The 288358-nt window shown below is 40.1% G+C and overlaps 2 protein-coding genes and 1 long non-coding RNA gene across 6 annotated transcripts; all 3 read right to left on the bottom strand.

Annotated features, from left to right (window-relative positions):
* Positions 1-19643: 19643 nt before the first annotated feature.
* On the bottom strand, positions 19644-64399 carry ITGB1 (integrin subunit beta 1). 4 transcript variants are annotated; one of them, XM_037383859.1, is made up of 16 exons: positions 64170-64398; positions 45111-45180; positions 44787-44872; positions 43033-43255; positions 40803-40973; positions 40252-40490; positions 38735-38890; positions 37686-37781; positions 36691-36780; positions 35820-35960; positions 35484-35686; positions 33231-33469; positions 31583-31805; positions 30159-30391; positions 27963-28129; positions 19644-20861 (listed from the first exon to the last, which is right to left on the bottom strand). In XM_037383859.1, the coding sequence occupies exons 1-16, from the start codon at positions 64176-64178 to the stop codon at positions 20796-20798; spliced, it is 2412 nt and encodes an 803-aa protein (XP_037239756.1). In that variant the 5' UTR covers positions 64179-64398; the 3' UTR covers positions 19644-20795. The 4 variants fall into 4 exon arrangements, with proteins under 4 accessions (XP_037239756.1, XP_037239757.1, XP_037239758.1 ...); XM_037383860.1 differs by lacking the exon at positions 64170-64398 and adding an exon at positions 47784-47802; XM_037383862.1 differs by lacking the exon at positions 19644-20861 and adding an exon at positions 23477-27108 and having other exon boundaries at positions 64170-64399.
* Positions 52962-56441, bottom strand: LOC119146356. Its single transcript, XR_005103710.1, has 3 exons — positions 56024-56441; positions 55466-55525; positions 52962-53349 (listed from the first exon to the last, which is right to left on the bottom strand). It is a non-coding gene; the product is annotated as an uncharacterized LOC119146356 (long non-coding RNA).
* A 57878-nt stretch (positions 64400-122277) lies between the features above and the next one.
* Positions 122278-237097, bottom strand: NRP1 (neuropilin 1). The gene is given in 19 exon segments (XM_037384856.1): positions 122278-125869; positions 125872-126126; positions 127367-127426; positions 129027-129120; positions 129625-129896; positions 133758-133895; positions 141073-141132; positions 144128-144232; positions 147178-147322; positions 151795-152126; positions 153753-153897; positions 156731-156886; positions 174262-174428; positions 177112-177267; positions 184956-185183; positions 189864-190045; positions 232808-232982; positions 236269-236785; positions 236954-237097. Coding segments are annotated over 18 exon segments (2778 nt in total). The 5' UTR covers positions 236336-236785; positions 236954-237097; the 3' UTR covers positions 122278-125828.
* Positions 237098-288358: the final 51261 nt, after the last annotated feature.

Genomic DNA, 288358 nt, shown 5'->3' with positions numbered 1-288358 from the left:
AACATACTAGTGAGGCGCCAACATCACTGTTATTTGGTAAAATGCTGCAAAGGTCAACAGCAGCAAGAACAAACAGAAAATAAGTTTTTGTGTGTTCCTTTTTTTTTTACATTTGTTTGTGGTATTTTAAGGCAGGAGGAATTGATGGAAAATCCAACTATTTCCAGTTAAGATTTATTTTTCAGGAACAATCATTATAAATTGCAATATCACTATTAAGCATATTCATTATCCTTGGAGACCTGTCTGTTGGTTGATGGGCAGAAATAGCCCCGAACTGGAGGGGGAACACAGACATTATGCTCTTATCTGCTTGTGCAGAAGCCTGGGGTGCTTGTAATAACAGCAATACCCCACTGTGCAGAGATCCCATTCTGAAATTGTTGGCTCACATGAACCAGTCAGGCAGACTGAAGTGTTCCACACTTATAATATCATGTTTACCTTTGTTTATCCTTGGTGACTTTTCTACTTGCCTGTCAGTTAATTAAATTCCAGCTCAGTCTTGACCCTGAGGAAATTCAGGATTGAAATGAACTGTGAGCATGTTTCTCAGTGGGACGCAGGAACCAGACTTTAGGAAGGTCTGAATGTGACTGTTTTTCTGCATTTGACCCAAGTCTCACAGAGAAGTGGCCCATACAATGTAACTGGTGTTGGTAATGAATGCAGATTTGGACATTCTGAGGGTTTGGGAAATCACCAGATAGCCCACAGTGGTCTTGCCCCAGTTGGCACCACTGCCTGCTGGTGAAAGTCAAGGACTGTGGAAGCTTCATGGGATTTTCCTTCCCAGTGTGCAAGTATTCTCCCTATCCAAATTACACTTGCTGCTGAGTCATTTGAGATATAGCAAGCTATAATGAGTCTTCTGGGACTCAAAACCTCAGAACAGAAGGAAGCTTACTGTAGTGTTCATGACTCAGCCCGATGCCAGAAACTTAGGGTTAGGCCACCGGTAAGTATCTCTTCCTATTACTGCAGTTTTAGTAGCGCTGGTTCTTCCAGGATGTCCCTAACTGTCCTCATAGTAGTGGCTTAGATGGCCCTTTCTGGAGGTTTAGTCTGGCCCAGAGGTAGGAGGTGATGAACTAGGACATGTACTCGTAAGTGAGCAACAGTCACCGAGGACACGTCAAGCAAAACCCCCTGGCATGAAGACTACTGGCATGTTCATGTGTTGTGCATGAGGCAAACGAGTGGTGAACGTGGTGCATATTTATGTGTATGGGGACAGGGTGTATTCCCTTTCCTAGGAAGTATGAACACAGCCAGCGTACTGTGAAGGATTCTAGTCTTAAATGTAGTCTCCTCAGTTGGCCCAGGGACCACAGTTTGTTCTTCACTGTGAATGACAAAGATAGTACCAATATAATTTAAATTACCATGGCCATGCTCTTACCGACTCTTTCATTACCAGTATGGCTTCATTTTAGGTAATACTCCAGTTAAAAAATATAATTTCTTTCAAAATTGTTCAGTGTTGCTAAGAAAAGTTATACTGGAAGCAGACTATTTTTTCTCAACTTTATCACATTTCTCCTTAAAACATCAAGAGAAGTTACTACCCAAGTTTTTAAATATACAAGAATTTCACCCAAACTAATCTCAGAAAGACAAGAGAAAACTGCTGCATCTGCATGCTAGTTCTTTGGCTTTTATGGGACTGATCCATACAATAATTTCAATCTCATGTATAAAGATGGATAAATGTTATTATCCACTTGCTGCAGATGAAATGTGATAAAAAGAGGTGATGATTTTGCCAGGATCTCATAGGTAGCACTTTAGGTTCTGCCAGGAAAGTACATTATGTCAGTATAATTTACAGCATCGCTAATGATTGTTCTGAGTTATGTCAGCATTCAGCAGCTCTTTTCTTTCTTCCATCTCTGAATAGAAAGCCTTGTATTTCAGTCATGTAAATTCTAAATCCATCCAGCTTTCTAGCAGGTTTCCCTCATAGTCTTGAAAAAAATAGTGCTTTTAAAGGAGAATGGGAGGACATACTTGTGCTTGTCGTTTTCTGAAGAGCAATCATACATTTCTAAGACTCCCTTTTTTTTTTTTTGGCTAATACAGTTTCAAGAATCAACCATGATAACTCCCTTTGTTTTACAGTAAATAGAAACTCAGTACAGGAAAAACTGATCAAATTAGTCCAGCTACAGCAAGGAGGATGTATTTTTCTGGTGTTTTTTTAGTCGGAAGGAGCTAGATGGTAAGGTTTTTCAGTGTGCCTTGGAGACTAGTCAGAGTTCAGTGCAGTAGTAAAAAGCAGAACCAGCAAAGTTTTCTTTTTTTAAAATATAGGTCACTTCAGACCATAGCCTTACAAATCATTTGAGTAGTACAACTGAGAAGGCAGGGAACTGTGATGCGCCGGAGGGAATACTGGCTGGAAGTGTATGATATGTTAGAACTTTTGCAATCAGTTTTGATGCTAAATGAAATATATAAGTGAACCTCAGTCCAAATAACAATAAATAATTTTTAGAAGAAATAACTTTAAACTCTGAAGTACTTATTTTCCAAGATGTTGGTGGCCATAGTACCTGATAATTTATACTGCATTTCTTCCCTTCCGATCTTAAAGTCTGTTTTGTGAACTTAATATAGTAATAAAATATTTTGGAAGAAGACATGGAGGCAAATGAGGACAGAGTTTTTTTCAATTCTGTTATACACTGGACAGATTAATTTAGTATTTTTTTATTACTGGACTATTGCTGTGTCAGTGTTCTCTATCTGTTAACAATTAACACTGAGCAGAGCTTCATTCATTGTGAAAACTGTCTTGTTTGTAACCTGAACTGTAGCTGTTTAAACTTGGAGAAATTGATTGCAGTAGAAGGGATTCTTTTGTGCTCTTATCTGTCCTATTCTTATTTCAGTTTTGTCAAATTGCCGAAATTGTAAAATGTTTCACTTCAACATTTCTCATTGTTTAGGGGAATGAAAATACAAACATAAAGGAACTGAATCAAGATAAAAAGATGAACCAAAGTGTTTCTTATATTTCTAAAATAATCTATATGGCTCTTGGGTACTTCTATTTCCCACGTTGGAATATATTAATGAGTTTTGCTTCCCTAAACTATAGTGAAGCAGATAACCCTTTCATAAATTAAAGTTCAGCAGTTGAACACAACATGTTTGACTTTTGGGGACTTGTGCATCAAAAGACTTTCTGTCTTGGACATCAGTTCTTCTGCATGACAGTAGCACAAAGTAGCACAAGGAGTAGTGGAATGTATTTGAGTGTTATATTATTACATTACAGTATTTTGACTTGAGAGCAGTCTACAAGAATCTCGTGAGGCAAGCAAATAAAAACCTAACACAGAACTTGGAATATATAAGATTATCTTGTAAAAGTGTTAAAATATAATCAATAACATATTTTTGGAGTAAAATGCTTTCATGGATGCTAGCTATATGGAAATGATGAATATGATTCTAGAGGGTTTTATGGCAGCAGCCTTATGCTACAGCAAACCTCTAGCATCTCTGGTTTTCTTTGTACAGTGGGATACGACATACTCTCTCCAGCACTGCTGTATGAGAGGTCTCTTTTTTTGTCCAGCACTGCTCCCGTAGTTCAAAACACGCACCTTCTAAGTCCCCACACAAAGATTATATATATTCTGTAATTTTCAAGATATTAAAGATCTTTTTTTTAAATTATCAACTGTCAGCATTTCACTGGTTTGATATTTTTCAGTCTTGAAAAATTTGATGGAAAAAAGTGAAGATGGAACTTAATTTCTGTATTAGGTTCTGTGAATTTGGGGAGTAAATCAAAATGAGAAAAAAGGGGACTATTATTCCATCATGTGTTTAGAAATTAGTTTTAGTAAATTAAATAATTACTTCTGAGCTCTTTAAAAATAGCTCATTAATTTATAGTTTGAATGAGTTTATTCAGGACTTAGGTATGTTAAAATAAGAATATTTAACAATCGATTAATATTGTAATAGTACCAAAAAATATAAGGTAATGCTACTATTTTTCATTTTAGAATGTAACTTTGAAAACCATCTTACTTGAAGAAGAAAGTCTTCCATGGACTTTAAAAAGAAGTAGTGGATGTCAAAGGAAAACCTTAACATTTCTTTTGAGAGAAGGGTGTCTGATTGTAACTAGTACCATTGCACCAAGATTGCCAGAGACCTTGGAATACACTTCCCAAATCCAGTATTTTAATGGTACTGAGCAACATTTCTCTGGGAATTTGTTATACCAATGAACATATTTCTGATGGAGCTGATTATATGAAAATACATTCAGTCACGCTGACACGCAGAAAATGTGAATTTAAAATAACTGTTAAATATAATAGAAGATTAATATTTATGTGTATTAATGTGTTCTGCTATTTAAAATTTTTTGCTGCGTGGGGAATATTTACACAAGTAAAGCTTATATTTTTGCAACAGTTATCAGGTGAGGAGCCTATGCCACAAGTAGAGAATACCCATAGTTTACTTAGATCTAGAAAAACAATAATGTAGGATCCCTGTAATAGAAATTACTATTTTCAAAGTGACTTCACAAAACATTATGGGCTATTTTCTGTAGCAGTCAGTTTCCCTTGAATAACTAGATCACGTTGTCTTATATCATCAATACTGGAACTTTCAGGGTTATTAGAAATAAGACACACCTGACCCGGGTGAGGTTTGTGATGCAATTGGTGAAATGACTGTCAGCCTTATGTGCTTATTGTTTATGCACTAAACCATATGGCAACATAAACAAATTTTTTAAATTCTACAAGTTAATGAAATCATCTTCTTTGATATTTAGCCAGGAGAACTGGAGTTCATCCATGTGTGTTTACAGTCTTTTTAGACAGAAAAGGACATTGTTCACTGCTGCACTGATATTTCCATATTGGCAACTAATTTACTTCTTAACCTTTTGCAAACTTGTTCATCCCTGTCCCCTCAGACTTCAGGTTTTGCTTCTGTAAAAAGAGATAATGATTCTGCTGTCTTCAGATACCTTTCCTTGGTTGTGTACCTATTCTCATCTTGCAAATAAGTTTGCTGTAAAGTAATAAAACTTAGTCTTGGTTTTAGGTAAATAAACAACAGAAATATGATATGTATTAATCCTTTTTTGATCTTCAGATTAGCAATAAACATAAACTTGAATGTGTTTTATACTAGTGTTGCTTCAGCTATTTTAAAGCTCCATTACATTAACAGGAGAGAGTGCAGGGGCTTTAATATAAATGATAATAAAAGTTGTAATATGTATTTATATATAAGATACTATCATCCAAAAATAATACTATTAAATATAAAAATAAATTAAATATAGAACATAGTTCAAAGTAAAATATGTTACTCTTTTTCTGTATCCTAGATTAAGGCCTATGTGTTTTCCTGAAGTAACTTTTTGCTTTTGTCACATTCCCAATGAGATAAAACTTCTCTTAAATGGTGAAAGACTTCCTTTAATAAGTCAAGTAAAATGCAACAGGCACCAACACTTTCACCAGCAAAACCTGACCTGAAAACTGGTAAGTGGAAAGCTAATTGTGTAGGGGCCTGGTAAGAGAACATTAAACATTTCCTGAGGATGTTGAGAGTTTGCCCTCAGTGAAGGTGGGTTTTTTTTGGTTCCCCCCCGCCCCCCCCCCCGCAGTCTTTACTGGAACTTGGCCAACTCCATAAAACCATAAGTTTGTGCCAGTTCCTCATCTATCTGTATAAAATGGCTAATAAAGATGATATAATAAAGGATGAGGTAAGGATATTCTACAGCAAAATCTAAAATCTTAATGTGGGGACAAAACTACTACATCCGTGCTATGCATGCGCTTTCCAAAATGGGCCAAAATGCTGGTACATATTCGTTGCTGAATGAAACTATGGAATGCACGTGCCTGCAGCAAGAAATGCAATAAAGTCTAATTCTGAAGAGTTACAGAAAGTTCACTTCACTCTTTTTAGAAAATACCACGTGCCAGTTTCTAGAGGAAAAGCATTGGGCATTATTTAGATGTTGTCTCTATTGAACGCCTTTCTGAGTAGCTTTTATCTTTACGAAGAGAACAGTTGAGCTTTTGCACAGCATGGCTGCTAAGCTGTCATTAGGTATAGAAGATGTGAAAGACAAAGAAGCTTTTGAAGATAATGAAATGGGTAGAAGTACTGGTAAATGCAGCATAAATGTAGAGATCTGTATTCTATTATTTAGATCCCTGTTTATTTTACTCTAACACCTCATATGAACTTATTCAAGAAGTGTTACTGCTTTAGCAACTCCCAGTCTCAAGATGAAGAAACAGATGTAAGTGAAAGTTACTGGAGACGCCATGAAACACAGAATTATTTTAAGAGGAACTTAAACGCACGTAGGCTAAAAGACTTTACATTATTTGATATATAGATGACAGACTGTCAAACAAATTAAACAAGACTGGGAATACTGGCAGAATGTACAAAATATAAATAAGCATGAAGCTTAACGAAAGAATATGTTATGATGGAACTGTAGAGCTATACAGAAGAACAGGAAGAATATTTATCCACAAACCCATGAAGTTGTGCATGAGCTGGCAAGAAGCTCAGTATTGCTGTTGCTGGTGGTATTTCACTGCTGCTAATTGACTACTGTACATATCTGGCTAATTTAAAACTAGCACAGTTATTTCTTCAACTTGTTAATTATAGTTTATCTAATGTAAGATTTTTTTTTTTCAAGGTGTAGATTTATAGATCACATGGATGTCAAATGTGATGTCAAAGAGAACTGGAAGCTGGCGGAAGAATTCAGATGGGATGGTGCTGAGGCAAGGTTGTTATATGAGCAAACTGAAAGTGTATTTATAAGGAGGTTTATAACATTTTATAAGGATTGGAAGGAGGCCGCTTCTGTTTGGACAAATGGGAAGAGGATTTTGAGTAGAGCAGGATCCCAAAATGGCATGTGTGGGTTTTTTTATTAGGAGCAATGTGAAGGAAAACTTTGAAAGTGTCCTGAGATTATGCACCTGAGGATCCAGAAAGTTAGTTTTTGGAAAGAAAGATATTAGCTCTTTTTCACAAGTTTAGTTGAAGCTGTTAAAACCTTGAAATGACATAACTAAAGAGAAGGACAGATGGAGAATATTACTAGAAGAACAATTAATGATGCTGAGCTTGTCTTGTTAGTCATCAGCAGAGAGACAGCTGAAGATGTGTCAGCTGATGAAATTGCTTGGAGAGAGAACATTAAGATGAGCAAAAGGCTATAAACACTGCTCTGGGGAATGAGAGAGTGGGGAAAGAGTAAAAAGGCTCACAAAGAGATGAACTGAAAGAACAGTCTTGAAAATAACTGGAGCAAAACAACCAATCTTCAAAGCCTAGCAAGTGTAAAATGCCAGGAAGGCAAGAATGATCAATGGTATCAAAAACAGGAAGAAGGCAAAAAAGAAAGAAAAGGTGGGAGGAGAGTGAGATGATGTATGTCAGGGAGCGGCATGACTAGGCTGCTCCACGAGGGAAGGCCATCTAGGAGGTGATGATGACAACAACATGATTGGGGGTGGTATCTTCACTAAGGGCACAATCCCACCGTAGCTGGGCCAGGCAAGCAGAGGGTTATTTTAATTAGGATCATATAACAGTATAGGTCACAAGAGAAGTCCAAAATGATGAGACATGATCTGAAGTCAAGTCAGCATGTCAGGGTCAGAAACAGGGGTGGTAAATGCAACCAGGTTCAGTCAACAGTCCAGTGACTGTCACTCAAATCTATAATGACAAGACAAGTCCAAAGTCAAGCCAGCAGGTCAAGATCAGTGAGGTTATGGCCAGGCAAAGTCATGCCTATAACATAGCTCTGGCAAGGGCCTGAAAGCTCCCACAGCTCCCAAGGCAAGGAGAAGAGACCCTCCTCTCACAACTTACTCACACAGCTCTTCTCACGGCAGTCTGCTCCCCAGGTTACCAAGCTGCATCAAACCAGAGCTGCCCTTGACCACAGGCAGCTGAGCCCCTGAGGGGGGCAACAAGTTGCACTCGGGAGCCAGGTGATTCATACTATTGTATGATTTACGGTGGACTCTGCTGCAGTTAATGAGAATTTTGTGACTGGTTCAATTAGGGTCAGGAAGCCACCCCCAGTCCTATGTCTGACCATAATTCCTTCCATTGTAACGTGCAAGATGGGAAAATAGGATATTATGACCTAGAGGCTGGAATGAGAATCACAGTTACACTGTGATACAAACAAGAAGATAATCTTTGTTTTGAAGAGCTTAGATCTAAGATATAACACGTTCAGGAGAGCAGGGTTAAGATAATAAAAATGCCACTGTTTTTCATTACCTATGCACTTTTTAATTTTTGTATTATTTAATGTGAGCAAAGGACAGCATTTTCTTTTCAAGGCTTAGCCATTTCTTTTAAAGATTACTCACATATAGGCTAATAATTTATTATATTGTGGATGTTGTTTCCAATATAAAGTAAATTTTAAGCTCAACATCAATCTAGTAAGATGCGGTTTTTAAAAGAAATATATGAATGTAGTTTTCCAACTAATATTTCAGTTGGAAAAAACTGATAGTTGGATAAATCTGATATTTTGTATCTACTGCAGATACTAGACTAAATGAGCTACCAAATCAGAGAAGACTTCTTGCAATTTTGGAATCAAATCCGAAAGACCCGCAGGAAACGCTGGCTTTGGCAGCTAGCCAAGCAGGCAGCACTAATGGTAAGTACACAGCTGAAGTCTGATACTGTATTATTTATTCACTAACAGTTTTGTGTGTCTGTAGAGTAGAATCACTGAGACATGCATATCTTTCAGGTTTAACAGTACAGGACTAGCTTTTTATAATCATGGAAATTATTTTAGCAAATTTAAATGTTTAGAATTCCTTTGCTTGGGACTTAGGTAAAAAAAAGTAAGAAGGTGAAGGGAATATCTATTATTGCATAGGTGAAAATGGTCATTGACTGAAGTTCTGACACTGGGGAGCTGTACTTTAGTTTGACTGAGTGCTACTTAGGCATTTTTAAAGAAAAGATATTTGAAATAACTCATAAGTTAGGGGTATAATAGTTGAATGTGCATAAAAATATATTTCTAAGCTATGTCTGCAACACTAGATCATCACGATAATCGGAAAATTCTATCAAAGTTGTAAGTCTCAGCAGGCAGGAATTACTTGCTTTTATTCCTTCAGCTGTACAGAGAGCATGTGTTACATAACTGCATTATATCTTATGTGATAATACATAACAGTTTACAGAATGGTTTTGTCCTTCAGTTTACATACTTTTAAAACAACTGTGAGTAATTACCGTGTCTAATATTTAGTATAATGTATTTACTGTGAATATGCAAAAGCAGTTTTTCAACAATCAACACCGTAGCTTAAAATCTTCTATTATAAGAGCTTGTAAAACTTTACATTGAATACTCTATTATTTTCTATAGAGAGGAAGGGATATGAGCTAAAAATGGTTTTAGCTGCAAGTCTGGAAGTGAAATTGAAAGACCTGCAGCAAGTGGAGACTTCTGTGGCAGATCAGCTAAGCATATGTGGCTCAGAGGGTGAGGCCCTGTATGTACATTCATTTATATGTATAAAAATTCTGGCTTTGGTAGACAGTCCTAGGATGGACGCCTAAATATCTACTTTTAAAATGAAAATATTATTATAATTTGTGTCTGACTTGAAATATGTTAGATGATTATGTTTCTTAGTCATAGAAGAAGCATGAGCTAATATTCTGAACTGATCTACACACTATAGAAGATAATTAGACTCAAGAGTCTTCTGCCCTATCAAGATAGGCAAACAAATCAGGAGACTGTAAATTCTTTTTTGATAGATCCCTCAATCTTTTTCTTCCCAATTCAGTACTTAATTAATAAACCTGAAATACAATAGTTAATGATCCAAATATGTATTTAAGTAATTTTAACATTAATCAAATTTACCATAAAGTTCTTAATTAGGTTTTAAAATTTGATTTTGGGATGTTGCAGCCAAGTTCCTTGAAGATCTGTGTTCTAAAGCACAGAAGGCAGAGCTAATTTAGGTAGCCTTTTCTTCTGTGTTCCTTTTGCTGTAGCCATTGCTGTGTTATGCTCTTGTGGTTCTACTGAAGCTGCAGAATATTGCTTGTGGGCTGTATTCGTCTTCTCTATTCAGCTGCAGCTATCTTGTTTTTACAAGCCTCCAAAAAACCAGTGTTATGGTTCAAGGTGTCAGCTGCAATATGTTTTATATTTAAGTACAATTCTTAATAACTACCTGCATTGCTACGTGACTAGTGAAATTGTAATATATAAACTTACTATGGAAATTTGATGATAAAATATTGTAGTTGTAAGAAACCATTTTGGTATAAAATTGTGATAGACTTAAATTCTGAGAATATCTTTGGAAATGATTTAAACTTTGAAAGATTTTCTGAGAGCAGGAAAAACTTGGTTCAGAAAGTTTTTTGTACTAATTTCTATCAGATTTCCAGGTTTTATTAAACTCTAATGGAACTAATGGAATATTTCAGAAAATGGGAAAGAAAGATTAAACTTGTAGATTGAAAATTTTGTACTACAATGGCATAGTTAGTGTCCTAGTCTGCATATGCATTAGCTGATTGAAGGGTGTCTCATAAAGATACTGAATAAATGAGCTTGATCAAGGAGCTGTTTGGACAGTTAATATTAATTTATAGTAATCCTTGAAACAGTGAGAAATGTCCAGAAAGCTGTAATGGAGCTATTGTTGTGCTAGTGCTTTAAAAGGATATATGGGATACATCAGCTTAACATTGGATAGAATAATTTAGCAGGGCAATATTAATAGAAAACTAAGGGAAGGAAACATCACTGATGTCATTCATTATTGGTTTATGGAAGATAACATGCAAACTGACATTCTTTTTTGAGTGGTGTTGAAGTTACCCTATTTATTAATAGCAGTTATGGGGTTGGCATAGCTGAGATCTACAAGTCACTAGAGTTTTGCAGAAAGATGTTTTTGTCACAAAATTAGATAAATATGGAATTAACTGTTCTGTCAAATGTATTCCAGCTGAATACTTGTCAGCTTTGTGATGTGTTCTTTACCAATGTAAAATGAAAACAGGTTGTTACCTTAATTTTAATTTTCTACCTCAAAAGGAATTAATTGAGGAAATTCTGATGGCCAGCGTTATATAGAAGATTGAATTCTGTGCAAAAGTCAGACCTTACCTACTTTGGCACTTAAGATGTTTCATGAAGAACTGAGGTGCCTAAGCCAAAGACAGCAGCTCAGCAGAAGCTGAATGTGTTAAATTACCTTGTTATAGAGTATCATGCCTTCCTCGGTTTTCAACTGTCCAAAAGATTTCTAGGTTTCTGACTGCACAGTGATCCAGTTTCAACAAGGAATGGGGTCCAATAAAACCCTGTTATTTGTTGGTATCCTTCAACTGCTGAACTGTGTTATACTTGCCCACACACAGGGAGGGCTCTGTGCTCTGGATCCTGTATGGATGAAGATGCTACTGAAAGGCAATAATCGACATAAAACTTTATTTTTACTATTTCTTATTTGCTGACTGCATATAATGCTTCAGACAGGAGCATAATCACATTTTAGTTTGGGGATTAAACTGATTGGCACTTGGTTCATTTCACTAAAACACCAGTTCTTATAGAAAGTTACATGTATTTGGATGCTTCCAAATTATAAGTGGTTTACAAAATCCCAGCGTCTATAAACTACATCTAAATGGCGAGATTTTCTGTTCTGGCAATCAAATTCACATGAAAGAACAGAATATGAAGGAGTGGACTGGCAGTGTTTTCCTAGTCATGTACTAGTACTGCTAAGTGCGAGCATATTTTTTTCTGATGTATTAGACTAAAGTGAAGTGTCTCGTTCTGCCAGGTCTCTCCTGCAACAGCTCCCAGAACTCTTGACATACACGGATTTCCTATTGCTGTTTGAGAGATTTATGGAAAAGCGGTCTAGGTTCTACATCAGTGGAGAGTCCTGAAATAAAAAGAATTTGTTACTCCCTGTTCTGGGTGGAATGATGTTTTGCTGTGCCTGTTAGAGCAACACAAAGTAGCAGGCCAGACAATCTTACTGAAATAAGTCTTTTTTTTTGAATCAGATTTTGAAATAGTAATGTAATTTACTTCTAATTATTGCTACAAAGTATTTCTCTTGTGATAGAAGAGAAAATGCAGGAGGTAACAGAAGAAAGCTTTTGCTTACCAACTTGGAATCAAACTGGAAAGGTCTGCAACAAGCTCAGGCACTTGCAGCTAGCCAATTTTGTGGCATGAATAGTAAATACAAAAAAATTATAAAGGTTTCTAACCTTTCTGGATCCGATTGAAGGTTTACATAATTCAGTGCCCTCTCTCCATCTGTGTTTAAAAACAGATGTGTAGAGAAGAGTTTATCATTCTTCCCAGAATAATCTCCAATTTCAAGCTAAGCCATAGTTGCTATGTTCTGTAGCTAATATCCCATGATGAATTCTTTTTTGAATTTATCTATTAGTTTTAAATCCGTGGTATCCACAGCATGTCAAAGTATTCCACAACTTAATTGTGGGTTATGGGAAGAAGTACCTTATGTTTGTTTTGAGCATGAAACTATCTTTGTCCGATCACTCTGGTCTTCCCCTATTCACTTTCTCCATTGTCTCTCATGACAGGTCACTATGGTATCCTCACTAAGTTGTCTTTTCCAGGCTGAAAACCCCTTTGTATTTAATCATTCCCTGTACAGAAACTGGTATGCAACTTTTGTTATCTTTGTCATCCTCCTCAGTGTCTTTTCCAGTTTTATTGTATCTTTGCTGAGAAGGCTGAGACTGAAGTGATATTCAAGATTTAGTCACACCACTCTTTTTTTTTTTTTTTTTTTTTGACAGTGTATTCTGTTTTGCTTTTTACTCTTTTTCTAGTAATCCCTAGTTATTCTGTATGTTTTGCTGAACTGTTCCTGAGCATTAAGGTGATGGTCTGTACCTTATTTCCTGAGTATACAACAGGTAGTTTGTCACAAACAGAACTTGTCACTGAATATATACAGGTATGGTTGATTTTTACCGTTTCCCTTGGTTTAAATGCATGAATGTGATTTTCTGAGGGGAGAGCAGTGGATGTTATCTTGACTTTAGTAAGGCTTTTGACACTGTTTCCCGTTTCTTCATTGCAGACAAGGTGATGAAGTGTATGTTTGATAATTGGACAGTGAGGTGGATTGAAAACTGGCTGAAGGGCCAGGCTGAGAAGGTTGTGATCAGCAGCACAACGTCTAGTTGGAGGCCAATCACTGATGGCGTATCCCACGTTTGATATTGGGCCCTTTACAGTTTAACATCTTCTATAATGACCTGGATGATGGGTCAGAGTGCATCCTCAGCAAGTTTGCAGATGATACAAAACTGGCAGGAGCAGCTGGCACACCATGTGGTCGTGCTGCAATTCAGAGGGACCCAGGCAGACTGGCAACTGGGCAGAGAGGAGCCTTGTGACATTCGGTGAAGTGCCAAGACCTGCACCTGGGGAGGGATAACCCCAGGCAGCAGCACACACTGGGGTGCAACCATCTGGAAAGCAGCTCTGCAGAGGAGGACCTTGTTGGTCCTGGTGGACAGCAAGCCAGCTATGAGCCCCCATGGCAAAGGCGGCTAATGGTATCCTGTACTGCGTTGCGAGGAGTGTGGCCAGCAGGTCAAAGACTCTGTCAATGACATCTCTCAAATTAGAAAACTGGTAATTAATTCCTAAGCTGTGTTTTCTATCTTCTGTCTTTAATAGTTACGTGTTCTTTTGAAGATTTTCTTCACATGCCCTGGAAATTTCTTTAAGGGTCTTTGATGAAAAGCATTGCTGAAAGGCTTTGGAAATCCAGCTGTATGAAACGATCTCTCCTTGTCTGCATGTTACTGACTTCCTCAAAGAAGTCTAGATTTGTGAGAGATGACCTCCCTCTGTCTGTGTTGACTCTTCCACAATATGTCATGTGTCCACATATTAGAAACATCTGGATAACTCTTCTGTATTTTTTTTTTTTAACTCCCAGAGGGCCTCTTAAAAATTGAGACAGTATGTTAGCCATTTTCCATTCATATGGCAGTAAGATCCGGCACTCGACTTTGAGTTCCTTAAGCCTTCTTAAATGATTAACATTGACTCTTGGCAGTTTGCTGCTACTCCTTTTGTTGATTTATCTCTAAAATATTTTGTTGGCACTTCAGTTTGAATAATTTCACTGGTATTTGTCCCACGATGGGGAATTTCAGGTTGGATATCTCATGGAATATAGAAACAAAGAATGAGTTATATATTCTGTTATTTCTCTATTCCAATTGTCCTTATTATATCTCAGTGTCAGGTTTCTTGTTCCGATGTATTTATTAGTTTTTATGCCTTCTGTGAGGCACTAAATCCCCTTTAGCATACTTCTAATGTTTCTATTCTTTTTTATTTTCTTCATTTAAATGCAATTCAGCTTTTCCAAGGACATCTTTCTTTGATCAGCTTCTTTCACTGGCTGTTTACAGTCCTTCTGTTTGTGTGATCTTTCAAAAGTCTTTCTTGAACAGGTTCTGTGCTGCCCAAATAATTTGGTGCCTCCCTCCAAATATGTTTATAGCTACTCCTTTGAGTTTATTTTCTATACTTTCCCTCTTTGAAATTAGGCACTAATGTAGCAGATGGTTTGGTTTTTATCAGTCTTGCAATTATAATCTCTTATCAGCTATCATCCGTTCAGAGTTCCTGATACATCTACTGTGGTATGTCAGCACCCTCATTAAAAACCCAGGAATTCTATCCCTCACCCCATCTTACTTCTTAGACTACCACTTGTTTAGAAGAATGGGTGCATTTGATCTGCCTTGCCGTCTGCTGACGCCTTTTTTTTAATAAAGGACTCTGAAGTAGGCCTTGATTCTGAGTCTGTGCTACTTACACAGAAAAAAACATGACTGGGTGACTGATTGTCCTTAGGGCTGTGCTTTGGTTAGGAAATACTTCTCGAATAAAATCTATGGCACTTCAGACACACACTTTTTGTTGTTGGTTTTTTTTTAACTTGTCTTTGCCCTGTGCTAACAGTAAAGGTAAATAAAATAAGAAAAAATACATAGTTCATTCATCTTCAGTTTTTTTAACAACATAGTCACTTTTTCTAATGAAATGCAATGATTTGATTAATCTATATTGAGTGTTCTGTATTGTCATGATAGTGTCGTCGAGGAAGTACAAACATTTCCATGTTCTGTATCCCAGTTTTCATTTTATAGAGCTTGTCTGTAATTATTTTTTTTTTTTTAAGATATACACAAATATCATCCACTTTCTATAAGAAAGCTCATATTGAGGTCATCGGGAAGGGATAAATTTTGATTGCTGAAAAGAAGAACATCTGAAGAGCTTGTGAAAGTTGAGAATAGGACAACAAACCAGTTAGTCACAGACAGATTCACTGGTAATTACAAAGTAACATAGTAAAAGGATATGAAAGCAAATGTGTAGATGGAAGAGCATGGGTGACTTAAGGAAAACAGACGGATTTCCCTTTCTTTCGTATGTGCTCCAGCTCCTCCTTGGCCTGTCTACCCTTCCTCTGTGCATGTCTTCCATACCTCAGGTGTTCCCCTGATCACTCGCATTCATTCCTTGCTCTGAAACTTTGCTTCTCCACAGTCACCCTGTTACACACTGGCCAGCACACCTTGCTGCCAGCAGCGCCGTGTACTAGTTCTGTTCTCTCCTTTGGTTCACAGTGTCCTCAGGAAGCAGAGAGCAAAAGAAAAAAACAGGCTGTGCTCAACAGATGTATTCTAAGCTGATTCACGATCCCTTTTATATAAGAAGAATCATCTATGCTTTCATCTGCATGTTGACTCATTCTTTGCAGTGAGACATCTTTAACTGGTAAGGAATATCTTGGTAAGAAGATGCAGCTTGGAACATTCAAATAGCAAAAAAAGATATGCATGTAAAAGAATATTCAAGTTTGCTGTGCAAGATGTTGATAATGGAAGTCTTACTCTTTAAATGACTTAAAAGTGAGATTAAATTTTAAGTGTGTATCAGTGTCTGCTTTGGAAATCCTAATTGAGTATGTAAAATTAGGCAAGGAACCAAGAGTGAGATTTCACATAGCAAAGAATCTACAATATCTTAATATTAATTAATTACTACAAAATCTTAAATCTCTTGTGGATAAAAATACTTGGTTTATGTTTTGTGTAATGGAGTGTTAACGCAAGGTGAGAAAGTTGGTACAGCTATCCTATGAAGAATAAACAAATACAATATTTATGATAATTTTCCATTGACAAGAGTATTTGACGTTTAGTTCTCTGTATTTTAGAAGCTATTTCTTACATTTATCTGTATGAATTTCATAGTTTACTGTTATGTTCTTTTAAAAAATTCTGCTTTCAAAATTAATTTAAAATTAATGATCAGCCCAAATGTCCTCAAGTTATTTAAAATTATACCCTACAGTGTTTTTTCTAGCCGCAATTTACCCCTTTTAATGAGATCGAGGCTAATGTATTTATTATCGTTAATGAGCATTCGCTTTAGTTACTTTGCAGCGCTCTGTCTTCTGGTACTTGTGTTCAGTTGCTTATAAATATTTTCCTTCTGCTAGATAACTGCTTTGGCAGCAATTCTGATTTTTCAGAAAGAAGAACAGAAGTGCTTGGAAAACACCCTCTAAATAGTAGAGCTTCATAGCTAGAGCATACTCCTTCACTGCTTCTACTTGATCAATGCCAAAACTTCAGTAAATGAGTGTTTTACTTAAAAAAAGTTGGGGTCCCCCCCCCTTCATGTTCTGTGCTTCTCTTAGAATAAAGTTGTATTTGTTATGGAAAAGAAAAAAATGGTCATATTGTGCAATTGTGCTGAAAAGGAAAGAAAAACATCAGAATCCCAAGGGAAGTATATATTTATCAGCCTAGCTTCCCTTCTGTGTAGGTGCTCAAGACTGCTAAGAGGCTGTTTCAGTTTGTGCTCTGGACTAGGCTTCAAGCAGCCTCACGGTAGTTTAAGGCAAGAGGCTGAACACACCGCAGTGAAGCTATTCATGGATGTTAAACTACGTGATTACAGAGAATTATTTTCTTTAGCTGACTTGTACTTTTGCTGTTATAGTTTCAATTCAGGAAAGAAACTTTGTTTTATTAACAACTGCCATAAAGAAATAATCAGGGAAATTGATGGATTAAGGATAACTAGACTATGGTTATATTCTGTATATTAACTGTAATTCTTTTAAAACAGATATACTATTGGGATCTTATACCTGGCTTGTGTGGGATCGGAGTCTTTTGAGTCTGTGCATCTGTTGGTATTTGTGTAAGAGTTCACTGCTTCACCAACTTGCAGAACTCAGGGTAAGTAGCTGAGGTCAGTATTTATAAGCCAGGAAGGATTCATAACTAATTCTGTTTTCCAGCACTTAAATTTTACCATCTTTGAACTACACCATCTCTCTTAGATAGAGCATCCAATCCTGCTTTGAAGCAAATCATACATTCTGTGACACTTGTAGTATCTTGAATCTGATACTGTAGGATGCCAGCTGTTCTCTCTCATTTAAGCAACTGCTCGCTTAGAGATATTAAGCAGCTTCCATCTGGCTGGAAGTGGCTACTGGAAACCCAGTTTAAACAAGGGTTTGGAAAAAAAAAAAAAAGCTCTCCTTAACAGGCCAGTTGAATTCAAGACCTTCAGGAACATCTCTGTGAAAAGCCACAAAAGCATTTTGAAACCAGACTCACTAAGGAAACTATAGAACATGTAACATAGATGAGTGGACAGAACCAGGTTAATGCACATGTAATTAAAAATATGCTGGATTCAGGACTGGTTATGCTGTATCGGGATCAGGGTTCCCAAAGGTCAGCATCCTGCCATGTGTGACATGAATTCCAGTTAGTTCAGGATTCCAGTGTTCTGTGCAGTCTGGGAAAGACTGATCTGAAAGGGACCGATACAATCTGAAACAGAAATTTGGGATTAATCTTTCTAGAATATTGAAAAACTAACAGCCATAAAATTCAGAAATTATCCTGTTTAAGCTGCCTTTTCTCTGATGAAGACAGTTTGCATGGACAAGCAATACAGAATGTGTTTAGGGAAATTTCTGAATCTTTTCTTATGGAGCAATTGAAAATCCTCAGCAGCGCTGGGGAATTGACCAAAGCAGTAGGAAGGGAGGCAAGTACTCAAGAGTCCAAAACAGAGTTGCCTCCTTCACGGCCACAGTCACGTTGCAGTTCTGTTAAGTCGGTATCAGAAGGAACAATGAACTGTACATACAGGTGCGGCTCTTACGGTTTCTTATGTTGTGATCGGGTTTGGCAGCATTCTCAGGCTGTTGTGGTTCCTCCAGTTGGAAAGGCAGTACAAGAAAGAGCATTCGTGATGCAAGGACTAATCCAGAGCAGTACTGCGGACTTTGTTATGAAGGACAGCAGGCTAAATTATTGCACAGCTTCTTCCCCTCTGTAAGCTTGCTCTCATTTGCACCAACTGCTGCTAGATCCCATAGCCCAAGAGCAGCAAGGATGCAGCAGCTCAGTGTCCCCAGGCCCAGCCCCCAGTTACCTTCCTCCCAGTAAGCTTCCTCCCAGCAAGCATGCGCAGACAGCCCCTGTCTCCCCGAACACGTACACAGTACCTACACGCACACAGAGATATGAACAGGAGCAAAGGCCTCCTCCCCTTTACCTTTCCAGCTGATCTGAATGAAGGTCCATCAGTGGGAAACAGACACCTCTACAGTGCCCACCAAGCCCGCAGCTGGGCTGACGCTCAGGGTATCCAGCAGCTGCCCCTGGATCTCCACGCTCCCGTGCTGCCCCCTGCATCTACCCAGCGGCTGCTGCACCACCCCCTTGCACACACACAGACCCCCACCCCACCCGACGGTGGGCCCTCCAGCAAGTGGCCTTAGACAAGCAAGTTCACCTCATAGCTGCCCCTTGGATCCCTTTGTCTCCGGTTGCTTCCCTCAGAGAGATGGAGAGCCCAGGCTCTCTGTCAATGCCCCCACCCCACCCCACCCCGGAAACCAGGCTCCTTCTGCCCTCAGATGAAGGTTGAAAGGGACTTTTGGAACAGATCCCCGTAGCTTCTCAGTATAACCTGATACACCAACAGTTAGAGAGAAAAAAAGAAAAGACTCATACAGATTCCATGAATATACTTCAGGAATGTATTTAATTACAAGGTGGGTTTGATAATCTATCCAGAACATTATACACTTAAAAAAATGTGGAAGACTTTATTTTGCTACAAAATGCAGTAATATTTCCAATTTGTTTTGTGTTGTGAAACAACATTAACCGAAGGAACAGTTGTTGAACTACGTACTACTTTAGCACACGTGCCAACAAAAGCCTGGGGGCTTTACACCAGCGGGCAACGTACGCAACACGGAGCGTTGTGCTGCACCCTGGCCTTTGTGAATTTTATACAACAGCCAACATTTGTTACCCAAGCTCGCTTCTGCTTAACTTTTCTCAGACTTGACCTAAAGGACATACTTGGCATTATTAAAATGTCTATTACCTCTTGCCCAAACAGACACAGTTCTCAGATTTTTGGATAGTATCAACTTCTATAAGATAAAGAGACGAGATTTAAGTATTTTAAGGTACTTTTATTTAATAAATAACTTCAGTAATAGCACTGTAAAAAGTGAACATCTGTTAAAATAAAAAGGCACTTAAAACAAGAATATGACTATGATGCAGTTTGAATGGTCAGAGGCAAATATACATGGCACATGTCAAGAATGATGTGCGACTCATGTCACATGACAAACTATGCAATCTTAGCTACAGGGTAAAGGCAAATTTACAGCTAAGACTGCTCAAAAAGAGAGAGAGAAAAAAGCTCATGTTGATACAAAAATATTACAAAAAGAATTGCAACCAAATATGTTAAAAAGATTAGAAGGGTGACAAAGCACCAGGCTTTAAACCAAGGAAACATTACAGAATAAAGACACAGTATCACGTAAGGCCCTTATGTGTTCTGAGGACGTCCTGGTAAGGTACTTATGCATGATACCGCCACCCAGGGCTTGAATTTACAAAGAAAAACCAAGCAAAGTTACCAGTCAGCAACTTCTTCAGTAATGGCACATGTTTTAAAGCTATTTTTCCCTTCTTAACATTCTTCTCAAACCCTTTCATTTTAACCATAACCTGGCAATAAGCAACTTACAAATTAAAAATAAGTATGCGCACACATTTCAGTCTTTTACACTGCTCGCTTCCAACTTACTCAACTTACCATATACTTAATCATAGGTCTAGCAAATAGAAGACTGATTAACCACCAGCTCCATGCTACATGAGTTTAATTATATCTGCAAACTCAAGCCCTGATTTCCCTGTAAAGCTAAAAAGTTTAATACTAAATGGCTAGGCAGAGCCCTCATGCTGATTGTTTTAACCATTTCCCTCCCAGTCATGCCACAGCAGTATCGCACCTTGCAGAAGACCTAGATTCACAGCACGGGAGTGGAAAAGGTCAAAAAGGCACCAAGTGACCTTAGCTGACTAGGCTACACAGTCTCAAGGTTTTTTTTTTTTTGTCAGACCTCTGGCACCGATTACTTTTATTTGAAAAAAAAAAAAAAATTACATATGGTATATTTTCACACAGGAAAACAAACCTATATGTAATGAATTAGTAAAATCACTGCAGTTTGCCCTAAATCTATTTTACTGTGACTACAAAATCGCTATGCTGCATACAGTGTGTGAAGTTATACAAGCAGTGTTCATTTTCCCTCATATTTAGGATTGACCACAGTTGTCACTGCACTCTTGTAAATAGGATTTTCACCCTAGAAAGAGAAGAATAATTGTATTAATATTTAAAGAGATGAAAAAAGCACTGTGTTTGTGAGAAGTGTAAAAGTAGCTTAAGAATTACCCATTAATGTTTTGTTTGTACACACAAACAGCTTAAGTCAAACTAGTTTTCCCTCTAGCAACTTGAGCATGCTCACAGCTAATAAAGCAAAGGGTTAGGGCACGATCCTGTTCAGTTTACACCACAGATTTCCTTCACGGGAACTGAACCTTGTGTGGTCTGAACCATCAAATCAGGGGTCTGCAGCCCATGATACTTTTTTTTAAAGAACGGAATTGTAAACATTGTTTGAAACTGACCACGGAGCACATTCTGCTATAATAAACATTTAAACAGCTCATCTTGTATTATAATTTACTTATAAATTAACAAAGTGGAAAGGCTTGTACTATTCTGATAATACACATTGAATGTTTATACTGAACATTCAGTACTCATCATTCTCATTTTATTCCTGCAGGTTCACCCCCAAACCCCGTATATATAAAATACACATATAAAATGAAGAGCCTTCTTCTGTACTGGTGCAAATGCTGTAATAAAAACATTTTTTCTACTGATACGAGAAATGACTACAGAACAACTGCTTACATCTCTCCTGTTGAGATCTGAAAAACTTTAAAGCTTATTTTAAGCTTCCTTTGTTCCCAGATTTTCTTTTATCTCAGTAAATCTTACTCCATTTATGGCATCTGTGCACATCTAAGATAAACAGCTTGAACTCAAAAATAGTATTTTATGCTATTATAATTAATATTGATACTATTAACATTAATTCAGAATTAATAGATACATCTTAGTAGGAAAAAAAGACTACCCACTAGGACTCTACCAATACAGCCTGGATCTGCAGTACCGTGCTCTTATCATGTGATGAACTTGAACATAAGTAAACCTAAATAAAATGTTGTTTACCAATATAAAGCTTTCCTGCGCACACACAAATAATTCCTGAGGAAATTCAGTACAGTGCAGATGTCAGCCTGAATGCAGTTCTGGCCAGAACTCTATCTGGCCTTCAATAGCAGTAAGGGAATCTCTCTCCCTTTGAAGTTCCCCCCAGTCTGAGATGGCCTATATAAACATCCTATATAACCATATTAATTTAATTCTACTTATTAAATTTCACAGCATTTAAAATTTTTCAGGTTAAACCGATTTTTTTTCTACAGTCAATTAAAGGAAAACTTCCCCCTAAACACACGAACACCAGGTGTGTCTGTTTTTAGCATCATAAACCTGGAAAATCAACCGCAAGTACCACAGAGCATGCCAAAAGGTGCCAAGGCAAGCAAGAAACCAACTTGGTGTGAGACTTCAGTCACAGTTCCTGGGAAGTTTGGTTCCTTCTGTTTGCAAGACCTGGTACAGGGCAGGTAACTGGTCTACCCCAACAACAAGAGCTGCTGCTAAGGGAGACCATACTTAGCTGTCGTACTGCCTTTCTGTCACAGTCCCTTTCACAGAAAAAGGGTGTTTGTCCTTAAAGCCAGCTTCTCTACACGCAAAGAGCAATGAGGCATGTCAATCCTGCCTAGACCCGGGAGGCTCCAGCTGAGTCTCCGAAGTCCAGCCAGAACCTGGATTGCTGGACAACGGAAGTCAAGGTTCTCTGTTCACTCTTCTCAAGATCTCAGTCAACGTCATCTGACTTGAGGTGAAGGAGGAACCAGGTGTCCATTGCTGGCTGCACTTCACAATTACATTTTTAACAGCAAAAGACTCTTTACCAGTTCCCAGGCAAACTTTGTCTTGATAAAAAGGTGTATCAGCTACTAGTTTGGAAAGGGATGGGGAGTTAAGGTTTTGTTGTTTTTTTTAAAATCATGGAAATACAGTGCGGTGGTTAGTTCTCAGCCAAATTAATCACTGCACAATTACTCCCTCTCCCAATCTTTTTAATAAAAAGCTTTGCAACAGAAAGACGTAAATGAAACTGGAAAAAGATCCAGGGATGAGGGATTTAATCTGTAACTGAAGTATCTCGTTATGCCTCAGAGTTCTTAGCAACGTATGTTGTTTCCTTGACAAGCTTTAATGAAATAGAAATATAAATCAGTAAAGTTCATGATGCAAAGAGTCTGTAAACTTAACAGGCTATATCACATTCAGACTAGAAGATACTGCATAGCTCTTCAATGGCGAGGCATTATGTAATATTTGCTATACTGTGCTTTTAACCTTCAGTGTTTTACAAACCATACTGCCCCCAGCACATGCAGGGAGGTATATATTTACTTTTTTCTAGTTTGTAAAAGAGAGATAACTTCTGTCAGATAGTGTAGGAATTGGTCTAAAGGTTAGGACTATAACTTGGAAATTTACAGTGTGCTGCTCATACAATTAATTTGAACTTGGAATCATGATCAAAATGCAATTTTCATAATAAGTGTCAATTTCTCATGATAATGCTTTTTCTAGAGGAAATCAGAACTTTATATTTACATGCTCTTTATCTCACATAAGCCCTATTTACAAAGAAATTGAAATGCTGTACTGTCGCTCTTCGTACTTGTACTTTATGTTCCTAAGAGCTCTCAGAAGCACACAGTGGGATTTATGTCTCTGAATAAGGTGCTTAACTAGGTGTCTCCCTGTGTCAGTGGAGCGTCTCATTTCCCATTACAAACAATGGAGATTTACTCCACGCACACATAACTATTCAGCTTAACCCAACCTTACGTTTCATCAGCTCAACAGCTCTTGAGGCTCTACTGCCTATAACTGCAACACAGGTGCCCAATGGATTTGCAATTCCTTCCCTGCTATCTCCTGTTAGGCAGGCAGCGACGGCCTGGCCTTCCCAGCCATGCTTGATCCCTGTGTCTCAGTCCTGGCTTGGCGAGGTCTTCTACAGATAGCTTATAGTTAAAACTAACGTGGAAGTAGTAAATAAATGTCCACTAGTCCAGTGACTCCCACCTCACTTAGGGCCCCTCAGAGCTGGCACATGGTATAAACTTTCAGAGATAAGCAGCATTCCAGATTTTTAACTGGCCACTAAAACATGGTATTCCAAACCTGCTGTCTTAGACATTACTACTGTTTTTAAATAAACCCATTTTCTTTACACCACTGCAGAGAATACACTGGTTTAAGCATGCAAAGTTAGGAAAAACATTTGCCACATGCCCCATAAATGGTAACACCATGCACACTTAAACCAAAATAAAAAGCAAAACCCAGTAACTATACACAAGACCTTGTGAAACACATTAAAATAAAGATGGAGGTATTTTTTAAAAGTACCTTCAAGCAGAGAATATGCTCTTGCAACAGTATTAATTTTCAACTAGATCGGGCTGTTCAGAGGGTAACAGTTCAGTCTAGTGTTGCATAAAGATGAACCATTATACAGGATGTTTGATTAACCTTCTTATTCCTTTTTTCTCCATGGACTTACTGTTTCAACAGTCACATAAACCCACTCTAAAGGTAGCTTAAGTCCTAAGTCACTGCAAGGAACTGCACTCTAGAATATTTAAACTCATCCACATACATTGCTCAAGAGCCGGTTCTTACTATTTTCAGCTTTCTTGAATATCCATCATCATTTTACAGTAATACAAAACGAGTCATCTGTCCACCTGTAATGCAGCAGTTGCATCAGAGGATGAAGCAGAGGCCAAGGTTAAGGGCAATGCAGAAGACGGAGGGCGTCACCTCCCAGACTGGACACTAGAGGAAAGCAGCCAGCCTGTTGTGAAGGAAATACTCTGACGGCACAAATCTAAACCAGACAGGCAGCGAAGACAGTAAGGCTCAACAGCGGCAAAAGGACACTACGATAGCAGCAACGCTGCAGGCCAAGGACGAACTGAGCTCAGCTCAACCCAGCTGGCTTGAGCACCAGCTGCGGGGAGGCTGTGGTGACAAGTCATTCACAACATCACAGACCAGGACTAGTGACGTATTTGGACACCGGGTCCATGACAAGCCTCGTGGTGCTGCAGTTTACTCACTGCAGTAACAAAGCCCACGAGCGTGTGAAGCTGCTGTGGGAGAGGGGGAAGGGTCAGACAAACTGCACACAGTTGATTTTATTGTGTATGTATACACCTGGAGGGGACCTACTGCAGTGTAGTTTTCTTGTAATGGGATTTTAGATTCCTTTCTTGCCTTGGCAATACAAGACAACTCTTTCTTCACCTAAATGAAAGGTTATTTCAACAATCTAAAAACCCTAGAAAATCTTAAGTTATAGGAGAAAGGAGGATTTTCTTCTTTTACTTCCTGTGGGTCACCTATTCTGCCAGTACTGATCTCCTCCTTTTCGGAGGCCAATAAAGCTAAACACACCTCTCTCTCTTCCCAAAGTTCTGTTATTTCTATTAATATCAAAAACGATAAAGTAATGTTTAAAAAAAAAATCACACTGTTTCATACTTTCAGTCTTTGCAGTGAGTGAAGCAAAAAGGCAGAAGTCAATCCTTCCATTTACACGAGAGGAATGCTTTCTGCAAGGAGTACGTTTTGAGGAGAAATGGCAGCACTAAGGACGTGAGATCCTGAAAAAGTCAGGGGGTAGAGAACACGAGCAAAGAATGGAAGTTACACACTGTATGGTTTGTTAGATGCTTGCCCTGCATGCGACAGAAAGTACACAATTATGTGAATAGCAGAAGAGAAGGTAACAGGCTTAACCAGATGGATTATGTGGGATGTTAGAAAGGAACAAGAACCTCATTTCCTTCCCAATAATTGGCTCTGAGAGAAAAAAAAAGGGAAAGGAGGTGAACATGGTGGGTGTGGCAAGCAGAATTAACATTTTTACAACCAGTTTTGGATATGCTGAGAAGTGGAACAGTTGCAGAGAAAAGGAAAGTATATTTCATCATGTAGCTCAGAATGCTAGACAAAGTATTTGGATTTGTTGTCACAGCAAGGACAGATAAGAGCTTAAATACTCGTAACTCTTGCTTCCTCCTCTCATTTTGCCTTTACAAAATCTTTTGAGTACAACACAGAAAGGGAGACAGCAGGCAATAAAATTAGAGATACAGATCCTTCCCTTCCACTGGATCCTGAAAAGTGCCCTTGGATAAAGTGATGTGCTGCCTTCCCTACTTCTTCATTCCCTTCCCTCTAATCTGATCTCTGTAGCTTTTATCTCTCAGCACTCTTCTGACATCCATTCCCCATATCATCCTCCCCTTCTCATCCTTCCCCAGCAGCTGGGGATCCCAGGGAAGGAGGGGAACACCTAAAACATTTAAGAAAGCGCAGCCTTAAAGTCGACAGAAGACACCTGTCCATCACTCCTGGTTTACTGACTCGCTCTTCTGGATACTGCTGTTTTCTCCTTGCGTGTTGGGTGTGAAGAGAACTGAAGTCAGCATTTCCAAATGGACATGAGGTGTGCCGGCAGAATTTAGGAGGGACTAAGAAACTGGGAAAAACTGCATCTAGACAGGACAAGAACATCTCCTCCTCTCACATGAACATTTTTTTCCATGGCGACACCCAAGCTAGCTGGGCTATAAGGACTGTGGATACTACCAGTTTCAATAGAAATAAGGATGGAAAAAATAAGAAGCGTATTCAATTATAAAATCAGTGGAATATATGCATTTCACACTTTAAGTACAGGCTAGTTATACACTAGGTTAATAAGCCAAAGCAGTTACAATGAAAAATCCATAAGGCTACTCTGAATGTTCCCAGTTATTCTAATAAAAACAGTGATATTTATAGGCTGGGATATCTTAGGAGTACCTAAACTAGCTTTGCAAACATATCAACTTTAAGCCGAGTGACTGCTGATTTGAGGAAACAGAAGGCAATCCCTTCCCTGAACATTGTCTCTCTCTACAATCCAAAGAGCTTCTTCAATCCTAACAGCTGTTCTATTCTATATCCACACATTTAGCTGCAAAACCAACCCAACTCCCCCCCCCCCCCCAAATCACTTGCAGAATAGTTTAAGCCAGTATTGGTAGTATTAGTAAGTAGGCAATCTTGCTGTCAAAACAAGTTAAAATTTTTCAAGCTTCATTCTTTAAAACCCCAGAATCAAAGCAACAGTAAATAAAACTGAGCAAGACTCAAACTGTGATTAACTGAGTGTGACACACAGTGAGTTTGAAGTGACATGCAAAGGGAAAAACAAAAGGAAGAAAATGAAAGAAGATACAAACTGAGACTTAGAGACCAGCTTTACGTCCATAGTTTGGATTCTTGAAATTGTTAATAGGGCTCTTGTATATTGGATTTTCTTGCTGAAGTAAAAGAAATGGTCAATGTCGAATAATTCAACAGGAAAAAAAAAAAAAGAGAAGAACATTCTCAGCTATCACTGAAAAAAAAAATTATACTATATATAAAGAAAAGTGTTAGTAGGGTTTTTTTCCCAGCATAGAATTAATTAGCTTTCTTAAATAAAACCAAAAAGCTTCCTAGGAGATTTTTTTTAAAGTATTCTCTTACCAAGCATACGTGGGTATTAACTTCTACAGAACTGTAGTAAAGGGTTTTTGATGAGCAGATTCCTAAAATTTCCCAGAGGCAGCAACCCTATAGCCTATGTAAGCCTGTGGACCATAGGCTTGTTTTTCTTGCACACTCTTCTGTTGACAACGGGCTGGGAAGATTTCAACAAACCAGTACCAGCCATGATCCTGTGACCAGTAATTGAAATCTCCCAACTAAACCTGTAGGAGTATTTACAAGATCTCTTTCGCAAGCATAAATTCTTCTTCATTTTATACAAAAGTGACTCATCTTCTGATAAACATTTTTACAATATGTTGTAAAAAGTGTGGTAGAACTGCAAAGCTGAACTGTTCTGTCACCATCACATTTTCTCTCTGAAATTTTCTTTCAAGCTGGAGCTACTACTCACTTTTCTAACCCAGGAGGTACTTCCCAAAGAGGGCTGGGTTTGAGGTGGGTTGTTTTTTGGTTTTTTTTTGTAATGGTGGTAACATAGAACTTGTTTTAAAGTCAGCTTAAAATAAGGATATTTCTGCTCCTCCGTAGGCCACAAGGCAGAAATACAATCTGAAACATTTAAGATACATGAATAAAATTCTTCTTTCATAGCTTTTATACAGATAAAAGTCTCTTGACTTACCGTATCCCACTTGGCATTCATCTTCTCCTTTTCAAATTTAGCAAATTCTCTTCTGTCATGAATGATCATTAGTAGTTTCCAAATCAATAATAATGCAAGTCCAATAAGAACAATTCCAGCAACCACACCAGCTACGATGGGAATGATGTCAGGGCCACTGGGACATTCTAGGGAACAAAGCAAGGGAAGCATGACTTTACAAAATGGTAAAGGTGGTGCACATCCAGATGCTTTTAAAATTTTATTTTGTATTGAAGCCAGTATTTTGAGTATCAGAGAAATACCAATATTGTTGTCCTTTCAAATAAAGGAATTTCTGGCATGTACATCATGTAACATCCCAGCTTAATTTTATCCTTAGTACTGGAGTTAAATAACTAGCAGCTGCATTTTAAACACACTAGAGCTCCAAGTCAAAGATGGTGCTGGAGTGATTAAACCAGCTAGAGTACAGATGCAGATGAGCATAACAGTTCCCACATACTCTGTCAACAGCATTACAGAAAAAGGGTGTTCCTCATTTTACCTCAGATGACTTATTGTTAGTAGCCAATATACAGAGATAAGTAACAACTTTGCTTCTGAGACAGATTTTTCAGATATATATGTTTTTTTTAGGTTATTTCCTCATCTTTGGAATTGATCTCTGCTGAAATAGAACATTTTCTTTGGATAAAATTATCATGTACTTTCAAAATAAGCAAATTATGTATTTGAAAAGAGTAATATAGATGCAAAATGATTTACGGTGACTGACATAGAAATAATAATCCTCCAAAATAAACCCCAACTCTTCTATTAATATAAGATTCTCAATGATCACAAATTTAACAAAGGCTTTTGCAGAGCTCAATGCACAGACTGGAAAAGGTAGAAGCAAATCAATGCAATTCCTGTGCTGTCAATAGGAACACTGCTTCCCCCCAGTCTTGGCAGCGGCCTCTGCAGGAGTGAGGGAAGCGGGAAGGGACGCAACAGGAATTCCTCGGGGACCAGTAAGGAACAAGTGTCTGCTTCACCGAATACAACTCTACTGAACAGAGCTTGCTCCTTCAGCACCTGTATGGCACCAAATTAAGGTGCCTCCTGGCGTCTGAAGGCTTGATTGTGCTCTTAACGAAAACAACAGAAGCTCATCCACGAAGAAAAGGTCAGATGCCAAACGTGTATGGCATGTGTTACCGCATCTTAAAAGACGACAGGGCTCAAGGCCCTCCACTATACTTTGAACTACATTTTTACAGAATTTAAAACATTCTGACTTAAAGTGATATTTATTTCTAAGAGCCGCTAGCCACTGATCTGTACTATGTGATGATCACCCAAATGATCAGTTCTGAAAATTCCTTGAGTAGAATACAAGGCTAAACCTTTCAACACACACGTAAGGTGTGTATTTTGTGTCAGGCTTATAAAAAAAAATCACGAGACCACACACTGCTAATGTACAAGACCAGAATTTTTGCAGTGTTAGATGCAACATCCTGTGATTCCAACTAAAATACTTTTGGTAGATAAACAGTAAATTACTGATTGAGCTATAGAATTGTTCTCTCTTTTCTATCAGAAGACTGAACAAAATCAAGAACTGTTGACTATGAAGGACTAACTAAGCAAAAGCCTTTTTGGATCTATTCTCGAAGTTACCTCAGTTAAGTAAAAGTAAAATTTTATGCTGCCAGCATGAAATAATTTAAAGTTTGCAGCACAATACACAGTTTTGCGGTGGTGGTTTTTTTTGCCTAAGTCTGGCCTCACATTATTCGGAAAAGGAAAATAGAAAAGCAACAACCCCCTCCAGACATCATTGTTTCTAGCCTGTAGCACAAGCCTGGTCAAAAAGAGTTATCAAAATTGAAGTATCTAGGACTTGCTATAGGACATGTAAAACAAGCCTGCGAAGTATGTCAAGTGGAAATACTTTAACAAATTTAAGTATCTGATTGACTTTTTGTTTTTAAAACACAAAACCTGCTTCTGTCAGCCTGAAGGTTAGAAAAAATCTAGATCTAGAGAGACTTCGGGTTTTTAAAAGCCACTCAAGTTCCAGAGATCCACAGCTCTCACTCGGAACAGGTACCCATTTCCAAATGTATCTAATTCACACAAAGCAACCAGTGCTACTTTGTGGTACACAACTGCATGAATTAACAATGAAGATGAAAGGAGAGCGAGTAGGCAACACCATGTTCATACCTGGGGTCTCTACCACGTGGACGTTGGCTTCACCATTGGAGTTGACAGAATATGTGAAGTAGAACCAGCAGTCGTCAACATCCTTCTCTTTACAATGTGACAATGGATCAGGCTGTCCAGGCTGCGGTAACTTGTCTCGACTTTCTACCCGTGTCATGTTGAAATGCATACATTCCTGAGAACATGTTTCCTTCTTTTCTCCCTTATCGAAAGCTCTGCATTGAACGCAGTCCCTGTGGAAGTATAAATCAGAAGCAATAATGTTTAATACGTTCAGAAAGGATTTCTAGCATTTAATCTGAAGAAACATAAAGGAGAGAGAAGCTAATCTTTTTGTCATAAAGGCCAGGAAAAAAATAAAGCAAGATATGGCTTTTTACTGGCTAGAACATTAATGCACCTTGTCATTAACAAAAGCCCCCTTTAATAAATTCCTCTTTCCCTGGATGACCCACAAGTTTCAAACACAGAAAGAAAAAAAAAAAAAAAAAAAAAAAAGAAAAAAATGTACCTAAATCTCTAAAAGGAAATAAGGCTAAAACTTCTTTAACACCTCCACCTGAAAAAAGAATACTCTCAGGGAATGCAGTGTAGGAACAGAATATTTACAGTGAAACAGGATCTGAGATACAAGACAGATTAGAAAAAACAGATAGGTTTTACAGTAGGGTATCACTCCGAGTAGCTCATCAAAGCAGACTGAGCAGGATTTTTATACTGAAAAGACTGCACTGAGACCTGCATAAAAAAAACCCAGGAATCAGCCCAGCCACTAATCATAAATTTCAAAGTTTCTGTGCAGAAAACGCTTGTTTCTAAAAACTTGGATCTCCAAAGACAGGGATGCAAATTTCACTGGTCCACACAGTTCTAGTTTAGTTTTTGACTGTCAGGATAATCTGACTTTTTCAATAGTATCTTGGAATAAAAGTTTTAAGCAAAAAGCTTAGCTGAAGTTTTAAAGTATTCTAGAAATTGCACAGTATACATATATTTTTGTTACATTAATTTCAAAAGGTCAAGATGATGGGACTGTTCCCTCCAGCTCTGCGGAAGATTGGCTGTCAATAATTACACACAAAACGGGGGAAAGCTGTAACCTGCCCAAGTGAGTCTGAATGGTTAAAACTGATTCAGCATAACATACACGTTTGTATGCCTAATAAAAAATGGCAAAGAAAAAAACTTAAGAAATAATTAGCCTACCTGGAAGCAATCAAAATACTGTATTAATGTTTTTCTTGTTAATTTTTGATTCTCACCCAACAACTCTTACTGTCTAAAGGAATGATACAATATGCCTTCCCTATATTTCAGGGTAGAATAAAGCACAGTATCAAAGCCCTTGTTTTAAAAATTCTGCACACGTAAGTATCACAAACTCAAATCCACAGAAGCTAGGGCTCTGTTTTTTAGGTACTTACTTATGCTCTGCACAGACGCCAAGGCAAGTCTGACACATTTCACATGTAGGGCCTTGGAATTTGGGATCTGTACAGTTACAGGTGCCACACTCGCAGGTTCCTCTTCCATTGCAAATCTGCCCATTAGACGCCATACACGGAGAAGTATCCAAAGAACAATCACAGGCGCTGCCAGTGAAGTTGGGGAAACATTCACATACTCTGCATTTGCAGATACCATTTCCTGTGCATTGAAAAGGTATTTCAGCGAAATGAAGTCTAAACATAAAACTAAACCTCTGACAGTAAGAAATAAATGTTCACCATCTCAGGATAAGATACAGGGAAGCAAAAACCCTACTGGAGAGATAATGAATTAAAAGCTACAAAATAAATTTTACCTTCTTGAAAAACTTACAGGTGTTTCTCCCCTTTATAAACAGAACAACAGGACTAGGGAAAGCTGATCAAGAACAGCATAAATGTGATGGCCATATCTCCTGGGTGGAGAGCATCACAGCACTGCTTCAGGTCAGAATTTTATATGTATATAGATGCATTGATCACTCCTGTCTTCGTATCTATCTCTATGCAAATTTATAAAGTGAAACCTAAAAAGATGAGCAATGCACTTAGGCTTCACAACACAGAAAAATGAAACACCTTTGGCTCCCCAGAACGTGACCATTCAGCTGCTGTACTTCTGACCTCACCCACCCAAACTTTATGCTCCTTATGCTCCTCACTCAGGAAACAACAGACCTGTATCTCCCGAAGGGAGATCTTTGGCTACACTATATTGAGAATAAAGCATTTAAGTCAATACTTATCGTCACCAGATATTCTGGAACGCTACCACCACTGCTCTTGTCCTTTGTGGAACTGGCGAGCAATAGTATATTCTGAGAAAATCAGATGAGGTGTTCTCATAATTCAGTTAAAAGTTTAGTGGTTTCTCTATTTTATTTATGTATCACAATCAAAATTGAGGTGGTAGTTACACTCCTACCAGGTTACTTCCATGTGCAAAGCAGCCTAGGGAAGTTATAGGACAAAAATACATACAACAAAGTAATTTAAACACTGTCTGCTAAAGATTTTTCTAAATTGCTTTTGATTTTGGGAATTAAGTTCCATCAGTCTTGCTTCCTGCATTTAAACTGTTTTCCTGCATCTTGCCCATTCTAGTCTTCACTTACCTTTTAGAATAGTCTCAAGACAGCACCTCCCTGGTATCCTGTCAAGTACCAGGTCAAGCCCTTACTATTACAAGTAAGCTGAGGTCATTATCTCTTTTGATTAACATGGTGGTTAAACTGAGCCAGCATAACATTATAATTTCAAGCCAGTTGTCTCAGCTTTCTTCACTATAACACCTGAGAGTAATTCCGTAATAAAAAGAAGTAGTCAACTTCACTTTACATCTTTCTTGGAGCTGTGATTCAAGGAAGGTAAAATGTGTATTAATACACTCTACGTTCATGATCACAGAGAGCTGTTTTATTAATAGGCAAGTGTTTTCAATCACTAAACCCACGGTTATTCTCATATCTGCTATCACGTGGCTATGACCTTTAAGCTAAGTATCACTACTCTACAGGGTTGAGTTGACAGACTTGTAAACTGCTGGGCAGTTTTGCCTGCAGAAAACTCTGAAGTAGTTTCTCACCTCCACAAATCAAACCATTTGATCGATCACAGTTGAAGTTATCACATTCACAATATTTGCCAGAATACACTTCATTGGTGTTTTCTCTTTTCTTGCATACACATTGTCCACAAATGCATTCTCCATTGTTACTGCATATTTCTGTACTGTTCTCTCTCCTGCAGTAAGCATCCATATCCTCACTATTTACTTCATCTGTACTACATTCACATAGTCTTCCAATACGTCCTTCATTACATCTGCAAGGTAAAGACACAACTAAAAATGTAAGCTTAATTAAGTCATACAATAAAGAGACTGCAAAAATAGCACAAAGAACAGGAGTAAAAGTGACTACTCTTCTCAAGGGATATTCCAAGTTAAACTTCAAATGAGATTTCTAGCTGACATCTATGTACCCGTTCTTGAAGCCGCTGGAGCAAATTAGACGAAGTTGCTCATATGCAGACTACTCGTTCCAGGTGGGAATCTGTGTCACCACCTCTAACTACATTGCCACATAACCACTATTAATCCCTCTCTCATGCGACAGACCAGTAATTATTGAGTGACTGTTCACTGTAGATGCTGTCATCTTTCATTGACAAGACTGCCCAAGAACAGCAATTAGGCAGGACAGTAGATGATCCTCAGAGCTGCTGATCTGAGATCTTTGGAAATCAGCACTTCTCATTATCAAAGTTAAAACACTGATGACCAAATGGGAGGTTGTTCTTGTTCCCAGCAGTGATTGACAACCTGTTGTAAGGTGACGATCAGAGACAATGGTTCTGTCAGGAAACTGCTACTGTCGCAAATGCAGAAGGCTGTTCTTACCCACAGGTCTGTTCAACCTCATCAGAAACTACAAGGACACCAGCAACAGTGATACCAAGTTTAAGTCTTTCTACACAAAGATGGGAAAAATCTATTCTCCTTATTTAAAGGGACCATCAAAAACTGACTGCAAAATGGCACAACGGACCACTAAACACTGGATACAAAGTGACTTACTCCTCAACTTACAGAATACTAGGCAGTTAGGGGACCACACCTCAGTATTTTAAACAACCTATTAACTACCAACAACAACTTCACCAGGCAGATGTTAGTCCATTCTACACCAGAAATCCTCTGAGTAAATCAGTATTTTTTGCTTCATTTTAAAAAAGTCACATATTAAACCATGAGGAATGAGAATTCTGCATTTCATTTCAGTCACAGTTCACTGGGCAGAAACCAATACTGCTTTCAAAAGTCCTGGATTTTATTTTCCTAGAGAAGATCTTAATTCCATTCTGCTCTTACCATTTTCCTCTCAAGGTTTCCAAGAAGAAACAGTTTTCATTTTTGCTGTAGAGTTGGGGTTTTTTTGGATTTGTTGGTTTTTGGTTTTTGTTTTTTTTTTTTTTGTTTTTTGTTTGGGGAGGGGGGGGCGAGGGGCTTGAACCTTGACCTATTAGGTTGATCTTCAACCAGTCTCCACTGAAACCCCGAGATTTTGCACTACTCTCATTGTGTGTCATGCCAGAAAATCCAATATAATTTAACTTAATTTTCAAATGTGTAATAAGGAATGCATGTGTAATATAATCGCTGTGACTGGCAATGATGGACATTTCAAAAGCAAAACTATACAAAAAAAATCACATATATTCTGAAAGATTTATAGATATAGGCAATTAGAAGATACACTGTAATAAGACCCCAAAAGGTTAGAAATAAAGTAGGGAGAACAGACTGGGATGTCATCCAAAATAAAAAGGTGGTTCTTTCATGACTTTTTACTGTTTCCTGCTATGAAACAATTGGTGCCCATATGGGTAGAAGCTCCTACCAAAAACCTAGAAAGCCTTTGAATTTCTTGAAATCAACAGATCTCACATTAGAAGGATATAATTAGATCAGTATGAATACTTGCAAAACCATCACGTTTTGTCCCATAAATCCATAATTTTGCCAAATTACATGGTCTTCAAAATTAAATGAAAACGCAGAAAGACCTATACCCTTTAAAGCACTGGCTCAAGGCCAAACATGAATTCTGACTTATACAATACTGCCAAACCAATGAGCAATACTATGAATTCCAGTCTAGGGATTATTTGCAGAGATAAGGCAGTATGTCAAAATATCCTAAAAGAAATAGGTCTGTAGCAGTAATTCTTGTCCTTTCACTAGAAAAAATTAGTAAGGCCAAGTAAACCCTAACTGAGGAAACAAAGGTCTTGCTCATATTTCTCGTTTGCAAAAATAAAATGCCTACTTATTTACCTGCAGGCACCACATTCGAATGTGCCATTTCCTTCGTGGCAGGCTGGACTGTTAGGCTCTCCTTCACTTTGACACTGACATTCACAGATGAACTGGAGATTAATTTCCACTTCTTCGGTGAATCCCAGTGGTTTAATTTTAATTGTTTCATTTTGTCCTTTCTTTGGGCATTCATTAGCTGTCACATTAATCTCAAAAATAACCTGCAAAGAAAAACAAATGGAGTGCCACATTACTAAAAGGAGTTTTGCCTTAACTGTTAAAAAAAAAATACTGAGTGTTGGACACTTTAAATAAACCTTATATTTGAGTAGCAGCACATATAGTGTAAGTTACCTCATCTCCGATTGAAATGTTAGAACATTTCCTTCCATCTTCTTGTGTGCCATTCACTCCATTCTTGCAGAAAGACTTGTAACTGATTGTCACTCCTTTTGGTAGTTTACTGTTTTCCAGGATAACCTCTGATGAAAGGGACTAAAACAAGTTGTTAGCTAACTTTGAATTGAGTTGTACAAGCATTTTGCTGAAGAAAAGACTTTATACAACTGCGCACAGTCTAAGCACCAATCTTATGAGCACACTGAAATCGTGCAAGTTCCCACATGCCAAGGAACACCAGCCCAGGGCTGCCCATAGTCACACTATGGTGACCCCTTCCTCAAGGCTGAACCCTGGTCAGGGCAGGTCTCCGCAGATGCTGGAGGCATTTGTTTGTCCAATGTACCCCAAAGGAGGAATCAGGCTCATTTACACAAACACAGCTATGACGAAAATATTTTGGGGCCAAACCCAGGGGTCCCTGAGGTTGATGTTGACATTGTCTTTGGGGTCAAGAGGCTGTAAAATGGCCCTTTTTGTTTCCACATGGGAGAAAGGCAAGAACTGAAGACACTGAAGAAACTTGTGGTTTTTTTGTTGTGGATTTTATTTTTTAAAAGGGAAAACACTGATGATAACTTCTTCTTTGTAATGTTGTTTTAAGTGGCTTTAAGAGTGTATCTTTCTCGTCATCTAACCTTCTATTGCCATAGTGTCTCAACGTCTAATGTGGTTTTACTGCAACGGCAGTGTATTTATAGTTTACTATATTAACTTCCTATTTCGTAGGAAAAACTAAAATCCATCTTGGAGTACCTGCCTGAAAAACTCATAGTAACTCAGAAGCAAGAAAAACTGATACAATCCAAATAAAATCTGAACTTACGTTGTATGCATCAATGATCAGCTGAATCACATTGCTGGAGTTTGAAGACAATGTTCCCACTGCTGATTTTGGTATTAGATTTTTCAATTCCTTTCAGTATTTACAAAAGTAGAAGGAAAATTACAGTTTTACTAACAAACAAAGTATAATTTGTACTATAAATATCTGTATGGTGATATAATGCTTTAGTGGATTAACCAGTTAAGATAAAGTACTTCAAAAAAGAAGGCTATAGCATTGACCCTCACGATTTTTGAGGTTATATGCAGCACAACACAAATATACAGCCTCTTCTTCTCCTTTGCATTTTCATGTTAAATTTAGTTTCTCTTGTACAAGTTAACCACATACAACATATCTTCAAGATCTTTAAGAACCAGGCTTCTAGCAGGTTCAAGATAGACAGATAAAATATGATTTCCAATGAAAAAGGAAAAACTTACAATTTCAATATTGTTTCAAATTTTTTAAAAAGTTTAAAAAAACCCCTAAACCTCCACCTTGTTATGTTAAAAGAAGGAAAAATATCCATGCCCTTTACACAGTTATTTCCTATTTCACAATCACATCCAGTAGTTTAGTTGATTTTAAACATCAGGAATATAAATAGACCACGAAGGACAAAATATGTTCTTTCGTATGTGTGTCTCTTGATTCAGTGTCCACACCCAGCCTCATCTACTTTACTGTTAAAATGTTCAAGAAAATCAGCACTGCAAATATGTTCTCTACTCCCTGCCTATGAAGTATAAAGAGAGGCAAGGAGGAGGGGCACCTTCTCCTTGGGAATTACACACAAACTCTGTATCAATCTGAACAAGCAAAAAAAGAATAATAATAAAAACACGAGTAGCAAAATATTACTTCTGTGATCACTTCCATAGCTATTTTAATTTCAAATCAAGCAATTTTAATGATTCCAGAGCAAACCTGAGTCAGTCTTAGTGCTTGATGGAAAAAAGTACAGAGACCAGAAACACGTCATATATCTTTACCTTATAAACTGCCTGAAACTCTTCAGTAACTGCAAAGATTGTCTGAATATTGTTCTCACTAAGCTTCTGTACCAGATGAGCAATAGAGGGATAATCCTGTAAAAATTAAGCAAAAAATGCAATCCAAATTTGTAACACATTGCTAGAAAACGATCAGAAAGACTTTGACATCATAAATACAAACCACCTTTAGAAACGTATGTAAGACTTCTAACTAGCCAGCTTATGTCACAGTTCTAAAGCAAAACAACCTCTGAAGACAAACATGCCTTGAACAGATTCCATATATGCCCCATGAAGGCAGGTGGTTTTTTCACATTAACATTACCATACTCCTTGCCATTTAAAGTCTCCAGGTTAAATCCTTAATCTCAATGTTCTCAGAAAATTACCTTTGGTAGTTTTCCATATTATTTGTTTCAGTGCAAACCACTAGCTTTTGCACTGTTTCATAAAGAAAAGGTGAAATAAAACTGAATTAATTTTAGGTTGTTATTGAACAATATTCATTTAACTTTAGGAATAGATGAATATGCGAACTTTGCAAAGTTTGAGTCTACCCCATCCAGTTAATGCTTTTCTTCTCGCCTTTTCTCTGATCTACCTATCAATAAACCATGAAGGCAGTGTTTTTAAGCATACTTCTACCATAAACTTTGAACCATATGATTTCAAGCAGTCTTAAAAAAACCTGGCCAAGCAGCTCTTTATTTTACAGTAGTAAACTACTTCTGAACACAAAGACTAGTGAAATGAACCACCAGTCTGCCAATGGACATGCAGTATTATTAATTATTACAAAGGTTAAAATCACAAACCAGAAATCATAGTGCGAAAGTTGCCATTTCTTGAAATTTTTCAGTTAAGACTGGATTAATTCTTGCACATTTGCTTTAGTGAAGCTAAAATCACTTGATGTAATACAAAGGTAAGTGGGGGAAGTTCACAAAATGCAGAGGTCTAAAACTATACCAGATGACCTAATGAGCTTTTTTGAGCTTAAGCATCACAAAACATTAGTTTCTCTAGAAGATGATGTGAAGACTTACATAATAGTGGCTCATTGTGTACATATTATTTTCCAGATGACATTTCCCATCATTTGGTAAAACAATTCCACCAAGTTTACCATCTCCTGCAAAGTGAAATCCAGCATCCGTGGAAAACACTAGTAGTCTTGTAACATTTCTCCAGCCAATTTGTTCCTTGGGAAACAAACAAAGGCATTTTGGTATTTTTTACTGATTTCATTTATAGCATTGGGGACCAACACTTGAGAGAGAGAAACACAAGAAAAAGTAGACAGACTTAGGAGAAGCCATACTGCAAAAGTGTAACCCTGAAATCATGTGATTTACTCAAACCTTAAAAGCACTTGCATTTAATTAACTGTCTGCTCCAAAACATCTGCTGCAGGTTTTTCAATAAAGGCAAGAAGAATTCTTTTTGACACATACTTTGGTCTCTCCAGTTCTCACTGGAGTATATGAAGAGCAACAGGATTTTAGCAATTGGGCACATCAATCCAGCTCTTTAATGCCAAATCCATTTCTATGTGACTACCACACAGCCAGAGCACGGAGGACAACGTTAGTATGTAGAGTGCTGCTGCACTCTTGAATTGGATAATTACAGCTTGCCCGGCATTAGGCTCCGAAGAATCATCAGGCTTTGCCAATCTACCCCAGATTTGCACCCAACATACTGCTTGCTAGAGGACTGCCTTTTTTCACTGTCATGTGACCATCCTGCCCCACAACTGCAGAGCCTAATTCTGTAACCTGCCCCTTCCTACTTTTATTATTTTTTAAAAAAATTCTTCCGTCAAGCTAAAGCCCTAGTTAATTCAAGGAGAGAAGGCCATATAAAAATGACACATAAATAGCACCAAAAATAAACAACAAATAAATGCTAGAAAGCTTGTGATTAACACTGCAATTTTGCAATACGACTCCAGATTGTTTCAGAAAGTCCTGACTCCATTGATCAACAGCAAAAATAATACAGTAATAAAGCAATAAACTTGGATATCACTTTTTGGGGAGTCCATGGTTTACAGGTGCATAGAATGGTCTGCCAGACTATGGAAACACCAAAGAAGAATGCAGTGATCTAGATCAGGTCTTCAAAAATAAACAAAAATCAGGTTTCGAACTACTGTGTGAGAAGCTAGTAGAAGTTACAATTCACCACACTATTCCGGAAAAATAACCACAAGGAGCACAAAAAGCTTTAAAATAAGTTGAGAGTACTTGCTTACTCAGGATTTCATACACTTTTGAGCAGAAATTGACTCTTCTAAAGCAGGCTTTACACACTTTGCCTTTGGAGGCACCTCTCTGCTGTGAACATGACCTCCCATTGCCACTAACACTTCCTGGTTTCATTCACTCACTAGAGGTCTCTATAAAAGTAGACAAATGCATGTATCCATGCAGTCTGCATAGCCTATCTTGTCTTGTTATCATGAGACAACATGTTCAAATGTCAGCCAACATAAAACACTAAGGCTGTATTCAAACAATTTAATCTAATAGAGCAATAAAGAAAACTAGTATACACTTACCCCACAAACTGCAACCTGCATTATTGCATCAAATCCACCTTCAGGAGAATCTAAATTTCCAGAAATGTGCTGTTTACCTACAAGTTCATTAAATTTATTGCCTTCACTGGTAAGGCTGAGCACATTTTTATAGCTAAATGGACTTGTACAGTTCTGGTCACCTGTACAAGGATTTCTGAGTTTGGCTGGTGTTGTACTTATATATGGCATCACAGTTTTCTCCACAAAAGAGCCAAAGCCTAAAAAAGAACAATAAAAACTCTGTAAGCTGGAGAATGGAAGTCTCATTTGTATTATGACACAACAGAATGCAAATACATTATAGCTGAACTGATGTCAGAAATAGCTCCCATACTTATTAATGTTCCGGTTTCTCCACCAACACCAGGTACTACTCTTATGTTCCTCAACAGGTTCCATGTATTAGAGTACCAGCCATAATAGTGCTAATTTACAAAAAAATTACTCTTCATACATAGTTATGTGAAAAACATCAGGAAGGAAAGTTTATTTTGTTTTAGCTTTTTTAAGAATAGGCAAATCTTTCTTACCAATTCGAAAGTCTGAAGTTATTTTTTCCATTTCTACCATCAGAGCTGTTCCAAGATTTTTCACATTCTCTAAATCATCTTTCATAGAATAGGAGAGGTCCATAAGATAATAAAGGTCAATGGGGTAGTCTTCAGCTCTCTTAAATTTTAATGAAAAGTTTTGGGGTTCCCCTGTTTCAGATATTAAACAACAAATACAAAATGTTAAAAATGTACAACTGCGCTGACAAGAAAAATGCCTTTTTAAAGAAAAGCTCTGAAATACTGATGGAGGTTTTGAACTAGAGGAGTGTGATGTTTTTTCTCCTGTTACTTGAAATGCTTAACATCAAATCACGATGAAAAAAATTTCAAGTATTTCTTTCAAATATCCAACCTCGTATTTCAAGGTATTTTTCTCCCCAAATACTCGCCTGCCTAAAATCAAGCCTCTCATAGTTGCTCCAATTTCTCATCTTCACACGTGCAATAATTTTAACAAGGTTCCTATAAGATCTAATAGCACAAATTTTCAATATCTATTTGCATCCCAGCAGACTCCAAAATTCTCAGGTTTCAGTTCTAGCAAAAAAAAAAAAAATCAACCAAAAAAACCCCCCAAAACCCAACCAAAAAAACCTCCAACCAACAAACCAAAACCCTACCACATTGTTTAAATAGGCTTATAAAAGAAAAAGTTGGTTCTGGATGGAACGTTTCAAGTTACTTTGCATGAAATACAGGCCGAGAGCACAGAAATGGCAGTAAGATAATGGCACGTTATTATTTGCTGCAAGTGTAAGACCAGATCCTTAGTTTTGCCAGCAGAAGCATTTATAGTCTTACTTTGATATTGAGAGTGCAAAACAAATACACCACTGCCACGACTTCCTGAAAATGGGAAAGTATTCTTTTCCGTATTATATATGAAAGGAGGAATAGAATTAGAAGTTTCTTCCCCCATCCTCCTCAGTCACTGAAGTTACAGGGTGATACTGCTGCTGCTTAAGTCTGCTTAATAATCAGCAAACACCTGCTTATATGTGAGCAAAATCAGAAAACTGGGGAAACCTTTAGCTAGGCAAAGTGAATAGTGTATGACACACAGCTGTGCAGCAGTCTTCATTAAAAAAAAGGGCCCAAAAAACCCTCAAAGACAAAAAAACCCCAACCACCAAATCCTAAAAGCTTTAGATTTTCCTTAGCTACTGTTTAAAAATGCCTGCACAGAAAGCAAGCACCCCTCTCTGCAAGCACACATTCCCTCAGAGAACTTATGACCAAGGTAAGTGCTTATAAACAGAGTAATAATCTTTTGGGTGATTAGGTTCTGATTGCCTAGGTCCCTCATATATCCTGATGGAGAAACTTCTGTGTCAACAAAGCAACAATAATTTGGTTTGAAGCTAAGAGGGTAACATTAGAAATAAATAGATGTAATACCAAAACTGCAAAATTCCTTTCCTTTCCTCCCATCATGCTAAGTTTCTGCAGATCATCTTGCATTTATTACAGCAATCACCAAGCAGCTGATGCCACATACAGGCTCTTACTCCAGGTAAATACAAGGTAGCTGTTGAATGTGTCTGCAGTGCTTAGGAACTCCAAAGGACAGTCTTCGTTATGCTCAAGTACTGTGTGAGCTACTAGCCCTGTTTCCCCAGCCCCCCGCCCCCATTTGAAAGAAACAAAGTTCTCTTTAAGGGCTGGAAATGGTGCACAACTACTTTGTTCTCATTCGTGCAGCCTTGTATCCACACCTTTAACCTCTGTAAAGTATTTTACGTAGCAATCCAAAAATCTTGCTGCATAACAACAAAACCATTTAGTTCACTTCAGGCATGCAGACTTGAGGCAACAGCAGTACTTCCAGGAAAAGGAAATGCTCTCATAACTTCTCCTTTTTGCTCACTCCTCTATTTCCATTCTAAGAAGCCGCACTGTACAAAATCAACTACAAAATACTGAAAACAATAATTTTACCTTTCTGATATATGTATCAATCCATGCTGTATCTATTTTCTCCTAAGTTCTATTGGAAACAAGTGGTAATATCTAACCTTTTTATAAAATGAGACAGTACTTGGAGTGTCTAAACACTTGGGGCTGACCTGAATAGCTCTCTTATGATTACCTAGTTACTTGAACAACAGTAGTTTCTGTAACAAAATGGTTACACATTGAAAACAAAAAATGCAGGTGACGCGGTGACAGAAAAATTGTCGCAAGACTAGAACGAAACTGTCCTTACCAACTCTCAGTTTCAGTAGTAATTTTTGTGGCTGGATCTGTGTAATGGCCTCTGGTTTCAGCTTCTCTGCAGCACCTATTTTACGGTTCGTTACTTCTCTATCTTCAAGCAACAGTTTGTCACCTCTGGGATTTTCTATATCTTCTGCAGGACAGCCTTTACTCTTTAGTGCTGCCAAGTCATCACATCGGGCAGATGTTGGTTCTCCTTCTTGCAAAAAGTCCTAGAAAACACAGGCAAAAGAGTATCAAGTTTACACCTATATGCAATTTGTTATACTCTACCCATGATAACACTTATTACGATGACTCCATATTATTTTTTTTTTTTTAAGTTCAGTAACAAAATACACAGTCCTGAAATGCATTACATTATACTAAATACGTCAGTGACTACTATTTAGTCCAGGAGTCTGCATCTACTTATACTTATCCGTGTATAAGATGGACGCAAGATGAAACTACAACAAAAAAAACCAACAATGTCACTTCTGACAGAAGGAGGACATCCTTTTAAACCAGCTACTCTGAAAGTGACAGCAGGTGGAAAAAGCTCTCATCTCAATGTAGTCTTAATAATATGAACCTATTTGTACCGCCTACTTGGCAACTTACCTTCTCTTTCAACTTTAAAAGGCTTTAATTAAAGATTATGTAAGTGTACCTTGGTACTCCACAACAAAATAATAGCAATATGCTGACAGAGCAGGGGAAAGACAGATGACAACCCTTTCCTTCTGAGGAAATTAAATCCAAAAGTAAGATCCATAAGAAAAAACATGTAGCTTTGTTCTGAACAATAAGTTACCATTACCTCAAACCTCAAATATAAACAAAAAGGCTTCTAATTGAGAAATTTGGCAATTCTGTTTTACCCCCCCCCCAAAAAATATGCATATACATAAAAATATCTTAAAGTTTGTCAGTTCTTGATGACTAGGACCTACAATGAATCTGACAGCTCAAGGCCAAATTTTAAAGTTAATCAGTTTAATTAAATGTTTAAAGTTTATAAGCTGGTTTGGGGGACATCAAATAGGTACTATATGGAAATAAATATACATTATCATCTTCTAGTGAGAAACAGGAAAATTTCCCAGTTTTCAATAACAAACCAAAGAAGAGCTGTAGAACACATTTTCTTCTGTTTCTAACCTGAAGACGAGACTTTGGCATGTAGTGATTAAGTCATACAATTTAAGATTATCTTACATTTTGTATTTACTTAATTCAATTTTTAATTACATAAGAAAGCACTCTCTTTCATCCTGTAACAAACCACCCACCCACCCACACCAATCTCCTAACCCCCAAGTCTACCAATAACAGAAAACTAAAATCTTAACATCTTTCTTTTATAAAAGAAAACCTTCAATCTCTTCCCCTACTCCACCTATGTCTGCCTAAAACTACCTCCTACTCTGATGTCACTGGAAGAATGTAATTAAGCATACACAGATTCCATGCTGGAATGATTTTAAATTAACTATGAGATAGCTTGTAGGGTCTGTATACACTTAAGATTTAGGAAAGGAGAAGTAAACACATTGTAAACAGCAATTATACTCAAATCGGGACATGAGAAAAAGTTGTAGTATCTAAATTTTTAAGTACAAGTAAGTATATCAAATTGAAGAGCGACATGAAACTATTATTAATGAAAACAAAAATGTCTATACATTTAAAGTATTTTTACTAGAATTTGAAGCCAAGGGGAAAAAAAACAAACCATAAAAGGAATTCTGCAATACTTACGTTTTTTTTACACCAACCACAGTTTGGTCCTGCTTGTATACATTCACCACATGATTTTGCGTTAGCTTTTATGCAGTCACTTCCACCTAGCAAAGAACACTATCAGTCAATTTATAAAAAGGTGCTAACCACAAAAGAGTTTTAATTTATTTCATTCTGGCTTTGTAAACTGAGTTGTAACTACAAACAGGTTATTAACATGAGATAGGATTGACACATTGCACTCCTCTAACAATGATATATTTATCAACATAAAAAACTGCTAAACGTATATAGTTGTTCTAAAGCAACATTAAACTACTGCAATGAAATCAAGTGACTTACCTTGCTGAGCAAATCCATTCCATATCAAGCAACAGAGGATACCAGCCCACGTGAGCAATTTTAAATTAGTCTGAAAAACAAAACCAGAAGCCCAAATTGTATGATTTATCACAACAAGTAAGTGAACAACAAAAAAAAGGTTACATGAAACTGCAGACATGTAACTGTGCTTCAAAGGAGACAAGTAACTAGAGGAGAAGCAAACAAATGATCTTATTTGTATCAGCTGGACAGTTTTGCTCTAGGACAACCGTGTTTGCAGGCTATACTGTATTTAGAAGACATCAGAGTAGCTTTAAATTGTTTTGAAATACTTTTATGCTAGGTAAACCAGGCAAACATTGCTCAGTCTGAGGGGGAAGAACCCAAACCAATCTTTTAACACCTTATTTATTTTTTTTTAAAAAAAGTTACACTCTGAAGCTTAGAGGGAGACTTCTAAATAACAATACCACAGAAATACAAGTCTGAAATGGAGCTTCTCTGTTCAAGTCTCTGTTTTAAGATAAACATCAAGGCCTTTTCCAAAATATTTTCTTTGCTATCTCCAAAGGGCATTTTACAGCCCAACTTGTCAGCTTATACTCCTAACTAGAAATTTCCTCTCACAATATACAATATAAAGCATCCTTGATATAAACTCAGCTCCTTTTCTTCTTTAGATAACAGAGAATTAATGGGTACCATCCTTAAGAAAGAAAAGACACTCTACCCTTTGATCAGTTCTATAAAGCTTAATGAAGGCCTGGCAAAAAAAAAAAATACATACATACAAAGTATATAATCTATATGCTTTGATTTGAGACAAGATTTGAATGGTGATGAACCACAATTTAGGGTTACTGTCTTGTCATTTTCCTTAAATAGTGGCAAGACTTCATTTAGTACTCCAGAGCTAGGATTACATTCTAAAAATGTTTCAAATAGACCATTTTAAAATAAATTTTCTTCTATTTAATAGCAGGTAGTCACGTCAGGGTCAGTTGTCACATCCTTGAAATTTTGGTACTATTTTAAATTCCATTTCTCTTTTATTCATTATAAGAATTCTGAGGGCTTGGACCATGGCTGCCAATTTCCTTGGTCATCCTAAAATGTTATTGCTAATTAAAGCCTTTCCAGTCATCCTGGAAACATCAATATTCTTAATACTTTTTTGTTCTAAAAAATACCTTGAATGTAGCCAAAGAAAAGCAAATTTGGCAGAGTCTTTTAAAATGAGCATGTCATTTTCCAAAAGAAGTACTATTCTAGAAGACATAACATAAATTAGCAGCAAAGTGAGCTACACTTAAACTAGCACCACAGCTGAGCTTTGGTTTTCTCACGCTGATTTAGGGTCATTCATAACTGTTACTTTGCACATCCAGGCAGACCTAACGGAGGAGGGATAGCTGCTCTAAAATCTGGTGGAGAACATTTCAAACAGAAGCCAACCACTTGCTAACAAACTGTATTCAACAACATTAGATGGTATTAGATGGTTCATATTTTTCTAATAAATTATTTTGGCCCACTCTTCACCAGATGCTGTAGCCAGAGGACCAGGAAGAGTTTAGATATAGGAGAATTAAGATAATTTGCTGTGGAATTATTTTGCTAGATGTTACGCATAGACACATAAGAAATCACTGATAAAAAAGCCGAAGAAAAATTGGACTGTAAATTATACCTTAACTTCTTTTATTTTGATATTTTATTGTAATATATATTACAATGAGCATTACTTATTGCACACATCTAACTCCAGTTTTCCCCTCTTGCCCACTGCTGCAGAGGTGATCAGTCCTTCATTTGCAAAAAACCTCTCTCTCATGAACACTCTTTTATTAAGTCCCCTCTCTAAACAATCATCTAAATCAAACCTGTGCAGCCATGAACCCTGATCAGAGGGGAACCACAACCCAACAGATGTGAGTAGGTGGAAGACAAATGAATGAACTGAATCAAGGTTAGCGAGAGCGAGCTGTTACACTGTGTAGCATAGCTGTGTAGGAGCACACCTATCGGACAAGGAGTCTGGAAGGGAAAGCCTTACTACGTTCTCAGCTTCTAGGTTCTTTCTTCTCTGTTTTATGGTATGTATGTTCTATCTTTAGCAAACCTTACTTCCCTCAAGTGAAAGGATATTTTGTTACTTGAAAAGCAGTTTTGCTTTGGGTACAGCCCAGAACGGGGTGGGCTTTTCAGTAAGAAAAAACTTAAGCTGCTGGCATCGGTTTAGTACTGTCTTTTCTGTTAGCCAAAACGAGAAAATTATAAACAGTTCACCTTTTTAGGGCAGACTAGCAGCGGATGCAGAGCAAGCCCATGCAGACCATATAAATAAGTCAGCAAAGATGTGACACAGTGCTAAAACTATGATTAAGATCACTTGGAAGAGAAATGTTCCTGTGGAAACGCATCCGCATGATGGATGTCGTTCTGGGCACAGACTCCCCGTAAAGTTAACAAGGAAAACGTCCTCTTCCATATATGGCTGCGGCAATGGCTCTCCCGGAGCAAGCTGCCTGCCTTCCGACACACACTAGCTCGCTTCCTTTACCTCCACTGCTTCATAGCGTTTCCATCTGCTGAGTTTCGGAAAATCTCCAGTACAGATTTGCTAATTTCCATTAAATTCTGGTTATTCTTTAATGCAAGCAAAGCAATGTACATCCTCAGCCTCCATACCTCCTCCTAGCCACTGCAACAGCCTGGTCACAACAGTGTCAAACACGTTCTCCTGCAGTCACTGGGCAGTACTGTGGATTGCCCTGTTAGAGATTTTTCTGTTAAGGGAATACACCAAAACAAATAATGCTTAACTACACTGAACAGTCAAAGGAAGCTTTAGGAAATCATTGGTAGAGCTGGAACTAAACCCTGTGTCAGTGTTCAACCACAGATGACGGGAACAGAAAAGAAGCCATTGTTACAAGAAATAAATGACATTTTTGGTGCAGCATTTACGTACTTCCTATTATACTTGTTCTCCCCATTTTAATTAAAACCTTGAAAAATATCCCCGAAATAATCCTCCTAAAAGTGATCCTTCTGCCCTCCAAAAAAACCCCAAACTAAACCGGTTCAAAGCTTACAAAAGGTAAGCTTGCCAAGAACTGAAATCTCTTTAACTGTATCATCAGTTGGATCCTTCTTAAAAGGCTGAAAATGGTATGCTGTTGAAAAACTTATTTTGAAATTATTTCTGCACATTTGTGAGCTGTGCTCTATTTTTGTTACATATTTTAGGAAGACAAACATAGACATAAGCTTGAACGTTTGGACTCGTCATTTTCCAAGTTTTTTTGCTGTCTCTACAAACTGTAATGCTTGAAGAGAATTTTTTCTTCATAAAACCAGCTTTGATGGAAACCTCTGGAGCTTCTAATTTGAAATGAGACACTCATTAAGTGACAATAGGAAAAAGGAAGGATTATTTCTCCATAATGAGACTAACTTTGAATTTGCATATCAAGTATTTGGCACCTTTGTAGTCTGCTAATCATCAAGATATTTAGAAATTAAGCTTACAATTCCACAGCACTAAAGCTTTTTAAAACTTTTTAAATTTATTTATTCCAACAGCAACAGCACCTCTGCAGAAAATTAACTGGGCAAATGGGATCAAGAAAAAAGCGTAAATTACAGAAAAATTAATTCCTTTGAAATGACATATTGAAGGCTGTGCTGATCTCCTCTCATCACCTAGCTCAGTGTTTCACCCCACCTGATGCAGGCTGCCATTTATACTGACAGTAAGAACGTTAACAACAAGCCGTTAGGCCACTGCAGTATTATTCCACTCAGACAAGCAGCTCCTCATCTGACCCTGTACTCCAGCATCCACCAAGGCAATGCCAAGCAAAGGAAAACACTACAACGGCATCTGCCCCTACTGCGTACTGAAGCATGCCTTGCTGCAAAGCTTTCTACTGAAATACTTAACAGTGCTTCAGACCACAGGGGAAATGAATATACAGTAAGAGTCAAGTTATCGTGCAGAAGTCACCTTTCTGAAGCAATAACCAGACAGCCTACTTATTCACATCTCGATACACCACTCTAATTACCCTTACAAACCCAGAAATGACTAAGCAACTCGTACTTTTGGACTAATGTTTGTGCTTCCTGCAGACTGACACCTTTTCATCAGCTGTGTTTCCATGGGTTTAAAGCTTGATTCAGAAACGCTGTATGGAATTGATCCCTCCTAGACCAGAGATCATGTTTACAGCCACTTTCATCTAGCGTAAGGATGGTAAAGTCACTCGAGAGAGCTGTCCCCCCTCCTCGTTGATTATTCACCCTTGTTAATCAGCCTCCTGGCCGATTATTCATACTACTTTCCTTTCTGACCAGTGCTAGCATTAGTGCAGCCACTGAGGAGTGCTGGAGCAAGGAAAAGATCTGGTGGCTGAAACACTAATCCAACAAAGAAAGTGGCTAGTTTAGGCCATCTTGGATACAAACGTGCTTGTCCTGGCATGGCAGAGGTAGTGAGATGGGGATGGAGAAAAAAAGAGAACTGGGTGAAAAAAAGCAAAGGATACAGTCTGTGGCTGGACCACACTGGTCACAAGCCAGCCTCCACCTCCAGCCATCAAAGTTCTGGTTAAAAAAAGAGCACGAATAGACATGTTTCTAAAATAAGCAGAATTAAATAGCCTCTGGAGACACCCATTACAGGACTTGATGGCTACCCTGCTAAAAAAGTTCCTTCTTCTCTCACTCCAGATGGTTTACTGGCTTTAGCTGGGGGCCACACTTTCCAGTGTGTCTTTTACAGACTGGTAAAATTAATCCCATTCACATTTCTGGTCTTCTGACTTTGCAGCACCCCAATCCAAATGGAAATGTTTGAAGTAAGCCTGCCTTCAACAGCCCATCTACCTGCAAGCCTACCAACAGCATGATTCATCAAGACCACGATGTTCTTTCTCTCCCAGCAACTTTGCAGACATTAATGGAGTGGATTTTGAACTGCTTGCAGCAATATGGAAAGAATGGGACATTAACCCAGATTAATGTGCAAAATAAGAAATTCTTTAGCACTGAAACAGCTTTTACACAAAAAATTAATCACATCAAGACTCTTAGTCAAATTGCGTCCTGAAAAAGCTTTAAGGCATAACCACTTCAGCTTACTGGGACACTACAGAATGAAAGAATCAGCAGTATTTCACATTGGACTTCATTTCTCTCTGTCAGTTATTACCTGTAAGTTAGTGGAATAAAACAAGCATAGTCACCAAAAACTCACGATAAGCACTTCCATAACAGCTCTGTTTTAGTGGGGCATCGTATGTTAAAATAATATATAATAAACCTGTTAGGACATAAATTTTAATTATAATTAGAGTTAAAATCTACAGGAAACCAGCTTTCTGCTCAAGTTAGGGATACCAGCTCCTGCAGGATCGTTATCTGACACCATCTATCACAATTAGTGTATGTCACTAGTTATTTCAGAAGATCCCCCTGCAGGGCTGAAAGCCCAAAAAAGATGAGAATACACATTTCTGCATGCTAGAACCACGGGGAAATATATCACAATTCTGCAGATTCTGCATGGAAACTACCTGCTCCCCTCCTATGCTTAGTAAGGCAGACAAACATACACAGTGACTCAACTGGTTTGTTAAGACTCTCAGTTATACTGTGTTACTACCCATAGTTTATTCATACTTACAGCTCTAAAAGATTCCTCAAGAGATCAAGTCATGTAAAATTCACCAAAAAGGACTGGATTCAATAGGAAAAAAAATCAGTAAGCATTAGGTTCTAAAATCAACTTGTGGGTATGAAACCACTACCGGAAATCCAGCATGGGCACCTGAATCATATCGCCTCTTCAGCTGAATACATGAAAATGTTCATGTCCAAGTACCAGCAGGCTGAGGCCACAGCTCACAAGAACATATTTGGGAAGCTGCTCATGGTATTGGCTTGTTTTCCCAGAGTATGGGGTGTTTGTTAGTTTATATAGGACACAGCTGCTTCCAGACAGAACACCTAAACGCACAAGCACTCACAGTTTGACCATATTATTCCTTTGTACCTGGATGTCACAGGAGCCCTCAACTTACTGACAGTTCTAAACAATGGAACAAAAAGCAATTAGGTATTTTTCTGAAATGTATTTTTTGCTCTTCATTTGAATTACTGAGTAGAAACAAATCTGCCCAAGTTAGATGCCTGGCTGCAGGGAAGGAGATTTTTCTTGATAGAACTCATAGACTTCCTCTACAATCAGAAAAAATAGAGGTACCAATTTCAGAACAACTGCAGATGATCAAGTTTTCTGATATTTGACATCTCTCCACCTTGAGAAAGGTAAAATGTGGTAGATCCAGCTGTGATACAGTTTGCATGACAGAAGGTGGTAATGGTTCCCAGATACTTTACAGCACTGAGGCATACCCAGGAAGTCAGGTAACTGGGCTCCAGTCCCTCCTCAGCCCCAAAGGGTTTGAATTCACGTTTCCTGGGAACGTTCTATCATCCTATATGATATACTGGTAAAAGCACTCTCTACCACTCTAATTAAACCAAGATGTGCTATGCAACGAAGAATGCAAGGCACAGAGACAGAGAACGAGCTGGTAAGAGTTTTAATCCTTGTTTATCTACTGAAACACTCAGATGGTGGGAGGTAGAAGAAAGATCTAAGTGGGGTTCAACAACCTGTTCCCTGTAACATATATATAGTTTTTACAGCATATTGCTAATTGATAGAAGTAAAAAGTATTGAGACCATGATTCAGAGTATGAGCTTTATTTCTTTCTCCCAAATGCCCTAACCTGTAGGAATGTGAAGGGAAACAGATGTATGTTCACACTCAGACAAGAAGAGAGCCTCGACTGCAAACCTCCTGTATCATGCATGAGTACTGTGACTAGTACACACTGAGCTGAAATCTCTAATTGCAGACCTACTAATCTGAACTATGTGGCCTTCTCTATAGACTTAAAGAAGTTGTAGTGAATATGTATCCTCCAACAAGCAACTGAAGGCAGCCAGGGAGCTGCTGGTAAAGCAAGGAGAGACCTACTGAATTTAGACCTCTATGGAACATAGCAAACCTATTTAGGCAGGATAGAATACATGCCATATTTTATTTAATGTATTACTACACATTTTTTCATTAGCAAAATCCATTGATATTTTCACTTAATGACAAACAAACTTCTGCAACTGGCTGCAAACCTAAATTACACCCATCACAAGCAAAACCAAGTTGCATAGTAAATTGTAAAGAACACTAGCGCTGCTAAAGCCTACTCAATTTGTCCTTTTATAACATCTTTCTTTTTCAGAAGTCACACAAGTCCAGATTTCATGCCGACAATAGTGACAAAGTAAAATGAGAGAAGATGCTCAGCGACAATGAGAAGATGCTGCAACTGACAAAGAGCCTTCACCTGTCAAGTCAGCAAACCCCAAGCCCAACCCTGATCTCTTCCCTTTGTTCTAATGTCTTTCAGAGAGCAATGTGGTGCAGGCAGGACTAACATTGGTTAGTCAGCACCAGTTTTGAAGGAAGGATCTTTTTCCAGTAGTCTACATACATACCACCATGCACAGAAGGTTTGTATTTCATGACTAGACCTCCTTAGTACTACCATACCATCAGTAATTTTTAATTTAAGAATACCTTGCTGTATTAACCATCCTCGTCCCTAGCTTGGTCCTAATGTGGACAAAGAGACTTTTTGTACAATGTTTTCTCGACCTGTTGGATTATAATTTGAAGCTAAGATTCCACAGTTTAGGAGTTACTTTGGAAATACTCATGAGAATATTATTTTTTCCACACAGGTTTATTTAGATATTTTTACCAGGCAATTATCCACAGACTGCAATTTATAGAGTAAACTCTGACAACTGTATTTTGGAAAACTAACAACCAGGTGTATTGTGCTTAATGTTCAACATTAAATTAGGAGAAAAATACAACCCTGCATATTCTCAAGCAGAGCTTGCAGAGGCCTGCAGCTACATCTAATTAAAACACCAGCAATATGCTTTTACTGTTTATTACCTACGGCTTATACTTAGTTTCAACTAAACATTTGCATCTTTTCCTCAAAAGCCAGTTTGTAACTACTTCTTGCTACTCTACACCTCTCAAACTATTGTGCTTACTAAAGAACAGAACAAAAAAAGCAGAATACCTCACCACCACACACCTGTGCTCCTCTCTCACCAAGAAATCCCGTGTCAGTGCGTCCTGCCCACAGAAAGCTGGGATTCCTACAAGGACATTATGAAGCTCCTTGAATTTTAAGCAGGGACAAAATAATGAGATCTATTCATGAGCTGCTTATGCTAGCATGAAAGCACACCACAAATACAACACCTCTCTAAGGCTAAACAGCTACCATCCCAAGCCCACAGCCGATACTGTGGTTAAAACTATTTTCTCTACCTACAGCAGCTTCAATACATGTGCAACTTGAAAGCCTCCTCTCTAAGGATAAATATATAATGAAGACATGTAAGTATTAAGAACCAACACCCCTAATTTTTTCCCCTTAAAACTGTCACTGACAAAAAAACCATTTTCCATACTTTTGCAAACAGAAGTTGCCAGTAGTTCAAGTCCATCACAGCCTTACTCAAAGCACGCTGTCTCCAAGAATTTGTAAAAATTCTCACTGTACACAATCTCACTGTTATCAGCAGACATTTTTCCACAACAAATATTTCAGGGGTTTCATTATTACAAGCACCTCTTTACACAATTGTGATAAAAACAGAGAAAAAAAAATCTCTGTTGTTCCATCACTTTTCAAATGCTTTTAGATCCATCAGTCATTTTTTCCAAAATAATTTAATTTCTCCTCTTGCTTAAGTATGACACTTCTTTTTGGTGGTGGAGAGCGTGAATTGAGTATTTCACTTGTTTACATAGGTCTTGCTAGTCTACAAGACTTTTTGGCTAAGTTTAGCATTTCCATCTCAGACAGATTACAATTAGGAATGCCACGTAATGATTTAAGCCATTCTAGTAGAAAACATGGGTGTCTGTTCCTTGTGGTAGTATTAAATTCCCACACACTCTGCACTACTTACTACTCACATAAAGAGACTATTTAATTTTGTGCAACTTAAACCTCACATTCATCCACACAGGGGGAAATGAAAAGTTTAGTTAAACATATAAATATAGCTCTTACACAGCTGACTGTAACTGATGCTTCTGAGGCCGTACTGCCTTAGTAATATCCACAACTGTCACATCATCTGGCTAAATTTATGTTAATCCAAGCTTTTATTTTAAAGGAAAAGCAGAACAGAGACATTCTTAGTAAAAAGCTAGAGAACTTCAGCTAATACAATGTCTTGCTTATCTCTTTCTTTAAGAGAAAAGTTGCAAATGTCTCGCTGGCTGTTGCTGCAGGTACTGCAGGAAGCCAGAAGCTGGCACACCGCAAAGGGCAAACTCAGCGGAAACTGTCATTACATGGCAGTGTTCACCCACCAGTAGCTATCATTAACACTCAGGGTAGTTTCAGCAACCAAAACCAAGATGAAAGCTAACTGCTGCTAAAAGGAACAGCAGTGCTACAACATATTCTGCCCCCCCCCCCAAAAAAAAAAGTAACCTCTGCCCCTGCACTCGTACTTGTAGACCTCCCCTGCCACCATCCTGAGCCAGTTTCCCTGGCTGGGCTGACAGAGGGGTACCTTGAGTCATCCCTCTCCCCTCGACACCGAAACCTGCTTTCTGAGCCTCAGCGAACTGAACCAGAGCTCCACGTGGACAGAGGAGTGCTCAAGAAACAACCTCTATAGAGTGGCAGGTGGCTGTCAGAGTGACTGACCTCCGAAATTACACCAGGCTCTTTGAGTACTGCTAAACCAACCTAATGCAAGTTTTTTAAAAGATTCAGGATTCTAACACAATTTAAAATGAGACTTGTACTGAAACAACTCTCATCCTCAACATACTTTCAACACTGGGTAAGCGGTCAGGAAAACGATCACGCAGAGCTAATAAAAACCTGGTCATCCCACAGAACTACGTACAGCCTTAAGAATCTGTATCTCTCTACGATTTATTTAATAAATATTTAATTTTACATATGCCCATTATATGCATTTTAAGATATATATAAAACTAGTACAATTATTAATTCAATGGCAATGATAACTGGCTAGGTATAAGCACACAGTGAAACAAACAGTGGACTTGATGCAGATTGTAATCCTGAAGTCTCAGCACTTACAAAAAGCTCACCAACCTCAGGAAAAAAATTATTTCAACCTTAAAAAAATGTCTTTTTTTATTATTGTTTTTTAAAAAACAGACCCATCTAGAGAAAACAGTCCTTATTTGAACAACCTGCCTACTTTTGCTACGTACGTTTGCTGCTTTCCACAGGAGGATTTGAAGCCTGGAGTCCACAGGCTGCTTCTAAGAGGACTGCAAGAGATAATAAAAATATGATGTTTCTTAAAGTAGCTAAGGAGATCTACCAGTTTGCCACTACTGAACAGAGACAGCTCAGCTTCTCCAGGCCCTAGAATTCCCCGCTTTGCACACCTTTCATCTATTTGATGCCAACTGCAGACAATACTTTCATCTCTCAACGCGACAGTAGAACAAGTGAAGCAGTAACTCCTTGCTGAGTTATTTCTCACCTGGTCTAGCAACCTAAGATAAGATTACTCAAATCAGAAAAGCACTGAAGCATGCATGAACAGATGCTGTGAGGCTCTGCAGCAGTTTACGCCAACTTATCTCTGGACAACCACAGTCCCACACTCATCTGTCTAGGAGCTGCACATTTTCCTTTCTTCCCCTTGATCTGAAGCATGTTGTTAGTAACATGTGGTCACCCGGTTGAAACCGCTGATCTAGCTGAAAATTAATTTTTTGCCAAGGTATTTTTCAACCAGATCAGCTACCTCAATGACTTACTGTACAGCCTCATGACTTCCACTGCTGACACAAGGAGGATGGCAAGACTGCACAAGTACAGGCAGGAGGGACAGCTAAGACCTACGTTGGTATAAATTGCTGCAGTCGTGTTCCTATGTAAATAAAACACATTTTTAGTTAAATTCATGGTTCAAGGGCCACTGGAAAATTTTCAAAGTAAGAAATTCAGGTTAATTTGAAAATCAATTGTCTACAACAGAGTTTTAAATTAATGCTGAGTGAGGTTTGGTTGTTTTTGGTTGTTTTTTTTTTTTAAAAAACAACTCTGCAGAGATGCAGTATTAAAATTGCTTCCAGCTACAAGCCAATGTTAATCACATTAAATACAGGCATCATTCATTTAGAAAGTGAAAGTGCATTTTGAATTATACACCAAAAAGAACCAGTAACTGGAAGCTTTTTTATCACTACCTAAACACTCTCCAGATTGGTCAGCTAGCAGTGATAAAAATGCTGGCAGCAATCTTACACACTATAGTTACTCTTTAATGCTAAAATTGAATTTTTCACTGAAACTGCTAGTATCGGCAACATGGCTATGTAGCATTTTAGTCTACCCTTTGAAAAGTTATGTAAACAACATCTGCAGTAGAAGGAGATAACATACATAGAAAAAAATATTTACCATTGTTTATCAATTTTATGATGCTATTTAAACAACCTATAGCTGGTACATATAGTATGTTCTTCCAAAAAAGGAAATTTGCTGTTTCCTTTTTTACATACAAGCCCACACCCAGGAAAAATTACACTGAAATTCTTGGTCACTTATTTCTCACACAGACTGGTATTTGCATAGAAGTGACAAAAACAGCACAAAAAAAGTTATTCCTTATTTTTCAATTGTACAGTAAAAGCAAAGAACAAATGTTATCCCCTAAAATGTTACACTTACAGATGTTTTGGAAACGCATGTAGGTTACATTCACACACACCTGAAACACAGATTTTTCACCTATTCTGACAAAAAACGAGCACACTGACATTTTGAAAACCATCAAGCCTTATATTTTATGCAGATGGGCTTCAGTATGCCTTTCCACATCAGGCCAAACTAGCTAGCCCCAGAAACCGAGCACGTTAACATATCTTGCAAAACCTTCTCTGAGGTTCCTTTTGTGGTAATTCCTGACTTTATCCTATGCCTGCTAATTTCCTAATACACCAGAAAATATAACATCAGTGTAATAAGAAAAAACAACAGCCAGAACACACCAGCAGCACATAATCAACCTTGCTTACTCTAGCCAATATTGTGGATGATGCTAGCAAAAATTTCCTCATTTCTCCTTTTTACTATCAGAAGGGGGAGCATTTCACTTGCTGACTGGACAAGCACAAAGTCTTCAGCCACTCCACTATCAAAGATAAGGTAATAATATGAGAGGTCAAATGCAAAATTTAATCCCAATTTAATGATAAACTACTACTAAAATGTGTAATTTTTTGATCCCGGGGAGAATGTTTTTTATTTAACATCAAGAAGGTTACATTCTTTTGTATTTATCTCCACTTCAGAAACAGGCTTTCCTTTTAGCTGTACTCATCTTCACACAAAACCTTTTTACCTAAGATCTGGAAAACCAGACAGCTGAGGGTCTAGGCCGAGCTTGGATGTTGTCCAATTTAATACTTGAGCAACTGAATCTGCAGAGGGTGCTGGCCAAGCTACTAGAATGCCAGGTCCTTCAAATGACCTATGGTCCCCGATACGCTCCTGACACTCCAGTTACCCCACAACTCAATGGGAGAGTTCTGTTTTATGGCAGTGCAAGGCCACAGATCGTTCCCCGTGCGTCCTGCCAGCCTACAAAGACACAGAACAGATGAGGACAGGTCAAACTGCTTCGTAGCCAGCTGCACAAGAGGCAGACATGACTCTCTGTGCCAATGTGCAAGGCTAGCACCATGTTAAGACACACTAAACTGCAATTCCACCAAAGAAAATTAACAAACCTTAGAACGACAGCTTGTCTTCCTTTTTCCTTTGAAAAGGGAACAGCTCCTGCATCTTTACGTCAATAATTACTTCAAGGTTATGCTAAACCAGACATCCCAGTGTAAGGTCTGTTTTTCAAAACCACAACCTCAGGGACGAAGTACACGTTAACATCTAAGATACTACCTTTGATTCACAGCATCACCATTTCCTAAGTGAAATACCGACTCTTTCTAAATTAATCTAACACACAATTATTTTTCTTGTCTTTTAAATAACCACAAATCAGTCATCTTTACATGAAGTTCAGTGTTTCAGTTTAGCCCAATATATAATTATTCTTTTTCATTCTACCACAAAGCCCAAGAAAAGAAGAAAGCTTTCACTTTTTGCGTTCACCTTCCACATCAAAAGTGCCTTTACTTGCACAGCTCTAAAGGTTAAAATTTTGTTAATAGCCATAACAGAAAATTAACTACATGTGAGTTACTTGTATGTGGCATATATACTACACATAAATTTATAGTTTGATACAATAAGAATCCATATAAACAATGGCTCTCCTTCCTGCTTATACACTAGAATGTTCCAAGAGCAGAACTTAAAAAAAAGCTAAGTCAAAACTAGGACTAAACTGAGCATAGGTGATCTTGCAGAAAACACAAATTCAAAATAAATGAACTGTAAATATTATGTTGATCTTTTGGGGTGAGAAAATACTGGCACTAGATATTGTGTATGTTACAGTTTATGAGTATTTTAAGAAGAATCTACACTTAAACGGTCTTACAAATTAGAAGTGTAAAGATGTCTATAAACAGAAAACTAATGATTTGTTGGCAGAACGTGAGAACTGCATTAATTTATCAAAGGTATGCAAGGCGTTCTTCTGTGGGAGAAAGGAAAAAGGATGGTGAAAAAACACTAGTATCTTCTTAGATCTTACTAGCCGTAACAACAAAGTTAAAATTCCAGCCTCGCAAAGCTTCCCCCTCTAATAAAAACCACAAGAATACTGATGATATTTTGCTGCTGCTGTTGGAAAAGAAAGAAAGCGCATGAAACTGCTTTTAAGACAGAAAGCATTATTTCATAACCCTTTTTGCAGATGACTGTAAAGAGAAATTGAGAAAGATAATAGACAAAAATGTCGCTCTTAAAGAGCCTTTTACTTAGTGACACTCCAAAGAGGTTTACAGGTCAGGTACGAATCTTTTATTAACTTTCCCAAAAGAAAACATTTTTTATTATAGTCTCATGAGGCTACTTTTCCTACCACGTGCTTGGTTATATGCAGATTTTATACTTAATTAGTGACTTTACCATCTATGTGAGCATCTTCAATCTATTAATGGGAGAATACAATAGCCTAGGCAGTCTACTAACCACTCTGAATAGTCTAAGAATACAAAAGTAAAAGAACGAGCTTATTACAAAAGTACAGGATGCTTAATAACAACATTCTGCTAAGAAGAGCACCCTTAGTACTGAAAACGACAACTGTACTATTTAGTGATGCATATGAGGTGCCCAGTGTCTCATTTTCCATTCACAGGAATCAGAATTTTCATTGTCTCTGGATGACATTCCCAATAGAAGCTATTTGGCAAGCCTACACATGCCTTAAGCTGGGCTAGAAACTCATACAGTCTGTTATGAACACAGCTAAAGCACATGACAATTTCTTACAATGAAACTACGCACTTTTTTACTGGTACTTACACTACTAATCCACATGGTGGGAGAGAAGAAAGTTTAGAGAAAGGTGTCATCATAAATTTATCCTGACTTACAGTTTTAACAGTTTAGGTTACTGGGCCACACCTATGCAGGACAAATTAAAAGAAAAGAAAAAAAAAAAAAACACGTAGAATTTGTCTTCCCATTTGTGGGTTATCACCAAAATTATGTACTCAGCTACCCAAGAAACTCCATAACCACGACAACTGACAGATACCGGTCAATATTGTGGTCCACTGTGGTTACTGCAAGGCAAGTAACATCATCCTTTTCAGAAAGTTGGCAACAGAATACACAACAGAACAGAGCAACACAGAACAAGGAGGAACTACACACGAAAAAAGGAGATGGTATTGGCCACCATAGATGACAACATTATTCAGCATTTGAACTAACCAACAGATTCTGATTTTTTGACACAAAAGGAGCCTTAAATCAGACCAAGATATTGCCAGTGTGTCCAGGAGACAGAGCCACAGAATTTGTTCATCTGTTCACAATTCTGTGACACTCTTGAAAAACAAAAAAACATCCTCTTCAGAAACAACAGCTAACCCCCCCTACACCAAAAACTCATTTTTCTGTAAGGCTCAGAGATGCACGTGTTTGTATAAAAAAAACCAACAACCCATGCACGCACACACAAAAGCAGAAACCTAAAAAATCTCAAGTCATCTAACCAGCAATGTCAAAACTGCTGATGGGAACGCTAACACTAGTTAAGTACCTTCAAAGCAAAGCAAGCAGAGCAAGTGGAAACAATCTGTAGAATCAGCAATATAAAGAGAGATGGGGCATGAGAGGTAGGAAAACATAGGCTTAACTCAGAGTTTGCTACTGCTGGGAGATGGGAAATTTTCTACAGGGCACAGAACGCAGCAGATGACTTAAAAATCTAGTCATAGGGGAATAGTACAAATACTGGCAAGTACTTTTTAATGACACTTCCAAAATAAATGTAACTACATATTGCCTTAATTACATTTTTAAGGATTATTTAATTTATGTAATTGCTTTATGAACTCTACCAATAGATCCCCAGAAGCTTAAAAAAGAAAGAAAAAAAAAAGGTACTTCCAACAAGGATTCCCTTTCAGAGGGGCTAACTGCAGCTCCTAAGAATCAAAAAGCTGCCAAGGGGATTGGTCACCCCCCAAAAAAAAACTTGGAATAAATAAATCACTTGAAGTTCCAGAAAAGCAATTGAGGGCAGAATAGGCTCCACTGCTGCCAAGCCTGGATTCCCTCTTTTCTGGATCTGTCTAATGTCTCTTCCAAGTGCCATGCAAGGAGGCATGAGCAATCTTAAAGCTAGCTAGCTTGTCACTGTTAATTCTGATTAGGAAAATCCCTGACTGCTTTAACTTCAGTTTTGCAATGTCTCACTGATTATACTAGTCTCTCTCACATGAAATGGGTACAAAATGTATTTGGAAAGGAATGGGGAGGAAGAGGAGGTTGAGTACACCAGTTACCAGCAATGCTCCATCCAGACTCTACTCTTCCCCCCAAAAAACCCACTCCCCATGCCATGTGGTGGGTCCAACTAACAGAGAACAGAAGGTAGTGCAGCTCACGCATCCACCTCCCTACGTGCAACAGTGACATGAGCAAAGGCCACAGCAGGCATCACAAGCAGGTCTGCACTGAAGCAGCCCAGGTCCCCTGGCCCCCAGGCAGGAGAGGAACAGCAGGAACTCTGCATGTCTGTCCACTAGAAGGAAAGGGAGTGGGGATGGAGCCTGTTTCAGAACTACACCTTCTGACGACAGCTTACAAGACAGTCCCATCAAGAGGAGATACTTCAACAGCCTGTTTAACAACAGTCTTGCCACAATCAGAACCATTTCTGAAGGCCAGTAACCAAGAGCCACGGACAGCCGGGAAGCCTGCAGTAGGCTGATCAGAGGGCTGGAAGAACCACAAGCTAAGTATGCATCACATCACTTGGCTAAATCAAGACTGGGTGGAAAGGTAGGCATGACAACTATTTGCAAACAACTGAAGAGCATTCATACCAGTGGCAGCAAGGGAATTATATTCAGGGTAACAGAGAACACAGCACATGCCCACCCCATGTTTGCATCACTCTTCCTGAGCTAGCCTTTCTGCTACCCAAGTGATCTACCTCCCAAGCTGCTTGCTATATCATATGAGCTCTTTTCAAAACTGCATCATAGTGGAGCTACCCTGAGAGGTATAGGGAGGATGGTTAAGAGCAGAGGAATGAAATCATGAATCAGGAAGAGAGAACAGCAGGAAAAGTTTCCGGACAGTTTGTTTTCAGCTGTGGGAATCACATCCCAAAGGAAGTGGTAGAAGATTAACCACTTGAGTCACTTAAGACATAACACTAAAATTCTGCACTCACATCAGAAACTCGCATCCCTCCAAATCAGTCCTTCACAAGGGTGGGCATAACTAGGAACATGATGCAGACTGGATGACTGAATGTACAGAGCAGAATGAGCTCCCTGGCCGCACACAAAAAGAACACCAGATTTTTAAGTGCTGACACTTCATTTTGAAGTAAGTCTGGTTCATTCATCAACATGGCTGGCAAACAGATACCTTAATCAAAGTTGGAGCTCATAAGTGCTGTTAAGATTTCATTCTGCATGCCTGTCAGGTTTGTACCTTTCAGCTGAAACATCTTTGAAAAGGACTAAAGTTGAAGGTGTTAACATCCAAAACTTGTCTTGTCTTGCCTACCCATTGCCAATGGCGCACTGTTTCTGCAGCCCTTACAAATATAGCCTTAGGCAGGCTTGCAAAATGCTACTTAACCATTTGCCAGAGGCAAGTGATATTTTGTGACAGAGAATGAATCATCAGTTTCATCACTGGGATGGATGTGGACAATGAATGTCTTCACTGCTTTTAAAGTCTTGTTTAATATAGTCCAATTTACATCTTTCTAGTAGTAAATTATTTCTTAAAAAAAAAGAAAGCTTCTACCAAGTCATTTCATAATAGAAAACAGATTTTTCTCACCCTACCATCACTTACCAAATGATTAATGTGCCAGGAGTATGGATTATCTAAATCTGTTTTCACATACATAAAGCCCTGCTCCATTTCAACAGCTAAGCGCACATGCAGCATTAGTCACAAGCGGTTCCACTAATCTGAATGGAGACAAGCCTTATTTCTAAGGTTTGTGTGTCTTGGCATGAACCGGACTGTAGCACCTATGGCAAACCTACCAGAAAAATCAACATTTTCACCTAACAGGTATGTGCACATGTGTTGGCATGAATGGACTGTTGTATTATACCAAGGACAAATGCAGAAGGAACCAAGAACACTGTTCACCTTTCTTTTCTTGAAGAAAAAAATAGTCACAAAGGCTACCTGATGAGTCTAACAGGCAGGCAGACACTTATTCCATAAGATAAAGACATTTGACATGGGCTAAACAGTGAGTCAGAAAATTTCCTACCACTTCATGTTTCCTTCCAACCATCGGTATAGGAAGTTAGTAACAGGAGACAAAACACTGTGCTCCCACTGCTGTAAGTTATTTCAAAAATATCCACGTGAAAACAGATTGCATACAGAGGCCTCACATTCCTGCTTGCACCCCGACACAAGCTTATAACAAGTTATAACGGCTCAGAGGCACAAATACGAATGCATCGAGCAGTCAGAACGCGGCACTACGGTCATTCAAACAGTGCACACATCCCGCTCTTAATGGTTACTTTTCGCAGAGATGTGCGGGTCGAAAGACTGGATACTCACGGTCCTACACCGCCTCGCTCCGCAGCGTTTCACCCCGGTAACTCTCCCCTCCCCGCGCCCGCCCCCGCGGAGGACAAGCCTGCCCCGAGGCCCCGGCCCCGACGCCGGCCCGGGCGCTGAGGGGGACCGCCCGCCCTCTCACGCACTCCCCGGGAAGCCGCCCGAAACTTTACCCCGTCTAGTGCTGCCGCTTCCCGGGCACCTCCGGGCGGGAGGCCGCGGGCGGCTCCGAGCTGGGCAGCGGTACGGGCTCCCACCCTGGTTGCGAGGGCAGGGTCGGGGCGGCCCGGCCGCGGGCGGACAAAGGCCCGGCCGGCCCCCGCGGGGACGGGAGGCCCCAGGCCGCCGTCCCGCCGCCACGGGAAGCCGCAGGCTGGGCCCGACACCTTCCAGCCCGCAGCGCCGGCCCGGGACGCGCACACCGCCCCGGGGCGGGCACGGGGAGGCGAGGCACCCCCCCTCCCCCCGTGACGGGCGCGGAGGGACCCGCGCCCCGGGGCGGCGGTGGCTGGCGGGTGCTGCCGGCGGTTCCCCTTGCGGGCGGGCGGCGGGAAGCCGCGCTCGGCGCCCTCTGCCCCGCACCGGCCGCCGGAGCCCGCCCGGATACCGGCGGGCGCGCCCGAGACGACGCGCCCCGGGCCGGGCGGGCACCGCTCAGCCCGCTCCCGGCCGGCTCCCACCCCCGCCCCGTCCGCCCGCTACCTCGGCCATGGCCGCGGCGCGCCTGGCTCCTGGCAGGGGGCGCGCTCCGGCCCGCCTGACTGACTGAGGCTCCCCCTGTGCCCCGGCGTCCTGGGCGCGGGCTGGGCTGGGCTGGGCGCGGCGGGACGGGACGGCCGGCCTCGCTGCTCGCTCCCCGTCCGGCTGCCCGCCGCCTCGCCTCCGAGCTGCTGAGGGGAGCCCGGTGCGGCGGGGGAGGGGAGGGGGAGGGGAGGGGAAGGTCCGCGCTTGGCCGCGCTTTCCCCGCCCCGGAAACACATTCCTCCCCGCTGCCGTCAAGCCCGGGCGGGGGAGGCGCTCTCCGGCGCGGCGGGACCGGCGGGGAGGGCACGGCTCTCCATGCCTGAGGCGGGGCTCGTCCCCTGCCTGTCCTGCACCCCCTGCGTGGCGGCTGCCAGCGCCTTATTTGGTGGGTTTCGTTGGCGCCCCGGCTGCCTGACCCCGCTCCGCAGCCCCCGGCGCGCCCGCGGTTCGGGCAGCGGGGACCGGGCTGCCCGCGCCGCCCTCGGCGCTGCCCGACAGGCTGCTCGTCCCCGGCGCTTCCTGCCGGGGCTGCGCCGTGCCCGGCCCCTGCGCTGCGTGGGGGCAGCGGGGCGGCTGGGGGGCGGTGGGCCGCCCGGCCCTCCCGGTGGCAACGGTGTCCAAAAGCGGTGGAAGCCGGTCAGTGATGGACGAGCTTGGCACGGCGCTGACACCGGCCGAGCTAGAAAGTGGAACTCCTTAAGTCCCTTGGCAAGAGCCTGCTGCTCTTCGGCGACGGCCCTTAGCGTTTTTCAGGGCTTCTAAGAGTAGGTTTTTGGACGACCTATTGTTAAAAAAAAACCCAACTGAAACAAAACCACATAAAATGTGGCATTGGACACTGTTTTGGAGGTAAGAAGTGATGGAAATGCAAGCTACGGGCTCACAGCCGTAGAAGCTGTGCCGTTCTGCGTGACCACTGCCGCCGCTGTCAGTTCTCATTCTGGTACGATTAAGCTGCAAACTGATAATAAGTTTTATCGCTTTTCCCCTGCTTTGTTTCTAGCTGCGCTTTAAAATGAAAAATCAACAACGTTTCTGCCTTCCTGGCGCACAGGCTGTGATTCAGCCCTGTGCTCCATTTGGGCAGTGTGGTTGTTTGGGATCTAGTTTATTAACAGAGCTGCCTTAGCAGAAGCTTTTAATTCTGGTACAACTCTCAACTGTAAAACTTCTAGTGGTGTTAGAAAATAAGATGGAAATGATAGACGGCTGCTCCAAGCAGCTTCATCAGAAGCAAGCACTGGGGAAATGAAGTGGAAGAGAAATAACTTTGATGATTAGAGGTAAGGAAGCCAGAGACCATGTGTTTCAACAGGTAGATTAATATAGAATACTAATACTGCCAGGAACAGGGAAGGAAGCTGCCATAACCCCAGAGTTTTAAAACTGTGGAAATGTATGCCATGCAAAATAAAAACAAATGCTGGAGGGATAGTGATCTGCCAAAAATGTAAGAAATCGAAGTACTGGGGGAGAAAAATTACTTTTAGCCAAGGTGTTCTTCTCTGCTTCCTTATTGCTGGGGAAAAAAAGCACGTTTTGCCAGAATATGCAAACAGTGAGCAGAAATCCGTTATGGTGTACTGCAAACAAGTGGTGGCAAAAATGTGCCTCAGACTGCTGGGGCTATGAGGAGTACTACCCAATGCTCAGCTCAGACATCTGTGTGTCAAGTTGCCAGTTGCTGGCTGTGCCTTGTGATAGGAAATTGGCAGGAAAAAAGTCTCCCAAATGGCTGAAAAAAAAATCTCGGAATTATTTGGCTGCTTTCTGGACTCCTTTGGAGAACACAGATGTGTATGAATGCCATTTGTTATTTTCCAACACTTCTGAAGTACTAAAGATGTCAGCAAAAAGTGCTAGAGGTGTCTGAGCCAGCAGACACAATTGCAGATGATGTAAAAATATTTAATGTAGCATCTCCATATTGCAGTATGCATGACATCTGGGAGAGTGAGTGAACATTTTGTATGGAAGGGCTAAAGAAAAGACTTTCATGGCTTGAGCGGGCAGCTATGAAGCATGTGGGTCACTGAGTTCGAGTACCATTTCTGGGAGTCCACATTCTTGCATCTTACAGAAAATAGGTGAGAAAGTGTGACACTGGAGGCAGGAGTGTGGCTTGATACTGCGGCTTGATACTGCTGGATTTGCTTTTGTGTTTTGTATTGCTTTTTTTTTTTTTTTTCCCCTGTGATTTTGAGAGATTGTGGTCTTTGTTATAGGATTTGGATATAAGTTCTCAACTCTGTCTTCTCCAAGTACTTGCATGTGTCAAGCCCATATAGGAACTGGAAAATATCAAATTATAATACTTCAGTTAGTTTAACTTAATTGTATTTAATTGACCTAATTACATTAAATGATCACATTTTTCCTGATTTTTTATGTGTATGTAATACTTCGGTTATATTTAGAAGACAATACAGACTGTCATTTGGTAGTGATGTCTTTTGTTTTATATGTAACATATGCTCATTTTCTGTGAACAATGTAAGAAATAAGTTTCTGTGCTGTAGAATATACCATCACAGGGCAGCTGGCTAAGTGATGCCTGCAGATATTAGCAGAAATAGTAAAATACTTTGTTTTATGATTATTTGTGTATTGTATTATTGAAAAATTTAACACAAGTCATCAGAAACATAAATATTTAGTATTTCAGTTATTGCTTTAAAAGTGTTTACAGTATATTTGGCAAATTACTTAGTAGGTACAGCTGATTTCATTACATGACATTATCTTTTATACCTACCAGAGTTTTGCTTTAAAAGCCCCTTGAGATTGTGTTTTCATTCTCTCTAGCTATCTTTTATAAGCCATTGGCAAAAGAGGGGCCAGGTATCAAAGAGAATTGGTTGGTGGAACACCAGTGGTGTGTAGGTCACAGTCTGAGAATCTTTGGCTCATTGTCAGTGAGTCATTTTATATATATAATATAAATATATAATTAGCAGCACGACCCGGTTGTGTTGTGGAGGAATCAATCTGCAGCTACAGCTTGCCTTGCAGATACAGTTTTTATTACAACTTTTACAGAAACACCCAGGAATCCCAAACCAGGTTTTGGTGTGTCCGGTATTGCATGTGTCAAGAGGCCAGCTTTGTAAGTCAGGGGTGTTCAGCTGCAGCTCGAGGGCTGGGGGTGAGCATCCCTGCAGAAGGCAACTGTGCTGCGGTCCCTCCCGGTGCCTGGCTGGTGACCTCAGGGGTGAGCGGTCATCAGTGTCCCTCAGAGATCACTGCCTCCTACGAAGCAGGAGCTGATTGCAGGAGAAGCTGCAGCAGCTCCTACCAGGTTATCAGGGTGTTTCTTTGGCTGCAGTCTCCCAGTCGCCACGTGTTGCTGCCAAGCCACTGAGCTCTTGGTTACCAAAGTCCACACAGCCGGGGGGGCTGTCACCCTGTTACCCACCATCTCCGACTCCACTCTTGAAACTGGCAAAGGGTTTAAGGGAGATACTTTCTCCTTAATACTGGGGCCAGAGTGAGGAGTGCCATGGTTTGCACATTAGCCCCCCATCAGAGCATCCTGCTGGGCAGCTTCATCATCTCACCACTCACAAACACAATCTTTCCCCTTTACTTCTTCATATTGTACTAGATATCTCATCCGCCTCTGTCTCAGGAAGTGTTAATGTGTCTGTACTGCTATTTCCCAACACACTTTGTTGCTAAGAGTGGACTGCTTTCCCCCCCTCTTCTTTCTTCCCCTGCCTTTTCAAAATGCTCCTGCCCTACCTAAGATTTTTCTTTCCAAACTAAACCAAGAAAACCAAATCATAAACCTGAGGTGAAAAATCATAGTCTAAATACAAAAGACAAATAAAAGGTGGGAGAGAAAATAGAAAGCCAAAATAATTTTCCTAAGGATAGCAATGGAGCCAGACACAGAAGGCAGGTCTCCTGGGACTGCAGCAGCCTGCGGCCGCCTGGGCTGCACTGGCTGCCCGAGCGCGGGGTTTGCCTGGCCTGGCCCCAGAGCAGAGCAGCAGCTGCCACCGCCGTGTGGCTCCAGCAGTGGCTGTGCAGCTGCTGAGGGGCACAGCGGGCACCAAGGCCTCGCTGGCAGCTTGCTGGGCTCTGCCTTTGAGCATAGAGGATGAAGCAGATGTTACACATGGATGCAAGATTAATACAGAAAGTATTATTAGGACATAGGGTCACTTAGCACAGGAAGTGATGGTGCTAAACCGTTGTGGTAATTGCTTTTGATAACAGCCTCTGTTTGTCTCCTCACAAACAGTGAGGAACACTTCTCATGGAAGCAGGCGGTGAGCAGACCTGGCAGCTTGTCAGCCACGTACAATGTGCCCATTATATGGAGTGGTACATGTACATCGCAGCAAGGTTCTCCTGCCCCACACAAGGACTGGAGTGAGTCACAGATACGTCCAGCCAGAATATGGCAATAGATTGTAGTCTGTGGGCAAAGGTTTGCTCTGCAAGATTGTCCGCCTGCCAGGCATTGAATGACCTGCTATACTTGCCTCCTGTTCATGGGAGCAAGGTTAGGCACTTAGCTGCAATCAGCCTGAGACATTTAACACCTGGTTTATTATCAGCGCTTAGATCACTACTTTGTTCAGTCAACAGTCCTGTGTCTAGCATTAGCCTAAAAAGGTCAGAGTCCACCAAGCCTTTCCTTCAGCTCACTAGCGTTTAAAAAGGAACTTGTCCCTTTCAGGCTGTCAGGCAAGGAGAAAGGAGAGGTCAGCCAGAGGATGTGGACCTTCTGGGTGGACTGGCCCATGCCATCCATTCAGGGGCACTGAGAAAGCTGTTAGGGTGAAGGGGGTGAAGAGCAGCTTTTGTTATAGCTGCACTGTGCCTTGTGGTCCTTCTGTCTTCCGTTGAATCTTTTTCTGCATTTACTTCACCTGCAAAGCTTCTCTGTCCTCTTTTTGTGCAATAGTTTGTGTAAGGTAAACTGTTGCTGTTATAGTTCCATGTTTACCCTGCTGCCATTAGCATACACATTCCTTCTTTGTCATGTGTTTCTTTCACAACTGTTTCGTGGGACTCCTATGTCACTGTTAAGACTGTTTGTTTTATGCAGAAATTCTGTAAGATATTTTGACTCTCAGTAGGCGAGGCAGGAATCCTTTTTCATCCTTAGGCATGAAGCACAGGTTCCTCCTGTGTTCCCTAGTAAGGAAGTGAGCAGGAGTTAAGTGAGGAGAATAAAGTCTTTGAGATTTATGTTCACAGGAAACCCTTATGATCACGATAACATAGGGCGGAGAACTCCTACACCAGCTCCTTACGTTGCTTGAACTAAAGCATGTTTTCTAGAGAACGTGATTAAAAAACTTCAGGCTTGAAGATATTTTACTGTTTAATTACCCAAGAAAAGATGCCTATGGAGCATTAGAAATATCTCCACAGGATGATAATTCTGAATGTACAATAACTTTCTGAGATTCAGCAGTTAGTTAGTTCTTACCATGTGCTGCTTTGATTCTGTGAGGCTCTGAGATCACGTGCTTACATATTCCATTCCCTCCTTCTCAGGGGATTCCCACTGCTTAGACAAGAAGCTCATGCTCATTTGGGGGAAAAATGAATTCCACTGCCACCAAAGAAGTGTGCAAGGCGGGTTGTGAGAGCTTTCCTTTGCAGAACTCTTCTGCCCCCGTTTTACTGTGAGGGACATGCTGCAACATTTTAAGCTCAATACAGTCGTTATTACTGTATGAAATTACTGAAATTTAGACTTCTCTAGGGGAGAGGAGGGATAGGAGTGAGAGAGGAGGATTTTAATATCATCTGCTCCAGAAAAAGTAGGAGAGGGGAACAACCGACTAGCAGTAAGAGTCTGTGTCGTGAGAACAGGAGTAAGGACAGATTTTATGTTCATTGGTGTATAGGGGAAAGAAGAGCTATGTGGAAACCACCATATCTTGGCCAAGACTAGAAGGCAAGAAACAGGACAGAGTCTGAAGGAAATGATTCATCTGGGAAAGGAGATTTGGGCAAATAGAATCACTATTGTATAAGGTGGTTGGCTGTTCCAATAGAAAATAAATGGCAAAAATGGCAGAACAATGTTTTTATAATACTATTTCTGTCAATTAGAAGGGAGTCCTATACTGAGATAGTTCTGAAACCTCCAGTGTATCCTGCCCATTCCTACATACCTGGACTTACTCTCATGATCATGGTTCTTAACATTGTCTCACTGACTCATTTTTTTTATTTCCTAGTCATATCTAAAACGCTGTGGCAATGATGATGTTTGGATGAAGTTGCCTGTAATTTACAGCCAAAATCTCTCAGTTGCTCAATGATACCCATATATTGTCTTCTTTCTAGCAAAAGCATCATAACTTTTCTTATTCTGAAGAGGTTACATCTGAATGTTAATAGCAGTTTTGCTTAAGTGTTGATTTATCCCACTACCTTGTCATGTAAGCAGAGGTTAATACAAAGCAATTCCAACTTTCTGTTGTGCTATTCACCCGGCTTTTCTGCCCTTCGTTATGACTCTGCCAACACTTGCAGTATTTTGCAACAGTAAACTGTATAACTTGCAGGACTCAACAAGAGAAGAATTCAGTATCCCAGTCTGCAGGTACAGGCTCTTAAACGAAATACATCATTAATTAAATCCTAGATGTGAAACTACAGTAAAAAGTGTTGCAGTTTGCTAGTAACCTCAGCAGTAGGATATTCTAGCCACAGCTGACATTGTAACTGTTACGAAGTTCCATTCTTGGTGCAAGAAACCAGCAAGGAGCAAAAATGATGTTGTTGAACTAATACATAGTAGAAAGATTGACAAGGAATTTTTAGAAAAGCTCAAAAAGAACAAGGTGGAACATCGCAAGGAGGTGAGTTTTTCAGTCTAGTTCATGTTAAAAAATATTTTGAAGTTACAATGAGTGTAATACACATGTAGGCTGTGCTGGATGTCCCATTGCTCAGGTGGTGGAAAGACATTTGGCTTTCAGCCTTCTGCTTCGCAGCTTACTCAGCATCTGTGGTATTTTCTGTAACCACATACTTGAATATCTGGCATTGCCTTTCTGTGTAGCTGAGATTTAGCTAAAATTAAACTGTCTTCCAACTAGTAAATGTGAATCTTAATTGTCTTTGCTTGGCTAGTACCTTTATCACAGAAAAAACTTGTTCCCTAAAACCCCCTCCTTTTAAGCTTTTCTTTACGAAAACATCATGGAAGATTAACACTTTATTTTAAATTCAATCACTTTCTTTTACTATTTGTCAAATATCAAAGGAGAAATGTTTTACTGGTATAAATATTTATTTGTGCACTATAAAACTATTTTCCAAAGAGTCTCCAAGAGCAGATCTGTTGTACTCAGGCCACTGGATTGTAAACTTGGCAAAGACCTAGGAGCAGATCTTTGCCTCTGCTGGTTTCCACAGCTCCACTGGACCCACAGCTATTGACAGTTTGACAAAGAACATCAGCTGATGATCCATCCTATGAGCGGACAGCACCAAACTTTCGTGGGATCTATCTCAGCCAGAGGCAGCTAATTAGTTTCTGGGCTGATATCAGTCAGTGGACAGAGTGATTCATGCTGCCTGAAGATAAATGCCTGAAGAGTCTCATATCTCTCTCCATTGACTGTAATAATCAGTTTGTACTTGGCAGCTAACTTTTCATTGGCAATATTAAGTGCAACGAGCCCTCCCTACCTTTTATTCCATAACTACAAATACTGGGACTCTTCTGAGTACTGGAAGAAGTGTGTGTGCGTGCCCAGCGTAAGCGCTTACAGGAGGTTGTGTGCTGTCTACTCAGTAGATTACAGACTGTTGGCCACGTCCTGAAGGTTTATAAACTTCTTACTCAGTTCTTACTCGGCAGTGCTTTCTGTGAAGCATTTCCACTTAGTCACTGGCTATTCAGAACGAATGATTGATCAGGAACATTCCTTTAATATAAGTCAGTCTTATAATGTTTAAACACAAATATAACTTCTACCAGCCAAGATATTATACATACTGGGAGCGGGAGGGACACAAACAGCTGGAAGCATTCCTTGTTTACTGAATCCATATTGCCGTAGTCTTCTTTGCACAGTCAGAGAATTGCTGTGCAGAAGGAACAGTTCACAAAGAGTTTAAAATTGTTTGACCTTAAGAGCACATGATTTGACCTTCATTTTATGCCTTGACTTCAGTCCCGTTTGGACTAAAAATAAAGAGACAAAAATGTTAAGTATGCTGGCATTTTATTTATTCCACTAATTTCATTGCTAGCTTATAGTAGAGAATGCCTTCCCACCAAATACTTCTTCCATATTTCAGAGACTTCTTTCATGCTGCTGAGAGTTGTATTTTCTGACTGTGACAGCACCGTAAAAGTACACTGAACTGACTCAGGCTGACTCATGGTTGGGGTAGATGATGCCTACAGCTCAGCTGATTCTGGATAGCAGCAGCACAGGTTATTTATACAAAATGTTTAAGACTCTCAAGTGACTTTAATTTTATACCAGGCAGCCCTTGGGTGTTTCTGTAACTAGTCTATTACACCTTGTCCTTTTTAGTGGAGCTAAAGTGAATGAAAGTGGTGTATTATTTGTGTGCCCGCTTTTTTAATTTTTGTTGGGAGAAGACAGGACTGAAGTGAAAATGAAGGTTGTTGTTCTTGTTATCTGGATATTTTAATTTCAGTCATAGTCTTAGGAGCAGCCTTGACTTCCAAGTGCAAACAGGAACTTGATTCACCTGTGGGAAAAGGTCCAGACTTGCTTGTGTCACTTTACCTGCAACAGAAGGTTTGTCCTTTGCTCTGATTCAGTTGTTGGAGTAAAACCAAATGACACAGCACTGATAAATCCACATACTGAGCTTGTTGTATCACCTTACTTTCTTTTTCTTCCTGGACTTATTGTCTTAAGAGCACCGTGGTAATTCTGGAAATAGTTTTTTCCTGGAATACAGAAAAGTGAGCTAATTTAACAGAATCCTTTTTACTGGGTCATTTTTGTCATTTTGTCTTTTTGTATATTTTTTTAATCACCTGGTAAAAGAAATGCTCAGTTATGAGATAATTACATAGTTTTGGCACTCAAAAATAGTTATTTGTTATAGTTTGATTCTGCAGTATTCTGAAATTTTATTTAGTCTTTTAATCACTGGAGGAGGAAGTATGACGGATAGACTAGTGCAAGAAGCAAAATAGTGCTTAGGCACCAATTTAGACATAATTTATGTTGAGAAGGAAATCCCAGGGCAGTTGTATTAAATGATCTGCTACATGACAGAGGAGGTTTCATCCACCACACTACGCAATATGTAGTTAATTTCATGTAGGAGTGCATTGACTGGCTTGTTACAGCATGTGGTATTTGAAGTTTAATATCCCAAGCTTATATCCAGTGATAATGTCCTCCCAATGGCAAAGAGCACTTTCCTGGTTGAGGAAGAAATGTGAATTCTTAAGTCTGGCTCCTTAAATTTTAGATGTCACCCCCTGTCAGCTTCCTTTCTTTCCAGTACTAGTAAATAAAAGACAAAATTTTCTAGTTTTAAATTTCTTGAAGTGAGGGAATAAAGGTAGAGTAATTATTGTGTAAGTGGAATCTAAACCTTGATCTTTTTATGTCTGTACATATAGGTACATGCTTATAGAAACATCTGTATGTGTGTACGTATATAATTTATAGATTTTCAAGTTTTCTGCTCTCATGCTCTTCTAGGAAGCAACCAGTTTCTCTTCTGCATTAAAAAAAAGCTTGTTTTTCAAGCTGTATCAGTGGTAACTGTCTATATTTTCTGGTTTTATTATTGATCCAGAACATTTATATAACTCACCTAAATGAAACAGCTATTTAAAGGATTTCTTAAAACTTCATAGGCTAAACCTTATGGGCTAAATTCAGGACAAAAATAGTTCTTTTGGTTTCTTTAGCAGTATTACAACATTCTCAGAGAAGAGTGACGTGTCTCATATCAGCATTTAAGTTCCTGTGTTTCATACCCCACCAGTGTTCCTGTTAGTTCTAGAAATAGGTAGGATTTGTCACACTGGATTTTGGATAGATAATTGCTTTAACTGATGCGACCGTTTGGCCCTCAGTTGCCATCACTACTCATGATTTTTCTAGCAAAAACATGAACCTTAATGGACACCTGAGTTTGTGAGAAACGAGTGAAGCCTGTTCTGCTGTTTGTATCCTTACAGTTTTTTTGCTTTTTAAATGAGCTGTGGTAACATTTCAATTTGATATCAACATATACTGTCTAACTAAATTGTTCTTTCCTTCTCCCGTGGGGTGTTTGGGCAGCAGCACGCAGCCTGTTTATGGTTGCTGCACCCTATTTCTGACAGTGTGAAGGATGATGCTGCGCTGCTGGCATAGCGCAGCGGTCCAGCGCTTATGCTGTTTTCCTCATATTAGCCCCCCGGTTTGAGTTATTCAGCGAGGAAATGTCCCATGATGACTGCCAAAGCTTTTTGTTTCACAACCCTTTCTCTACTCCTAGTGCCTCGTGTCCCCACGCCAGGTCAGACTCCACACAAACCCTCGTCCCAGGCTGCCGGCTGTCAGCCTCGGTCTGTCCCTGGCTGCCCGAAGCATTGTGCTCCCGCTTGAGTGCTCTCCCAGCTGCTCAGCTACTGCAGTCTTTTTGGCTACTGGTGCAGATGGCCAAATCTTGTGTCTCGATGTCTCCTCTCATGCTGCCCCATCCCCTGTTCAACCTCTGGCTTTGGACAAGGCTTTCAGAGCACTGGACAGAAGCAGCTGGAACTAAAGCTCCCTAGTTCGAGATATATTCTTCTGTAAAAAATATTCCTCAGGCAACCAAAAATATTAATCTCTTGTCTCTTTCCACATTTGCTGGAAATCCCCTAAACACTCTGGGGACACACATACGTTTACCTGTTTCTAGTGATGGGATGAAAAATCTTTTGTGCTTCCATATTAAATGGGTCTCAAAAATGAACAAATAGTGCAGAAATATAATTTGGCCATATAAAGTAGAAATATTGCATATATAGTATGTCTTAACAGACTACCATTGGTTTGAAATTATTGTACAAACATGCAAATTGGGTAATCCAAAAGAAAAACCTAGCCGCCTGATATCTGTGGACTGCTTATTCTGCTATTCCACCATCCTTTGAAAATTATTTTTTTGAAAACACTTTTGCAGGCTGGCTGGCTCTTTTCCTGGAAAATAGCTTCTGAATAAATAATAGGGCTTGGTGGAAACTCCATGGAAATGGGGGTGTGTCAGAATCAGCTGTTTCCAGCTGTTGTCCTTCTCCACACCTTTAGTGGAACCACTGATTCTATTAAAGTGTAAATCCAGCAGTTTTCTTGCTGACAGACTTACAGATCTTTCCCTTCACATTTCTACTGTGCGAGGATTTTGATTAGGTCCTTTACAAGTCCATGAACTTTACCCAGAAGAGATGACTATCAGAAATTACCAGTTTGGTTGTAATAGTTTAGTAAACCCATTTAGTCTGAAGTCTTTGGCCTCACAGGCTGACTTAAATTGCAATACTGAAAAGGGAAATTAGTCAAAATCAGGTATGGTTTTGGGTTTGCAAGATATCCTGAGCAACTGTTTTTGCAAATGCTGGGCTCATTTTCTTCTGAGCTGCCAAATCTAGAGTTCCCTGCGAGGTTTTGTGTCTTAGCCAAAGTATATTTTTGATATAATAGCAGTATAAAGAACAAAAATGGAAAATGCAGAGATTATAGAACAATTAAATTTCATGTAAGGAAACTGATTTTTTTTCTAATACCTTAAATAACTATGTTGTGTTATATTTTGTTTTAAGTTTCTATTTTAATAGTACAGAACTAGCTTCTTATTTTTTTATGTTACTCACTTGTACAGACAGTGAAAGAAAACAGCACCCTAAAGGTCCTGGCAGAGACTTCTGAAGGTAGAAACTGTACAATAGGTGTGGTGTGCTTTTCCTCTGGGTAATAATTCTGCAAGGCAGGGCAGCATTGCTTCGTGTGGGATTGTCTCATTTTAACACTGAGTGGTTATGGTATTTTTTTCTACAAAAGGTTGCCAAAAGAGTTTAAAAATTGGATTTCATTAAAACAAGTCAGAATTCTTCACAACAAATAATTTGAAAAAAAGAGGTAGCAAATTTTTAAAATTACAAAGAATTTAAAATACTTAACATTTAGTATACAGAGACACTAATCCAGAGTAGGGAAAAGCATGGCTGTCAGTAGGCTGTCCTCCTGTCTCTTGTTTTCCTGGGCAGGAAGAAAGGAAAAACGTTCCTCCCATAGTTTTCTTAAAATGGAATTAGTGCCAGCAGATCTGAACTCTAGTATTCATCACTGTACTAAACTGAGGCCAGTAGTGGAGAGATGCATCAACTGAGTTCACTGCAAATGATTAAAAAGAAGACTTTCCATTTGCAGTGCATCTACCTAAATAAAAAAAAAAAATATGCTTCCTCCCCCCCCCCCCCAGCTTAGTCTGAAAACATTTTGATAAGTGAGAGGTTGCTGGACCTGCCTGTCTCCCAGCTCAGAGCTGTACCTAACCACAGGGCTGTAAAGCTCTGCTGCCTCCGGTGTTGTCCAGCCCACATCCACTGGGCTTCCTCAGAAACCCTGGCTTTGGCAAAGGCCAGGCAAATAAAAGCTATTCATATAGAATATTTGGAATTTCACATTCAACAATGCAGTTTTTTTGACGAAACTGGATTGCAGAAGTAATCTTCTAATTAGCTTTAGCTTAAATTGCTTTGCTTTTGCTATGGCACCAAACACAAAGATAGGACATCTTATCTTTCAATGTGACCTTGGGCTAATTTTAGCTTAAATAACAATTAGAATAGAGCTTGTAAGCAGAGTTTTGCTTTTCTGCCCCTTCATAAAAATTGTGATGCAGGTATTGGCTCGCAGAGCTTGCCAGCATCCTTTCCCTGGTGGCAGTAGGAGCTGGAATTGTGACCCTGGGCGACATGGCTCCGAAGCAGGACTTCTGGGGCAGTAGCAGTCTCTGCTTGCTCTGGTTCTTCCTGAGGCTATTGATCATTGCTGGAGACACAGCAATAGATTAAGAGGCTGTGGTATAATCATTCTTACATTTTCTGGTGTACAAGGACAAAGCTCTGTTAAAGCATCTTCTGCTGTCGAGCAATAATATATTCCCTCTTCCTGCAGATTTTCTTCCAAATACATTTTCTGCTGCTTTACTAGGACATCAGCTGATTTTGCAGCCTTTGCCTCTGAGGATATTTGACAGATTTCTCTCTTCTGCCTTTTTTTGGTAAAATTTTTAGGTGCTTAATCTTTGTAACAGATTTCTGTCCCTCTGCTGAGTTTTTGTTACAATCTAGGTCAGAAAATTAAACAATCTAAATATGCAGACTTTGGCTGGAAATGGAGGAAGGAGGATTAATGTCTACAAGTATTCAAAGGGCACTGACTTCCACGAGGGAGAGGAATTTTCTAGGAGTATCCAAGAGCTTCTACCAGAATCAAGAATAACTAAAATAGAGCAGAAATGTATTTTTGGACAAGTACAAGGAAAAAATTTCCCAGGCATACTGCTTTGTAGGAGAGACTCCAGAAATAAACCCCTTGTGCCTCATCATTTACAGAGTCCTCTGGAATACTCCAGGTGGAAGCATCAAGTAGAGGGATGGAAAAGATGACCCAAGAGTCCTGACTGAGATTCTCTAAGAAGAAACAGATTTGTTATTGCTGTCATTTATGTGATGGCAATCTACAGACAAAAAATAAGATTAAAAGGAAGGCACCATGCATGCCCTGAGAGAATTACAGCCTAAGGACCTGGTCCTGCAGCTGCATCTGTAGAGATGAACCCTGGAAACAGCATGATGGAAATCCAGAGCCTGGAGGGCTCTGCAAAGCTTAAGATCTGGCTGCAGATTAAGGCCTGCATGAAGAGAGCCAGCTTCAGCTTGTTTCCACCAAGTGTGTAGGTAGCACAGTCCTGGGTGTTCGGGGAGTTTATCTGGAGCATTGGGAGACTTCATTGCAGATGGAAAACACCCGTCAGCTTCAACTGTCCCATTTGATGCCTTTGTCCTGTTCTAAACGGTGACAGAGATACTACCTTGCACACTTTTCTTTAAATACTGGTGAAAGAGAGAGGCAGGGAGCAGTTTTGAAGAGTGCTTACCAGCCCAGGATTCAGTACACAGGTTGCTAGTGCATGTTCAGACATCCTTATGTGCTGCTAGAACGGACTTGTCCGCCTGACTAACCTGATCTGTGAGTAGAGGAGAAACTGCCCTTCCCCTTAGTTTTTTTGAGTAACTTGCCTGAAAAAGGTTGGCTCTTGGAAATGTTTGTGGCTTGGCCTCCCATCCCAGTCCCTTTCTAGGAAAATGAGAAACCTTCTCAAACCGGATGATTACAGGACAGTGCAAAACAAGCCCCAAACCTATGTTTGCTGTCTTGTTATGGGTGTTATGTACAGAAGCTGTACACAAAACTGCTTGGGGGCACACTACTTTAGTTTTGGACATTTACTTTCTCATATACAGACAGTCTAGGATTTCTATTTTTAAAAAATATAATTGGAATATCTCAACCCCATAACTTATTCAGGGAACATATTTGAAGTTATATGAAGTCTGCACTGTTGAGATGAAGATGTGAGATCAGTAGCAATTTCTGTCCTGCTTTCTAAGACAGTCTTACATGAATTGTGGTACAACTAACTATTCCATTTTTTCATTGAGGGATCAGAAATGCACACAGTGTTGGAGATGCAGCCACACCATAAAGCTACCTGTTTGTAAGATGTGAAATTGTGTCGTATGAAGCTTTCTTAAGACCTGCACTCACCGCTGTATTCCTTAGTTCCTCATTAAATTCGCCTTAGAACCTCTGCATGCAGAGGGATAGTTTTTCTTATGTTTAGCTGCCAATATAGCATCAGTGTTTGGAGGATTTGTCTGCTTTATATGACACTGCCAACTCAGCTAGATTTTGGAGAAATTACATGTTTTAATTTTCTTACTAATAATGGATATTAAAGTGTTTTATTTTTTTCATTCCATGGACCAGTATTCAGAAATTATGGGAAGCAGCAGAGACTCCCTTTTGCTTCTACTTCACTGTTCACCACTCTACTAATTCTTTCCTTATTCACGTCCTTTCTTTTGTATATCCATACACTTCAATGTATACCTGCCTTTTCTGTTTCCATACCTTCTCCTCTCTTTCTGTCATGCTTCCTGTTCTGTTTCTTCTTCCACACCATCTCCACACCATCTGTTCAGTTCAATGCATTTTCCCAGCCTGAGTGGAAAAATACTTTGAAAATCCTGAAGGAGGCTTCAGCAGGAAATGAGGGTGCAGAAACGAAGAGGAAGCTCTTACTCATGAAATGGTGTCGTGCTGGCGGCAAGAGGGGAAAAACAGTGCTGAAGGGAGAAAGAATGTGCATGCTTAAAATCCAGCCTAGTTTTTGCCTCACTGAACTGAGGACTTTGGCCTTAATCCATAATGTTAATGAACAGGAGAAACATAAACACCATAAAGCTAAGCTACACCAAGAAGGACATATCTAATATGCTTGTTTTTGAAAGACATCCAGAAGGAACCTTTGAACTGAAGTTTACTCCAGTAAACAAGACAAAAAAATGGGTTTTGAGAATGAATTGTGAGAGCAAATATTTCTGCTTAATTTTTACATTCCAGAAATAACTGATGATTTATGTGAGTTGTAGATACACAACCCTTCCTAAATTAGTGTAATTTTCATTTTAAAAAGGTACTGTATATCCCTCTTCTAAATCTTTAATAAATACTTTAAATAAGACTTATAACAGTTTTCCTGCTGGGCATGTACTCTTCTCCCTCCCAGCACTGAATTATTTTGTTCAGAATTATTTTAGATTTCATCACCAGCTACTCTGAGTGTGCCTGTGTTTCAGTGACTGCTGAAACTAGTGTTAAATGGAAAATGATCTGAGCTGCCTTCCGACTGAAATTAGCTTGGTTACTGATAGCTCTGCAGCAATGGTCAAATGAAACATAGAATGGTTTGCAGGACACGCCTAGGAAGGCTCTGTGGTTAACTGGAGTTGGGCTCTGTGGTGTCATAGTTTTATGTTCCTTGTAATATCTGAAGTAGATGGGGAAGAGTTAGTTCATGCATATCAGCATATTAGCCAAAAATACGGCAGAAAATACAGTCGAGATGTATGTGGGGTTTCTTCGAGCCAACTTGCACTCACCATTTAAGATATCATAGTCACTGTTACAAGCACTTCCTAAAATCAAGTTATTGCAGACTACATCTATGAAATTGTTCTCATTTTTATAAGGAACAGTGTCTTTGTTTGTCAGATGCGATATTTTCTTAGAACCCCTCTCTTCTATTGTCTAGACACTAATACCTGTTAGCTTGTATTAGCAGAGCAAATTTTCTCTAATTTGAAATTCAGAGCGGACAATCTGTCAGTATTTCTTTTTTATCCTTAAAAAGAGAAAAATTACTATTTTGCTTAGCTTTTGAGTCTGAAAGATTCTCTCATACACTAAGTTCAACTCTGTTCTGAATTCCCTCATTTCTCCCCAGACAGTATTGATTACACGAAATGGCCAAACAGAAGACCTATATACCTCTCACCAATCTTGGAGGACTTCATGTTCGTGCAGCCATAATATCACATTTAATGGGTCTGCGGGTACGCCAATGAAAGGGATTCATAATGTGAGGATAGAACAAAGATACTGTAATTCTTTACTCAGCAGTGCTTTGTGCTCAAACAACCGACCTGATGGAGCACTGAAAGAACTTCTTTCACACACTTGTCCCCCATTGTGTTCTGCAGGGGCCTTCGCAGCATTAGAAGTGTGTGACACAATCCCTGCTTTGTGGCAGTCCTCCTAACACCACGTTGGGTCCGAAGTAGCTGAAATACTGAGTCTGTTACAGTGAAAGAGGCTCTTTATTCATCGACTGTAAAGCCATAAGGGATCCTTGAGATCATCTAGTTTATCTCCTGCATAACACAAGCTTTGCATAAATGCCTGTTTGAATAAAGCATATCATTCAGAGAGCTTTTCACTCCTTGCTTGAAAGCCCCAACTGATGGGGAATCCACCACAGCTTTTCCATGTTCTTTACTAGTTTGCCAGTTTACAGCCTAGATCACATTGCTGCTGTTTCCAATCTGTTCTTGTTTCCTCTGGACTGTGACCAAGTCACGTTTTTTACTTTTTCTTGTACAGTAGAAAGAACAAAATATAGAGTAGAATAATAGGATATGTCAAGAGAAAATGTTAGCAAAAATATTAACATTTAATTTCTGTGTAGTGTTATTAAAAATATGCTACTGAGGTCATAACCAAGTTTCCAGAATTACTGTAGAATGTTAGTGAAAAGTATTTAGGTGTGTATATGTTAGAGGCAGGTAGACCCCAAAGGCATTTTGAGACAGGCTGGTAGGCATCTGACTCTCAGATCTCAATGCCTTTGTAAAGGAATGGCTGTTTGTTATTTCACTTATTCCTATCTGTCCAGTAGAATTGGAACAGGTCAACATCACATAGAGCTACTGTATAACTCGGAAAGCGGTAGAGCTGGATGGGCATTCAGCTGGTCTCAAGCACAGGGTCCCTGCCCCTGAAGTTGCTTCTCACTCTCAGTCCTTGTGCTTGGGACAGGTGTGTTCGATCATTCCCACACTGTTAGGAAGCTTGCAATCACTCTTCATTAATTTGCTGATATTAAGTTCCCATGTGATGTTGTTAAAAATCTGTTTCTGAAGAACTGAAGACTTTATGAGGCAAATTTGTAGTATGGTGTGGAGATGAAAGAAACACAGAAATGAATATGTAGATAGCTTAACTTGCTAATATCTTGCATGAATTCTTTTGGATAAATAACAAATCCAATAAAATTGCCATTCATTTCAAGCAACATAGAATTAGCAACTACAGTTCCAAGTAACATAAAAATTTATGACTCTCTACAAAAGATGGGAGAACTGTTTACATATACTTAGCTCCTTTCCATCCCTTAATTATATGCAGCTGTTACAGGAAATTGTCAACACACACACACACAACTTTGCAATAGTATTTTTGGAAATGTGTTTCCAGTAAGCCAGAATATGGATTTACATAGTACTATAACTTTTTCATTGGTTTTCTTACTACGACATCCTTGAAACAGATATTACTTAACTCAAACTGGCAGCAATCTTTGGTAGGAATTTAATTCAAAACCAAAAAGTAAGATATCAATAATTACTATTACATGTCCCTTAAAAATCCCATGAATTTATCTGTGCTCCTTCCTCCTCTTTTTTACCTAATGCCAGAGAACTTTCTAGGTTAATGATACTTGCAGGCATAAATTCTTCTCTCGAGGCATATACTTTTCCATCTCAGACTGGTCCCTGCAACTCTGTGGAAACATGCCTTATTATATGAAACAAAGAGGAGAAGCAGGGGAGAGATGTCCAAGATCCTGTTTTTTTAGGATTGCCATCCTGAAGGGCTGGAATACCATAAGGTTCAGCCAGTTACTAAGAATCACAGAATTACAGAACAGTCAGGGCTGGAAGGGACCTCTGGAGATCATCTAGTCCAACCCCGCTGCTAAAGCAGGGTCACCTAGAGCACCTTGCACAGGATGGCATCCAGGTGGGTTTGGGATGTTTCCAGAGAAGGAACACAACCTCTCTGGGCAGCCTATTCCAGTGCTCTGGCACCCTCAAGGTAAGGAAGGTTTTCTTTCCATTCAGATGGAACTTCCTGTGTGCCTGTTCCCCCTTATTCTGTCACTGGGCACCACTGAAAAGAGTACGGCCCCATCCTTTCGAAATCTGTCCTTAAGATATTTATATGCATTGTCAACATCCCCTCTCAGTCTTCTCTCCTCCAGGCTAAACCAGCCCAGCTCTCTCAGCCTTTTCCCATTAGGGACACGCTCCAATCCCCTCATCATCTTTGCAGCCCTCCACTGGACCCTTTCCAGCAGTTCCCCATCCCTCTTGAACTGGGGAGCCCAGAACTGGACACACCACTCCCGATGCAGCCTCACCAGGGCACAGCAGAGGGGGGATCACCTCCCTCGACCTGCTGGCCACGTTGCCCCTAATGCCCCCCAGGGTACCACTGGCCTTCTCGGCCCCACGGGCACACTGCTGGCTGACGGGCACCTTGGTGTCCAGCAGGGCTGCCAGGCCCTTCCCCGCAGAGCTGCCTTCCAGCAGGTCAGCCCCAGCCTGCGCTGGTGCGTGGGGTTACTGCTCCCCACGTGCAGGACCCTACACCTGCCCTTGTTGAACTTCAGGAGGTTCCTCTCTGCCCAGCTCTCTGGCCTGCCCAGGTCTCGCTGAATGGCAGCGCAGCCTCTGGGCTACCAGCCACTCCTCCCAGTTTTGTATCATCAGCAACCTTGCTGAGGGCACACTCTGCCCCTTCATCCTGATCACTGATAAAAAAGTTGAACAAGACTGGACTCAGTACTGGCCCCTGGGGAACACCACTAGTTACAGACCTCCAGCTGGACTCTGCACTGTTGATCACAACCCTCTGAGTTCTGCCATCCAGCTAGTTCTCAGCCCGCCTCTCTGTCCACTCATCTAAGCCACACTTCCTGAGCTTACCTATGAGGATGTTGTGGGAGACAGTGTCAAAAGCCTTGCTGAGGTCGAGGTAGACAACATCCACTGCTCTGCCCTCATCACTAAGTATTTGCCCTTGGTGAATCCAAGTTGACTACTCCTGATAACCTTTTCCTCCACTTGCTTAGAGAAGACCTCCAGGATGGGCTGTTCCATCACCTTTCCAGGGACGGAGGTAAGACTGACTGCCCCATAGTTTCCTGGGTCCTCCTTCCTGCCCTTTTTGAAGACTGGAGTGACATTGGCTTTCCTCCAATCCTCAGGCACCTCTCCTGTTCTCCATGATGTTTCAAAGATGATGGAGAATGGCTTAGCAACAACATCTGCCAGCTCCCTCAGCACTCAGAGGTGCATCCCATCGGGGCCCATGGATTTGTGGGTGTCACGTTTGCCTAAATGAGCTCTACCCTGACTTCCTTGACCAAGGGAAAGTCTTCCTTTCTCTAGGCTTGCTCTCTTACCTCCAGAGTCTGGGATTCCTGGGGGCTGGCCTTAGCAGTAAAGACTGAAGAAAAGCAGGCATTCCTTCTTTGTAACTCTGGCTGCTCTGTATCTTTCATCACCAGGGCACCCACCTCATTCAGCAGCTGGCCCATGTTTTTCCTAGTCTTCCTTTTGCTACTAATGTACTTGAAGAAGCCCTTCTTGTTGTCCTTGACATACCTTGCCAGATTTAATTCCAAATGGACCTTAGCCCTCCTCATTGCACCTCTGCATACTCTGACAGTGTTCCTATATTCCTGCCAAGTGGCTCATCCCTTTTTCCATATTCTGTAAACTTCCTTCTTCTGCTTGAGTTTTGCCAGAAGCCTCTTGCTCATCCACACAGGTCTTTCGCCCCCTTTGCTTGATTTCTTACTCATAGGGATGCACCAGTCTTGAGCTTGGAGGAAGAGATGCTTGAATTTTAATCAGCTCTCTTGGACTCCCCTACCTTCTAGAGCCCTAATTCATGGGTTTCCTCTAGGCAGGTCCTTGAAGAGGCCAGAGTTAACGCTCCTGAAGTCCAAGTTTGTAATCCTACTTGTTACCCTGCTTCCTCCATGCAGGGTCCTGAACTCCACCGTCTCATGGTCGCTGCAGCCAAGGCTGCCCTCAGCCTTCACATCCCCAGTCAGTCCTTCTTTGTTCGTTAGTACAAGGTCCAGCAGGACACCTCACCTCAGTGGCTCCTCCACCGCCTGTGTCAAAAACTTATTGTCAATGCTCTGCAGGAGCCTCCTGGGGTGTGTGTGCCTAGTTGTGTTGTCTTCCCAGCAGCTATCAGGGAGGCTGAAATCCCCCATGAGAACCAGGGCCTGTGATCACAAGGCTACTTCCAGCTGTCTGTAGGAGGCCTTGTCGACGTCCTCTTCCTGATCAGGCAGCCTGTAGTAAGCACCCATAGCAGTGTCCCCCATGTTGGCCTGCCCCTTAATCCTTACCCATAAACTCAGAACTCGTTCTGCATCCACCCCTAGGCAGACCTCAATACTTCCCAGTTGCTCTCTCACATAAAGAGCACCTCCAGCACCTCGCCTTGCTGGCCTGTCTCTTCTGGAAAGTACATCTCCATCCCTGATAGTATTCCAGCCATGCGAGCTGTCCCACCATGTCTCTGCAATCGCAATGAGATCACAGCCCTGTGACCGCACACAGGTCTCTAATTCTTCCTGTTTGTTCCTCATCCTGTGTGTGTTGGCGTGCAAGCATTTCAGAGAGGTAGTCAAGCATGCAGGTTTCCCAGGAGGGGTGAGAGGGTCCACCATAGCCACACACACCCTTGAGGTGGTTGGCTTACTGGTTCTCATCTTGGGAGGTAGCTAAGGTAAATTTGTTGCTGCTCTGATTGGGCTGGCTTATTCCCCAGTTGGATATGATGGTGTAAGCATTGCCTTTTTGGATGCTCCCCCTCTCCCTGCCCTGAGTCCTTCAGTTCAAAGCCTGCCTCACCAAGTTGGCCAGCCTGCTGCTAAATATTCCCTTGCCTCTTCCAGACAGGTGACTCCCATCCTTCCTTAACAGGCTATAGTCATCAAAGAATGTCACGTTGTCATAAAAGCCAAAACCCTCATGACAATACCAGTCACAACGCCAGAAGCTGATTTACATTATACATCTATTTCTGGCTGCACCCTTTCCTCTAACTGGTAAAACGGAAGAAAAGATAACCTGGGCACCAATATTTTTCACTTGCACCCCAGGGCTTTATAGTCTTCCTTGATTCTGCTCAGGGTCTGGCTTGCGGTGTCACTCATGCACACATGAAAGAGTAGCAGTGGATAGTAGCCTGTGCTCTTGACAAGTTGTGGCACCCTCTTGGCAACATCTTGGAGCTTAGCTCCCAGAAGGCAGCACATCTCTGTTGACTCCCTGCCAGGCTGGCAGATGGGCACCTCAGTGCCCCTTAACAGAGAGTCACCCACTATGAGCACTTCTTTTTACAGTATCCACTGTGTGCTGCTGGTACAGTTTCTCCTAGCAGACCTTGCCTGTGGGTGTCTACATCTGTTAAAGTTTCCTATCTGGTTTTGGTTGTGATGTTGGAGGGTGGAAACTGAATCAGAGTCCTGCTTTTGTGGGTCGCCAGGGTCCAAGGTGTCCTCTACAGGAGTGTGGTTCTGAAATCACTCATCTGTTTCCATCTTGGGTCCTCTAATGCTGCACAGCCTTTTAACTGTTTCTTGCAACTTGGCCACCTGATGTGACAGGTCACCAATCTGGTGTGTAAGTGCCTTATGGAGGTGCTTACCTTTCTCCAGAAGGGTCCAGGCACTCGCTGCAACCTACAGCCTGTACTGAAGTCTTCCTTGCCAGTTCTGTCTGGGTAGAAGCATCAGACATCTCAGGGGCTTTCTCTGTAGAATTTATTCTTGACACAAACCAGAGTAAGTTAAAACCAAATAAAACTACTTATTGACACAGTTGGAAACAGGCAACATGAAATGCAAAACATGCGAAAAAACATGAACGGAAATGAAAGTAAAAAACACCCCAAATACTCATCTCTGCCAGGGACTCTGGTTAGCACTGAAGGTCCTTTCTCCCTGGATGAGTCATCTCTCAACCTGGCGGGTACTTTATGCTGGTTGGTCTTGAGTACAGCTTGAGGTTGCTTTCGCAGGAGAGTCCCCTCCAAGGGGCCACTAGATCTCCTTCTGGCCCACTTCTGAGGACAAGAAGAGGAATGAATCATTCACAGTCAAGCCTCCCTTCCCCCCCGCCCCTACATCAGCTAGTTTTTATTGATACAAGCAAGGAAGTATTTACACCCTTCTTCCAGTAAACTGTCTTCCTGATTAAGTGAGTTTAGGATTGGACTTCTATCAGGTAATCATGGACAAGGTTCTGTTTTCCAAAGAAGCCATGCCAATTACTAGCAGTTCACAGGAAGTTGAAAGTTCACATCTTTTCAGTTAAATCAACCTCATCCATGCTCAGAAGTTACACCACTTCATGCTGATGTGATGAATCTGTCAAGTGGCACCAGGAAGTGACTGCTCCAACGTTTTGGAAATGAAGTGTGAAGACTCCTGTAAAAGTTTTCCTTGTTATATACTGTGTTTTTATGAACAACAGAAGGTAAAGGATTCTTTTGACATAAAGAATGTGTATTAGCTGTTTCCCCCCCCCGCCCCCCAAATTAAAACAGACCTATGCTAAGCACTGATACAATAAAGCATAAGAAGTTGTAATAGCAAAATGTATCTGTTTCCCTGGGTTTTTGGATCTCTTAGGACAAGGAAAAAATACTTACTGGTATATAAAGAGTGGAAGTGAATACTTGATTTTACTTACAAAGTGAAACACAGATCCTTTAACAGAATACATGTGATAGGTTGCTATATCACTTGAATCTTGTCCCAGCAGTTGTCTTTTGAGTTGTAGAGGTTGCTGAGCCAAGTGGGCTTTACTTTATGTACCGCTCTGTTATTTTCTATTGTACTGAAATGACAGTATTCTCTTGCTTCTCAACAAGCCACTAAGTAAAATCTGTGTTTACTTTCTGAAGCTGCCAAGTTAGGCAGAGTTATAAATAGAAAAATAATTCTGATGGAGGAAGCGGGGTGAGGTTTTATTGGAAAGGTTATCTTCCCAGTGGGTTTTTATAGTGTACTTAGACTCATGTTTTGCACTCAGCCCTTCAGTCACATTCCAGGCTGATGCTTTGAAACCAATTTTTGGTTTCTGAACCAAAAAAAGAAGTGATACGGCGGTTGTTGTGTGCCATCTAGTGTTCCTTATATGAAGCAGTCTTTCTGAGGAGGATTGCCGTGGGACGAGTGTCCCACACATCCTGCATTCCTAAGGCCTTTTCAGTCTTGCCTCCTGTGCAAAACACTAGCAAGGTGTGAAGCCTCGGTGCCCTCTCTGTGCTGCTGGCACCAGGGCTGGGAAAGAGAAGGAAGACAGGGAACGGTGGGAGGGAAGAGCACCGGAACAGTTCTTTCAGATTATAAATAGATACCATGGTTTAAAAAGTCACCTCTGGGTTGCACTAGAATATAGCCAAGATCACATCAGTGCTGTGACAGCCCCTGAACCTGAAGAACAGAAATTTGGCTTAAAGCAAATGAACTGAATGTGCTGCGGCTGGATATAGGGTAAGTCTGAATATAGGTTCAGCGTAGTTCAGATCCTGTTTTGGTACTGCACGGGCCTTGTGTCCAGGGGCCCTGCAGGAGATACCATCCTCACAACGAGAAGAGTGGTCTACATACTTCGACTTTATAAAGTATTCTGGTTTAATATGTCTCACTGCCAGTATGCCTGTTTTTATCGATCCAAAAATAACTAAACTGAATACCTTCAGATGGGTGTCACAGCTAGTAAGAGACTAATTTTAAACGGTGTAAACAAAATAAAGCTGGAAGAGCTGAGAAACTTGCAGGGAATGCAGTAACACCGAGGTGGTTTGAACTTCACCAAGGTTATAAAGAAAAGTCCTTGAAAATTCAGAAAATTGAATCCACATGGCTGAAGTCGCAGGCATCTAAGCCTTGGAGATCATCATGTAACTCTGGCACTGCTTATGCGAGTTTTGTGGATGACCACAGGGCAAGCATTTGAAAAAGTACATTGTTCTGTGTGTTAATGAGGAATTGAGGTGTTGAGAAAGGGAACATGAAATGGAACTGAAAAAACCTGAATTAGAGAAAGAAAATACTGCTGGGTGTGGGGAGGCAAGGAAGCAGACCTGAGCAACAAGTCTAAGTTCAAGCTGGATTTTGACAGGTCATATTTTCATCAGGCCCCTTTGTTCCAGTTTAGGTAATTATAAACTATTTTGGAGACATAAGCCTTTCCAAAGAAAAGTCAGCATAAGCAAATATAGCTAAACAATGTAGAAAGAAAGACTGAACGGGTAACTCATTTTCTGGGTATTCTATGTTTGTAGGTAAAGTTCACAATGAAAATGCTTGTTATTGAAGTGATTATTATTATCAAAAAAGAAGTGGTTCAAGAACAGCAATTGATAGAATCACTGAGAAATAACTGAACTGCCTGACATTAAGAGTGTATGATAACCTTATTTTTGGGATCCTTCAGAAGTCCAGGGCAATCCACTGTGTGCATGCAAAGAATCCGTTATACTTAACAAAACTCATAACTGAAAATAATTGTGGTGATAACCACAAGTGAGAATGTTTCAGATTTAGAAGCTATCCTCACAGGCAGCACACAGCCCCAAACAGGCAATTTTGCACCTTCAAAGTAATAACATCTTTTAATTCAGTTGCTTTTTGGCCTCTACAACCTCTGCTGATCCTCTTTTTAATATTTTAGTACCTTTTTCTCCCAGTACTTACCTCTTTCAGTAGTTAAAGTAAAAAGTTAAACAGGCTTTGCAAAAATTGATTTAAAAAATCAATGCACTCAAACTAGCCCAAGATATATCTCTTGTAGACAGAAGGGTAAGCATCTGCCTCCTTTTCCTAATCACTTGTGCATTCTTTAGATTTAAATCAAAATCCTATTAGAAATTCAGGATATGTTTTCTCTGAAACATAACTTCTCTAAATCATGAGCTATGTCTCTGACTTTTCCAATTAGTTTGTTATTGACCAGAATAGCTAGTCATAGATTCATGTGTAATCCCTGGTCCCCTTCGCTGCTTCATGATCCATCGGGTGAGTCACTGGTTAGTAATTTCTCCTCTGGAATTCAGAGGAAAACCTGGGGAGGGGTTATTCCTAAAAGGGCTCCAGATGGATAGGTGATCATCATTAAGTCTGTGCAAAAGGTGGGAGTTTTCATTGTCACATCCTGTGGATTTTGATTGAAAAATGGAAGTAAAAGACAGCAGAGAATACCAGCAAACCCAACAGTCAGGATAGTGTATGAAGGACATAGCTATACATTGACACTGTTACCTAGAGGCTGTCCCCAATATCAAAAGGAAATTGTGAACTCTGTGTGTAGATTTCCCCAATCTATCACACTATGTATTCCCTTTTCCTTTTTTTGATGTGTGTGTGTATGGTATGCACAATACAACTAACAGCTGATGGGGCTGGGCACATCCTCCTATACAATGTTAATAATGGGGAAAAAATAAACATTGCACACAGCAGCATAAAATGATAAAGCAGCCAGTTTCCTAAATGAAAGATGAGATAAAGCTTGGGTCTGTAACTCAGGAAACACATCAGCATTTTCATCACACGCAGCCTGGAATGCTGGCTATAAACAATAGGCTGGCAACACAAGGGGAGGAAAGGGGAGAATTACTTAGTCTAAACAATTTATCTAAGAAAGTTTAATGAGCTACTTCTGTGTTTCAGTACAAAGATGGGGTTGTAGCTCAAATGAGCAGGTTCTTTAAGGCAGCGTTTAGAGGGTTGTTAGCAGTGGTGGAAGGGAGAATGCTGAGAGGGTTGTGCCGAGGAATTCTGTTGTCACTTTGAAGAGAGGTGCTGCTCCATCCTGGGACAGGAGGGGAAGGGTGAATGTCTGTGAGGCTATTTACCCTTTTCTCTGACCTTTCACATTGCTTGGTCTCATCATCCTTCATTTCCTATTTTATTCTGTCCAGCTCTGAAGATGCTTCCACAGAAGAGAATGTTAAAATTGAGAACATTTCCAAGGAAAGCAGCACCGAACCTCTCAGGATAAGTTATGGCCAGTCACATTTGTGTGAGAAACAAGTTTCTCTTTTGGACAAAGCTACATAGAAGAAACCACATGATAAAGATTTTCTGAGCTCTGTAATATGAAGCTGGACAAAGGCTGCCCAGAGTCTCATTTTTTGAAACTTCTGTCATGTTAGAGCTTGGCAGCCTTCATCTTGGAATGGGACCCCACCATGGCAGCCCCAGTAAAAAAATGCAAGGCCATGCCCCAAAGTCTGCAGCAGCAGTGGTGGGGCACAGTAAAGGGATATACAACCAACCAGCGAGCAAGAGCAGATTGGCTTAGATGGCAGCTGGCGCCCTTTGCCCGTCAGCAGGATTTAATTTGGAGAGAGATAACAGGCCTGGAGCAGACAGGTAGATCTATGAACTGATGGTGAAAAAGATGAACTGGGTCTTGCAGGTGAGTCTGTCAAGGATTACCACGGCTTCCTGGGCTTCATTGTCCTTGAGATTGAGCCTTCACAGTGAGGACCAGGAGGCAGAAATCAACAGTAAACACAGTGTAGTTGCTATGGCAATCTTGGGGGCATATCAAAGACACCCTGACAACCCTCTGTGTTACAAAAGCTGGGTCAGTAAGGCTCCTGTCCATCTCATTCAATAGGAACCTGCCTCCTCCAGGCATCAGAGAGTGGGGGGAGGTGTTTACTCCCCGGTGTAAAGTTAGGGCACCCTCATGCCCAAGCTGAAGCCTGGTACAGCTCTGGCATCAGAGAGTGGGGGGAGGTGTTTACTCCCCGGTGTAAAGTTAGGGCACCCTCATGCCCAAGCTGAAGCCTGGTACAGCTCTGCTTTGAAAGTTTTCAGGCTATATAAATGGAGATGTCTTGATTCCCCGTCTTTCCTCCTTGGAAGGCTGGTCTCATTTCTGAGTGCCTATCAGGGGAGCTGGAGAAAAGTCACAACGATGACAATATTTGAATAGCTGGCAACCTTCCCATGCTTTCAAATGGCTTTTAAAACATAATGCTCTCGATGCACATATTGCTAGGTAACACTGAGGCTGAAACTTCAATTTCAAGGTAATTAAGTTATCTGTTCCTCACCATCAGGATTTCACTAACAAGGGCTAAGAGGTCCTGAGAACTAGAGATCAAAGTAGAACAATTAATTGCAATTCTGGAAATTCTTGGAGTTCTGTGCATATTTACATACTTGCTATATACCAACTATTTGTTTTAAGGAAGTGGAGTCTGGAATGGAAACAATGGGTCTGAAGTCCTCATAAAATTGCCAGAAAGTCAATGGTGTCATGCCAATTCACAGGACCAGGCTAGGTAGTGTGAAAAATATCAGGAAACTGTGAGGAAGCTGAAGGAGTAAAAAGCTTTCCACCTGGCCTTTCACAGACGCCTGCAAAGCTGCCCTATGCCTCCACGGGCAGCAGCCTCTTGCCTGCAGGAAAACCGAGTGCGGCTGTCCTCATCCCGCCTGGAGACTTCACGCACATTCTGCTGGCTTCTCTGGGGGATGTCCACAGGTTGCATGTATGCCCTTAAACTGACTTACTGGAGGATTCAAGCCCTTTCTTTAAGTATCTTTAGGGGAGATTTAAATAATAATTCTTTGGAGATGAAATAATGGCAAATATCTCGGAAACGGAAAAGGGAGGCCAAGATTTAGATCTCAACCTTGCCTTTGGAGTAAGTTCTACTATGTAGGACATAAATAAAGATCCTCTCAGTGTATAACACTATGATCCTTCGAAAGAGGAAAACCATCTTGCCAGGGCAAGAATTCTCATATCGACAATATTGAGTGTTTCAACAGAAAAGTATTGATGAAGTGAAAGCCAAGAGCATTAAGGATGCTGAAGCCTATTTTCCCCTGCTTTTAGAAGCAGCATGAGTTGGTAAAAAGAGACACTTTGTACCAAACTTTTTCTGGCTCTAAATATCTTAGGAAATATTTTCTAGCTTGTAAGGAGACTTCGTATTTTGGGACAAAAGCTTTGCCAAGGAAAAAACCCAAGAAAGTATAGAATTATGTTTTAATTTGGAAGGTTGTGATTATTTTGCCAGATGGCAGGACTTTTTATTGTGCTGTAGGATAGGCTAAACAGCAAATACGGGAATAGCAGAATATGGCTTACAAATTAAGTGTTATAGAAATCTATCAACTCAAAGCTGGTTAAAAGTTTTATTAAAAGTATGATTATCATCTCAAGAAGTAACTGATGACCTGATTTAGATTTCAGTGCGTGCTGAATGTGTAATTCTGACCAGATGACATTAAAGATGGAAGTGCTTTTAGCATATGTAGCATACAGAAATATTTCACCAACATTCTTCTCCTTAAAAAAATCCCCAAAGAACAGTTCCGTCTTCTCCTGCCTCTCCACCAGCCCTCCCGAGGCCCCATTCTCACCACGCACACTCCCACATAAGAATTTGTAGCAAGATGTCACAACCACTGTTACTCTGCCCCAGTGTGAGAGTTTTCTATGAAAAAATAATTAAAGCCATATATTGTCAGTGTGGTCTAATGGAGCTTGTGATTGTTCTCAGTTGAGCTTAATGAGATAGTAAACAATACTTTTGCCTAAATGCAAAGGGGAAAAAGCAACAGAAAGACTTTAAAAAAATTAAGAGAACTTTTAGAATAGAAACAAGTAAGATGTATAGCTTCATTCCACAAAGGGTCAACATCATGAGCCAAGTGGGGTTTTTTCCTCCCAGGTAATTAAGCTGAATTAATTTTGGGGGATTATTCAGCTCCAGGGACTTTTATGTGGTATTAGGCTGGATTCTGATCACCTGCCATCATGATTTAGGCAGTGAAAAACCCTGTGAGTGAGTGTTTGGTCTTGGTGGGGGGAATTCAGGCTGCTGAAATTAGGTGCATGGGTTTCTGCAACCACTGCAGAAACAGAGTGTTCCTGAAGACTTATGTAGAATATGTAAATGAAGTGCTTTTTCCATTGTTTAAATAGGGAGCTTAGTGTTTTATGTAGGTTGATGTAAGGCTCCTGCATGTGGAACAAAGTGCTCTGAGACTAGCCAACATCAAACACTACATATTTGGATATATTTGATGGTGAAGAGATGCCTAATGGTTGGCTACATCTGGAGTTGGGGTCTTGATGATTTGGAATTATTGAGTACATTGTTTTCCTGAGGGTAGGTGCCCAATTGCTGAGGATGTGATGGCATTTGCTTACCTTGGCGCTCCTCAGGATGCTGCTCAGAAGCCAGGCATTTCACTAAGAAACATCTACCACTTCCCAGGCTAGAAAATATTTTGGGGCCAAGCCCAGGAGTCCTTGAGGTGGATTTAGATATTGTCTTTGGGGCCAAGAGGTTGCAAAATGGGCCTTTCCTCTTCCACATGGAAGGAAGGCAGAGAACTGAAGGTGCTGAAGAAAGTGCATTGTTGTTTGGGGTTTGTTTTTTTTTTCTAGAAAGGGAAACACAGCTGATAGCATTTCCTTTGTAATTTGTGTTTAAGTGGCTTTAAGTGTGTCTTTCTTGTCATCTAACCTCTTATTGCCATACTGTCTGAATGTCTAACGTGAAATTACTGTAATGGCTGCATATTTGTGGTTAAGTTTAGTTTTTAATGGCTCATATTAAAAGGCCTTAGACTGTCACTAAGCTGGGATGTGTGTGAACAAAACCAGCAGGATTTTTCTAGTAATGGTGTGTGGTACTGAAGGGCTGAGAAAAAAAACCCAAAAAACTGTAATGATTTGGTTTTTTGTGTGCCAACTTTAACAGAGAGGAGTTGAAATGATGTGGGAGAAAGGACAAAGGAAATGACATTAAGTTAAAGCCAGTTTTCAACAGATTAAATTTACATTCAACTTTTTGGAGATTTCTGTAATTTGTATTGTGAGGAGGAGTCTGTTTCTATGGCAGATCTCTACTGTAAGTCTACCTGTGGATACTTAATTGTATGTGAATATTTTAATAGGAAAACACACTATATGCCTAAACCAGATCAAAGAAGATTCATGCAACTCTCCCATATAATTTACAGGAAAAGCCTGTGAAAAGAAAGCCTTTCTTGCTTTTCCTGCTTCTAAGTGGCTGAAATGCATGTCTTTCTTGCCCGTTTTATTCAGAATATTTATGGATATGTTTACTTATTAATGAAGTTTCTTAGAAGCCAACATAAGACCTACTTCCATTCTCCAAACCACTTACAGTAAGTATATCAACTTTCTGGATCTGTTGCTTGCTTGAAGACTGAGTTCCAGGAAAAGATGTGTGGGTGTTAGCAGGGACTGAGTGGGGAGAAGTATTTCTTTAATTTGCATAAAGCAATGATTTCTCCAAAAAACGTTGGGCTTGAAAGATGGATACCACAGCTCTCCATATACTCCCAGGCCTCTCCAGGGCCTCTTTCTGTAGTATGGGAGGTAGTGGTGTGTCAGACCGTGTTTCATGGGACGCTTGTGGCATGTGGAGCAGGAGGACTAAGGCATCTCCGTGTCAGCCAGCAGGGATCCTTGCAGTGTGGGGCTCCCCTGATCAGCCCATCACATCCTACATGAATCCACAGCCATCCACATGTGGCCCATGTGGCCGCAGGGCTGGAGAGAGCATACGAGATTGTTCTGAATGAACTGTGAAGAAAATGTCTAAATGTGATGTTTCTGCTTTGCTCTGGCAGAACAGGTGAGTGTGCTGTGAAACTGAGGATGTTGTGAGTGCTGGTTCACAAGCTACTGTGTATGTGATGCAGTGCAATTAAACAGACCTCGGTGTTTTTGAATTAATGCTGAAATTTTCAGAATATTCTAGGGAATTTGAATAACTAGCCCCAAAGCGCTCATGAGAGAGTTTTCTATGCTTTTCCTCCCAGAACAAATAGAAAATGTTCTTATTTTCTGTGTTCTCATTATACACAGAAGTAAACCCCTTTAGAGCTGGTGAGTGTGGCGATGAGCTTTCATTCCAGGGAAGCATAAACTACAGATGAGCTCCTTTGGGGCACTAGATAACTGAAACATATAAACAATATACAGGCACATTGAGTGAAAACTGAACTTCGTGGCTCACATAATTTCCACAGGAATAAGCATGGGGGCTAGGGTTTTAGTGGGAAAGAAAACATCATGGAAACAAAGAGAGGGAAAAAAGCCACAGAGGAAAAACAGAGTATGGTGTAGGAAAAATAGCTGATGGAAAGCTTTCCAAGCAGAGAGTTGGCTGAAAGGAGGTTTGGAGCTGTGACAGAAGAACGTAATTCCTTTTTGACTCTTTTTCTGTTCAGGAAGACAGGCAGTTATATATTATTTCTAAATAAGGAGGCTTGCATCATAGGAATACTTTATTTTCCCCTTAGAAAAGAAGAAAAAAAAAATCCATGTAAGACTCCAGTTTGGCTCAAATAATTTAGGTCAAATAGATAAAAAATATTTATCAAGGCTTTGCTACTTGTGTCTTTACAGTGTGCCCTTGCTGGGGTTTATCAATGCCAAGAGCATGTTATAATTCTAGAAGAAGGGAGGCAAGGGAGCCCTAATAAATAAGTTACAGGGAAATTTATGCTTCCAGCCACCTGCTACCCAGTCAACTGTGTTAATGCCTGGCAAAATCGAAGTCCCTGTGAGATTTCCTGTCTCCTGAATATTAGTTTCCCCTGTAGTAGGTAGATACCTCTCTAATGGGTTTCTGGCCACCTGCAGACCTGTCCAGCTGGGTAAATTGCATTGCATGGTAATGAACCTGCTTAAGCAGCCAGGAGGAAAGTTGAGTCAAAATTATTTCCATAATGGGGGAAATCCCCCCCCTCCCCCAATTAAAATATTAAGTATCAAATAGAACCATTAGAAAACTGAAAACACTTAATAGTAGCTTGCTTTTTTGTCCCATCTTAAATGGTAATGAATGTGGCCAACGATACCTATTGCAGGTCAGGACATACTAAGTTGTGTGATCTGTGTAGTGAGGCATATGGGGACATTGCGGGCATTATCTGGACATGCTGTTTGGATATTTTATTAAAATAAGTTTTCTAGACATTTGTTATGCACCTGGAGCCTAATGTATTCATAGTTAATAAATTCTAATGGATATATAAATGTGCAAAGGAGGCAAGGTCAGTGAGAAGGTAGATGTGCCCTATAAATAGCACACTCCAGAGACTTTTGTCGATGAGATGACAAATTTCACCCTCCTTTCCTTTTCACCCTCCTCCCTCTAAAAATAACTCTCATGGGAAAAGTAGCAGGGGGATTCAATGGATATGTGACTTATGGAAACATCAAGGAGGGATGGAAAGGATAATAACCTAGTTTTTCACATTGCAATGTGACTTGTCACAGAAAATGAAGTGGCAAACCCTGATAGAAAAGGAGATTTTCCCAGCATGGCAAAGGTGACAGGCAGGGACAGCCATCTCTAACCATAACAATTTAGAAGGTGTTGTCCTTTCTGGAAAACCCCAGCCCTCTGGGTGAGGAGGTGAATAGCCCAGCCTCACAGGCTAGCTCCTGCACACAAGCAGCGAGGAAATCTTGACTGCCAAGTATAACCTAGAAGGATATATTCCTGCCTTGTATTTTTCTACTGCAATTTATTATTGCAGATCTCTGTTTTAATCAGTGTATTACAAAATGAAATGATCCTTATCTTTCATCCCTATCTGTATAGTAATAAACTTATTCACTATTACCAGGTAGACACCGGGTACTGTAATTGTGGTCATTACAAATGCTGGATTTCTCCCAGATTACCACACGCTGTAGGCATGGTTACAAGTTGATCCCCCCAAAGCCTGTAGGGTAGTGTCCATTTGTCTGCAAATGCATGCTGTAAGCTGGTAAGTTTGACTATCTGTTTGACTGGACAAACTGGATTGTTTGACTGGAGAGGAAGAGAGTTTTCCACGGTCTGGATCTGGACAGCACTTCATTTGTGTTGAAATGCCTCACTGGGGCTGGGATGCTCACAGCTCCCATGGCTCTCCTAGCAGCTAAGATTTTAGGGTGTCTCTGGATAGCAGAGATGCCCTGTGAGATGGAAAGGATGTTATGTTTGCAGAGGGGAAGCTATTTTGCAACTTTTTCCATAATCATAAGAAAGCGAGAAAAAAGGTCAGAACTATGAGCTCTCCTGAACCTCCTGTGTGGCAAGATCACCTTATGACCACAGTAAATACCTGCCTCTTCTGTGTGTTATGTCATTGCATTGGAGCTTTTGCATTTGAATTTGGCTCTGGTTGAGTAAATATTGTGATTCTGTCTGGGCTTGCCATCCGTCTAGCTTCTTTTGAGTTTTTGAATGAACCTCTGTGTTAAGGCATTGCTCACTGGGCACATACTCCTGAATGCCAGAATGAAACAGTCAGCAGTTAGTGATAGCAATTACAAACAAAATCCATGCTAACTGTGGCTTTGAAAGTTAAAATATAGCAGCTTTTGCTACCATTTCTGAGTCTCTGCTCCTTTTGTGATCTTCCTACAGCTACATGAAATGTGGTTAATTAACCTGCCATCACCTTTTTTTATGTGAATCCGTAGTCACACTATCTACTTACTATGCTGAAGTTTTCCAGTAATGTATGTTCCTCCCTGTGCTGACATTTTATTTAACCTCTTCATAATCTACTATGTTAATTCAGCTTTGCGTGATTTTTTTTTTTTCTTGTATGCTGGTATTTCTAGTGCTCCTGGTCTTTCTATTAATTTTGAAGTAGATAACCCACATTACTGTAAGGTGACCCAAATGGTCATTCTTTCAGTTTGATTCCTAGCCCTGGTCTGGACTTGGCTATGCTTTTGTAGAAGGTTAGGCTTCTCTGTCTTTGCAGAATATACCTTACAATGGGAGCTCACTAATTAGCATTTTTTGGTTAGATAGTTAGTTTGTCTGTTATCTTAATTTTTAAAGGTAAAGGAAAACTACAAAAGGAGAAAATTTGCATTTAATAAAGAAGCTATGAAAAACTGAAGCTTGAAAATGTCCTGTAGTTTGAGGCAGCCTTAGGATAGTGAAATTAATAAGTAAAATTTAGATAAAATGGAGAAAGATAGCTACCACTGCAATGCAGTGAAATGGAATTAAGGAGTCTGAGTGATTCTTTCTTGTAAAGGTCAACATCATCGACTGAATTTTTGTGAACCTAATAAATTCTAAGATATGCTATAAATAGGAGCATCTCAAGGGCAATACTTAAGTCATTCAATTGAAAAATGGGACTAAATAAATAGTAAAATGATAATGAGAAATGGCAAATCAAGTTAAAATGGTACCTTTAGACCTGGCTTTCTTGATAATACAATTTTAAAATGTTACCAAATCAATTCTTATTTATAATGCATTTTGGAAAGAGATTAACTGACTTTGGATACAAACCAGGTTTCTACACAGGTTTTCAATAACACCAACACTATATGTACTTGACTGTTTTTAAAGACTGCACTACAATGAAAATCTGTATTTACATATTTGCAATTTGATTCATATTTTAACCTGTAAATTCAATGTTTTGTGAGAAAAGCGACTAATGTTTTACTCTGTTACACTCACTACAGAACTACAACATTTTATCTCAAATTTCACTGATAAAAGTACAATTTATTAGTAAGGAGGATAATTAGTCAACAGGCTTGTAATAAATTTTGTCAAGCTATTTTTTTTAGATCAAGAATTCAGGAGATTCCAATAGATTATCTCTGTAGGAAATCAAATTAGATGTTCACAGTGGTCCATTCCCGCTTTAAACTACATTCATAGCTTTATAGCAAGTACCTCACAATTGTATATTCATATGTAATTTTTATTTTTATATAATGAATCAGGTTTCAGAAGAAGAATGTAGTCAGTGCTCAGCATCCAAAAATGTTCTGTTCCCAGCTCTGTCCTGACTGTAAAAGCTCCTTGTGTGCTTTGTCCTGACTGTAAAAACTTCACTGTCCTGAGAGAATGTCACAGTTCAGAGATCAAGTTTGTCTTTGATGTAGTTGGGGCTTGATCAAATGATCGTGTTGTCAGGAGATGAGAAGGAGCTGGAGAAGGGATTTGAGCTGGTGACTGTTCTCTGCATCGATGTAGAGGAGACGGCTGCCTCCTGGCCTGGCTGGCTCCTCTCTGTGTTCTGCCTCCCATGGAGGACGCGCTAGTTCTGCCAGCCAGCCAGCCACACGCTACCCTCCAGCAAAACAAAGGCTTTGAGCTGGTGAGATGGAGAGTGAAAATTTGAACAAATGGTGGCAGCCCTAGGCCTGTAGATGAATGTTTTCCGAAGCGGTCTCTAGTAACAGTTTAGGTAATATTTAGCCACTTTCCTGAGCTACTGCTCACTGAACAGAGCGGTGAATTACAGCACCCAGATCGTCCCTGTAAACTGCACTGTCATATTAAGCTACATCAGAAGTAGTACAGGAACCTGTGGACATACTCTTCTGTATCTAGTACACTTTTTTTTGGTTTTGAGGTCTCTTTCATTCCCCTGCCCCTCAGATATAATATACTTCCAAATTAATGTGTTTTGACTACAGCTTCAGCCTTCTCCCACTTGTATTTTGCCTGCTGGGAGCACATGCAACAGATCAAGGTAAAGCAATAACAGGAAAGCATCCGAGCATAGATGCACAATAGCCAGAGGCACTCACATAGAGCAAGTGGTAAGGTCATCGAGAAGTCACAAGGAGGGCAGAACCTGAAAGAAAAAGGGACCAAAACAGGATACTTACACAGAAATAATGCTGATAGCATCTTCATCTGGTGTTCAAGGCACTCTGCCCCCTAACAAACAAGAGCAGCATGACTCGATGCATAGGAAATAAAGGATAAAAGAGCAGCAGGTAATGCAGCACTGTGGCCCTGGGTGTCTGTAATTCCTGCCTAGCAGAAGCCAGGGTGGTGATGGATAGCTACTCGCGCAGGCCAAAAGGATGCAGTATCCCAGCAGCTGTGCAAGGTGCAGCACAACGCCTGAGAGCACTGTAGGGAACAGCTGGTGTGGCTGTGGGTGTTGCAGGAGTAAAGAACCAGGACCAGCAGCTGGCAAGTAACGAGCCAGGTGAAGAGCTGTTCCTGCAGCAAACCGCACCAGTTAAGCTGGCTCTTGTTCCTCACACTGGAAACCTTTATTCAAATATATTTGACCTAATGTTGTGAGTGAATTGTACTTGCTTTCCGTCTACTGAAGGTCATATGAGGTGAACCAATGATCCTTTGGGATCTTCAGCTCTGTGAAATGAAGTCAAGGGTGACTGAAACAGCAAAAAAAGTGGAGTAAGTTGTTAGACATTAACCTTGGTAGGCATGGTAGGCAGCTGCCTACACAGGTGCTTGCTCACCCCAGTGCCCCCAGCAACATGGGAGGAGAGCATCAGAAGGAAGAAGGTGAGAAAACTCGCACACCGTGATGCAGGAGTACAACCAGACCCCAGGTACCTCCAGACCCCAGTGGAGTTTGCCTGTTATATACATCTTGCAAAACAGAAAAGAAACCACTAAGAAATGGTCTTTTTCACTTTTGTAAAGCATTAGGAAAACTTGTGGATTTCTTTCAACATCTTTAGGACGGTTTGCAATGAGATACTCTAAAGAAGAAACTAAATACTCAAACTACTCGCTTTTGGCATGTATCAAGGAATCTAACAGTCAGAGCTGTGCTCTATAATTATGGTATCCAAGACAGATGAACCGAAATAGTTTTTGTATAGATTTCTGAAAGATCAATATTTCTGCTGCTTTTTTAAGCCTGTCTTATGACATAGATAGATACATTGCTGGAAAAGTTGTGTATTTGGCTGCTGCAGATGTGGGAGAACTTCTGACAGGTTCCCTGAAGATACTGAAAGAAACAGAGGTTTCATTATATTCTTTGACATGTAGGAGTTTAAGATGTTACCTATAAATGTAGCATACTAGTTTCTTTTATAAAAGCGGTCTAGTTTTTGGAGGAAAAATAATCCTTTAAGTGTTAAGTCTTTGGATACCTGAACTTGTAACACATAATTTGAAGGGGTATGTGTAATGGTGAGTGATTTCTTTTCTCTCACAAACCCCAGGAGCAATAGAAGTGAAGGTCATCATGGCTATAATGAAGACCTGCTCTTATTTCTGAGACCTGCTATTACTGACATATTTTCTTGGGCTCTGAATTTTAACAACAAACTAAAATGCAGTTTGAATGGCACTGTTCTTTTTCCCTCATAGGCGGAATACAGAAGACCAGAAAACAATGTCAGGAAACCCTTGCATTTATTTTTAGACTTATTCGTTAACAGTTTTGCCTCTTCCCTTCCAGACAGACTCCTGTTGAAGTCGATGACTAAGGATTATAAGGCCTGTCCTTTTCTTGTGTGTTTTGCTTTTGGTGGAACTGAAGGCTCGGTGAAGTTCAACAGTTCAGTGAAGCAAATAGCAACCCCTTCCCCAAAAGGGTAATGCAAGCGCTCACACGAAACTGTGATTGTGATTAAAACAGAAAAGTGGTAGCTGGAAAGAATCTAAATGTACATTTCTTCCTGTCACTGTGCGGTTTTTGCACTTACCAGCCGGCAGTTTCATGCACACTCTAAATCCAGCCGTGTGCCCTGAGGCCAAAAGAGGCAGTCCCGCCTTTCCTCTATGCTCCTAGCCCTGCTCTCTCCCTTGGGCAGGCATTATCTGATCTGCCTGAAAATTTACCTTAGCAAAAAAAGCACAAAACTGAAAGTAGAGTTGTGGTCTGGCTGACCATATAGTTGCATAAGCCTTAATGACAGTGCCAGCAATGGGGTGGGAACATGCACCCAGGGATGCTGGGATGGCAGGATAATGCTTTCTTGGGGGCTACATACCCTTCAGGGGGCTTAAACCATTTGTGAAAGTACATCCTGAAATATATAGTCAGGTAGAGAGACTTAGGAGTTGGTGATGTGAATTACTGGTGAGGTGAGTAGTGGAAGAGCATAGCCCCACAGGAATTCAAGAGTAGATGCCAATTAAAGGACCAAAGAGCAAAGATTCAAATTAGGTGATGATACTTGAAACAGAGAATTATTAGAATGGTGAGGTGTTAATATATGCAGCTGGAAGAGAACTTTAGAGAAGTAAAGGTGAAGTAAAAATAATTAAAATTCTATTTAATGAGGGAAGCAGGAAAGCAGGTTAGCACTGTTTGCTCTCCAAGGAAATGAGAAGCAAGATAAATGAGAGTGAATAAGAAGGTAAAAAAGCAAAAAAACAGTTAATGGGGGAAAACCAAAAATCCCTAATTTGTTTTCTTTGTCTAATGGTATTATAAAAAGAAATAAGAAAAATATAATTATGACATTAGGGGAGTTTCGTATTCCTTGATGATGCATCAGTCTTAGTTCCAGCAGTATTTGATCATCTGGATAGCTATCAGTAGGTAGATCAAAATTATTCAGGTTTAAGCAAGCAAGGTTTAAAAAGCTGTTCTATAGAGGCTTATCTGTAGTGGAGGTAAAATTTGCTTTCTCTGGCTGTGTAGCAGTGTATTTCTGCCAATATGTTGTGGAAAAGCATCTGGCTTATTCTTGCTCACAGAGAAGGACACAACAGTGTATTGTATTGTATGGTGAACTACTGACTTGAGCATCTGTTACAGTTAGCGAGGAATTTATTGATATATTAATATCAACACCATATGGCATTTAGAGTTCCTTGGTCTTAAAGTTACTGGTGTTTTTATGGGGCTGGTCAAATGTAACCAGCGAGTCCTTCCAATTGTGCAAGCGTTACAATCTTCTGTATGCACGAGGAGGGTGAGAGCCCTGAGGAAATGCCAATGGCATGGAGGGAGGCAGTGCCAGAACTGGGAAAGAACTGGGAACAGAAAGAAAAGCTTTCGATTTCCTGGCTACAGTGTTTTGTATTAACCAGCTACCTTTCTTGGGAAAATAATGACAGAGATAACTGGGAGGTACAAACAGCAAAATCAGCGCACTCTGATAAATTTCAAGTTACGAGCATGAGAAGCCAGTAGGAGAAATGTCAGGGGGGGCCAAGTGCTCAGCTGTTTGCACAACGTTTCTCAGAAGAGTATAAAATCCTTCTTTGCAGACACACAGAGGGGCTCACGTGGCTACAGACACTCTTCTGTAGCTCGTCCCTGTGCTCCTAATAGCTCCTCACACCCTGGAGTCTCATATCTGAATACCACCTGAAGAAGGCATCTTATTCATCAGAGGAGACCATGAGTTTCAAGGACTGTCTGGCAATATGCTTGGCCACAGACAGTGTAATACAGTTGTTGATGTATGCATGAGATTGTTCAGTATAAATCTTTAGAATGTGCATCTGTTTTTTTCCACAGGCTAAGTAGCTGTCCTTATCTCCTAAGCACCAGAAGGCTCTGCAGTTCAGACTTCCAGCAACATGGGCTGACAGTTCTGCTTGCCAGCTGGGGAGCAAAGCAGGAGCATGGCAGCCTTTACAAGGACAAGTCCTTTCTGTTTTATTCCACAAGTTTCTGTGGAGGTGGCTGGTTGTCTTTTCCACACTCGTGGCAGCTGGCCCTGGTGCAGAGGCCGCTCCCAGGCTAAGTCTGATGTCTTCAGAGGAGACCTTTGATGCTTCTAGGCAAACAGCATACATGTACCTGAAAGGTGGTCATCTACATTGATCTGTTTGTCCATTAAGAACCAGTGTGTGGGAGGAGGGAGAATAATTAACATGAAACTCATGAGGCACTTTACTTGAGCTCTGCATTTATATTTATCTGGTGGTTTCCTGTCCGTGTGTTATCTCATGCCTTTAGGGAGGACAGAGACCAGCACAACATACTCCTAGCCCTCTTAGCTTCAATAGTGTCATAAAGAATTTATAATTTGCATGTTTTAAAATACAATTAAAGATCCAATTTGATCTATGGCCTATCTAGAATCACTATGTCTGCAACAGAATAGTCTTATTAATATATTATTAATATTAATTAAGGTAGGTTAACAAAGAAACAGTTTAGGTGTTTAGGTGAGCCTGAAGAAGCAGAATGCTTGCGAAGAGAAATTTATTATTGTCTTTCCTGATAAAAGGGCTTGTCGGGTGTGAACACATCTTGTCACACAGAAACACAAGTTAACAAACAACAGCTATATACACACATGCGCATATATATATACATATGTACAGATAGGTGTGAACATTTTCAGAGATCTTAGAAGAAAAATCTGCAGTGTAACTTCCTGTTTAGAAGTAAGAGAACTAAGAGACTATCAGACAAATATTTTCAATTTAAAAAGCCCCCAAAGAGTATCAAAATAGAATAAGATGTTTTATAATTTCAGACAAAATTTGCAGGAAATATTAGGCCATATTAGTAATGTGAATTGCACTGTGTACAATTACGTTATAATGTTGGCACACTGATGCCTTCCTATAATTTTAGCTGAGGTCTTAAATTTGGATCTCCTTGATTTTAATCCTACAGGAGGATTTCCTACTCCTTATAGCTGATAACTGAATTTGTCTTGTTAGATTAAATAACCTTTACTGTGTTCAGAAAAAGGTAGTGAGAGAGCGTTGACAGCTTGAAGATAAGATGGTTGTCTCTGTGTACAGTTCTACAGCTGCTGAAAGTCCGTGATTCTGCTAGTGATAAAGCAAAGACTTTTTGATTTCAAATGTGTATGTGCTGTAAAGGGTATGCTGTTATTGCATATGGGGCATGTTACAGAGCTGAACTAGTTTGTCTTCAATCTTTTGCTGTTACGGCTCTGGATAATATTTTTATAAGGTAGACTGTGCCACCTGACTGTGAGAGGTTTCATCTCTTGTCCTCTGAAACTGCTAATGTTAGCATTTCTCAGAGACACAGAATACCAGACTAGATGGAAAAACAGCAACAGCCAGGTCAGATCGGCCTATAAACTTTGCAAAATACAGTAGGAATATTTTTAGACAAGCTTCAGCACAGCTTTCACAAGTGCACCCATAATACTGTGTGACAAAAATTAGGCTTGATTGCAGTTTCTATTTGTCGTGACACAGTTTTTCATGTGAAATTTTTTTCAGATGTGGAGAATGATGAACATAGAATAATGTTCACTTCAAAATAAGTTTGCCAGGGAGAGAGGGAGGTTGTTTCCAGGTCTGCACCCTTGTGAAGCATGACTTCTTTTGTGCTCCATTTGGGACAGCGAAGTTCATCCCATGAGCCGTCAGCAGTTCTCTGCCTTTCCTATGTCTCTTTCCATGCTCCTGGTGGTTCTCTTAAATGTCCAATGGACACCGAATCATCTTCTTATTGAATCTGGCTTCCATGCACACTTCTTGCATGTTCCTGTTAATGCATTTATTGGCCTTTGGAGGCTAAAAGAGATGCAAGTAGCACATACAGCTTTTGGCTGTAAATTTTTCTATTTTGGCTCTGTCTAGAGCAGGGTTCAAATGTTTGAGCTTGCACTGAATCAACTTAGTATTTACTGGTAATAAAAAAAGTAAAACAGGACCTCTAATCTCATTGTGCTGACTTGATTGGTTTAAACAATCAAGAGGCTTGTTTTTAATGAACACTTTTTGATGCTTTTCTGAGTCTTCAGGTGCAAATTCTTTGACTTTCCCAGGGTTTCTTCTCTGCAAAGACGGCTGGAAATGTCCCTGTGCAATGTCTGGAGTCCAGCAGCTGAACTCCTGGGAGAAATGCCAAATGTACGGTGCATGGTAAAATTGTGAATTGGAAATACTACTAACTAGGCCAATCTAATTAATATCTCCTAAACCCAAGAGTTTACAAAATGCAGCATGTAATTAGAAGTAATACTGGTCCTTTGAAATCCTGGCCTTGAGAGGCGGGGATGTTATGTGGTACAACTACAAACCAGGATTGTGATCATTAACAATATTCCTAAAAGAAAAGACAAGGCGGTGAATAGAAAGGACCAGGCTTAGGAGTCTTTGATGGTGGTGGGTAGAAGTGCCTAACGGTCAGGAGTCCTCGAGTCTTGTGGCTGTGTTCAATGAGTTATGCAAACCGAGTGTGGGAGCCAGTATGAGGCAGCGGTTTCTGCGTGTCTTGAGCCCCTCTTTTACTACTTAAGCTATGAACCTTCAGCCTGAAAAATATATGTCCCGGTTTACAGGGAACCTGTGCGCTTTGACTTTATCATCTGGAAGGTGCAATAGGTATTGCTGACAGGAATCTGTGGCATCCTTCATAGCTTCAGTATGATTTCATGGAGGCAGAGATTCCTTCTTGGACTGCACAGGCTTAGGCTACAAATATTTGAGGGGCAGCAAACTGGGTCAAGATTTTCCTTTTCAGGGAGAAATCCTGTTGGTAGGATAATTCAAAGTGGAAATCACTGGCGCAATGATATTTTCTTTTTGACATCTCTTAGCACATAGCCTCCACTTGGCTTCAGTTTCCTTGAAATGGCACGGTAATAAACTATGCACAGGAAAGTCCTATCTTAGGCTGTCTCTGCTGCAGCATCCTCTGTTTCTAGGATGCATGGAAAATACAAAAAGATGCAAATGACCATGAGCTTTTTCTCCTCTCTTAGTCCTTGTGTTTTCCACACCAGATCGCCTCAGTTCAAAGACCTCCTGCCTGTCTGGTCTAAAAGGGGAGCTTTGCCATTAACTTTCCCCGTGCAGTTGCTTGGCAACACAAGGTAAAGATCTAAACAAAAGGACAAAGAAAAATGATTTAGTTCATAAAACAGCCTGAACAGCTTTGGAGGTAGTTGCTTGGTAGTAGGCTTTCTGTGGTTTGGCTTAGGCTACAAAATTTTGCTCACAAAACAGCGTGACACCCTCAGTTATCACTGGTATGCTGAAAAAAAACCCCCTTGCTGCAGACACACATATGTCTACAGAAAAGGGTGTTTCCTGGCTTGGCTCTTGCTCTTTGGGGAGGAGGTGTGAATAGATCAACAGGAAAATGCATCTTGTTGGCATATGTTACCCCCACCCTGGGGGCTCTGACAGAAGAGTCCTCAGCTACTCTGCGCAGAGTCGCACCCCAAACATGTCTGCTGCAACCCCTCATGTCCCCACTCCTCTCATCTCTGGCCAGGAGAAAACATCGGGGGCCAACTCATTCATGTCAAGGATGCTGTCCCCAGTGCCAGGTGACATGTCCCATTATGTACCGTGGTGGCAACTGGCACTTCCACTCAGTGCTGGAATGAGATGCAAGTCCTCACAAGGCACGTAATGTATGCGCTATTGGTGCCAAAGTGGAGCCTATCTCTTGTAAAATGGCTTTGATACATCAATAAATGGAGCTAGCTGACAAAAATTCCTTAAGAATGAACTATCATTTCAAAGCCAATATTTTTTTAGAGTGCTGAAGGTACAAGGAGCCCTAATGACTAACAGAGGATCGTTATGTATGCAGGTGAAAAAGAAAGATGACAAGGATTTTAAATCAATCTATCACATTATGCATTTACCTGCCAGCAGCGAGTTTTTCACCCCTTTCATTTTACAGTGCCAAATACCACAGATTCAGGCTGGTAAGCAGAGCATTTGGGGGCAGAATTTACATTAAAAATGAACCTTTTACATAAATTATGACCTCTTTTGTTTCCCTGCTGACTGATGCACTTTAGCTGTCACATGCCCATTGTAGAGGGACTATTCTTTCCCTGATGTGTGCCTGTAATTCTCATTAACATCAAGGCGACTTACAAGTACTCATTTGGGAAAGACAGAACCCAAAGTGCCTCTAAATGCTTATGACAGGGGTGCCCAGATTGCCAGGTCCTGCAAACTGCAATCCAAAATTTTCATCTGGCTGAGAGACTCTCCTTCCTCTGAGTTCCCCTCAGCCACCCTGTGAGTCCCACTGCCCTAACCCAGGCGTGCCCCCAGACCCTGCTGCAATCCCCCCCACGCCTCCCCAAATCCTCCCAACAACCTGAACCCCTCACTGTCTCTCCCAAACTCCCACCTCTCCAAACAGCCTGGGCGATCACACCCGGCAGTTGCCAGCCCACCACCGCTGCTGTAGACCCCTGCCCACTCCCTGCTTCCCCCGTCAGTGGCCATGGGCCGTGGGCTGCAGCAGCACCTGTGTCCCCACAGTGCCACATGCGTCCTTCTGTCGGGCAGTGGGCAGCGGCACCGGCATGTTTTGCAATCTGCTGGCTCCTTGCATGTCTCATGGAACTCTGGAGCTGGAGAAAGGCAAATGTGTGAATCATCCTTCCTGCTTCTAGCAGGCCTCCATGAGCAAAGGGGCCTCCTTACCAGCTGCAGCCTTCCCCGTCTTGCGGCGTGACCTGCTGTTCTCCCCCACAGCTCTAGCACATCTGGAGTAAGAGAATGAGAGCAGGCTGGGGATGCCGGCAAGCTGCGTGTGGATCACGGAGAGCTGTTTGGCCACCCTGTATTGTGGTCCTGAAATGCTGGGACTGCAAAGCGAAGGCGCCGCTGTGGGAGGTTACCTCGGAAAGAGAGGAGGCTATTTGCACTTCGAGAAGTGCTTTCATCTTCATGTGTAGCTAGCACGATCTCTGTGTTAGGCTCAGGCAGGGAATCTGGCTGTCGGTGGCTTCTCTCATTCCCAGATCCTTTTGCGGTCTTAGTGCTGTCACAGAAGGTGTGGGATCAAAGCTGGGTCTCCTGCAGGCATGGTGGGATTAGTAGGTGGGGAAGGAGGGGAAAAACTGCATAGTTTTCCCAAAAGCAAGGGAATAATGACTGATGGTAATTTGATGGGACTCATGTTTAGTGTCTGTAACTTGCTTATTGGTCTTGGTGGGTGAAAGCTCACAGAGACTTCTTAGGTCGTCATTTGATTAGGGCTATCAGTTTCTCCTTTGTGACACCTCCCCATATCAGTACAAAATAAAAAACAGCCCAGCTAACAGTCCAAGTAATGTTAAAGGACCTTAAAGAATAAAAATAATTCTAAATCATTTATCTCTAAGGGGCAGTTAGCCCCTATTCTAGCCTTCCAAGAAGCTGAAGACTAATCACAACAATAAAGTGACTCATGAAGTAACAAGATGTCTGCAGCTTGATATAAAGGCGGAAACCGCCTCACTGAGGAAAACAAAATTGACTGCCAGTGGCATTGGTATTTCTTAAAAGTAGAAGTTATGAAAGAGAGAAGTATGGCAAACCCACGTTCGTTCACCTTTGGGAAGATGCCTCCAGTGGCTGTGTGCAGAAGGGAGCAGCGAGCTGACTGCTCCCTGGACCACCTGGTTGCATACCGAGACCAGGGCGTTTCCTAGCAGCATGGCGTTATTGGGAACTTGAAGTTTAGATGACTTGAGAAGGTGCTTTTTAATCTCCAGAATTTGCTCGCTATGAAGCCTTGTGGACCTATCAGCTTTTGCAAACCCTAAATTAACACAACAAAAAAACCCATGCCTCTGGCTATTTTATAATTTTCTATAAAGATGAATCTGGGCACATGCAACTTTGAGTTAGCCATTTACCTCCTGCCAGCTAACTGAATGCATTTAGTTTCATAATGTGCCAGAGTCACACAAGTTCAACAAGCCTAACAATGCACATTATAGTGTGCTTTACTCCCTTCTTATGCAGTTATTTTCAGTAAAAAATGCTTTTTCTTCCCCCCCCCCCCTCCCCCTTAATATATCCTTCTGGGGCACTAATGTACTTTGTCTGGCAAAAAGTCTTTTTAACAGCAGGACGGGTAGGCAAAACGGGAGTGGCGAAATGCTCTTTGCAGAGAGTGAAACTGGCAAGTGCCTGACAGCTTGCAGCGGTATTATGTGGCACAACTTTCAGGCTGGTAAACATGTGCATTTCTCAGTATTTGCTTTCATGTGGGGAGGGGGTGTAGTCTCAATATTTCACACATCTCACCTAAGGGGAAACAGAGCCATCATACTGGTACAGGCTGGTGTCTGTGCTGAGACCAGTCTGTTTTTCAGTAGTTCTAAAATACAATGAATCACATGCTCTGTGCTTTCACCTTACCGGCAATATTCTCTCTAAAAGTTCAGATATCTTTCAACAGTTGTTTCCTATGCCTGAAGAAAGGAGTAAAAAGATAAGCAGTAACAGTTAGATGTGAGACAGGATTAAGACTGCAGGAGTGGCGAGTGATGCATATGTTTTCAACTCAATTAACTAAGAAGCCTTGAGTCGGTGGTGGCGTAAAGCTACATGGCTGCTGGAGCACACAGGGATTTGTCTTTTACTAACATAGGCAACCAAGAACTGTGAGCTGAATTGCAATCTGGAGATGCCCATCTCTACTTACAGAAGGAAACTAGCTGGCTGGCTTAGAGTTCACTTTTGGATGACTAGAGAGGATGAAGATGAATCCCACTGCTGTGACTCAATGCTTTGTCTCTTTCTCTGGTGTTTCGCAGGAGGATGTTAACTCACTCCTTTCAAGCTGCCTTCTTCCAAGCATCTTTCCTTGCTTCCTCCTACCCTTGTCCTCTTCTCTTCCCCATGATATACCTGAACAACTCTTTGGCAAGAGACAGCAAATGACCAAGGCTTTTGTTTTTAGAATAATGTCAGGGCTTAAAATTCATTGCATGCAGTGGAAGAAAATGAGACTGCCATTTTGTGTTGCTTTGTTTTCTTTTTGGTGAGAGAACGATAGCCTGGAGACTGTACTTACCCACATGATACTTACCCTTTCCACCATAAGATCAAACAAACTGTGACCTGGGGTCACAAGCAGTTGTTCGCCACTACTAGGAGGCTATAGATTACTGACATGGGAATTTTAATAGCAGAAGTTTTGTAACTTCCTTGTTACAACCCTGCCCTCAAGAAATCTTCTCTGAGAGCTTTTGTGTTTAACTAGTTACGATTTTCAAAGATGGGTAAATGGAGCTGCAAGATACTGCCCACCATCAATACATTCAGGGTTTTGGTTTCACCCTCTCTGCTACTCTGGGTGGGAAATCTCTGTCTCCTCTGTAATTCATAAGTCACCGCACCTTATATCAACTTGTCCAGTACAATTCTGAAGTGAGAACTTGGATTTTGCTCACAGTGCAGATGATGCCTTTCCAAACTAATTTTGGTAGTCTGTGCTGAGCTCCATGCGTGGCTACACCATCACACTTGGTATGGGATCAGTGTGAACACAGCTGCCTGCCTCAGACAATTTGAACATGTAAATGGTGTGACACTTTAGTCTTTAATAGTAGCTTTGATGTTAGGTCCCTTTTATGCAAGAGGCTTTCTGTATTTCAGGACTGCACTCAAATGAAATGAGAGAATCACTACAGCAGCTCAATGGGAGCAGGCAACGATAATGTCTGGAGCAAGAAGGAAAGAGAACTATATCCAATTGAATCCAGACAGGTGGACTTGTGCCAAGCTAGAATTTAATTAAAACAGTCTGATTAAATCCACTTTTCTAGTAGCACCCTCTTTCATTAAGTGCTTGAAGGCAGCAATATGACTAAGCTGTGTATCTTCTTGTTAAGCCTTCAGTGCAAAGTCTTCAGAAAAGAGACAGCTGAACCTGTATACTGAATGGTTAGAGAAAGCGGACAATTTGCCACAGCCAAATGCTCTGTTTCACTGAAAAGGCTACAGCATTGGTGACAACTGGTTCTATTTCACAAGCTAAAGAAAAGAATAGAAACCATCATCTGTAGAGAGATGAAGACATATGTTAGGAAACTGCAGTCACACTTTTTGCTTCATGAACTATTTCACTTTTATTTAATCATTGTCTCCATGTAGAATATAGGGTCACATACAAAATATACAGTATTTTAAGTGCTCTTCAGCAACTTTTTCAATATACTTGAATTTGTGTTCTAGCATTTTTCAAACCAAGCTTTAAAAATGTTCTCACAATGCCAAACCCCTGCTTTGGGGGATTATTTCATCTTGATTGGCTGATGAGATATATTTTTATTCAGTCCACAGGGGTAGCTTGTTTTAAAGGGCTAAAAATATCAATGATCTTTGGAATATTAATTTTCAGAATTGGACCTGTGTTGCTTTTCAGTGTTTGGAAAAGAGTGAAGTCTTTACAATCAAATGATAATGATGTATCGGAAGGTGGAACTTGAGCTTCTATCAGCTGCACTGGAGTTCAATTACTCTAGAGATGAGACGGAATTTAGAAAGACAAGTCCTGTCACTACCAATGGCCATCAAATACATTTTACAGTCATATAGTTTTGTTGTGTGTGGAATATTGAGATAATGCCAAATGTTACAGATGCATTTTAAAGTATTACTTATTTATGCTGCTGCACACAATGGCCACCAGGTTCTTTGGTCAAAAATCCTGGAGAGATCCTATATGCATGTTAATCAATTGCCTCTGTTTTCATTCTTTCCAGTGAAATTAAGAGCAGAATAGTTCCAAGAGAACAGAAAAACTGCTGAATGATCATAATGTTTGCCAGCAGCAAACAAGCCAGCAAGTTCTTGAGACTTTGACTTACACTGAAGAGTAATTTACAGCAGGAGCTGAGCATTGGAACTCATTTGGGGGAGAGGAGGAGACTTGTCTTCCAGTGTTCTGTATTGAGAGGAATAAGCTCTCACAGACAGTAATTCAGAACACCTAAACCGGACATTTACTGAGTTCTGTGAGTTGGGTGCCTGAAGTGAACTAGTGTCTGCATGCTGTTATGCACCAAACAATGTGTGTAGGAATCACAAGTTGTTTCAACTGCCTGGGGAATGAGGAGTTACTAAATTTAGGAAATGATGTAGAAAGTGGCTTTATGAATTTGTTAGCAACAGTAGTTGTTTGAAACTTGCCGTCTGGGTTTGTTTTACATTCTGAGTGTATATTATGAACTTACAGGTCCTGGTTTTCATACAGTAGCATCAACTGCTATACTGCATTTAATGTAAAAACCAGTTTCAGTACTGGGAGCTATATCTAGGCTGTAATGATAAAAGCTAAATTTATGTTCTGTGCAAAAGATGATAATGATTATTTCTTATCTGAAAGTCTGTGTGAATTACTAATGACCAGTTTTCTCTGCTTCTGCAATTAGTTAACATTTACTTTGCATTTTTCAACTTTTTCTACAGTCTTCTGCTGCTGTGGCACTTATTACTTCTATGCTAATAGTCCTCTAAGTCACTGGCATTGTTTTTCAGCTGGCAACAACGGACAGTGGCCCTGAACACTTCTCCTTCATACAGAGCTCCATCTGATTTTCTGGACTGTTTTACTTGAGTCAGGCCCATAGAATTGGGTCTGGAAGCGCTATTAGCAGGAGAAGCAGGGACATTTAGATTGTGCAGTGCTTGCTTCAGCTACAGCATGGCTTAGCAGATTTCAGCATATCTGATTACTCATATTTAAAGGGCTTGGAAATGATGAGCTATTTCCCATTTCTCTATTGTTTGCACATTTTGTTTGTGCAATATCTTCTAGCCATTTGATAACATGCATCTAAGGGATCACAGCTGTCTCTTGTATGCATTCATACTTGTTTCAGAACATGCACTGACCCAAGGCAATAATCATAAAAGAAAAAAGTATTTTTTTAGAATGATTGAAGAAAAACTTAAAAAACCTTTATCTTCATTCATATGCTATCAATCATGTCTTCCAAGTGAAGATGAAGAAACACAAAATGTGTTTGGAAGGGATGAAAATCAAAGAATCTGAAACGTAAGGATTCCTAAATATATTGAAGAGTAACATGAAGATAAATATGGATGCCTCTGTCTCTTTGGTGTAGCAAGTACTGAAAAATCAGAACAAACTTCACCAAGATGGTGATTTACGTGGCATATACTGGGTCCTGTCCTGTTTGCCAACGTAAATGCGAAAAGGAGGAAGGCATGTCATAACCCTTTTGTTAAAATGTATATTCAGATAAGAAATACGAATTTTCCTAATAAAAACTAATCAGAAAAGATCTTGAGGTTCACTGCAAGCACAGTGGTGTCAATAACAATAGTTGTAACAATGCTTGCTAACACTTCTGATAGTTTCTTCCAGGTCATTTCAAGGTTCTGTCAGGTTTCATTAGTATGTTCACTAGGACTCCTTTTGCATCAAAAGCAGACAGTGATTTTGGGTCATCCTTCATGCTGCCTGTCATGGACATAAGTGTGTTTCTTGCTGAAAAAAATACTTAACAAAGCACCTAAAATTAATAAAAAATGCATGGGAAGTTCTGAAATACAGCTGTAAGTTGCAGAAATTTGAAACTTCCTAAAGAGAATGAAGAGCTGCACTTCTGAAATATACGCTTTTTATTTGCAAAGTCACAAGGGGTACCAGAGAATAAAATTGTAGGTAGATGACTAAGACTGCTCCCCCCCGCAACCCCCTCAGCATTGTGTGAAGTTATATATGTAGAACAGAATAAACCAAAACACAAGATCCAGAAGTGAGAAAATGAATAGATGACTGTGAGGTAGGCAATGCTCAGTCTAAACTGCAGCACTGTAGCAATACAGTATAATCAGCTTGTAGCAGCCAGAGCAAAAACAATTGAAGAAGCAAATTTAGCAAGCCTATAAAATTCCAGGTTTAATGCTTAGTTCTAGACCCTGAATAAAGACGTGACCAGACACAAGTCTGCCTAAGTGTGAGGGCAGGATAAGACTTCTTTCAGGAATATCATAATTCTGTAGGCAGCAGCAGATGACACAGTGATAAAGGAGACAAGGTTCTACCTACTTTCACACTGCCCGTTTGCCTCCACTGCTGAAATCGAATCAGTGGGTTTTAAGAGTCCTGCTGTAACCTAAATGGTTAAATTTTGCTTCTGCTAGCTGGTTAGCAGGTGGATCAATGCTTTCAGATGTCAAAAACAACTACGATAAATATCAGTGAAAGCTGTTCATATCTTTGTCCCTGGGAAAACCAAACAAAACCACCGCTAGTTTGTTCATAATTAGAAATAGGAAATTTGATTAATTTCATTTCACCCATCTAAAATATAGACTTTAAAATCTGAACTATTAATTTAAAGTATTCTGTAGACAAAAGAAACTGATACTGTAAGAGGAAAAGTCATCCCATCCTCAGGTAGGTGTTTGAAGCAGCGGATATAACTTGCACTTTGGAGATGATGTCCAACTTAGCTGGTGGTAGATAAGCTGAATGCTACCCTTGAAGGCTAATTGACCACATTTGTAGTAGCATCACATACTTTTGATGTATTGATCATAAAACCCAGTAACAGCTCAGGAAAAATACAAAAGGCAGAGCTGGCAATAAAGGCTCTCGATGAAGATACTGGGTTCAGAACCATCCACACTCACAGCAGCCACATTACAGCTCCTGTCTTTGAGGCAGGCATGTGCATTTTCTGTATCTTTTCATGTTTTGCACTATGGGACCACATTTTGTTATCCTGTAGGTGCTATCACAATATAAACATGGAACAAAAATTCCTTAACTTAATAAATATTATATGCAAAAAGTAGTAGGAGAAATTATTAGTGGAATATTAAAAACTCTTTCCTTAGCCTGCAGAATCTGAGCTAGGAAGCAAGCTAGAAGAGCAACATGAGAACAGCCTGAAAATACTTCTGCCTGTAGAGATGCTCTTTGCATTTCTAAATGCATTACACTGTCACAAGGAATCACTAAACCTGACTAAAACCTTCAGATGTTTAATAATCACACAGACCTTTACCTCCAGGCAAACTCTCTATTCTAGTACTTCTAGTGCTTCTTCACCTTCTGTTCTAATCATGGCTGCATCTCAGGAGACATGTGTGCTTACTATATTTAATATACACACAATGTGTTATTGGTTAAAATGTATATATTGGTAATCATCAGCAGCTCCAAAGAAAGCTGGTGAAAAAGCTGAAATCTCTATCACCATGGGTGCTTAATTAAGTGCCTCCAGCAAGTATGTGCTGATATGAAACCACAAAGGTCAGTCTTGTGCTGAGCTGTGCGTTATATTTGAAGCCCAGAAGAAATGGCAATCTGTATTAAAGTTCACAACCTGTCTGAAATGAGACTGGATTAAAATAATACAAGTTGTTAGCTCTGAGATAGCTCTTTATGTGACAAGAACAAAACTCACCACACATAACTGTGCAGTATAAAAAGCACTGAAATCTTCTCATGTGCATTTAAAGCAGTGCTTAGCATTGTAATAAAACACATGGTTCAGTTATAATGTGGGGTCAGTAATGCAAGGAGCAAGAAGAATAGCATTAAATTAAAGAAAATGAGAGCTCTGACTGACTATCAGTTTAGCCCTATTACTCATGATGAGAAGTAAAATGAAGTTCATGACCCCATCTACTCTGCCTCTACTCTCTGCTCCTTCATGTCCTTCATCAGAAGGCACTTCCTCAAGGAGATTCATAAATCCACAGTTTTCTCCAATGAACTAGCACATATTTATTCTAGCTGTTCCACCCACCATACTTCTATAAACAGAAAAAGAAAAGCGGCTACTCTAAGGCAGGTTACTACATCCTCTGCTTGTGACTGACAGATGTTTAGTGTCTTTCTCTTAAACTAGGTCATGACATCTTCAAGGAATTTCTTCAATCTGTTTGTCTTTATAGTGCTGTGCACATTTACATTATTACATACAGTAAGTACATAGCAAAGAAGAACCAAACAGTGCTCACAATGAACCTGCTTATTACTGGTAGTGGTAAGCTGGTAGCAGTTCACTTCAGCTTGGAGAGTAACCTGATCTTTTCCAGAAAGCAGCTACCACTTAACTCTTCATAAGCAAGAGTGCTAACAGGATCTTTGGTAAGACACTTATGCTATAGAGAAATCCATCTTTTCCAATAATAGCTATTAAGAGCCATAAACTAATTGTAGATAATGGCCCACCCTTCAGCAGCAGTAGTTCAGCCACTTTATCAAGATATATGGATTTAAGTTGACCACTTTAAGACCTCAGTATGCATGAGGAAAAGGGAATATATTGTGAAAAGACTTCTTAAAAGTAGCAAAGATGCTCCTGAGTCACCTACACATTTTGGCATTGAAATAAGAGTCTAGATTTCAAGGGAACTTGCAGTGACCTCCTATTGCAAAGAAGGTCGTGATGCAAAACAACCCGCAGGCTGGGGCAGCGGGGCAGCATCCGCTGAGTGAATGGGAGGTCTGGCCCCACGCTCGGCTTCCTCAGCTGATAAAGGGCAACTGGGTTGCCCTGCACCATGCAAAACAGTCTGGGGAAACATGGGTTATTTGGCAGGCCTTGTCTTAAGAAGAAGAAAATGCCAAAGAAATTGAAAAGGTAATATGGCCTACAGTGAGAAAAAAATACATTTAAATATGTGAGCAATGGGTAGTATCACTTCCTGCATTTAACAGTCCAAAGGACACGCAAAGGAGTTGGCTCTGAGGGTCAGAGATCCTTCAGACAAAGGGTGGTGGCAACTGACTTCTCCTTGCCTCAGTCCCAGAGCTGTATGATAACGGTAGACACGAATTAGTTAACATGAGCGGCAGGTGGGACTGAGTTGTAGTTGAGTTCATTCCTTGCTTTGCTTCCCACCTTCTGAGGACTAATTAAAAGAGAAACTAGTAGAACCTAGAATAAGGAGGCCCTTCCTGATGTACTCTCAACACCTTTTCCTGCTTTTCTTCCATTTTGTCAACCATGCTTGGGGTAACCCAAAACCTTCCTAGCCTGCCTACTTTGATAATCCTGTGCTCCCATCACTTTGCAGAGCTCTTAGGCCTTTCCAAATGTTACAGGACCATTTTCAGGGGGCTCCAATGGCTGTCTCCTTACTGCTTCTCAGACATCTCAAATGCCACCTCCAACCAGACTGGTGCCTTTCCTCTTCACTCCACAAAAATACATTTCAAAATAAAAAGAAATTTAATTTTTTTTTATATACACAATGTTTTTTTCAGTCACACAGATAGAAAGTAGACACAACTATGCCTTCATTTTAGGTTTTCTCTTTTTTCTTTTCCTTGCTGATAAAGCGATGGGAAACAGAATCTGGTTAGAAGGTTAAAGGAGAGAAAGATAGAACACCAGAGTCTAGTTAGTGGTCTCAAAAGGCAAAATGAGAACGATCCACTCTGGTATGCCAACATTTATGAAGCTGGTAAGTAAATATTTAGTAGGAAGTTGGATATCAATATTTAATTAATGAATTAATGCAAAGATATCAGGCCTGATGTAGAAAACATTGAGGCTTCCTGAAAGGTAGATTATTTATTAAAGGCATAGCATCTGGGTCCCTGACATGGTGAACACAGCCCTGGCAGGGATGTGGAAGAGGAGGGGTGGGATGAAGTGGGCTTTTCTCTCTTCTGACACAGGGTATGTGTGACACCGAGTGGGGCTATTTCATGCTATGCATGCCTTAGTAATGCTTAGGGAGATGTTTAAAAAAGTTTTTGAGCAGTGAGGGCAGCATAAATTGCACTAAGGAAAAGTATAGTAACAGCAGGAAGTCATAAAAAGCAGTAGTTCAGCCCAGGCAATTAACTTCTGAAACAAATGGCATAAAAACACATGTTACAGAGGAAAGGGAATAAAGGTGCTCAGGATGAAGATGATGCAAGAAGAATGCCAATCTTATAGTCTTGAGATGCTGCCTGGCTCTTCAAAGACACACATCCACACCTGTTGCCTCTTTTTGAGTGTAGAAGTCCACCATTTAGGTTCAGCTAACAGATGGGTTGGTACCCCCACTCCCTTCTTCCATGCCTGAGGATTTAAAAGTGCATGACAGCTGCAAGAGACATTTCTGTAATGCAGACATTTTTGGAGAATTGTGAAGGGCTTTTTTTTTTTTTTTTTTGAGGAAAAAATGAAGGAACTGAACAAGGGAGTTTTCTGTTAATTCCCTTTGCAGCTCATGTCACCTGAAATACTTGTTTCCTCAGGCAAGCCCTTCATCCTCTCATTAAATCCCTCAGTCTTTGTCACGGCAACATCTGCCAAACCCTGCCAAACCTTCTCCTTCTTCTCCTAGCCTTGTTCCCCTGAGGGCACCACCTGACCTCTCTCTCTCTGGTATCAACAGTGCTCCAGTAAGACTGCAATTCCTTTTTCAATTGATCCCACCTCACCCACTATGGAAACACAACTGTCGGTAATAAAACACAGTGCATGGTGCATAGTGATGCTGTACAATGACAGGGACATGAATCAAATTTCTGAAAGACAAATAAAAACAATATAAATTTAAATAGGAGAATATGATTACTGAAGGTGGAATTAGGTTTGGACACATTGTAAGACTCCATCCATCTGTGAAAAATGCTGGAAGATTTTTTAATGAGATTTTCAGTTATAAATGTTGAGACACCATCAGTCCTGAGGTGATAAGATTAGAGTTTGATTGTGTGTTGCTATGAGAAGAGTATGTAGAGAACTGACCTACTGTAGAAAAGCAATTAGGATCTACGGGGGGACTAATCGGCAAATGAAATAGCTATACAAAGTATCCCGTGGCAAAAAAAAAATCAGATACATTCTGTTATAATTTAACAAACACTTGTAGATAAAATTGTTGTTATGGGCTACTTGAGGCACAAAATCGTATTAAAGGAAGAAATTAAAGCTCTAATCTCTAATAAATTAATGTTGCTTGAACTAATATTCTGTTAGGAATAATGCATTGCAAAGGACAGTACAATTAAGGAATGGAAAGGGAATTAATTCTGTGATGTAAGGACTAGACGCCATGATCTGAAAATCAAAACCAGCTTTGACATTTGACTTTAGCAAAGTGGGCTGGGAGAATTGACTTAGAAATGGACTAATTGTACGTAAGAAAAGACTTATGAGGGTCAAATTTAGAGCTATATTAATATGCACCTGTTAAGTCTTCATATGCCTCATTAAAGGTAGTTTATGAGGACTGATGAGCCTTCATCACCACTGGGACTGGCAGAGGGAAAGTTTGTATGGGCAGGCACTGCTGCCATTTCCATGATGCCAGCGGGCCTTACCCAACTATACGTCAGCTGTTCTGCCCCTGCCTCTCCTGTACATCTGCCTTTTGCTGTGTAATTGTATTTTACATCCTGCCAAAGGCAAGGAAATGGGACCGGACTCAGCACTGTGACCGCATGGCAGGTGGCTCAAGGCTGGTACATTTGATGAAATAATAACAGGGTTTGCTTGTCACTACCTGCCAAAGACCCTTTTCACAGACCATGACCCTAATATCTGCACCTCACAGTTACGCACTTCTGGCACTGGATGTCTGTAGCTGACCCATCTGTTACTTCCATCTGCTCTTCTTTTTCTTTCAAGTTTACAAGTTATGCTCTGAAATGTTATTCAGATCCCATTGCACCATTTTTGTCTTTGTCAGCTTTTTGTCAGCCTATCCAGCGTGGAAAACTGAAGGTTCAGTGGTAAGTACTTGTTAGCTTCTAGGCTAATTAATTTCCCCTAAATGAAAGAAAGAGACTTTTCTTAATGTAAGATATTTGTGACTCTCCTCTGAACTTCATTCTCAGTGGATTCACTTTATAGATTCTTCTATTTTTCACTAATTAATTCCATTGCCATTTATTTTCCCTCAAAGAGCCCCCCACGGCTGGTTATCACAGAACCAAACGGAGTGCAATGAGGTACATAACATTTCTAAGGAAGTTAGATGCAGTGATTGTATGGACAACGACCATCACAAATGTCTTTTGGCAGCAATCCTTACCCTGACCGCAACGCAGAGTTTTGCTCAGGTGCCTTGCTGTAGTTAACATCTCATATTTTAAACCCACAATGCTGCTCTCTCAAGGAGGCAAAATATGGTGCTTTCTCTTCAAGAGTAAGTCATCAAATATGTGGTAATAAGTACAATATTTTTCCCAGGAGTAGTAAAGTATCTATCAGAAGTAAAATGTTTGTCCATGAATACTCAGCCTAATGACATACTGACAGTACGTGCATCGTTCGTGTATTCAGCATAAGGAAAGGATTTCACAAACTTTAATGTGCAGGGTGATCAGTGTTAAAAAGAAACAAATAAGCAAGTATTGCATAAAAGAGGAAATGTGCAATCTAAAGTTTCTGATCTGGATGCAAACCTCTTGACGGACTTCCTACCCACACTCATATGTTCCACAGATGAGTTCAGCCCCCAGCTGAATGCAGAATTAGGCCCAATGGGCTGCCCTTGCAGCATTTGCTCCTGTCAACAACTTGTGCTCTGCATTGGGAGATCTGGGTATGTCCTGATAGCTTCAGTGGAAATTGGAAGGGACCTCATCTGTATCAACCTTACTACCGGAGCAGAGACACAGTGGGGAACTTGTCAGAAATGGACGTTACTCTGCAGCACATCTCACCCTACTAAGAGCAACAAGGGGCACATATGACCCACAGAGGGTGTGCAGCTTGGGCTTCCCATGGCAGCGAGGTGAATTACAACCTAAAAGCATTGGTGACAGATTTCTCCTCTTAAATTTCTGCTGTTTAGCTACAAGTTAGGAATGTAGTGGGAGTGTCTTCCAGCAGGGAGAAAGAAGCGGGGGGCAGGCAGAGGGTGAATGCCTCCTTAAACCATGAATGGTCCCACCAAGGTGCTTGTTGGAGTTGCCTACCAACAAATGTAACCATGATTAAAACACCGTGCTTGTTGCAAGATGCTAAACAAAACCAGCCATTTAATAAAACCAATCCATTTTAGCATAATAAAATACATCCGGTATGGGATATTTTATGAAAATGTTTAATTCAACTGTTTCTTTGGAATGTAGTAGTCATAGTTTGAAAATTTAAGTTACAGTTCAGTTCTATGTGGTTTTTTTTATGCTACTCAGTGTCTGAGAATACAAATGTCATTTAAAGTTAAGGCTTCGCTGTTCATTTTGAAACAACAATTTACAAGTGTCATATTGTCATAGAAAATAAAAATTTCTGTAAAAAAAATTTGCACAAAGTTTTATGATGGTACAAAACATGAAGCAATAATATACCAGTAAAATGAAATCATTTTACTACAGAAGATTTTTATAGTTTTTCAATAAAGAAAAAAATATGTTATTTTACACTTTAAAAATTATGAAACAATCTAAAACAATATAAACTGAACATTTTGTAACACTGCCTTTACAAATTAATAACTTTATAAACATATAATTTTTTTAAATATATTTATCAGTGCAAGATACTTTTCAATGTAAAGTTGCAGTATCATTTTTCCTTTATTGAAGGGCAACTTTCATTCTATGACCTTCAGAGAAATCGAATCTTCAGTGCTAGATCCTCATTATCATAGTAAGGTCTGAAGACCGCAAAGGAGATATATTTCTTTTTACGTTCACTATTCTCAGTATGTTAAAAGAAGGAAAAAACCCACCAACTACCAGCTTTGCTCTTCAAATAGATCAAGACCAAGAGCTGGCCCAGAATCTATTGAAATCCATGTGAATATTTCGAAAGCTTGGGCTCCCCAGTGGGATTTCCTCTTCAAGGCAATATATGCATGTAACTCTCAAGTTAGTGGACTAGAAGTTTTTCCCACTGAGGAGAACAGACCCTAACACCTGGATCACACAGTGGTGGTGTGCCGAAAATAGTTTTGAAAAAAACCTTTTTTTCTTTGGGTTAATTAACTAGCTGCTGTGATACCATTATGGTCAAATTACAGTGTTAGATACAACTAAAATTCTACCTCTGCCAAAGTGAGTTTGTCACTTGGGACATTTCATGGACTAACTTTTAGGCAAAACTTTCAGGCCCTAGGTGCTCTGTCTCGCCTTCTGGAGGACCCAAGGTCTAGAGCCTGGGGAGGTAACTCATCTAATTTAGGCATCTAAGGCTTGATGACCTGAAGTGGGTGTTTGAATTTTCACTATAGTCTTTGCCTTTAGGACTCCTTTGAAGTAGCAACTGTCCACTGCTTTTTTTCTTTTGGGTCTTCCTTTAAAAGATTTTCAACTTCAAAACTCATATTTTTACCTTCAGTCTCCCTCTCTTTTGTTCAATTTCTAGGTTACTGGTGGTTTTTCTGCAGATTTTTCTGGTTTATGGTTTATATTGGTGAGATTATGTGCTTCAAAATATTTAATTGATAAACAGGGGTGGATTCTGTTGCTCTGTGTAATTCGAGGCTGAACTGGCCCTTCTTTAGCCCTAATCCTGGACAGGATACTTCATTTGCTCTACTGCAAAACCAACTTTGGAAAAGACTAACTCAGAAAGCCACAGTCTCTTCCCTGACTCTGTTTGGAGATTTCAGTGAGGAAAAACACGAGTTCAGCACTTTGAGGGATGTCCCTTTCCCCGTGTTTGCACTGGTTTTACCTGCTAGTTGGTGGATACCCAGGGGAAGGTTAAAGCTGCCTTCTTCCACTGCCCCCCCCCCAGTTATGGCTGTGCTGTGTGTGGGTCACTGCAGAAAACCCAGGGGCTCCCCTCACACCTGCAGGAGGGGAGTGATCCCTCTGGTCCCCCACCTCCTTCTGTGGACCCCTGTGGGAAACATACTCTTGTTTCCTTTTACCCTGTTGGACCAGCTGCATAGGCTGTTGAATATTATTTGTCCAATAATATTTGTCCTAAAATGTTAAAAAATTGCCACATAATTGTCAGACACATTTTTCTGACAGCTTACATTACTCAGCTCACTGAATCTGTCACTATCTGCACTTCTGGTCAAACAGAAACCTCCTGCTATGAAATGCCAATTGGATGTAACAGGATGGTAAGAATATACCCTACATACACTGTGGGATTTTATTCTGCCCTCAGTACCCATGTGTAAGCTCAATTAGCATTGATTAGTATGAAAATGCACATTCACTGAGAGAACAGAACTCTGGGTTCAGGTAGGGGCAGGAGGAGGAAAGTTTCTTAGTTTAAAGGCAATCTTTTGAGTAAGGGAATCGTTTTCCCCGGTGTAATTAACAGGCAAGCTGTTCAGGATAAACGACATGGTTCATGACTTCAGGAAAAAAGATACTGTCACTTTATGCTGTTAAGAAGAAACCCAAAGTTCGACTTTGGAGGGTAAAGTTAAGAATTTTCCCTCATTTTTTAACACAAACTCTAATAAAATCCTTTGCCATTACCAGCAAGTTAAAGCTGCAGTTTTCTTTCCTTGGCAACGGCAAATGCTTATGCAATCTACTCAGAGAGAGAAAGAAAGAGAGAAAGAGAAGAGAAAGGGAGAGAGATTTTACATTTGAAAATACATTCTATATGAAAGAACAATAAAAGGGGATATTGCAGCTCTATACAAAAGGGTCAAGAGACATGAAGTTGAAATACAGGAAGCAGAACAATCGAGCCAGGTTGTCAGATCTGATTAGCCCTTGCCTTGCTGAGGCTACTTTCTTACACTAAAATATACTTTTCTTTTAGTCAGTGAGCCATCAGAATATGATCAAAGACAAGGGCCTAACTGCAGAGAAGCAGAGCTGTACTTAATGTTAACACAATGAGAAGCAGTACAAACAAAAAGGCACTTGAGAGGACATACACTAGCCAGTGCCAAGGACTTTTTTGTTTAGTTTTTAGGCAGTACACTTGGTTACCAGTTGTGTCTGATGATGGCACATATTCTTTTATGGAGTTCACAAGCACAAAATTTAGTACAACACTGAAAAACATCAATAAAATTTGACTGTATTGCTTCGTAAACAGAGCTGACACACTATATTGGTACTGATGCAGCAGTACTTTCAAAAACATCCTAACCCTTCTTTGCCTATGCACAACACGAGCAATTATACACAAATACAGGTGCAGGAGTCCACTAAATTGCTGTTACTCCAATATGTTCTGGGCACTGAGCTACAGACAGCATGTCCATCCAAAGGACCCCACTGAATACATTTTGTGACAGCATCTTGGATTTTGCACAGTTAAAACAAAATTATCCATTAAAGGAAAATGAAAGAGGGAGAGAAAGAAAGACAAAATGAATTATAAGTCAATCATACTTGGTCTCAACACCAGCATTTGATTATTTCAAATAAAACCAACAGAAAAAGCAGACTGTACATGATTCAGATTGTTAACACAGATTGTTGTCCATGTTTATCGGTTACACACTCATTGAAGCTCCTGAGAAAAGCTTGGCTCAGTGTCATCAATGCACTTTTCAGCCTGTACAGTAAAAGAAGATCAACAGTTCCCCAGCATGACCGAGCTATGTCCTTCCATCCCAATTCTCTGAAACTTCTCCAGTCGCTTTATACCTTCATGCTTCTGAGTATGAATTCTGTGTGTTTAGTTTATCTTTTTTCAGTTTTACACCATCGACCAGTTCAAAATTGTAGTTCTCCAGTGCAGACAAGTTCCTCTCTGACATCCCATTGTGCCAACAGGCACAGTACAGGACGACTCCACAGATGGCTCCTAAAAGCACCCCGAGTGCACTCATGGCTATGATGGTAATAAGGATTGGATCTAGGGTCTTCAGGACATTGCCTGGTTTCCTGGAGATGTTATCATCGTAGTCCTCGCCTGTATGGTATGGAGGTGTAAACCCTGAAATGGAGTAAAGAATTGCGAAATTTTCAGAGCCGACTCTGGTTAGAAATTTGTTTTACGAGTTGTAAATTTGGAGAAAGGACATAAAGTTTTTGAGATGAGTTGCTACATAATTTGAAAACCTAGCTTCTTGGAGGTAGTCATAAATAGCTGAAAACTATAATGGGGCCCAAACAGTTGATTTTTTTTCAAACCGTTCTCCAAACCTTGAATCTGCTGCCGGTTAGTAGGGGTCTGATTCTGCCTTGGATTAAGTGGGAGTCTTGGGAATGAATAACCAGACTTTTTGATTATATTTTACCAGCTTGCAGTAGTTAGTTCAGAATTATTAATTAAATCTTATTCAGCTCGGTCTGGATGTTTATAGCCTTAGATATTAGCTGGGAATCTCCAGCCATTTTGCATCCATCTCCACTTCACTGACTTCAGGATTGGACCTTGAAATGGAAACAGTGGCAAAACTGACACAGAAGAGCACTCTTTCCCCTTCGGTAAAATATTCACTGGGTATGATAATGTTTTCCCTCAACCCTTTCAGTTTATGAAAGAGATCCAATAGGCTTGCAAATCCTGCTAACTGTTGCAGGAGAAGCCAAAAAGTCTTTCTGGACAAACCCTGCTGTCGCTGAAATCAATGATACCAATCCTGTTGACTGTAACAGAAAAAAAATAAGCTCATTGCCTGAAAAATGCAAGTATATTTTATTATTGGGACAGTATGACAATTATGATCCGTTTAATGATCCATTTACAGCCATCACCATAGAAAATGATAATGCTTTGGTAGACTGGTCATAAAATGACATTTTCAGCCAGGTCTGTGAAACAATTAGCCTGAAGAGTTTTGAGTTTAATTGTGCGAGTCATAAATGGTAAGATATAATGATAGCTGTTTCCTCAGCTGTGGACAAGCCTTCTAGATAACAAAATATTAAGGAGCTATAGTGTGCATGCATATATATATATACCATATACCAAATTATGTATATAAAATTTGGAAGAAATGAGACAGGTATAAATAATACAAAGTTCATACGATTATATAACATAGAAGAATAAGACTATTACATCCATCAAGTAAGTGTAAGCCTCTTTAGCATCTGATCTAGATAAAGCAAAAAACTGTGATACAATATGCAGTTAGAGAACTATCTACAAATAAATAAATGGAATACACAAAATCACAAGAAAATACATTTTAAAATTAATTCCTTTTTAACAATAACACAATTTTTACCTGTTTGATTACTTTCTGGGTCGTCTTCTTCATCTATTTCATTCTCCACATCAGTTGACTCTAATGAAGCAGAGAGAATTGACATTGATTATTAGGGTTACAAACACTGATTGACTATCGTGCTGGCAATAATGGTATAGCAGATTTTCCTGTGTCAGAGCATCATTATGTCAGCTTGACAGAATTGTTCATTATGATAGGCTCTGAAAATTAATGGAGAAAAAAGAAAGATTTAAAAACTCCTCTCCGCCCAGTCTTGGCACAGTTTTAGTTATCAGCAGGGGTTTTCCATGCCTGGGAAAGAGAAATCAGTGTAATGAATTAGCATCTCATTCATTGTATTTACAATTTTGGAGCCCAATTCCATAACACTTCATCAGTGTAGGCATAGTTAATCACAAGAACAGTTTCACTGACTGCAGCAAGATGACTTGTGTTTGGGTTTCAGACAGCTTTTGGCTTTAGCTCCCACAGGCCAAAATCTTTGCTCAGCATTCAGTTTGAACAACCAAAACATGTGGAGGTAGGAAGGAACTTGTTTCCCTCTCTCATTCTGGAGCCACGTAAATACAATCGCTGTGGTCCCAGCATCTTTCTTGTCACTGAGGGCACTGCAGGAGGACCAAACAGTGTGTCCTGCCTCTCTTTCCTGGTAACTGTCATTCTGATGGTGTACACTGAACCACAGAAGATGGACTGTGTGATAAAATGAGACTGTACAGTTTTCTCATCCTGCAGTGAAACTATCATGTAGCTGAAGTCTGACATGTTACTCTCCAAAGGATATTAACTACAAAATGTGAGGAACATCCTCTATTATTGCTCTCAGTTGTGCTGCCAACTCATATGGCATAAGTTTATCTTTCTAAAGCTGAGGGTTCTCAGTTCTGTTCCCTCTCCTACATAAAAGTCATTGCTTCATCTCTGTCATGAAGGACAGGGTTCAGTTGCTTGTTTATCTGGGGTTGCTGCTGCCAAATTACATGCAGTATGCAATGTGTGTATGATCAGCAGTGACTGGAATAACTCAAGACTGGCCAGAAATAAAAGGACTCAGATAGCATCTCAGCAATAGCCTGGCTCAGGTGTGGAAAAGGCTATGTTCTAACATTACTTTGTGTCCTGTATGTCTGGGAGCTGGTGACTACAGCAAATGAGTCACAGAAAACTCAGAATTACAGGACAGCAGAGGACAGAGAAGGAGTTATTTTACCTTGCCTGTGTATCCTGTAAGGGTTTGATATGTTCCTTTAAAATAGAAATCAAGTAGGCCTTGTAGTTAAGTAATCTAAAAAAGGTGAGGAAATGAAATTGGATTTTGAGCGTTAGGTAAACCAGGGAAGAACATTATAAAAACCAGAAAAAATTAAAGATGGAAGCAATATGAACTGCAGGGAGAGATGTGAGAATGTGAACATGCTGTGACTCGTGTCAGTAGGATGCCAGTTCTGATCCAAAAGACTGCAGTTGCTGCAGTACTGAGATGATACCAGTAGCATTTACTATGAATAAAGCTATGGGCCAGATCAGGATGTTTTCAGTGCAAAACTTCCTATATAGCTAATAATTATGTATCCCTTTCTCACAGATAAAAAAGCTATCAAAAGAAAATAAATGTTTTTGATGAGTTCTCTGTATGTTTTTTGCTGTTCATACTTACTTCGGCAGTCCTCCTGTGCTACGTGATTGTCAATTTTAATATCATCCACAGCAATTCCTCCAGTTCCTTTTCCAATTTCTCCCTCAATAACCACCTGGCAAAATAAGATAATGTTCACATTGTTTTCATGTTAACACACAATTGCAGCATTCAGGACATCTTATTTAGTTGTTATCACACATCTTCACTTGTCATGATGCCATAGCTACATGTACTTTGATTGTGGCCTGCCAATATGCCCTGCATGCCTTTATGAACTTGCATATGCAAATGTGAATTTATATAATGTCATAACTTCATTAAAGACTGTTACATCAGCAGCAAAATGGTGGCAAGGATGCAGTTTTGTGACAGATGAGAAATCATTTCTAAAGTATTTTATTTGGCCTTTGATAACAAATTGCTTGTATCACTGTCATCTGAGATACCATGAAATATGTCACTATTATTACCGTCACAGCAACAGCACCTCATCTGTAGGTATAGGTACTGTCTGAGTAAATCCTTCAGTGACATCTTCTGCTATGGTGTATAAAACATGACCAGCCAGGTCTTAGTGGCCTCAGTTCTGTTAGTTCAGTGAGGTGCAGCCACTCACCTGATAGTGTTTCACAGACTTGTGAAGAAGAACACGTCCTTCCTTCCAGCAGTTTGCTTGGTGCCCGCTCAGGGTCCACAGCACCTGGTCGTATTCATCTGGCTTTTGGTACCGCAGTTTGATCTTCAGGGTGCCGACGTGTGCACCGGACATGTGGTACCAGAAAGTCATGCAGTGGGCAGAGTTCTGCGAGTAAATCACAGGGCTCAGCAGTCGGGCGACTTTGCCTTTCTGGCTTTCGTCAGCTTGTGAGTAAATGAAATTGCCATCTCCTACTGTGACAGAAGGACTGTGTTAGGAATTGCCACCAGTTTTCATTTGCTTTGTTTACCGAAGAAGCCCCGGCCACCCCTGATCATTTTGCTTTCTTTCCATGCTGGTGGGTCAAGCCTCACAACCAAGAGTCTCAGAGGGTGTTGGTTTGGGAGCTCTAGGAAAGCTGATGTGCTCTAAGGAGAGGGCCACAAAAATGATCAGAGAGATGGAGCACCTCTCTTAGGAGGAAAGGCTGAGAGGGTCGGAGCTGTTCAGCCTGCAGAAGAGAAGGCTCCAGGGAGACCCTACTGCAGCCTTTCAATACTTAAAGGGGGCTTATAAAGAAAGAAGGGGACAGAATTTTAGCAGGGCTTGTAGCAATAGGACAAGGAGTAATACTTTTAAACTAAAAGAGCATTGATTTAGACTAGATATAAGGGAGAATTTTTTATGATGAGGGTGGTGAAACACTGGAATAGGTTGCCCAGAGCGGTGGTAGATGCCCCATCCCTGGAAATATTTAAAGTCAGTTTGGATGGGGCTCTGAGTAACCTGATCTATCTGAAGCTGTCCCTGCTCATTGCAAGGGGGCTGGACTATATGACCTTTAAAGGTCCCTTCCAACCCACACCGTACTATGATTGTATGATTTCCTCTGGCAGTCTTCTTCATTGTTCACTGGGGTGCTTCTTGCTAAGAGTGAGCCATAGCAACACGTACACTACATGGCACACACAAGGCACTTGCTTTTGTTCAGGGAAGGAGGCAAAAGCATGTTTGATGTGACAGCATATGTATCATTAGCCAGTGTACACCTCCTGAAGGGAGCCAGCCCTAGTTCAGCAGGCTAGGCAGAAATCTAGGGCCCTACTCTACACTAATTGTGCAAAGAGCTATTTTTAATCTCCCTTTAAGGTAATCTGTGCTTGAGAAGGCAAGATTAGTACGGGAAGAACACTGGAGGATGAAATAGCTTTGAACAGACACGGTCAGAGATCAGGAACTGAGATCTAAGCAGTGCTTCTAAATAGAGTCTGAGCATTGTCACAAACGGTGCCAGAGCTGTTCCCTTGATTTTTGTAATAATATATTGGACTCTGTATATTTGTGAGCTGTTTCCTGAATGGAAAGGATTATGGCTGGTATTTTCTGAAGAGCATAATGGATTTATACACGTTGAAACCTGAACGCCTAATGCCCTTAACTTGGAAAATTACTTGCTTAATCACACTGGGAGAGGAGCATGAGAGGGTGGGATTAGTTTGGTAACAGAAAATTGCTAAGTAAGATACTGACTACAGAGAAGTGCTTCTGATTTACACCACCCAGGCATCCATTCCAGACAGCTTTTGAACCGCTTCTTTGCACAGAATTATGATGGAAAAATATGAAGTTCATACTTGTACGTGTAAGAATAGATTGCATGTGTAATACACTCACACAAAGGATGGAGACAGTGTTTACTGGCATGTGTATAAAGTTATTTTGAAAGTAAGAAGGACAAAAGTAATAATAAGAAATACTACTCCTCAAATGCTGAAATAAGTATACGTATCTGTTTATATCAATGTTTAAACATAAGAAAAGTAAAAAAAGGCAAAAAGGTGTTTTGAAGTGTGGTGTTTTATCAACATTGGTTTTTGCTTACAGATGATAGTCTTGAATTTCGTTTGAAATAATGTATAATTGAGACTTGCTGGATTGTAATGGTATAGTCCTGCACCAATGAAGAAGAAAGGGTAAGTGTTGCTACTCTGGGAAGCACTGGAAGGACAGGGCAGTAAATAGTGAACCAGGAACAAAGATGAGTAGGGTAAACCCAGTGGCCGGAAGGAGTGGGCCTAATAAATGAGAAAGAGAAATATTGCTTCTAACATGAGGCAAAGACACTTTCTTTGTTTGGATTTTGCTGCGGGTAGTCAGAGGTACTCTGGCCAATATGCACATGGAAATATCTGGTCATTGAAAGAATTCTATAGGGGAAGACGATGTTAAATTGCTGAAAAAAAATTAGGCTTTTTTTTTTTCTTTCTTTTTTTTTATATCTTACTGTAGTATCATCTTGTCCAGCTTCTTCAGCAGGACTGCTTGTGACTGTATGTTCTTTCCAACTTTGCTTCTATGCAGAGGGCAGCACAACATGTGCAAATCTCATCAAAGAATGGTGATAGGGAAATCCAAATGGAGGAAAATAATCACAGCATCAGGATGGCTGTCTCAGTTGGAAAACCTAACTCTGGCCAGATTTAATCATAACATGTATAATTTGAAGTGACATAAAGCATATCCCACTGTCTTAAAGCAATTGCTGTTGAAGATCACTTCTGTGGAGTTCCTTTAGCATTATACATATGCAGCTGAGAGCAAGATACGCCTGGGAGTTGCTTTTTGTTGTTCTCTCAATATATAGGGTAGCCTTGCTGTGTAGCGGTGACACTGAGGGGCTTGTTTGGGACATCAGTGCCATTCAGATTGCCCGTGGTCTGTGTTCACACCCAACCCTACTCGTCCCCTACCTGCTGGCAGGTGAATGGCAAACCTGGCATGTAAAGGTGCCCTTGAAGTTGAAGAAAAGATTTGAAAGAGTTCAAGGAAATTTTTAGAAAATATTGAAAGTTAGTGCAGTATGGAGAAAAAGGGGCTGCCTGTAAGACTTACTGACGCTACTGCTAATGGAACAAATAAGTCTTCTGCACTAGCAGGGCCCATTGGAACCAACAAAATCTCATTTGAAGAATATCATTTCTTCACCTCTTGATTGAAGACAGGTTCAGTCTCTCTATAATCCTTGGTGGCAAAGTGCAGATAGCTCTTATTTCCAGAATATTATTGCAGTGCTGGGTCAGGAACTCTGTCTTCATTGTCTTAATTAGAGCTTTACTTATGCATGCCTTTTAAATTTTGTCAGTCTCTGGCTAACATAGCTTTTAACCTCCTTTCAATGTCAGATCCTACTGAGCCATTTCACTTTACTCTACGTCAATTTTTCCACCATTACAGCCTTCACTTCAGCTAACTGCATTTAGTTAATTTGATGCCATTTATTTGTACAATGCCATTTATAGTCAAAGTATTATAAGTTTTTTTTCCCTGTAACTACTGTACTTGTCTTAAGATTCAATTGAAAGTGTCTCAGAATTTAAAAAGTCCAATTTTGTCTAATTTCCTTGTCATTCTCATTAGGCAAAGGGGTTGCAGAAGTGGGAAGGGGGATTCATCTCAACACATTTGATTAATCTGCACGTATGCAAGAAAGAACACTAAAGCAAGAGGCTGTGCAGGTCATGCAGCGCCCTCCCTTCTCCACTAGCCAGCAGCATATTTACTGCCTAATTATGCAGAGCCATGAGTTAGGTACTACAAAACCAACTAATCAATTTCCCAGGGTGATATTTCTGGAATAACTGTGTGAGTAAAGGGATGGCTATAATCTCCAGCTGGAGAGGACGAGGGTGTGGAATTACATCCATCTGGGAAGTTTCACTTACAATACCTTTCTGTGGTGGGCAGTCCCTGTAACTACAAACAGGAATAATGTGATATTTGCTCACAACTGGCTCACTTGGTGAATGATACTTGCAGAATATTTGGTCATTCAGATTTTTTTTTTTTCTACCCCAGATGATGGTTATCCAAAGACAAGTCAGGGGAAGGGAATATCTTCAGTTCCTGACAATAAATGATCTTTATTCCCCAACAGAAAGGACAATTATGGTCAGTTGTGACTACATATAATGGATTAGATTGCCTAGAGAATCACTGTTGTGACTATGTATTTTAGGTATAATTCACTCTTCTGTGGTTTTGGAAGGCATGTTGGTATTAAACAGAACAACCTCTTCCCATGTAAAATGGCTAAATCATGAACTCATGATTACCTGTGTGGTCTTGAATCGGCCCAGTTTTGCTGGTCAGGATTGCCCACTTTAAATCCACCTGGTTGTCGTGCTCCCAGTGGCACAGAGTCTTTTGGGATCCCCAGCCAAAGGCACAGTTGAAGTTGTATAGTGGCAGCTCTGCAAGGAAAGAAGGAAAAGGAGGGACAAAATATGATGATTAATTGTGTAATTCAGATTTTGTACTTCAGAACCAAATGCATGCATTTGACCGTTAACAGAACCATTCATCCTTGAAACTCTGAGAATCCATAGCAAGAGCAGCCCTGCTGGGAAACAGATGAAGACCCATATTTTGGGATTTTTTTGTGGTTTGATTAATTCTTCTGATTTGCCCACATTAGCTGATAATTGTGCTGTAACACATATGACTCAAACCAAAAGCTCTAGCTTAATGATCAGATACATTTTCTGGTTGTTAATATCTACTTGTACCATAACAGTGCAAGGTTTTGCAACAGCTCACAATAAGATTTGGACAAAAATAAGAAAGGGCTGAAACGCTAATGGAATGTCCTTGGCAGGGAAGGATTTCTGGTGAAATGTATAGTACGTGGCTTCAATAAGGAACTTATTTCAGGATCTTCCAGACAGTTAAACAGGCCCACAAGATGGCAGCATTGAAATGAACAAATTGAGACAGAAAAGGGACAAATGTGGCTGATTGCCAAATGAACTCAAAATAAGCTTCAAAACAAGCTCCACGTAAAACAAGGGAAGTCTGGTATTATGGTCAGGATGAGATCATATCTTGTTTTCAGCTTCTCTTAAATTCTGCCCAAAGGTTTAATACATAGTAGCTTATTTTCTTCAATAGCACTTGGAATTTGAATGGAAAGATTACACAAAGATAGCATATAAATCTCTTGCATTTCTTATTTTCAGAAGCAGTTTGAAATCTTTTGCGCTTTTGGTTCCTGTCCCACTGGTATGAACTTTTACCTCACCTTGAGCACTGACAACTCCCAGTAGAGCAGTACCCTTCCCACAGCAATGTGACCAAATCCTGAAGTCTTTTCTCAGGCATGACTCACGCCTTATTAGAGGAATAACTTAGGTTTACTTTTAATGAGTACTTTGTGCAAGTATGAACTAAGAACAAAGGACTCTGTGCTCCCATCAATATCAGCTCTGGGGTAAGAATTGTGTTTCTTGCCCATTATTAAAAAAAAAAAAACAAAACCACAAAACAACCAGGAAAGATAATGCAACCCCCTAGAATGGGTTTTGTTTATTGTGGGAAAATATGGAGAAATATGGGAAGTCTGTTGGGACCTGTGGCTGGCCAGAGGTGGAACATTTCCAGCCTGAAGAGGCAAAGACCTCCTCCACATAGTGAGCTGCCCAGGGAAGGTGGAAAGGCTTTTGAACTCACAACCCAGATTTTAATGGAAAGTAGACTAGAACAATCATTTTATCAACACAGAGAAAACCTCAGGTGAGTAGGTTGAAGACAGAACGGATATAAAAAGGGTTCATCTATCATTCTCTCTTTTCCTGATGTCTCCTTGTTTGGCAGGTCTTTGCTCCCACACGCAGTTTTAACAACTCACTGGATCCCTGTGTTGCAGCCCCTGTACCCCATCCCCTCTGGCCCCTAGAAAATTTCTTTCTGTCAGCACAGAGGTCTGAGTGTGCGGCAGCTCCTGCCCCTCTTCTCTGCCTGTCAGTACCTCAGCTGTGCTGCGGCATCTCTCTGCACTGAGCCCTCATTCTTCACTCCCTCCTTTCATCTGCCTCATCCCGCCTGCCGACCCGCTCCCTCCTGCTGGCCTCCGGAGGGGTCTACTCCACATTGTCACGAATACAGCATCCTAGCTGGGAACAAATGAATTAAACAGATAATGTCTGGCACAGGAATTCAATGTGGAGAAAACATGTTTCCTGGAGGACCCTAGCCCTTTCTAGGAAAGGGCCAGATTGCCGTGGATAATCTCTCTTTGGACTCAAAATGCTGAAAAAGCAGGACTCAGCCTGTGTGCACGAGTTGTGTGACATGCATGTGCACATGCAGAACGGCAATCCATTATGGTTCTTTCTTCAATATATGTTTTTGTTTTTTCTAGACAATGGGGTCATGATCAAAGGCATCTTGCCCAAAAGGGGACATCTGAAAATAAAGGGGAGTTTTTAAAGAAACAGAGTGACATTGAAATTAATTAAAGGGTTTTAAGTTTGTGAAAAATAGCCTTTAATTGTCAAGGAGGCCTAGTGAGAGCTATATTGCATGGCTTTGATATCAGAGCCATGAAACAGAACTTTAGAAAAGGTCTTAGGAAACATAAAGCAAAATTAATCTTATTAATCCCAAAGGTTTATATCATACAAAGCTAGCGATAGCCGGTGTGGTATTCAAACCACAAGCAAGGAGAACAGTGGTAGATAGATCACATCAATCTGAAGATATCACACAGAATAAATGAGCACTTAGCACAAAGAGACTGAAAGACTAGTATTGTTCAACATTGAATAAAAATAAATAGCAGAAGACACAGGGTAAGTATGTAAACGGGTGAGGAATCCAGAGAAGGAAGATTACAATATTCTATTTTCTCAATTTCATAGCCTGAGAACTGTGAGATATCCAGTGAAGTTCAACGTGGATCAAAGGAAAAAAATTCTCATGTGATATGAGCGATACTTGCTTCCCTTGTATGGGAAGCAAGCTGCTAAGGCTGAGCACAATTCAAAGAGAACTGGACACTGAAATGGATAAGGACAATATCCAGAATGTAATTGTTAATTCTAAAATGCAGGGAGTGACAAAAGCCTTTTGCTTCATGGTCTGAAGCCAGCTCTGAACATTGGGATTAGAAGGAGGGTTTCAAAACATAGATAAATTTCACAGTACCATCTAAAAAAGAATTTCTTACACGCTCATTTGACATATAGTCCAGGAAACTGGCAAAGAGCCTAAGTCTGATATGCTTTGGCCATGCCTGTGTTCCTTGGCTTTGGACGCACAGACAACATGGTGTAGCATAAAAATGAACTTCTTTTCCATGCAGAAGACAACAAGAATCCCCTGAAGTTTAGAAGAATTTGACCACTAACCTGCTCTCAGTTAGCTATTTCTTGCTAGGTTCCTGTTGTTTTCTTAAAAGTGATTGTGTTAATACATTCCTTAGACAATCACAGCAACAGGATTGAAGGTCAAAGGCAAGGCATTTCAGAGTGCTCTTATTTTATGGGCTCCTTAAACATGCCATCTCTTATTGTCTATTCTTATATCTCTTCCAATGCTTCTCCCAGGGACTCATAAAAAGAAAAAAATAGACCTGCTAGCCAATTAATAATAGACACTTGTAGCATCAGGATAGGTTCATTAGTTGAATGGACAATGGATCTGCCCCAGCAAAAGACAGAAGAGTTCAACGCTTCTATTAAAGGTCCCCAGGGAGCTGGTACAGTAGCTCGCAGTAAGCTACAGGCGATCTGTCCTTTTCTTTGTCCTTGAACTATAGCTTGGCATCTCTGGTGGAAGGAAGGAAAATAGGGCTGAGTAGCATTTGGTGGGCTGCCTCTGCAGTGCTGGCCCATTCCTCTGCTAGGATAATTCTCCTGCCAATAGGTGACTGATCTCTGGGTTTGTGTGTATACAGAAGATGAAGAAACCCTGCTATTCTGTAACCAAATAGCAGCAGTTCAGATGAGAATCTGAGAGGGAGGTGTGACGAAATCCCATATGTCTTTTTCAAAATGTAGGGTACGTGATACTGAATTAAAACAGATTTATCCTCTCAAAGAATAACCAACAGCTGTACTTTTTGACCACATCTTGCTCACAGCTGGAACCATTACTGCACATGAACAAGAAAGTAATTTGAAAATCTAGTTGAGTGAGTTTCTTGCAAGTCCATTAATCTTTCGTGGCCCACAGACTTTGACATATTTTTATAACTTCTCCAACAAGAGGCAAGAAGGAGCATGATGGCATTAAAGATGCTATGAAAATTCTCTATGGGATGCCCTTGCCAAAGGGTTAATCAACACTAAAATGGGAAATTACAAACATAATTTGGACCACTTTAAAGTAGCGTATTGGGTCTGATTTGTATTTGCTTTTCACCTTTTTATACCACTCTGTGCTGGTATAATTAATTATATAATTCTGGCAGCACAGAATTACCTTAAATGATAATAAAAGATAATTTAACTCCTTTAGTATCCCTTTATTGATGCAAAGCTGTCCCACTGTAAATGAGAATCAGACCTATTCTACCTTTAAACGGATTCTTAGCATAGATTTTAACCTCAGGATTTCTTAGTTATTTTTTCTGAAAACGCTGTTATATATGTGAAAAACAAGGTATTTCTTGAACAGTCTGCTTTACAAAGGACTGAGTTTACAAGCTGAGAGCACATAATGTAAATGAATAGCTTGCTCTGTATGTAAATAGCTAAATCAAACACTTCAAATAGTCCTTTAGGATCGAAAACGCTGTGTTCAAAAAGACTAGATGTTGGTGAGTCTTAGAACTGAAGCCCAAAAGGTATTTAACTTGACAGACAGATTTGGTAAAGGCATCTTTTTTAAGTTTTAGAAGGAAAGTAGATCCTCTCTTAAAAAAAAAAAATCCAAACCTTTAAACATTATTAGCAGTTTGAAATCATGATTCTTTTTTATTTTCTTACAATTCAGTCCCCTTGAAATGAACTGTAAAAGTCTCCTTGATGGAAAGCTTGTTTATACATGGAGGCTTTCCAGCTATTTGCTCTTAACTGTTTCCATAGTGTGTGAAAGCTGGCTGGAATAGGATAATCTCAGGCTTTGACACACACAAGCATGTTAGTCTGGGATAACAAGATTAGGGGTGTTTGCAGGCTTGAATGCAGGCAGGAGGACAGTAATACATGGTGTTAGCACCTATTGCAGAAGCACCTGTGGCACAGCAGGTGCTGCTACTGAGGGGGCTGGTAAATCTCTGTCCCCAGTCACTGTGGCACAAGCTGTTGTGGCCAGCACTGGCACGGTGTAGCTCATACAGGGTTACCCACTGGAGCCTACAACCTGCAACTGATCTGGAATAGCTCTTTGGCTTGGAGTTCATCATTTACCTCAACGTGTATTAACATCTTAAGGTAAACCAGCCCTTAAAGGGAATTAAGGCTGAAGCTGAAGGCTCAGTCCTTGCTGTGTTAAATTCATACCTTGTTCAGCTTGAGAATAGCTGAAAGAGCTGGAGTGCACTTATCCTCAGCCAGCTGAGAGCTAGGGGGGCCCCTGAGCAGCTCTGTAACTACAAGGCCAGTTTAAACTACGTTATTCGTGGCTGCTGTAGCACACGCTCGCTCCCAGCCGCATGGCCCTTTGCTCTGATTTGCTTTGTTATGCCAGCCAGGTCCAGCCATGCCCCTTTAGCACTTTATAGCACCTTCATGCCAGGAAGGGTTTCTCTGTGTTGAGGGGAATTTCTGTCTGCCCCTTTTTGGGAGTTTTCTGGCTGATTTTCAGTGAGGGATTATGAAGCAGCTGGAAGCCTTTATGTCTTAAACTGGAGATTCTGGAAACCTTATTCTTACTTATTAACATCTGAATGATCTCTATCTATGATCTTTGTAATGTGCTGCCATGTGGGAGCCTGGAGTTTGGGATGTGAACTTGTCCCTTACTCCCCGGAAGGAAACAGTTCCTACCAGCACAATGCAGGGAAGTTACATTGGCATGGTCTGAAGGGAATCTCAGAAACTCCTTTACTAGAGAAAAAAACTTGGCTCATCATGGAGTAAGCAAAGGTGGTGCAGGAGGGAAGTAAGGAGAGAAAATGAGGATATCTTAATCTCTGGCAGAAGCAGTCAGTCTGTTACTGGAGAGTCCCACCCAAGCCAAGGGGATTAAACATAACCTGCAAATGCAACTGGCACAGGGAGGAGGGAGGAAACTGTGTTGCACAGAGGCACTTAATGAATTTGCAGTTTGTTTAAACACATGAAGATAGTTAAAAACCCTGTAAAAAAATTCCTTCATTTCAGTAAAAAGAGAAAGCTAGGTCATTTCAGACATAAAAATTAAAATGTTTTACTCTAAAACCACTGCACAGCATCCTTTCTTCCTTTGCACCCCCCACCCCCTTCCGAACTGTGGGATCACCAGCAGCCCCCTAGCCCTTCAGCAAAGCTGACTGTGGAAGAGCAGTGTGGAGAGGTGTCCCATGAGGGTGGGCCAGCCTGCCGTCACGTTTCTCATTGCACGGTACTCCACAACCTCCCTCTGCTCATAAAGCAGGGCAGAGCTAGAAATAGTGTATGCTGACTAAGCCAACTGGATGACCCTGGAGACAAATTCTGAGGGGAGTAAGAGCAGTTGCCTCTGCAGTACCAGAACGCAGAGGCAGAGTGGGAGCAACGTCTGAGATGTCAGCTCTATCTCTTTAATCAGGTCAACACCATTAGTCCTTTAGGAAACTTTTACATTATTAGATACTTTCTTTTGCTTGAAGCAAAAGTGGATTGTGTCACATGATTGAGGAAACAATGATAAACACTTACCCACCCTGTTAATAAATCACTTGCAAGACTGTGCCTGACTGTGCTTTAATGGAGGAAATGGGAGCAACTGAAAACTGACCTTTTACTGTTCCACAATTACTAATGCAAAGGATTTTAAACTGATGCTCATACGTTTTGGAGTTTGGGTTTTCTGCCCAAATCTATCCTCTCCCTCACTCCCTGTAAATTGTACAGGATATTAAAAAATGCTATGAAAGCTGTGGAAGCAGCAAACTAAGGTTTTTTTAAAGCTGCTAGTTATTGTATTGATTAAGTAGAAAGGACCTGCTGCCAGTGACAACTTGTTTTTTACTTTTTCAAGTTCATGGTAGCAGTTTATGTAACCCCATTTTGAGAAAACTTGCTAGAAAACAATACTGTAAAACTGCCAGCTCCCTGGTGGAGAAACCCAGCAAACTTTACTTGTCTTAGTTTTGTAAATCCATGGATATAAATGGTGAGTGGGCCCGTGTGGTTCTGTTTTTGTTTGCCTGGAGTTTGCAAACACATTTTGTGTCACTGACATGCCACATTTAAACAGAGTGCACTGTGTGATTAAGTTTAATTTTGTCAGCATTTGGCATTTGCTGATGTAGAAGGAAAACTTGTTCTCTGCTGTGTCTACATGTGGATGAAAGGAATAAAATATTTACTGTACAGAGCTGAGAGACCAGATGCTTCTTTACTTCAGAGACTTTTAGGGAATGGGAAGTCAGGAAGTGCTGCAATTCATTGTTTGGTCCCTGGCATGAAATTTGGGTATGGAATTTATTATGTTTTTAATAAGAAAAAAACTTTTTTTTTTTACCTGGTTGTAATGTATTGTCTATTACTGTTGGCTTTTCTGTATTCAGCACTGTAGTACCACCTGGAAAAGAAATTACGCATATCATGATACATGGGACACAGCAAAGGACACAGCAGTCATTAGGAATACCCTATATATAAATCTGAAATATTACCATCTTTATTAGACATGTAGGTAACTGAGTATGTGAGCTTAAGCATGAAAATAGGGCATTAAAGATCTGGTTTCCTTTACCAAAAAATAAAACAAAACCTCACTATTACATAAAGCTGTATATCTTTGGAATCCTTGCAAACACCAGCTGATCAATCCTTACCATGTCCCTCTGGCCATCCTTGTTTTATAGACACTGATTTGCTCCAAATCACACGGGAAGTCAACGACTGATCCCCATAACAGCTCCTAACAGTCACCAGTTTGTGCATTCACCCGTGAAATGTTCTTTCTCACACCAGGGATGTGAGGTCCTCCAACCCCTGCCACTCTGGGTCCTCCCTGTGCATTGTTTTATAGCTGCGTTGTGAGACCAGCTCCCAAGAGCAGTGCATGGGAACTGCCTGACTTTAGGCTGTAGTCTAAGGCAGGTTTCAGTTCTGTCTCAAAGAGCAGGAGGAATTAAGGACTTCCCCTTTGTCTTCATCTTCAAGCAGATGAACAAGAGGTGAGCGAGGTCATGGTCCTCTCCTAAGCTCACTAATTGATATTTTTAAAATACATGACTTTTTAAAGCAAGCCTCATATTGATAAAGGAAACAAAAAGTAAATTAGCACAATTATAAGTGCGCAGTGGGGTGCTGATTACCAGTCAATGGCTTTTCTTTTCTCCAGCAAGCAAGTGCTTAAAGCATTATAGAAAGGATGACTATGATGACTTCCAATAAGAACGAACGCCCAAGCTATACCAGCTTGATGTTTGTGAGAATGATCTGATGGGAAAAGCTATACGCCATGCAAATAGAATTGCTCTGTATGGGGTCCAAATAGAGCAGGAAGGAATCTGGCCTATAGCACAATTACAGTTAATTGCAAGGGAGTCTTCATTGTGATACTCACATATGTGCAAATGCTATCAGGGAAGCGACTCTTAAGAGTCATACCCATGAGAATGCGGGCACCACACTTGCATCGGGAGTGGATAAAAGAAGGTAAGGCACTGATGAAATCCTGCCTGCACTGCCCTGGTATCCCTAGCGAGCCACGATATTTACATCCTTCTATGCATTTTGGAGGAAGAAAAGAATGATTACAATGAAATTATTGGTAAAACCACTGCTGTGCATTTTAGCATTACAAATAACATCATATGTACAATGCAGTGTTTCTACAGTGTCCAGAACAACCGGGCATGCACTGCTCAGAGTTTCTAGATGGTGTAGTTTATAAATTATGCTAAAGTCTCTGCATTTTTGTAGAAAGGTAATGTAGTGATTTTCAATTTTAGCACTGAAATAGGTTCAGTTCTCCAAAAGAGCGCGTGTGCAGGAAGGCTGGTGTCTGTTCCCTTGTCTTAGAGATTATAAACTGCTCCCTAAGCACCACCTGCAAAAATTGGCAGAGGGAGTTTCTTCTGCTCAATAAGCTTTCCCTAAGGGACATGTGGGATGCAGTCCTGAGCTCCCTGAAGTGCCGAGACTATGACTAAACATGGAAGGTGCTTGCATAGATTTGCCTCCTTCCCCTCATGCAGCTTCTATCTATGTGAAATATGTCTCTACCTATTGGGCTCTGCAAGGCAGCCTTCAGTGTAGGGCTTTGCAGGAAGCCCCAGCATTTCCTGACCTAGCTCTTTCCTTCCAGAAAAATAAATAAATTACAATATTTAGTAACGTTGAAAACTTTCTGAGCTACCTTAACACAAAACAGACTATTTATCAGACTCCTTGCACAGCTGATTTCAAAAAGAGTAAGATTCATCTGGGACACTGATTTGAAAAGCAGTGACAATGTCCATGCAGTGTCTTTTCCACTCAAGAATTATTTTTCAATTTATGATTTGCAACATGCATTTACAGTAGACTTTGGCAAAGCTCAGAAAGGGTTTGATGCTGAAAATGCATTTTAATTTGTGTCTGCTGTCAGATGTTCTACTTGGCTCCTTACAAAAAGCCAATCTCTTACCTAAGGTTTCTCAATGCCCTCTTGGACATCTATTGCCAGATTTTAATGCTATATTATATCATGGATATAAGAAGAAATAAACATTTATTAGATAAGCACACCAGGGAGCAGTGATGAAATAACTTGTGTCACTATGTCCAAAAATAAGCTCAGTTACTGTAGATGTATGTATCCGCTACAGGAAGAGATCGACAAACAGGCCCAGTGCTCTGCGGAGCAAGTGACCTCCAAGAAGAGATCAAAAACGTAGTGGTGCAGTGTCAGCTCTCTCAGAAGGACAGCGGTTCTGTGCAAAACCGGGAGAATATGAAAACTAGCAAGCTTCCTCTGTTCCAGATGAGGGCTATGTTATGTCTCTCCCTTTTATTTTTCTGCTAGAGATGGCAGCTTGGAGAAAACCAGACCCTCTGTGGCTGTAATGCAACGTTGGTGAGGATGCCCATAGAAATATTTCTGGCTGTATATATGTGAATATGCTTTGATGAAATAAATCTGCTCTGTTTCTGTCTGGGAAAGGTTTGAGGCTGAGATTTGAGTCCTATGCTAAATTTTAGGGATTGAAGCATACACGTATCTTGAGCCTAAATAATATTTCATTTTGAGTTCTTCAGTTTCAGACTATAAACCTCAAAAGGTTTGTCTAGATTTTTCTTAATAAGAAAAAGTTTGATTAGACACAATTCCTGCTCAAAAAAATTGCCCTCTCTTCCAGCTAGTCACTATTATTTGCTTCAAAAATTACATAGCTGAGAAAACAATCAAAAGTATTGTCATATGTAAAAGGCAGATGCCTATGTTTTGACAGCACTGACAATACAAACTGCATAACAATGTCCATTTATGCTGAGGGATTAAATCAGTGCAAACATTTAGCTTGTAACTGGTGATGGATATGAGCTACAATGAAGCTGCAATGGAATGAGGATGGTTTCTGCACCTGTCAGTTGGTAGTCATCACCTGTGCCACTGTGACAGTTTGCCTGGTCGTCATCACATTCATCCACAGGTTTGCCTTCAGAAACCGTAGGGACAGCGGTAGGAACTGAAACAAAATCCAGTCATTTAGTTAAAACATATGCTGGAGAATCAGTATGCAATTGGCAGTATCATTTTGATGAGCACCATATGCTGTCTTCATGTGTTGTATCTGAGGAAGGAAGCTGCAGGTTAGTATTTCTTTGCAACGGGATGTATCTGTTCTGCTTCCTTGCACTAAGGCACTCTGCTGTATCCGAGCTCAAGGGCTGAGCGGAATTGGGCAGCAAAGCTCCGGACTGTCTGTTCACTGGCTGATGGGTGTTTGTTGTTCCTACCAACAAAGAGTGAAAGCCTGGCAAGGCAGAATGGAAGTCTTGTGGGGGTGAAGTGAGGTAGAAAACCCCGTCATTTTATTGTAGGCCAAAGTGCCTGTGAGTGGGCCTGTACAGCAGAGCTGCAGGGGTGCATGCTCAAGGTGGTAATTCTGCAGCACCCACCACCTTGCTGAAGAAACTTCTCTGCAGAGCACATGTAAGAGAGGAAACGTCTGAGCAGAGTCCTGGTAACAGTGGGCAGGAAGGCAGTGTGATGTAGAATCACTTTAAGCTTGATGAGGAGATCTGGAAGGAGTTTCTTTTGTTTTTGTTGAAGTTATAAATAAATAAGCCATCAGTGATGTCAGTCATCCCTCCTGGCCACCTGCCTGTTTCTCATTGGTGATGATTTTCCAGTAGCTGCTGCACAACCAGTAAAAGTCTGACCTTTGTTATTGTAGTTAAAAGCTTGAGATTTGTGCAAGATGCCAGAAAATACATCTATACCTCAATATTTGCAAAACATACATCTGGAAAATCGGAATACAGATACTTGGTGTTATGTTTAGATTTATCTTTTATGCTGCAGGTATAGTTCCCTGGCTTAAGATAACCACTCTGGGAATGTGATCCAGGTTTTTGTCTGTTCTCACCTACTGTTATTTTCATTAACATTCTTTTATTCTCATTATAAGCTATGCAATAATGTATCCCTTTCTCACATTCTTCTTTGCTCTTCAACTGCCTCCCAAGCCTGCTGGCCACATAAGATCACATGCACTGACTTCTCACCTGAAAATGTCAGGAGGACTGGTAGTTTCTGAAGTAGCTATATTCTGGGATGAAACATGTCTCTTTAGGACCCTGACCTGTGCTTTACACGTACAATCTATCCCCAGTTTAAGAAACAGTTCTGTACCTCTTATGAATTATGCAGAGTGTTTGTTCCCCAGATCACTTTAAAACCCCCTCTGGGAGCTCCCTCCAGCTTTCTACATCCAGTTAAGTTTCTTATCTTGATCTTCGTGCCCCTGTACAGCCTCAAGGTTGCCTATAGCTCTGTCATCATTTCACATAAGCCCCCCTGGGATGCTTTGAGCACACAAAACTTCCCCTTGCTCATTACTGCTGGAGAGCTGATTTCTACTCCTGTCTGTGCTTGCCTCCATGCTTCTTTTCTCATCTCAACTCCTTTCTTGCTCAGTAAATCTCAAGTGACTTCTCTTCATTCAACTCCCTCCTTAGATACAGTTATACAACAGGTTTCTTATTATGCTTCTCCCATGGGTAAATGGGAACTGACCTCAACTGTCCATGGGTGACCTACGGGTGAGCACCCTTCAAAAGTACACTGCAGCAGAAACACAAATGTAAGAAGATGTGTCCCAGAGAAAAATTGTACTTGCTGTTGCAGTTTGCCTAAAAGCAAAGGTGTTTTGCCTGGTCAGTCTCCTCTTTGGCTCCTCCATCTCACTGAACAATGTATAGTTGTGAGATGGTCCATGAACTCATTCCTTGATGTCTAGGTGGCTACAGGAGCCCTGCGGCCAAAGGACTTTGCCCACAGGTTGTGAGTTTACATAAGGCAGGTGCTGAGTTTTCTTTTTTCTGAGCAAGTAGCACAATAGTCTGCAGGAACTAAGTATTCCCACAGGAAATGAGGACTTCCTGCATGAACTAAGAAGTATTTCCAACTTCCCCACTTTCCGGGCCAAGTAAATAGCATACTTATTCAATTTGGCCTTCACTAAAAAAACAACACAGAACTCTTCAGTTCTCACAGCAAATGCCTCCCACTCTTCCGCCTTGGGGGAGAAATGGTGAGAAAGAAATGGAGGCAGAGCAGTCAGTTCCATTCATCTTGGGAGCCTGTTGAGCTACTTCTATATGAGGTATCATATGAAACCCTGAATAACATGGTTTGTTATTCGGTGTATTGTTAAGCTGTGTGGTTTATAAGCCATGCCACTATACCATCATCCACCAGATAAAATTTCGAAACTCATGTAGTATTATCTGTAGTTATCTATGAAGTTAAATAATTATTGTTTATATAACAAGAATCAAAGCTTGACTTCATGTCACAGTCCAAGGATAAATGTCTAAACTTTGCTTTTCCTGGTCTTTCATCTCCTACATACTCTTGCAAAAGTAAAGTTTGCTAAGGAAGAAAGAGGCCCCCTTCACCCCCTAAAAAGAACCAGCACAGACACAATCCAGCAAAGTAATCATTGCCCACCGTATGGTCTGGTGTGACTTTCCATATCCTTTGAAGGAGCAAGGGACATAATTGCTATATTTAGTGCAAAGCTCCCTCTGCATTCTCAGAAAACATCTCTTCCAGGGTTGTAGCATGGTAACATAAAAATTAAGTTCCTGTCTTTACTCTTTCCTAATAGCACTATGCTTCTTGAAAGTATAATCGTAAGATTACTTAAGGGAACAGAAAACCATGTGAACAATATCACTGTGATTCAATGAAGGCATGGGAGAAAGAATAATATTTGTGCCTTGGGCATATTCAAATATCTGCAGAGAAGGAACTGATTAGGCCAAGAAACAGCACTAATGGCAGTCATGGAAGTGAGAGTCCAATGTCCTGCTTGTACAGACACAGCAGTGTTCAGCGGTAGTCCAAGCAGAGAATGTATTTATGAATATAATAAAGTGCATTCATCTCTAGCAGAGCAATTACCTTCGAGTTCACAGCCCAGCAGCTCCATTCGCAGCCCCAGCCCTCCGTGTGTGGCTCTCTCAGGGTAGACGCGGATGAATCTTGTCGATACAGGTTCAAAAGTCCGCAGTTCAGGTGTGTCATAGTTGGTGTTGCCTTCAAAAGTCTGCAAAGCATGAAAAATGCTACTTGTTAAAGAAAAAAAAAAGAAAAAAAGAAAAAAACATTTTCAACAATCATCTTTTTTCCTCATTCTCTAGTCTTTGAATTAGGTGAGCAGTAGGCCAGATTCTAACTGCTTAATAAGTGTCAGGCACTCCTGTCCTAAATGAGAATGGAAAATATATAGTTAAAGCTTCTTGGAAAAGTAATGCATTTCATTTTTCATAAACTCAGTAGCAACCAATCCATCAGGGTCATAACAAGAGCTGAGTGTTTAATGAGACATGTTTTTAAATGACACTCTGATCTGCGGTTTAACTGGGTGACATTTTCAACACTTCTCAGGGAAAAAAAATAGCTGAGGTGAAGATCCTGTCACCTTTTAAGTGGTTACAATAATAATCCAACTATTCAAGAGAAAATTTCAATCTGATTTCCCCCAGTGACAGAGTTTCACAAGTTGTAGTTATTTCAAAAGGCATAAATTAAACTCCAGGAACAGTAGCTGCAAGAGTTCTTCCAGCGAGCCTGCTATTGAGTAAGAATAAAAAGAAAGAAAGAAAGAAAGTAGAAAGCTGCTTCCTGACAGAACTGCAGTATAATCCAACAGGCAAGGCAGGTCAGCAAATGTACATTTCAGACAAAAATCTCTTCTCTGAGGTGCACTCTGGGTTCTTCAGCCATAATGCAGCTCTCAATGGCATTTGTTTGATACCTTCAGCTTCTCTTGTCAGTGATCTGTTGCATATAGAACAAGTTATAATTTGTACTTATAGCACACCCCAGGTGCCTCCATGGAGATGATTGGTCCTTTGAATGAATTAACTGCACAAAGAAACAGCCTTTGCCTTGAAGAGTTTATAAACCAAGGCAAAAGGAGTGATTTTTACCCTATTTTATGGTAAAAAATTACTTTGGAATATCATGTATAGAACTCTCTTAAATACAAAATATGAAAATGTATATAACAGTGAAGTAAAGGTGAAGTATTTTCAACTTTTCTATGAATTAGTTAAATGGCAAAACATTAAAAAATATCTTCTTTGAACTAGAGCTCAAATTTGGGATTAGAATCACCATAATAAGGTACTTCCAACTCATAGCTGCAAAGCTTGAAGCCTTCTTCATTTTGAGTGAGAACAAAACCCAGCCTGCAATGGACTCCTATTTGTCTGGGCTGGAGAAAACAGAGGACATGGGAAAAGCTGGCTGTATTTCCCAAGGCACAAAACCAGCACAGGTAAATCTGATTGCTGCCTGTATTTTCTGCGCAGTCCTGAAAACCTTGCTTGTTTTTACTGTACACCTCTGTATCATGAACCAATGGTCCACAACCACTTCTGGCCATTGGTTAGAGTGCTAGTCACTAAAGCTAATGATAATAGGAGGCTATGGCCAACTAAATTTAAAAAAATAATTTCAGCATTAATGCTTCTGCTCCTTCTTCCTAGGGGAGATTGTACCTCCAAGGTGGCTTCAAGGGGCACTGGCTGACCTGGTGTTCTGCCAGTGCTTGGAAGACAGTTGTCAAGAATTCACATGTAGATGGCCTGTCAGATCTAATCAGCATGGAATGACATATTATTTTATTTGAATAGCAATATAGTGCAAATGATCAGAAAAGGTATCTACCATATGAGAGAGAATCAATGCCATTTTATCTGTAAAAATTAGACAGACATGTATCTGAGAAATCCTTGCTGCCTTTTTAATAGTAGTCTTAATAGCAACATATAATAATGCAAACTGTTTTATAAAAGACATCAGTACTAGAGTACTGACACATAGACATTAGAATTCAATAGGCATCTAGAATTATATTGAATCATTGTCCTTTGTAGTGCAGAGCTGCCTGTGATTCAATTCTGACTGTTCATTTAAAACATGTACTGATACTCTTTGTGGGGGAGGAGAGAGGAGTACACAGTAAAACTTCAGTTTGTGAGTGTCTTTTACACAGGCTCTGTCACAAACTGCTTTACTTCATTACAATTAAAAGTTATGTAATAATACCTAAACAAAAGAGAAGCTGAACTGGTGAGAGGAAAAAAAAATCTTCCTAATATGTTTTAAAATCTAAATAAACTTTGCTGAAAAGATTTAAAAAGGTTGTTCCAAATGGCAGGATATTCAGAAATTTCTTGTACCAGAAATGATGAGAGGAGATGTATAAAAACCAAAAAGAAAGTGGAAGGAGAAAAGAAGTATGAAAGGAAAGATGACTTTATGGAATAATCTTGAGTAAGACTATGGACAAGAAATACAGATTGGATCTTAAAATGAAAATGGGGTTCTGCGTGGTTGTTTGAGGATTTGTGGTGTTCACTCCTTTAAGTGCTTGAGCTGGGCTAAAGGGGGAAACATTCTGCAAATTCAAAAATATCAGAAATTGGGTCAGTCAAAGAGGAAGGAGTTATGGTAGTCTTAGTGAAAGGAGCTGCAGGCATGGATGACAAGATCATGTTGAGAAACAAGGTGATGTTTCATCCTTTGGACATATTCTGTTGTTTTGTTTAGCTTGTCACTGTTCTTTCTTTTCCTAAAATGCAGTTGTTTGTTTATTGAAAGTCAAGACTTTAACCAAGTGAAACAATGTGTTTCATTTCATGTAACAGGGCTGTTTCTAATCCACATTCCTGCTGTGACTCATTATAGCATTCTGTCCCATCCAGCTCCACTTACATTTAAAAATACTACATTCTAGTATTAACTTTTTAAATCCCTCGGACTTCCAAATCATTGGATTTATCTGATTCTCTTTAAAGAAAACTTATGCTTTGGAAGAAAGTTTATTAAATGTCTTGAATTTTTGGGAAGGATTGTAATTATGCCACGAGAGATTTGAATTCCAGCCCCCTCCATTCCTTTAATCTTGAAAGTTAATTTCTGGTAGTGATGAAAGCTGAGGATGGGCTCAGTGTGTTAGCACACTAGTTTTCTTGTCAAACTGCTAACTTCTGACAATGATGGCAAGTGCTTGTATTAGAAAACAGAAAGCCATGCAGCAGACGGCGCACTGCTTTGAAAGCATATGGCATTATTTTTTTCCATCGTTGAGCCACAGTGTAGAAGTACATGTCAAAACAACATCTATTTTAGAAAGAAAATGGTTAGATCCCATTGTTGATTTACACTCTCTTCACACTTTATGATGAAGTCAAAACTCATGGTAACAAGAGAAAGGAGCTGACTGCAAAGGCTGAATTAATTTAGTTTTAATCCCCAAAACAAATGATGAAAAGTGAGAAAATGCAGACATATTCAGTGAGATTAAAACAGGAGAGAATGAAGTCCAATATTTACCAAATGTGCCTGGAAAAGCTACATTCGTGGGCCCACTCAGCTTTCCCTTTAAGGAAACACAGGTTTGTCCAATGGATGAGTCTACATAGCAAAACAGCTTTTACATCTAATTTTCAAACTAAGGCAGCTGAGATACAGAGCAACTCTCAGGATTCCCATCTGCCAAGCACCACACTGATTTGCCTTTTGAGGGCACATTTTGGCATATGATTCCCTGGTCATCCCAGTACTGCGGCACCAGTTCATGAACAGGACTGTGTGTCCACTGGTTTCCTCAAGGAACAGGGTAGGACTAAAAAAGGGTTGTGCCTTTTGAGGCAAAAACACACCTTGTGAGCAATCATAGCAAAATGGAATGGGAGACTTAATGAATGGGATCTGGGGTAAATAAGCTAAACAGTGCAATCTACGTTGTGAAAAGCATGCATTCAAAGACAAACCAAAATAGGTTTTCCCAGAAACTTTTCTGGGTCACACTCATTTTCTTTTCCTTGGCATCTAACCCAGCAGTTCATTTGGCCCTTCTCTGTAAATGTCTTGCAGTTGCTGGCTGAACCTATGAACCAGCTGCCCTTTATGCCCAAGTAACCTCCAAGATGCTTCACTTATGACAGTGCAATAGTACTTTTCATTTGGGATGGGATAACAAGTTAAAAACTTCATCACTTTCTTTCAGAGGGATTTGGATCACACCATTCCAGAGAGCCTGTGAAGCTCTCAAACCAGTTTATAGCCGTTCAGAAATCCAGCAGGTACCCCACTGAGTTAAATTCAGTGTCTCAAATGAGTTTGCTCACTGTCAGTGGAAAATCTACAGAGGAAACACTATTTATTTGGCAGTGTTGCATATTACCATTGCATGGGATTTTGCAGTCACCTAGGGCTCAGAGAGGCACACCACACTTGTCAGAAATCAAGTCCCAACTAGCTGCTGAATAAACAAAACCTTTGCCGTACTGAGGCGAATGTCTTAAGGACAGCTCCTACCCTCAGGCATGGGACAGTTCCCGCAGCATCCCTTCAGGGTTGCTGTCTTATGAATCCTCCTGCTTGGCTTCATCCCAATCATGTGCCTTTTCTAAGATCAGACATAGATGTGTAGAAATTAAATGCAAGCTTTTTTTTTTTTTTTTTAAAGGCAAATTTTTTATGGTGCAGAGCTTTCCTCCTTACCTTTATCTTTTTCTTGCTGGAATCCATGATCATTTTCCAATCTGATCCATTGTTGCTGTAGCCAATTTTGAATTTTTTCATGAATACTTTGTTTTCTCGGTGCTTGCCTCCTTGGACAATTATGCCACTCACTTTTTTTTCTTCACCAAGGTCTATTTGAAGCCATTCATTTGTGTATGGATGAGTAGTTGGTGGCAGTGCCCAACCTGAACGGCTTGTTATGAGGCGAGCATTTTCTGGGATCCAGTTTCGATCAACTTGAGTAGATGCAGTAATCTGAGAGTCAGGAATAAGCCCAGACACCATACCCAGCATCCCAGAGCAAGGATAATCTACAGAGAAAAAACCAAATAAATAGTTAATCTGAATAAGCACCGAAACAGAAACAGGACACATCAGTCATTTCAACTATCATAAGCAATTACTTCTTTCTTTCTTATATCCCAAATAATATCTTTGGATTTGTATATAATTTTCATTTGTTCAGACTTGCACATCCTAGTTTTGGCAGGAAGTACCAAAATACCACAAGTATTTCTGGCTTGATGGGAACCAAAAGGATCAGAAAATCCTATTCTATTCTCGTTTTCTATTTTTCATGCTAAGGCAAAGAGTGCAGGGTCACATCTCAATTTATGAATATTCCCCTAGAGAAAACTTCCAAAACCAGCCAAAACCTGGTGGCAGATTACTTAATTTTGGTGACATTGTAAATGGAAAACTTTTATACATTCTGTGAAATATGATTTATTGCTGTACTTGAGATTTTCCTGTTGTATTTCTTTGGTCTCTCAGGCTTTTCCAAATGACACAGAAGCTAAATAGTTGCTTCTTTTATGAACTCAGATAAATATTAATTAGAAGATGCTGATAACAAGGAATGAAAATTTCCAAATATAGAATGTAATAGCAGTTCTGCTGACATTACCTTCATCTAATCTGAAAAGATCTCATAGAAGGCCTGGAATTCTATTACATAGTAATCAGTAATCTTGTTTTCCTGTTGTATGGAAACAAGTCCTAAGAAATACTTTCAACACTAAGGAAATACCTTAAGAGGAAAAAAAGATATCCCTAGAACTATTAAAAATGAGTGCCAATGAACTGTGTTAAGTGCTATAAAATGACACAAGATATTTTTTTGAAAAATCAGCTTTATAAAAAATATTAAATAATTCATATTTTCTTTAATCTATGAAGTTGTATTTTTACTTTACATATAAAAAGCCTCCATTTTGTAGGAATTGTAGAAATCCTAAAACTAGAAGTAAAAAGACTTCTAAAAAAATTCCTGCTTGTGCCTGTTGGTTGTTTTTTTGGTTTCCAAGACAGTATTTTGATGATAATGAATGCCTTTTCCTGTTACTTCAGAAAGCACTTTGGACAGTTATTTTAGTAGTTAACTGTGTAATATAAAGGAGTTACAATCCAATACTGATCACTAGCGGGAACCTGACTATGTATGTTTAGTTGCTTGAATAGGCTTCAAATCTATGTGTTTTGCAATGCTTTTAAACCTAGTTATGTATATTTGTTCCTTGGGAAGCCTGCTGAGAACTACCTACAAATAGCAGGCATGAGAGAGAGGGACTGGAGGGTTAGGAAGGAAAAACGGGATGGAAATTTGCAAAATATCTGCGTGTCTCAGGTATTTTACATGGAGCTGTAAAGTAATTGCAAGAAAAGTCATTAAATCTTATTTTTTCCCCGCTTCTTAAAGCCAAACACCTAAAAGATAATGGCAGAACAACAGTCAGATAACACTGAATGTTTGGGTTGTCGTGTTTTGTTTTCTTTATGTTGGTGTGTTTTTGCTGGGTTTTTTTTGCCTTTTTTTTAAAAATTTCTACATACAGACCACAGTGGAAATAGTGAAGATGCAGTTCACTCACAAAAATAAAACTCACAGCACAGACACAATAAATTCCCTTGGTTTTAAAATCCTTCCCAAGACTTACCTGTTATCTTGCAGCCATAAACTTCAAATCTTAATGATACTCCATTTTCCCAAGACACAGGTCTAATTCGCACAAACCGTGTTAAAACTGGTTTGGCAAAAGGTCTGTAAACAACCTCGGTGGGATTGCTATTCCCTTGAAACACCTTTGTGTGGAAAGAAAAAGGATATATTTGTTAGGCTTTCTCTTAAATGGTGTTCATAATTCTGTATTTTACAGATAGTTACGATCTAACCAGCATTATTTTGGGGGTGGGGGGGATGAGACAAAAGACTTGCATGGGGAACAATTACATTAAACTCCTAACTCAATTTTTGCAGACAGATAAGCTTTCCTTGGAGAGGAAAAAAGAGTATTTTTAGGAAGCTAAAAAATACTTGCCACCTGCAGAGTGCCACAACACACCATAAGAGCAGGCCAGGAGAAGTCAGGACTACCTTGATATCAGGAGCTTACCTGAGTGCAACAAGGGTCCACTCCCTGCCTCTTTTGAAGTCCTCCTAATGCCCAGATCTATATGCAGGAATGACATACACTGATCTTTGTCAGGCATGGACTGCCATTGTCCTGGGAGAATCCCTCAATGCCCCACTAGGGCAATTTTATTCCTTGTACACTCGTAGATGATGCAAAAAGCTACAGAACCTCAGGCCAAAATTAAAGGTTTGTATAAATAAAAATTATATATGGAGTAAGAATAAAAACATTTATTTTGCTGTCCTTGGGCTTAAGAGTTTTGCAGAGTGTATAGTGCAAACCTTCCTTTGTTATCTTGAAGTTTTAAAATCCTTTTAAACAAGTACTCAGACTTTCTTTGTCCTTGCATACTGAGGTGGAAGTCTATTTAAAATCTATGTAGCAGGCTCTAAGATTTTCTCTGCGTCCCCTGAGGCTAACAGTCAAATTAGATGAACAATGAGACTTCCACAAGAAGGGACAGGTTTGTGATGTGCTTTCATGTTGAGGATCCTGCAGACGCGCTCCTTCCTAGCAGAGCCGAAACCTTGCAATGTTCTAGTCCAAAGAAGGTGATTCAGCTTCCTGCTTCTTCCTCACATAGAGAGGACCAGTTTCCTGTTGTTTTCCATGGATGCAAACCCCTCTCCTTTTATGGGAGATTCTCCCATTTCTTCCACACACTGTCTACTTTCCTGTTTGCGACTTGCAATAACTGCACTGATTTGGAGCAGAGGCCAGCAGCGCACAGCTGTCAACTGATCAGGCTCAGTTCTATCTCAAGTAATTTGGTATAGGGGTTTCATATCTAGCAAGATATTTTAAATGGAGCTACAGTTCTCTTCAGCAATGTTTTTTTATTCTGGGAGGGCCTGCTGCAGTTTTCTCAAGGTCTGCACCTGACAGGGAAAATATTCTTTTCTTAAAAGTACACAGCTTCTTATATGTGGTTAGCGCAGCACTTGTGTGATGCTGCCTTGAAGAGATGTGTGGCAGCCTGCTTTTGTTGTTCCTTCAGTAGCCCAGGCTCCTTAACTTTTCATTTGCATGAAGATACCAGAGGGAGACTGGTGCATAGTTTTTTCTTGTCCTGATCAACAGCAAAATATTGCCATTTTAGACACCTGATTTTTTTATAAACTCTTTGAACTGATAACACAGGTTTCGGAAGTCTTCTCACTAGTTAAGGACAGCATGTACAGGAGAGACTTACATAAAGTATGCTCTTGGAGAGTTTACAAATTGAAGCTGGTAATGAAAATCAGGCATAGTCTGATTTTGAAAGAGGTATTTGTTCTGGTATGGGAACCAGAGTCAGGAAACCCTGTGTCTCATAACAGCCACTGCATTGTCTCCTCTTGTGACTTTATGCAAGTCAGTTATTGTACCTTTATACATCATTATACAGTGTCCACATTGTGGCATTTGACCTTCTAAAGTCCCTTCTCTGTAAAACCAGCATAATACCTGTCAAAAAGAAGCTTTCAGAATTCATTTTTTATTGTTTTACAAAGTGCCTCAAAGAAGAAAGATGTAGGCCTGCAACACAGCTACCATTTTGATTAGATAAATGTAGTGGACTTGGCACAGCACTCCCAGATGAATCAGGGACAAACCAGTAACCAAACATTTAAAGCTAGATATGGTTACACTGATAGAGTTTAATATTGCATTGCTCTTTTCGGTCTTCACAGAAGGGGAACAAAAAAGGTATTTTGAAGGGAGGTACCACAAAACCATTCCAGTTGCATCAGCTTTTGGCAGCCTCTGGGGATGCTGCTCCCAGGCACATCCTAAGCAAGGTGAGAAGGGAGGCACAGCCTCACTGGGACTACTCGTGTGAGAGCTGGAGCAGAACTGACTCCTCAGTAACGAGCTTTATGCTCATGGTAGTGGATAATGAAGATTTTTCTTATGAGTGTCTGAAGCTGTTTCATTGAGAGGTCACGGAGAGCAAATCTGCTGATAAATGGAAAGGTGATAAAAATCTATAAGGATGGAAAGATGTGCCTAATTATCTGTCTGCATGACCCCCATCACTGAGATGCTTGGAAGTCTAACAAACTACTAATCACTTGCTAGCACTCCTGCAAGACAGCAGGGTATGCATGGGGAGCTGAGGTGCTGACACACTGTTATCCAGAGTTTCAGTGCAGATAAGGGACCTACATATTTTTTAAAGATTCCCATGTTTTTCTCAAGCTCACATAGAAAATACCTGGCAAACTGAAAAACAGCAGCATACTCCATGGAAAAGACACAAATCAGTCAAATTACGGTGGGTACAACAGACAGGGCAGCACCTTGCAGTATTTTCAGATGGTCTAGGCTTTGAATAAACAATTTCTGTGGCCCATTACTACTAAGACAATAGCTATTTTTCAGATTTGGGATATTGTTAACCCTAATCAACCTGATTAAACCTGTGATACCTTAGTCCTCTTTTCTTAACAACTGGTAGTAACTAAATAGTTCAACAGCCTATTTCTTGGCCAAAGAGAGGTAAAAGAGAAAAGACTTACAACAGGCTTGTTTCCCTCCTTCAGTGTAATCCAGTCCTCTCCGTTGGAGCTGACATCTACACGATACGTTTTCAGATAATATTCTTTCTTTGTTTCTTTTGAGATGGCTCCTTGGGTTCCAATTCCAGAAACAAAGCGGAGAAGGCCTAAATCTACCTGTTGTAATGAATGAATTGGGACATGAGGACAATCAATTCAGAGCATGACAACACTGCAGAAATCACACCCTCTCCATCCTCAAGATATTTTACAAAGATAATAAGAATTTTATATAAAGGAAATTGTAACATATTGTTGATAATAACATAGCCATAATCTCTTCTTTTGTAAACAGTGTCATCACAGGAGATATTTGCCTAATTAGCCAGGAGGGCTATTCAGATGCCAGATAATTATCTTTCCTCTGTGGAAGAGGAACCAAAGACCCTGTCAGTGGGAGTGGGAACCACCAGACTGCAGAGAAGTTACTAGAGAAGTTCCTCAAGGACCACTCTGATGAACAATCTTACTTAATACTTTCATTAACTACCTTGCATAGATGCTAATGAAATTCGCTAAGGACACAAAGCTGCAAGGCATTGTCAATACAAAAGAGAGTCATGCAGCGAGAACTGAATGGCCCTGAGGACTGCAGTATTAGGAATGGGATGAAATTTAATAGTACAATATCAAAGTTGCACATTTAGGAAATGATAACAAGAATTCGGCTAAAACCCAGGAGCTCATCACTTGTGAACAGAAGAGGAGAAAAGAATCCTGTGGTGCATTAGTTAGTCACGAGACAATTATGAGTCACCATGTGATTTTGTTGGGAAAAAGGCAAATGAGTTCCTTGTACCATATGATGTATTGAAGAAACGAGAAAGAAGCATTAGCAGAAGTGCAATAATTCTGTTCCAACTGTCTAATGTAGTAAACTTTAATCATTAGAAAATACTGACATTTTGAACTTGCTGGAGAAATGAATGCTAGGGTATGCACATGAATGTGTTAGAGGCCTTCCCTCTTTTTCACTCATTCTCTCTTTCTCTTTCTCTCATGAAGCTACTTTGCAACCAAATGGACAAGTGATTTAAGTTAAACACACACACACACACACCCCCCCCAGGTTATTTATTTGTCATCCAGATCTGTATCCTAAACCAGTTCATCATGTGGCAGCACAGAAGATGCACAGGCATAGCTGGGAGGATGATGTGGGGTGCAGGAGTGCAGTTACTCAAGTCAACTCTGCTGGCAAAAGAAACCTTTGTCCCAGTGGACAAGTCCAACTGCCAAACAGCTGAAACTAGGCACAAAACTTTCTCACAGACAGGTTGGTGACCACAGCTTTGAAATGCCTGCCATTTCCTTACAGCCTTCTTTAACCATAACAACAGGCCAATTAAAATCAAACTCATCACCCTTTTTCTCTGCAGCTAGAACCTTCTCTTTGTTTCCTAAAGTAAATAATTTAAGTTCAATATAAAATTACACTATTCACAAAATATTAATCAGACTAATTTATACCTCTAAACTTCAGTTGTCCAGACTTCAGTAGGATAATAATAGGTTGAATTAACCCTTCTCAAGTGAATGTCCCATGACCATCTCAGGCTTTTTCATTATTTCCAAAGTATGCAGGATGCAGAATATATGTCCCCTGTGTCCCACAGGCATCCTTCTTCCTGGATGTATGTCATATATCCAAAGGCACTGGAGCAGTTAAATCAACATGCTCTGCATTCTCTCAAAAGGCTGAAGGAAGTGCTATTGAGGATAGACTGGCTGCTCTCTCAGTGCCCGTGTCATATGCAAGGCATTTTTTTAGTCTTTCAACACAAGAATAGCGGCCTTGTGTGTGACAGATAGAACCAGCTTTCAGGGTGAAGCCCCTTCCCCTGCCCCAGTTTTTAAGGCTGGTAAAGTCTATATGTCACATTTTAGCCCTTGTCTTTAGGGGTGAAATAGTGCAACATTTTGTTTTGTCGTGATAAAAAATTCAGTCTTAAAAAAACCCCATATCCCAGCACCACCTTACAAAAACAATCAAGTGATTTAAAGTAACTGGAGAGTCTCAGATGTTAGATTGTTGCAATCTGAAAGTTAATGGGGGAATCTGGGCATCATTGCGCTGAGCAATCTCAGCTTAACTTCAAATGCTCTCCAAACTGTACTCTGCTGATTGTAAAGTGTGCTGCACTGAGTTGTGTCCAATACCACATTCACTTCCAGGCTGAAGTGCACTTGAAAATCTGGAAGTCTGAGGGAGTGCAGAGCTAAGTTATTTAAATGATCTGCTTCTCTTACAATTTGAAACAGCTCTTCAGTTTTGAAATGATTAGGGTCCCAAGCCTGTACCGTTCCAACTGATTTGAAATTATTCTAGTAGGGGCTTTTTAATATACAGTAAGTACTTCATTGTGAATAAAGTCAAGCAATGGCCTATTACAAGAGTTCTAGGTATTTGAAGCCAAGTTAAAATTTAATATCAGGGGTTTAGGGGAAGGTTTGAGTAGTTGATGCCTGAGCTAACAGTTACAACTACCAGTCACTGACCGTTCAGGTGACTCAGGCTTGCCCCATCAAAGAACGTTGGGCCTCCAAATTTTTCTTAGTCCCAAATGCTGGTATTTAATACGCTCCCTTAACACTTGGGGAATGGAATATGCATCTATTCCACTGCCCAGAACTAAGTCTTAAACACACAAAGGATATAGACACCTACCTTCATGCCTAAACCCCGGCAGTATTCAAGAGGCAGGCAGAAATTCTCCTGCCAGAAGTTAACAGCTCACTGGGAGAGGCAGAGGCTCTGAGAAGAGCTCTAATTTATTGCCTATAGGTAGGGAAGAGGCAACCTCGTTAGCGCTCCCGGCTCTAGTAACTGTCTAATGCAGTACGGGAGGAGGGAGGCATCTCTTGTTAGGGAGAGCATCTCTTCACCTTGATGTGCTATCTCTGGATTGGCAAATCTTTACGTGCTTCTTGAAAACTGGAACTATGTCAACAGCAGTCCTCTCCTGGGGCACCCAGAGGCTGAGGGCTCAAGTGTTCAGCTGTGTGCCACAGCTTTAAACACCTTGCAAAGGCGAACTGTAAGCCCAGACCTGCTGCATGCCAAGGGCTGTTTGCTCACAAGCTGATAGAGGAAAAAGGAATAACCTTTCCCTGTCAGTGTTTAGTGAGAAAGCAGCAGAGAAATCAAGAAATGTGGGGCTAAGCAGCAAAGGAGCAGAGGGGTTGGAAGTTTTAGTACTAACTGTGTCAGCGCAGAGGTCCAGGAGAAAGGTAGAGCTTTCGGCATTTTCCTCCCTTTGACAGTTCTCTGCAGTGGCCTCTGGAGAGGAACCACTCCTCTCCAGGTGCATACAAACAGAACTGCAACACCGAGCACCCTGCTGCAGTACCTAAATATGTTTGTAAATTAAGCTCTACATGTACCAATCTTCTTCTCTACGTAAGGTGATAAAAGTAAATTATGTAGAAGACTACCTTGGAAACTGCATGACACATTTTAGCAGGCTGCTAAGCTCACCTGCATTAATCACTTTGTGATGTATTTTGTTTTCTTTCCAAAGTCTTTTAAAACTTTGCTTTCTGTAAAATGCAAAAGTGTGCATAAAATACGCATTCTAAATGCCACAGGGACTGCTCAGCATTTAGCTCAACATATGAGTTAAACCATATCAACTGCTATTAACAAATGGAACCTGAAGGTACCAAAATGTAGCTGTGGTAAGACAGAACTCTTCTGTACCATGTTATCCAGAGGAATCACTGCAGAGGGCTGTAGTTGTAGTACAGCTGTGTCCCCAAACAGATAGGAATTCTTATGAATTTTGGAGGCTTATGCTTATAGAGTCCAACTGCCTGTGTAAGTTCCAGTCAACTAGTATGTCCTCCCCACAGAGGTCTCCAAGTGTTAACATGACCAGAGGTAACCCATTTTCCTCAGATCCAGTCTCCTCCAGCTGAGATAGTAATACAAATCTTTAATGACTAGCCTTTTGTTTCGGCCTTTTTGTCCTTTTTGTTTCAAGAACTTATGTTTCACGTTAAAATGAACTGTGGAGAGAGGTGGTGATGAAATACAGTACTTTTGAAGATGAACATCAAATGCATTTCCTTGCAATGATTTGACATTTAACTTTCTGCACATACGATAAACAAACATCTGGTATTTGTTTTAGAGGATGCAAGCGATTTTATAAGTTATTGCATGCTGTATGGCTGTGATCCGAGATAGGCAGCTGTCTCCAAATCTGAAATCTTGACATTTCATTTCCATTACCAGAGTTTCAGCTTTGACTAACTGCAGCATGTTGCTAGTTCTTTTTTTCAAATTTTGTTCACTTTCATTCAGATTAAAAAGCATATCTATCTTGGAAAATGATGCCTTAGGGCCTTATCCAAAAACACAGCCTTTGATAACTGCCTGTGCTGCAATGTGACTGCCTTTACTCATAACTACAAGACTGGGAGCAGACTTCCCTACAGGAATGGGCCCCTAACTTACCAGAAGTGAGGAACATCTCAAGTGTGTATTTTTTTTCCAGGACAGAATGTTCATGTGAAAAAAGCCCCAGTTGTTCCTACTTCTAAAATTCTTTGCCACAAGAACATGTTGCAAGACACTAGTTGTTTCTACATATGAATTACTTCCTCTCTATTTATTCTGCAATATTTTTAAGCATCCAGGAAAAATATTTTTACTGCTGTCTTACTGTCTCCAAAAAATGTGAGTGGGTGACACATTGTTAAGACACAGATATGAAAGCAGTGGCATACGCATTTTGCTAGAGAGCAGTTAAGGAGAAGGAAAGGGAATAACATTTAGCTCTGTACAATGTATCATGTAGCAAATCTTAGCAAACTGCTGGATAAAGAATAACATAAAACATACATGAACTGAAATTAATACTGGTGCTTCCTGTTGTCATACATAAACATGTCATAGTATGGAAAACCTTATTTTTGCAATGAAAATCTGCCTTGCTAAATAAAATACAGTCATTAAGGGAGATGTAGCAAGGGAGCAGTTTTACCAGCTTTTAACACTCCTACTGTAGGTCTGTGCAACAGCCTGAGAAAATAAAAGACAAAGTGCTGGAGTTTGATTAACAACAGGAAGCTTTTTGTTGTGGGCATCTCTTGTGGCTTGAAAAGCTGTATAATCCATCACTTGACACAACATACCAAAGTAAATATTTTTAGAGAACTGTGTCATTTCCCTAGATAGCATACAGTGTTCTGAGTCATATTAACTGTTGTGACACTTCACTGTTCTTCTGTCAAATATTTAATTAAGTAAGAGTTGATCTTTTTTATTAGATGTTGCTGTTGATTTGACCAATCATGCACTCCCATGATGTATACACAACTGTCACTTAATTCCTTTATTTATTGAGCTTTAAGTAAAGAAGATTATAATGCTAAGTAAAAATGGTACAAGCTCTAGTAGAAATTCTGAAAATAGTCTAATTAATTTGGTTGGAAAATTACTGCCAAAAGTCATTGCCCTTGAAATGAGTAGTCATTACAAGAGCACAACTCCTTGATTAATGGCAGGGTGTAAATATTCATACTGGGTTTAAGTGAAAATAGTTAAGGCTGTAAACCATCTCAGATCTTTGTGCAAAAATCTGAGTGATATTTGTGGCAGCTCCATAAAGAATGTGAGGAGAAAATATTGCTGCTAGTAAGATCTCTCTTGAGTCACTGAAGTCTTTCTCATTGACCTTGACAGCAACATCCTGAAAGCCCCAGAAGAGAAAGCTAATCACACACTCAACTTCTAGTCTGTGCTAACAACTGTCCTCAGTCAGTATGCTTTACTGAACTGATGCTTATGTGACTTGGCAAAAATGGGGAAGCGTGAAAGAGAGGATGAGCAAACATTCATGCCAAGGAAATAGGAATGCTTGGCAGAAAAAAGGAAATTAACTTTCTTTAGCAGTGGAAATATTCCTCACGGTCTTCACCTTCTGCTCAAATCCTTTTCTGCAGCAGAAAAAACATAAATGTAAAGATTCCCCCAACTGAAAACAAAAAATAGACTCAAAGGACACTACCACATTGAGATACTTATGCTGGGATTGTGGTACTGAGTACAGTAATTTTTTGAGAGGCAGATCAGCCAGTTTCTACAAGAGAAAATTTAAGATGAACATGAAAAACTCTGACTGATGAACATAAAAGAACCTCAGTCATCATTATGAGGCTGGCTCAAGAAAGAAAAGATGCAGAAAGTGTAAGAAAAATGAAATCCAGAAACAAGAAGGAAAAAAGAAAAGACAAGAAAAAAATGAAAGAAAAGGCCTCTGTGTCTCTGACAGAGAAAAGATAATGCTTGTGTGGGCTGTGTTGCATCTGGATTCATGGCACATTCTCCCACTCTTATGTTAATTTTTTTTTGCATAAATCAGAAGCAACTAATTAAAAAAGAAATATTTAATTCTGACATGTTCTTTGAACTGGTGTTCCATCTGGTTCTGTTTGAATAGTAAAATCTGCTGTAGTTGTAAAAATTGGCAAGCAGCACTCTGGTAAAGAGAAACAAAAGAGACTCAGTACAGCAGGTTAATACACTAGCATTTCAACTTGAGACATTTCCAGAATTCAGCAAACCAAATCGCTCCAGTATGGAAACTATAAAGATCAAATGTGAAAGAGAAATGCTGCAAGTAGGCCGGGAAAAGCACTGCCACTGCTACACATTAGCTCTGTGTGATATTTTTAGTGTGAGTTTTGAAGGACTTCAGTTTAAAAGCAAGGGCAGTGCAATGCTCCCCTGAAATGGGCTCACTGTATTGTATGAAATGCATCCAGTGCACATGCAGTGATAGGGAACGATCCTTCTGCTATTCATTTGCAAGCTCCACCTTACGCATTCATGTGGTACTCTGATGTAACACGATTGTTATTCAGAAGACTCAGAAAATACCTTCTTCTTAATTTATTTTTTCACTTGAAAACTACTTAAAACCTGAACAGCAAGATACAATAAACTCTGATAACAAAGGGGGGAAAATGTAATCGTATTGGGATTTCTATAGGCTTTGGGATCTAAGTAATCAGCATCTTATGCCATTCAAACCCTCTCTGTAGCAATGAAGAGAAAGGCTGATTAACTCCCAGTGCTTTAGAAAAAGATTGTTTTACATCTTGCAGGAGCATATCTTGCTGTGAAATATTACTTCTTTAAAATGAAAACCTTTGCTTTGGCAGTACATTAACTTGCAAATGGATAACCTAAGACATGTACAATGACTTGGTCAAGAAAAGAGGAATGTGAATGGCCCCTTTCTCCAGCTAAGATACTTAGGAACCCTTGCTGAGCAATAAATGAATCAGGAACGTAATACTTTTAATTAACGTTTTCTGAATACTTATTTGTAATTTACATTTAATTTTAAACCTGAGCTTAATCCTCTGATCTGGAATGAAGACAACTATTTAGTGCAGCTTGAATGTAACCTTCCCCAGTTTGTGTTAGAAACTATAGAAAAGGGAAACTCTATAGCAATACTTGCAGAACCACTCTTTTCTGAGAGAAGGACATCATTGTAGGACTTTTTTCCCCCTAAGTGTACTGAGCAACTAGTGCACCAATGGGAAACAAGTAAGCCAAAGCTTCTCTATCAGGCTGCTTCACATGTGAATAACAGGGCTTTGGGTGGAAAACGCTGAATGTTGTCTATAAAGTTCTTCTCTAGCATTTTTTTGCCAGCTGCTGTACTGTTAAAATCAGAGGGCACAGGCAGAAGGGCTTGATTTATAATACATTTTGGTATTTTGAATGGAAGTACAATATTACACATGTAATTACACACAGAAATAACCTCTGCTTCTTCCTGTTTCGTAGCATACCTACGCTAATTGGGTAGGAAGCTGGTAAGTGATGGGATGATATACTGTGCAGAATTAAACTCTCCTGTCTCAGACAGCACGCCTTGATGGTTTAGATAGATCTGACTATGCTATCACTGTGGTCAGAGCGAGTTCTACTGAAATCACTGGAATTTGCTACACTTGGATATTTTTGAAAGTTCAAGCTTTTCTATAAACAGTAGCAACAAAATGAGGAAAAAGTACCAGTGTCTAAGATTTGATACTTTTTAAGCCTGATTTCACTGGCAATTGGAATGAGTCTATAACCTGTGTCACATAGATATATATGTATTTTCTTGTGATCAGCTTTCTCATCTTGGAAAATCGGCACAGTCTCTTTAAATCAGTCATTCATCCACAGGAGTCTGCATTCATTTATTCTCTGTTAAATGGAACTGTCAGTTTTGTTGCACCAAAATTCGATTTTCTATTTCATACACATTGTGTATGATGATTTTAATTTACTACTGGGTCACCAAGCAAGTCACTGCTTTTTTAAAATATGAGTTTCTGCTGCCTTCTAGAAAAATATCAGGTAGCTGAGGTTAGATGGGGTGGTAAGGGTACTGTAAATGTATGGTGAAAAATGAGAGACAAAGACTGTACGTGCAAAGATAATTTTTGGTTTTTCTTTGGTTCACTTCTGAGGCTGTGATTTGGGAGACCTGCTGCTGAGAGTGGTGCTCTTGTCCCGTGCTGGTGGAGGAAGGGGGACAGCAGATGGGGTGGTGCAGGATAGTTGATTACCCAGAAAACTTCACCACCTGCTCCTAAAGCAAACCAGGGAGATTGACTGCCTCCAGCTCTGCCCTTCTCTCAACAAAGCCTGTTCAAACTCCAGCCATGGGGGTCTCATTTCCAGGCTTTCTTTGGCCAGCTAATGGTGCCTGGTTTGCGTAACCCCACTCTGCCTCTCTAAAAGTTGCTCTATATCCAGCTATGTAAAGAGCAAAGCCATTGATTTTTAAGTGCTGTGGCTTTTTAAAATAAACACAGGATGTATTTTCTTAGTTAAGCTTATCATGGAAGGGGGCAACACTTCTATGGACAGTTAATTTTTATGGCCTGATAAGAAGATTTTAAAATTACTTTGTGCTATGTTGGCCCTTCAGCCCCTAGCTTGAATTTAATAGGATTTGCAATGGAATAGGTTGGTCCTGTCTCTGTTAAAGACCGAAAGCCACCTTAGTCTGTAGTACAATAATCCATAATCTAAATATAACCTGTTAAAGTAAGTCCTGGTTTTATACGTGATAGGGCAAACCAATATTTTCAGCAGCTTCAGAGGATCAACACCAGAAATTAGTTTGGCCTGAAGTGTTCAACACAGGAGGCTGCAATGAAGAGAAAGACCAGACGACACAGGTACAGCTGGTTGGTGGAAGTTATGTGTAAACAGCGCTTCTCTTATGAGAAGCCAGTTATTCCTGAAAACAGGGGAACTGAACCTCAGCTTAATGTTTGGCCAACTGTGTTTTCTCTGCTAGTAGGTTTTGTTTATCAGACAGCTATGGAGTTTATTCTGATGCCTTTTAAAAGAGTTTTTTTTAAATCTTGAATGAAAACATCAGAGATAAAGCAAAAATGGAAATATTTCCTTGTTGAAATATAACTTTTTTTTTTTCCTTTTTTTTTTTCTTTCTTTTCTTTTTCTGTGGGAAGAAGCAAATTGCTTTTTGAAGGGCAAGTATTTACCACTTGGAAGAAATCTCATTTATCCTTCCACTTTACCTATTTTGCTACTGCTGTGAAAATGTCATCTAATGGGCAGAACAGAATTAAACTGGGACAGAAAAGGAGGATGATACAAGGACAGAGAGGCAAATAATAGCTCAGCAACAGAAAATCTGCAGCGTAGATGCTGGGATGGGGAAGGGCCCATAGGACTCATGAACTCCTCAGCTTCATACTACTGTGCAGGTGTGGAAAGAGTGAATAAGAATGCACAATTGTCTGCAAAGCACTCAGCAGTACACCTATCATCTCCAGCCCAGGGCTGGCCCCATGACAACAGGGACCTTTAGCTCAGTAACAACTCTCCTTATTATAACATGCCTCAGCTGTGTGTTCCTACCCAAGGCTGTGTTTCTAGCCACTACCCTTAGTCACTTAACTTCTAGCCTTGAGCTCTACTTCACCTGTAGTTCGACACCTGCCTAGTCTTGTAGCTTAATTTATTTCTGCTGGACACAGAAAAATCTCCTTCTGAGGTACCTTCCTTCACAACTGCAGGATGTCCTGGCTGCAGTGGAGCAGATGTGCTGCAGTGCCTTGTAGTTGGGTGGGCAAGGCTGCCTCGGTCCCCATGGGGTCTGCAGGTCATCAGGGAGAGAGCTCCCCTACCAAGCAGAATGGCACAAGCAACTGATTTTTTAGCTTGATGGCAGTTTAAAGACCAGCAAACTATAACAAATGTTTTGAATCGTGCCAAACGTGTGAACCTGGTGAATGGAGAAAAAACAAGGGAGGAGAATAATTTTGTACAGAGTTTTTGAGTGGCTTCAATTCCTGTGAAAGAAAGTAGAAGAGAAAGATGTTGTGATTTAAAAAAAAAAACTTGTGGTGTTTAGTTTAAAACCATATTTAAAGGTTTTAATTTCTTTCCCTCCTGGAGCCAACTAGTGAAAGTAAGATAAATTTACAAAATTATTTTAGTAGTTGCTGAATCAGTGCTTTTGCTGGACACATTTTTAATTCTCTATCTCAGCTCTAAAGGGCCATCTGTCTTGCAGCCGTTCAGGGGATGTAGGGCCGGACTGGGAAGTGGATGCATAGGTAATTACAGAGTTATATACAAACTACTCAGATCTCTGCATAATGGATCCCCTGAAAGAACTGAAACTATTACAATGATTAGGCTGGTAGTGGAGGCTCGGAGGGGCTCTGCTTCTGCTGCTCCTCCATATGTTGCATGCAGGATTGCTCGAAGCCACGCAGGACTCTCCTCTGTATTAGGGCTGATGCTGAAACATGTCAGAGGGAGGTAGAGAGGATTTTCTTCTAAACTGCATTTTGCACCTGCACTTCTGGAGGAATAAGGCTGCCAACAGTTCTGCATAGTTCTCTGAGCATCTCTTCAGCCTCCCCAGAGTGATAAATCTATGGCTGGGAACTTTCTGGTACTAGAAGACCTCTTAAAGCACTTTGAATAATCAAAAAAACCTTCATACTTTGTAGGACCCTTTTATTTATCCCTCTCCCTCTCGTCTAATTTCAGTACTTGCCTTTATGAAACTACCATTTATTTCCATGTCAGAGTAAATAAAGGTATGAATGTATCCTGATGGGTCAATTAACCCTGGTTCTGTGCTGTGTCAGTCTGTCCTGGCTGTGATTTCCAGAAAGGAATAGTCTTTTGTCATTCTTTGCCCATGTGCAAAGTATGTTAAGACCATAAGATAACTGTAATACTTTTCCACACAAAGCTAACTCTGCTTTTTGTAATTTCTGAGGTGCAGTTATGAATTGTAAATGCCATGAACCGAAGGCATGACTTGTATTTTAAAGTGGTAGAAAAGACAAAGGACTGACAGTTTTTGTGCTTTCATGTCAGCGTGCTCCCTAATGATGGGCCAGCCCTACCACAGATCCTCTGAACTTCAGCTCTCAGGCAGTCCTTCAAAGGCTAGGAGACCTGGGAAGCCTCAGCTTCCCATGTTTAACATTATTCTTTGCACTAATATGATGCACTTCACTGCAATATCAAACTCCAAAAGAAACAGAAATAATAAGAATAAAAATAACAGCAGACATTGTTGACTTGCACTTCCTTGAGCTTTCATGTGAAGTATTTAGATAGGCTTGCTCGATAAAGTCAACCTAAACAGCTGCCCGATGTAAGAATAAACCTGTTAATGAAATAAATATGCTGTGCAGCAACATATATAAATACTGACTATATTTTTAAGTGAATACCTGATAAGGAAATAAGCTATGACACAGATGAAAGGTCAAGACACCAAATGACAAGCTGCAATTATTTTCAGAATTGCTACAGAAATAAATCTGGACTAATCTATATACCAGTTCACATCAGCAATGCATGCTCCAGGGTTTCACTTACAAAGGAGCGAATAATGAAGAACGTAGGTTACTGCAAATGTAAAGGAATGAAGACAAATGTGGAAGGAAAACTCCAGCTCCAAGGTCCCTCTTATTCTGGTGAAGCAGTGTATACATAAAAGTGTTTTAAATCAGGGGAAGTGTATTTTCCTTGCACAGGAGAGTTAGTGTTAAATAAACAACTGATATTTCAATCAGTGGAGGCAAGGGGGATCTCCCAGGCTGCTTTCTGAGGAGGGTTATTCTTACCTCTCTGGACTTTCTCCAGATCCCTAAATGCTGCGAGATGCAGAGGGAGAATTTTACACCAGATCAGCTGATATTCCTATGGCTGGCTGGTCTAGAGGTCTACAGAATTACTCTGCAACAGTCATAGATGCCAAAGGGATGGGTAGAGAACAAGGTGGAGATGGGCAGGCAGAGGTCAGAGGCAGCAAACCAGATCTGCTAACCTCTAACTCCAGCCGTTTACGTGTGATACAAGATCTGTACCCTGCTGAAAAAAACTAGCAGTACAAATTTGGGCTGGATTAACCATTTATTTTTTATTAACCAGAGCACACAATAAGGACTTCATCTTAGTGTAGGGCTGCAGAATGAGATAATACCCAATCCAGAGTATAATGTCTGTTTATGTTAACTCTCCTGCTAACAGTTTTTCAAAAATTTGAACCGTCAGAGCATGTTTATAACAGAGTAGTGTTTTTTGTTTTATAGCTGCTAAGTTTTGATTTGATACTAGGATTCTTAAAGCTGGATTTATGGTTTTATCCAAACCCAACTGTAATATGAACTGAAAATTTTGTGTTATTAACAAATATGCTTTGCTTTCTGGGAAAGCTGTAGGTCTCAGTCTAACAGCATGAGAGAAAAATTGTGCCACCCAGAAATTATCATCCAGCTTGATGGGAGTGTAAAGATTTGTGTTATATGCATTAGAAGAAACATTTTGATAAAACCCATACAGATTCTGCAGTAAAAGTACCCAGAAGGTGTTGCTCCTTGCGGGTTTGAAAACCCACACCATTATGAGGATTGATGATAGCGCAGGTTCCCAGTGACCCTAGTAATAGGCAATCAGTCTCCCTTCAAAACCACACACACGTGGGTCTCAAGTGTCTTTAGCTGATGGCACCTATCCAGCCGGGCACTCCCCCTGCTCCTGCGCTGCACTGGGGGGCTGCTGGCCATGACCCATCGGGGCGTCCCTGAGGTGCAAGGGCTTGCCAAGCACAGTGGCCTGTGGCTCCTGCTCAAAGGCTTCAGAAATAAGATGCAACAAGTTCCCTAAATATAAAGATTTCACATGTTACTCTTTCAGATGAGTGTAAGCGTAACTGCTGTTCTTAAATGTGAACATTAAATCTACTCTGTAAAAGCACAATTACTGCTGCCATGGCAGAAATCAGTCATCCCTTTTGAAGGAATGCCTTGAAAATGCAATCATAAAATCCCCGCATGTTATGGATTTCATTAACATTGTACTCCCCTAGGATTCCCAATTGCACAATAACGGGAGTTCTTTAAATTTTAAATGCCACAGACAGGAACAGTTTCACTAAAACCAGATGTGAAACCCTTGCACTGGCCTTCTTACTGGTTCTAAGGACTGAAACTGGCTGGTAATTGATACCTATTAACATGTTTGTTGTTCAGATTACAGAAATGGAAACACTATACTATTTTTCCTGTGAAAGGATACGTTAATGAGGGACAATGACTTACGTTGCAATGGCAGTTCCCTGCTCGTGATTAAATTAAAAAGCTTGTGGTTTTTTTTTTTTTTAATTATGTTATTTCACACTGAAGAGCAGTCAAGTGTGCAAAATGTAAGTGTAATGAACAAGTAGGTGGAGCTTAAGCTTGAGGAGCTAATAACATCCCATATGACAATAAACTAACTTCATGCTTATTTTTGGCAGCCCTTGCCTCATGCATATCTTTATTCCATTCATATTAGAAAATCCACAAACTTTATTAATGTGTTTTTAAAGAAGAAATGCAATCTGGAGTGTCTCTGTTTCTGATTATGGAGTCACTCCAAATCTCAAGTTAGTTGAGCAATGTTCAAAAGTGTGTTTGAGGGTAAAAGTACTGTGCAGACTTATGGTGTGACTGTGCTATGGATATTTTGAACCTATGCTTTGACATTTATTTCCAAACAACTAAGGAAAGGAATGGAAAAGCAGCTTTTGCTTAGCAGAGCCCTGTAAGCAGGCAGCATTCAGATGAATGCAGTAGTTGGTACCTTCTCAGCCACAAAGGAGCCATCTAGTTTTTCCACCAAAGAATGGGTTTCAGGTCCACAGATGGAATTCATGCAAATCCATTACTAAAAAGCCAACACTATTTTCCTAATTATTTTCAGTTAAATCATCCAAAAGACATCAACACCTCAAATGAGACAATCATATCACATGCCTTCTAAACGTCCTTTGTAGATACCAATCGCCCTTTGCTGATACTTAACTGAGGTTTTCTGTTTCTTTTGTCTTAGCAAAAACATTAACCTTGAAGGGAGGGGTAAAAGGAAGGGAAATGAGAACTATTATGTTTCCCTTATGCAAAAAAAGAAAGACACACTAAGGAAATTAGTATTTGGAGCTGGATTTTCAAGCTGCTTTGCCCATGTATGATTGTACATATCTCATACATATGCCTAGTTGCATATGCATATTAGCAGTTTGAAGGCAGACATCACTGCTTAACCAGCTGCAGTGTGTGTGCAGGTATGGAAACCTGCAATTGTAGAACAAATCAATGAATACTGATATACACAAAATCTCTGCCTCAAAGAAAAGGACATATAGGCAGAAATTTTCACTTTAAAAGTTCCAAGTTCAGCATTGCAGTATCCTTCAGCACAGTTTTTTTCTGTTGAGTATTTTCTAGAGTTCTTACACCGTGCAGCAACAATCCATTTATGCTGTACTGCACCAAAGCAAATATTTCACATAAATGACTAGTTTGCAGTAGCTTACAGAACAAAACAGAACAAAGTGGCCTTAGTCCTTCATATACAAGTGCCTTCCTCCTTTTATAAAATATGGCTTGGGTTTTTTTCAATGGGTAATTTCAGAGTATTTTATCAGTTACATGGTTGTTTGTCTGTATGCTTTTATGGAGATGAACATCTGTTCCTGGGGATATTTGTACAGAGGGAACATGGGATTTCAATATTTTATCCAGATACAAACTTGCAACATGTGCTCACTGCCAATGGCATCAAGAGTTTGTAGAATGTGGTAGTCTGAAGCACTTAGCACCCATCTGAAGATTGCCAAAGTAAGTTTAACAGGAAAGCATTTAGAACATGTTTGGAAGTTTGAATTAGTGATGTTAGTATTGAATTATACCATAATAAATAAGTATGAGAATATCCTCCTGACACAAATGGAACCAAAGATTAATTAAACCCTTGTGCCTTGTGAAAATCCCGGGGATATCCAAACTAGCTTGGTTGCTTCTGCTACATGGGTTGAGTGGTAGAAACGACTTAAAACAGTTCTTCTGCAACACATGTTGCCTATTCAACGAAATGCATTGTCAAGCAAGACTTTCCAGGCTCAGTCCTGCAAACAAGACCCAGCTCTGTAGCAAAGGCTGCTACAGCTTAGTTGCTCTGTCAGGAGGTCTGCCTTGGGAGTGCCGGTCCCTCCACGTGGGGCCAGGGCAGTGCAGGAGATGCCCTAGGTCTCAATTGCTCAGGGAAATGGTTCATGCTGCCTTTTCCAAACCAGGGGCAGGGTGAAGTACGTGAGAGCTGTGGTGTGAGCAGTACAGCATACAACCAAACGACTTTTTGGCTGATGTGGTAGCTGGAGGCAGTGTAAAACTGCTAAAAATTATGCTCAGTGGTTGTTTCAGCCCCTGAGCATCCTGGTTTAAGGCAGAAAGCAAAGGAGGATGAGAAATTCATAGGCAGGAGGCCTGAGGTACCCTGAGCTGTTTTAAGCATAAATCCCAGAGTAGCTTGGATTCTGTTATGTGTTTGTTATTAAAAAAGTTAATGGTTAAAAAAGTCCTTTGAAACTTTTTCTCAGAAAGATCTAGTTCTAAGTGAAAGGATTAAGCTCTCTCTATATATATGTAGTCATCATAACTTAATAAAGTTAATAAGCACACAGAACACACGAATGAGATTTGACTAGCTCTCTTGTTTTGATTATACAGTCATAAATGCATAAGTGACAGCAGAAAAGAAGGAAATAAAGAAAAAGTGGTGGCCCTCTGACCAGATGAAACACATGGAATTTGATTCTGATGCATTCCACTCTTTTTTCATGTGCATTCCATGGATTGCAAGTGGCAATGATTAATAACAAGCCTTGCACTTAGATAAGGCTTGGGAGATTTTAACATTTATTCCTAAGTAAGGAAAAAGGATCAACAGATATTTTTTTGCCACTCTGAAGTCTGATTAGGTCCATCATAGATGATTACCAAGTTGCCAAGAGCTCAGGATGTGTAGGGGCCCCTAAGCAGGACACCTGAGAGTCCCATTGTGTGCCAAGGATCAGAAGGGAAAGATCTCCCCCTCTTTCTTCTTTACTAACTAGTGCTCAACATGTTTTTAATGTTTCTTGCAGACAGCAAACCTCACAGGGAAACGCCAGTGTGAGCATTTGTGTGGATGGCTAATAAGGCATTGTTTTTATATGTCAGTTAGTAATTTCCTATGGAAAACAACAGAAGCCAGAGGAATGTTTCAAATATATGAACAAGTTTTCAATATCAGTAATATTGATCTAATATGCTCAACCCTTTCTCTTAGCTTTTGCCAACAGAAACAGAATCTAGGTTGCAACTAAGAAGTCTGACTACGACTGAGATAAATCAGTGTTTTTTTTCACCTAATGATACTAACGCTTGCCTGCTAGTATACATTATTTGTGTACAGTAATTCATATGAACAATCTTAAACTGTTCAGGAATCATGTGCCATTAACCTATGTACTTGATAACAAATAGCAAACAAGCCCAAGCAGACTAGCTGAACTCGAGGGGTCTCTTCATGGCGACAAACGTTTGCACAATTTCTCCTGTATTAACAGAGTGAAGCCAAGGCAGCTGATCTTTCTTTCTAATGAATGTTGTGTTTCAGGATGTGGAAGAATAGCCACTAGACAGAGACCATTGAACTCATTTCATGACTAACATATTCTAGAAGGGACTTAGGTCTTCTGAGGTGAAATCTGAGTGCATGAAAACACCATGCTGTATTAATGCTTAGCTGTAATCAGCTAGAGACATAGCACATGCTCAGTTTACTGGGACATTCCACTTTAAGTGCATGTTAAACTAATATTGACTTTTCCACTAAACCAAAATCTCTGTTATTTGTGCTCAGAAGACTGAAAAAACAATAGATGTGGGAAGCAGAACAATTAATCTTCCTGACCTTTTCTTTTTTTATACCTTTGGGAGTCAGTCTTTTTTTGTGTCTAATAGGGAATGTGAACGATTCACTTGCAATGATTCTTAGATTATGTAGAAGTACTTTACTGTGTTTTTTTCATTCTTTCTTTTGCATTCTCCACATTCAATAAACTCCACAGAGTATTATTAATAATATCTTTAAAACATTATCTTTTTACCTGTATCCATTCTCTGATAGAATCTTCCCCTGGGGTCCATCCATTCTCAGGGTAATTTAGCCGGGACCTTTCTGAAGACCAGATAGCGCTGTACTGGGAGGAGACAGTGATTTGATCAGAGTGAATTTCTCCTGACTCCATACCTAGTGGTTCCATGCACTGGAAATCTGAAGAAAAATAAATTACCATTGTTATTATGGTCAGCTTTTTGATATAGACTTTGAATAATGAGAACGTTTTCCTGCTTTGAATATGAATATCTAAAGAATTTATTTTTATGTGACTTTGAATTCTTTAACAACTTTAAGTGAGGCAGTGTTGGGCTTATGGTGTCATTCTTAATACCGTCATTCAAGTTACCATGGCAATTCCTGCAATAATAATTCTATACAAATATTTTTAGCCCAGCATTGTAGCCATTTCAATATAGGACAATAGATTTCTCTTTTCTAGGGTAGCACAGGCACTTCTGTGGGTTTATAATATAAATCAAAGTATGTTGAACTCATAATTATGCACAAAGCCAGGAAAGACAGACCAGATGACTGTATAAAATAATTTTATTTTAAAACTATTTACTCTAGTACAAAAAGTATAAAATGTTTTTTAAATATCATTAAAATTCCAGCCATTCTCTGTGGATCCTGGCCACTGGAAAGGAACAGATCAACAAAATTTGAATCCAGGCTAGAATATTACTAACCTAAGGGAATTACCATGTTTTCTGTAACATGCAGTATTTTAAACAAGCTGATCATCTCCATGCAATCTTTCCTTGTTGACATAAAAATTACCTAGATAATTTAGAATCGACACCCTAGTCACTATAGTGAGTTCAAAGGCTAATACAGCATGAAGACTAGTTCTTCTCTCACTCTTCAAAAATAAAGGCTCCAACCCCCACTGAAGTGAGAGAGGCTGGTGTCTTTAGATGGATCCTCACACCCAGCTGCTCACGCACTGCCTTGTCAGAAGTTTACCAATCCTATTGCAAAAGCAGGAGAAAATAACATGTGTCTATGCTTCTCTTCAAGGACTTCATAGTATATAAATATAATTAATTCCTTCATTAGCAGTTTAAGGTAAAATAGCAGTGTGTGAAGCAGAGGCCCTGACATTTGGGTACAGACCCTTTTTTATCACACCTTCTACAGAGATGACATATCTCTGTCAGGGTGGGTGGGTGCTGAGCTGAAGGTCTGAAGCTTTCAAAATCTGTGAGTTGGAAAAATGAGCTTTTAATAAGCAAAGTTCTGATCTTTCGATGAAAATTAAAACATTCTGAAAAAACAGTATAAATCTTTTATGACAGATCCCAAAACTTCTATTCAGAAATGCTGTCAGGGTACCTTATAGGAGTTGTAGTTAGGGTGTCCCATAACTGAATTATCAAACTTGTTGCCAAACCACATTTCCCATGGCATACCACCCTTTCCCCCACTTCTGTGCTGCTCCAATGTATTGGAGCCTTGAGTGAAGTACTGAAACTTGAACTACGCTGGGGTAAAACTCAAAGTAAAATTAACTACTGCTTGGAATTGGAAGGAGAGCCGTACATAATCCACTAAAGAATGCAAGATATGGTAGGTGGGAATAATTTTAAAATATCTAAATATTAGGTGTATAGTTTTATCTGGACATGTGGGCTTTCCCTGTAGTCTACTGAGAGAGAAAAGTACCTCCAGGGCACACCTCACATGTCTGAGATAAGTAGGCTGAGCTGGTCCCTGGAGGTGACCCCTTCTCTATTGAGAGCACAAAGAGGAAGGGTGGGTGAAATGAGGTGAGGTGAATCTCTCCTGTGTCTAAGCCTGCATCCCAGCATAGCAGATACTATTAACTCTGGCTTCAGTGTGATGACACCTCCCTCTATTGCCGAGGGAGGATGACTGGAAGAGGTGGACACATTGCTTGTGCTAGCTAATGAGGGGGCAGGAGCAGCATGTACATAAGGAGAAGCCAAACTAGCTGGAGATAAAATCTGAAAGAGTTGGAGGAGGATGCTTCCCATTCACAGAGACTGGGTACGTCCCATTCCTTCTTCCTAGCTAGGCAACATGCAAGAAAGCTATTAAAGAGGCACGGGGCAGAGGAGAGCTGGAGAGTAACATCGATAATTTCAGTTTACTCAGTTTTCTTTGGTTTCTTCTTTGATTAAACAAGTGCCTCAAATCTGGGTGGATCTGCTCAAACCTCAGTAAGTTGCAGAAAGGAGAGAGAGTTTGATTTAAAGTGTGTGTTCTATTATCAAGCAAAGCAAGGAAGTCTGCAAGGACATGGTGTAACACAGCCTGTTATTTTCCTGTGTCTCCCTCACTTTGTTTCATTCTCTGTCCAAAGGGTAACTATGAAAATGAGGCAACTGGGAAAAAAAATACGAGACAAAGAACAAAGCTTAGATAGCTTATGAAATAGTTTAACAAGAGCACATATATTAAATGGGTCCTTTTTATTCAAGAAATCGATCATCAAAGCTTAGTCCATGTAATAAAAGAAGGCTTTGGATAGCACATTCATTGTTCTTGTTTCATTGTTTTAATGCAAGCGTTCAATTGCTCCGCATTCCTGTGTTTCCTTGGTCAGCACAGTTTTTCACAATAATTATTCCAGCTTCCTGGCAATACTGTGGAATTAAACTGTAAGAAGAATTCTGCTTCTTGCACTGCTTTTTAAAGGGCAGCTGTTCTTTAAAAAAAAAAAAAAAGAAAGAAAAAAGAAAAACAGAACCAACCCTTCCCCACCATCTTATTTATTTAATTTTCCTTTAAAGTTTCATGGAACACCTGGTCTGCAAGAAGACATAACAGATAATATTTTCCAAGAAGCTCTGCGGGATACATAAATACTGACCTTCTGATACACTGCTCTGCGACACGCTGTAGTTTGCTGAGAATCCCTCTTTTGCTATTGCACTGTCAGTGTAAAATACCATTGAAAGAATCCCTGTTGAAGACCGGACACGTCCTGGGTTGTTCTGCCCACAATAACGCCCTATATGTGGGCCAACTGCAAAGAAACAGGATATAATAGTAAACTACCAGTTCTGCTACAACAAAAGATGCCAATACAATAGCCTCCTAAAGACAGCCCCTCAGGAGGAAATAGTGAACCTCTACAACAGCTCAAAAACACAATCTTATCAATAACATAGCAGTGAAGAATAAGTGGCTTATTCTACCCCAGTAATGTTACTTCTAAAATGTTCCAGCTAGCACTCCATAAACCTCTGAAAATGTAAAGAACCAGGATTTCAAAAAAAGTCCTTTAAAGTGTGCAGAGGGGGCAATGATGCACAAAACTACATGTACAAAACAACAAAAGTATTTTCCAAAGTGTGACTGAAGCACCTATTTATGCAAGCAACATCTGAATGGTCTGATTTTCCCCACACGGTCTACCAGATGCTCTTGGAATAAGAGTTCAAACAGCACTTTCCAGGTTTTATGCTCAATACTGCAGTTAATCTGTTAATTTTACAGCGCCCTTAGAAAACCTTTTTGCACACATATTGAGGCTATGACCAATGACTCTTTATCCCTTCCTGTTTATGCTTTCAGCACACCTTCACAGATCTTTTGCCCATATGCTTAATACTAAAGAATACTGTAAAAGGATTCAAGAGGAAAATCTTAATACTTTCCAAACAGTGAGGATTTCTTAGGTATATCTTCATGTCACAGAACACACACACATACATACATACATGATCTCTCTCAATGTTAACTATAAATCAGTTCCTGATATTTTTCTGGATTTCCTGTCCAGTGAGATAATCCTTTTCCTTAATTAAGCTACTCAATTCACAGCCAGCATATGTGGCCTTCTAGCACTTAAGCATTCCCTGCAGATAGGCCCCTAGGTGGTTGAATAGTGGTACATCTGTGCTTACAAACAATAAGAAAAAATAACGCTAAAACCTATCCACAAAGTCAATCATGAAAATAATCATAAGATATCATTCTAATGCTTACACCACTGGCTTTCCAGGCTGAAATTGACACCTTGTCATTTCTCTAGGAAGTCCATTTCACTTTCAGTTTAAAATAAAAAATGTTTATATATCCTAATTATTCACAGTTCAAAGAAAATCCTCAGCTAACATAAATTTGTAGTCATTTATTGGCGTTTTGCATCAAGTAAAACAGTTCCAGCTTGGAATAACTTCAGTATGTAAGCTACACATTTCTGTAAGACCCTAGAGTTGCCAGAAAGAGGGAGCTCAGATGTTGTAGCTCTTCCTGCCAGCATGTGCTTTTCTATCCATATTTTGGCCACGGTTAGTCTTCAGTTGCCTTGGCAATCCCATGGCGTTTAAAATACCTGCCTGTTCAGTCCTTTTCCACCATGGATGTTCAATGCAGTATTGATAGCATGAAACACCCTATAGAGGATATCAGTTGAATTCTTCCTCATCCTAGAAATCATTAAAGCTTTACAGTTTTAGTATTTGGAGTGAGAAAGTTGTTTTAGACTTTTTTTTTTTTTTTTTTTTTTGCTAGTAGTGGCTTTTGAAAAACACAAAACAATGCCTCCACTTCAATTGCTGCAGGGTTATTGTTGCTGGGTTTTTTTTTGTTTAGTTTTTCTTTTTTTTTTTTTTTTCTTTTGCATTTTCTGTGTGCAAACAGTTCTGATTGAGCTCTTTCCCTTCATGGCTTTCAACATTATAGCTGCTGATGTTGCTCTGAACTGCAAGAAAATAAGGGGGATAAGGCCACCATGTTGTGGCACTCCGAGCCTCCCTCCTCCCATTTCCTGTAGGGAGGCCTCTTTGAAATGACAAACAGAAGAGAACTTTGTTTAAAGCAGACAGGCTTTAAGATTCCCCATGACTCACTGGTTTATAATTTTTAAGACATATTTAGTGATTCTGCATTTCAGTCTTCTACAGATTGGCCCTGCTATCACAGTACTATTCCCTTTGCTAGCTATGTAGATGCAAGAGCCAAAAACTTGCAGAATATGATACAAAGAGGTATTGAATTTTTTTGCACAACATGTAAGCTTTAGCCTAGTGAGCTAATACAGTATTGATCTGAGCAGAACTGGATGAAATAGAATTTCTTGTTCTTCTTACACAAATAGCTAAAGCAAAGTTCTTTCTTCCATTCAAATCTTGAAAACTTTTGAATGACAATAACTTATCAAAAGTTTCAGGAGTCACAGTCACCACATCACAGAAATGCTATGTGGGTAACACCATCTGAGCAATCAGTCATTTAGGGGATGATACTGCTGTCTGCTTAGGTAGACAATGGCACCGCTTTTTTGTAACCATCTTCCTGACCCTTCCTCAAGAACCAAGATGGGCTTTCATAATAGACCATGTACAGTTCCAAATGGGAATTTTAGGGCAGCAGGTGATGAAAAATCATTAAGCCCAGAAAACTCTTTGCAGCCTCTACCTGTAGACCATCCTGTCGTTTTGCCAGCATCCCCCAGGAAGGCCTACTCCAGATATGAGTCACTTGGAAATGTCCTTGCTCAAGGACACTTCTCCATTACCCACAGAACAAAGGCATTTTGGTGAGCCAGCTGCTTCATTTGACTGCCCATGCTGTAGCTATTTCTGGGACCTTGTTTCCTCTTTCCACTGGCATAGTATGATATAGTGGGAAACAGTAACTTTCAGCTTAAAAGTTGGAGGGGCAACTAAGAAACCTGTCTTGCAAGCTTTTCCCAAAATGCAGAGTCTAATTCTACAACCTGAATAAATCCTTGATTATTCTTAATATGTATGTTTGAAGGTTTACAGATCTGAGTATGGAACATATAGAACATAGCTGGTGATTTAAGACTAAACAGAAGCCTTATCCTTACTAATTCTTCTTTTCTTTTCTACTGTTTGCCCTTCTGGACAGAGTAACTGTATCAGGATATTTTGAGACTTACTGAAATACACATTTGCCTACCCAGCTGAAATCGTTAACTTTTGGAACTCAGTTTAAAAAGAGAAAAAAACCACAATAAAACACAAGCAAGGAAAAATGGTATATCAGACTTCTCAAATATTAAAAGAAATGTTAACTAGCCATTTTGCAGAATTTTAAAGCTGGTCTTTAAAAGTATGCTGTTGTGCTGTGGACAGTGTTTTCACAGCAGTATGATAGTTATTGACAAACCACTGGCACAAAACTTAGGATGCTAAAGAGAAAAGAATTGAAAAATGAGTCCCATCCTTACAGCCCAGTACACACCTACACTGAGCTTGTGCATACTATTATATCTTAACAGCTTCTTGAAAAAGTGTAGAAAGCAACCACAACAGAGGAGAAACACATTTAGATTAATAGCAACCTTCATTTGCAGTGATGTTAATGACTGAAGTGTTTTGTTTTGCTCTGTAATTCAATGGAAGCTCTTGTGGCATTGACCAAAACAGCAGTGCTTAGCCTGTGGTTCTCAAACCATAAGTAAACTTCTTTAAATTACTTTTGAGCCCCTAGTAGACAGTTTCTAGAGCTTCAAAGAGAGCTGCATGATGAATATGTGCAATTCATCACTTAAGCTAGTCCTTATTTTGAGTGGGCTATTTTTCTTCAAAGTCATCAATGGGCTGTTCTCAGCTGAGGCTGGCTAAGGTACGTTTGTGCCTTGGACAGAGATATTTCTGGTGTCTTGTTTATTCATGCAAAATCACATATTTCTATTTCATGATCTACTCACTCTCCTGCTTTAATCCCACCTGCTGTCTCCTTCAAACCGTGGTACCTTTTCTGCACAATATTTGCAACGTGCACCTGTAGTTCCCGAATATTCTCCACCAGGGTTTCTTTCACTTATTGCTTTGTGTTAAAGAAGAGACCAAAGGGTGCTCTTGATATGCAGTTATGCAGAAACAAAACACCGGGTTTGAGGCATTACTGAATGCCTAACATTCCCCTCCTGAATCAGCAAACACTCACACCAGTGGTACTTCAGACCCGTAAGTGTCCTTGGTGAATTCCTGTTGAAGTCAATCGAACTGTTCACGTGCTTCAAAGATAAGCACATGTTTTGCAGAATCAAGACGCAAGTACTCAGCACTTGCCAGATTCAATCCACTAAAAGGACAACCAGGTAGGCTGAGGACTCCATGATTGTGACAGAGCATTTCAGGATTAGTGTCTTTGTGAATGACTGTCATAGTTGTTGTCAAATTGTCTAACAGAAAATTGTTTTCCATCAGGAAAATGGCAATTATGTAGAAGCAAAATGTAAATGGAGGCATACTGATTTTGACACATCCTTTTAAACATCAGTGTGAAAATTTGTTTAAAAGAACATTTCTCTTTTTTTTTTTTTTTTTTCTGGGGGAAGAAGGAAAAAAAATCGCAACTGTAGAAAACAGCAGATTAATTTCCTGCTGATCTCTAGTGACTGTAGCTGATCTAATTCTACAGTGAAAACATTTTCCACTTATGTTGGGTTTCATCTGTTCTATCTTAGGTATCTTTTTTAAGTTTACATCTGAGTTAGTGTTCCATAGCTCTCAGTACAGTCAATGAGATAAGAATCTCCAAAGGTCCACTAACTGCACCCTGAAGTAGATGTCTGAGACAGATCAGTGAGGGCTGCTGTCCTCTGCTGAGAACAGAGGTAGTGAAAGTGCCTGGCTCAAACATTGATGCCTGGTTTCCAGAGTTGGGTGAGAGCAGCATGTTCAGGGGGTTGTCCATCTAATTCTTCCCTGGTTGTGGCCACAACTGTTTTCCATCAAACTGTTCTCTGTGACCTATTAAAATACTGCCATCATCCTGGCACACCACAGCTGTGTTGCTGTGGAGCAGGGGATTTGAACTGAAGGATATGGGTTTTTTTTCCAAACGTTTAATAAATCTTTCTGCTTCATGTGTAGTGCATCTGTAGTGCAATGGTGGCTTTACTCTCTGACACAGCTGGGTATGTGAGCAGCAATGCAGTCTAAGAAAGCAAAACAGCTTCCTTTTTTATGGCTATGTCCATATCACTAAACAGACCAGGCCATGGACCACCCTCTGGATCTGCAGCCAGTAGCCAGGGACTGTTCCTGGATCACACTAACAGAGTGACACAGCTTGCTCCTGTAAGGCTTTTTCCACTGAAGCATGACAGCTGCGTGCAATGTGCCTGTTTGGAATGATCCCCAGCTTTCACTTTCCTCCAAACCGTGCTAAGGAATTGCTTGGGAAAGTGCAAACTGATGTGGGCTGAAGTTGTGCAAGGTAGTATGTCAGTAATTAGGAAGTACACACAATGATGCCTTGGCCCTGTTTTAGCTAATAGTGTAGATGTAGCTTCAGAATATTTTTTTCATGGACTAAAGGGAAATGGACAAATGGCTGAAAGACACCCTGGGTGAGCCTTTCTTCATCAAAGGCAACAACACTGTCTAATGTTTTTCAGAAATGTACTACTTCCATGTGGGTGCAAATTAGATTTATTTTGCCTGACTTTCTCCTTTTTTTTTTTTTTTTTAAGATTATCTGGAAACTCTTATTTTGATATGTAGAAACTTTTAATTTCTGCCTTCAGTTTATCGCCAGGTCGTACCAGTGGTTTCCTGTGTCAGCTTTGCTCTTTGGTTGAAATAGTTCTCCCTCCCAGGGATTAATCCCGTGATGCATTTATAGAGAAGCAATCATGTTCTCTCTGCCTTTGTAGTGTTAAGTTAAACAAGAGACTGACTGCTGGCTAAGGATTGTCCTACAGTGAAATGATGCAGCAAACATTTCCCTACAGCCACCACAACCTCCAACAGTTTGTATTTAAGGAAACATTTCTTTCTACAAATTCAGTTGAATATTTACAAACATGTAAGCACCCTTGTGGGATGTCAGGACCATTTTGAGTTCAGACAGTTTGTGAGAGAATTGAAAGGCTGATAATGCCTGTTGTTAATTGCTCTTCAGTATGGCTCAGTCACTTTCTTGAACCGGGAAATTACCGTTTTGAAACCCTCTGACACTAACAATAATGCATTTCTTTTTGGTAATATTACACATAAATTGATTGATTGGATCATCTTTTCACATGTCAGTTTAAATGCAAGTTCTACAGGAATTCAGCTTGGACAGATTTGGCCTAAATACAAATAAACCTATTATTAAATGTTCCAGACATCATTATTGTAGTGTTACAATACTGTTTTCCTAACTGAGGCATTAAATACTAAATAGTCTTTCAGCTACTGTTATGGCTTTTTCTTCACTATTTATTGGAGTGGATTGAAAAGAGCCAGGATAAACCCATTAAGTATAAAACAAAAAGGAAAAATAACTATATGTTAAAAATCTTGTACCTATTTACTGCAGCATCAATAAAAGCTTTAATTAAAATTGTATCAGGAATTTATCTAGGAAAAAAAAACACAAGCAAGTTTAAATATGTTACTAAAGTATGTTCCTTAAGTTATATGTTTTCATTTAAATGAAATATTAATGTAGTATTAGCATTTTATAGAAACTGCCACTGCTGTTCATAAAAGCAAAGAAAATATGTATTAATCTGGGTTATCACACCAGTGGAAAACTGAAATAGTTGTAATTAGTGCCCAACACAAACAACATAAATCTTCAGTTGCTGAATTTTGCTACAAGTCACAAAATTAAGAAGAAAAAGGACAGCTTCAACATACTTCTCTTTATCAGCTTATGCCATACATAGAAACAGTGAAAAAGGCATCACAATCGGTTTTACACAGCCATTTGCACAATTGGTGTAGGTGATTGGGCACCCTAAAGGTTAGGCATTCTACTCGAACAGTCCCTTTTAGACTGGAGCCACAGCCTTTCCAACTGGGGTCCTTGGTGAACCAGCACACAGCTGCCCAGCCTAGAGGGGACTTGGACCTTGTGGACCCATTGCCGTTTATGAAAAAAAACCAGAGAAATCATGCAGCTATTTTATTCATCAGTCTCAGTGCAAAGCTGGGTTATGAGATCGGGCAGAGGGTGAAGTGAGGGCTCACAGGCCTTATAGTCTTTGCTAATATCTAGCTATGCACTTGGTGAATTTGCACAAGGTCAAGCGTGGCCAACAACCAAGCGGAAAATTACTGAGCTGGCAGACAAGTAAGTTCTAGAAGGTACCCAACATGTGTCCAGCTAATCAGAGATTATAAATTAACAAATTAAGATAAAACTTTTGGATTTGCTGATACTGCTGGAAGACAGAGCACTGTAAGGGAGGAACACTGCAGTGCCCATTCACTGAACCCACCTGAATGAATAACTCAATCACTGTTCACTGTAATCTTTAGTCTGTATGATTTCCATTGTATGGACACCACGTTTTCTCTGGCAAAGAAATTCTCCAATTTGACAGGTGGTCTGTAACCCAGATCCTTCACAAGCTGGAGGATTAGTTTGTGCAAGTTGTTGGAAATTTCTGGACAATACTCATGCGTTAGCTGTGCAAGTTTGAGGACCCATTACAAAGCTTCATATTTAATTAATTTTAATGTAGGGGTCTGTCAAATATCCCCTCTAAAACCAGTTTTTCTCCAAGCCAACTGTTCAAAATTAAACATATTTCATTAAAATAATCACTCACACTGTGATATGCTTTACTGTATGAATTTACAGAGCATTTTTCCTATTTCTCTTTAATTCAACTCGTTTCACATAAATCAAGCAAGGACCTCTCTACTATGACATTTAAAAAAATGAGAATATGCCTTCTGCAGCCCACTACAGAGTAATGGATATGCATATCACAGTCCATTTTTCTCTTACCATCAGGGAATCCATCCCAGATTTCCAATCGGTCATAGCGACAGAATGCTCCCCCTGGAGTATTTGAATCAGGTTCTAGCTCAAAGCTTTCAAATTCCAGTATAATCTCTGACATCTTTGGTGCAAAGATAATATAAGTGCATTCAAGGCTATTGGGGTATTTTTCAGGGAATCCAGGGGATTTTATCACTCCGCTTGATGAAGTAAAGTTTCTGGAACATTCAGGTCCTGCAAGAGAAAGAGAAAATCACCAGGGTTAACACTATGCTACTAAGCAAAGTAGTTAGCTGGAAAACAAATTAGGTCATACTGTCTCTCCAGCAGCAAAGGTGGTTTTTCAATGAAACACCTCATTTTAATCGCTGCATTAATCATTCAGCCAGCTTGTTCCTATTATTGATAGTCAGGTTTTAAAGCACAATTCACATATACTGTCTGATGTCCAATTTTCAATTTGTATGGAACAATATGAAAACTTGTACCAGCTCTAGAAAAAATTATGACAAATACAAAGTCATGTGGGAACAATGAAAGTGTAAGCTGCAGAAATCTCGACAGAGCCCTAGAGAAATAATTATAGCCCCTTCAAGCTCAAATCTTTAAATCTTATAGCTGACAGGGATTTTATTGGTGAAATAGAATTTTTTACAAAAGTGGGTGAGTGAATTCAGTAGAGGGAGTAGTGGTTTCAGATTCCTGGAGCACTGACTCAGTAACTCTGCCAGATGTGACCTATGCCTCCTTGACAAACTAAATGTGAAAGGTAATTCGTACATGTACCAAGGGTGAGTGACTCATTCTGAGTGGTGTTGACACAGGTGCACCAGTAAAATGTTGCTGTTAGTGCAGGCACGATAAACTGTGTGATTACAGGCAGTGTTGCTAGAAGTCACCTAATGTCAATGTTGACACACCAGCTTTCCCCAATGTCCCCACCATGCCATAATGGGATGCTCCAAACAGTGCTTTTGGTGAAGCAGGAAAGTAGCAGTAAAGATGCAAGGGTATAAAAGGCCAGATCACTGGATTTGCCTTTGTGAATACAGGGGACTAAAACTGGAGTTCCTCACTTGTTGACAGATCGCGTTTCTCCTTTTTTTAGGTCCCTCAGGAATCCTCTCTGTGTATCCCACATCTGCAGGTGTGCTTCGAAGTCAGCCGCAGGCACTGCCCACACATCCTCCCACAAGGTCAGCATAGGTACCCCTCTCTGACTTTTGACACTCCAAAATTAATGGAAAGTGATTTACAGGATTTGGGGGATTGGTGGAGAGCAGTTGACCTGGGGAGTTTGAGTAGGATGACTCAGATGAAGGTCTTCAAACACACAGTAGAGGAAGGACACAGGCAACAGTTTGGTTGCAAGAGGCAGGTCTGTGCTGGAGGATGAGCATGTGCGAGGTTTCAATTTGGATGAGGATGCACAGCATCCTTAGAGACCGTAGCCAGAAGCCTTACAGGATTTCCAATGCTGAACACTGATCACTGAAAGAAAACAGTCTGGCTTGTTGCATATATGAATACTCTTATTTCAGCACAGAAAATGTTTTCCTTGTGAATGTGCCAAATGTATTACCCCCCACAGATCTGGCCACCTCCCAGCTAAATTCAGCATCCAAGAGAGAGGTCTGAACGAATTTAGTCAGTTCAGGTATTTTTGTCCTTCAACAGACACTGATAGGAAATGCTTGATCTATCGCATCAATATTCAGAACACTTTGTGGCATATTTTGGAAGATGCAGATATTAATGCTCACGTAACCTGACCCATTCCAATTTGGGAAATTACATTTTGCCTATAATTAAATTGCCCGCTTACACATTGGTCGGATATTTCTCTTCTCTCCCTGTCATTCCCTTGTCTCCTTGTCATGTATGGGAGGGTTATATTCTGGTTGTTGCCTCTTACTCCCACCGGTAGCTGCTGTTCCAGGATAAAATAGCTTTGCTATGCCATTCATAGCAAAAAGTGCTCTGTACTCCTCTTGGAATCCAATAAAAGATGCAATATAAAATGTAAGCCAGGATCATTATTGCTTTATTAAATACAGCCAGATCCTGGCTCTGTAAGTGCATGATCATCAGGCTCCTTACACTGACACATGGTATCTCAATACCGGCTTGCTTTATTTTAAACATGTTCAAGTCAATCTGGTGCAAGAAACAAAACCTGTTTTCAGAAGAGCTGCCTCAGGAAATTGCCCTCCACAGATTTTGACCCTTTATTGACACTGAGAAGAAGCTCCATGAATTAAATCAACACTGAGGCTACGAGGAACTCCATGGTGCAATCTTCATGGAAAACTGGCAGAAAAGATTCTAACAGAGAGCTGACAAAATAGATACTCCTGGGAGGGAGAAACTACCTGTGTGCATGTGCATGAAATAAAGGAAGATAGATGAGCTGAAGGAAAGAGAGAGAGGAGGCAACAGAGAGAGCAAGGAAAGAGAAAGAGATGACATTGGGTATAATTTCATTCGCTCGATGTAGGTGTCACTGAGCCAGAAAGTCATTTGCCTTCTTAGCTGACACTGCCTTTTCTTTCAGTTTACACCATAAGTTTAGTCAACTAAAGTCAGGAGTGTTGAAAGTGTACAGTATAGATCCTCATGTAGTGAGCAGACCACTCATCCACCCTATGATAGGCTGGCTGCCACAGCCAAAATGATGAACATTTCAGATGGGCTAAATGCTGGGCAATATGGGTTTCATGATTTAGTCTAGAATTCAACTTCTTCATTGTCTTTCTGGCTAAGGAGCTGGATGAGAAGTGAAGGCAGCTCCTACTCTCAAAACCCATATCTCTTTTATCACAGTCATTACGTGTATTGGTCTCTCAGCTTAGGATGCAGGTAGTGTAATGCAGTTTTTCTTTTCAAAAACTAAGGATGCTTTCACAGGAATCATGGGCAAAAATATAGTGTGTGCTGAAATGCAGCTCAACCTTCAGCTCAGCAACACAGGACCTAGGGCTTGTGATCATTTTAATACTTCTCATACCTGGGAAATGATGAGCTAAGATGTGAATATGCTTGAATGAAGCATATTAGTCTGGTGTGAGCAACTGAGCTTCACCTGTGTAACAGGGTGAACTGGTCAGCTTTCTTTGGTACAGATATTAAAACTTAAATTTGGAATAGCATATACGCATTAACTCAAAAGTTAAAAAGTGCTGTGTTCCCACAGAAACTAAAACTTGTATCCTTTGTGTACACACAGCATTTTCTAACACTGTACCTGGTGATAACTTTTCTGCCTTAATATACGGTTTATGTGGAATGAACTAGAGTTAAAGTTGCTCTGGGAGCCATAATTTGGAGTTTCCTGACTTCTGTGTGTGTAAAATCACTTTCATAATGCCATCTTAATATGGGTAATGTGTGTCATTGAGACATGTAAATGACCACACAAGGAAATAAACACAACATTGCTGTCAGAGCTCTGGGTTGCCACTATACTATCAGGAAATAAATAAAAGCTTTTTTCTTGAAAAAGCTCAGTTGCTAAAATAGATTTTTTCACAGGTCATTCTTTCACTTCTTCTTGTGTTTCAGCCTTGTTTTTTACAAAAGGTGGTACTGTATATATAAGTACTGAGAAATTTCAGGGCACAGTTTCAAGAGTTTAGCCTCCTAAAGCCATCAAAATAAATAGAGATATGTTTTCAGGAAATCTTGGTGTCATTTGGATCCTGAGTTCTTTCAAAAAATGTGACCCTGAAGGTCACCAAAAGAATTTCTGGGAGCCAAGAGTGGATTTACAGACAGGGAAGATGGTGAACGAGAGGTCTGTGGCCCCAATTAGCACTGTGCAGAGCAGCAATAGCTTGCAATAGGAAAGACACTTCACTACTGTGCTTCTCCTCATTAACAGTACAGCTGCCACCAAGTGTGTGTGCTGACCGCAGCTGAAAATCTGGCTCTAGTGTAGGTGTGTAAAAGGAGCTTGAACTGGTTTTGAAAATGGGGTGCTACCTGGATGTGGTGTGAATTGGAAATTCGAAGTTTTTGTTTTTGTTTTTGTGAGTATAACCCTAAACTGCTTTTGTGAGTATAACCCTAAACATTGATGTTGAAGTCAGTATTTTTTTCTACAAAGTTAAGCTTATTGTCTTTTTATATATCATGACTTTTGGTCCTGTATTCTCCAGGCATGGAATATATGAATTTATCTCCATCCAGCTATAGGGAAGGTGTATGCCAAAATAAGATGATCTTACTGCCCTTCTAGCTATTGACTCAGAGAATTATCAGAGAGGGACTGTCTACAGGTCTGGTTAATCCTGGACTGTTTGTTTCTCTGGGCTTTCTCTGTGCCCTGTACAGCAACCTGTGCTCACCAGCACTGAACTTCTGGCACCAGCATCCAGAAGGTCATGCCTGTGAACAGTGTAAGCTTCTCCCCTCCTTTACCTCCCAAACATGATTTGTGAAAGCAACAGCAACATCATCTGCTGCCCATGTGTACTCTGGTCCTTTCTGAGCCCACAGCTACCTCTTGGGAATGCAGAGCAAAACACTAAGCAAAATAAGTCAGGGACTCAGAAGGTTACAGTGCTGTTAAGGCAGTAACATTGTAAATCATACAGTAATTATTATCACAAAAAAACCCCCACCCAAACCAACAAAAATGGAAGAAAGCTAATGGTTTTAAGATGGTTGAAACAAACAGCTGATGAAGATCACATTACATTCAGAGGAGTCAATCCTCAGATGCAGCTGACCCATTGGACTGATAATGATTTACACCCATTGAATACATGCTCCACCTTGGAATGACAAGGGTCATACAATTTTCTCTTTCAAGAATTTTCATGCATTCCCCCCATTCCAAAGAATTATGATGAACTTTACAATGCAAGCAAAAATTGCAGGTTACCAGCTATATAACAATGAATTGTTTCTCACCTCTTTTGAAAACTTCGTAACGGATAGAAAATCCGGCTCCATGTGTCTCATAGTCGGAAACAAATTTAATAAAAAGGTATGGTCCCGAAGACACTAAAGGAGGGGGAGCAATTTTTCCACAGTACTTTCCCCATAAGCGTCCTTCAGCATTATCTCCATCAATCACTTCAACATAATCATACCTGGTAGATAAATGGAAGGAAGAAACTTTTAACTTCCAGGAAAGAAGGAGACCTAATTAATTTAGAAACCATAACACAACATAGATAATCAAGAAAAATGCTAGCTTGCTTGGAAAATGCATTATGCTGAAAGATGTAAGCAAAATGAAATAATTAAAATGGACTACATTATGTCTGTAGACATCATCTGGCAACATGGAACTATTAGGAAGAATGGTGTCCATTATGCTTGCAGACAATGTCAGCTAAAGTAACCAATTAACAAAAAAAAAGGGAAATCTCATGAGCACAATTCTGTATTATTAAATTGTGTTCCTTTGTCTGTGTAGTGTTGTTATCAATACATAATGCATAGCATTCTTTTCAAACTGTGAAGTTCTGTTATGAATTCAAAAATGTCTTTTTGGCTGAGCTCTTTATGAACAATACTTTGATTTCCATATGCTGTCCTCCAAACATATGTCCACAGAATAATAAATAAATCCCTAAACATCAGATTTTGTTCAAAGCTCCACCACGTTTCAGACCAGCGGTAGAAAAATCTGTTATTTTCCTTGTTAGCTAGACAAATAGTTTGGAGCAAATCACAAAATCCACACGTCAGTCACAGCACTTGTTTTTTCTCAGACAAAACTTGCTTCATTACAAATCATCTTTGCTTAGGCATTTGAATCAAGAAGTGCACGTTATCATATTTGTACTCATACAGCAGGTGATTACTGAACAGGCTGGGCTAAATCCTCCCCTGGTTACCTGCTTTATTCCTAAGGACTTCATAAGAAAAAGCACAGAATAACGCAATAATGACTGGTAGTAAAAGTTTGCCTGGGAGCAACAGTTATGTTAGGGCTCCTGAGCCCCGTCACCAGAGATGCCAGTGCGTGGGGGCTGCTCTGGCACCTGGTGTCAGAGGGCTGAGGACAGCCCAGCAGCCTGGTGTACTGACCTGCTGAGGGAATACAGACAAGAATCAAAGTCACAGGGAGGCAGAAGCTGCAGGTGCAGATACAGGTCTGTTTTTAAGTGTTATTAGCAGATGATTTCACTTGACCCTGGACAGAAAGGAGGAGCAGACCCAATCTGTGGAATCATTTTAATCATCTTCTAACAGGCGGTGGCATTTGGAGCCTGGGCTGTGTTCTGAGCCTCTTTCGGACTGTGTCAAAAAGCTTCTCTCTGCCCCTGTGTCTTTGTGTCTCAGCCGTGCCGCTGTTTTATTTAACAAGTTGCTGTTAGCCAGACAATCTCATTTACTTTTCATTATCCTACTACAACTGACATTAAAATGTTGCCATTAATTTGTTTAGGCCTTTATTCTTTTACTGTTATGTTCACTGAAATGTTCCAAGCATAATAATATACAAGGAAGAGCTAAAAATGACAGGACAATAAAGTGCATCTGACATTTTTAAAGAGATCAAAGGAAAAAAAAATGTCTTCATGATGACCAATGTAATTTTTAACAACTCTGCTCCAAACCGTCCAGGGCACATTACTTATGTTTACATGAAGCCCCGTGAGACAACTGCAGAGATGATATCACTAGTTAAAGTGGATGGCTTAAGGCTCCTTAAATTAAAAATGACATTACCTCATCTGTTAAAATTGTGTGCCAGCTTTGGTGTATATCAAGTAGAAAATAAAGCTGACACTGATGGAACTGTAAGCATTAACATATGTGAAATATTGTGTTAACTGCATTTCCTCTTATATATTTGATTTTTCTAGTAGCAATTGCTCAACTAGTCAGCTTCACTGTCCCATTTCAGATTGGGGGAAATAAAAAGCAGAAATGTTAATTTCTAAGATAATTTTACAGATACTTTAGGTAGCCTGCATTTTTTAAAGTTAGACTTCTGTTCTTTCTATAATTTCTTTATGATATATGTATAACAGGATTTGAAAATTAAGAGGAGAGTTGTAAAAAGACATAAGAATTGTTTTTCTTTGGATTTGGGGTTGTTTTTCCTTTAGAAATATCCTTAAGAATACTGGCTCTAGGTTCTCTGCAAAACCTATTGGAAATACTCAGGGATGCAGGCTGCTAGTTTTTAGACTTCAGGAAAAAAATGAATGTTGAGAATTTTTAACAAGACAACCTTTCTCCAAATAATTAACAGCTCATTAAAGAGTAAACATTTAAAACTACAACATCTGAATGAGTCTTTGCTCTTCTCCCCATGATGACTTTATTTCACGTTTTCCAGGCACCATTCATTGCTTAAGCCTCAATAGTAGATAACTTTTCAAATTAATATTAAGAAGAACCCTATTTATGAATTATTAAGTAATAGGAAAAATTTTAACTAATAATGTTAAGCAAGTTTTTACATGCATTTTTACTTCATGTACAAAAAAACCCCAACAAACCAAAAGGTTTGAATTCAGTATTTTTATTCTGCTGCACTTTGAAAATAGTCTTCTATAGTCTTACTCTTTCGTACACAGCCAAAAAAAAATTAATATGTAAGTACCGATTTTGCTTACACACATACGCATTTATCTATCTATCTATCTATCTATCTATCTATCTATCTATCTATCTATTTATTTATTTATTTATAACTTTGCCAAAAAATATGAAAATTAGTCTATCACTCTGCTAGGTTTCCTCCTTTATAGTGATAGCCTGCCCATACCTTTCCATTGTCCCTTATAGTGACAGAATTGTAATTTATGGTGCTCTTTCTGGCTGCTGTGCAGTTGTAAATGACACAATTTGGTTACTAAAGGGCTGTCTTCTAATGGATTTTGCAAGTTATAGGTCATGCAGCCCTGCAGAAGATTGGAGGATTTATCAGGTTTTTTTCTTTTGTTTTGAATAGTTACTGACAGACAGAAAAGAAGTTTAGCTGTGAGACAATAAGTACGAAGTACAATTTGAAAAGAGGAAGCTTTAGAGATCATTCCTATAATTTTCATATTCTGAGGATCATGTCTTTCACTTGGCAGCTAACAAATGGATTTGGATTCTCCCACACTGGTGGCAACATCTGATATCGAGGCTGCAGTAAATGAGTATTTTTTTTTTTTCTTAGGGAAATGCAATTACTCTGGATTTTACTAGCTTATACTTGGAAACCAACATCCTGCTGTCATTTTTCCACTTTTCAAAATCCTACCAAAGACCATAGTGTATCACAAACAACTGTTCTTGTAAATAGCAGAAAGTACAGTCACAACTTGAAAATGGAGTTGCTGCCAAGGAAGCTCAGAAAGCAGCTTGCATATCCCTCTGGGCTTGGTAGCAGTTCTTCTCCATAAGTTTGTCAGGAGAAGATGCTGTGCCAGGGATGCAGTTGGCACATTGGCATCCCTGTGAGGAGACTGAATGTGTCACCTCCGCAGCGCCCAGACAGTCTTGGCATGCAGCCCAGACTACTGAGTTTGCAAATTTGGATTTCCCACTTGGCAGTTCTTCACTCAGTTACTGCTGTCAATGGTGTGGCAAATATTTCTTGTAATGTTATAGTCCTTTAGGGTTTATGGCACAGAGATGTAAATATAAACATGGCACTAACCATCGAGTGTAGTTTCAGGTGAAAGACTAGAGCACAAGTTCATGTGCGAAAATAGGAGATGCATGCCCAGAAGAGAGGGTAATCGGTGGATACATTCATGGAGCCACTATGCCACAATGCAAAAAGCCTTCCCTTTTTGCTTGTCTGGATATTCTGGATAAACCATTTTTGTTTGCTTTCTGTTTGCACCCTCTGTGTTGTGCAAGGACCAATGGTGGCTCTTAGGTGGGAGCTGCTGAAGTGCGCTGCAGAGCTCGCACACTCCCACTGCTCCTCTCAGCTGGTGGCTGAAGACACCTTTACTAGATGGTCCTAATTTTACGGTTCAATAAAACAATGTCTGGGACAGATTCCCATTGGAAAGATGAGGGAATCTAGAATTCTTCTACAAATTCTTGAAGGAATTGCAAAAAATTTGCTCTTTTTTTGGAAGAGTAAGTTAGGGGTTCAAGGAACAGGCCAAGCAAAACCTATTAAATGAGCACTGGGCAATGAAAAACATAAACAGCTGCAGAATACAGATTTTGGTGAATTTTCTACTTCTACTTTTCAGTAGGTGATAAGAGTGCTTACATCTGGGTTCGGTTCTGAACATGCTGGTGACCCCTGAAATGCACCATAGCATGTTGTACTGCAGAAAATGAAATGAAAGTGCTAGAAAGCGCTGCCTGGTGCTGAAGCCAGCCACTCTGGAAACTACACTCTGCTTCTACACATTTTCCTATTATTAGAGCAGTTAGATCTTAAGCCTTTTGCCTAAAAAAATTCCTTCCAAGACATCTGCAGAACTCAGCTGAAATCTAAATATCTGCCATTTAACCTTATGAAACAATCAGTGAAGCGTATACAACTGTAATTTACATCTGAATATGCCATATTTTTCTGCAGCCTACTATGTATGATATGCATCAATACAGTGGTTATGAGTATTTTGGTTATTCACCTGTTAGAATGAAAAGATCTTCCACCTCTCTGTTTCATTTATTACTCCAGTTCCACTTCCACCAAGCTGCTAAATCTCTCTGGGGCCTGAATTATCTATCCTGAGAATTTGCTTCTTAGTATGTATGTTTTGCCTTTGTTTTATAAAGAATTTATTTTTATGCCGTGCAAGGCTCCATTTCAGCTGAACAGAAGGCGTTACAAGAAGAAATCTAAATAAAGAGTTTCAAGTTTTTCAGCACTGTGGATTTGTGCCCCATTAGTGACTGAGGGTTAGAGGTGTGGGATTTACTGCAGCGCTTGTGGCACAAGGCAATCTGTATCCCAGAGCTAAAAGCTTAAGAGCTGCAGGCACTCAAGGGACACCAAACTTAATCCCATTTTATTAGCAACAAGAAAAAGAAGTACATGCTGTTAAAAATAAAAGATTAAGCACAGCCCCAAACAGGCTGTTTTTCTGTCTGTAACCTCATTGTCTGTTGGGTTGCTCTCCATCTGAGCCTCCGTGCAGCCTGACTGCTCTCCGTGACCTCCTGTGCCCTACCCAGGCAAGGTGACCTGTCTAACGGGTACTGGAGGGGCAGCCCCATCCTGTGGAAGCTGGGACTTTCAGTGCAGGTATCTACATGGAGGGAATATAACTCTTCATGCATGGGCCTCAAAATGCACCTTGATGGATGTGAAAGCGGCATGTGGCCCTTGGAGGATCCTGGGTAGCTGCTGTGTCTGCAGCAAGCCACCAGGCCTAAGCTGGGCACAGCTGCTCCCTGAGCACTGGGAGGCATGGGAACTACAGGGGACTGTGGAGGTTTTTTGCTTTTTTAGCCCCTTTGCAGTGTGTTTGGTGCCATGGTCCTGCACGGTGCATTCCTGCCTGGCTCCTATCACACACCACAGTTTTCTCAACAGAGAAGTCTTTCTTTATCCCAAGCAAGTCAACTGTTGGTGTGGACGTCTTTGACAGGATGAGTGAAGTGACCTTTTTTTTAATCCATCCTTCCTTCCTTCCTTCCTTCCTTCCTTCCTTCCTTCCTTCCTTCCTTCCTTCCTTCCTTCCTTCCTTCCTTCCTTCCTTCCTTCCTTCCTTCCATCTATTAAAAAGCCCAAAAGATCATTTCTCCAAGTGTGGACACACATACAGTTGAATTAGTACCAGCCAGGCAGTGCAAGCTCTGTGAGAAAGGGGGACGTGGGAGTGAATGCCATGGCAGGAGGCTTTTGAGCTGGTTTTGCTTGTACTGGATTCATGGTGCAGATGAAGCCCCCTGAGGGAGACAATATATCATACAAATCCCACAGTTCTCTGAAGTGCTGGATATTTAAATACACAATTTGCAATCGATTAATGATTTGTAATTTACTGAAATCCCTGTCAGTTCGGGGGGCCTTTGTTTCCATTGGTCTTTTGTGAGCTGATGCTTTTATGGTCTTCACTCAGGGCCAAAATTCACTGAAGTTACTCATACAAAGGTCCTGTCAACCTAAGAGATTTCTGGGAATAAGGCCATTGGGATTTGGCCACTGTTCAGTAATTTACCAAGGCCATTAACTGACATTGGGTCTCCATTAAGAATGAACTAGTGAGGGTCTATTTTAGTACAAGACAATGCTGTAGTGAAAAAGAGAAAAGATGTAACAAAGACATTGATGAAGATCTACAGTTACCCACTGTAACAGTTTGATTGTGACTAATGTTAGCAACAGTTTTGTTATTACACTGGATTCTGGAATCATCTAATGCATTGGGATTTGCCCTTTCATTTTAAAATTAAGCTTTTAATTCTCTGCTGAACAGAGGAATCTGAAATACAACATACCTTAACCAATAAAAGTTCAAACCCCAGAAGTAAAAAAAATAATCACTACTATTTTAAAATCTGATTATCTTTCATCTTATCACATGGTTCTGGTTCTTTGGCTCATGCCTTTTGAATACCTGGGAATGGCAGAACTGAAAAGCTGAACTAAATAAGCAAGATTATATCTGCACTTTTATCTATACAGCTCCACTGAGAACAGTAGACAGATCTTTAGCTGCTGCAAATGAGATTAGCTCTTTATGTCAATGGATCTAAGCCAGTTTACACTGATATATGGCTAAAGAGTGTGCAAGTGGTGACAGAATATTTTACCTTGTATTTACTTAGTTCTACCCTATTTACACCAAATAAAACCTGGAAAATTCTTCAACAGAAATGTGAACACCAGGATTCACTCCGGGAATGAATGTTAACAATGTCATGCAGAAAATGAAGAAAAATCAGAGGCTGTGGACCAGGTTTTGCCATTTTAGTATTGCAATGTCCTAGGGGAAGTAAAAGCAAAATTCTTCTGCTAAGGTCTTCAGCCTATCTATCTGCAAAAAGCATATTACCAATGAAAAGTTTTGTTCTTGAAGTTAGGGCAAACTCTACTGATTTCACTGCTTGCCATATACTAGAATAAATTATAATATAATCAACCCAGTATATAAAAATGAAAACCTCTTCTGGGAAGAAACATTTAATTTTAAACCTCTTCAGTACGGAACTTCAGTTCATAACATTCTGGCATAGAAAAATGCTATCTTTTCATGGAAAAAGGTTTCTGTCTGTCAAATAAGACAAATTTACAAATCCATGACTTCCACTTTAAGTGGGGGGAAAAGAAACACTTAGCAGTTTAAAGACTTCAGAGACGAAGGAGCTTTCTAGTGTCAAACTGGTGAAGTTTAGTATTTATAGGAAATTCACATGCCTCTAATTACTCCAAACTCAGTTCCCAAGTAAAATATGCCATCTGGAAGATATTAGAGTCATTTACAACTTGTTCACCTCCCTATTTCACTGCAAAATCTTACCTCTTGCCAACTTTCCAGTGTTCTTCACAAAATAAAACACCGTCAGATTTTTACTGGTTGTTTCATAGTTACTTTATCTACATTGAGGCAGCTAAGGGCTTAAGAAACTGGGTAAAAAAATATGGTTTTAAAAAGTAATTTTCTTATTACTCACTATACCTCAAGCTTTATATTCTTTCATATGGACATTTCAGGAGTGAGGGTTATGCCTTGGCTTAGCTTGGTATATAGCCACTAATTTGACATGGCTAGATTTGAGAAGATATTCTAGGTGATGAGAAAAAAGATGGCACAAGTAGTCATCTTGCATAAGAGTAGGCTCTTGTAAGCCAAAAAACATTATTTCCGAAAACTCAATCATACAGGTTTTTTTTTGTTTTTTTTTTTTTTATGACCTCCCAGGAGACACCCATCAATCAGAAAACTTCTTGTTAGTTAGCAAGTATGCCAATCTGTTTATAAGTGAAGCTTTGCAACATTCCTCTGAGGTAAAGTTGTCATTCTCATCTTACATATGTGGAGACAGAAGAGAGAGACTGAGTGCAAACAGTCTCCCAGAAATTTTACAGACAGCAAGGAACAAAGCCTAGATAGCCAGATTCTTTATTTTAAATATAAGAGCCCAGTCTAGCATCTCCTGAAATAATGGAAAGATTCCTAGCAGCTTCTGTGGGTTTTGAATAAAGCTTCTTAACAGAGGCTTGAAACTTGGAAGTTTTCTTAAGCCATAGAACGACTGGAAGAAGGGGCTGATAAGTCTCACACAATCTCACAAACACATTTGTGTGATTTTTGTAGAACTAGACTAAGTTACTTGCATTCAGACTCATGCATATATACACACACTGCTGCAAAGAGTCAAACACTAACTGTATGCCTCTATATCCATTAAACATCATTTTCATGTGCCTAATGACTTGTAGTTGGATTAGTGTTGTTAGTATGTATTGCTGAGTTCACAAAAAAGCTTTCTTAATTGCTAAGTTATAGAAGCTTCAGGTTTACTTCCTTGAATGCCTAAAGGACAGAGAAAGAGTTGTATCAAACAAAGATCAGAATCGTTTGTGATTTCTTTTTCTTTCCATGAAAGTAGAAAAGGAATACTTTAAAGTGATGGCAAACTTATAATACTCCATTTGGGAGTTCTGAACTACTGATTAATTTGTAATTATTCTGTTGGGATCTATGTGGCATATTAATCACAACCTTAGAAACTTGACTTTTTAAAGTATTAGGTAGATGTTAGCTTTTCACAGAATCTGTGAAAGTTCAGAACATAAAATAAGTTCCATGCTTTTGAAACTCAAATATTTGTCCCTTGTGGGCTGTCTACAACCTCTCTGAGCAACACCCATAATTAATGAAACGAAAAGAGGCTAAAGGAGAAAGGAAATTGCAGACAGACATATCAGCTTTAGAACACAAGTTATGGCAATTTTCTTCCATGGCAACCATGTCCTGAAGCTCTGTAAATGCAGTAAAATGATGGGTATTTTCATTTATTTCCAGTTAGGAACTATATTAAGAGAGTATTAAGGATGCAGTGTTAGGCACTTGGAACTCAATATTTCTCAGTGTTGTTCCCTTTGTTCTGATTTCTGCACCCCATTCCCTTTGGGCAGACTGTTGGCCAAGTGAAAAATCCACTGTGTGATTACTGTCTTCACGTACCTAGTCTGTATTGATGTAAATGATTGTTATGGGTCTTCCTTCCCTGAAAAGCATGACACATGTAAATGAGTGGATTGATTTTTGCTGAGGCTGTATCTAAAACCTGTATATAGCCACATGACTAGGCATATGTACAAACAAGTGGAGTTATTGGAAAAAACGCAGCTTTGTTGCTGAAACTTTTGACTTGTCAGTGTTTAATCATGTACAAGTATTAGAGATTTTCCTGTGGTTTTTTTAATGGGGGGAAGGGGGGCAGACTCTCTGAAGCTATCACCAAGGAAAAAAAAGAGTTGGAATTACATAAAGGACATAAAAACTTTCAAGGCTTTTCTGGATTAAATACAGAGTCCTAAAGTGTGTGAAATGTGTGGCATTAATAACTACATATTCTCATAATTGTGAGAAGACCTTTGGCAGTCTGTTGTAACACTTGAAGATGAAAACCGTCTCTCCTTACTTCTTTCATATAATACAAACTTGGAAAGACAAAGTGCTTGTCCATAGCATCTAGAAGCACTCTCTGGCACAGGAGGCACACAAAGCTGAATAAGAAGCATTTGTAGCTCAGAAATCAACCTACTCACGATGTCTGCATGTTTCCTGGCGAGCCGTTATCTCACCACAAAATCATCTGGTGGTGTACATTGCCACTTTAACAAACAACCCTTAAGCAGCATGAGTAACATGCATAGCCAGCAACATTAAAGAAGCCCTGGCTTTGTGAAATCTACATGATATTTCATAAGGGCAGTGCAAGGAAAAAAATTTACTCATGGATGGTGCTTTCAAATTTCAGCCTTCTGATCTTAGCGAGTGTGGTTGAAGAGCTGCCTGAAAAAGTCCCACAGTTGTTCTTCTGTTTTGCAACAGGGACATGTGTATGCACGTATATGTGCGTGACTCTCTGCGTATATTTTTATATTCTTTGAACAAAAAAGACCTGAGTCATTTTAGCTGTCTCTTTCCAAAGTTCATTATCAAGCAGAAGAGCAGCCTGGGAAACTTTAAACTTGGAAGATGTGCGTTGCAGAACAACTAAAGCAAATAAGAACAGGGAAGCAGAGTGGAAACCTCTATGCAAATTTAACTATAGTAAATGCTACCAGTTCTTTTTGATTAATTTGTTGTCCAATTTCAGTACAGACATTATGAATAAAACTCCTATTGATAACTTGGTGTGTTTCCTTACAGGTGTAGTTGGTTTTGCACACATGTCAATCCAGCATGTTAGCACAGACCTCTCAGAGTTTCCAGTCTTGAAATCTACATTAGGAAATTCAATAGCATCCTCAGCATTATTTTCTTATAAAGTATGTGAATACTTAACATTTATTGCAAACAGATCACTATTTCTCTTAAACTCAGTATCATACAGTTACAGTACATTGCTTTTGTAATAGAGCTCACAGTTAAACCGTACCAATTTGAAACATCAGTATATAAAAGTTTGTCCCATTGAGCAATTTTATTACCATTTTATTGTGTATCCTTGAACAAAAAAGTATATATAACTTCAATGAATGTATTTATATTATGATAAAATATACCATAGATGTTTAAAGCTGCTAAGCCTGAAGTTAGTTCATTTGTATCTTGTATCACAAAGAATGCCACAGTTTTTATGAGTTTTGTGACCTTATGATTTATATGAGTCTTGAGAAATAACTAAGTGTTTAGAATAGAGGAAAACAGTGGCCAATAAACATTCCCAGTAGCCTAAAAACAGGAACAGCTTGTTAGCTGAGGTCAGCCATATGACCCAGCGCCTAGTGAAACTACATTGTTATAGCTGGAGCATGGGGCAAACCAGCCACACAAAAAAACCCACCCCAGTGATCCACCTCTCATAAAAATGTCTTTCTTAGAAAGACAGGCATGTGATAATGACCTACAGGAAGGAAAATGTGCACGGCAGATCAGCATCATCCCTGGTAAAAATTTACAGAGTTTAGTGGAGTTGCATCAGAGGTGCATTGGCCTACACTATGTTTAAATGGAAAACTAAGCTGAAAACCTGTCAGAATTCACAAGTGTCTGCTAAAGAATTTTGCATAGTTTTCTTCTGGTACTAAATACCTACTTGTGAAAGCAAGCAGAGTAATGAACATACAGACAACACAAACACATACACAGCTCGTGGGCTTCAGTAATTGGGACCATACAGCATAAATACGCGCCAGCTTAAATCCCCAGCGGGAGCTGTGAAAACGTCAAGGAAGCAAGCGTTCATTAGATGGGACCAAGTTTGTCTTCTTTTCACTTCCTTTTCCTCCCTCATCAGTGCAACTTCTTGAGATATACTCTCTTAAATCTGCTGAGCGTTTGGACCCGTACTCTTGCTTAGAGCCACATGGCTGTGAGATGATCCCTGCCTTTGGAATCACGGCAGTACAAAACCTAAGTCAGGACTAACACGCTCACACAGAAATTGCTGCTTTTGAGGTCAGCAGTAATGTTCTCCTAGAACCACTCTCTCCCATCCTTGTCCTAGCTGCTTTGACAGCTGTGACCTGGAAAAACAGAGTTTTCAGAAAAGGGCTGTTACTGGGTCCGAGAAATTATGTGTTAATGATGTTGATTTGTCTTCTGCGTTTCATGGGTCAGGCTTCTGTCCTTGCTTTCCACTCAGGGAAATGGACAGTGTGACATGGAGCTACAGTAATGTATTACCTGATATATCAAGGGGACCTGTAGTAACTCAATGAATTGCAAACATAAATGGTGTTGCAACTTCTTTCCTTTTGTTGCCCATAAGAGAGTGGTGCTCCAAGTCTTCATTAATCAATTACAATAAATAAGCCTTGAAAGGCAATAAACCATTACATGACTGATGAAAACACCTACTCTGCAATTAAATGGATAAAATCCTGATTTGATGGCTTTTGTTTCATTTACACTTCTAGTCAGGTATCTATTAACGTTTTTACTTTTGTTTGTCTACTTAGTAGTGATAAGCATACAAGAACAATCTGTATAAGACTCTGTCGTATTAAGCATTGATTCTTTCCTCTCCTTCACTCACGGCAAGCAGCACACTAACCCAGACAGACAAGCCGTGAAATGTATTTGGGACAGATTCTCTTGTACGTGCAGAGAATCTGAGTGAGATAACACCATGCTTTCCTCTGTGGTTTAATAATGCAAAAGACAGGCTTTCACACACTAGGGAGAACAAGGTTTGTTTGCCTTATGCATTCTTAAAGGTATAAATTGCCCAAAACAGTAGTAGGAAGTCTGGGAAGGAAATGAGATAATGCCCCATCCCTTTCCTCACTTTGAGCCCCCTGAGATGGCTTACAGAGATGTCTGCCTTGCGCAGAAGAAATCAGGGACTCCTTTTGGCAGTGTAGCCTCCATCCTCCTGTTCCAAACCCTCCTGGCACTGCGTCTGAGGTGATGCAGCTCCCAGGGCAGTGCACTGCAGGTTGCAAGGTGCACTTCTGGAGCCATCCTCCCTCTGCCAGCAGTACAGCCAGACACGGTCACCTTGTAGCACATTAATGAAAATGAAACCTGCAGTTTTGCTCTCTCAGTGCTAAGATACCCAAATAACCAACATCACACCCAGCTTTGAGCCAGATGATATAGGCATCATGTTTATCCCCTACTCTGAATGAAACAGTTGGTACCTGGCAGGGGGAGGATCTGTACCTGGGGGAATATAATTTTTTTTTAGCAAAAGCACTTGTTTTTCTCAAACTGAAACATTATTTTCATATTTTTTTAAATACAAACGCTTCCTGTCTGAACAGCTCATGTGTTTCATGCCATTGAGACTAGGTGTCAGCGCACAGTCCCCTTTAAAATTTTACAATGTAACATAACCTCATTTGTTACATTGTAAACATTTCCAAGATACAGGATCCTGTTTTTTATTACAGGGGTGAAATGGTAATAATCCCCCCTCTTTCCTGAAACATGCAGAAAACCCCTTTAACAAATTAAATGTATGCATTCCTTATTAGCTTTAACCTGAATTTGGTCTCGCGGGCACTGTAAAGCCAGTCCTTCCTTCTCCTTTCTGAACAAAGGGATGTTAAGAGACTAACAGACTATTGGAGAGGCAAAATCCTGCCTGACTCACAGTACCAACACATGTTGAGATGAACAGATTCCTGAAACAGCTCCAGTGAATTGAATTTTCATGTGTTTGGCATATAACATCCCATATTTCAGCTTTTCCTTAATTACTGCACTTTTCTCCTCAAACAGATACCATGAAATGTCCTCTGCCCTTGCGTGATTGCTGCATGTCTAATGTAGGAGCCAGCCAGACAACTTTGAGAAATATTTCAAACCTCTGTCCCTTCCCCCCGTGAAAATTCCACATGGGAATTCACAAACATCAGAACTAGCAGAGGGATAAGAGAGAAACTGATGAAGGATTTTCTCTTTTCATCACATAGGGATAAGGATCATGGAAGAGCCTCTCATGCCAGCAACAAGAGAATATATCAGCTGGAAAGAACTTGAGTAAGGTTTCTATGCAGCATTATGCTATGGGAAAATCACAGTATTGCTCATTAATGTTGCTGCTCAGAGCAGTGATAAACTACCAAAAATTGCTATTCTTGCATTTGGAGATGTGATTACAACACAGGGACACATGTCTGAATGATTTTTATTTAATTGGCTGAGGTACTAATAATGTCATAGACTCTGCTCAGTGTTGAATGTTCCCACCAGGGACAATAAGACCTATGCCACCATGGCTTTGCCACTAACTGGGTAAGGATTTGGCACCATTATGGATGCTGCAGTCATATCTTTGACTGCAGCACAGATGCAGATGTCCAGCATAGCAGGTTGAAAGCCAGGAGTCATTCTGGTTTTGTGAGACCCAGTGTCTGGGAAGGCAGGAGCCATTGGAAGGGAGGTAGGCTGCCCTGGGGGTTGCCTATTTAGTCACCTGTAAATTTTCTGTGTTGTTACAGCTCTGTACTGTTCAAACAATAGCTAACAGGACCATAAAGTTGTGAGGTCAGAGAGAGAGTTGACATTACATACTTCAAATGTGAGCCTAGATGGCCCTCTGTGTAATGGGGCTTAGTTAGGTCATTTAGGGAGATGGGACATGATGGGAGAAAGTGGGCAGAGGCTAGACTGGATGGCTGAAAGCACAGGCTTCTATTCTTGTGCTATTTCTATTCAGTGAAGCCAAGTGTTAGCTAACGAACCTGTGCCTCAGTTTCCCAGTCTGGAAAATCAGATATTGCTATTTCCCCAAAAGAGTTTGAAGGCATTGGATGAACTGAGATAGCTACAATACTAGTGACATTGACATTACTTTTACGATTTAATACGTCTTTTGTGTATATATATATTTGACAGCTCTGCATTCTGGCTGCTAACCCTTTTTAGCTTTGATTTAAAATGTTTGCCTTTGTAGATGGACAATGAACAAGAAGGACAAAGAGAGTTAAAATACTATGTATTTTTTTTGAGCCTCCATTTCAAAACGTTCATAGAGCAATATGGCATTTTGCTGCTCTTGCCACTACATCAAACCTTGTTCTACTAAGCACATTATAACAAGCAATAACATTTCTTTATAACCCAGAAATACTCATAGATGTAGTCTTGTCTGGATGTACAGGGTTATTAATACTTCTAAGTATTTGAGTATTATTACTCAAAAGTATTTAATAAGCCTTCTGCCATAGGTGTGGAAAGAAGCGACCATGTATCCCTAAGCTCCTTAAGATGGGTATCTAAAAGGAGCCCAAAGAACAAAATATTTGGGGCAGAGTCTGTTTTTAAGCAGAAAGTTATTGGCTGACATCTGAGGGACCCAGAATTACTCTGAATTACCCTGTGCTGAGCATCCTGCTGCTCTGGAGAACTGGTTATCTGAGGGACACGCTGTGGTATGTCACGGTAGGGTGCCCCAGCAGGTTATCGGCACTTGTTTCAGTCTTGACTAAACACATTGGACAAATGTATTCAAGGGATTTCTTATCTGAAGAGGAGTATGCCCTGTACCTGAGCTCAGGTGTGAGATGTTGGCCACCTTTCCTCCAGGCTTTCTAAGTGATGATGGTGATTATTCTTCAGTCGGTAAAACGGAATAGAAAACAAGATGTGCTACTTCCTTCATAATCCTGTCAGTATTTTCTATTTGAATCTCAGTTAATTATGCTTTTTCACCCTTTGATAATCAGCATACAATCCCATAATTGTGCTGTGGGGTGGAGTCTTTTCACATAAAGTTATTGCAAAAAATGTCTCGCATAAAAGCCTTAGCTAAATTGTATACAGGATAGATTACATACACACCATGAAGTTGTCAAAACATTGTGATTTGATTAATGAGGCTGTTAATTTTCAGACCTGTCTCCCATACAGATCTCGAGTCTCTTCAGTCACATCAAGACTTGTGAGGTTAACGATATTCCCTGCCAGCCTTAGCATGAGTCTGTCACATTATAAATGACTCGTTTTGCCATGTAGGAACTGTCTCAGATACCTGGGGCAACATGAGAGGAAGTGAGCACATTAGCAAACACTTCACTATGGCAAGTCATTCTGAACGTGAAATGCCTTTCATCCAGCATGACCAGTGCCCTTTACACCCAGAACGTAAGCTTCCTCTTCTCCAACACCAACACACGTTTTATCTCCTGATGCTTTTAATCCTTAAGGTTGCAAGTCTTGCTCACTTCAGTTTTGCAGTCCCCTGCCCATCTACCTTAAGCCAACACACTTTGTGAGAAGAAAATCAGGGAGCTGCTAGAAGGTAAGTGAAAATGATTTCATATGAATTGAATCCTAAAAATAGCCCATCCTGTTTTCCTTAATCTACAATATCTATGTTATTCTGTAGAAGAATCCCAAAAAGATTAAATTAAATAAGGAAGACAGAATGGTACTGAGATCTTCTTTTCCCCCATTTCAGCCCACCCTTCAGACACACAGACACACAGACATGCAAATCCATGATTAGGAGGCATGGTGAAAACTGCTTTTAAGTGTGGTCATTAATCATGTGTATATTGATGACCCTCTCTTTGTATTTCTTTCATTTTAAGCACATAGTCTTGGCTGATTGGTGCTTTATTAAATCAGTACTATCCATTAGTCATATGATTTAGAAACATGAATTACTCCATAAACTGAAGAATTTTAATATTCAGCCAGTCTCATATTCAGGCCATATGCTTCACCTTACAAAATCTGAGATAAAAATGACAGCATCAAGAATTATTATGTACACCACACATGTATTCTTAAAATTAGACTGTACAGCCTTGCTTCTGCTGATGTCAGTGAGACTACTTGCGCACAAGGATTTAGCAGCATAGAGGTTGCATGTAGAGCTTGGGAGTAAGGTTTTCCTGTTCTGCAGTATGACATCAGGTGGGGACAGTATCTTCCTGTCCACATAATAGCCAACATTAATAACAAGAAAAAATATCTACTTATATGGTTTTAATGATTTCAATTGTTGGAAATTAAAAAAAAAAAAACCCTCCACCTTTTATCATATGTATGTGAATTAGAAATGTGCAATTCTTAAAACTGAATCACTTAACAGAATTAGAGATAAGCCTTCTTATATTCCCTAAGTGCTTATCGGTCTCACCTAAGGCAGCTTTCTGTTTTTTCATGAAATTAGTTTTATTTCAGTCAATACTGGTTAAGAACCTGTTACAAATCCTCCAGCTTCTACATGATTCAAATACTTTTGAATACTACGTTGTTTTACAAAAACATGTTTTCAAATGTTGTCCACAGCGATGCCGGAGAGCAAAAAGACAATTTCTACACGTAATTTGCATCAGCCTGTCAAAAACAGCATAAAGGGAGAGAAGAAAACAGGCTACGTGATGTGTTTTGCTATTGTTAAAAACAAGAGGGCATCTCACCTAATAATTTAAATAAGATCCTGCTGCCCGACATTTTTAAAGCCTTTTGATCTCTTTCTTCTGGTTCCCTGGGTTGTGGCTCTGTAGGGTGAAGTAGATGGAAAGCTACCGATTAAATTTTGTGTTGCCTATGACCCACTTTAATTTGCCAAAACCCCTGTTGGTGGGCAAAATGAATGTTTGCTTTTATGAAGCACCACTGTACTGGAGATGGTGGAGAACCACCTTTACTAAACTTTTTAGACACGGGCCAATCTATAAAAATGCCAAGTTCAAATTTTCTGTTATTATCAAGGCAATAATTCTATGGCCCTTTGTTGAGATGATTTGCCAATTTTGTTTGCCTAAATTAAGGACTGAGATTTAATCTCTTGTAATCTGATTTTGAAAATTAATTTAACACACACTGCACCCCAAAAATAATGTAGAGGTAATGCATTTGTTTTGCAATTTGCTGCGCTTGGATATAATGCTAGGAAATGACAAGTTTTATCTTTCCAGAGCAAAGACAGAAAGAAACATACATTATTATCGCTGGTTCAGTGCAAGCGGATAAGCCTGAATAATTTGAAGATAAAAACCTTAGCAGAATATTTAGAACTTGAGCCACACATCTAGTTTATGCATTTTGTTACTGAATGCAATGTTAACACATTCATTAACTTTGATAGTGGGAAGAGATTTGTTAAAAACTTAGAAATATTAACCATAACAAGAAATTTGTAAAAATAAATATGAAACAGGCATAAGAAATTGTGGAGATAGGAGCAGACTTTTTCGCTGTTGTAACCCAATTAGTTTTGAAAGAATTAAATGAACCATTACTATGGTCCCTTAAATTTCTAGTGGGTCAGATTTAGCGTAGAAGATTGTAAACTGCTTTGTGTCAAACAGCTCATAGTATTTGCATTCAAATTACATCTAGAATATGTAACATAAGCTGAGAAGAGGCTGGAAAAGTCCTTCCAGAGAGCTCAATTTTATCTGTACATACGCATTAACACGCAGTGTGTCTGTGGGATAAGTAGGCTCATTGGTTCGGGAGAAATGCTTATTAATTATTCTCCAAACCAGCTCTGATAGAAAAGTGTCACTTCTAGCCTTGACTGCCTCCCTTGACAGCCTGCTACTTTGCTTAAGTGATCTCACAGTTACAACATTTTTCATAATATTTAACCTAAATTTTCCTTGCTGCAGATTAATCCCACTCCTTCTTTTATCAAGTACAATAACTTCACGGCTCACAGCTAGTATTTCTAACATGAAACAGGGATCCCAGTGAGGGCTTTCTCTTAAGAGTACGTGATGCCAAACTGACCTTTGACTCTCACACTTTAAATACATCTCTTGGCATCCTGTGCAAAAGAAAACAGACACCGCTTGTTTCCTAAAGATTTTACAACTAGTTTGGGCTAATTAATCAGTCTCCAGCACGCATGACTCTGCGCTTACCTGTCTGGAGGAAGTGCAGATCACAGAAGCAAAGCAAGGTTTCTATCGTTCACCAGGTACTTCATCAATTACTGAACAGACAAAGCAAACTATTCATGGCTGCTTCTTCCTTGCTGCTACTGTGCAGCAATCCCATTACCCATTTGGCTATTTCATTATACGCAAAAGTAGATTTGGTTCCACGGCCTATTTCAATTCCTGGTGTAGTATAGCCAAAGCCAGTGAAATTCCAGTAGGAACAATTTGGCCCACTGTGTTTAAGTATTTAACCATCTGCACAAAAACCACAAAAGAGATGCTCAAACCAAAACCACTCATTTACATAATAAGGATGTGAACCTACTACAACCATGTGAAACTATCATTTTTCACATGTGCTTGTGAATCTTTTCCCAGGCTTCTGCAGAGGGAGGGGCAATCTGAGGGCTGGGATACATGAAGTGAAGAGAAATGTGTGGGTGGGGAAAAACAAGGGGTTTCATTTTTTCCCCCTTCTATTCTTTAAGAAGTATGCAGCAATTACTTCTGTATTTTAAAGAAATGGTAAAAATACCCAGAGGTTATAGATTGATGCTTTTCCTTAATGTTTATACAAACATAAATACACAGTTAGAATAAATACAGAAGCAAATGGAATACACCCACCTCTACAATTACAAAATCACTTTCCCATGGGGAAATTTCATCGTATCCCCATCTGTTAGAACTTGGATTGTGCCATGAACCATTATGGCTTATATTCCTTAATTATTTTGTATCATATGAAATGCAGTTGTGGATATTCCACATCTTGATTGCAAATCCTTCATTTTCTTTTGTAAAGCTACCTATATTCTTGGCCTACTTCTGTGTTGTGGAAATGAATTCCCAGGGCTAATTAGGTGTAACAGAGTAAGCTGCAGTCCCTATCCCACAGCCTCCGCATAAGTTAAATTCTCATAGAGATAACAGGATGTTTTCCAGGCTAAGAAAAAGAGGCGAAAATGCGCCCATGACAGTCTGCCACATGGCTGAGACCAGGAGCTCCAAGGGAGCCGCACAGCAGCTGTCCTGTGCACAGGACCATGGCAGACACCTTACCCAAGAGGGAACCCAAAAAACCTACACTCTGCAATCACGCTCTCCTCCCTGGCATTTTGTGAAACTCTGCAGACTTTGGTAGCAGAGAGCATGGCAGTATGCAGGTCGTGCTGGCAGAGCCAAATATTCTCAGGAGGAGAAAAGGTGTTACCGACTGAAGAATCTCAGCTCTCAAAGAGCAATTTGAAATCTGCAATTTGAAAATATGTCCAAGTTCTTCTCACAGAGCTTTTCTGGTCTGCTTGCAGGACCTGCACGGTGCCCTGTCCTGCTCTCCAGCTCTGCTGAAGTTCAAAACTGAACAGCTCTATTAATAATGTCAGTGGATACAATTTAACCTACTGAGGTCTAGCCCAAGGCAAGTCTTCCTTAGTAAATCTATAAACATGTAGCAGTAGGTACACTTAACAGCTGCTTTTATACCTTGCAGCTGATAGGCAGTTTCAAGTGTTCTTCCTCCAGTGAAGAAACCACAATTTGTAAATTGTGGTGGTTTGACAAAACGTGCATAATACCAGAAATCGCAGACCTCCCTATGCATCCTATGAGCAACTGCACATTCTGCTTCTAGAGTTTGTATATCAGATTCCTAAGAGCAAAAAAAATCTACACTCCCAGGTAGTATTCCCAAAAGAAATACTGCTTGTGATATTACCAGCTACTGAAAATAACAATTTTGTGATTTTTACTTGAAAACATGGATTTTGTTATTTTTCTGACAAACACCACTGTTTCATGACTTTAAACTAATGCCTGTTTTACAGCTATGCCCATTTTTGCATACTGTATAGCTGTTTTGTCCTCTTGGTCAGAAAGGAGGCTTATTATGTCAGACATGAAAATATCATGAAGGTATTTTCATGATGGTTCAGCAGAAAGCCTAAGATCCTCAAATCCAGAGGGATATAACAAAGAAGACTGACAGCCTCTGTTTGAATTACAAGGCCCTCCTGCCAGAAAAAAGGTGATGGATTTCTTACACATTATTTCTTACTAAACATTAGATATCCTCTAACAGACTCACAATAAACTACAGCAGGTGTTTGAAATGATCGTAATTTGCAATTGATTATACACATATATCACAAATCAGACATTGTATAAATAATAGTTGCCTTGTAATCATATTGCTTTTCTGAATTAGAGATTCAACTATTCAACCAATTGTCAAAATTTTATCACCAGTCTTCTACAGTGTCCTGGTTTCAGTTGTGATAGAGTTAATTTTCTTCCTAACAGCTGGAGTAGTGCTGTGCTTTGGATTTAGGATGAGAATAATGTTGATAACACACTGGAGTTTCAGTTGTTGCTAAGCAGTGTTTACACTAAGTCAAGGACTTTTCAGCTTCTCACCCCACCCCACCAGTGAGGAGGCTGGGGGGCACAAGAAGCTGGGAGGGGACACAGCTGGAACAGCTGACCCCAACTGACCAAAGGGATATTCCATACCATATGATGTCGTGCTCAGTACATAAACTAGGGGGAAAGCTGGCTGGGGGGCGCTGATCCAGAACTGGCTGGGCATTGGTCGGCAGGTGGTGAGCAATTACACTGTGCATCATTTATTGTGTATATTATTATTATTATTAATAATAATATTTCCCCTTACTTCTCTGTCCTATTAAATTGTCTTTATCTCAACCCACACATTTTATTTTTTTTTCCCCAGTTCTGTCCCACATACCAGATGAGAGTAGTGGCATTTGCATTACTTGAATTTCACCTGCAATTCATTACTTAGCATGGGATCTATTCAGGTATACGGCTAAGATGTGGTAAGGAGGAGTTATTCTGTATTGCAGTCAAGGGAAGCCAGTACTGGGTTTGGCCTCCATGCCTTAATCAGATGGAGCAAAGGAGAAGGCTCAGAGATGGAAACCCAACACCAAGAGCAGAGTGTCAGGCTGGAAGGGTTTGAAATGAACTCCTCTGAGCTGCTTGAAAGCTGGAAAAGGAAAGGAGGGATTCTTCTGAAGATTTTGAAAAGAAGAATAGATGCATCATGATCACTTCAGTATTATTCACCTACTTTGACACAACCTTTGTCTCCTTGGTTTGTTCCTGTCTGCTTTCACATGAACCGAGCAGTGTTGAAAATATACAGACATTTCCACACAAAAGAGCACAAATACATCATTTGAATGTGAAAGAGGTGCTAAACAGTGCTCTCATTTAAATGATGCCTAAAGCCAAGAGACACAGGGTCTAAGATATATGAGAACAAGAACAAGACACAAAACCATCTCTACCATGTTTAAAATCACATTTAACTACTCCATGCTGAGATTATGTTCAGCATTTTTCCCTAGGCCTGGAGTTGCTGAGACAGACAGAACATAGGTGACCTTTGGAGTGGGATTTTTGTAAAATAAACAAACTGGATGTCAGAGTATAAAAGTTACAAACCTCTTCAGAATGCCATATGTGAAAATCTTGTAAACAGTCCATAAATATCACCTGCTGGGTAGGACTTGCAGAAGCTGCTGCAGAATTCTCTGCTAACATCTTCGCCTCTGAAACATTGAACCATCTGGTAATGACAATTTATTCTATAGCTTTTCTGTTGGCATGTGCCTATAATTATAAAACACGTTATTACCAACTTCAGTCTGTAAGCAACACCATTTCATGGCCTGGGATTAGAAGCACTGACACTCTGACTGAAATGCTGGGGAAGGCTAAAACACCCACAGTGACACCAGCACAACATTTGTCTTCCCGTCTTTGGAGGGAACTTTACTGACATTATAAATGAAAATTCTACCAAGTGTTGTGATTACCAAACTGAGCTCTTACTTTTTCTTCCAGAATTTAACTGCCTCATGAGGAAGTTAGCATTTCATCTAATTACCACTGAAGCAAATGTTTTTTTTTTTTTCCACTAGCAACAGAGATTTGGACCAAGCTCAACTGTGCAGCAGTGGTTTTAAAACTTGGTAACTTGTTTGTGACTATCTCTGCAATAACTCTTTTTCTGAAATAAAGGCATTGACTGCTTTAAGAGTTAATTTCTTATTGAGTTAATTTTTGAAATAGATTTACTTTTCAGTTACAGATCCACAAAAAATGTTTTAAGACCTTTTTTTATGTGTAAAAACTTCTAAACTACAAAAATGATGTCTTTTTATTTTAACAAATTAGATTTAAATATTCACTCCTTGGTTGACTTTTATCCTGGGAGTGAATTTTTATGGCTGGTATTTAAATCCTTGAAAGCAGGGGCTTAGAATCTCTGACACACTTTAAACTACTGCGCAGCAGTCCTGGCTGGCACTGCTCTAGTTAGCATGCCTTTTAATCTACTGTTTGAATATTGCTGAAGAAATGCTTTAGATTTTAGTGGACAGAATAGTTGTGGATCCTAAATGACTTGCCATGAGAAATGGAATTAAGAACAGTACATATGGTTTAATAGCTTTATCATTATGAACAGGCACAAAGACTGACATTTGAAAGTCATTATCCTCTTGCACAAGCTGGTACAATTATACTTTTGATCAAGAATTTCTACTTCTTTTGTTACTTCCTGCCTTTCCGAGTTCCTGTGATATACAGTTCCCATTTTGGCCTCATCCTGTTTTGCCCTGCTTCTTGTATGTTAAGAAGTCTGGCTCTACTGTAGGCTAGCCTTTTCCAAATGCAGCAGCATACAATAAACAGGAAAGATTCCCTTAGAGACGCTGTTGGTTTTAGCGGATCAAAAGGCCATTCTGGCATCCGCTTCTTGCTCAATAAAATATTATTTAAGGAAAAAGAGAAAGAACTTTAGCTTAGCATTGCAGCCTTAGCTTGGCTAAAGCCTCAGCAAAAGAAAATGATGGCGTCATTACTGCTTAACCTATTGTTGCTTAAGTCCACCTTATTTTAGTTAAATAAGGCAGGGACTAGGCAAACTGACTAAACTCGGTTTGTAAGTGAAAATGCAGTGTCCTCTATTTTCCCTGCATTTTAAACTACAGAACTATTTACTACAATTTAGCAAAACACCAGGAACTTAAGGACACTGCCCTGACAGTCTGCCAGGAGTCTATAAACTGCATCTGATTTGCATGTTTCAAGTCTGTGGGAATTTTGCAGCAACAAGAACTTCAGGATTTCAGCTTCATAACTTGGTCTAAGATACAGTCATTGCTTTGACCGTGATTAAGAAAAAGTTTTGAGCTCAGATCTAAATGGATGCATGTGATCAGCCTTCTGAACAGAAACATTTCATAGTGCCTCATCATCCATGCGGTGCGGTCTGCATTGATTACAAATTCAAGCATGCAATGCTCTGTCTTAATAGAAACAATCTTGTTCATGTGTTGAAGCAGGAATATTTGGGCCTTAATTCAGTCATGTTACTAAGCATATGCCTAATTGTAAGCACCTGTTGGCTACATTAAATTAAGAGCAGTTCAAGCATATGTTAAACAGGGCTGAGTGTGTGCTGAGAGAATGAGGAAGCTCAAGTGAACGATCTGCATTTTTGCTGAATTAGGCAGTCTGTGTTGTGTGTGCTTATACTCTGGTGTTTTTCTTTCCATTTCCTTCCACTTCAGGGATGTTGCCCATATCCTTATGTCCTATCAAGTATCTTCTTTGCTACAGAAGACCTCTAAGTGCTGACCAGTGTGCTCCTGAGGTGCATGTGCTCTGAAGGAGTGACACTGAGTGCCACAGACGAGTGAGCACAGGTCTGTCAGCCTGCCCCAATGAGATTCAAAAAGGCTTTGAGCCAAGCCACAGAAGCTGCAGGTAAAACCGCCAAAGAAAATGCAGTTTTACATTGTAAGCACAACAACATGTGCCATATTTTAAGAGAACAGTTTCAGTTCTTGAAGAAAATGTTTACTTCTATATGAGCGGAACACAGAGGTCTTGTCTTGTGCTCATTTTCTGTTTTCATTTTCACTTGTAAATCAATTATAGTGCTTGTTGTGCATTGAGCCTGTGATATGGCAAACAATTTCCAAACAGTTGCAAGATTTTTTTTACTTCATTGGTGTGGGCAAGACTGTAGCAGCTCTGGCAATCAGCTCTGTGTCCACCATGACATAAATGAGTTTCTGTAGCTATCTAAGTCTGCCAGCTTTCCTGTCCGCTTTGGGTAGCCATTTCTGAGGACTTTGGGTGGAATTTATTTCACCTTACTGTAGTTGTCAAAAACCCAGGGAGATACACTGAGCTAGTTATCCCTTGGTAGTCTGGGGAGAAAAAGAAAGGCACCTTGAAAGAATGATTTATACTGGTGATCAGTCTTAAGGTGGGATATATTTTTGCTGGAGGTCGCTCTCCACATAAGCCACAGGAGAAGCCGACACATCCAGTTTAAAGGAGACATCCAGCTTTTGGAAGGATGAATTAGGTGAAATTAGGTGCTCTTTCTGCACTTTCTCACTATTTTTCTCATAATCATTTCTAAATGACACTCACTTATCACTCTTGCTCATACCTTGCACTTCCAGCAACTCTGCAGCAAATACAGTGTGTTTACTTCCTACACACATGCCAACACTGCTTTCTGCTACGTGTTTCCTCCACATAGTAATTAATACTGTGCAGCACTTCTTTTGCCAGGAAGAATCCTCTTTGGTGGGTCTCTCTTTCTCAGCTCTTTAAAAGGGCATTATTAATCTCAGTTTTGAATTGCCCGATGAAGACAGAAAATTGCAAAGGAAAGTCAGGCATAGAAGTTGTAGACATTAGCAGCGATCTTCTGAAATTTAAGTTGGGAGTGCAGTTATAAGGGTGGATGAGAAAGGTGTCAAATGAAATTTAACTTGTAAGTTTGGCTTCTGGCTCAAAACTTCATGTGTGCACCATACAGTTACTAGACACCTGTACTTGGGACCTGAAACTTGGCTGGTTGTTGCATCCATGTGGTGCAAAATGGCATAGTAGACTTTGATCTAATCCTGTGACCTAATCTTGCAGGAAGGAAAACTCTGGCCCTGATACTCTAGGTCTGGGCAAGCTAGTGATTTTTGTGGATGAACATGCAGCAAGTTCAGAGAGTTCAAAAGTGAGGGTAGCTGCTCTTTTGGACAGAGCCAACAAAGGCAGGCGCTTGGCAAACACAACAAATTCCTGCCTCTCTTATCTTTGACATGCTGCCACGGCTTTACAAACACCTTTCAAAGGAAACATGTTGCAGTCCGGCCAAAGTAGCAGTGTGTGCTTCCACTGGTTTTGGCTCACCAGGGTGCTGAAGTCGTTATGCACGTAAGCATGGAGGATGCTGGGCACTCCCAGAGGAGCACGTACTTTGCGTGCATCAAAGGAAGATGAAACCCAGGAGCTGGCCCACAAAGCATGTGTTCCTGCTGTTTGTAGCCGGCAGATACCCCCAGACAACTGAGGTACAGATGTGGGAGCTCTGGTTCATGAGACAGGACTCCAGAACGGGTCTTTCAGATAGCAGCCAAAGAGATATTTAAAGTCTGATTTACTGCAAATTGGCTGTTTGTTGTTTGTGTGTTGCATGTGATCAAAATGGGTCATCCCTGCCAAGGGAGGCAAATGTAATTCTGTTAAACAGCATCTAAGTGCTTCCTTTTCTAAATGGAAACAATTGCTTCTCCTCACTTCACAGACAGCTCTTCAAGTTCCTTAGGTGGCAGTGACACACCTCACAGATCAAGCATGCCAGTGCTGCTAATATTAAAGAAATAACTGGAAGGAAACATAGGAGTTCTGCCCCCCTCCCCCCCCAAGTAAAATTTTAACTTCTACTACAAAGAAATATGCAATAATGTTACCATCTGTGTCACTTTATTCAGGCCCGATCCACATTACAGCTAGAACAGTGTTCCCGTGCTGAAACGCTGCATCTTTATTAGCAATTACCAGCATAGCTCCATTATTAGCAATGGGATGTCTGCAGCCACTTTGCATGGTCTGTGCTGCTTTTATTTATTTTGGAGAAACAATGAACATTAAACGTTTCTGCTGGACTCTGACATGGTGTGTAAAAAGGCAGACGTCTGTTGCAATCTATGGGGCGGACAGGGAGGAGCTCAGCCACTGAGTTACTTTCATCAGTGTTTCCTTTGGCAAAGACTGCTCAGAAAATGCTAGGGAAAAGGTGGGAGAGAGGTAAAAAGGAGGGAAAAAGAGGGAGACAAAAAAAGCTGAAGATGAAAAGTGTTTTTCTTAGTGTAGTCGGCTCAGAAGGTTTTTTGACAGATAATTGCTAATTATTTGAGCAAGATGGGCATTTTTCTGCAGAGAACTGCCTCTCATGCTTTAAAACCCTGTAGAGTTAGGCTGGAATAGCCTTTAACACCTACTTAAAAAAAAAAAAAAAAAAAAAAAAAGAACAACTAGAAACCAGCAGACAGAAAATGGTCTATTTAACACCTGGGAAAAGTAGATACACTGCAAAGTAGATACACTGCAAGAAAATATTAATCTCTGTTCAAACACGGATGATTCAAGAGCTTATTTTTACTGTGCCTTTTAACTTAGACACCAATTCAGTTTTCTGGTTACTGGGTCAGGATGCTTAATGGCTGTGTCAAACACAGGGTGACGCATAAGTGAAGTCCTTGGCTCAATGGCTAGGGTATGAGATCTGCTTTAACATCTGAGCACACAGTTGTGACTGCTTCTCTTCAGAATTTGCCAAGAATGCACATTAAAAGAGGCTGCAGGGTAAAAAACTACAGCTGCCTGACAGACAGGCAGCAGCCTCATTTTACACAACTCTTGTCTGTACTCCACTGAAATAAAAACAACAGGCTGATTCATAACTTCCAAATTATCCATGCAAGAAAAGTGGATTTTCCCCTGCTATAATGAGAGTATAGGAGCCTCCTTCCTCAGCACTGTGCTGGGGAAATGGTCCGCTATCTGCCCCCTCGCTGCAGCTGATCCAGACCATATGCACTAAAACAGGCTTTAACAACTCACTTGTTAAGAGCTTTTTCATTGCATGTGCTTGATATGGTCCTTAAAAAAAAGCCCAATTTTGATCCTTTTCTCCAGATCTCAGTCTTGGGCTCAGATACTCCAAGAGGGTTTGTCATGCTGGTTGTGGCCATGACCACATGCTTTCACCATGGACTTGGGGTTGCTCCCCAGGACAGGGACTGTCAGAAACCTGCAGCCTTGGTGAGCTTTGGGCAAAACTTGCCTCCACTTGGACCAAAGCTGGCTGTTTTGGTCCCAAGCCCTGCCTGCCCTGAGCCGTGGTACTGAGACTGCTCACCTTCACGGTTTTTCTTTAGAAAGGTCTTTTCTGGACTTAACTGAGATGGCAGACCACAACCATGACACAGGGGCCCTGCAGCCAGGCCTTCTCCTGGGGTGGGTCAATGCCACATGATATTTCCATGTATTTTAAAGTGGGAAAACAGAAAGGGAACCTTCTTTTCAATAAAAGCATGCAATCTAAAATTTTAAAATTAGTAAGGAGAGCTGGTGAGAAACTAGTATTTACTTGAGCAGAAGGGCTGGGATAGGCCATGAAATGAAGTTTCTGAAACATCCTAACTAGGTCTTTGGTTTTATGGAAACATTTAGTTGTACATGGATTGCTTGATTTTGGCTTTTGTGTTATATAAAATGTAATTCCTTTGAGCAATAAGTTGGATGAGGTGATTTCCTGTGGTCCCTTCCAACCCTATGATAGAATGAAGCAAATTTAATACAGCTCAGTAAACTTTCATTTTCATATAAGAAACAAAGATGAATAATCAAATTAAAAGATGTTTCAACAATTTATTAAAAAAAAATTAACAAAATTCATGCCAAAAATGGAATTGAATGTCACCACTTTGCTTTCTGGGGTAAGAGAACTGGACCGTTTGAATTTAAGCCATTCCATGGCAATTGGCCTCAGAGCCAGACAATGGACTTTGCCGAGTTTATATACTGCATGTTTACAGTAAAACTTCCTAATATTATTTGAACTATCTTTTCCCATGAAAAATACTTCTACAAAAGTCTTCAACTAGAAGCAAACTGTGTGCATATTTCAGTACAGTTCCCACACAGCCAAAACCCACCAGCCATTTCAGCAACACTTTTGCTGATTCTGAGACTGAACTCATCTGGAAAACTCTTGTATTTCTAGCAAAAGCTATATAAGATTGTACTTTACTAGAAACGCATTTTTCCTCTAGGTTCCTTAGTGGCAATACAGAAAAAAAGGTGTTCCTTGGGATACAATAAATAAGCATGTGCATGCATATGTGTGCAGATGTGTGAGATTTCTCCAGCACAGGAACACACAGTTGAGGTTACAGCAGTGACAGTTCCATTATAATCCCATTTTCACGTGCTCAGAGCTTTCTGAGCTGTATTATTTTGTCACAGAGGTTTACATTTGGCTCCTAGCTTATAGGTGATATTTTTCTGAGGTTTCACAAAATCTATTAATACGTTTTTGAGTTACCGGAGGGTAAAGAAATGCTTTTCCTTCCTCTTAGATGCTTGTAGTCCTGTTATGGCATTGATTTTTACACAGAACACTCTGCAGAGTTTAATAGCAATCAGCAGCCTGATGTGCCTTAATGACTTCCTCTGTGTGTTCAGAAAATGGTTAAACTTGACAAGTTGAAACCTTCCAAGGGGCCAGTGCTCACTGAGTAATAGCTCCCAGGTCAGTTTGGGATTATTATTTTAAAGTAATAACAGAATAAAGACATTAAGATTTCCCTGAGTTTATAACGATGTTTTGAAAATTAATTTTGTCCTCAGAACAGCCCCTGAGTTTAAAGCTATATAGCCACTTCTCAGCTTGTGCACATGAGATTAGACCCACTGCAGTTATTGTAACTGCAGCCGGAAAGGATCCGAACCGTAAAGGAAATACAACACAACTTCACTGCCTTCATTAGAAACATGCAGACATAAAAATGATATAGTTAGGTGGAGGATGGGACTCTTAATGTCAATGTTAGTTATTTTACACAGTGGTTTTGTGTAATTTTTGAAAGAGAACAATCCCCTGAAAACATAAGCCTGCACAACACATAAAAGAACATGGCATAAGAAAGTTTTTTATATGCCAGTCCGCCTTTTTATCTGCAACGTGCTTGCCAGGGGATAGCAGTGGGACAGTGTAAGGATCCTGCAGCAGCTGGTGTGATCTTTGTCCCAAACATGTCAGTGAATTGCAGGTCAGGGTCTTTCTGAGCCAAAACTCATGTCCTTGTGTTTAATGGCTTTCAATCAATTTTCTTTTCATTGGTACAAATTGGCTTTGAAGCCAAGCAAACACGTAGCCTCCATAACAATAGGACTGCTAATGCTATTTTATGCATATTCAGAGAAAAGGGTGGTAAACTCAGAGGGTTTTTTTGCTGAGATGAATTTTGCTTTCTGAAAGTTTTGATCATACAGTGAGGGGTGAAGAAACATAGCCAAACAGTGAAATCAATATAAATTAATACTTCCATTTCCTTTTGGTCCTATTTTTCTTCTGTAAGTCTACCACTGGAATGGGAGTTTCAGGGCTGTGACTAAGAACAGAAACAGCATCAGGAAGCTGGGACTTTAGCAAGAATCCAGCAGTGCCAGCTCTCATGATCTTTGTCATGAGTCTCATGAAATTTGGTCACAGATTTTAAAGCATCAGTTGCTGGTATCAGGATATTGCCAAACTTCTCATTTAAAGCAGAGGAATTTTCTGCTATTATTATCACAGAGGAAACCCCCTAAAATATACTAGACAGAAAATGAAAAAGAAATCAACAGTAACTTTTGAGATATAAGGATTTTTATAAACTTTCACAATTTTCTGAGGCCTAACTTACAATGTCCATAAATTGGGAGTGGACAATAGTGAGAAAGAAAACTGCTATGTTTTACTCAGGAGAGCATGAGCTTTCATATCACTTACAGAGAGAAGATACGGAAGGATGAGGCATCAGGTGGAACAAGCAAACCACAAAACAGCTTGAAATATTCTGAAAGGAGGTTAAGAAACAAGGTAGATGACCTAGCACAGTAGTTCATGCATTACGTGTGTTCTAGCAACAGAAAATAGTTTGGGGTTTTTTTTATTATTATTATTTCATCATTGTTCTAGTAGTAGAAATGCATTTGAAAACTCATGGGCCTCTCTGCTCCCCTACACGCACTGTATGCACTGCAAGGAAAGTAATGTCCAAACTGAGAAAAATTCTATGAGATACACTGGCACCCAGAAAGTGTTCTTTAAAAAAAAGGGTTTTCTGGAACCTAAAATATATTTTTTTCAGTCCAAGCGAGACTGGGGAGAAATTTTGCCATTTTCTTGAAGGAAGCCAGAATGTCACCTTATATGCAAGGATGGGGACACCACCACCACGACCACCACCACCCCACCCCCCGTCATCAATGCACACAAGAGAAGGCCCAAAATCTTTGTCATCTGCTTCCACCCAATAAAGCTTTATAGAAGTAAGTTAAGAATGAATAACTTAACAGCTGCCCAAGGCGGCTCTAAAGCGCTGCTTTCCCTCACTGCACATGAGAAGCCAGCCATTAGCGTTGCTGCTGCTAGGTTCACTACTCCTCAGGGGACACTGCATTTGCAGAATGGCCTGGTTTTGCACTGGCAATATGCACACATTTGAAATTGCTTGCATTTGGATGCTGTTTGGTGCTCAGTTTTGAGTTAGTGCTGTGTCTGTTACAGATTCTTCTCATCATGGATAATGTGTCTCTTGTGAGCATGAGTCTTATTCTTTATTTTTGTTTGGATAACACTTCTCTATGAAAGTCAAAAGACTGCCACATGCATTTTTACACAGCAGTATATTGTTAAAAAAAAATTATCAGCTAGCAGATGAAAAAATACAAAACAATGGCAAATAACTATTACACTGCACTACATAACCACTCAGCAGTCTCTAAGGACTTCACAAACACTAATAAGTGCATCCTCAGATATTTGCAAACCAAAGAAATATCATCCTCTCTAAGGAAACTGAGGCACAAAGTTGATGATTGACTGGCCCAAGATCAAGCAGTATGAGAGAGTTAGCGCTGTAAACAGCCACAGTACCCTAGCACCCAATCCTGTGTACTTGTTTAAAGCTGTTAGAGGAAAGAAAGGTTTATACACATGACAGAAGAACTTTTGCCTTTACTCCACCTACTTTTAAGAAGCTCCTACCCATTCTGCATGAGTATTAAAGTCTGATCTTGCTGAATGGCAAAACTTTAACTGACTTCATTCTGAGTTAATGCCGTTTCAGCTACAATACTGGCCTTTCTTCTGAGAATTTCTAAGGAAATGTAGAAATGTAGAGTCAGCTCCTCACTCAGCTGATATTAGTTAGTAACTGGTGCTCCCCTAACTCCAGTAGAATGATCTTTGGACAAATTAAGAATATGGCATATGAAAAGAAGCTTACTTTCTCTACATATTTAAATGAAAATTATCTGCCATCTTTCAGACGATAAAGAGCTGAAACTGGGATGTAACAGGGAAGGATACATTTTTCTTTCTATGCTGAGCATATGGGGGCATGCAAAAGTTATTCAGTGATCAGATGTTTATTTTCAGAGCACTCAGAGTTTGATTTCAGAGCATTAGCTGAGCTGTGGTTACACCTATGAGCATATTTTTACTTTGTAATGTCAGGGGTGGGGGGAGGAATAACTAAGAAACAGGATACACTACCTTGCACATCGTATGGAATATCACGGGGTGAGAGTGTGCATACGGACAATTTCCATGGAGTAAGCGAGGTGCTTGAAGGTCACACCACAGTAATTTATCTAGCTGCCTAGTGAGGCAAGTTAAAAAAAAAAACCTTCCTGGAAAGCATAAGTTACAGCAGGCAGAGGGACTGCTTAGCTTAGATTAGATTGCCTAAGCTTTTGTTCAAAGAGAAAAAGCTGGGAGAAAATGGATGTGTCAGTAAGTCCCCCAACATGCACATACCTATGTCTATATTGCAATTCGCAACTTGCAGTCAGTAAGGCAATCAGATTAATTTTTGCTAATGAATTTAAATTATACATTCTCCAAAAACCTCTACTAGCATTTGTGACAAGTTATGTAACACAGAAATAAGTCTATATATTCTTGTTACAGCCACTTTAGCTATACCAGTTCACAAACAGATAAAGCAGTACAGCCCCCGCTATAAACTGCTGACACTAGCAAGGTTAATTTCTGCAAAAATACTGACATAAGACATCTTCATACTAGAATATGTGTCCCCAGTACGTGTTGAATTTTTTTAACTATACACAAACAAAACCATAATTGAAATCATTAAATCAGTACAAAAATCACTGTATAAAGACTAGGCTTTAGAAGACAAAGATTCAAGTCGCAAGGAGTACACAGGTATGGTTAATTAAAAAGTGTAAAAATGCACAAATTAAAAATGTAATAGCTGGTAGAAGGAGCTGAATTGTCTGGGAAATGTCAGACTGGGTCTTGGAATTAAGTTTTAAGTTTAGTTTGAGGGAGAGCTATTTGTGTGGGAAAGGCTGAAGAGCACTGGTTTCTTGAATAATGACATGCTATGATGGGAAGAATGAGAAGCAATTTGGGCACTATGAGCTGCACTGTTCAAGAGTAATAAGGAGCTTGAAAATGATGTCAGAGAAATGAGATAAAGACAACTATTATACTGTTTGAAGGCCATCATCTAGTGAAGGATAAATGAAAATGGAAACCAGTAAGGAACATAATATGATATGCTTATGGTATTTTGTGTTTGAGCTATTAGCAGGTGCAACACTATTGCCATCAGTAGAGCTGTCTTCACTTGCATTGCAGCTTGATGTGGTGCTGTATCTATTTTATATACCCAAATTATATAGTGTATGTGCTATTGAAACACAACAGAAAACTTTTGAAATGCATTAAGTTAGACTATACAGAGTGGTTGAAATGTGTACCTGCTTTAACTGCTTTCCATCTGAAATACAAGGAGATGAACCTAAATTTTCTTCTGTAAATGCATGTAAAGAAGTTTCGGATTTAAGCCCAGATACAAATATAGAAATAGATAAAGTTTAGAGAATTGTGACACAAAGTCTCAGAGGTTTTGTGGAACGTCAAAAAACACTCAGCAATCAGAACATATGCCTGCCATGTTAATACATCTTATGCCTCTGTCTCCAAAACAGATTATGGAGATGGCTGTGAAACAGAAAAAAGCATTTATTTAAGAGCTACCTTTGCATATTTTTCCAGACTTAACTAAAGCTGCTCAAATGGAGCGACAGCCTAGGATTTCCTCTAAGAACATGAGGGATGGAAGTCTCTCATTTTGCATCTGGCAAAGTGGAGTGATCACTATGGAAATAGGCAGTGTAGCCTACGTTCTTCATGGTGATCATGCTAAAGCTTTTCTAAATTACTGATCTGCTTCCCTTGCTACAGATGAATACATCAGAGGAAAGTCAGTAGAAGTTGTCTGGCTTAATGACAGATTGGCACAAGATCCTACAACAAGGCAAACTTTGATTCTTACCCATGCACTTAGCAACTTGTTCCAGACCTTCACTATTACAAGCTAAGATTTGGAGAAGATATGATAATTTATTTATGGTAATTTATTAATTGAGGGGACAAAAAATAACAAAGCTTATTTTTCTACTCTATTGTAAATTACTCTGCAAGCATCTGAAATCCATTGTTATAAAAAGTAATTATTAATTTGTATAGTGCCATAAATGTATGTCCTAGCTATTAGCCCTGGACAAGCGAGTCTCTTGTTTTAACTGACTTCAGCAGGACCGTTGATGTGAATAAGATGAGCAAACCTTTGGCTGTGAGGGAGCATTTCTCAAAGCTTGAGGCTTTGAGAAATAATCACATGGGTGTGAACAGACCTCTCTATTTTTCTCTAGGTTACTAACTTCCAATTTAAGAACAAGTGTTGTAAGAAAGAAAAAGAATTATTTGTACCTTCTTTTCCAACATGAAAAGCAGTGGGGCACAGCCCCAGCACAGGGCTGAGCTGGGAGGGCAGTGCATGACCCCACCTGCAGTGGGGTGCTCCAACCCCCACCCCACCCCACAGCTATGATGAGCCGTGTCTTCACATGGGGGCACAGAGCAGCCCACAGTGCAAAAGTGTAACACAGCCCAGGCTTCTGGGAGTGTAAGGAAGGCATGAACCCAGGCTCTCATTCAGTGTGAGACTCAGCCCATCCGTATTTAGGGGAAGCATGGGGCATGTGGCCACTGCAGCTCCACATCAGTGTGGAAGGCAGCGGACAACCGCCTAGTTTCTCCTGTAGAACAGCAGTTATTGCGCTTCTGGGATGTCCATAGTTTCTTATGGAAGAAATCACCATGTCAAATGGGTGTCTCTTCCACATACGGAGATATTTTCTCAATGGTCCTTTGAGTCGTCTAAATTCTTCATTTTACAGCATTACGTAAAATACTTGTAATGCTATTAACATGCAAGATGAGTAAATATGCACAGTCCTTTCCCGTATAAATGAATTATTATAAAGCTCACACAGTCCACAACCAGCTTTGTGGATCACAGAGTTTTGCAGTACCTTATGTGTGAGAAACAATCAGAAATTTAATTTTTTGAGGTTATGTTTTTAAAAACCTTTGATATTGCCCATGAAAATCAATTTCCTCCATGGACATTTAGAACTTGGGAAGGGGGTTATTCTCACATTTTAGTGAATTCCTACAGAAAAGCAAGTGACCTATGCTCCTGAAAAGTTGGCAGGTGACTTATTAAACTTCTCTCAAATCTCCTTCAGGAAGTTCATTAAAACTCTATTTGGAAATGGCCAGGTGCTCGCTTCCCACAGTGCAAGAGGGAAATTTGTCACCCTGTTTAAAAAATTGTTTGGTTACTTGGGATAAGAAATAATCATTATACCAAGCTGTGTGGTTTTGTGATGGAAAACTGTAGCTTGGTGAGAAAAGTGCCAAGGTCAATGCAATGAAAGACCCACAGTGAACTCAGACCTGATTTCAGAAGTCAGTGGTGGATGGAGGCCAGGAGAACAAAGTCTTTTCTGTGGTTCACTTGAAAACACTTTATAAGATTCTGGATAAAAATAACTGTCTAGCTTCAGAGAGTTTTTAGCTTGAAAAAATATCATTAGGAAAGATTTTTATATATTTTATGAGGATAGCTAAGGCTGACAAAATTACCTTGTTTGACACTGGATCCTGACCTAAATACTACGGCCAAGTCAACTAACAGGAAAATAGTAGGGCTAAGCCTTTTTCATTCTTTATTCTGCCAAACCACTGCCTCTTGCAATCAGGATTGATTACAAACACCCAATTAAGAGGCATTTGGAACATGATCTGAACACTAATCCTGTCTCTTTTTCTCTTTATACCTAATTATCAGCCTTAAGATGGGTATTAGCACTTTAATTAGTAGATTTACTTTAGGAACTTCTACATAAACTAAGGAGTCTATCCTACATGCATAAATGTCTGTATATATGCACAGTCTTAATGAGATGCATGTAACACATGACTATATCCAAGTAGTTCTGTGTGATATAGAAGTCTAGACATATACATGTGAGTGCATGTATATCCTGTTTTCAGACATAATTTCATTCTTTGGAAATACTACAAAAGAAAATAATTTAATTTGGTTTTACATCAGCTGCATAAAAATCTCTATAGTGTAATTATCAAATTATGATCCAGTGTTATAGCTTGCAATAAGCTATAATTAAGAAACTAATTTTCAGCAACACATAGGTTTTTGTTTTAATTACATTAGCACAGGAGAGGGGGTGGAAAGGACAGCCATGTGGAGTTGACTGAAACCATTAAGAGTTTCATGAGGCTAATGCCAATGACTCAGGGTTTCCATTTAGAAAGGACTCAGCCCTCTGCTCTGATTTGTCTGTCTCTGTCCACAGGCAGGATGAAGGATTAGGCTTGCAGGAATTCATATTTGACCCTCAAATTTTTTCCTGTCTGAAGGGCACCTGCTTGTAGCACATCAAGACAGAATCCTCCCCACAGTTCACTTAACTGTCTGGATTAGTAGAAACACCTGCATATGACTGTTATTATAATTTTAATATGCTACTGTACAGACCCAAATTCGAGACTACTGTGCCAGGGAATGCACCCGTACACACAGAGTGCAGAACCAGGCTCTCCATCCAACACCTCAGCACTAAACGCAGGCCAGCACAGACTCTCTAGCTATGACCAGGCAGTTTGGTCATGGTTTCCCTAATACCTTTTCCTGAGAAAACTCAAACCCAAACCACTACTCTAAAATAAAGAATTGTTAAACAGTTTGACAATAGAGATTTTCACAAGACTTAACTGCTTGGATAAACAACAAAAGAATTGGGTTATTACACTGTGTTGTCAGAAAAACAATATACTTTCCAACTTCTTTCAACTCTTATTTAGTCTCTAAAGCACAATAAAATAACAGCATTATCTTCAGATACTTGCATCTGATACTTGTGCGCAAATACATGCTGAATCCTGCAGCAAAAAGCACATAGTCGTATATAGTTTAATGATACAGAGCCTTTAAGTTAAGGAAAAGTTTTGGGATTTTTGTGTGTAGGAGGGGTAACACGCTCCATGTATACTGCAACAAGTGTCTTCTGCTTCCCTGATCCTGCCCAGGCTCTGGGCTGATTCCTTTCCTTGGCACAGTTTACTGTAGCCTTCCAGAGTGTATCAAATAGCAGTGGTCACCAGCAGGGCTGACTGGAATCTAGCAGCATGCTTCCTGAGAAAGCCTTTCATGTGCTTTATATAAAGCAGAGAAATGCCCTTGAAGTGTACCCAGAAACATGAGATATCACATGACCCCCAAACCCACTGCAACGACTCATCCTAAACTACGCCAAAACCACTCGTTTCTTGTTTTGGGGACAGAATGAAGGATGGTCCACTTCATCCCTTCAGTAACTCCCAAATAATCTCTCAATAACCCCAAAGAGGTTTTGAGGGATAGATTTTTGAGGGAGACAACGGCATGGAGATGCTGCCCCTTGGGCCCAGGTGCGTTCTTCCCATCAGGACGGTGCTGGGCCCCATGTTCTGCTCATGGCTGTGTTGAGCCTGGCTTCGACAGAGAGGCATTCGGGCCTTTGCCAGCCTCCTGCTGTGAAGTCCGCAGCGGCCCAAGGTGTGTGAGCTGGGCGATTTAGTTAATTCAAATCAGAGCAAACACGGGAGCGTGGGCATTCCTCCAGCTGCCCTCAGCAGGGAGGAGGGGGCATTCCCCCCTCTCCTGGGTACCTCCTCCTGAGGCAATCCACTAAAAGCTGAATGCTGATGCTCAGAGAAGCAGGGCCAGGCCATTAAAACCATATTTCTGCTTGAAAGCTCAGAGGCCTTGGCTCCTTCAGACTTCTCTGCTCAACCATGGGCAAACATGGTCCCTGCCTCTCACAGGCCTGAATGAATGTGCTCCTTTGCCAGCTCTGCTGCTTGCCTCCTGTTGTCAGCTGCGGTCACCTCACTGCCCGCCCAGCTCAACAGCAGCGGTGGTGGAAGGTATTAGGAAGCTCTGACTGACATTTGCCATCAAAACAACTGATACAGTCACACACCAATTCTACAAGGCCCCTTCCCTCACAGCCTTAAGGAATAACAGGAGACAGTTCTGTGGAAGCGGAGGGGAACATTCCCATTGCTTCTTATGATGACAGGCCCACGCTGGGCCCAGACCCTCCATTAGAGCTGAGATACCCTCGGTGTGGTTTGCAGGAGCAGTTTGGGGCTGGCAGGCCTAGAGCCAGGCTCTAGCTGCTCCTCTGGGCAGCCAAAAAGCAGCTCCAACATGTGCAGCCGCTGACAGGACCCCTGTGAGAGGCTCGGCTGGGCTCGGCGGGCAGCCCAGCAGTGCCCTTCACCAGCTGCTCCCCTCCAGCCGCGCAGCTGGGGTGCGTGCTCCCACTGACCCACCCCAAAGGGCTCAGCCCGCCCCTATGCAAGAGAATCACAAGGCACAAAGAAAACTCTTCTGCACAGAAGATTAGGACCCAGGATTTAGACAAAAGCAAACGAAAGCTTAAACTTTGCAGAAACTAGAGAAAGGCCGAGTCGTGGCTTGCCTTGCTCCTGTTTATTTTACCAGCCTCAGTTTGTTTTACCTACAGATTTATAGCATAAATCCATTGACATTATTTAGAAATAAAATGGATGGATGAATTTCTAATGTCATTAAGGTCTATAGGAGTTCCGTGGGGGCTACAGTTTCACTCTGTAGGCCTGGATAGCTACACTTTCTTCCTTATTTAAGAATCTGGAGGAGCTGTTTTCTTCTATATAAACAAACAGAGGGTGTGGGTTTTCTTCTCTGTATTCTATAACTGATTGCAATTTCTATATGGCTCTAATCTTATCAGTGTAACTAACACCTGGTAAACACAATATAAAGACTAATTATCCATGACATCCCACCTTCTACAATTTGAATGTTTCCAAAATGGGCAATTTTTCCATTCCAAGTGATTTGACAGCATTGAGTGTACACTCTATAATTGTCAAGCAACAATGATATTTACTCTCTACATCTATAAATGATGGCAAATAAAACAATTGTGCTCTGTGGTATATCTATGAAAACCTTGTAAAACAATACAGTCAAGTCTGGCAACAAAGTCAATAATTTGTCAGTAAGGAAACCACTGTTGGGCTTTCTCTACCCAAGCCTCCACCTTTCTTAAGCCCTTTTCTTCTGAAGCTTCACATTCATTTTCTTAATGTTTTTAACCTAGTGTCTGTGAAATTTTTATTGCTCCCTAGATAATGACATCTGATCTGAATGTAACCACACACCTCTTTTGCTCAGCAACATTTGTCACAAACCATTATAAATTATCATGCTGATAGTGTGCATTGCTGGGAAACCGGAAAAGTTCCATAAATTCAAAGTACTGTATCAGTGACATTCTTGTTTATTATCTAGGTATAAAGTTTTACTAGGTTCAAGATGGCTACATTTACACAGTATGATACTTCAGCAACACGAGACTTGTACAGCTTGCCCCAAGTGCTGAAAAGCGTTTACCACATGCAACAAACACTGGAGCATTTTAAATAATATGTAGCCATATGTTTTGTCTCTTCTATTAATTTTAACCATGTTCCTGATTCCAAAAATGCATGGCTATTACTGGGGCTTACTTGAGAAAAGGCAAAACGGCAAACAGAAACTTCTTTCTTAAAGTACAACCATAATTTCTGTTTCTTGGCCTCCTGAAGAGGAGGCATAATACTCATTAAAGTTAAAAGTTAAAAAGAGACCGTGTGTTTTTTCATTATGTATGTCCTTGATAACAATCTGTGGTTGACATGATTGTATACTTCCCGTCGAGACCCAGTATTTCCATTATGCTGCTTCAGTAGTTCTGGCTAGAAGATTTTTCATTAGATGAACCTAGCTTGTGTGAACATATTTTTAATTATTTGCCTATCTTTATTCTTCAAAACTGTGAAATTTGAGTCCTTTGGAATGCCTCCAGAAAAACAGGAATTTTCACCATGTTTGGTTGAAATTTAAAACAACTCAAATGCTTCTGATAATCAGAAAATCATACATAAATGAATTTTATTAGCAGACATTTGAGAAATACTTATTCATTAAAGCATAGCATAATAAGTAGGTAAATGTAAAAGGCATATTTTTATAATTAATTCCAAACACTAACATACAAAAAGACTGGGAACATAACTGGGAACAGCTTCATGCTACAGCTAATGCTTAAATTTGCTGCTTTTGATTCTCCCCAGAGAATCAACCTTTCACCAGTTTTACATTTCAATACATCTAGCCCTCTATACAGAGTAATATTTTAAAGAGTTAGATAAGGTCTCTCAATTTTCTTGTTGGCACTACAGAACAAGAAGGTAACCCTTCCAAAGTCACATTGTTTCCCTCCCTGGGGTCAGGGGGTCCTTGTTATTAAAGTTGTTTTCAACTCTAACTAAGGTCTAAGATGCAATGAACAGCATCACAAAGAGGATTTTGGGAGCTAGGCCAGCAAGCTAATCTTCTCCCCTAGTCCACTCTAATTGTATGGGGCATTTTTTGTTTCCAGACATGAATTCCCCTATCTCTCATTTTCTATCTGCGTTTAATATTTAAGTGCTTATTAATTTTAAGTGCTAAACCTTTCAATAGAATGTAACCTAAATTGCACATTTCTAGATCGCAGACTGAGTTTCTAATAAACTAAAGTATATTAGGAAATCAAAACGTACTTAGCTGCAAAACTAAAAAATCTTGTGATATGTTTTATTGCATTAATCTTTTGTTGTAGCCAATATTTGGTACACGGAATGTGAATTTTGTAAGTAGACACTGTAATTTCAAACCACAGAGGTTGTTGACAAATTCCTGTTGCTGAAATAATTTTCTGTTATTCTGGTCCTAAGTTTTTTGGCACAAATACAATCCCTCTCAAGTTAAAAAGAGCAATTTTCAGTATAAGTGAAACAGCAGCTGAGTAATTTCACATAGCCTAGGAGATCAGCATTTCAGCATAGACCAAATAACGGTAAAGTCATCACCATCACATACTGCAAAGACAATGCAAACAACCTTGTTTAGAGACTTCCTTCCACCCACTACCATCTCCTTACTGCACTGGGCCCCTTTCAGGGAAAGAGATAATGCAGGGGGGGGGAAGCGGACAATGAATATTGAGAAGGGAGCAACGGAGGGAGGGAGTCAATTTCTTCCCTGGACCCAGTTCAGCTCAGTCTAGCACTGTTTAGCACAACACCATGCCTTGTTCTTTAAATAATTGTATGCTGTACACCATTTTACCGCTGTCAAAGAGCATGTTGGTTTTACAGCATTGAAAAAACATGTATTCTAGTGAGGAACAAAAAGGAATTGACACTGGAATATGCTTGATTTAATTTCCTAATCTCTATCTAAGAGGCAGAGACAGACATTTTAAAGCATTAGCACTGTCCCACAGAATGAAAGCAAAACCTGTATCAAGAAGACATGGGGAAGTGAACCATTGCCTGAGTACAAATAATTAAAAATTAAAGAATGGGAAGTCAGCGTGTGAACATATGGTGTGAATATGAGCTGCAGCTCCAGCACCACAGTAAAAACTCATTTTAACGAAAAGTCAGTTTAGTTTTATGAGCATAGGGTTTTCCTGCATTATCACTCAGCTACGGTACTAAAATGCTGATACATAAGAGATTATAAAAAGCAACAAAAAAACAACTAAGCACCACACTGCATCATTAAAAAACTCAGTTTTAAAGGAAATCAGTAACTGTAATAAGTAATAACCTTATAACTGTAATAAGTGATCTGAGTAATCCATTTATTAAACAATAGGAACAAAGATGCGCACGATAAAATTTAATGATTGAGGACAGTTGCTCCCTTTCTCTAAGTCCAACACTCTAACCTCATGGTCTGTTCCTGACAATGCCAAGCATCATTTTACAGGACCAAATCCTGTAAAATCCTGAATACTCACATGAAATGCCAAACACCAATGACTACTGAGTTTAATCTTTCTGACATGCAGAGAAAACCTTGACTGGTAGCATTAATGAACAGTAACTCTCTCTTGCAGTTGTCAGAAGGGAATGAAAATCTGTGATACTCCAGAAATTTTAAAATAATGAATCACTAAAATATTTTCTTCATGAAACAAGTAGGCTGAATTTAGACGGCATGTTGAAGAGGGGCTTGATCTGACCATGTGTTGCCTTGTGCAAGCTATGTGGTATACAGACTTGGGGAAAAGTGGAGAACAGCTGCTGGGAGGCTCTGACTCCCCTTCTCACTCTTGGAAATAGGTGGTCAAAGGTAATTGCCCTGGTTTCGGCTGGGATAGAAGACAGGACCGGGACAGGAATGCGAGGACAGAGAAGCAAAGAAAGCCTCAGCTATCCCCTTCCTCCTCTCAGGGCATTACTTGGAGAGCAGGAGGAGGGGAAAGAAGAGCTACTGGCTATAAATCAGCAGCAAAGGGAGAAAGATGGAAACACCACTATCAGTCCTGCAGTCCACTGCCCCTTAACGGGAGAGAGTAAACGCTGGACTAATTCTACATTAAGAGGATTTGGCAATTTATAAACTGCCTGCTTCGGCCATCAGCTGTTTGTAGCGGTGGGGGTACAAAACGAAAAGGAACTAGTTTTTATAACTCTAGAGACTTACTCAAAACAGCAAGCAGTCCAACAAACATGCAACGGCACCCCACCCTACCAGCACCCCCATAACCTGCCTCATCACCATCACCCACTTGCACGCTCATCAGGCAGATAGAATTCAAATATAGTTCATAAAGCTCAAAAAGTTGCAAAGATCTTTTTAAACATCGCAGCGCCACCCCCACCACCCACCCCCACCCGCTCCCCGCACGGGCCGCTGCCCGTGGGCAGCGGCGGGGAGCAGCCCGGCCCGGCGGGGGACCCGCGGGCGCGGGGCGGCGGCCGGCCGGCAGGTGGCGCCGTGGTGCTCCGGAGCGCGGCGCCCGCACTTACTTGCAGTCGCGGTCCTCCAGGTCGAAGTGAGGGTTGAAGTTGATCAGGATCCTCTGGTAGGGCTCCGGGGCCTGGATCAGCCACTCGCATTTTTGGCTGGGGTGGTAGGACTGAGGGTAGCCGGGAGAGGTGAGGTATCCGGGGTTTAATATTTTAATCGTGTCGCCGCACTTGTCTGCAGGGGAAGAAAACAGATAGGCTTTTCTCAGTGCCCCCACAGCAAGCGCCCCATTTCAGCCTGCAGCAGCAAACCAGTCGACTGCCCTGGGAATGCTCTGTGTGTGTGTGCATGTGTGTGTGCAGCCTTCTTCAGGCAAACTTTTGCTGCATCCTTGTGCATTTTACACAAAGGCATCTCTGCCACACTTTACCAGAGGGAAGAGGCCTGCCTCTCCATGCCCACCCTTCAGTCCAGCAGCTGGAGAAGCAACAGAAGATACTCCATTTCTAAACAGCATCCTTTTAAAAATCCTCCCGTCCTGAGCAAACAGTGCCCCTTACAGTGTTAAAACCTTGCATTCTCACAAAAAACGTTTATGGTAGCTCAGAAGGGTGTCTGAGACACGATTATCTCCAAAAAGTGTAATCTTCTTAAGTATGAAGTTTTAAGGAAAGCTGGGAGGTGAGCTATAAAGATGCCATTTGACCCCCTGCCCAGCTACGGGATAAGCCTGGCCTGTGTCACTGACCACTGGGATTGTCTTTGTGGATCCCAGCTCATTTGCAGCAGACCCTCCTTTTGTTTTATCAGTCCATAAATCTAGGCAGGTTGAAGCTATCTGTGCTCTTTAAACCCAGGGTAGCAGAGAACAAAGTGGTTTTAGTGAAGCAGAAATCATCCACTATTTATTCCTTCAAGAAAGTTTGTTCATGCTCAGAGACTGCATCTAAGTAACAGAGCAGAACAATATCCTTTCCTCTTCCCCGAGTCCCTTCCTCCCCCCAATAACAACAAAGAATCATTTCTAATGGCAAAATAGTTGCTAAAGTTTCCAGAATCACCAAGTGTGATGCAAAATGTGGTATGCTGTATCTTGCTCCTTTGGCCAGCATTGTCAGGGCTGCATTTTAAGGTTTATAGGAAAAATAAAAAGGGACAAGAAATTCAGCCTACATGGTAACTCACTTCACTGTCCAGTGCAGGTTTGTGTTATCACTTTTTTTACTACTATGGATTTCTTTCTGTAGACCTTCAGGGAGGAGAAAACTTCTTCCACACATGGATTTTTTAATTTTGAGCAATAAAATATGACAGTAAACTACAGACAGGAAGAACGTCCACACTAAAAAGCAAGACTATATATCACTGTGTCCCAGGAATGGTATATACAGGCTGCAGTGCTGCATCTAATACATTCCCTGTGAAAGCAAAATGGCATTTCTTGCTCTCAGCATGAATTTATAAATGTACGGGATTTTATTGTGGGAAAAACAGGTCAAATGGAAATGAATGAGGAAGTGCACATCAAAAATGCATAAAGCTACACTCTTTAGAGAAATTATTTGCCATAAATTAGGAGGGAAGGGGATGATAGGCACTCAGCTGTATGGTCAAAACCCAGATATTGCTAAGCATGTTGCTGGGAAAGGCTATCTTATTATTTTTTTTTTGCTTTGCCTTTGCAAAACAGGCTATTTTGCTCTGACCAGAACAAAAGGCATTGCAGCTCAAGGCTTAAAAGCTGTCACTGGTGATTTTGCTAATCTGCTGTCTGGGGCTCTCAGGGAATCTTGCTTTTTCCTCCCTGTGTAAGCACACTCGGAAAGTGATCCTGTCTCATTAAGCCCACTCCAGCCCTGCAAACAACATGGCAGAGTCTGGCATCTGTTAAATGCCTGAAATAAAGCAGTGCTGCTTCCAGTCACTTGACAGAGTCACTTCAGAGGACGCTGAGGTGGACTCACTACCACCAGCGCTCCTTAATCTGCGACTTCTGGGAAAGTGACAGTGTAATAAGATAATGCGGTCTGCTAGACTCCCTGGCTCTGCGCAATCTCTCTCACACTTGATTAAGAAGAGCAGTTTCTAATGACTTTGGACCATTAGTTCTAAATAAGGTTAATGAATTAATTTAGCAGACACTAGTACTGCATGTAGGTGAAGGTAGCATTAGTAGGTCTGGTAGGTTACAGAGGAGGTTAATGGCCTTGGTGACTCCAACAGGGCCACCACATTAACCACTTATGCTGGAGGCTTCTGCCGAGCGACCCACCCTGCTCCCCTTCTTTAAATGGGGAGAAATGATCAACAAGAGCATTGGATTCCCCCACCCCCCACCCCGACGCTGAGGGTGCAGGACGAGGAGCAGACCTGGTTTACGTGGGTGCCAGGGAGGCAGCTGCCCGCACCCCTCACCTGGGCTGGGGGGAGGGCGAAGTGCACCTCTCGGGCATCCCCAAGCCAGGCTAAGTGCACACCTCTAGTGCCTTCTCTCCTGCACCACAGCACTAGAGGAGGCAGCTCATCCCGATTAAATTAAGCAGCCTTCTCAAAACATATTGGGAAAGAGATTAACTTCCATCATAAACCACACAATTTTAATACTCTCTTTCACGACACTCAACTTCCAGTCCCTTATTAAAACAATATACCAGCGTAAGTAGAGGGTGTTCTCTTTTTTTTAATTACTTTGATTGAAAACCCAGTCAGGCAAAAGTAAATATTTGATAATTAGTTAATAATAATTGCTCAGGATTTGTCAGGATAGGAAAACTCACACGAGCTACTTCATGTGTGAGAGTTAAACATCAAGTAGTCCCACAATTAGACCATCTTTAAAAATGCATCATGCAGTGAAATATTCACAGCGCTCTGGTATTGTTCGCGGAAGGAGGAGCACGCTGCTTTTAATTAGTTATGTTTTCAAGGGCTGCCTGATAGTAAACTAGCTACATCAGTCATTCAGTTACGGGATTTCTTCTCTTGGAAGGGAGTCTTGAGCCTTCGCAGAGAAGCTCAGCTTCTCTCTTGGCACTGTGCAAGTTGCACGTACACGGCAGACTTGGGAAAGGGGTAGTCTAGAGAGCTCTCCGTTTGAAGACTACTCGCAGGTATACACACAGCTAGTAAAAAGCACTATAATCCGAAATTTTACGCACTGGAAAAAGAAAGGAGGGGGAGATAAAGCCTTCCCTTTAAAGTGTTCATTATCCTTCAGATATCGGAGGCGAGACTTATTTAATTGCCTATGGGAGGAAACATTATTACGATAATTGGCTGTCCTGATCTAGCGAGAACGAGCAGCCTGCTTTATATAACAACGCCGAGGAGCAGGAAAGGCAGCCGGGCGGCAGCGCCGGGCGGTCGATCCCCGGGCCGGGCCGCGCCGCCTCCCTCCGGCGGGAAGTTCCCCCGGCCGGGCTCAGGCGGTGCCGCCCCCCCCGGCCCGCACGGGCAGCCCCGCAGCCCGGCCCGCAGCTGCCTGCCCACGCTGAGCCTCCACGGCCCCCCCGGCACTTACCGCTTCGCAGAGCCCTGGCGAGGGTGAAGGTGAGGGCTGCACAGCGCAGGAGAAGTCCCCAGTCCATTTTCCCTTCTGACAGCAGGGAAAGGAGGGAAAAAAAAAAAAATAAAAAACGCCCTCCACGCACAACTCTTCCTAGGTCTTAAATCCTCCAGCCGGAATCAAGAGCAGCAAGCACGGTCCGCAGGGGCAGTCCCGGGGGCAGAGGGAGGCTGGCTTCTTTCTGTGCCTCAAGTCGCCCGCATCCTGTCATTTAGCTCCGGCTCCCTCTCCCTTTCCCCACACTTGTTCCTTCTCCAGGCGCCGCTGCCCCTACCATTCCCAGCGAGACTAGAAAGCCAAATGAAAACGAGGGGGGAAAAAAAACAACAAAACCAAAAAAACAAAAACCAAACCACAAAACCAACCAAAAGCCAACAAACACACAAACAAGACAGACAAAAATCCTGGCGGCTGCTGGCACCTCGGGGAGCGCTCTGCCGGGGCAGGCTGAGGGAGACGGGGCGTGCGTGCTCTGCGGAGAGGAGAGAAGGGAGGGAAAGCGGCCGTGAGCGGGGACCAGGAGGGCGCCGGAGTTTGGCAAACTGCGTCCCCTCCCGCCTGCCCCGCTCTCCCGCGGCTCCCGCAGGGCCGGCAGCCCCGGGGCGGTGGTGCCCGGCGGTGCCCGGCGCCCCGCACTCACCTGCCCCGGCGGGAGGCGAGCGAGCGCGCTGCCGCCGCAGGGACTCCCGGCCGGCCGGGGAAGGGGGAAGCGGCCGGGCGGCTCCTGCTCGCAGCCTGAGGAAGAGGAGCGCAACTCAGCGGCAATAAGAGAGGCCGAGGAGCCGCCGTCTCCCAAGCCCTAGTCCCCTCCCCCTCCCCGCCCTCCTCCTCCTCCTCCTCCTCCTCAGCCCCCCAAGACATCGGCAGCGCGGAAGAACCAACAAACAATCGCGGCAAGCCCCAGCCCTGACACCCAGCCGAGGCGGGGGCTGGCTCGGGGCGGGGGGTGGGGGGTGCGGAGTGGGAGAGGGCGGGCGAGAGGCGGCCTCCCCCGCCGCGGCAGGTAGAGCCGCTCAGGCGGAGGCACCCACCTGCGCCCCGCCGCCCCCGCGGGCTGCTGCGGCCCAGCAACCCCTGCCCTGCCGTGCCCTGCCGTGCCCTGCCGTGCCCTGCCATGCCCTGCCGTGCCCTGCCGTGCCCTGCCGTGCCCTGCCGCCCCCATCGCCCCGGCACGCACACGCACCCCTGCCCCCCGGCCCGCTCCCCCCGCGGGCACCCACTCGCAGCCTCCGCCGGGCTCCCCCTCCGCCGCCCACCCGAACACTCTCTGTTTGTTTCGTGCGAGTGTGCAGCCGAGCACCTGGCCCCACGCGTGTCCCTCGGAGTCCCTGCTGCCCCCCAGTGGGACGCTGCCACCCCCTGTGGTCCTAGGGGCTGCTGGCTGCGCTAGCGTGGGGTGAGCTGTGAGGACCCCGGGGAGAACTGACGGGCACCCGTAAGTGACAGGCTCTCCCGGACCCACCGCTTCGTCCCCTTTGCCTTTCTGCTGCTCTGATGGGTCTCCCTGAGCCCTCTTCTTCCTGACACTTCCCACCTCCCTTCTTGCCAACCCTGGCTGTCATTCCCGCCTCTCTCAGCTTCCCTTGCGGCTTTGCCCCCCCTCCCGAGTCTGTCTGTCTCTTATGAAGCCTCTTGAGGGGCTGAGGAGCTGCTGGGGTCCCCCGGGGCCAGCTCTGCTCCCCATGGAGGCTGTGCAGCATGAAATCCCCACTGGGGTATGTGTGTCTCCTTCTGAGCAATCCCTCCCGCGCAGCACCAGGGGAGACACACAGAGCAGGGACAGAGTGGGCTCTGAATCCTGTTGCTTTGGCTGCACGCTCTGGTGCTCACCAGCTATGGGCCTGTCCCTTCCTTGCCCCATTGCCCTGCCTGACAGGCTGTCCCCGCTCGCGGGGAGCGATTGCCTAGCCAAACCTGACTGCTTCTTTCACGTGGCGCGCTTTGAGCTCCCTGTGTACAGGCAATCCAGTCGCTGGGGTAGGGGTTAGAGGAAGAGCTCTAAGGCTGAGAGCTGAAACAGTGTCAAACGGTCCCCAAAGATGGGTCTGTGCTAGGAAAATGACCTGCGGCCAACGGTGGATGTCAGCCACTCTCATCTCCCAGAGCAGAGCTTGAAAACAATTTGTAACTGGTGCACAGCCCAGGCAAACTCTTCACTCTTCCTCAGGAAAAAGGGCTGTTAGAGGACCTACTCCACAAGGAGTGTTTTTGAGGAATGCAGAGGGAAGAGTTGAGCTTTGCTGGGGGCAGTGTCATCCTCCAAGTGTAGCCGCAGCAATAAATCCCTGTTCACTCTGAAGATGTAACTATGTTTGAAATAGTTTTCAAACATAGTTGTAAGTCTGCAGACACACAGATTAACTACAAATGTGTTACATCTGTGTTCAGAAATCATACACAGATTCAGCCTCCTCCATCCCTTTGTCTCCAGCCCCGAGCCTGAGTCTTCCACTCTCACTCTCCCTTGCTGCCCTTTTGAAGCCCCGACTTTAAGGTCAGCTGAAGTCTGGAGATTAAGACTGTAGGAAATCTGTCTGCTGGTCTCATACTGCACACTCTCTCTCATCACTGCTTTCTGAGTTTTCGCCAGACATTCCCCTTCTCTTCCATGATTGCAGTTCTGCAATATCGAGCACTAAACTGCAGTTTGATCCTGTTATACTCTCTGTACACTTCATGCTTTCCTTCCTTAGCTTCTGTCACTGCCCTTGCCCCTGCTCCTGCCCATGCCTGTGTCTGCAGGCAGGCTGGAAACCAGGCAGTCTGGAACTAGTCAGACTGAGTTATTGGGTTCAGTCTCATTTCCCCATCTTTAGGCAGTCTCTGGATCATCATACACAATAGTTATGCATTTCTTTGATTGATTGAGATGTATATTTTATGGGTAGCACATTAAGCCCCCTGTATTATTTTTTTTTCTTTTAGAGGAGTTCCCAGAACAAGGGGGAAGGGGAGAGTTAACAGTGCTTTCTGATTATTAAAGCTCTTATGCTGCTGGACAGTCCTTGAGATAAATTGGTTCTGTCCTGAAGCACTTCATAGTCTGTGACTGACTGAGAGACAATATAGGTTTTAAAATAAAGTACATCTATTTTTGAAAACAGAAATTACCTGCTGATAGTAGCTTACTGGGGGGTTGCAGCAGTGTGTACATACACATTTATTTTAAAAACTTAGTCTCAGAAGCCAAGACTAATTCTGTAAGTGAAAAGTAGCAAGCAGATACCCAGAGAGTGTATGTATCAAAAATCACACTTAGTGCATGACAATGATGGCTTTCTTGCTTTGGGATTAGCATTGCCTGTCAGGTAATTTCTACAAATCTGTAGAGAGGAAACAATTGTTCCCAGCTGTATGCTGTAAAGATGCTCCAGACCAACCAGCCAACCAACCAAGCAGCTGTGGTGTTTTTTCATTTGTTTTCTTATCAGATTAACAAATCACTTTCTGCAGATGCGGACACAGTGTGCTAGTAGCTAGTGTATTTTAAAGAAATTCCATTCCCTGAAAGAAAAATTAAACACTTAAATGCAGACAGAACATGTGCATTAGTGAAGATGGTACAATGCGATAAATTGTAAGACTAATGATGAAGGTTGCTTTTATCACCTCAGCCTACCTTGTAACCACTAATCCATACACCAAGGTTGATTTCAACATGCTCATGTCTCAAATATCAGCGCTTTCTCCTCTTGCACAGAGAGAGATGTGCACCAGGCTACGAAGACAGCTGAACCAGGAATGGCCTCTGTTGCGGCTAGAATGGTCCGTGGAAGAGCAGTTCTGCCCTTCCACAGGACTCCTGTGAGCGTTTTGGATTTCACACTGGAACTGTGTTTTTTTCCTGTTGAATTCTCAAGGCCTAGGAAATACAGCAGAGTCCAGCACATTAATGTCTTTTTCTATCATCACGTGAATGGCATTAGTCTATTTTTTCTATCTTTTTCTCTCTAGTTCACAGATATAGGTACAGTTTCCTTCCATGTATAAATTGCCCTGAAATGGTGAGTGAAGACATTCTATCCTTGGTTTACATATATTTATCTGAAAATGTTTAATCTTTAATCATCTTGAATATGAACTGACATCAAATGAGACATTCAGAAGTCTCTTTTTATAATCCACTTCTCACATTTTAGTTACGGTATTTTAGGTCCTGATCCTGCAACTGCTTACACATTTGTTCAGTTCTCCATTTTCACATTAGTAATGGGATTTTATGGCAAGGATGAGTTAGTCTTACAAAGAGTGAATCTGAATCCAGTGTATGTAAAAGTTACTGGAGTGGCTAGCTTTGGGGTTTGGGTTCAGGCCCATCTTTGCTTCGTAATTTGACTTGGTGCTTATAATGCTTTTTTGAAGATTGTCTGCACTTCTGTTATAAACCTGTTTCTCAAGAACTTTATAATTCAGCCATAAAAAATATTTGCCTTGGGCTAAATCATGTAATATAAAACTTAAAATTCCAAAGGAAAAAACACTTTTTCCATTTTAACAATAGCAGAACAGAGCAACTTTGATGTTTACTCCTTTGTGCACTCATATAGCACAGTAATGCATTTAATTAAAAACTGAGTTTGGCAAATGATTAATCCATGGCTGAAGACACCTTTAATTGGTATTATTTTGAAAAAGAAACACAACAAGTTAAACCCATCGTAATATTAAGTGCCTGAAAATGGAGACTTCTTACCAATATTTAGTGGAGAGTAAAAATATATTTGCTTTATGACTAGTACCTACTAATATCTTCATATATGGCCTGGTGCTCATTTATAACCTTTTCTCTAATGTTTTCCTTTTATTTCACCTATCTAACCAATAATCTCTCGAAAGTAAGACTTCTGTGTCATCTCCTCTCCTGTTGTTTTGGCCATATGAATCACTGCTTGGCTTCCTGTTGCTTACTGTACCGAACCAAAGCTATTTACCCTTATCTTTAAGATCAGACATACATTTTCCCTTGTCTATATCTCTCCTCTCTCAACCCTTTTATCTCCTACATCTTTTATCCACCTACTCAGTCTCTCACACCCAATGCTTTTTTACCCTATCCTCTCACGTTACACCTCTTTTCCACACATAGCCACATGCATTTAAATGATCCTTCTTTCACTGCACATCTTACCCTTCTCCAAAGAACCACGGCAAATACATGTATTTTTTAACCCATGTCATCTGATTTATACATTACTTAAATTTACATATGGCCATGTACTGCAAAATACACTCAGAACCTATACTCCATTGGTTAGAGATCTGATGCATTTGCATTTACATCATCTCCACGCTGACTACATTGTTAGGGTTAGAGAGGCTTAAAAAATATCTTACCAAACTCCTTGGAATCACAACTGTGCCATCTCACAAATGCCTTATCAATGTTCATCATCCTGTCTAAACACATTCCACTTCAACAAATTAGCACAGCCCAAGGCTTTATTAGCTGATTGTCTGATTATCAACAGTCAAATGTTTTCATCTGTGTCGAAGGCAGATCATCACACATATCATTCTACTCCCATGTCTACTTTGACAACAAGCTTGTTAGGTCTCTCCTAGGCCTAATTCTTCTTCTGCTTGCATTGCTGCAGCTGCCAAAATCTAAACATTGTCACCATGTTCTTCTAGATTGCCCCACTCCTTTTCTTCAGTAGTATGTGTATATTGTCAGGGTAATCGGCTTTTTATCTGAAATAGGAAGGGGAGGGACATATAGAACATATGATTTATGGTACTGTCATTAATAATAATGACTGATCAACTTAAAGGGTTCTGAAGTTACTGTTTCTGGGATGAAGGAAGTAATACATAGTAAATCCCCCCATATGGATGAAGAATCTGATTATATTTCCATTGATGGCAATGACAAAATCCCGCTTACTTCAAAGGAGAAAAGCAGGCCCTGTATGGTGATAATGGACTGTTAGATTATAAACTTGTTTTGTTTTTATCAGCTTCAGTTGTTTCCATTTGATTGCACAATGGGTATATCGATGTCTGTGTTTATACTAAGATAACTGCTGCAGAAAACCAAAATATCAGTTCCTTTCAAAGTAAGGCTTTGCCAGACTGAAGGTCTATAATCCTTAAGAGGTAAGTAAAAATAGTGTTCGATGCATCTTTGTATTTCTTGTCTTGCCCTATTTTTTGGCTGGAAAATTAGTGTCCTGCTCACGTAATCTATTCATCTGTAAAGGCCCATATGATTATATCATATTATTGAAAATTATATGCACTACTTTATGTGTGTTATATCCGATAGAATAATACTAGGAAGGGTGCAATGTTATTAGGGAAATGGAAGCTGTCACAGTGACACTGCATGGTTGTCATGCACCCCCTTTAGTTACAATACAATACAGCAATCACTGTAAACGAGCAGTTGTACTGCATTCATTAGAGATCAGATTCCCTTTCGCAGTCATCTCTCATCTTCATGAAGAGATGTTCTCGATCATAATTTTTTTTGTCACTTACTACAGTTGATGTTAAATGGCTTTTCAGCTAAATGCTTGTTAGGGTTATTTATTAACTACATAACATTTACATTGTCTTACTTTGACGTTATACATGAAATGGAGAACCCATTTGTAGACTATAGTGGATTAACTAGAAATCGAGGGAATCATATTCAAAGGGATTAACTCAGGGAATGGATTACCTCCAGTCAGCTAGCTTCATTGGAGGAGATGGAAGCAATCCTTAACACACAGATCTTTATTCAGGTGATTACGTATAACGGTAGGAGTATTATTCACATAAATTAAGTATAATTAATTGATATGTATGCTGTTGTTGGTCACGCACCTTAAGAATACGGTCTGAGGTCTGGAAGGAGCTCTTAGGCTCTGTGTGGCTAAATTTTGTTTCATACCAGGGCCTGGAAGTGGAAAGCAAGAAACATGACTGGTCTGATCTAATGTGTTTATTTTCAGCATGTTGGTCACTTTCAGTATTTTCTCCTTATTGCTATGTCTGTAGAAAAATTGCTCTGAAATGTCATGTCTTGTAAAATTGCTTTGAAAAAAATCCCACAGAGTAGTATTTTGGTTTTGTTTCCTTTATCAAGAAGATGCAGCTAAAACAGAAAGACATTTTGGCTATGGAATATGGGTGGGCAATTTTTTAAAAACTGGATTTGTAGTGGAAGGATGTCAATGACAGAGAAACCCAATGGGAGTGATAGAAAATTGGACTGGCAGGCTAGCTGGTATATAACTAGAAAAAGGAAGTAAAGAAGAGCCTGAACAAAGACTGACTGAAGAGGAAATTATGTTTTAGAAGGACTCACCTTTCTCAGAAATTTGTCTTTTTTCTCCCTCCTGTCTTTTCTACTTCATTTTTACCTGTATTGGGACCATGCAGTTGTCAATAAAGTCAACTGAAGAACTCCTGTTTTAAGGAGAGTTTGTTTAATAAGTTTTACCTACTCTGTGAGATTTATTTTTTTTTGAAGAAACTTCTAAGCAATACCGAAAGCAGTTATCCACACATCTCACAATCTTCTCAATCTTACTTCATGAACAGGGGAAGAAAATAATTGTGTTAGATGTCTTGTGATCTCCCAAGTATGGTTTTAAATTTCTTAGAGATCTTTCCAGAATCTAGTATTCATTGTGGGTTCACGACTTTGTATAATTCGGACAGCTTGTTGTAAGGAGAAACACCATTGTCCAGGTTGTCATAGCAGCTAAAACTTTCGTTTTTGTGAAACTGTCACCAGGCCTTTGGCTTCTTGTAACCAAATAACCAGAAACATTATTAGTTTAATGCAGAAGCTCTCCAACAGGCGGTTTCCAAATCTGTAAGTTATCTGTCCAACAAGTATGTCACTGCTGTGTGCAGTATTTTATTCGCAAAGGCCATCTGGACAGCCTTGACAAAGGATTCATATCATTTGCCAGAGAACATCTTGTTTGCTGTGAAAAAAAAAATTAAATTCAATGTTTTTCTAAATCTATCTGGAGACATTGTTGGTTTTTTTTTTCTCAACTGCTCTGTTGGCTTTACTGTGTTGAAGCTTCGTCACCATTGCAGAAATATATAAACATGACATTGTCTCCTTTTTAATCCCTGTAGTTATAATCTTACGCACCCTTTGTTCTTTAAGATTATCTGAGACTGATTAGTAACAGTCATTGATTTATTCTGGTGAGATTTGTGTTTGAATGGAAACTCCCTGACATTTATATGTTATGCTGTTTTTGAGATTTCCTTCATGGCTTGTTCATCATGCCATAGCATATCATAAAACCTTCAATTATTTTCTCCTCCTTTGGGGCAAATTCTTCCATCACAAAGATCTTAATAAGTAATAAACAGACAAAAACGAGGTACCACATATGCACTGGAAAAAGGTCAAAGCCCACTTTAACGACTTGGCAACTGCATATAATCCAAAAGGTGCTTGGGTTTTATTGACTGGAATGAAGATGATTTCAGCTAGGCAGAAAATACCATGCTGTGACCAATGGCCAAGAACCCCACTTCAAATTAATCCTGCAAGATATCAAGCAATCTTATAGAAGACTGAGTAACCTCAGCTGTCATAGAAGGCTGAATAGGAGCTGATGTTTTTTCAGCTCCTTAGTAAAACACTAAGCATCTTTCTGGAAAGCTCTGTATCCTTCATGCAGAAAGTTCACATGTTAATATAAATTCAAATGTTCTTTCACCCAATTACCCCTAATCAGAAAAGGGCTGCCAGACCTTTGTGATACAGTATCTGGATGAAACGTTAGAAAATTAATGAAATAGATTTTTTTGACATGCGCAGTATCACTCCCTGAATATAATTAAAAGATCATTTTTTAGAACGATGGGAAATTACTGGATTTATTGAAAGTGCCTCTTTTATATTTACTGCCTTCATTTGTTTCTTACAAGATAATTTTGTGGCATACTTATATGATCCTGGTAGAATCAGTACCAGATATAATATAATAGATTTTGCATTCACCAGTATATTCAGAATCTCTCCAATTCTCCATTCAAGTAAAGTATAGACACTATATTTTGGAGAGTACAAGATGAATTAAAATTTAAAAACAAAGTTATGAATGGCTCTTAATTATGTAAATGCAGTACTTTGAGAAAAAAATTACAAAGTTCGTGATGAGACAGTGTTGACAAACAATTTTTGCTTTTAAATGTTATCTTTTCTATGGCTAAAGAAGAACAGAGATGAGCTGGTGCTCATCCTTCCAAAAGCCCACACTTTTGCAGATGAAATGTGAACATTTTATATGCCAGCTGCTTTAAAATGTAGCTTAAAAGTTTAGTCTCTCTTGACATGGTGGCAAGACTGTGTGTAGATTCTCAAACTCAGAAGGAGGACAGTAGCAGGTATTTAAAGGCAGCTGGGGATATTTGTGTGTAATGCCTCCCTTGGCGAAGAGGAGCATTACTGGGGAAGTTAAGCTCCCTGTTATTGTCTGCTGCTGCATTCAGGCAGCGCACTGCAGTGTTGCCATGTGAAGCACACTCAGGTCCTTTAGCCAAGATATTAATCTATTGACCTAATGCCCCAGAATGAGAATGCTGCCAGCCATAATCAGCTGTCATTGAAGAATAAGGTATTACAAACATTGAAAAGAAACAATTCCTTGGCAACTACTCAGAAGATCTGCCTGAGAAATACTCTTTGAAATAAGTCACTTTTTCTGGGGGGGGCTCTGCTGCTTGTCTGTTCCCTGTGGAAAATTTTTTCTTCATAAAATTCAACTCAATAGATATTAAACCAGATATAGGATAATTTCCTTCAGTTGTCAACCTATTTTTGAGTCCAAAGAAAAGTTTCTTTTTCTAAAGGATAGAACAAGAGTGTTGCTTTGTAACTTACAGTCCTTCCAATCCCTACTTATGTCCTCTTGCAATAGCTTCATATTTTAGTGAATTAAACAAGCCATAGTTAGACTGATAAACTAACTGGTTTGGTGTGGACCTGAGCTCTACTTATAATTGCCAGCACAATTTCAGTAGGTTTTTGGTCAGTGTGAACTGGTGCTTGCAGGCAATGCCTGGATGAGGTTTGGGAGTTAGCATGGGCTGGGGACCATTCCCCATAGGAAGTCTGGACAAAGCTGTCCTGCATAAACAAGACTGGGTTAGTTGCCTTTAGGTGAGAGCACAGTCCCCAACCTGTTTTGTCAACTAGCATAGACATAACTTTAGTATCTTCTCAGACAATTACAACATCTTTGCAAAAACTGGTGTTGTCCATCAAATGGAAAACTATCAAAGTGAGAGTTAACAAAAATGAAGGGCTACTTCTGTGGGGAACATGTTTTTGGTGTGGAGAGGAAGCAATCAAAATGAAGGGTGACCCTGTGTGCTACAGCCTGTTGCTCAGTTCCCCAGTGTAGACAGCAGTCCCTGTGCTGATACCTAGGGATCCAGCCCTGTAGGTGCTCCAGGCAGGGGTTCTAGGAGGGTCTTGAGTGTGAGGGCATGCAAAGGATTCATCATCCCTCTCCCATTCAAATTCCTATTATTCAGCTACTAGGTGACAGCCCATATTTCTCTGAGTCACCATGCCGTGGTGCACAGGGCTTCCAGCTGCTCTGGCTAGCAGAAGTTCCAGGAAGTGTTTCAGCATTCGGCAGTGTGAGATGCTGTTTGGCAATGGGTAGTGTGTCCAGTGTCTGTTACAGTTTTAGATGCCCTACTGGAGGCCAAAGGGTGGGTGCCTTTGAGAGGGATGGAGGTGGACCACCCCGTATTTCTGTGCCATTCTGCAACCCTACCACATCCAAGACTGGATCTCACATTTGCTTTAAGAGGGGCATGCATATGTTTCCACCACAAAGTAGAAGCCTACCTGTGTGATGGTGAGTTTGAGAAAAACATTGAAGGCAGTGGGACATGACCCTTTCATGCCATACCTCCTGCCTTCCTCTTCCAGGTCTTGAGTCCATTGTGGTGCCCACCTTGTCCCCATATGCTGGATCACCTGCAGATATTCCCTATGCCTTGTGTAAGGCATGGCTAGATCCTTCTAAGTTCACCTGGGCCAACTATGACTGAGTTGAACACTGGAGTCTGGATAGATAATCAGGAAACTGGGCAAAGTGAAGGCAAGGAATGTCTTTTAGACATTGCCTTTAGAATACTTCCAGGATAACTTTATTGTTTTTTGAACTTGTGTGGTGTTATCAATATGGTCTGTGGATGGTGCAATATTCCGACGTTTCTTTTAGGGTGTGTGGCTGGCCCTCCCCTCCTGGCCTTTTGTTTTGCATGCTGAAAGGAGGTTTGCTTTCTCTGTAAGGCTCAGGCTGGCTCCACATGCTCCTCAGACATTTGTTGACATGCTGTTAACAACACTTGTTGTCAGGACAGGATCCATAGGCCAGGCTGCTAATGAGGAAACTGCCTTACAGCCCCAAGAGTGGAATTTTAATATGTGAGATATGGAGAGTATACATATGCCCTGGAGTGTTGTATGAATATGTGGGTTGTATGTGAGAGTTCGAGGTCTTTGGGGTTAATGTTAGAGAATGGTGACAAACACAGATAGCTTAACATGGTATAGCCTCATCCATACTGCTTCTTGGTGGAAGCTAACCCCAGGATGAACCCAAACTTCATCTTGAAGGGATGTTAAGGGGAATAGTCCAAACCACTGCAAAGCAGAATGCAGAGCGGACGTTAAGGGCTGAATTCTCAAGCTTGCACACTCACCTGTTTTAATTTCACAGAGTATGGATATGCACTGTCAGTCTTCACTGGAACTTCTGCCTTGCCTGGGTAGAAACCATGATACTATTGCTTTAATAAATAACAGTGTTATTAGTAGCAGGCTAGAAACACAATCTTTAAACAATTCCATTAAAAAAGCCTTACTAGCTTCCCTATGATCCAACTCTTTGTGCTGACAGAAGAAGGTGTCTGAATTTCAAAGCTGGCATGGTTTGAGTCACATCCTGGTGAACCATGGTCACTATCACTGCTGTACACCATGTTCTGATTGCTGTTTTGCAAAGACATTAATGAGTTTCCCAGATCAAAGCCGGCTCTTTCTCAGCATAGTTTAACATATATAAACAAAATCTGTTGCAGTAACTGTGAAATCATTTGCATTCATAATTATAGTGTTTTTTCTTATAAATTGCAATCATATCCAAGAAAACATATAAAAATAGAAATACATTACTTATGCTTTATTGTTCAAAATGGGCTTCTGTTTTATCAAGCTGCAATGATAAAAAAATACATTTACTCAAAACAAGAAACCTGGAATATCATACTGTGGCAAGGTGGTGACAGATCAAAATCAAGAATAGTGCAGTTATCTCTTAAAAAGGAGGTAGAACCTTTGAAATCACTATCACTGTAGCATTAAAAGCTCCCATATAAAAACAACACCATGCCATAAAGACATGAGATGACATTATTCTAGCTGAGAGCCTCAAGTGAACCAAAACATTTGAATTTTTTATAAGGTTTTACATTTTTGATGAAAATATCTTAGTAAGGAACTGTTAGTAGATTCAAAAATATGTCTGTCAGATAGATATTCAGGTCTGTAGTGTTGTGAAAGCTCTTGGAAGTAACGGTGGATGTGCAGTTGATCAAAAGTCTCAGCTGATTTAAAATGCTCAGTAAAATCCAATTAAACAAAGTAGAGACCAAGGAATTGAAATGTCTCCTTTTTCCATCCAAGCGCCTGCATATCTTTAGGAATTTAAATTATTAGTGGTATATGTAGTCTATATAGGAAATAATGACATATTTCCCCTTCTAAGAATTATAAATTATGCCTAAATCCCATTTACTCAGAATATCTGTGGCAGAGAGATTGTATTCAGATAACAAGGTCTGAACTGGTCAGCTGGAGCAAAGGAGGAAGGAAATAGATTCTTGGTCTATTATCATAAAAGATGGATTCTGCTACTGTTACTCTCATAAAGTTGTAGCTTAGCCCTCAGTGTCTTACACCATTTTGGCAGTTTCACTACTAATGGAGAATAGCATTACCTGACATGGATATAGATATATTTGTCTAAAAGAAAAAAAAATAATTCAGCATTCTGCATTAAATACATATTGGCATAACTTCTGACTGAGGTATTTTGCTTAAGCTGTCCCCTGTAATGCATGATTTGACTACAATAAGAAGTGACAGGCTTTTCCCATCTTTGGACTAGACATAAAGTCCTTCTGGAACTGGAAAGGGTGTTTTGAATGTCCTAAGAATTCCTGTCTGTAGGTCCTGGTTTTAGCTAGAACTAGAAAAAGAAGTGCTGAAATGTAATAAATAAGACTATTCTCTTGAGCTTTCCAAACCATTTTTGCTGACCCAAAAGGCAGGTCAGAAAAATATTGAATCCTGGGAGTGCTTATCTGAACCACACATTTTGAGAAACAATGGGTCACAGATGGAATCTTTAATATAAGAATCCAAAGTTCAAGGCTGTTCAGATCGAGTTCTTGGTGTCACATTGGTGTGATTCCACGGGGAGCCCATAACTCTAGTGCAATATTAATGATGATGTTAAAAAGCTCATGAATACAGATGCAATTACTATGAGATTCCCCAACCAGTCCTTTGTGATAAGCGTGGTGATAATCCAAAGGTAGGGAAAAGTGAAGGGTCATTTACTGTGCCAAGCTTAACACATTTGGGCTCTGTTGGAGTAGTTGGGAAAGCCAATTTTGAAGCTGAGAGCTGTTTGTTTTAAAAGCATTGCTACTGCCTCCTATTTGTTTAATTCTAGAGCTCTAACATTATGCTGTCAGAAATTGCTTTGAAACTTCACTTGGCAGGAGATGTTTTCTCAAGAAGATAGGACCCAGGTCATTTAACACTAATTCAGTGTAGGAGCCAGATTCAATAGGGAGGGAACCCTCCCTTTGGTGGGGAGGGAGACAGAATTTTTGCCAGAGTAGCTATCTCGTATGTGCTCAGTGGCTCCCGTTGCCAGCCAGGCAAGCAGCTGGTTTCAACACGCACTATTGTTTCCAGTTGGTCCTCATCTGTAGCCCCATATAGAGCACATCACAATAATTAAGTCTAGAATTTACAAAGGCATGGATTGGAGGTGGCAGTGTCTGAAGCCAAGAAGAAATGTGATAGATGTCTAACTGAAGCAGATATGAAATGCTGTCTTGGGCCCTCAAAACCACCTGCGAATTTAAATAGCAATAGGAATCCAAACACACTCCAGGTTGAAAACCTCCCAAATGGGAAGTGGAAAAGAAGTAAGATCATGCGTATTTTCCCTTACACAATAGAACCTCCTCCATCTTGTCCAAATTAAGCTTCTGTCGGCTTGCCCTTATCTAAGTATTAATCTCTGCCAGGCACAGGCAAAGCAAAGATGCCGCACCATCTGGGTTTGATGAAAATGAGGCATAGAGCTGCGTGTCATCTGCATCTTGATAGCACAACATCCCAAATTGTGTTATTATCTCTCTCAGCATTACATAGAGGAGGGGACCTAAAATACAGCCTGGCAGAACCTGTGTGAAAGTGTTCTTTGGGCAGATGAGCAATTGATCAAAATCACTTTCTTTCATCTCCTGGGGCCCAAACCTGTTTTAGTCGAAGCCTAAAGGAGTTTTGCAGTTGAGTTCAGTGGGAACTGGAGTTGACATTTGGAGAGGAAAGAACAAAATCACTCAAGTGAGTGATAGCATAAAAGCTACGCTGTTTATCACAACCAAGGACCACAGGTATCAAAGCCTGCTGACTGATATAAGAAATTAAAACAGGTATCTGAGATTTTGCTCATTGCTAAGGACAAACCAGCAATCAGTGAGACTAGAACAGTCTCTGTGCTATTCTCCTAACTCAAATTAACCTGAAAGAAAGTACGAAGGACAGCTTAAGGTTCCAGACTAGTTCATTTATCCTTATCTTCTTTCTTGAAGACCCTTAGAAAGGAGTTTGTGGAGCAATGTGATAGCAACAGAACTGCAAGTTCTGAAGAACTGAGATGTATTTTTTAAAGAAAACCAAAGACTATACAGTTTTGCAAAGTTTCTATCTTTACTCTTATGAGGAATCAGAAATATCTGATCTAATACATTTGTGCTTGACTTGGTTCAAAAATCCAGGTTGCAAAATGAGGTCCTTCCTCAAACTTCAGAACTGCTGCTTCTTAAACTGGCTGACATGTTACCAGAGAAAAGTTTACATTTATCTCTTCCAGTCCCAGCTGTCTGACCACAGGTGGAGACATTGCTTGTCTTGGAAGCACTGATGGTGAAGAGTTCGTCTGCCCATCTCCGCTCCCCCAAGTAATTAATTGCAATGAAGTTGGTTGGTTTGGCTTCCTCATAGGGTCACCCTTATTCTTCTGGATGGAGACCCAGCTTTCACTACCCTTTGGGGCCTGCACAGCTTAAAACCCATATATATTTCACCTAGGGTGACAATAAGTGTAGAGAAGATAGGTGACAACATAGGTACAGGATAAAGGTGAAAGGAAGAAATAGCTGTTTGTAAGAAAATTCCCTTTACTTTCTGAACGGCAGCACGCAAGATGTGTGAATGTCCTGATGGAGTGGACACACATGTACTACAGATCGTGCTTTATATCAGTCTGCACATATGCTCTTTGAATGGTGTAAAAGATTCTCTTCTAAGCAATCTGGGTTACAGACTCACATGGGTTGAAAGGAAATCTCTATGGTATTTTAATCCTAGCAATTTTCTGGAAATCTGTGAGGGGGAAAAAAAAAAGACTCAGATTAAAAACTTAAGCTCTTCTACTAGTTAAGAAAACCCAGCATTCTAACATGATTAACATTAATAAGTAGTGATGTTAAAAGTGGCCAAAGTGGCTAAGCCATGGTGGAATTGCATTTTAGAAATTTTAAGATAATTTGAGTACTAAGCTGTGAGAAATTGTTCTGTACCAGAATGGAGCAGCGGGTTTGATAACTAATACAGAAGATGAAGTGAAGATGACAAACTCCCCTACAAAAATGATAATTTAATAATAATCATGTGGAGTTACATGTGAAAAGTATGAGCCAAAGTACCTATGTCAGAAATGGCTTTTTTAGAAAACAACTAGTCTTCTGATGATCGCTGAGAGATAAAGTGCTAAAAGATTGAAAGAGAAAAGGACGCTTTAACTCATGCTAATATCTCTTTTTAATTTAAACACAATTTTATGATAAGCACTACTTCCTTGGAGTAGTAATGGTATTTAAAAAAGAGTATGCACATTAACTTTTATGGTGTCATCATGACCTGTAAGTATTCAAATGTGGCACATGAAGACAATGTCCTAGCTTTCTAATTGTAGAAAGCCAAATCATTTAATAGTTTATGGACAGTAAAAAACATTATGGTTAGTATAGGAGGGAGAAGGAATTTCTTACTGTTTTCTCCTCTGCATTCTTGGATTTTATATAAATATTTTCTAACTCTTTTTATTATTCGATTTAGTAAGTACCCAGAGTCGTAAGAAATAACACTGAGAAATGAAATTTCCTTTTTTCACAAAAGCTTCCTTTTTTTTGTGCTGGTGCAAACTTTATAATGTGAATGTGTTTCTTATGATTTTAGGTTAAGCTGTATGGCTGTATTCAATATACTTACATTAAGATTTTGATGACACAGAAGTTCAGAGTTCATTTTGCCTAAAGCATTCTTTCTCTATTGAGATTTCAGTGAAGAACAGTGAAATGTGACCAGAATAACCAAGTAATGACCAATACTCTAAGTTATCAGAAAGATAAAAAGGATTAAAGTGGCACTTTGAAATATAGCTCTGAATGTGGAACATATTGGAGAACACATTTTCAAAGAGAGAAAGGAGTTTATAAACTACCTATAGATTAGCAAAGTGCTGTTAAAAGAGGTGGTTGAAAGGTGAGCTCTGTCCTTGTTGGTAAAGGAAATCAACTAAGAAAAACAAGAAGTCAAGAAGTCTTTCATTATTTGAAAAACTATGTATTATCCATGCTTACTTACAGTTTGTATAATTTAAACATATAGTTCTATAATATGGATGGAGTAATGCAGCACACAAATTAGAAGCATTTTCTAGCCAAAAAACATTTTAAGGAAGATAGCACATCTCCTGTCCTTTTCCTCTCACTGTAATAAACTAGATTATGTCTGGCTGGAATCTCAAATAATGAACAAAACCATTTGATCCAGGGATAAAAAAAATTTCCACATTTTTTTTACATTTCTTTCTACCAATAGATGTACAGAATGCCTTATCTTGGAGCATTTAGTAGTGTGAAGGGTACTTCCTTGTTTCCCAAGAATTGAGATATCTTACTAATGGGACTAGGATGCATGTGCCCTCAATGTACGGGGGTCTAAAGATGACAGTTCTGAGTCAGCCAGGTGTGGGGGCTATAAAAGGAATATCTGGAATCAATTGTTCATGCAGTTGCATGGTCAGCATGCCTATAGACATAATTACTTCTATTCAGTTCTATCTGTGCATAATTTTCTCTGTTTAAAATTGCCCAGTGCATACAAATGAAAGAAATTACTTGGGATGAACACATCTGGCATTTCTGCCCTTGCTCCCTTAAGGCACCCTGTTTTGTATGTGGGCATGCTGAAAGCACACCTAGCACGCTGGCAACACTGACTTCCACGTGACGTGACTTTCACAACAAATGTGGTTGGCAGGTTGCTAGAAACAGTTCAGATAAATACCAATTGAGTGTTATACTCAGAAATTAAAGACCTGAACTTTGGGCATGTGGAAAAGAATGTCTTTCGATACCTTAACTAGTCCCAAGGTTAGAGGTCAGGATTTGGACTGGGAAGCATGGCTTTAGCTTGGTGGACACTATGTTCTACTCAGGAAAGAGAGGTAAGAACTGTGAATTTGAGATGCTCTGACCTCCAATATCACCAGGGTGAAACCATATATATGATTGCGTTCTGCAGGTTTTAGTGCTGGAGTTATCCTTTTGCTGAACCGTATCAGAAGGAGATCACCAAAGTGATCAGTGTTCCCATTTTTAATATACTCAAGGTATAATAAATGGTTCTTGAATAAAAATATTCAAAATAATTAAAGATAATGTCTTTTACAAACATAGAAATAGTGTATCAGTATGACAGATTTGCCATAAGGTGTCTCTGACAGTGGCTACTGGGATTACCTCTCTTTTTTTTCTCTGAGTATTCATTAACTTTTAAAAATCAAATTACTTTAACTGTGTTTACTGACCTGCTGGGATCACCTTCTACATACATAAAGCACATTACGGGACAAACATTCCCAGAACAGTGAGAATAAGGTCTAAGCTCCTGTGAATTCTACCTAATCCTGGTAGTGCCTGTTTTCTGTAGCAATTTTACTAGCAATCAAGCAATTTTAAGTTTATTTTGAAGAATTAGTGCTGACAGAAAATTAAAAACCAAATCAGGCACAGTCACACAAAAAAGGTCATAGTGGTATCCACATTATCAAATAAAATATTATCAGGTCACCTACATATCTATTATTTTTTGGCACTGCCATTTGGAATTTTAGTGATCAAATATATACAATGAATTGTTCACAGAAGAGCTACACAACAAAAATTACTTGAAAATTGTTTTGAACAGCGGATGCATCCAAGGAAGTTGTTACCTGTTTGTAGACAATGCATACACATAAAAGAAAAGGCAAAGAATTAGTCAAATAAATTATGCATTGCAAATCACTATGTCAGCTCTTCTGATATCCTATCCCTTTACTGTAGCTCCTGCTTTCACCATATGGAGAAATAAAATGCATTTCTAATTTGTTTTCTAATAAGTACTAATTAGTCCAGGCCTTTGAGATCCATAAGGAAATAAAGTGTGTCCTTGTAGCCTTCCAAATAAAGCTCTAAAGCTGCAGCTGGTACAGTCCCACATTACTGTGCCTTCCAGCCTCCAAGAAGAAATTGAAATCATCCCTCATTTAGATTTTAATATGAGATTAAGTTAAAATCAAAATGACTAAAAGTAGCCATTTAGTCAATGGGCAATGTATGGAAGCTGCGTTTTTGTGGTGACTTAAAAGAGGATGATCTGAAGGAAGACACACAGAAAGTGTTAAAATAGAAAGAAGAAAATGTTTTTAAACTGTTTTTGTCAGCTGATACTGTCAGAAGCAATAGTTTCCTGGGAAAAAAACCTGTTTTGCTGTGGAAGCATCCACTCCCTCCACAGAGCTGCTCTGGAGCAGTGATGTGCAGGGCATGGGTAGCATCTCCCAGCAGTCATGTCTGGAATGACCTGTGCATTGATTGAGTCAGTCTGCCTTGACCCACTGAAGAATTTCATCATGCATCCTTCAGCATTTGTCCGCCTAAATTTTACTATAAAACTGGACTCTTCCTAATCGTGGACACCTTTGTTAAGGAATAATAATGTATTTGGATACTTTGGCTGTTCGTCTTCTTCCAGTACAGGGCTGCTTTCTGGGATACACACTCTGGTGCATTTTTAGGGGGCTCATCACGTCACGCTGGTGATCTCTGCAGATGTACTCATAGTGTGTGAGAAGGAAAAGGGAAATGCTTCATCACCTCCACTATTTCCTCTGCCCCCTTCAGCTTGTGTTTTGTGGTCTCCACCGGTGGTTTTTGCCTACTCTTGACTCTGTATCATTTTCTACTGCCTGTTCTGATTTACATGGTCTCCCAGTCAGTCCCCTGCAAAGTTTCTTTTGTCTCTCACTTCAAATGTTTTCTAAAATCTCCTTTCTGATATAGGGAAAAATAACTGCTCATTATTCCATTACATGCAAACTGTACAGATAAAGGTGATTTTTCCTTGTAGAAGATTTTAATATTTAGATTATTTTCCAGCTGTAACTTGGAAAAAGCAAAAAAAAAAAAAAATTCAGATTTTTTTAAAAGGAGGAAAGAGAAGGTATCTTAGACAGGCTATGCTCCTGTGGGGTCATGCTGAGGCTCTCCACGCCCCACGGTGGCTATGGAGAATCTGGGCAGCTGCAACGGCAGGAAACTAAGGACATTGCCGACAAAGTCTTGGTGGGCAGGTAGGTCTATGAGACCTGGTCAGGGCTCTGTCACAACATTGCCAAAACCAAACCACTTCTGTCAGGCCTTTCAATTTTTATAAGACAGCAAGTTCTTAGGCAAAAATCTTTCCCTGACAATTCTGTGACCTAAGAAAGCGTGACTCTATCCGAGGGTACTTGGGAGAGCACCCCCCATCATGTGGAATGGTGTTGGACTTGCTCCATGGCAGCTCAGCTAGGTGCTTGTGTAGTGGCTGTCCATGGGGCGTGAGCCATCCTCCTCTCCCCTCCCTCCCTGTGGCAAGCTGGGCTCTGCAGGCCACTGCAGGCTCTGCGTCACTCAGCTGAGCATTAAGCACGTGCTAAATGAAAGCACATGATTCATCCTGCTGACATGAACTTGAGCTGATGAACAGCAAGCAGTCAAAAAGAAACAACAAATACTCTCGTTCATGCATGAAGCCCCGTGGTTGTGCAAGGATACTGTTATCTGTATGAATCATACCATATCTACCAATGTTTGTTTGAATGCCTGAGGAAAAATGGGAAAAAGGGCAGGGTACCAATAGCACAGAATTGTAGTCTTTGAAATTTTACAAATAAGACCACTGACAAATGTTTTTGTGAGTTGGTCATCTCTTGTGACGATCATCAGTAATGTTTTCTGGCATGCCCAGTGAGATAGTATTTCTTTGATTTTGCTGGCCAGACTGGACTAAAACAAATATCTACATTCACCTTCTTAACGTTACGAGTGCACCCAACAGCTGGTGTGTTTTGGTGGCACAGCTAAACCAAACAAACCTTTCTAGGCACACCCTCAAAAGTGCCGGGGAGACTGCCATCCGGACATCATTGTTTGTCACTGTGATGATCCCCAGGAAGAAATCAACCCTGAGTCTTCTAATTTATGACCTTAATTATTACCATCTTTTTATTTGTTAGAAAGTAATTGCCACCATGTTTAAAATGAAAAATGTCTGTATTTGCAGAGAGCCTGATTCCATGCTCCAAAGGAAGCTGAGGTAGATCAATGTCTACTTGCAGGTACCTGTTAGCATTACTGATAGGAAATAAAAAATGGATGCATAGAAATAAATGTCTGTAGGCACAGAAGGAACTTTGTAAAAAAGTAAAGTGCCTAGAGAATTCAGGCTGTTCTTGAGTTATGTGGCAACCAGGGGGAGAGAATTCAGCACAGCGTTTAGTGTGAAGGTGACTCATGCCCCATTGTATATGCCTACAGCATTTGCTGTGCCTAGCCTGTGGGGACATGCTAAATTTCATTTGGAGTTACCCTTGTTTTCCTCTTCTCTTTCTGAGAACGATAATTTTTAGAAAGAACACTGGATGTCATATCCATTTTTGGTACATGGGATCTTAAAAGAGATAGACTGTGATGTGGTTTCCGAAAAACTGGTTGTGATCCAAGCTCATGTTCTTCGCTTGTTTGTTATTTTTACTGGTACCTATTTGGCTGCTTCTAGCTTGTGTGTTACTTTTTCTGCTCATTTCCATAAATAAAATGTTCTTTCTCTGCCATGTTGCTGTTCCCCCTGATTATTTCCCGCTGTGGCCTTGGTGTAATAGTGTTTCTTCTTTTACTTAAAACAGCATGCAATTGCATTTTGAGTTAAGTTAATGGGGGATGGAAAGGATGTAGCCAAATCTCTGCAGGACTCCCTGAGCCTCACCGCAGTATCTCTACAAAACCTTTCTATGGGTCTGGCTCAGTTTTACTGCTGATTTCTGTTGGCTTTGTTTATTACCTACCAAAGTAGAATATTTTGTGTGTCACTTGCTATTTAGTGAAATACCCTACGGTAAGTTGGATTTCTAGTATTAGCTTCCAGGGAACCAGTAAGAGCCCAGTTATTATTACTGCTGTTGGGGCTGTATTGGTTCTTTGCCATCATTAAAAGAATAAAGTATTACATCTGCTACCCTTGCATTACAAAGCAGCTACATAAAGCTCAACGTGAGCTTTATTATCTGTTGGACTTCCCATAATGTCTAGCATACAATACAGTGCACCTATTTAGCAAAAAGGTTCCTTCTGCAATTGAACCTTCTCTTAGAAATAGAAAAAGATTTTCAGGCTGTGAATCTGCAGGTAGTAATTTTAATAGCCGCTAATGTGAATTAATAATTCTAATAGCCTCATTTCTGATGCGTTATCAGAATACCAGAGAGTGGGTTGCCATGGCTGCTATATTTTATCACTCACAGCTGTGTAAACTCTTTTAGGCCAGCTTTTTTTTCTTATTTTTTTCTTTTTTTACTAAAAAAGCTTTCGTGTGACTTCTCACTGGGGTTGCTCTTGGAGCCCTCATTTAGCATGGACTAACACAGCTCCTAGGAAAGTATTTCTTCCCCCTTTGGGAGACTGAGCCATATTACTAGAAAAAATTAACTATCCAGGGAAACATTCAAGGTAAAACCAGTTGTCATCACGCCAGCATATTTATCATTAGGAATGCATTGTCTGCCCATTACTCTTCAAGAAATTCAGTTGCCCAGTGAAATGACCGATGAGACAGAAGAATATATTCTCTGTTTTCCAGGATGCAGCAAGCTCCAAAAAGCACAGCACATTTCTTGATTTGTAAAACTGTTATATGCTGATGGGATTTGCATGGATATAAATTGCAAATTTTGAATTCTTTGTCTAACAGCAAGACAAATCTTTAAGTATATGAGTAAATTCATTCATGCTGGGCAAAGCCCTTGAGCACATGGAACTTAAGTTCTTGCTTAATGTAAGCCCCTAATTGCTCTTTGTATCAGTTTCTCATCTAAGGTAAAAAAGTAAAAGCTCAGTAGGCACAGCACTCGGTGCACGGAGTTTTTTTATCTCTGATATTTTATTTATCAAAATAAAGTAATTCCTGTGCCATCTGTGGGCAGCTCAGTGGTAGCTTTGATTTAGGGAGCATCTTAATCATGTTGACTAACATCACCAGTCCATTCATATTTATAAACCTTTTGAAAGCAGTGTTGCAAGCATTCGTGTCAAGGAGACCCTACCAGATTTGTATGAGTTATATATACTTCAATGTACTTCAACAGTCTAACCTGCTAATGGGTGGACGTTAAAGCGGAGATTTGCATCTGGTAATGAAACAAACTTTCAGTTCCTAATCTGAAGAACATCCAGATCTCTGCAGTCAGCAAAACATCTCCAAATCTCACAGCAACAGACTTTATAGAGATAACGATGATATTTCCCATGAGTGCAAGAGTGGTCTTTCTCACAGAATTTCAGCACTTCTATTTCTGGCTCTGGAATCAAGAAATGAAAGGGAGGGACATTTTAAAAAATGTAACTCAATGTCTTAAAACCCCCACTTTGTTTCTGTTGTGGTGCTACAAACAGAGACAGGAAGAGGAAAGGATTCACCTATGCTCCTGTGCTTTCTGTACACCAAAACCTACTTTGCCTCAAGATTTCTACAGAACATTTTCAGTCAAATCCTGTTCTGCTGTGCTAGGAAGGGCTGCAATACCTGCTTATCTGAGGATGAGATACCTTAGACATCCCTCTGTAGCATTACTTTTTTGGGGCAGTGGGAGGAAAACCTTTCTCTGCAGTTCAGGTCCCGTAAGGCAGACTGCGCTGCCTTTCAGTGAATGCTACAATTTGCTTCCCAGCATCTCTGCTCTCATTCGCAGCATATTCACCTTCACATGATGCCTCATTTGCTTTCACAGTTGTTAAGAGTCACCTCAGTTCTTGTACTTACAGTTAATGCACATTTTGTACCCTTAAAACCCTAAAAGAATGACCATGGCAAAGCAGGGATTAAAAATCTTTGATAGATGACAGCCTTTCTCTTCACAGAAAGCATTTTGTCTATTAAATATTAGGACAGTTAGACAAAATTACATCTTTTTAAATGTTCCAGTGTATGTCCTTCATTATGATGAATCACACCAGCTACATACGGCAGGTAGTACAGCACTAAACCCGATCCTCACATGACACATCTAACCGACAGTGTCTCCACTTACTTCGATACAACAAGATTACTTTATGTAATGCGTGTACAATATACACAAATACATACACACAAATATATAATTAATTTGAAATATAAACTAATATGAACGCATTCTATTTTTTAGCTATGGAAAAATACCTGGGGAATTTTTTTCTCAACTCATTCTCCTTCTTAAAAATCAGTTTATAACTGAATCTTTTTAGGTTAAAAAAAAAAGTATCTTTCTATGGCAAATACAGATACCCACACACTGTCCCTCAAGAAATAAGTATATAATCGGATTAGAAGATATTTCAGATTTGGACAACTCTAATTAAATTACTTCTAACTTTTACTGGCCTCTGTGGATCAATCTCTTCTTGACCTTCACAGTCCATCAATATAAGCAAAAGCAGAGCAAAAAAAAATATATCTTCTATCTCAAAAAAAAAAAAAAAAAAAGAAGCAGCCTGTTTTCTTATTAAAAAAATGAAGCCTGCAGTTGGCTGGATGACCTCATCATGCATTAGCATTAGATTAAAAAAACCTCACATTTTTTTAAGTTAACTTTCTTCCATGGTACAGACCTTGTGTAAAGAAATTTCTTGTGCATGCTGGTTTTCTTTTGCATATATCATTTACCATTTTTTGAGGTGAGGAATTTAAATGTATGCTGATGCCTTTATCATCTTGACAGTTTAAGGATAAAAGTTCTGTCCAATGTGATGAACAAAAGACTTTCCCCTTCAAGCGTATAAAGTAGAAGACATTGTCTTTACATCTCTTAGAAGATTAAATGCCATATATTATTTTCCATAACATTTAGGAACTCTTTTACTTGAGAAGCCCAGCGTATATGTCTTTGAGGTCCTATTCTGATCCTTTGCATTTACACAGTGTAATTGTAATCTGATCATGCACCTCCTCACTTGCCACAGTAATGAATGAGGACGTACTCTGCCAGAACTCTGTCTTTTTGATGTAGATGATGTGCCTCAACAGTGGGCAGTTTAAGCGGTCTGGAGGTAGAACTGTGTATTTAGTTGCTTGGCTCCTACTGTGCCTACTATGTGCTTAAAAATTTCAATGTTAGCATTTATATAGAAACAAAAAGAAATTAAAAGTTTTTAAAATTAGCTTTCTTTTATGAATGAAATTTAATTACCGTGATACCAGTATGCATTAAAGTGAGGTTGCTGCTCTGAAATCGTACAGCTAGAATCAAAACAGTTTTCAGTCAACAATGTACAACTACTATCACAAATTCAATCTTGAAGTAAGCTCAAGCAATCTCAGTTAGAGCTATGACATTTTGTGTGTCTCAAGACTGATTTTTTCCCAGTAATTTTTGTGTAATTTAATGAGTGCACCTGGAAGAAAAATGCAGTCTAATGCATTTATTCCATGTGTAGAAATGATTCATCATAAGCTTCACACTGTCACTGCTGAGGATAGTACACTGACCCTGGATGACCCTGGTTCAGAAGGATGACCCAGCTTCAAAAGCTGAGAAATGTTCATCATGTCACATTTAGAAATATGCAAAATGTTCTTTTGGACTGGTAAAAAAATTATTAAAGCCTCTGTGAAGTTTTGGAACTTCACTGAGAGCAAAAGCTACATTTATGGTAAAAAAAAAAAACCAACAAACTTTTTTTTTTTTTTTTTTTTTTTACTGCTCAGAAAGAAGATGCTTGCTGGTAAAAATAAAAATAAAAGTTTTTACCAAAGTGCAAAGTCAGAGCATTTCACAATTTTATTTTAATTCACATTTATAACTTGTTGGAGAAAAAAATCTTTAGTTGCTAGGAGAAATGTTACAGTCTTTCTCTGAGAAAAATCCACCATCATAAAATGAAAAATGGCAAATCAGGCAAACTGAGGTTTGTCTTTTGCAACAGACTTCACAAAGACATATAACTTGGAAAAATAAAAGATAAATAAATCATTCCTTCACTTCTGTTACTCACACTTTTCTGCTTCTCTAAATGCTACTCTACACATAGCTGTCTCTTCTTTTCTCCAGATACTTTTCCCTCCTTTCTACTCACTTCTTTCTCATCAAGCAACTGGAAATGTCTTTACTTTTTGCCCTGAGGGAATTCAAACTATTAAACATAAAATTACCCAGGGATTCTCCAGATGGAATACATGAGACGTTTCTTAAAATACCAAGTGAATGCTTTCTATGCATGGTGAGCTGAGAAAATAGTCAGTTCCTGATTAGTTCCAAAACTTATTCAGTAACAATATGATGGATGTTGGGTACCTGAAGCCTCAGATGCCTTGCTAACCACTTACTCCTTCATCCTCTGTCTTGCTTTTTTACTTAAATGATCACTATCACTGTAAAACCTAACTACACCCACCACCATCTTTTGATGCCTCCACCACAAATAGTGAGAAACAATTCCTCATGAACCTTCTGTTCTTCTTGATTTGAATCTAAGCAGGGCTAATGCAAAAGGAGTTTCTCAGCGATGGCCACAGTGACCGTTGAATTAACCCCCATGTAGATGGTCCCAGTAGGTGCAGCCCATGCGAGCTGGGGTTCTCCTGCGTTCTCTCTCTTGGGCAGCCCTGCTAACAAGCCACATGGCAGTCTGGGAATGTTACCACATGTCCCTTCCTTTGTTTCAGAGACCCAATTTGTAAAGTATTCTCCATAAAATAACAGTAAACAAAGATGTGGGAGTAGTAGGAAAATCCGCTATAAAACTTCCATTAGTAAATGAAAGTGGCTGTCACAATCATATGAAAGTTCAAGAAGGCAATCTTGTTAAACAGACATTTTGCATAGAGAAATTTATACTGCTATAGACCTTTTCAAATAACTTAGATGTTTTCCAGAACGATTTATGAACGCTGAGCTTTAGAAGAAGAAAGATCAATCCACTGCAAAATCGAGTTGGCTAGCAACGGACATTTGGTCACTGCTCAGACACTCCATATTCATTTATAACACACTTCTATACAACTCAGTAGGGACTTCTCTTTGCTGAAGAGCTCCACAAGCTTCTTTGATTCCATTTCATATTGGGAGTTGTTTTAAAACATCCCTGCAATCACATTAAATGCTCCAGCAACACAGTGTTCCTAACACAGATGACAAATTGCTCTTAAATGAATAGTGCCAAAGCTGATGGCCTCACCACAACTAAAACAGTGTGTTTTCATTTGTATTGCCCTCTGAACCCTTCAAATCCGTCCTTGTCTGGAGGTGACTAGCCTTCTGAGGTTAACATTCATACTTCGAACTCTGAATTTCTTGACCTACACAGCCTCAAAAACTCCAAACTTCAAAGACAAAGGACAAAACCCCAGAGTTTTAATCTATCTCCTCAGCCAGTCATCTCCAATGCGTCTAAATTTAATAACCAGTCCTCAAAAGCATACAACAAAACCAGCCAAATACAATTAACAAAACATTAGACCAAACACCAAAGCATAGGCCCCTTGGCACAGACAAGGTAGGTAAGCATGCAGTGGGCACGCGTGACTCTACAAGGGTAAGGGCAACCAGTTGATTTTGTGGCATTCTTGCAATAAATACACCTTAAAACCACCTCATGTATGCTACCTGTTACAGGCAGCTTCGTTAGGCTGTTACAGGTGTGTACCAACAAGCAGCCCTGTTGCCAGCCTGCTGGGTCTCTGCTCCCCTCCTCTGCCTGTACTTCCAGGCTCTCTGCTCCCTGGTTTCCTTGGGGGTCTCTGCTGCAGCCTTGTGATTGCCTTCTGAGACATCTGTCCTTACTCTAGAGCCACCAGTTATTTGTTCTGCCCAACCATGATGTTTCAAAGCATATATGTATACAACACATTATTTTGGTTAATTTATAGCTATTTGTCTCATTATTGCAACGTTAAGGAATTTGATTTTGGTTCTGTCCAAGTTACAACCATCTCATCCTTTACAGGGACATCTTCAGGTAACTGTGGTCTTACGATTCCGTTGGCTAAACTGTACACTCCCTGACCTGCATTGCCTGGTTATTGCTGGGTGCTTGCTGGCTGAACGGTGTATTTTGAATGCTTTGGTCTTGCCTCCTAAGATACTGACTTTTTGATAATTATTTGCAAATAACCATGCTGTAATATGCAAATGTTTTTGATAAACACTTAAGTGTTATTATGATACATAGCAGAATCCCAGCCTGTATTATTAATAATATTAATATTAATAATACAATAACACATATTGTATTATTAACAATACTACTTATTATTATTTACAATAATACTTATTGTATTATTAACAATACAATAAGTGGATGAAATAATAGATGTAACGGTTTAGATGCTGTGGACTGAAGATACATACTCCCGTATAAGATCACTGTATATTGTTTGAAGTTGTGATGCCCATGTTGTGACATTTTGCTGGATTTGTTCAATCTTTTAATTTTTCTGGAATTCAGTTATTGAATAATTTACTGTAGACACAGATACAAGATTTTTTCCATAATTTCTTCTATCCATTGACCCTGTTGGAGTAGTTTTAAACCATCATAAAACCTGTATGTTATTTTCAGTTACTGCAATGGCAGGATTCTGTGTTTGATTATGCACTTGAATCCATCTGACTGAGTGCACAGAGCACCAAACATCTTTGGATGAAGTTTCGTTTTCAATTACAAAGTGTGATCTAACTGCCAAGATACTGCATGACAAAGTACATAAAGTGTGTGTTTTTTCCAGACTAAAAAAGATAACTTTTGCATTGAGTGATTCTTCATGGTGACGGATATTTGCTGCTGTTTTCCTGAAGCAGAGGAACAATTGTTGGACATCGCTAAAGCTACTTGATTAGCTCCTTGAAAACAAAAGAATCTTTCTACTAAATCGGTACATGCTTGCATATCATACAGATTTGTAGTGTTTTGATTATCAGTGTATATCTCCACAGTTAGGGAGTTTATGGCCTCTACTGTTTTTTAGCATTTTCTTAAGACAATCGTGAGGCCATTAACTTATGCATACTTATTTTGAAATATTCCCTATATAACACTACACAAACCATCCTCTTTCCCAGTCATAATGCTGTAAAGCTGCATGTAAGGGTGTGCAACCTTCTGAAATAAAATTTACCACAGCAGACATTTCTGCATTTTCACTTCTTTTAAGCTTTGGAAAATTATATTTTGTAACAAGCTTTGCATACCAGCACATCGCACAGGCCAGGTAATAATCCAGGTGGATTCTTGCGCTGTTTTTATAAGACTTGAAATTAATGAAGAAGTAGATTTTAGAAGGAATATGGGTATCCTTAGTTATGTTCTAAAATGTGAAAACTTCCATTTCCCTGTAGCAATGCTTTCATCATGTCATTGTCCACCAATGATAAATGCAAATATATTAGATATGGATCTGAGATCTATATTATTTAATGTCCCACTCAATACCCCTACACTTCTCAATGAAGTACTTAGGTTTCTATCTTTCCATTCTACTCACATATTTTTTAATCCATTGTCTGCATGGGTTTAGGCCAAGTTGTGTTACAGGTGACAATTCAGAAATTTGTGTTCAAAGGAATATTTAAGTTGATTTATGCGGTATGCAACTCTAAAATTGAAAACCCTTTCAGCTTTCCATGGTGGCTTCAGATATGTAGGCTTCTCTCCATGGATTTCACATCTCTTCAAGAATAACAATCAATCATTTAATTCCTCACTCTATTCCTTTCCTGTTTCTCTTGCCATGCTGTGCTTTTGTCTGCAGTATCTTTTAGGACCAGGCTAACATTTTCACCCTTGCTGCTGGATACACAGTTGTTTCTATTACAGTCTTATCCATGGTCCTATTTACTGTGATTTCTTTTTTGTTTGACCCTTTAGTCATTGATTAGAGAAGGTTACCGCTTGAATAGATTTTTTCCCCCATTATTACCTCAGTAGGTTTTTACCTCTCACATCCTTCTTGCAAGATTTCTTCAGCTCTTCAACAAATATCTACAAAAATCTCCAATTTCATGGTTGTTGTATTTACTGGGCTTAGTCATCTTCTCAGCCTGGTTTAGCCCAGCTTATACAGCTAGTTTGAAAGCCTTTTTATAAATACTCCCCAGTGTTCTCAATCACTAACCTGGCTGCAGTCCCCAATAATTTCTTTTCTTGTGCAGATCCTTTGGCCATTTTAATTTACTCTTAGTTCTGCAGTGTGAAATGGCTTATCAACAATTTACCATCACCTTAAATGAACAGTCAGACTGGTCAAGTTCCATTGCTTAATACACTTTTACGTTTTGGATTACTTTGCATGTTTGAGTAATTATTGTGGGTTTAACCCCAGCTGGCAACTAAGTTCCACACAGCTGCTCACTCACTCCCACTCAGTGGGATGGGGTGGGAAACTGCAAGAGTAAGAGTCAGAAAAAGTCATGGGGTGAGATAAAGACAGTTTAATAGGTAAAGCAAAAGCCGTGTGTACAAGCAAAGCAAAACAAGGAATTCATTCACTGCTTCCCATGGGCAGGCAGGGATTCAGCCATCTCCAGGAAAGCCGGGCTCCATCATGCATAACCATTACTTGGGAAGAAGACAAACACTGTTAGCTCTGAATGTTCTCCCCTTCCTCCTTCTTCCCCCAGCTTTACGTGCTGAGCATGATGCCATGTGGTATGGAATGTCCCTCTGGTCAGCGGGGGTCAGCTGTCCCGGCTGTGCCCCCCCCCAGCCCACTTGCTGGTGGGGGGTGAGAGGCAGAAAAGCCCTTGGGGCTGCGCAAGCCCTGCTCGGCAGGAACGAGAACAGCCCCGCGTTATCAGCGCTGCTCTCAGCACGGATCCAAAGCACAGCCCCGTACCAGCTACTGTGGAGAAAATAACTCTATCCCAGCCAATACCAGCACAGTAAATAAAGCTCAGACAAGCTTTGTTGGGGCTGCTTGATCAATTAAAGTTCAGTCTTCAGTGTTTAGCCCTGGATATTCCTTCAGTGCTTCTAGGCAATTTGTATGTTTTTCCTGTTTAAGGATCCCAAGTCCTTTTCTGGTTCTTCTGACATGATTGGTGTCCAGTTCTGTTTCAACAGTGATTTGTTCATTTATTCTTGGTTTTGAAATTAATTTGATGATCAATAATTTTACAGTTTCTTGTGCTTGTTTTAATGTGACTAATTTGCATTCTCTTCTTAATGAAGAGTGCATTATATTCTTGTGGACTGTCATTAAGTCCTACAGAATTTGGGTCATATCAAACATCTCCAAGTTAATTTACTGTGCGCTTGTACAACTGTTGCAGTACCTATTTTTTTCTTTTTAAGTTGGTGTTTTAAAAAATGTTTTCAAACTGTCATATTTCCTGGTAACATGGCATGTGATGAGATTTCTCCTCTGATTCCTCTTTTTATCTTCCAGAGCAACTTGAAAGTAGCCTGGGCTTCACTTAATTTTTGGTTTAGCACTTGCTTCCTCTTACGGGAATTGGTTACTCTTTTTTTCTAAATTATGTTCCTTTTTCTAGAAACATCAACATTTCTGCTGCTCAGAATCCTTTAGTGTTATATTACCTGGATTCATTTTCTTCTACCTTCTGTTTTGACTCCTATAGTTCATCTTCTGGGCTTTGGTTCTGATTTTATTTAATCTTCTTTTCTTTAACCTTCAGCTTCTTTTATTCTACTTTTTTTTTTATTATTCTTTTAATCCATTTTTTGGGGTTTTTTTGGCTTCTTTAGTTTTATTTTCAGTGTCTTCTATTCTACCTCTGGTTTCTTCTCCTGTACACTACAATACCCAAATAGCTCATCTTTTGAACTCGTTGGATTCTTGTAACTGAATTTCTCACTTCCTGTTAACACTTAGATATCAAGAATTCATTCTTCGTTTTCTAATGACCCATGGAAAACATCCTCTGTCCATGGATTTGAACCCCACTGTGAGACCTATGATTCTAGTTGAGAATTCATTTTCCCATGTCCTAGAGATGATGAGACAAAGGTTGTGATCCTTTGAATCCATTGATCAATATTTCCTGTTACAGGTCTGGTTACTACCTTTGGTCTAACTGATCCCTGATTACATAGGCTGTTTGGTTACTTAAACCTGTTGTTACCAAATGGTGAAGGTGAAAAGACAAATGTTTCAGTTACGTACGTAGGCTGTTGAGGCTGAACTGCAGCTAGATCATGAGAGCAAGATAGAGGACTCTTCCTTCCTCATGGAGGATTTTCAGTAGTACTTACATTCCTAGACTGTCTACATCCTCCATCCATTGCTGCATGCAGAATTAACAGCCAGCCCTCAAAAGGAGGTAACCAGACCGGCCATGCACAATGAGGTACCGAAACACAGTTACATTTATGGTAGTAAGACACTATGACTATAGTACTAAGTACTATTGTGCTACTACCACAGCACTAAGACAGGAGTTCAGGGTAGGATCTGAGCCACGTGTTCTGCACACCCGATTCTGAAATGCAGGATAAAGGCAACCAATTGCTTTCGTGGCTGTCTTACAGATAGATCTTAAAGACACTCCACCTACACTATCTGTTACAGGCAGCTTCATTAAGCTGCTACACGTCTGTATCATTGAAAACTGTCTGCTGGGTCATTGGGTCCCTCTTCTTCCTGTATTTCCAAGGTCTTTGCTCCTCAGCTTTGTGGTTTCTTTCTGTTACACTCAGCCTTATCCTAGAGCCACAAGTAATTTACTCTGCCAATTTCAGGTGTTTCAAAGCACATACGTACATGCACATGTAATAATTCCTTGACTTGTCATTGATATCTATCTAATTCTGGTAATGTTATTATCATGGATTTGGATTTTATTCTTTTCAGGTTGTAACACCCAGAAGAGTAAGTACAGAATATTTTCACTAAAAATGAACAGTGCGGAACTGTGACAGATGGGCATTAATCTGTCATCAATTACATCGGACGCAGAACAGAACGAAGTTGTGAAGCTGTAAGAAAACATGAACCCTATCTTTTTTAAAGGAAAAATGAACTGGACACAAATTGAAGACTCTAACCAGAATAAGCAGGTTTTAAATGCATGATTTTTTTTTTTAAGGCAGGAACCCGGGGCAGATGGAAATAAAATCTGGAAGCCAGCTTTGAGGTAAAGGCATTATCCTTGTTCAGTTTCAGAGAGACTCTCCATGACAAAGGGCCAAAAATCCAAATATCACAAGTTGCTCATGTAACTGTGAGACCATTGGGAGCATTTTCAGAGAGCCTCCCTGTAGGTGCCTTTGAGAGGTGAGCTAATGGAAGCAGACAAATTTCTTACGAAGAATTGTGATTGGGTTCACCAAAGGATTGTAAGTGAGGGGACACTTAACAAATAGCATCTGTGCCAGTGGCTATGGTAGAGCTGGAGTGTCTTTGGGACAAAAAGATCAAACATAAATTAAGAAGCTGGACTGTAAGACACTCTGTTCCTGTGGATGTTGCCTCACAGCGTTAATTTTTTCAGTGTGTGTTAAGTGTAACTACAGTTTGTTTTACTTTCCTTTTGCTTTTTTATTCATAGTAAGTATCGTATTGTATTTCTGCAGTGTTTGAGGTTTGGAAACATCATAATAGAATAGTCTCAAACATATAAAATCTACCTATCTACTTGTGTATTTTGAATAATGCCATATTTCTAACACTTGCCTGGTATTTGTCACTCTCAGAAATGCAGGCTGAGACCCACCCCGTCTGGGACAGTTTGCTATGAGGTCTAAAGGCTGACAAGTGGATATAGTAAGCATGGCTCCTGAGCTCAGAGGGGAGATGAGCTTACAAGGTTATGAAGGGAAAAATTATATTTTGTCAAAGGTGCCAAACATACGATTCATGGAGATTACATTGGATACATGGAGATTACATCTCCATTACATGGAGAACTGCTTGCACTGATTTATCCTATGTGGTTTTTTTTTCTCATATAAAATCAGGAGTGCTTTTATATTTATTTGGTAGTTGTTTGTAGGCTCACTGAAAAACTATACCATTTTTAAAGACAGAAGGAAATCCAGTGTCAGTTCACATAAAAACATAAACTGATGCCCCATAGCAACACATATTTTATTACTGAGAATGTAGATTTTGTAAAAATATCTGGAGACAGTGCTATGAGTAAGAAGACTTGCATGACTAGCATTTCAGATGCCCTCATGATATGGGCACTGGATCCAATTTTCAGCAATATTAAATTTTATACAGATTTTACAGGGAGAATTGGGTACTCAGGACTTCCGAAAACCCAGTCTGTTTCTTTCGTAGGTCAATATGTGGCACCAGCAGAAAACTATGAAAACTGTTCTAGGTGAGGCTTTTGTTGCTGAGCCAGTGCCGGGTACCACTTTGGGTGCAGCAGTTGGAGTGGCACTGAGCTTCAGCTGGTCACGCAGCAGTGAGGCAGAGCTTATTACCTCAGGCATGGAACAGCACTAATGTAATTATACAGCTTTCAGGACTAGAGCTAATATTTCCAACAGAAATCAGAGCTGTGTTATACCAGATCGGCCAGTACTAGCTCAGGGATCTCATTGTGAAAGAGGATAAAGATTATCTCTTCAGATGGGTATAGGGCTAGATATCTTCCTCTTATGTGCTAACGCCTGGTGCTAGGCAATGATGTTACTGATATTGAAGTTATCACCAGATCTCACTTCAAATGTTAGTCATGAGACAGAAATCTCTTTTGGAACTATGGCGGTTAGGAATGGATTTATTTATTTTTTTTTAAATTAAGGCTTTGATTGAAACTAACTTAATGATATGATTCTGAAAGCTAAGACTGGAGGCAAGTTACTAGGCCTGAGTCAGTAAGAGCTAACTTCTGCAGTATCACTTTGGCAAGAAAGGTGTCCAATTATCTGCTAAAATCATCATCAAAGGTGGAGAGAAGGAACAAACAGAAAATCCCTGATGGGTAGAATACCTTTCTGAAAATGCTGGCTCTGATTTGCTTTCATCATAGTGTATTCTCATACAACTTGTTCCACTGAAAAGAAAAAAAAAATAGAGGAGCAGCTCTCACGAGTAACACAGCAAGACAGAGTCATTTAGCACAGGTAGCACAGCTAATTTCAGAGTTATCAAGCTGAGCAATGTTCCTTTAACTGAGCTAGAACTATCAAACTCATTTTGTTTGGGCTTTGTACTGTCATGTCCCAATTCTTGAGCTATTTCTGGGGGATGCTTTTCAATTACTGTCTGAGATATTTTGTGCAATTCTTCCACTGCACCAAGAAATGTTTGCCTGGTCAAGCAACACATACGTTTTCCTGTCAAACAAACAGATGTGCCCATCTGCTCACCCTTTAAAGGCATACTCTGATCTTTACCTGACTAATACTTGAGGCCTGGGAAACATTTTGGAGATAAGGAGTTAAATAAGAATTGAACTGTTACTTCACGGGGACCTCACAGCCAGACAGTCTGAACAGGCCTTCTGCTTCAGGTCACTTATGCCTTGCTCGTGCCTTCATGGATAGAGTATATCTCCATCTGTCCTTGCTGAGGTAGAAGTAGCAAAGTATTTTGCCCTACTTTCTAAGTTACCGACATAGAATTGCTGGGTTTTTCTGGGTACTCTGTAGCCACAGTATATCTTTGCAGCAGTGGACAGAATTCTGGCATAGTAACTGAATAGTGCGTAGGACTTTTTTTACAAATTTCATGAACAGGCAATGCCTATATCTCCTGCCTATACCTGGTAAGGGACAGTGAAAATTTAGTAACACAAAAGCAATTTACATTTATGCACCATCTTTCAATCACAGAGCTGTAGAATTGTAGCACTACAACGCAGTGTGAAGTTTAATTTACTCTGTCCCTGCCCGAAGACCACGTTGACTATACTTGCCATTCCTGGCAGGTGTCTTCTCCTTCAGGAAGTCCAGTGATACAACACATTATCACCAAGAAATCTGTTGCATTTCCCTGTTTTGTATATCACTAGAACATTGTTTACTTTCATGTAATTTTAGTCTCCTTTTCACTTTCACCTGAAGCTTGGTATTGTGATGCACCTCAGTCTTCTCTGCTTTAGGCTGTATGTTGCCTCTTCTGTCAATCTTTCCTGATAGACCATATTTTCTGCACTTCAGATTGTTTTTGTTGCTCTCCTCAGGGCTTTATGTAATTAATCCAGAGTTCTTTTTGGAATTTGGTAGCCCTAGAAGAAATACTTTTTCTAAGTCCCTGTCATTGCTGAAGAGAAGTGACAGATTACGTATGCTATAGGCTAGTTCCTGCTTATGCATTCATATCCTAATAAAACACATACAGTTTGTACAGATGAACCTACAGAACGTGATCTGGAGCATTCATTAAATTATGTCACAGCTATGTGATGCATAATACCATTGCTGGTTTTGTTTTAAAGTTGTTAAACGTCTTGCCCGTTTGTTACACAATGAATCAGTACCAGCAGCATCCCAAGAGTCTTGCTTCCTATTGCCCAAAGGCAGCCTTAAATCACACTACAAATGCCAAATCTGATCATTATTAATTCTGAGCAACCTTCAGTCATACAACTAGTTCTCCTGGAGTTAGTGCGATTCTTCACACAAAGAGGTTGGCTACCATGAAGCTGGCCAAATGATTAATGCTATTTAATTTTGAATGAATATTGACCATTGTGAAAACTGAGGAAGACAAATGCCAGAATAACCTGGGATGGCAAATGATACAGCATGTTGTATGTATTGTGGTCATATTGGCATCCTGTAACTGAAAATCAAGGATCTATACACCGTGTCTGAGTGAAGCTTTCAAAGAGCTTGAAAGTAGCTCTGCTCCCGTTGGCTTTTTCTACAATTTGGGTCTCTAAGACAATGCAGACATCCCTGCCCTAACTGGAGGTTTGGTGGTTATTGATAAAACATTAGAAAAGAGCAGACGTTAGTTATCTGTGCTTATAATTTAAATACTTGTTTTTAAGCATTTCAGCATCTTGTCATTAAAAATACAGATGCTGAATGATTGCAGCCTAGAGCCCCACAGAACCTGTCAGCAGATTCCATGGTAGGTATTCCCTTTGGAATCAATTAAAAACATCTTCTACAAATCCGTTTCTTCTTATCCTCATTTAAAAGGAATACACAAACAGCATATTAGGAAAAAAGGCTTTAACACCAATTACATCAAATTAGGTAAAGATTCTCTAATAAATTGCTAAGCTTGACACAGATGAACTTATTTAACTAAAACCTTAACTTGATATATTCAAAGTATTCACTGTGTGCCATGAAAATAATTTTAATGGGTTTGCCTGTAAGCCTTTTTACTGTTTTAGGAATTAAAAAATAGACTTAATACTGAAATTGCTCCTCCAGACCTACCCTTTATGCTGTATTTATAGAAGAAAACCAGCAAAATGTCTGATTGTGCAAGTGCCTGAGCATTTCAGCATCTTAATTTCTGTGACTAATGGAACTCAAAGGTTATTTGTTTGCCTAGATGTTTATATACTTATATTTGACTGAGGTCATCAGGGCTGTTCTGGGCCTCATCTACTGTAACTAAGTTGTGGTTGGTCCTGGGGTACTAGCAATGAGTGAAATAATAGCAATGTTTCAGTAGCTTTTTCTTGAGAGACTAGAATTTATTTTTCCCTTGTAAGTGGCAGTTTCTTCCACTGGCTGGAAGATGGGCACGAAGGCCCATATTCTGGACAATCAAGGAGCTGAGCAATGCCCTGGCAGCAATCAACTTCTGCTCAGGTCCTGGTGTCTCCAGGAAGCAGCCTCCACATAACCTTCAGTGTGGGCTGAAGGGGCAGATCAGATGTTGCTCCATTAGTTCTTTATTCTACACTGTTGTTGTTAAGGAACTGTGCCTGTTGACAGTCAGAGCAGCGTCCCTTACTGGCTTTAATTTTGAGGTGATAGCTCTGAGTTCAGGGTGATGCCCTGCAAAGCGTGTCTGGTTTCTGTAGAACTGTCCTGGCTTTATGGAGTAGAAATCCAGGCTCTCATGGAAGTCCGCTCCAAAAAGAACCAAGTTTATCTTTCTTAGGTAATTAGGCTATGGAGCATGGAATTGAATGGATTAATTCCATAAATAAATAATTGATATTAATGAGGAATGTATATTATGGCAAAAAAGATAAATGGAGAACTATATTGTAACAAAATTATGTTCTGAAAGCAGTGTTGAAGCTCCAGGGTATTTGTCTCATCAGTACAATACATCTAAATAATTGCTAACCTTACATACTTTTGTGGAACTATTGAAAAAAACAGCGACAAAATGCTTTTTAAAAAACAAAATGTAAGCTAGACCTGATAAATTCCATCCGTTTATTAAATCAAGACATGATTAATATCAGGGTTTATTATATTTTAGGACTAGCAATAAGTCCTTCAGTACAAAAACTCCAAAAAAGATTTATTCTTAAAAAAGAAAAAAACACACACCCTTCAATAGTTCTCTATTTAAAGTTTTCTTGCAGTAGACATGCTTTCCCCTTGCCTCCCCTTTTCCTTTTCTCAAGGGTTGGATGAAGACATTCTTTACTGTCTACATCCAGGATTAAGAAAACGACCTGGAAAGCAGTGATGCAAAAGAGCCTCTCATGGGGAAAAGTGCTGGAAGAATCTCTAAAGAGTTTTGAGATTTAAATATATATGCCACAATGTATCAGCCAGTTTTGCCAAGGTCTGAACCACTGATTCCAGCTCTAGCCCTATGGGAATACTTTCAGTACTTCTGCCTGCAGCCCAGGGCAAATCATTGATGATCAGATATGTATGTTTCACAGCTTCCACACTTGTGCATGCTGATATTTCTACTTGACTAGTAGGTCTCACAAGTCTTGTAGATGTATGAATGCAGAGAGCAGAGACTCATGGCAAAGGTAATAAATGGGCCAGTAAAAAGGAGAAACTGTTGCTTCTTAGAGCTGCCGTATCTGGCAAAGTATAGAAACTGGTGTGACATTTCACAGAGCCACCATGGACCAGAGAGTGGGGAGTCAGGAGACTGAGGCCCTTCATCAGTGATCGTGGGCAAATCACTTCACCTTCATATGTTTTAGTTCTTAATCTACAACATGTAGAAAAGATAACAAATGCTTTTAAAACTGGTTTGGAATTGAGTGGTAAAATGTAGCTGACTATTAGAATCAGGAGACAAGAAGACCTATGAACTGATCCAATGTTTCTAAATATCATGCAACCCAGGAAATAGTGTTTGCAGTTAAAATACAAAGTAATCTTTTGTTTATACCTTCCCATGCTGTGATGATCATTCAGATATTAAATATTAGACACTATTCTTACACAACTAAATGTATAGCCACTGATTTTTTTGATCAAAATAATTCCCTTTTTAGTATTTCTTTCCAACATTTATATTTCTAATAGTTTGCTTTGCTATTGAATGTCAAGATAAAAGGCACTCGTATTCAGTTCTGTACACAGAGTCAATAAAAATTGTGTGTGCACGACAGGGGAAATCAGACTACTGTAACTGTCTTGATTGCAGTTGTTGATGCAGATTTAAAAATCACAAGATAGCACAGGCACCCTGTACTTCCCATTGAGGTATTCCTCATGGCAGGATTAACCTGTCTAAACAGAGATGTCCATTTGAGATACCATCTCAGGTGTCCAGGGTAGCTATAAGAAGAGCCGCAGATCATGATCTGCAGATACTTATACCCTTTTGGAGCAACAGCTGGAAACTGGGCATACACCTCACTGTAAACATTTTGCACATGTGAGCCTTAAACACAAGATATTTTAAACTTTGAAACTATTTCTAGGAAGGACAACAAATGCAATTCATGTGTAACACTTCAAATGAGAAAGCTACCTCCAATCCTTCAATGGTTCTTGTCATATATTTCTTCTGTCAGACAGAAACATACATCAATTAACTATCCCTGAAATATGGATCCAAATCAAGGTCTCACAAAATGTGTTAACAACACATACTGGTGGTGTGTTTCCATTGCATCAATTGTTTTAATGATAAATAACCCTCACAAAATGGTATGGTTTGTTGACAGACAAAAGCATAATCTAACAATGGACTATTTGGACTTGCAAATGACAGAACACTTAATTATTCCAAAGTAACATTTCCCTGTTAGACTATGATCATTAAATCCATCATCCTTCCGTTTATATGCATAAAACATTTATCATGTCTTCTACAAACAGGAGTCAGTCATCTAAATATAGATTTTTGGACCATCCATTTCATCATGGCATTTCATCGAAAGCCCAGGATTTCATTTATTTTCAGTTACAGAGATAAAGTGTTTGTAAATTATGTGATAAGGCCATAAAGAAAAGCGAAGTGAAATTCAGCTCCATACAAAGATGATAAATACAATACCTACTTTGAACACTGGGATTATTGTGAGAGAAAAATGAGATATCGAAAGTCAGCAGCTATGTTTAAGATAAGAACTTTTTCTCCTGTGAATTTTTCATTAAAGTCAGGGGCCAATAAAGAATTATCTGAATGATTCCATTTTTTAAAATGGCCATTACAGACATCAAACTACAAAAAAAAGCCAAACAGAGAACAACTGGAACTAAAAGGAAGCAAATTCTATGGTACTCTACCTCTTGTGTTGTGGAATTACTAAAGGGCTGTTTTTCAGTTACTGAAAAAGCCTGGAAACATTTCTATTGCATTAAAACGTGCTCTGGTGAGAAGTGGTATGATTTTCAAATGCTCGTTCAAGACAATCAAACCAGAATCCTTTTCTTCAAACAGGATCTAATCTGTGTGTTTCTGGGTATTTCCAGCAGAAGCCTGAGCTTTCAGTTCAAACCCTTATTTGGGAAGTTTGCTTACACACATTTGGGACGTTCGTAAGAGCACTTAATCTGTACCTTTTGGCGTTTTGGCTTCACCTTCACATGAGTTCACTTTGGCAGGATTTATTTCTTCCCTTGCCCCCACCTCTTCACTCTCTTTTTCTATTTGGCAGGGCAGCAGCTTCTCTCCAAATCACTGCACCCAAGCCCATTTGAATGATTGTTTTTACTTTTGTAATGAAATCTAAATCATAACTATCATAATGAGAATGTGCTTGCATAATTCCTGTGGGACTTATTTTGAACTGACTGCAGAATGGAGAACATTCAACATTCTTATTTGCCAAGTTAAAAAAATCAGTTCTTTTCTATGCTTTTTCATACGGTGACTATATAGCTGATGAACTTTTTCCCCTGTTTCTACCTGTTGTGCCTTTTTTTCTTGATAAGATCTAAAGAAGAAAACTAAATAAATAATGGATGTACAGAATGGTCTTGGCTTCTGTATGTGCCTACAGGTGTCCTTTCATCATATTAATTTGACTGGCAAAGTGGGAAAGTGCTTGCAATCTGAGGGTTGGCTTGCATAACAAAACAAATTCAAAATATGGCACAGAAAGGGAAGAAAACATTAGGCTTCCTATATAGTGTCTCTAGAGGGCCTTTTTTTTGGGGGGGGTGGGGGTGGGGTGGGGTGGGGGATGGATCTGGAGATTAAATACATATCTCTACCATACCAAAACCTATATTAAATAAACGTTAGGGTTACAGAATGGTTGAGGTTGGAAGGGACCTCTGGAGGTCATCCTGTCCAACCCTTTTAACAGGAGAGGATTTAAAAGTGAGGAAATACTAGATTTAGTATTCTATGTCACCTTAATTTGTCCTTCCCTGGAGTGTGCATTTAAACAGAGCTTTGGTTACATGTGTTAAACTTATTTTTTCCATTTGTCCCTCATATTATTTAATGTCCTGGATTCAGAGAGCTCACAGAAGAGGAATTAGATGTTAATGGTTTTTTAAGCTGACTCAATTCCTTTTGTGATGTCTCTAAGCCTTTTGTTTTTAATACACAGTACTCAAACCTCTATCACCAACAAAATCATTACACTTCCTCCTGTGCGTTTATATCATGATCAGAGGGTGAGAATCCACTGAGATACTTTGGCTTCTAGTTCTTAGTTTCAGTGCTTACAAACCCATAGATTTCTACCTCACTTCCTCACACCAGGATCCTTGAAAGGACAATGTTAATTCAAATACTTCCTCACTTCTGAATCCTTCAGAAGTTAATGACCCTTCTATATGTTTACTGCTCATTCTTTTTTACTATGTGGTTCCTTAAACTTTTTTGTAAAACACCCTGCAAGCAATATCCAATCCACCCAGAGGGTTCAGCAAAGTTCAGGTCAAAGTAGTTGGCTGCTGCAGTCATACAGACTAATCAGGGCAGCTCTCAGATGTCTCTGGGCATGTCCTCTTTAAGACACTAGGCATTTGATATATTATGGGTTCGCTGTGAGATGAAGAGAAGTCTGGAGAATATACTTAAGCACACTGATCCATGGTGCAGGTGCTTCCTGATCCTTGTTGCAAGTGCTTCCCTCCTCATTGCTGTAACTAAAATCATCTACATAGTCCTTGAGAAGAGCCGAACTCTACTGATAGATGGGTCTATAGGGCTATCGTCTGATTTACGCAATGTGTATGAATGACATTGTGAGTGGCCTTGGGCTATATGTTGTTTATATATATATATGTCTATATGTCGGTATTCTCCACAGAGAAGGCAACACTGTGCCCAAGATGTCATAGTTGTAGGAGAAGACAGCGTGCTTACTGCAAATACAGTATTTGGAGAATTTACATTTTAACAGAGCATGAGTGCATGAGAATTTAGTTTTTTAGGAGATTACAGCTGGATCAGATTTCCACAGGAGTGACAGAAGATAAGTCTTGACATCAAAGTAATTTCCTTACGGAGTTTCAAACTTCAGCTCCAAAGCTCAGACATGCTAGAATCTCTCAACATAATGGTTGCAAGAGTTCCTAACATGACTAAAAGGATGTATTTTTACTGTGTTCTTGGAATTATCTGAACCATTTTAGTGAAAACTTTCCAAAACAAATTCAGTTAGAGACAGACAGCCACCATGGAAAATTTAAGCTGTAACAGTTAAATTTTGGCAAACTGTATAAGTAATTGAAAGTAAGTTCTTATAAATGAGCATTAGCTAGTCTTAACTAAAGGCATTACTTCTCCTATTATGTATACACATACATGAATAACTAATACATTTACTCCTGCTACGCATGTACATACACATTATATATGCATATGTATAACAGGGAATTAGTGTAATAGTTTTTAATGCAGCTGGCAATCAGAAAGACACGTATTTATGTGGAGCAGTAGATTGCACTCTTTAGGCAGAATGCTGAGGTTAAACACTAACTTCCAAAGCCTCCAAATTTTTCACATAAATTTAGAGTTCATGAAAAGTGTCAGCCCGATGTTTGTTAAGAAAGAAGTCCTTTGTTCGGGTATGGCACAGGGCGGCACAGAGAGCAGCAGCCTGAGCTTCCTATGTGGCTCTATCAGATGTCTCATCCCTGACCTGGAATAGGGGGGAGGTGAAAGGTTAGTCCATTCTTCATGCTCATTCAATACTTTGCTTCTCTGTTGAGTGCCAAAAGAGTATCAATTACTGCCAGTTGTGTGTTGCTTTTTGTATTGTGGATTCTTGCCCGTTAAGAATTGGACTGAGGCCACAAAGCCATCTCACTGAGCCTGTTGGAAAGTCATCTTGATGGTGATGGCTCTTCCATCATTTCCACAATTGTTGGATTTGAAACAGGTACCTGGATTTAATGTACTTCATTACGTGAGTCATACAGCATCCCAACTTTTCATTTGTGTTTGGAGAGATGTCAGCGCAGGAACTCTACTAATACTGATAAAATAGAACGGTAATTAGAATCTTACAGTACAGCCAGCATGTCTGGTAAATCTATGCTTTTCTAGTCAGGACCTTCTTGCAAGGAAGGTCATGAAACATTATTCAGATAAAATTGCTCTAGTCAGGCAGTGTATGCACATCCTTAATACTCCCTGCAACAATCTAATTTATGGGATACTGCAGTGAGAAACAGGCTGCGATGGTGCTAGTGTAACAGTATCTTAGCAGCAAATAAACACAGTGTAAGAAACTCTTCCTTTTAAAAACAACGTAAAGGAAAGACATTCAATCCCTTGGGCAATTTCTTTTCAAAGCATTTGCATTCTACAATACTAGAGGGATTCTCAGTGCATCACATGGAGGATGTGGACAAATGCCATCTATGAGTTAATTAGTTTTACACATGCATTTCACAGACATTTCAAACACTTTGCCCTTACTATCATTACTTTTTGGTCTATGTGCATGTAATTTATCTTAAAAATGCAGAATTGCATTTATAATTATGGCTTTATCTAAGCAAGAATGCAGTACTGATTTAAATCCAGCCATTTTCTAACTGGATATAGTTACACTTTTGCAAAAAGCTATCATGGGTATTCTACAGCCCAGGGTCTGAGCCTTTCCAAGCACAGACTTTCTGCAGCCATTCCCCTGCTTCGCTATGTTCTTCCCCATGACCCATATTTCAGACCTGCCCTTCTCAGCTCTCTCACATGCATATATAGCAGCACTGGGAGTTCACAAGCTCACCCTTCTAACTCTTTGCCTCAGGAGCAAGAGGAGCAGGAACAGTGATAGATAATTCAGAAAGGAGTGGCTAGTACTAACAAAGAAAATTCTCTCTGCCAGCACAAAGACTCCACCCTGGTGTGCCGCTGGAGAACGGGAGGTTGTGCTGGGGAAGTATCATGATGTGCTTGCCCTGTTTCTGTACACTTTTATAGGCAATGGCTATAGGACAGTGTCAGAGCCAGGGTGCTGTGCCACTCATTTCGACTCTACTTGGCTAGTTTTGGTATTCTCACTGCTGGGCTACTGCACGGACAGTGCCAGCAGCAAACCTTGAGCCCCTCTGTAACCACAAGTCCGGTTTGTGGTTAATGCACGGCACACCATGAGAGGCTGAAATTTGGGCCTGCTAATTATCAAGGGCCTCAAATCATGGGGCTCAAATCTGGATCCAAACTCCTCTGGAGTTTCAAGTTATTCAGGTCTATGGTTTTGGCTCTGGCTCATCTGTCCTAAAAACAAAGTGAAGTTGACAAATGTCTCTCTCAGGCAGCTGCCCCGAAGGACTGAATATCATTACAAAAAAGACATTAAAATACAAAAGGCCTTAGTAATTTGTGTAGGGTCTAGTTTCCAGTAATGCTCTAAGAAGCCTGCCAGCATTTTGGTGAAAAGGGCCTGCAGCACAAATCTTATTAGCCAAACTGAATGAAGAACAAAACAGCCTCGCTTTGCGCTCCCTCTGAAGTCAATGGCAGAACTCCCACCGGCCGCGGCAGTGCGTGATCCAGCCTTTGCAGTGTGGAATATGAGCACTTCCCATTAATTACCTGGTCAATTAGTTACCAAGGGCTTTTCATTCAAGAAAGTAACCCTGTTTAGCACTCCATTTATGCACCATGTTTAAAAGTTTAATATGATCTCAAACACAAATAGATTTAAACCTACTATTTTTCCTCACTGTGAACCTCTATGGATAGCTGTAAAAAGTATAATGAATTTAAAGCACATTACAACCCAGGACCTGATCATCTCATAAAAGACTAACCATGCTGTATTCCAAACTGAAAATTGCAGAATACTTTCTACTTAGCACCAGGTCTTCATAAGGACCTGGTGAAACAAGTTTTACTCGTCTCTCAAAAGGTAACAGCTACTTTGCATGTATTGCTCACCAACTGCTGCATTCACTAAGGTGCTTAGGAGCCAAAATCTTTCCAGCCCCAGTGAACCTGTGTGTAATAAGAGCATCCACGCAGAAGGTGAGAGAGATGTAATTGGTGTGCTCTAAATTCATGACCTAACTTAGTATTAGAAATGCGATAGAGCAACATTATTGTTGATTTCATTGCTGATCAAAGGTTACAGGTAAGTACCAATTCACTGCTGTCATGAGAACGCACCATGGACTACAGGCAAAGCTGGAGAGAACTTATTTGTTCCCAGGCTTCTCATAGATCATGCTATTTTAAAAAAAATCATCATAATTTATATTGCAATTTTGACATTAATTAATTAATTAATTAAAAGAACATCCTGCACCGGTTTCTGAGTTATTTTCATTTTTAAATATAATTTATGCTAAGCCAGTGATTAATCTTTATTTATTTAGCTCTTTTTGAGTTCAGTGATCTTGTAAAAGCTTTTAATTCTCTCTTGTCTTCCTCCACTGCCAACATAGCTCAGTATAACCCAGACTTCTTAGCAAACATTGCTACACATGCCAGTATTCTGTCTAATTTTAACTAAACATTCAATAGTGCTAAGCTATTTTAGTATCTTGGGCCCACAATCTTAAAGGTATTTAAGCACAGAACTCCTGTGAGGATCTTGGCTTTGTTGCTTTCTAAAAATGCTAGAATTCCCATACTTGCTAACATGGCAATGGTAAATGAACAACTAATACTGCTGCTGTATTTACATAAACTATTATAAATTACATTCTTTCAGGGTAAAACATGATTATTAATCATCCCATTCAGTTCTGTGTTATATGCAACTAAATAAGGAACACAGTGGACCCTTTGTAATTACTTACCCTAACTTCAGTTTTAAAGCTAAACACATTGTGACCTCATGCTGATTTGGGGTTTATTAAACAGACTCCTCTATTATATGAAAGAAAAGAGAAGAAAATGTTTATGTAATATTTTTGACATTTATTAACCCCTTCAAAATCTCTCTCATACAGTAGTCAATAAAATGTGCAGTATGTACATATGGGTATAGTAATTAGCATGTATGTCAGAGTAACAAATGAACTCTTTCTGTCAACCCAGAAAAGGCCAGGAGAAGGGTAAATCAAGATTATTCTCTACTCATGTGGAAACTAAATAATTAAAAAATAATCTGCTGTCCTTAAATGCTACAAATCATTAAATCACTGAAAGATTCAGGTCTAGCCTCATGATTGTTTGTGCACTAAACTATTACCACCCGAAGTCCTCAAACTGATAACTCAGCTCTCCCCTTTCACTGCCTACTCCCCAAATCTGTTGCATTGCCTAATTTTCTCTTGCTTAATTAACATTGGCACTAAATTTAGAATTGTCACAGCCCGAAAGGACAATTTATGATCTATGCATTCCTGTATTAGCACTAATGGAAATAGTGCTTGGGGAAATATTAATCTAAATTTGAACATTAGTTTAGGGTCATATTTTTCTCCATCCTGCCCGGTATATTTGCAAGCAGATGATGTGCCCATACAGATAATAGACTTCAGATAACAAACTTTTAGTCATAGAAACTCTAAAAAATTGGTTTGCACAGAGAAATATGCTTTGAATGGGCTAGTCTGGGGTATTTACAGCATTGCCTGTTAGGGAAATGCAGAAGATTGCACTGCCCTAGGAAGAAAAGCTGAGGCTTTTGGTGTTACACATTCTGGAGGGTTACAACACAGCTTCATAAGCAGTTTTAACAGTTAAAGCAGAGAAACCTGTACCTCCTTTGCTATGGGGCTGGCTGAGATGGGAAACAAGAGGGTGCAATCCCTCTGCTTCGCACTGCAAACACCCAGCTGCAGGAGGTGAGAGACGCTGCTTCTGTGTTCCTCCCACACTGCCTGCCTGCACACTACCCTGGTGTAGTCTGGCCCATAAAACCCATTTCTTGAGAATTTGGCCCTGTGTCTTGAGCTATCTTGAGAATCAAGCCTTCTGAGGTTCAGCATCTAATAAATTCTGCCCCTAGGCAAGGAAGTGAATGGCCGTTTCATCTTTTCTGCAGCTGCCCAGCCAATGTAAGCAGAGCAGCAGAAGGAGGGAGAGACAAGCAGGAGAGGTAAATGATGACAGAGAGAGAAGACAGTTCATGATTTTAAATTACTGGTCCTAATGAGGAGCTGGAAGATGGCTGTAGGCCTAAGAAGAAAGGCGCATGCAAATAGCAGGGGGGATTTGGATGGGTGAGAGTCATGAAAGATAAGACTCATGATTGAAGTGCCTTAAAAAATAGGAAGAGGGTGGTGGTGGGGGAAGAATATGATGGAGAAGTAGAAACCTGAAAGCGGGTTTAGAAATAGTGGTATTACCAAGGAACCAATAGGAGAAGCAGAGATCAGAAGATAAAAAGTGAGGTGGACTGAGAAAGGCTGTGCACAATACAGAGAGAAGCTGCTAAGGGAGGTACAAAGAGGTTCCAGACAGGAAAATCCAGGGAACACCACTAAGGATCATATCTTGGGGGGCTTCCTGTGAGGCACAGAAAATATATATCTCTGGTTTCTTCTGATGGCTTGGTGGGGCTTTTTTTTCATTATTTCCTCTGACACAGGATTAGTTTAATGAGACACAACTGAGGATTTCAACAGCTTCCCATGAAACCCATCCCAAAGAAAAAGCTTTCAAAAAATGTAGAAAGTCTCCTGGTACCCTGCTATGGTTCAAATGTTCTCCCAGGAAGCATTTTTTATAGTAGAATAAAAGCTGTTTTGAGTCTTGTCAAAAAGATAAGAGGGCATCTAAGCTGTTAGCCTGTTTAGTTACCAGTGGACAACAGCTGTCATAGACTACATAGAACTCAGTGTGGCTGGCAAGTCCACTCAAAAAAAAAAAGAGGAGAGAGAGGTGTCTTAGGTAAATTTGACTTATTCTTCCAGAGAGCAATGTTTTGAGACCTATGTGAAATCATTAGCCCAGCCTCTCACACAGAGGTTGCTTGGATTGCAACAGCCAAGTAGATAAAAATAGTCTTCCTCAATACAAATTCAGAGAAGTAATAAAAGTCCATTTCCCATTACAGTAAGAAAACCCACAAATAGTCTCCTATCACCGAACTACTCCTTTTTTATGCATTTTTGATCATTACTTACTATGCATGGAAAACTTGTTCATGCTAAAAAACCCCATTATCATCTGCTTCAATGGCCTGTGGTGAAATGTATTTAAAACAACAACAGTAACAATATATAATATTCTCTCTACTTTGGCCCTGAAAGGTAACCTTAGGCAGTGTTCCCAAACTATTTCAGCTAATTTTGCCTTAAGAAAAAGCAATGTTCATTCAGCACCACTGGCCAAACCTTTAAAAACCGCTTATTTGGGGGATGCCACTGTTTCTCATCTCACTGTGCCTGAGATAATGCAACTTCATACTTCTTTGGTTTTCTCAGTCTGACTAAAGGTTTTTGATATTTGTTATGAATTCTTGATTCTGCATCTCAATCATCTAGTAGCTGAATAACCAGAAGTTTGAAAGATTCTAGCTATTACACACTATGACTAATTTCTTCAAAAAAGAGCTTTATGCCACATATGAGTGACTCCTTATCTGCAGTTTGCAGGAAAAAAAAAAAAAGTACAGTGAAATAAACACAGTGATCTGTTAAATTATGGATAAAGAATGCACTATTTTATGGCTATTTATAAAAATAATGAGAAAAGCATCAAAGAAACTTTGTTTTTGAATTCTAATGAAGGAGATAGATTATTTTCTCCAGTTTCCCCCTATCACAATACACACAGAAAGAGGGAAAATTTCTGAGGAGAAAGAAAGCAACTTATTAAGTGTATGTTTTTTCAAGAACTTCTCCACAAATTGACCTGGGAGTTGCTAGAAATGTTTGGATTTGTGTATGGAAATCAACCAAGCATGGGATAGTAGGAATACAAATCATCCACAAAGAAGGAAAGGCTCTTCTGAAAATATTTGTATGGTATGAAGGCAAACAGAGAGCTGCATATGACGTATAAGCTAAACAGAAACACTAGGCCCAATTTTTGGCTGCTTTTCTCTGCTTAGCAAAAAGAACTGGCAAAGCCAGCTTAAATTATTCTTTGAAGATTTCTGGTTATATTTTCCATTGATTTTTTTTTTTTATCTTATTATTCCACTGGAAATGGAATTCTGCTTAGAAAGGGGTCTTCACATGTCAATCTCAGTTTATTTTATAATTTCCTTTATAGTAGTTACTATATCACCTCTAAGTTTATTATTAGCAGATGCTTGTGGACTAAAAAGGCAGATAGTAGAAGTCCTTACAAGCAGTATTTGGAAGCATGGTGATCCTTGCCCGAATAGATATCTCATTGTGCACAACTCCTACCACAACCGTTTCCCGCTGCCTGCAGATGCTGACTGTAGATGGAGTAGCTCAAACTGGATACAAGCAGGACTGAAATAATAGTGGCTGAAAGGAGCTGAGGATTCGGATAAGGGGCCAAAACAGAGTGTGTGCCTCAGTTCATAAAATGGCTGAGTTTCTCTTACACATTAGTCCCAGATACTTTGGACTGTCAAGCGGTGGCCCCCCCAATTTTCTGTCTCTTCTTGCTACAGGTGCAAATCAGTGGCTTCTTCCCATTAGCCTTGGCTAAGCATGTAATCAGCATGTCCATCTGTTATTGATGAACTTTCCCATATCTGAGGCAGCACATGAAAACATTTCAGAGACTTTCGTTTATTCAGTTTATTGCTGCCATAGGCTACAAAGAGCACATTGCTGCAGCCTCAGCACTGCTTAGCATTTCCCTGCCTTGGCTGTGATCCCTGCAGCTGCTGACAACTCTAGTCACTGCTATCTCAGAGACTATCTGCCTGTCCGTAGACCATAACATCTGTGGAGATCCTGTAGCTCTGCAGACATTATCCAAGGAATGTCTGGCAAGTGATCATACAGAGTTTTCTTAATGTGTATGCTGCCTGGTTTGGATAGTCACAACTGATCTTGTAGTGTTACTTTATGTCTTTGACTGGGCAGCCTACAAGCTAACTGGACAATCAAGCACCACAGCCATTTGCACGTCTGACCTAAAGTCTGGCCTCTGTGAACACTTAGCAAAGCTCAGTCCCTAAAGCAATTATGGAAAGTGAAAAGGTACAGCACATTTGAAGGGAGCCCATTAATAAATCAGCAACTTATTATTTTGCTCCCCCCTCAGCAGTGTTACCTCCAGTCTCAATGCTTTTGGCGTACAGGAGATCCAAGAAGTGAGGTTTTCCCTTACAGCTCAGGCAACCAGGTGGTTTCCCTGAGGCTCAGAATCAGTTGTGAAAGGGGCTGGCAGTGGATACCAGTCTGATGGGGATGCAGGGCAGGTGATTTCAGCCAATGCAACTGTGGCACGTTAACACGATTGCCAAAGAACTGAGAGCTTTGGTAAATACCTTGCTCATATGGCAAAATACACCACTATAAGATCCCAGCAATATTTAGTGTAGGAAGTTTATTTTTCCCAGAATTGCTTTTGTTTTCTTATTCCATTATTCTTATAATTTTTCTTCTGTTTCCTTTCAACATGATTGTTTTTCACATCCTAAACAAAAGCGTAAGACAAATTATTCTGCAGCAGTATATGAGTTGGCATAGAGTAACAGAAGGAGCCATTATGATCTGTCAGACAACTACTTATTTAGGGACTTTTGAAACCACTGATAATTGACTTAGTAGAATAAAACAGCTTCTCTGGAACTGATGGAGTCTATTGTTTAAGTACTTACCACATTTGCTGCGAGTCATTTAAAAAATGTTATTGACCCTGGTTAAACTATTACAGGCATAAAGAAATGGTGAAAGTGTGAGGTGCAATGGTGCTATTTAATACAGTTTTACTGAACTGACTGCATAAATACATATTTGAAGACTAAGGTGGGGTGGGGAAGGGGGAGTTGGTCACAAATCTAAACCCCAGTGGCAAACATCATCAGTAACAGAGGCAGCTGGAGACTGGAAGAAGCAGATTATAATATGCAAGGCACTCAGCTGTGTCAGCCTGACAGCCTCTCTGTCTGCTCCACAGGACTCCTGTGAAGGTTGCCATGGGCTCAGATCCATGTGTCCCTGATGCATATTCAATACCAGACCCCATCTCACTCTCCAGAACAGGGTAAGTTGTGCAGACATACAAGACTGACACACGCACACACAAGCAGCCACATCAGCTGGAGCAGGGAACTGGATGCCTTGTAATATCCAGGGACCTAGGGGACTCAGGCTCCTAGGTCCCTGGGAAGCACAGAAATCCTGAGAAGGCATTTGTAAACCTAAATCTTAAAATCTGGGCATCTTGTCAAACTGTGCTGAACAGTCTGATCGCAGTGGTTGCTGTTTGCGGAGAAAGATGTGGGCTTGCTTTAATACCACTATAGTGTGGCTGTTGCATTAAGGAGCTCAGAGGTTCCTCATTTCTAGTTCCATGGTTAGGACACCCTTCTGGGAGGTGAGAAATAAGAGTTTGAATAATATCCATCTGAGAAAGGCA

The sequence above is a fragment of the Falco rusticolus genome, chromosome 4 (assembly GCF_015220075.1).
Source record: "Falco rusticolus isolate bFalRus1 chromosome 4, bFalRus1.pri, whole genome shotgun sequence".
NCBI classification, from domain to species: Eukaryota; Metazoa; Chordata; class Aves; order Falconiformes; family Falconidae; genus Falco; species Falco rusticolus.
The sequence above is the reverse complement of the archived record's forward strand: the minus strand, read 5'-3'. Positions and strand labels throughout refer to the sequence as shown.

Coding starts and splice junctions, on each gene's coding strand:
- ITGB1 (XM_037383862.1), bottom strand. Junction 35,961..36,690: donor TGATCATTGATGCATACAAC/GTAAGTTCAGAT, acceptor AACTTGTTTTAG/TCCCTTTCATCAGAGGTTAT. Junction 28,130..30,158: donor CCACGTGGTAGAGACCCCAG/GTATGAACATGG, acceptor TTTGTTCCCTAG/AATGTCCCAGTGGCCCTGAC.